The 288,358-nt window shown below is 33.4% G+C and overlaps 17 protein-coding genes across 23 annotated transcripts; 8 read left to right on the forward strand and 9 right to left on the reverse strand.

Moving 5' to 3' along the window:
- Nucleotides 1-3,465: 3,465 nt before the first annotated feature.
- LOC133199493 (unconventional myosin-XV-like) lies at nucleotides 3,466-46,055 on the forward strand. Its single transcript, XM_061335301.1, has 60 exons — nucleotides 3,466-3,565; nucleotides 9,929-9,992; nucleotides 10,112-10,221; nucleotides 10,352-10,426; nucleotides 11,174-11,374; nucleotides 12,193-12,256; nucleotides 15,118-15,231; nucleotides 15,528-15,689; nucleotides 16,348-16,464; nucleotides 16,577-16,635; nucleotides 16,750-16,879; nucleotides 17,040-17,267; nucleotides 17,549-17,674; nucleotides 17,793-17,870; nucleotides 18,035-18,189; nucleotides 18,392-18,562; nucleotides 18,788-18,911; nucleotides 21,008-21,183; nucleotides 22,446-22,530; nucleotides 23,358-23,447; nucleotides 27,452-27,533; nucleotides 27,616-27,749; nucleotides 27,925-28,026; nucleotides 28,128-28,202; nucleotides 28,313-28,473; nucleotides 28,744-28,913; nucleotides 29,014-29,086; nucleotides 29,180-29,386; nucleotides 29,636-30,465; nucleotides 32,171-32,250; nucleotides 32,412-33,281; nucleotides 33,456-33,585; nucleotides 33,821-33,856; nucleotides 34,099-34,134; nucleotides 34,415-34,459; nucleotides 35,167-35,208; nucleotides 35,983-36,188; nucleotides 37,632-37,767; nucleotides 38,115-38,236; nucleotides 38,564-38,679; nucleotides 38,798-38,888; nucleotides 38,991-39,041; nucleotides 39,124-39,238; nucleotides 39,328-39,479; nucleotides 39,695-39,804; nucleotides 40,453-40,559; nucleotides 41,257-41,309; nucleotides 41,621-41,693; nucleotides 41,827-41,903; nucleotides 42,001-42,083; nucleotides 42,245-42,470; nucleotides 42,599-42,679; nucleotides 42,791-42,881; nucleotides 43,057-43,307; nucleotides 43,644-43,708; nucleotides 43,811-43,950; nucleotides 44,081-44,130; nucleotides 44,257-44,343; nucleotides 44,450-44,584; nucleotides 44,694-46,055. Exons 1-60 carry the CDS (start codon nucleotides 3,507-3,509, stop codon nucleotides 44,790-44,792), a joined length of 8,178 nt encoding a protein of 2,725 aa, XP_061191285.1. The 5' UTR covers nucleotides 3,466-3,506; the 3' UTR covers nucleotides 44,793-46,055.
- A 468-nt stretch (nucleotides 46,056-46,523) lies between these two features.
- On the reverse strand, nucleotides 46,524-51,934 carry LOC133199499 (chitobiosyldiphosphodolichol beta-mannosyltransferase-like). Of its 2 annotated transcripts, XM_061335308.1 has the most exons (13): nucleotides 51,687-51,934; nucleotides 51,514-51,594; nucleotides 51,118-51,221; nucleotides 50,494-50,642; nucleotides 50,130-50,219; nucleotides 49,803-49,913; nucleotides 49,602-49,705; nucleotides 49,358-49,396; nucleotides 48,949-49,008; nucleotides 47,560-47,670; nucleotides 47,056-47,170; nucleotides 46,860-46,935; nucleotides 46,524-46,672 (listed from the first exon to the last, which is right to left on the reverse strand). In XM_061335308.1, exons 1-13 carry the CDS (start codon nucleotides 51,883-51,885, stop codon nucleotides 46,529-46,531), a joined length of 1,383 nt encoding a protein of 460 aa, XP_061191292.1. In that variant the 5' UTR covers nucleotides 51,886-51,934; the 3' UTR covers nucleotides 46,524-46,528. The 2 variants fall into 2 exon arrangements, with proteins under 2 accessions (XP_061191292.1, XP_061191293.1); XM_061335309.1 differs by lacking the exon at nucleotides 49,358-49,396.
- A 228-nt stretch (nucleotides 51,935-52,162) lies between these two features.
- Nucleotides 52,163-57,618, forward strand: LOC133199340 (5'(3')-deoxyribonucleotidase, mitochondrial-like). Its single transcript, XM_061335147.1, has 5 exons — nucleotides 52,163-52,427; nucleotides 53,811-53,911; nucleotides 54,129-54,189; nucleotides 57,139-57,253; nucleotides 57,346-57,618. Exons 1-5 carry the CDS (start codon nucleotides 52,224-52,226, stop codon nucleotides 57,489-57,491), a joined length of 627 nt encoding a protein of 208 aa, XP_061191131.1. The 5' UTR covers nucleotides 52,163-52,223; the 3' UTR covers nucleotides 57,492-57,618.
- Nucleotides 57,619-60,937: 3,319 nt separating this feature from the next.
- On the reverse strand, nucleotides 60,938-77,656 carry LOC133199495 (transmembrane channel-like protein 7). The gene is made up of 17 exons (XM_061335302.1): nucleotides 77,527-77,656; nucleotides 73,235-73,562; nucleotides 72,811-72,847; nucleotides 71,998-72,079; nucleotides 71,519-71,820; nucleotides 71,073-71,224; nucleotides 70,458-70,602; nucleotides 70,105-70,266; nucleotides 69,139-69,302; nucleotides 66,456-66,591; nucleotides 66,075-66,172; nucleotides 65,705-65,818; nucleotides 64,948-65,023; nucleotides 64,700-64,830; nucleotides 64,418-64,585; nucleotides 63,127-63,205; nucleotides 60,938-61,487 (listed from the first exon to the last, which is right to left on the reverse strand). The coding sequence occupies exons 1-17, from the start codon at nucleotides 77,639-77,641 to the stop codon at nucleotides 61,407-61,409; spliced, it is 2,370 nt and encodes a 789-aa protein (XP_061191286.1). The 5' UTR covers nucleotides 77,642-77,656; the 3' UTR covers nucleotides 60,938-61,406.
- Nucleotides 77,657-81,111: 3,455 nt separating this feature from the next.
- Nucleotides 81,112-86,177, forward strand: LOC133199341 (cingulin-like). Of its 2 annotated transcripts, none has more exons than XM_061335148.1 (8): nucleotides 81,112-81,248; nucleotides 81,480-81,556; nucleotides 81,684-82,055; nucleotides 82,359-82,562; nucleotides 83,834-83,926; nucleotides 84,039-84,191; nucleotides 84,691-84,753; nucleotides 85,456-86,177. In XM_061335148.1, exons 3-8 carry the CDS (start codon nucleotides 81,690-81,692, stop codon nucleotides 85,747-85,749), a joined length of 1,173 nt encoding a protein of 390 aa, XP_061191132.1. In that variant the 5' UTR covers nucleotides 81,112-81,248; nucleotides 81,480-81,556; nucleotides 81,684-81,689; the 3' UTR covers nucleotides 85,750-86,177. The 2 variants fall into 2 exon arrangements, with proteins under 2 accessions (XP_061191132.1, XP_061191133.1); XM_061335149.1 differs by having other exon boundaries at nucleotides 81,689-82,055.
- Nucleotides 86,178-90,983: 4,806 nt separating this feature from the next.
- LOC133199344 (uncharacterized) lies at nucleotides 90,984-120,235 on the reverse strand. Its single transcript, XM_061335151.1, has 4 exons — nucleotides 119,891-120,235; nucleotides 92,046-92,162; nucleotides 91,775-91,912; nucleotides 90,984-91,658 (listed from the first exon to the last, which is right to left on the reverse strand). Exons 1-4 carry the CDS (start codon nucleotides 120,162-120,164, stop codon nucleotides 91,417-91,419), a joined length of 771 nt encoding a protein of 256 aa, XP_061191135.1. The 5' UTR covers nucleotides 120,165-120,235; the 3' UTR covers nucleotides 90,984-91,416.
- LOC133199343 (uncharacterized) lies at nucleotides 97,841-100,664 on the reverse strand. Its single transcript, XM_061335150.1, has 4 exons — nucleotides 100,159-100,664; nucleotides 99,419-99,538; nucleotides 98,400-98,537; nucleotides 97,841-98,157 (listed from the first exon to the last, which is right to left on the reverse strand). Exons 1-4 carry the CDS (start codon nucleotides 100,418-100,420, stop codon nucleotides 97,925-97,927), a joined length of 753 nt encoding a protein of 250 aa, XP_061191134.1. The 5' UTR covers nucleotides 100,421-100,664; the 3' UTR covers nucleotides 97,841-97,924.
- A 6,037-nt stretch (nucleotides 120,236-126,272) lies between the features above and the next one.
- On the forward strand, nucleotides 126,273-140,651 carry LOC133199345 (voltage-dependent calcium channel gamma-7 subunit-like). Of its 2 annotated transcripts, none has more exons than XM_061335153.1 (7): nucleotides 126,273-126,506; nucleotides 130,918-131,062; nucleotides 132,944-133,011; nucleotides 133,677-133,760; nucleotides 134,929-135,042; nucleotides 135,261-135,395; nucleotides 140,267-140,651. In XM_061335153.1, the coding sequence occupies exons 2-7, from the start codon at nucleotides 130,947-130,949 to the stop codon at nucleotides 140,557-140,559; spliced, it is 810 nt and encodes a 269-aa protein (XP_061191137.1). In that variant the 5' UTR covers nucleotides 126,273-126,506; nucleotides 130,918-130,946; the 3' UTR covers nucleotides 140,560-140,651. The 2 variants fall into 2 exon arrangements, with proteins under 2 accessions (XP_061191137.1, XP_061191136.1); XM_061335152.1 differs by lacking the exon at nucleotides 126,273-126,506 and adding an exon at nucleotides 128,165-128,289.
- A 2,991-nt stretch (nucleotides 140,652-143,642) lies between these two features.
- LOC133199496 (uncharacterized) lies at nucleotides 143,643-154,123 on the forward strand. 2 transcript variants are annotated; one of them, XM_061335303.1, is made up of 2 exons: nucleotides 143,643-143,721; nucleotides 151,059-154,123. In XM_061335303.1, the coding sequence occupies exons 1-2, from the start codon at nucleotides 143,647-143,649 to the stop codon at nucleotides 152,928-152,930; spliced, it is 1,947 nt and encodes a 648-aa protein (XP_061191287.1). In that variant the 5' UTR covers nucleotides 143,643-143,646; the 3' UTR covers nucleotides 152,931-154,123. The 2 variants fall into 2 exon arrangements, with proteins under 2 accessions (XP_061191287.1, XP_061191288.1); XM_061335304.1 differs by lacking the exon at nucleotides 143,643-143,721 and adding an exon at nucleotides 144,078-144,195.
- A 13,665-nt stretch (nucleotides 154,124-167,788) lies between these two features.
- Nucleotides 167,789-174,712, reverse strand: LOC133199509 (uncharacterized). 2 transcript variants are annotated; one of them, XM_061335317.1, is made up of 6 exons: nucleotides 174,682-174,705; nucleotides 173,075-173,171; nucleotides 172,363-172,544; nucleotides 172,042-172,263; nucleotides 171,792-171,941; nucleotides 167,789-171,696 (listed from the first exon to the last, which is right to left on the reverse strand). In XM_061335317.1, the coding sequence occupies exons 2-6, from the start codon at nucleotides 173,094-173,096 to the stop codon at nucleotides 168,328-168,330; spliced, it is 3,945 nt and encodes a 1,314-aa protein (XP_061191301.1). In that variant the 5' UTR covers nucleotides 173,097-173,171; nucleotides 174,682-174,705; the 3' UTR covers nucleotides 167,789-168,327. The 2 variants fall into 2 exon arrangements, with proteins under 2 accessions (XP_061191301.1, XP_061191302.1); XM_061335318.1 differs by lacking the exon at nucleotides 173,075-173,171 and having other exon boundaries at nucleotides 174,682-174,712.
- A 16,943-nt stretch (nucleotides 174,713-191,655) lies between these two features.
- Nucleotides 191,656-201,032, forward strand: LOC133199676 (PE-PGRS family protein PE_PGRS3-like). Its single transcript, XM_061335549.1, has 6 exons — nucleotides 191,656-191,716; nucleotides 191,799-193,160; nucleotides 199,669-199,694; nucleotides 199,854-199,920; nucleotides 200,007-200,819; nucleotides 200,927-201,032. The coding sequence occupies exons 1-6, from the start codon at nucleotides 191,656-191,658 to the stop codon at nucleotides 200,935-200,937; spliced, it is 2,340 nt and encodes a 779-aa protein (XP_061191533.1). The 3' UTR covers nucleotides 200,938-201,032.
- A 9,938-nt stretch (nucleotides 201,033-210,970) lies between these two features.
- On the forward strand, nucleotides 210,971-212,110 carry LOC133199503 (uncharacterized). Its single transcript, XM_061335312.1, has 3 exons — nucleotides 210,971-211,048; nucleotides 211,131-211,907; nucleotides 212,000-212,110. Exons 1-3 carry the CDS (start codon nucleotides 210,988-210,990, stop codon nucleotides 212,008-212,010), a joined length of 849 nt encoding a protein of 282 aa, XP_061191296.1. The 5' UTR covers nucleotides 210,971-210,987; the 3' UTR covers nucleotides 212,011-212,110.
- Nucleotides 212,111-215,382: 3,272 nt separating this feature from the next.
- LOC133199677 (uncharacterized) lies at nucleotides 215,383-216,241 on the reverse strand. The gene has a single exon (XM_061335551.1). It carries the CDS (start codon nucleotides 216,239-216,241, stop codon nucleotides 215,429-215,431), a length of 813 nt encoding a protein of 270 aa, XP_061191535.1. The 3' UTR covers nucleotides 215,383-215,428.
- A 1,212-nt stretch (nucleotides 216,242-217,453) lies between these two features.
- Nucleotides 217,454-223,810, reverse strand: LOC133199678 (uncharacterized). Its single transcript, XM_061335552.1, has 6 exons — nucleotides 223,803-223,810; nucleotides 222,912-223,225; nucleotides 219,598-220,188; nucleotides 218,469-218,732; nucleotides 217,746-217,994; nucleotides 217,454-217,581 (listed from the first exon to the last, which is right to left on the reverse strand). Exons 1-6 carry the CDS (start codon nucleotides 223,808-223,810, stop codon nucleotides 217,454-217,456), a joined length of 1,554 nt encoding a protein of 517 aa, XP_061191536.1.
- Nucleotides 223,811-231,573: 7,763 nt separating this feature from the next.
- LOC133199504 (pyrethroid hydrolase Ces2e-like) lies at nucleotides 231,574-247,136 on the reverse strand. Its single transcript, XM_061335313.1, has 11 exons — nucleotides 246,798-247,136; nucleotides 245,221-245,379; nucleotides 240,795-240,939; nucleotides 240,443-240,628; nucleotides 237,592-237,803; nucleotides 235,672-235,813; nucleotides 235,094-235,207; nucleotides 234,190-234,272; nucleotides 233,846-233,978; nucleotides 233,558-233,693; nucleotides 231,574-232,387 (listed from the first exon to the last, which is right to left on the reverse strand). The coding sequence occupies exons 1-11, from the start codon at nucleotides 247,002-247,004 to the stop codon at nucleotides 232,129-232,131; spliced, it is 1,776 nt and encodes a 591-aa protein (XP_061191297.1). The 5' UTR covers nucleotides 247,005-247,136; the 3' UTR covers nucleotides 231,574-232,128.
- A 15,446-nt stretch (nucleotides 247,137-262,582) lies between these two features.
- LOC133199346 (cysteine-rich secretory protein LCCL domain-containing 2-like) lies at nucleotides 262,583-267,121 on the forward strand. 2 transcript variants are annotated; one of them, XM_061335154.1, is made up of 6 exons: nucleotides 262,583-262,816; nucleotides 263,307-263,531; nucleotides 265,053-265,171; nucleotides 265,302-265,399; nucleotides 265,547-265,616; nucleotides 267,037-267,121. In XM_061335154.1, coding segments are annotated over exons 1-6 (666 nt in total). In that variant the 5' UTR covers nucleotides 262,583-262,663; the 3' UTR covers nucleotides 267,038-267,121. The 2 variants fall into 2 exon arrangements, with proteins under 2 accessions (XP_061191138.1, XP_061191139.1); XM_061335155.1 differs by lacking the exon at nucleotides 267,037-267,121 and having other exon boundaries at nucleotides 262,598-262,816; nucleotides 265,547-265,620.
- Nucleotides 267,122-268,910: 1,789 nt separating this feature from the next.
- Nucleotides 268,911-284,745, reverse strand: LOC133199679 (uncharacterized). The gene is given in 29 exon segments (XM_061335553.1): nucleotides 268,911-269,553; nucleotides 269,656-269,680; nucleotides 269,763-269,812; nucleotides 269,910-269,958; nucleotides 270,068-270,194; nucleotides 270,307-270,392; nucleotides 270,664-270,730; nucleotides 270,874-270,949; nucleotides 271,295-271,445; nucleotides 272,281-272,383; nucleotides 272,517-272,623; nucleotides 272,713-272,836; nucleotides 272,936-272,991; nucleotides 273,197-273,308; nucleotides 274,770-274,833; nucleotides 275,201-275,309; nucleotides 276,235-276,300; nucleotides 276,853-277,050; nucleotides 277,735-277,850; nucleotides 278,431-278,460; nucleotides 278,555-278,662; nucleotides 278,791-279,141; nucleotides 279,252-279,524; nucleotides 279,685-279,836; nucleotides 279,936-280,000; nucleotides 280,288-280,403; nucleotides 280,607-280,723; nucleotides 283,477-283,571; nucleotides 284,089-284,745. Coding segments are annotated over 29 exon segments (4,122 nt in total). The 5' UTR covers nucleotides 284,730-284,745; the 3' UTR covers nucleotides 268,911-269,065.
- Between the last annotated feature and the right edge of the window lie 3,613 nt (nucleotides 284,746-288,358).

Here is a 288,358-nt window from a genome sequence, read left to right on the forward strand (position 1 = left end):
CATGTTTGTTTTTATTTATCTAACACTGTGTGGACACACAGCTCTGTAGATCAAATTGATTCTAATTGTTATATACATAGGCTGTTAAATATTGATAGACATTTAGAGATTGGCCTCAATCCATTGAATACCCAACTGTTAAATACAGGGTTAGGTAGACTTAGTGACATAACTAGAACCTAACTTCCAGAGCAGCCAACAGTCCTGATTTTTTATGACTTTTCTGCTTGAGTAGCCATTGAGCCTCTTTTTCAAAGATTAAGATTCTTCATTTGATTTTCATTGGAATTTGGGCTGTGGCAGAACTTTTTTGGAAAAGTTACAAATCATATATACTGGCAGCTTTCAATGTTATATTTAATGTTATGAAAAGATGGTCAGTTTTTTTTCTTTACTTCATGAAGTCCTTTTTTAAGAACATTGTCCAAATATACATAAATTAAAGAGCAGGGTTCTTAAGGACCCTATTTGGCCCTGTTAAATTTTAAAAAATCAAAGCTGTTCAATTTTAGGTGAAAATGCATCAAGTATCAATTGGACCATTTTTCACCACATATCTTTGATAGATGACATAATTAGCTCACCTGAGACAAAGGCTCAAGTGAGCTTTTCTGATCGAAATTTTTCCATTGTCTGTCATTGTTGTCATTAATTTTTCATAATTTCATCTTCTTCTCCAGAACCGCTGGGCCAATTTCAAGCAAACTTGGCACAGAGTATCCTCGGGTGAAGGCATTCAAGTGAAGGACCACACCCTCTTCCAAGGGGAGATAATTACAAATTAGTGAAAAATTAATGGCATCTTTTAAAAATCTTCTTCTCAAGAACCACTGGGCCAGGAAAATTGAAACTCAAGTGGAATCATCCTCAGGAAGTGTAGATTCAAATTTGTTCAAATCATGACCCCCAGGGGTAGGATGAGGCCACAATGAACAATCAAAGTTTTACATAGGAGTGTATAGGAAAAATCTTAAAAAAATCTTCTCAAGAACAGCAAAGCCATGATTAGTCATATTTATATGGAATCATCCTCAGGTAGTGTAGATTCAAGTTTCTTCAAATAATGACCCCTTGGGATAGGGTGGGGTCACAATGGATGATCAAAGTTTTACAAAAGTATATAGAAAAAAAAATCTTTAAGAATTCTTCTTCTCAAGAACAGCAAAGCTATGATTGGTCATATTTATTTGGAAGCATCCTCAGGTAGTATAGATTTATGTTTGATCAAATCATGACCCCCGGGGTTAGTGTGGGGCCACAATTGACAATCAAAGTTTTACATAGGAATATATAGGAAAAATATACTTCTCAAGAACAGCAAAGCCATGATTGGTCATATTTATATGGAAGCATCCTCAGGTAGTGTAGATTCAATTTTGTACAAATCATGACCCCAAGGGGAAGGGCAGGGCCACAATGGACGATCAAAGTTTTATGTAGGAGTATATGAGAAAAATCTCAAGAACAGCAAAGCCATGATTGGTTATTAAGTATTCGGAAGTATCCTAAAGTAGTGTAGATTCCTGTTTGTTCAAATCGTGACCTCCTGGGGATAGGGTGGGGACAAATTGATGATCAAAGTTATAAATAGGAATACATACAAATTTTTCTAAAAAATCTTCTTCGCAAGAAAAGCAAAGCCATGATTGGTCATATTTAAATGGATTCCGAAGCATCCTCAGATAATGTAGATTCAGATTTGTTCAAATCATGACCCTCGGGGATAGGGTTGGACAATAATGAAAGTTCAAACTTGTAGGAAAAAAGTCACAGTTAGTCAAAGAAATATGTAAGCATTCTTAGTAAGTGTTGTTTCAATTTTGTTCAGATCATACCCCCCCTTTTAGGGGTATGTCAGGACTGCTTATGCATTTAAGCTTTTCAATACTGAACTGATTTTTTGCTTTTTTCCTAGCCACAGTGCTCAGGTGAGTGATGTGGCCCATTGGCCTCTTGTTTTCTTAATAGTCTCTATATTATGATGTCATGAATTGCATCATTATTCCCATTTACTGATAATTTCTTCCAACATTACAAGTTTTTGTAAAATTCAAGTTGAGCCCAAACTGCAATCCAAAAAATATGTGATACTGTATACAGGGTTATTTTCACTCAGTGTTATTTTCGCCCTTTCACACTTGCAAACAATTTTGCCCCGTTTTAGATTCGCCCAGTTACAGGTCTGTTTAAGAAATGTTACTGTGTTCTTAGAATTCGCCCCGTTTTAAATTTGCCCAACTGAGAGTAGGGTGAAAGGGGCGAAAATAAAACGGGGACGAAAATTTCCCTGTACACAGTATATTAATAGAACTTTACTTAAGTTTATAAAGCATGTTATATTCATTGGATCAAAGGGTTGTGCCCATATTTTATTTTTTTGTTGAATGTACCCAATTACAAACATCAATTTTATGTAAAATTCAAGAACTTTGCAATTTCACAAAATGTTTTCCAGTTTTGTGCACTCTCAGAAGAAAGTTTCTTATATGTAACAAAAGCATCAAATCTCTACTTCATATTAATGTTTTAAATTAGACATTGGATGACAATTTATTAAGAGATCTATACAGAGCCATTTTACATATAAAGTGAACCTAGCTCATAGGTGCATGTATTAATTCAAGAAATGAAAGCTGTTTTCCCCTCTCCTCTCCATAAGTTTTCATGATGCAGTTGTCTAATACGTCCCCTGCCACTTAGAAGTCTTAAACAACTCTTAGTGAATACAAAAGATTTATGGAAATTGCAAATGCTGAGAAACATGGATGTTTCATTCTGATAAGACACTTTAAATTCAACAGATATTGTATTGTGAACAGGTATAGACACTGCAATTTAACCCGTTGGGAACATTAATTACCCGGGTATTTGTCTTGTAATGTACACAGCACAACAATACGGAGGCTACAAAACCAATTATGCAATTCTGTTCTTTAACAAGAACTGTGTTTGTAAATTTTCTTCTTTGCATTGATGTGAAAAAAATGTCATTATTGTTAAGCAGACATGGTTGGTTTTCTAAAAATCATTGAAGACAATCATTACTAGCAATATCTGTAATGGATTCCTTCCTTCTGAAAGAGGTGCATTGTCCAAAGAATTAAAAGGAATGTGATCAGACATAAGGTGAATTTGATCGATTTCTTGTCTGTATTTACTTTTATATGCAATCAGATATTGAAGTGTAAAGTGTAGTTTCTTAGGTCTATCAAAATCACTTTATCGATGTTGAGTGTTTGATAAAGAAAATGTTTGCAGTCTGTATATGCAGTTGGGTTATGGTTGATTGGAATTCTGAATACAGATAGGATGGACATATTGCATTACAACAAAAATATGTTTATGAGAACTTTACCTATACAAGAATGAATAATGAGACCTCTTTTCAAAGCAAGTGCCGATAAGAAAAGAAAGTAAATGTAAGGTACAATGTTGCTTCATTGAGTTTACTTGTGTTGCTGTTTTTCAGAGTACCAATGAGTAGTGAGTGAGAGACACAGAACAACATGGATAGCCCAGAAAACACAGAGGCGGATCATGGGATAGAGGACATGATCAATCTGAGGTGAGTCTCCTTGACCTCACTTTTCTTAAAGAGCCATAACACATTTGATAGACATTTTTACTTACTTGAGTTGTGATTTCATAAATACTTTTTTAACCAATCTTTGGGTATACAATCTTAGTTTATACATGTGTAGACTGACTAGACTCAAATTACACAATATTGATATTTAAATGTTAATACATGTAGTTCCCTTGTATGATAAATATGAAAATCATCCGTTTTGTATGGAGTATATAGTAAATATTGAGGTATGTACCTAAATGACGACAAACTGTTGCCAAAGACCAACCTTAACCAGAAAAATAGCTTTTGAATAATTGTATTTGGGTTTGACTGTTCCTCATTACATTTGGATAATTTTGGTTAAAGGTGAACTTCATATTGAAAATTATGAAAATATATATTCAATTTTCCTTCTCAAATTACATTAAGATTTAGCAATCCATCTTAAATATCTCCTTGCAATATCAATGATTTTGTGGCACAGTGGTATGATTTTTGGACAACAAATGTTGTGATACCAAATTCCAGACCAATACAATTTAGGAGTGAAACGGTTCACCGCGGTATCGATACACCGCGGTATTTTTTCTCGGTTTGATACACGGTGCAAAATCTCTAATTTTCGGTTCGGTTCATTTTTCGGTCGGGATCGTTATTCAGTCGGGTTTGGCATAAGGTAAACACGTTATTCAGTATAAATAAGTATAGAAAACGTAAATTTTTGATGACTGATAGCTTGTAAAAAAAATTTTGACAGTCAAATAATTGTAATCAATTTCTTCTAGTCAATTTGCAAATAAAATTCGTAAAATATCTGACTAGATTTAGAAAAAGAAAGCATAAAACAACGTTGAATTCGTTTCCTTCTAAGAAAAATGTATCGTATCGAAAATAACCGAACCGAGACAAAATTTTACAATACGTATCGAACCGTGAAGGAGGTGTATCGTTTCACCCCTACAATACATTCATGCCTTTCTAAATTTTTTCCTTTTCAGTGTGTATCTTTTCTTAATTTTGTTTTTAATATGTTTTATAATAATAAACATAATTTCAGAAAGTTCTGATATATACATTACACTTTGAAAGTATCTTAGGAAAAGACAGTTCTAAACTATTTCATTAATTTTACAAATTATATCTATTTATTAATTTATATTTACTGACTTTCTAAACTTAAATTTTGTCTCAAATTAGAGTAATGAACATGTAAAATAATTTTTATATGATATACTTGCACCTATGAAAATATAATACTCATCCACAAATGATATTTAATATGTTGGTTTTGAATTGAAAAGTTGTCTATAAATAGATAAGGGTGATTTCTTCTCAATTCTTGAGTAGGTTGTGTCGTTAGCAAGGCAGCTATGACTCTGCATTTAGCTCAGTCTCAAAGAACCCATTCAAGATGTATTTATCAAACTTCTTATGCTAATACATATTGGTGAGAGCTTTTCAACTGTATCAAAATTTTTTAACATTGACCTTCTGTAATGACCTTGACCTTACCTAACTATTCTTAATTTTGTGTATCTCAGTTTCAAGAAACTATTCCAGATATTTTTATCAAATTTCATATCCTGATACATACTGGTGAGAGCTATTCAACTGCATCAAAAAATTTTTACCCTGACCTTCCCTATGACATTGACCTTACTATTTTTTTTGCATTTAGCTCAGTTTCAAAGAAACTATTCAAGAAACACAAACTGATACATATTAGTTAGAACTATTTAACTGTGTCCAAAATGTATGTCCTTGACCTTACTTTCTTAAATTGCATTTAGTGCAGTTCTAAAGAAACTATTCAAGACATTTTTATATTAATGCATGCACTGATACATATTGGTGAGAACTTTAATATCAACTGTGTCCAAATTTTTTTTTTACCTTGACCTTCCTTGTGACATTTGACTTTAATATTTATTGTGTTTAAAACTTAGATTCAAAGAAACTGTTCAAGATATTTTCATCATCAAACTTCATATACAAATTGTTGAGAGTTTTTCAACTGTGTCATAATTTTATGACCTTAACCTTCCCTGTGACCTTGACCTCACAATCCCACATTTATGAAGGGAAAAATCATTATTTGGACATGAACATGTTGCATTTTACAAGCCTAACTCAGGCAGGTCAATATCTGCCTATGTTTTTCAGTAACAATTTGAAGAATACATTATTTGACATACAAGAAAATATCAAGATAAGAAGAAAATCTATCAGTAGCATACCATTAGGTATAAAATTAATACAGAGCATATTCAGGGCTCTCAATTTTTTGTAATTTGGGCCATTCAAAGGCCCTGTTCCCAATTCCAAAAAAGTGCCTTTTTTACCAATTGAATGTGTTAATTTTTCCAGTTGTCACTTCCCCCAAAAATTGAAGAACATAAATTAGTAAGATATGTAATTACTAATCTTGTATCTCAATATTAATCTATATATTGCAAAACAGAAATTAGGTTGATAACAAACACCAGAAATAAACACCATATATAATGATTTTAATGTATAATGATTTTTACAAAATTTTGAAAGGTCGCTAATTTTTGCCATTTTTATGGCCCTGTCTTCAGTCCCCCCCAAAAAAGTGGTGTGAGAGCTTAAGCCAATGTCAGCTTACCTCAAATTGGCAAAAATTTATGCTAACCCTGGTGTTGTTGTCAGAACCAGTTATGGCATCAAAGATTTTTGGAGTTGTTCTATTCTTGAGCAGCTATAGGCCCTGCCTAGGACAAAGAATTCATCTAATGATGCATACTAACAAGGTTTCCTTGGATGTTGCATCTGGTCTATTAATATTCCATATATAACTGGGAAAATAAAGTTGTAAGAGCTGACCCATTGCAAAATAACTGTAAGCCTTTCCTGACCAATTTTGCATGAAGGATACAGTAAAAGATGCGTACTAAAGTCTTGGTTTAGATGCTGCATTTGACCTTGGTTTTGCGATGAGTAACTATGGTAGTTAGAGTTTTTGAAGCAGGTCCAAATCTCAAGTAACTTGAAGCCCAAACTGAGTCAGGTGGCAATCTGAAGCATCTTGGGATACTGAACATTTTATCTTGTATTGCTTACTTGATCTATGCTTTCTATATTAATGGCAAGGTTGACATTTTTGTAGGGAGTTCTCTATCACTCTTTACTGGACCAAGCTTATATCTGTATAAAAAAAGCTAGGAATCCATTCTGGCATTGTTCTTGATGCCTAGATTTTGAAACAAAGAGGAGTTCACCTTGTTTATGTATAAAATTCATCAAAATGGGCTTTGTAATCTTTTTTCTTTAATTCTTTTTTATTCCTAAAGCTAATTTTCTCTATGATTGTCTAGACATGTGCAGGCTGAAAAAATGACCGATTTACCAAAAACTTGGATGATTTATATTGATAAATGACTTGAGCATATTTACATCATAAGTTTTATTTGAACATGCATTTCTGTAATATTGACAAGAACTTGATCTGTTGTTTAACGTTAAGAAACAAGTGCAAAGACCAAGAGTTGAAAAGAAGGAATTTCTCAGGCTTGTGAGACCTAGATGTCTTCCAGTTCACTAAACAAACCCTTTTTCTAATTGCACAAACTTTCTTTGGAATTCCATTCCTTTCAATTTAAATGCCTATCTGGTAGAATTATTCTGCAAACTTGTTGTAGATTGCAGACAGTTAATAATGTGACAGTATGCATGTAAATTACATGGTGGAAAAGAGTCTTCACAGTTGAGATAGTTTTTTTAAAAAATTTAATGAGTATACAAGGTCATATTAATTCAAAATATATGGTTTCTTAATTCATTGGTTGGCAATAAATGAATTGAAATAATGGATTACTTTAGCAATATAACTGTTTGTAAATTAATTTATTCCAGTGAACTTGTTTCCCCAGAGTGCTGAATAAGTGCTTGTCTTTGATTTTGATTATTGTTTAAACCATCCATCTATTGGTCATGCTTGAGTTTTCAAAACCATTTATTTGTAGATTAAATGAGTTAAGCCGTAAAAGGAAACTGAATCCTGCTTTCATGTATTAGTTGTCTTTTATGGAAAAACCTGTTCATCGAAAATTAATGAAAGAAAGGTACCTGAAATGATTTAGGCCAAGTTTCAAAATGTTGGTATTATAGAGGATGCAATAGAAAGTCTTTGGGGCATGACAGAGCTTTGTTGCCTGGGGTCTAAGTCCTGATCTTCATTCATAAGATGTATATACACAAGAAGGAAACATCCCAGGCCCTTGTATTGGCTGTATGAGTATCAGCATTGTTATTGTCAAAATCTGCTTATAGGTGACATCCTTAACTGTTCAGTTATGAATGAAGAGGATCCTTTTTCAAATTTTGGTTGTAGTTTGCCTCTGTTAGTTTCCTACTTGAGGAAAAGGAACAGATTGTGTTTAAATGTGTAAAATATGAAAGAAAGAGAAACCTGACTGATCGCTCCTACAAGTTAACAAAGCATTGCATGACATGGGTTCATTATATCACTTAAAGAATATCCATATCTGAAATTTTTTTGCTCTCTGATTTTGTTATGCTGTTAAAATGTATATAATAATTTCTGTGTGGCCTTTTACTACTTTGGAAGTCTGCACAGTATCATTCCAGTCTAGGGGAAGGCCTGTTTTGGGCATTGATCTAATAGTTACATTAAGGACGGCTTGTCAAAGTTCTGATTAGGCAATACAATGGATTATTGTGCTGTGCTGATAACACAGTATTATTAATTTGGATTGAAATTTCTCCTATCTAAATCAAAGCTCTTAAGTGACTTGGCTACTGGGCAGCAGTGACAAACATTTTATGAGTTGCCTTTTCTTACTGCCGTCAGTGGTAGATAGGGGGTTGTCATTGCAGTTCTATGGACTGTACACTAGATCTTCTCAAGAATTACATGGTCATTGCTCCAAACACTTCCACATTTGGCAACCATTCAAAGATTTAAAAACCATTGGGCCTATCTTATAAAAGTTGGATTGTTCATCTCTAATCCCTCCTAGAACTTTTAGAACTTGTTACATGATGTTTGAAAATAAAGAACTTATCCATTCTTTTTCATCAGATGAAGGGCACACAGGTTGAATTCTCAGAAGAGCCCTTACTTAAGAAAATATATACTGCTTCTGAATAATTAAATGACCGAGTCTGAGCTTTAGTACTATTGTACAAGCTGAGCTATTGATTTCTCTAGTATACAAAGGTGTTTCTGTCTTCATTCATTTAATCTCATATATTTTGTTAATTTTGGCTCAATTCAACTACAAGGTTAAGGAATTTGATGTTTACATAGAAACTAAAATATTTTCTTGTCAATATTTCAATTCATACTCATTCTTATTTTTAAACTTGACTAAGTTATAGAGGAAAGCTCTCAAGTGTATCTTAGAGATTGTTTTTGAAGGCAAAAATGACTTTGTCTTTATCATAGTACTAGGTGTATAGATCTGAGATTTTTCTGTGTATAAAATTATTCATTAAAAGTACACTTTATATTAAGTCATTTAATAATTTTAAAATTATGATTAACAATATTAGAAAGGAGATTTTAGTGAAAGGATAGGATAAATGATTTTGGAAAGGATTTAGAATACACTTTTAAGCCTTAATTGTTGAGGTCTATCAAATTCCATCAAATTCTGATGTCTCGAAGTTGGCCAGACTACAAAATTCTGAGAGATATCAAAGTTGATACTTGATTACAAAGTTATGAGGTGCCGTTTTGGTATTTACTGCCAAAAAGTGATATCACCTATTCGAATAGGTGATATCACCTATTCAATTGGTGTGATATCACCTATTTGAATAGGTGATATCACCTATTCAGAAGCTGAATAGGTGATATCACTTTTTCGAATAGGTGATATCACCTATTCAAATAGGTGATAGCACTTTTTGGCAGTAAATACCAAAACAGCACCTCATACAAAGTACTATTTGACTGCAGACTCACTATAATAAATCCACGGGGTTTTGACTAGATTTGTTATACTAGTATTCTCAAAGTTTAACTGTATGTACATGCATTACTGTAAAATTCATGGGGGCAAATTTTTGTGGTTTGAGAAAAAAATATTTGATTGAGGGGATTTGGTTTCATAGTTGAAGAAGCAATGGTAGACAAACGTGTTGCTGTAGTTTGAAAGTTAAGCATTTCATCAAGGACATGAATTCTCCCCATACCACGAAAACAACAAAAATTAAAACCCCATAAAAATTAGTGATTTTACATTACCTCACTGCCTCACTGAGTACAGTAAATCTAAATAAATAAACTCTGAAGTAACATAGGTGAAAGTTTGTTATTGTTCTGGGTGTTGGGATTAACTGACCTTAAATCTTTTCTTTGCATTGTAGTGTCCTTGATGAGAGTGTCATTCTGAGAAACTTAAAGATCAGATATGAGAGGGAACTCATCTATGTAAGTTTTTCTTCCAATTACTATACTCTTCTTATGTATAATTTAGCAAGAATTTTTCCATGTATACACAAAATTTTGTCAGAATCTTTATAATACAAAGTTTTTGCCCTTTGTTATAGACCTTCACAGGAAGTATCCTGGTATCGGTCAATCCGTACAAAATGTTCAACATCTATGGACTGGACATGGTCAAGAAGTATGAGGGACAACCACTGGGAACTCTGCCTCCGTATGTTACAAAGATTGAGATGAATATGAGAAATTTTAGTTTTTGAATTTATCAATTTGAAGATTTTTTATATACTGTCGAATATATATATCTGTATCTAGAATTTGTAATTTTTTTTAATGTTTTGCAGACATCTTTTTGCCATCGGAAGTGCTTCCTATGGAAAGATGATGAAAGAATTGGAAAATCAAGTTTTAGTTATCAGGTCAGGATTTTTGCAAATTTTTAACATGTTGACAACCACCTTGTAAAACAAGTTGTTTAGCATCAGCCATTATCTCATTACAAATTAGAAATTTAAACATGGACCAAAAAGTGACCCAGAGAAAGGGTGTAGTTAAAAAGGTGACCCAGAGAAAGGGTGTAGTTAAAAAGGTGACCCAGAGAAAGGGTGTAGTTAAAAAGGTGACCCAGAGAAAGGGTGTAGTTAAAAAGGTGACCATTAAACCACACAGTGAACTTAATTTGAAATTCAAAGTAACAATATTTGTGCTAATTCATGCAAAAGTTGCTTTTGTCTTAAAACACCTGACAATGGAGGGCAGCAGGGTTATGACACAATAGAATCCCTGATGAGATAGATTTTATTATTTCATTGTGATTTAAATAATTGTACATCATTATTTTGATAAAAATAACTTTATTGGTTGTAAACTAAGTGATTCTGCCTGAGAAATTAATTACTGATCATACAAGTAGCATCATGCACAAAATTGTTTTTGCAGTTAAATTGGTTAAGTGTATTTTTAGCTTGTCATTAGTGCATTGTCATTACTGTCTATAAAGAACATCAAAACATCAATTCCGAAATTTCAAAGTGCAGGGTGATTTCTTGTTTGAAATCTTAAAATATTTTCACATTCCTCCACCTTAAAAAAATGCTGGTAAGTTCAAGATTATTTGATGTTTTAGGATATCAATGGATGTTGATGGTGATGTTTTTATGTTTCAGTGGGGAGTCCGGGGCTGGTAAAACAGAAGCTACCAAGTTAATCATGCAGTATCTAGCTGCCGTCAACAAGTCGGGTAACAATCTTATCACAGAGCAAATCCTAGAGGCTAACCCACTACTTGAGTCATTTGGTAACGCAAAAACAATACGGAATGACAACTCTAGTCGATTCGGGAAATACATAGAAGTTTTCTTTAAAGAGTGAGTTTTTAAAAAAACAAAAGAAAAAGAACTGAAATAGCATGATCCATATTGCACACTTATCATTTACCTCCTGGATAGAATGAAAGACAAGCAGGGGTCGTAGTTCATCCTTAATAAATTTAAATTGTACGTTTGAAGATTTGTACTTTGTTGCATGACTCACTTGCATTTTCATAAGAACTGAAAAGTGGAAATTTATTTTCAGATCAGGAAGTGCCCTTATAAATTGTACAATTGACATTGTGAGGTCCAAACATGTTCATTTTGAACTGTTAAAACCTTGGTCCCATAGTTCCCTCCACTGGTTACTTATCTCTAACTCTTTTTAATAATTTTGTTTTTCTGACTTTGATGTGATGTCATGAGAAAGATTTCCTGTTGTCTACAATACAACAAATGTTTTATTTTAGAAAGGAATGAATCTTAGATGTTTTTGTGATTAGGAAATTTATTTGCATTCACCTTTCATCCTTTGAACTGACCCACCCACTATGAAGCTTTGATGCTCATCCAAAATTGAAAAAAAAATATACACAAGATACAAAATCTACCAAACAAGATTGTTGTGTTGTGAAGTCATCTATTAGATCTAATGTGAAATTGGAAATTTTTTGTAAAGATTTCCTTTTTATGAAGTATAGGATAATTATGGTGTTTGAAGATTTTTTTTACATGAAAGTCAATAGATATAATGGCATAAGAAATATTAACAGGGTGAAAGAAATGAAATTGGCTCAGCATGTCGTCAGCAAAATTCAAATTATCAAAAATGTTTTGAAATGGTTTGTTAAAAAGAGTATGGTTTGTTATTACAGCGGGTCGATTGTTGGAGCTCGCATGCTGGAATACCTTCTGGAAAAGTCACGCATGGTGTCACAGGTAAAGATGACATACAAAAAAACATGTGTTACCTTGTCAGGCCATATGAATTCATAGACATAACTTAATATTACATTGCAATTCACGTATACTTAACTGTTATTTTGCAACATTACAAATGAACTGAAAAACGGATATGAAAAAAGCTAAAAAAGGAAAGTAAGTGATGGTCATAATGCAAGATATATGTGTATTATGTAATTTACTTGAACTCAGGTAAATCAGAAATGTGAAAAGAAAAATGAACATTTTATATGTTATCTTGGATTGCATACAAATTGGTTTGTACACTGCAGTGTATAGAAACATGATTGATTGGGGTAAAACTTAGAAATAGGTAGAGTGTTACTGAATACTTGGTTCTCTAAAACTAACTACACTGATCGTGTAGGAAAGTGTGGAAAAATATGCTGAATAGTAGATAAGGTCTGATAGGATTCCAGGTAGGCATGTCTTACATGGACAGGTATTTGGGGTCTGCACCATCTGAGAATTGTATTTTTATTGTCATATTCCTTCAAGACAATGTTTTCTTATGGATATTTTTGTCTATGTAATGCAAATTATAAAAGCTCTGTCCAGTGCAAAGTTTAATGCAACCTTGCATGTTGTTGGGAAAATTGTAATCTGAATCATTTTATCAGGAGCAGAAAACAATGTCTGGCATTTATTTTGTTCTTCAACCTTCAATTAAGTTCAAATAAGGAATTCTTACCAACAAAACGTTTCTCTAGTTCAGGAATGTTATGAATGCCTCATTTATCTTGTTGACCATTGGCAGGTGCTCTTTAATAGAGTCAAATGTGATAAATATTTTGTTAATGGTCTGATGATGGACAGTAGATGTAATGATATCAAAACAATTTAGGTCTATCGAGACATTTATAATACATTTTTTAAAAGTAGTGAGGAAGGTTGTTCCATCTTTATATTTAAACAATGTACCTTACACTATACTGATCAAGCTTTAGAATTGTTATTGTTCCTAGTGTACTTGTAGAAATGATTTTTGAAACAACATAAAACAATCCAAATTAAAAAAAAATAAGAACAAACAAACAAACATAAAAATAAACAGCAAAATCAAGACATAATTGTTTTTATGGTCAATAGAAATATCCAGATTTCATGAAACACAATCATAGTACTCTAATCAGAAAATTGCATATTTTGTGCAAGTACGTGTACCAGAATCGTAATGCAAAGATAGAAAGGACTTAAATTTGTAATGACAGAAATCTTTGCTTCTGTATCTCTCTATTCATATTTGCATTACAGTCTGACCATTTCATTCAGTTACAACATTATCCTGTTATTCATTTAATATTCTTGTGAAGTAGATGACTGATTGTTGTGGAATGTACAATAATCAAAAGTTCAAGTGTATGTATACAAAGGGGGATTAATTATTCTGACCAAATACATATGTAATTCTGAATCTTGTGTATATGCATTTTAAACATCTCTGACATTCATGCTTCTATGATTTTATGAGGTAAAGAAATTTAAATAGGAAAACTGCCCGGAGGCTGATGAAAAGATTAAAGATGATCAGAGAATGAATAAGATAAAACAATAAAGGAATGTTTACAAGGCAAAAAATTAAATCATAAACAAAAATTTTAATAGTTATAAATCCTTATTTAAAATCATAAAACTTAAATACTACATCTGTCAACTTTTTATGGGTGGGCCCTCAGGGAGGTATGTTGTTCTGACATAGTTTTTTAATATATTTGTAACATCCAGGTAAATTGTGCTTCTTTTTGTGTTCTGTAAAAGATCACCTGAATAATGTTGCAATAAATCACATGAATTAGTCATACTTTTGTTTATAATTTCATCTCAAATAATTATTTATGCTCTTAACTTTTATGATGAGGTTGTCAACTTAACTGTTGTTTTAAACATGTCCATTGAATTAATTTAAAAATAAATCTGAATATTTTAGAACAGAAATGTAAAATTTGCAGCAACAAAAGCAGTTTCAGATAGGACATTATGGATTGGAATTTAACAGAGAAATTTTGAACATCAATCAAAATGTGCAGATGTACACATTGTACATCAGAAATGACAACTAGCAACATATTTTAGTGATTCTGTCTTTTTTTTATATAACCATGCAGTATATGAAAAAAATGAGGTTTGGACAGACCTGCATTTTGTAATAAAACATTGGCATAAAACCATTATTCCATTTTATCAAAATCTTTTAAAGAACAAGATATGGTAAAGGTCAAATTTGGTTCCTCATTTGCCATAAAATTTGAATGCAATGAAAATTTGATACCTCAAATTAAACAGCAAAAAGAAAAATACATTGATATCAAAACTAGTAATTTTTTTTTATATTCAGCATACACAGAGTCGAGAAGGTTACAAAATAGAACAAATCTTTCATTATTTTATTTCGATGGTTTTTATTTTGAAAACCACAGAGTTAAGTGTGCTGATGTTTGTGATTCAGACTCAGGTTGTAACAACTACTACTGGAAAAAAGTAAACTCAGACATTGCTTGATGTGCACTTTCTATTGTCTGCAGCATAAAATACCCTTAGGCTAGAATTACTGGAAAATCCTCAGGATTCAGGAAATTCTAAAACTGATCAGATTCTGGATTTTTATTGTGGTCTGTGTGCATGTTATCATAGAATTAATGATTCCTAAACATGGATACATGTAAGCACAAATGTTAAATTTGTACTATTACCTTTATATGAGAACCATCCAAAAGGGGATAAAACAAGGCCTTCAAACTACATTAATTGTTCTCTGGAGTTCACATCATTTTCATATTTAAGAATAAACCCAGAAATTTGGAAATGTGTATAATTTTTTTAATCTGCCTTTTTTCCAGGCGCAAGATGAAAGAAATTACCATGTATTCTATGAGATGCTTGAAGGAATGTCTAAAGAACAGAGGGGCAAATATGGTCTACAAAATGCGGAAAAATATTTTTATCTTAATCAGGTATTTAATGTTGATGTGCTAACTTTTCCATACTCAGGAATTTTATTTTAAGTATTATAAGCCAACATTTAATTTAAGAAAAAAAGAATTCTCAGAGAAAAAAAGCAAGTTACGAAAACTCTTTTACATCCCTCTTAATTTTGAAAAATTTTAAGATAAGTATTTTTTCCTTAATTATCTTGAAACAAATAGAATGTTATGAAGAACATATTTGCTATTTACCTGATTTTCAGTCTTTTATTGATGAAGTCTTGTTGGACCATGTACAAATTAAAGAACAATGCATTGTCTTTTAGGGAGGAAACTGTAAAATATCGGGTCGAGATGACTACGAAAACTTCCGAGCGTTGACTGCCGCATTGGATGTACTCAGCTTTGAGAAAAGTGAACAGGACACCATATTTAAAATACTCGCTTCTGTTCTTCACATTGGAAATATCTACTTCAAGAAAATTCATGTAAGTGATCAGATTTTGATTAAGAACTGGCTTTGGCCGTGTGTAATTGTTTAGATGTAGAATGATATCACTGGTTCTAATTGCATTTAAAATCCAATTCTTACTAAAGCACTAGGTTTGAATGTTTGATTTGTATTTGTAACAGTGTAATTTAGAAAAAGCTTACTCTTGATGGTAAAAAAAATTCTGTATTGGGTTTTTTATTTATAGAGCATAAAATAACCTCATTTTCGCTTTTTAATAAGTCTCAGGAAATTAAAGGATTTAGAAATGCTGCAATAAATTAAACATATTTCATTGTCAATTTGTGTAAGTATTGCTTGACTGAGTGTCTTGATAATCCAGCCATATCAAAACTCAATTTTACGAGACCTTAATATGTATGAATCTGGATCTTCTTCCTTCAGAGAGAAGTTTGAATATAAAATTTACATAACCTACTAGGTGATAATCTTTGATGTCAAGGTCTCTTGAAGGGTTTGATCAAATGTATAAATTATACTCAACTTGCTTTTAAAAAATAAAGATTAACTGTTGGACAAACAGTTGCATAGAATATTTATTATGAAAAGAAGCTTACTTGAATGTTTACCCAGTTTTATAAACAATTACACTGTACATGTAAAGAAGAGATAGGTGACAGAAGTTCTCCTTGCAGGACGATGCTAACCATGACACAGTGTTACTGGGTAGTGATGCTGAGATTAAGTGGATATCACATCTCCTACAACTGTCAGAAGACTGGTTAAAACAGGCACTCACCACCAAAGTCACAGTAAGAAATACATAATAAAGTACTGCAGGCCCTCTGTCTTGTAACATTTAAAACTAAAATGAAGTGCAATGCGTGATATTACAAAGAAATGCTGATTTGTATTTTCTTGTAGGAAACAAGAGGGGATCGTGTGCTAACACCCTACAATATTGATCAAGCTCTGGATGCAAGGTAGACAGGGGACTTTTTTAAGGTTTTATGAAAAGACTACACAAATTTAACGAAAACAGACTTTGAGCATAATTTAAACTATTAGGTATAAAAAGCTTATTTTTTTTGTGACAGGGATGCTATAGCAAAGGCTTTGTACAGTAGACTTTTCACTTGGCTCGTGGAGAGAATTAACAACATCATCTGTAGAGCAGAACGGGACAAGAACACTTCACTAGCTGTCCTGGATATCTTTGGATTTGAGGTATGGTTATTTTGTTAAAATTTTGTGTAAATTTTATTTCAAGGTAAAATTTATTGGAAGCATCATACTTTTATTGTATAGACGTTTATCAGAAATTAAATCTTCAAGAGGTTTTCCTTATACAAGAAGTATTGATGGTAATATTATTTTTAATCCACAGGATTTCCATACCAACACATTTGAACAGCTGTGTATTAATTATGCCAACGAGACTATGCAGTTCTTCTTTAACCAACACATTTTCCGTCTGGAGCAGAAGGAATATTCTCGGGAGGGTATTGATTGGTCAACAATTGAATTCCGTGACAACCAGCCAGTGATTGACCTCCTAGCCAGTAAACCAACTGGAATTCTATGTATCCTGGACGATGAATGCAGCTTCCCACAGGTGAAAACAAAACTGACTATTTTTGTACATTTCTTCAGATGAGATTTTGAAAGAAGGGAATTAGGGAGGAAGAAGTTTATATTTTTAATTTCTACTTAATAATTAATAATTGTTAATTATTAATAATTATTAATAATTGGGATATAATGAATTTTTTAAAAAATCCAAATAATTTAACGAATTACAAAGCATTTTAAGGGAGATAACTCTTAGTTTGCTAAGTAGCTGAGAGCATACTGTAGATTATACTATGTGTATAGTTGATTTCAATTCATTTTCAGGCCACTGATAATTCTTTCCTGGAAAAGTGTCATTTCCACCATGACAGCAATAAGCTGTATGAGAAGCCGCGGATGTCTGATCCAGTGTTCTATGTACAGCATTATGCTGGCAGAATCAAGTATAATGTGAGTATTAAAAAAGACAGCATTAATCCATGAGTCATTGTTATAAATAAGTTTTTAAAAATCAGTCAAACCTAAAATAAAAAGTTGAAGGGATAAATTTGTACAATATCTGTCACAGGTGAACCATTTCCTGGAGAAGAACAAGGATACATTAAGAAGTGATGTTGTAGAACTATTGTGTGAAAGTAAAAACAGGGTAAGTACATATGTACCAAATAGGCTCATTAAAGAACAGTCAGATTCAGTTTTACTCTATATTGTGTTATTTAAAAAAATGTTTTGTATGGAATGATTCAGTAGCTTTATTCAACATCTTGAAAATGAACCTTTTGAGTTGGGTTTTAACTTCTTCCTTTGTAGATCATTGCTCAGATGTTCAAAGACATGCGAGATCGCCTAATCACAAAAACCCTCAGCAAATCTACAGGTCGTTATGTCACCCTGAAACCCCGCACCCCCACAGTCTCTGCTGGCTTTACCGAGTCACTCCTGTCTCTCATTGACAACATGTCCAAGTAAGAGAAAATCTAATATAAGTACTAGTGTTTATAATGTACCTCAGAAATCTTGGCTTATATTTTCTTTTTTTCTCTCTCTCTCTGCTAAAATGTGTAAAATTGATAAACCTGTTATCTTAGTCTTTGAAAGTTATTGTAAGTTACTTGTATGTGTTTTATAATGTTATCAAAGCTATCCTTCTTTTATGTTTCTTCTTAGGTGTAATCCATTTTTCATCCGTTGCATAAAACCAAACAATCACAAGGCCCCCATGGTGTTCGAAACTCAAGTTGTACTTGATCAGCTGAGGTACACTGGAATGTTGGAAACAATTCGTATACGCAAAATGGGATTCCCTGTTCGCATCAAGTTCCCTGTCTTCATTTCAAGGTATGTTTTGTTTTTTCTATTTATAATGTGTACCAGTAAAAATCATTTATTTGGAGTTGGATTTATTTGAATTGAAAATTTTTTACTGTGTTTATTAGACTTAAGTTGGAAACATTTAGTAAATGAAAATTAATATAATGTGATGGAATTTTTTAATTATGCTAATTTATTGTTGAAGGAAGTTTTGAAATCTGTTGGTTTTAATTTTTTTTTGTTTTGACACAGATACCATTGCCTGTTACATGGACAAGACATAAACTCCAAACTACTGCCAAATAAAGTGTGCCAAATGATCCTAAACACCCAGGGCTCTGTGTATAAGTATCTGTACAGGATAGGTGCTACAAAGGTTAGTATAGAGTTAGCTCCCCATGGCTCTTTGTATAAGTATCCGTCAATCTGATTAAAATCAACCCCTTTGATCCACTCACATAGATCGCTACACAAGGATCTGAAGAAACCCCATTCAGGGTCATCTCCTGATGACCTTTCTAATAAAAATATTCATTAAAATTTTGACCAATCAGAGAGCTCGTAATTCATTGACATCCAGGAAAATGAATGTAGATGTTGAGAAGATCTTATGTTTTAAAACGTTTCATACAAATCAAAGAGCTAAGAAAACAAGATAAAAGCAAATACTAAAGATATCTGCACAGGAAAGACCATGGTCATTCTGTTGACAGGCTAGGGAAACCAGGTCACAATTTTCCATTCGTATATCACCGGGACTTTTACTTCTGTAAGTTAATTCCGAGATACTTCTAAATTCTTGCCAGTGAACATTTGATTAGATAATTGAAAGGTCACCAGGAAATGACCCTGAATGGGGTTTCTTCAGATCCTTGTAGCGATCTATGTGAGCGGATCAAAGGATCTGATTTTAATCAGATTGAAGTATCTGTACAGGTGCTACAAAGGTAAGAATTATTTCCGCATGGCTCTGAATATGTATCTGTACAGTTTCTACATAGGTAAGTATAGAGTTATCTCCCCATGGCCCTGAATATAAGTATCTGTACAGGTGCTGCAAAAATAAGCATAGAGTTATCTCCCCATGGCTCTGTGTATAAGTACCTTTACAGATGTTAAAAAAGTTAGTAGAGAGTTATCTCCCCATGGCTCTGGGTATCTATAGGAAAGATGCTAATAAGGTTAATACGGAGTTATTTCCCCCAGTTTATCTTTCATATTGCATTATTACACTGAAGTTGTATAGAGGTCTTTGTCAATGTAATGATTCATGAAGGTAGATAAAATACTGAATGTGGGCTAAGTTTCAACTGTATCTACATGGTTACTATTTACAGCATAGTTATAGATGTGAAGCCTGCGTTCTGTTCATGCAGTCATTTACTTTTAAGTATGATAGTGTTTGGAAGTTTATGTAATTTTATTATAGAATGCTTTGACTTATTTTTCTGTGTGCGGAATTTCCCATTTACTTTGAACCTTTTGCTTCTTGTACTGGTAACAACTAAGAAATATCACCAAAAACCTAAGCATTTGGTATTTTAATTTGTGAGATGTTAAATGGATTCAGAATGCAGAATTTGTCCAATGGAATCCTTTTCTTAATCTTTTTTCTGTCATAGAAGGTTGATTGAGAAAATTAGTGTTGTGGGAATTTCAGAGTATTGTAAACATAAGTTGCCGCAGTTGGTTTGTAGTTAGATATTTGGATCCAGGATAATTCATCTTCTCCTGATTCTCTTGTCATTTCTTTACCACTTCCACACTTCTCTGTGTTGTCAATATTGAGTAATTTACATATTAAATTATTTTTGACACCTAAGTTTCTTTCAGTAGTGATTGCTAAATCAGGTGACTTGTGTTTATGATTTATGTTAATGTCTACTTTCATGACTTCTACTAGATAATTTTGCTCTGATTGATGTGTACAGCATACTTTCTCTGGCAGAGAGAATATGCATATATTACATACATTAGAAAGTAAAATTTACAAAAAAAATTTGCTCATTAATATGGGAAGATTAAAATTTTTTCTTTGGCTTTGAAATTCATAGCAAGGACAGTGTTGTTAAAATGTCAGAACACCAGTTAAATTCAAATTTGTCACATTCTGACTATTCTGGCAACTGGTACCATGAGAATAACAGAAATGAAAACATTTCACCCTGTTGTTACCTTGACAACTTGGACAGTGAGGATTTGAGTTATGAGAACATGTCGGCCTCTTTTTATCTTGGCAACTGGGAAAATAGTGATGAGGATGATGAATATATTAAAGAAACTTGTGACACAGTGTCGGAGAAATCATGGGTAGATAGCATGTCCATAGACAGTGAATATAATGATGCATCTTTAGGAATAGGAAACTCCTACTATACTGCTCAAAGAGCAAACTTTCTGGATATCTGGAGGTATTCTTTGTGTGGGAATTACTTTAACACAGGCTTTACAGATTCCGAATCTCTTCTGCAGGTATTTATGAAGGAGAGCCTAGAACAGCTCCTAGATACAGAGTCCAAGAAGATCCAGGATGAGGCCATTGTTCGGATTCAAAAGTGCACCCGGATGTTTCTGGCTCGTAAGAAATTTCTCAAAGCAAAGACTTCTCTACAAAACTTACAGAGGGCAATCCGAAGATACACAGCCAGGTAAATGTCAGTTGCATGTGCACCATTAAAAAATTCATTATATTTTTTACTAGTATGCTTGGGATCAAATCTAATTATTGTACAATATAGTGGTTGATGATGTGAGTGATCATCCCCAAAATGTGCCAGTCTGCATCATAACCGTTATTGTTTGATTATTTCATTTCACTAAACAGTTTGCCTTAGTCCTTTAAAGCTCAAAATCTTTGCCTAGATATTTTATCTAGTAATCAATGCAAGAAATATGGCACCAAAATTTTTATCTGAGAATGAAAGATAATTTATTGAGCTATCCAGGGTGTCATAGTAACTTAAATTGAAATAAAGATCTATATGACATAAAGTCAGTCCAATACAATTAAGAAGCTTTGACACAAACAAAAATCTGCTGTTACAATCAATTATTAGACAACCTGTTACACTTGTTTACAGACTACCTGTCAATTCTGCATCTCATATCAACAAAAAAAAGTGTGATACTTAGTATAAAACTAATTCTGGCTTTTTAAGTCGCACCATTCCAAAGTTTGTGACATTTTTATAAGATATATTAGATGTTTTCATTGGAACAATTTTTTTACAAGTGGTAAGTTGCATTAAGAATAAAAAAATCATTTGTTGTGATATGTTCTGGTAGCCTGTACCTTAAATAAAGTTTACAAACATTTTATGGAATGTGATCATTTGTAATCAATTACGTGTGTGAATCTGTTATCTTCAATGAATTTGTTGAATGATCAACAGAGCATGACCATTACCTGAGACAGGTGAAGACAATCATTTTGTCACCTAATTGACATCAATTAGTAAGGAAACACCTACAAATTATACCTTGGAAGTATTTCTGTTGATGAATAAAAATCAGGAACAATTCCAAGATTTTGGCTCAGATTAATTTGGTCCATTAAAAATTGAAATTTGAGCAATTTTTATCTTGAAGTAAATTGAATGGAACATTCATTGCTAATACAAATTCTGGCATATCATGATGTAGTCAGTCTGCAAGTTTAAAATTATTGTGAGATAAACCAAATAAGAACTAAAAGTGGAGACGCCCAAGAGAAATCTAGGTTGGCTATGCATTACTGGCAAGAACAAATTAACAATACATTTTATATGTTAATAAATCTTTTGGCTAAATGCATCTTATTTTTCAAACTTTTCTTCCTTTTAGAAGTAGATGAAAGTTAGAGACAGCAACCTAATCCCCGCAGTTCTGATCAGTATGATTTATTCATGTGATGTTTTAATATATTTAACAGAAAGAAGTTTCTTGTGGTCAGAAATGGAATCATTAAAGCCCAGGCCCAGTTTCGAATGTTCCAACAGCGCAAGAGATATCTAAAGGTAAGGGACACAAGTTTTCACACCTGACTGACATTTTTTGTAATTATACAGATTTTCCATCAGGTAAGCTGGGTCCACCCAGAGCTCTGCTCCCTGGGGCTGCTGTACATGTAGCCAGGTGAGAGATAAGTGCCAAGGCTCACTTAATCATGCACTGGCTTGGGGGGACACACCCTAAGTATTGTGGTCATTTAGCCATTGTTCTTAAAAACTAACATCATTTACTTCACTTTGATACTTGGAAAATGACAATGCACCTGTATGACATTCTGGATCCTCTTAAGGGAGAATGCTGTACTGGGTAAGACATTGATAACATCAGCACATGTTCTTCATTTATCTACATTAAATTAGAATACAGATTTAGTGTTAAAAAGTGAAAGTTATGAGTAATCGTTCATTTCATGTGTCACTTGACACAAATAATTAGAAAGTTTGCTTCTGAAAGCTTCTCCAGAGGGAGATGAGGCATTCAGGGATAAAATAATTAGTTCATTATTTTGATGAAGGATTCTTATTATCCATTTATGGCTGATCTGTTGTTGTGTCGTAACATATACATAAATCAGTCTGTGAATTCAATGTTACATGTCGAGATTGAGTGATCAGTGCACATCAGACTAATCAGCCGTGACAAACAGTTGTCCATCAAACATTGGATTCAGTAGGACAACATGTACTCTACAATCTATACCACCAAGGAATTACCAGAGAGCAGCATGTACTGGGCATGCTCAGACGAGTACTCAGATTCCCCTGAGTCTGAGTACACAGAGAACTCAGAAGATGAATCTTTTTGTAGTGAAGTGTATTTCTATTTTTCACAGACAAGAGAAGAGTTAAAGAGGAAGCTGGAGCAGGAACGTCTGCTGAGACAGAAACAGGAAGAGGAAGCAAAGATGGAGAGGGAACGAAAGGTAAGCATAAAACTGGTTCAGTAGTTAGGTGTATGGACACAAGCCGGCTCAGTAGTTAAGTGTATGGACAGGAGCTGGCTCAGTACCTATAAAGCTGACTCAGTACCTATAAAGCTGGCTCAGTAGTTAAGTGTATGGACAGGAGCTGGCTCAGTACCTATAAAGCTGGCTCAGTAGTTAGGTGTATTGACAGGAGCTGGCTTAGTACCTATAGAGCCGGCTCAGTACCTATAAAGCTGGCTCAGTAGTTAAGTGTATGGACAGGAGCTGGCTCAGTACCTATAAAGCTGGCTCAGTAGTTAAGTGTATGGACAGGAGCTGGCTCAGTAGTTAGAGTATTGACAGGAGCTGGCTCAGTACCTACAAAGCTTGCTCAGTACTTTGGCATATTGACAGAAAAGTAAGCATAAAACTAGTTCAGCAGTTAGGTACATTGACGGATAAGCATAAAGATGGCTTAGCAGTTAGGTGTATTGACGGATAGATAAGCATAATGCTGGCTCAGTAGTTAGGTGTATTGACAGATAGGTAAGCATATAAGCTCTCAGTAATATGTATTGCCAAAAAAGTAAGCATAAGCTGGCTCAGTAGCTTTGTATATTGATTGAGAGAGAAATGTAAGGGCTCAAAAGGCTGATATGTCGAAATCACAAACTATTTAAAATTGTACAGGATCAAGCTGTTGCACTCAGTAGAAATCTTTGAGAACATTTTGCCTTATTTGCTCAATTCATACATGAATTGTGTAAATATAAAATACTCATTGCATTACCTTAACACAGTAAAATCAGTTTTTTGTGATCCTGTGCCTAGAATCAACTAAAGGAGGAGTGGAACCCGTTTAATGTTTTATGTTGGAAGGTGAATTAAATTTTACTTATTCTACAGAGCTGAATAAGTAATTCTTAGGCCAAAAAAAATAATAGTCTTGTTTCCTGCTACCTGCCTGAAAAAAATAGGGTAGGTAGGTAGGAAAATTATTTTATTTTTTTATTTTATTTTATTTTTTCCAACGGCATTTTTTTGGATATGACCTAATACAGTGTACAAAACCAAATTAAACATGTCATACATCAATATTATCTTTTAAAATTAAATTTCATCTCTTTTGATGCACAACTCAAGTGCTATTTTATGAAAGTCCATATTTAAAACAGAGAATTTCATGAAATACCACTTGAATATATACTTTTTCAGTTTTAGAACCTGAAATTCCCGGGTTTTTTTTTCAAAACTTAAAAAAAAACTTTAGGGTCGGGTGCAAAAAAATAGGGTCGGTCGGGTAGCAGGAAACAAGACTATTATTTTTTTTGGCCTTATAGCAGAACAAGAATTAGGGGTCTCGCTTCTACTTCTTAGATTGCTATAAAGGAAATAGTCATTTTAAAGCCCCTTGTGCACAAATAAAGTTGGTGATTGTTGAATGTAATGATAATACTAGAATTTTAGAAACTGTGTAAAGTTTAGATGTTGGTAAACAGGACTGAACACTTTGTTGGGTCCTGTTTTATTTACCAGCTACAGGATGATGGATTCTCTTCTCACCTTTGTGTCTCACAGAGCCTGTTGTTTTATACCCAAATCACTTATCTGTCATGTCAGGAATCCAAACCTTCACAGACAAATTGTAATTCATTCTTTCGGTCCTGGGACAAGTTTTACTGGGGTCTGTCATTACTGCGATTGTTAAGCCTCCACCTTAAGAGGCAGAAGATCAGAATTACAGCTTAGTTCATATAGAAGTATGACAAGGCGAAACTGACATTGATATATTAATGCATTATTGGACCAGTATGGCAGATTATGAATTTTCTCTGCTCTTTTATCCTATGATATAATTTTATGGATATTGTGAAAGCTGTTCTTTCTTTCTTTTACTTTACTTTCATTTTGATATCTGTAATATTTCAAACAATTACACCAGCACAGAAATAGGTAACAGGTTTTTACCAAAGGCAAGAATATTATCAGAGTAAAAAAAACCCACACACTTGTATGTAAGGTATTTGTTGTCTTAAAACTCGTATCTGCCCCAGTGATGTTGTAATATATATGTGTATATATATATATATATATATATACATATACACACATTCCAGATCATTTTACTAATGTAATTTTTTGTGAACAACTTGCATTTCATGAAGCAGAAAATCTAAGTGTTGAACTATTTCAAGAAAACAGATTTTGAAAAATAACTTTTTAATATATAGTGGTAAAAAATTCAGATGTAAATGTCAAATGGTCAAATATTTTCACTGCATTGTGCCATAAATCACAAGAAGTGTGAATAGTTTTTTCATGATGTGCAAAATGTGTGTTTTTGATTTGTGTACTCATCTGTATAAGAATTTAATATGACTCAGTATGATCAGAAAATGACCTAAACATAAATAAACATATGTATATTTATTAGGAATGCAATTTGTAATCGGTTAACCGGGTACTCGGTCGGAACGATGGTAACCGGTTAGAAAATCTGTAATCGGTTAAAAATTAAAATAGGTATAAATTTCCTTAAAATACGATTTCATTGTTAAAAAACCCGAATATTGATAAGTTATAACGTTTCCACATTTAATTCGGCTGATTTGGAGGTAAAAAAATTAATCAAGACTCTCAAGATTGAATTTGTTGGGGATAATTGGTCACTTTGCGAAGTGTTAATTGCTGTTTAAATACCATGTCGTTACCCAGCCTGTCCTAATTATGATATTAATCAAATCTTTGTTGAGTTCTGTTAAATGATTTAAATGATTGCAAAGTGTATCTTACCCCGTCTATCCTTCGTCTATCAAATTATATTTTCAAACAAATATTGTAAATTATTTCAGACTCAGTTTCTGTTTATGGTGACAATGCACAATGACCTTGTGTTGTAACAATATAAATTTCTGTGATATTTAAGAGATGTTTCATGGTTTCCTTATTTTTTCTTGCCGTTCGAAATTGAAATAAAATATAATATAAAGCGTACTAATCAAGCATTAATGCCTTTTCAGTTTTCTCGTGTATATAACGAGTTTACTTGAAAAATAAAATATAAAGAAAATGTGTATTTTGATACGATTAACCGGTCAGAACTTCTTTCAGTTAACCGATTAGCAAATCAGTATTCGATTGCCAACTCTAATATGTATCTATATTGAGTAGATAAGAAAGGATCCTCTCTTATTGTGATATATCAAACCTCATATGTGTGATTAATAGTCCATGTTTTTGCACGAGTATTCTTTTTGGCCCAGAAATAAGTGGACAATTATTAATATAGGTAAGAAATCAGCAATAAAAAGAGTGTTATATTTCTTATGTAGCACATGGTGACCAGTTAACCAAAGTTTTCCACAAGCTTGCGGTTCTTGATGGTGGTAAAATGTTAAACAGCTTACCACAATAAGCAAAAAAAAACCTTTAAGAGTCCCATTTATAATCTTCTTACAGTCAGTACTTGTACATGCACAATTAGATTTTTTAAGCAACAGTATAAGTTTCCTGAACTTCATTATGCAGAAAATTGAAAAGCATTCATGGTGTAACTTGAGGGAACCCTTTGCTCACTGCATCCAGACTAATGATATATATTTTTTCTGTCATTCTTTATAAGACAACTATTTTGTGGTAATCTGATCCATAGATCTCCGTATCTGGCCTGTAAACAGATATGATATCCTACCTTAAAGTATGCCGACCACTTTGTCTAAGCATTACATTTCCCATCAGTAACTTGTCTTTTTTGGGGGGTGAATTATAAGATACAGGTATTTTGTTTGACCTTTAGACATTTGTCTTCAACCTTTGTATTTGAGCTTGTTTCTCATTCAGTCTCTTTCAAATACATTGATGGTGTGTGTCTTGTTTTGGAGAGTTTGTGCTCACTTTATGGAGGATATTTCCAATTCATTTTTCTAGAACTTCAGATTTAAAGCATGATCATTTAAATTTATACACTATTTTAAAACTTTCAGTATTGGAATAAAATCTAATTTTAGTGGTTTATATTTAAGGCTCGGCAGGAGCGGGAGATTGCTTCCATCACAAACCTGGACATTCCTGGAGAGCTGGCATTTGTCTACAATAAGCTGGATGGTAAGTAGTGCAGTAACACATGATATGTCCATTAGTGTGCAGTTTATTGATAAATAACACCTCTGTATTTATGTTTGGACAGATTGGCAGTCTATAAACAATGATAGGCACATCATTACAGTCAGTAAGGACGTCCAGCTAATGGACCAGCACTACAAACTGCCAGAGGACATCAATGCTTTCCCATTCAGTAAATTTACTAGTGTCTTTTTCAAGGTATGTGTTGTTTCTATGTTGAAAAACATATTGCATAACTCATTTTTTCGCTAGTATCTAGTGTGAATTACAAGAAATTCAACAGAATTAGGAATATGATGATTTTGGTTAACAGTAAGACTGTTTAACTCTTTATATGAAATAAAACATTTGAAATTGTAATATGTATTTATAGGATCCGAACTGGGGCTTCACCATGACACCAATAAGGTCTTCACTTACACAAGGAGTGATGAAGGATGACCTTAATCAAATTGCTGTAGCTGTCTTTAAACTAGTAAGGACCGTTCAACAATTAGGTGTGAAAATGACATATGATGTAGTAAAATGTGTCTATATGTACATACATAGACATTACTGTGATTAATGTTTTTTCAGATCCTGCGGCTGATGTATGATAGAAATCTTCGAGATCGCCAGGAAAAAGCCATGGTGGATTATATTATTCAAATGGTATTTAATTTATTCCCCCTCAACTTTCCTTCTTGTAAATGTCATGATCATATCATGCAATATCAAATAGGATTTCTGGTTTATTTTGATGGCATTTGAATTCTATGCAGGGTCTGCAACATGAAGGCTTGAGGGATGAAATTTACAGTCAAATCGCAAACCAGTGCTGGAACAATCAAAATCCTTGGGCCCTGGAAAAAGCCTGGAACTTAATGGCCGCCTGTTTAAGTGCCTTCCCGCCCAGCAAAAAATTATGCAAATATCTTATCAAGTAAGAATTATTCCTCTGAGAAACAGTTTCTTCCCTAAAACACATAAACTTACATTTTAGATTTTAGAATAGATTTGGATCACAGTGCAGAAACAAGAATTTTTCTGTTGTATACAGCAGATTTTGAAAATGTAAGATGGGATTGATTTTCAGAAAATTTGGTTGTACATGTAGGTGGTAGTTTTGTTTTCATAACATAATGAAATGCTACAAAACTGAAATGTTACAAGTCTTTTGATTGGAATTGATGATTATTGTTTTCCTGCTTAGATTTGTGTCAGACATTGGGCTAGAAGGACACCAGCAGCTCTGTCAACACAAGGCTTTACAGTGCGCTAACGTAGAGGCTCAGTTCTCCCGAGTCTACCCTCCCTGTCTTCTCGAGTGGAGAGCTATACAACAGAAAGCCAACATGGCCCTGGAAGCTAAGTTTCCTGATGGTAAGCATTAGCCAAAAAAAAGTAATAGGGAATGTAATAAAATATCACTACAATGGTGAGCAAAATTCATAGCAAGTAATTATAAAATTCATATTTTCAGGTCACAAAATGATTGGCCATGTGGAATCCTGGACAAATGCTGAACTGTTTGCCAGACACTTGTTGAACATAAGGTAAGAAGGACGGCCACTTTATTAGACTACATTGACCCACAATAACTGGTCATAAGTTGTCAATTAATTATCCATGTTAACTGACATTTACAGGGGTCTTCAGGAGAATAGCTATGGCTGGACGGTCCAGGTCCAGGAGGAAGTAGATTATTATGAGATTATGGGATACGACTATGTCCTTGACCTTCTGAGTGAGATGGAGATTCCTCCTGGGTTCCCTTACTGTAAGTCGTATTATCTTGCTACGTCAGACAGGACCAGGGAACCTCCTGCAATGAGAAGAGGCCTCTACAAAAACTCGTAAGTACCAGAAAGGGTTGCAGTGCTGAAGCTGCAGGGTTTTTGCACATATTCTGGGGTAATTTTTTTTTAGTTGTTTAAGATTGTTTTGACTGTGAAGCAATGGAGCATTTAGAAAATAAGAATTTTTAATAGGTGATAACATAATTTATGGTCTAGTGATTTGATCTTTTGCCAGGGTAGTAATAGCCTGGAAACAAAAGGTGGGAGCCACTGAGCTAACAAAAACATTTTTATCATGCCTTTCAGCCCACATAGCGTGGACGATGAGAGATACCTGAAACTAACACGGTCCCTACCTCAGCCTCTGGAAGTTAAACACTCCCGCATTGAATCCAGATCATTCACTCCAAGGAAGAACTACGTGGAGGAAAATGACGACGGAATTGAATTTTCTATGACAAGTGTTCTCAATCAACGACCAACAGAGTTAATGATGGATGGACTCTCTGGATCTAAGTTGAATATGAGATATAACAAACGCAAAGCACCAAGTCCACCAACCACCAATGGACATGGCGTTTCAAATGGAATACCTAACGGACATAATACTCCTATTGTAGAGGACATAGAGGAGGTTGGACTGGACCCAAAGTCCAAGTTAAATACGAGATATGTGAATGGAGTACACAGTAACGGAGCTGGTACTCCAAGGTCTGTTACAGATGAAGACCTCAGTGCTCATTCTAAACTAAATTCCCGCTATGTGAAATCTGGAGTTATCATAAAAGAACGTGAACGCATCAGAAGACACGGACCAGGGATTGGAGTGTCAAGGAAACATAACCAGGACCGTTATCTGGAGGGTATTTCTGCTGCATCAGATATCTCGGCAGCCACAGGCCAGTCGGACTGGTCACACTGGGTGGAAGACGTCTTTAATAATGCTCTGAATGAGCATGTGGACACACTGAGTGATGCTCATACCCTGGAGAATCGATTGAAAGGAGGGGGTAAAGGTGTTCCAGGCCCTGGTGTCCAGCCAGCCCCTGTTCCTCCTGCTACATTGCCATTGCTGAATCTGGGATTGCAGCCCAATGGCATGATCCCCACTTCCCCGCCGGTGGTTCCTGTTAATGGTAAGATGTTGCCTCTAGTGTCTTTGTTTATGAAGTTGTTATATTTTGATGTCATTTATGTGTTGAAGGAGCAGGTTTAATGAGTTCGTTGACACAGTCTCAAGTTCATGGGGAGATTAAATTAATGGTCTGTCCATGTTATAACTGGCAGTTAATAGTTATAGAAAAGCTTTTTGTATAAGACATGATTTGCCATATTCTGCTGCAGACTGAATGTGTCATAGCTTGTAAATTTAAGAGAAACCTCCCCGATGTGAAAAATTACATGCCTATCTACAAAGACTTTCAATTTAATTGTGAGAAATGACAATTAAACTTGATTGTTACTCTTGATCAGATACATGTGATGGTGTCGGCTTATTAATCTGTGTATATCTGAGTTCTGTTCCCTTAAGGTGTTGTAGCAGTGACCTTATATTGTGTATTACTTTGACCTCCATTTGACAGTTGTGTATTCAACACCATCCCTTCCCTTGAAAATTTCTAATTATGCTGTAGTCAAATATTGCCCTGTAGATGTAGTAATTATAGGAAGCAGTGTGAGGCAGAAATGTTTTTGGTGTGTAGAACCCCTTTGTTTGATGTAGTATTGGCCCCTGGAGTCATGTAGAGGCCTATTTATCATGGAGAAGTGGAGGCTATTTGGTCAGGCCCTGTCGGTGATGAATGATAGGAGGTCCTGAAACATTGTGTTTGTCAGCTTCAAAGCACAGGGCGGGACAGAGTGAGTGTCACCTGTGGAGGTGATCATTCCTGGGTCAACTTTCTGTTCTGTCAGACACTTTTGAGAACTGCAGCATTGGTTACTATGGGGACTAATCAAGAGGAGCAGAGTGAGTCTGTAGTGTTTCAGTGTGAGACTCCTGTGAGTCAAGCTCGAGGATTTCATGTCGTAGTGGGCTCAAAAGATGGCAAAGGGGATTTTAGTGAGTACTGATTGGAATTTTACTGGTCCATTAAGATAAGTAGACACATATATCTGTTCTTTTTATGTGGCAAGTTTGACAGAAGGAATTCATAATTTATTGAATAATGCTGTATTAGAGGTAAAATTACTGAGTACTTTTCAGAGTGTTTTTTACTGAAGTATATTAATGAAGACCAAAGGTTTTATCATTTCTGTTACCAGTTTCATATCTTGCAGTTTGCAAATGAAGCATTAATTGTTCTGATAAATTTGTAAATCTGAGATGACTATACTGTTGATGACAATGTTTTATGAGTCAATGATAGGCGGACTGCCTGTTAGGGGGTAATATGACTGAGGTATAAGACAGATAACAAAGGTAAAGAATGCAACAAACATTACGCATTTAACAGGGAGTGAAGCATCACTTGACGCAAGGTTGTAAATTGTCCCATGATGCATGTTTATCTTCTTACGCTTCCTTTCACATAAAACCTTAATTAATTGTGATGTTTATGTATTAACGTATCTTCATTAAGACTTCATTTTATCCAAGGCAATTTTGAGGAATGTTTGTTATTGATAATGATTGTTTATTGTGTTTTATGGTATGGTATAGAATTGGCTTCTGTAATTAGGAAAATTATCAGAAAAAAATCTGACAAACATACAAGATAAAGGAATAGGATAGTTTAATGTTTCATTGAATGGATGTACTGATGAGTTTTTGTAATGAACTTGATCAGTGAATTTGATGAAATTCGGCCATACACACAACTCCAACTATTTTTTTTTCAGATCCTCTACAGTTAGCTGCTCAGCAAATGGCCCAGCAGTCACAACAACAGGCCCTTTACAATGCCTATCTCCAACAGATGGTAAAATCACACATCAAATAAGGATTCAAAAAATATGATAAACTAAATAAATATTAATTGTAGATATAATGTCATATTATCACGATGCTTTAGTCCATTTCACATGTATTTTTGATATATACATTGATAAGTACAGCCGTACTTTATTATTTCTCTTAAAGGCAAACCTTCAGGCCCAAGCACAAGCACAGGCCCAGCTCCAACAGCAACAAAGACAGCAACAGCAAAATCTCCTACAGTCAGCACAGCAACAGATGCTGCAACAGCAGTTCTTACAAATGCAACAACAGCAGCAACAGACCCCCCAAAACCTTGTGAGCCCAGCCTCCAGTTTTAATTCAGTGGGTCCATTCCCTATGGTGACAGCCAGGGACCAACAGCAGATCAATGGTGGTATGGTAATAGCATCAGCTGCACAACCATTTGTAGTTAATGCACAAGGGGGCCAAATCAACAGTCAGGGAGGAATGCATATCCCTGTTTCGACTATCCCAGCAGCAGAGGTCAGCAGTACTGGTGTCCCTAAAAAAGTCTACAAAATGAGGAGTCAGTTTGAGGGTCACACAGAGCATAAGACTTTTGGACAGCCAAGTGTAGCTCCAATTGTAAGCACAGCACCCACACAAGGTCTGACTGTCAACACTGAATCCTCAGAAAGAAAGGAATCCAATGTGAGAATGGTTCCTGCCCCAGCACCCCCACCTCCTCCTCAGTACCAAGATAAGGAGCTGATGAGTCCCCGTATGCAATCTGCACCCCCTCCACCCCCACCCCCTCCTCCCATCATGCAAACCACAGAAGATTCTTTTGATCGAGAAAAAGGGATGTTTACTTTCACTGACAAGAAGGGCCGTGCACGAACTGTGAGAATAGGCAAGGTTGTCTGGCCTCCACCTTCTGTGGAAGAGGAAAAAAGGGCCAGAGAAGTTGGTCGTTTGGAAATCGATGAAAATGTGAAACAGAATCTTCATGAAAGATTCAGTCCAAAGAAACAGTGGAAAAAACCTGAACCCCCCAAAGAAGAACAAAAGGTCAGTAAGATTTATTGACAGAATTGTGGCATCATTATAAATTTCACAGTCATTACAATTTGTATCTGTAATTGTGAGAAATCCCTGTTAGACCAAGAGTGTGTAAATGTGAATTGCATGTACTTTGAATCTGTGAATTGATATAGGCTGTCACCGAGTTTCTGTTTGTTGTAGGAGCGTAAGAATAAGTCTCTTGCCGAGTCAGTCCATCTGGCCACCCTTCAACTGCTGGAACAGAAACTTGGGGGAAACAAGGAACAGGAAAATGAGAAAAAAGAGATCATTGCCACAAAAATCATTCAAGGTCAGTTAGGTGCTGTACTGGAAAATAAACTCGTATTATGGACACAGGGCTGAGAAGCATGTTAATGTTGGAGGTGTATTATCATTATCGTTTAAGGAAGCTTTTCTTGATGTCTTACATGTTTTAGTTCAGGAATGCAACAGTAAAATGAAATCAGTCTTATTGATTTCACATGCAAAAAAATTTCAATGAGGTTATTAAATTGATTGCATGCTATAATCATTTCCCATTGTAGATCCGGGTCCGCCTCCTGCTCCACCAAAACCACCGGGTACAAATTATTTACCACCTTTTTGAATTTTGCTTCATTTTTCAATGCACTATGAGCAACAAACAAGATATTAATTTTAAAAGTTTTAGTTGTCTTGAATTCAAAAAAAAAATATATATAAAAATAAATAAAAAATAAAACTAAAAAACAGGAAAAGAAAATCAGAAGCTAGCTTAACCTGGTAATATTTCTTCTCATCCTTTGTTGATTCTGCCTATAGTAGGTTGTACATTACTTTGTAGAACCAGTTAAACCACCAGAACCTGTAAAACAAAAGGGTACTAGTCTACAATGCTTTTCATTTCTACTGCTTGTGGTTACTTTTTGACATTGAATTGACCTATTTCAACCATGAATAGTAATATTAATTAAAGTCAAGCTGACAAATGGAATTATTACATGTATAATGCTAAATTAATAAAATGTGTGCTATTTTAAGTTTGAAAAATTTTGAAATGTGTAAACTTTGATGTAAAAGATTGAACTTATATGCATGCAAATGATGATTTAAAACAAACACTCACAAACTAAAACAGTAATAATGATTGGTGATTGTAGAACCAATCATAGAGCTGAGACCGCCTCCCCACCCAATCAAACGTGGTACAGTTAAAGCACATCACAAAACAACTTTTTCACCAAATACCAACCAAACCACCGAGCCCTGCACTGTCAAATCTTCTGTAGTTTTCTATAGATTTCTTTGACAAGGATATTTGGCTCTGCACATATTGCTTTGTAGATTTGCAATTGATTAAAGTAAACAATTTTTTTTATTTGTAAGGAGTTGATTATAGCTAGGTGTATGTGTATGAGAAATAAGGGCATGGTTTAGCCTTTTATTAAAACTCTTCTCATTTCACCTTCTCTACATTGTGTCAGATTGCTTCTTAAATTTTAAAAATTAAAACAACTACCAAAACTACAAAAAAGATTTTTTTTCATAAGCCTTTTTAAATAACAAAAATAGCATTTTGTTGGGTGAAGTTGATGAGTGATTATTTTGCAGTTTTCTGAATTAATATGATTTTTTAAAAAAAAAAATCAGTAGAGGCTCTGCTTTTTCGTAATAAAGCTTTGTTTTCAAATTTTTAAATTCAACAACACAGCATAATTTGCAGCAGTTGAGTACAAAAGTCATTGCATTAACATAAAAGCTTTTTTTTCATAATGAAAATGAAATACACATAGGAGAAAGAGGTTGTGTAGTATTTGCTATAATATTTTAAAGCTTCATTTTCTGGATAAAGGAGATATTTAGTAAATTAAATGTTTTAAATTAACCACAAACAACAAATATTTTATTATAGAACCAGAGCCCCAAAAGACAGAGGAGAGTGAGGAAGAACAGGGTACATTGTTATCATAAATAGTGTGTGTGCTGTGATTTATATACTAAGGGACATAACTCCTACAGTTACTGTGTATTACCTTAGGCTACTTATGCTGCACCTTAGTGTTTTAGTGTTCACCTGCACCTTTTTATATAGTCCACTGGTCCACCTGTCAGTTTATGGTCATTTTAGTACAGAACCTGATAAATTAATGTCATGTAATGCATTTACAACTATGTGCAAATTAACGCTTCATTATCATGTCTATAGATATATTTTTACATTTGATGAAGTAGACATATATTGAAATTATTTCTTTTACAGAATAAGTTTGAAAACATTCATAATGAAATTGTGTTGACAACAACACATATCATTTTCCTTATGATTGACTTATTATTGTCTGACATTTTCATTGTTATTGATTAAAAATAGCAATATCAAGATGGATGATTTTCCTGTAGCTTTTTTTTTCCTTAATGCTTTATCCTGACTTTTGCTTAAGCCAGTTTTTAACAGCTTTACAGATCTGATTCATCAAACTTAATGTCAGAAGTGTGCCATTAATTCAATACCATACAAGATATCAATGATGATTCATTATCGTAATTTGGCCATCATTTTTTTTAAAGACTGTCTTTCTTTTTTTTGTACATTTTTAAATCAATTAAAAGCCATGGCACAGTCTTTTTTTTTTTAAATTATTGAAATTTAAGTTTTTTGTTTAAATATATTTATGTTACCTTTAATTTTCATGACCTTGACCTAGATTTTGACTTTTTACTTCTGTAGAGCCCCCACCCTTGCCAAAATCTGCCCCTCCTCCTCTGCCACCCCCCACCCAGACCCTGGAGACTGTGACGGTAAAGAAGAAGGAGCCCCAGTTCCTGATAAACTACACAGAGCTGGAGAAGGTGGTAACTCGCCTCTACCCCCAGGGAAAGCAGAAGTATCTAGCCTACCACAATGTACCCTGGACACTCAACTTGAGAAAAGAGGTGTGTAACACTTAACCATTTACAGTGAAACATGCTTATAGCAAACACACTAATAATGAATTGACACTTACAGTGAAGTGATTTTCATTCCCTGTGGCTCTAAAGTATATACCTAGTAAACTTGACGAATATTATGAATTACATTTATAATGAAGCAAAATTATCCATCCCTGGCACTTAATAAAAGGCATGTTTTACTGTATTGGGTCTCTCAGATAAAAATCCATTCTAGTGTACTCTCAATGTCAAGTAAATTTTCAGTAGAATAGTTGTAACATGTTTTGAAATTTAACAAAGGAGAAGTGTCTGTGTCTCTGGTTTGGTGTATATCCAGGAATTTAACAAGATAGGGGAAAATGTCAGTGTCTCTGGTTTGATGTATATCCAGGAATTTAGTAAGATAGGGGAAAATGTCCGTGTCTCTGATTTGGTGAATATCCAGGAATTAACAAAGTCAGGAGAACACGTCTGTATCTCTGGTTTTGTCTATATCCAGGAATTTTAACAAGCAAGATAATATTGAAAAGAATGCTAACTTTATTCCTGTGTTCTTCATGTATTTATAGTTAGTGAGCCACCATAAGCATAGTATTTACATAGGAAATGTGTTGTTTAGGTGGTATAATCTGCATGAACACTAATGAATATATGTTGTCAAACAAGTTTGGTCATTTTTTTGGGGTCTGAGGTAACTGCCACCAAGTGATGTGTTTATTGTCACTATATATGTGTGGGGATGACACCAGTAGATACAGCAGGGAGGGCACCTGTCTCCACAGCTTACTGACTGCCAGGGTCCCATATCAGTGGACAGTGATTCTGGACAGCGGTCACTCCCACACTTGATTCCCCTCTCACATAGTGGGCCTCACACCCTTGTTCTTACTGATTCAAGATGATTGACTGCTTGTCTGGGCACCAATTATGTCATTTATATAGAAGCTAATGACATGTTATTTATGGCAAATACACACTGGTTTGTGATAGAAAATATCAGAGCTGTGTGGATATAGTGTATTAAGTAATGGAGAGTTTTCTTTGTGGATGTATTGTTTGGTGATTTTCTTGATGAAATACAAGGAATTACAATGAACCCAAATAGACCTTTTATAATGGTGAATCCTAACTCTATGATGAATGAAATGCCACTGTGCATCAATATCAGAAAAGAGGTATCAGTGTAGATATGCTTTTGCTGTATCTTATGAAGTTAATTTATTTTTCAAATTAATGTGGAATATAAATTTTAAGATACTGTATGTCTCTATAATTGGGAAGCTAGTTTATAAATTAATTGTTTATTTTTCATTGAGCTTTGCCTTTAGGATATAAACAGAATGAATGTTTATTGCTATTTACAAATAAAAAGGTCCAGGTAAATGGATTAAGCAATTAAAGGTCTCTGTATTTGTGACTCTGTTATCTTGATGTCTGATCTTCCAGGTTTTCCACCCAAGGGAGAGACTAGAGAACCCCATGGCCCTCCACTTGGTCTTCTGTCAGGTGGTACAGGACGTCTACAATGGAGGGTGTGTCCGCATCAACAAGGAGGATAGGATCAAAATGAGGGGCATGTTGGGTAAGTGACCCCCAAGGCATTGTGGGTAACTTTAATGCCATTGACTTATTGTAATGATTTCACCTCTTGATAGTTTTCAACACATGAATAGTTCTTTCACACTTGAATGATTTTTAAAGATGGGGTCAAAAGCATGTTAAAGGTACAAAGAAAATTGATCTCAAGATGAGGTTGAAATTGATTGATCAAAGTAAAATCAATTTAGAATAAAATTTGTGTTTTCACGTGGTTAACACAGAAAATTGAGAAAAAAAAATCAGTATTGTTGCTTGTTTATCATTATGGACTACATGTGGATTAAGGTAGTGTGTTTATTTAATATTATCCATTAATTTTCTTTATTGTAGAGAGTTATGGAATCAACAAAGATAACTACTTAAGTGGCAATTTTAAGAATCAAGTAAAAAAGATAATAGTAGACACAGCCAAAGAATGGCCAACTTATTTTGCCAAGTTATTCCCTGTAGCAGTGAGTATGACGTAACCAGTGTAAAATGTACTACCCATCTATTCTTCCTAATTACAATACAGAGGGTAGAATTACAGCATAATTGTTAGAGCAAGCTTTGGAATCTGTCAAGTTTAATAATGTACAATATTTCTTTTTATTTTATTCTACATGTACTTCTTTTTTCTGACCTTTAAGGAAAGAAATCTTATGACCATGAATTATCATTTTATAGTAATTGTTAAAACAAGATTTTCTGTACATCTTCCCATAAATATTTTAGCTTAGATATTCAAAGATCACAAAGACTTTTTTTCTGCATTCAATATTAGCCTTCGCTGTTTTCAGGGTCAAGGTCAGTATGGTGGAATTCGTTATGTGGGGGTTAACCATAATGGCATCAACTTTCTGACTCGAGAGCGCTCTCTGGTGGAAGATTATCTAGATGTTATGGAGCATCACAAGTCAGTACCTGACCTCAGTATACATAGTTTTCATATGAAGTACCTCTTAATCTATTGTTAGACTGTGCAGTATTCATGAAATAAATTGCTTCAGTAATAATGTATGTTTGAATTTCAGTTTTGAAGACATTATTGATGTAGTGCTGCCAACAAGAGACACCATTCAAGTTAATCTGAAGAACAAATCTGTAGTTCTCTTCACCAACAGGGTATGTAACAGGTTTAAACTAACTACCGAATCTTCGATGTATAATTACTAACACTGAATATATTAGCAGAAATAACCAATCAAATGTTTGGTTTCATTGCAGGCCTCACAGCTCAAAGAGATGATTGATCTGTATCTTCAAGAAGCAGACAAGGTAGTATGCTCTATTGCATGTCTTAAAACATCTAGAAGAAGGATTTTATAAGCATATTTTATATCATGTTTATGTATTTCAGGGTAACAAGTACGTGATAGCTGTAAAGGATTACATTACAAGAGAGTCCACACTCTTAAGCTTTGCCAGGAATGAGGTCATCAAACTGCTAGATCCAGAAATGGCATTAGAAGAAGGTAAGTGAGAACCATTGTACAGACTTCTGTAAGATAAAAATATATGTTTCTGTAAACCATATGGTAAAAGTTTACTTCACTATTGACAGGCTGGCTGTATGGATCCTTGAATGGAATGCTGGGATACTTCCCTGCTGAGTATGTGCGACCTCTGGCTAGACATGAGGTCGAGAGGTCAGGGGGTATGAAAGCTCAGTTAACAGAACACACAATACAGAGGATGATTAGACCTCCTAGCAGGGTCAGTATCTATATATAGAACATCAATTTCACACTTGTTTGAAATTATACAACTCTGCACTTGGATTCACAACTGTATAATTACATGTATGTACATGTACAACATTTCTCAATTGCATTATAAAGGATTTAGATGTAGCTTTTTAAGATAAACAATGTTTAATCAAATAAAACTAAATGTATGTGCAAAGTTTTGTGGATGATCTGATTTTCCAGGATGGCTACGCTGACAACAGGAGTGAGACGAGTCAAGGCACTGCCATTCAAGACGGCAAGTTCTCCATGATGGAGTTTGCCTTACTGCACTTCAGAGAGTCTCTCCAGAAGTGAGTGAACCTTGTGTTTTTGCTAGAGGACAATTAGATATTTATTTAGTGTGGAACCATGCATACATGAAATGTGTAGATCATACTATAAAGTACTGCTTCAAATTTTCACTAAGGCCTCAGAATATGAGCCTGTCAAGCCATGAATCTGGGTAAGTAAGACAAAGTGTGTGTGCCTTGTTTGGAAATTTTCTGACTTTTCTGACATTGTTTATTGATATGTGTTACAGTAACAGGAGGGAGTTAGTAAAGTATAAACCAGGTAAACAAAGCAAACAGTACCACTCGCATGACGGCATGTTACCCTGTTATATATACACTGAGTTCTATGTATTAGGTTATTACAAACTGTTCAGGGAGAAATGTTGCTTGGATTTTCTTGGTTACTCAAACTGGGGGCTCAATGCATTATTTACATTTGCAGCTTTATTTGTGCTCAAGCAATATTTCTTTAAGGCATGCTTTTGTATTTTATTACTAACATGTTATTTTAGGTCATCATTTTCACAGTGTGAATGGTGCTTTACAAGAACCTCCAGTCATATACATGTATGCAGACATTAAATTTTATGTTCCCCCACCATTTATTCTAACTGTCTTTTGATGTTTTTACTCTGCACAATTTTATGTTATGTCCTCCATATTCAGGTTCGTGATGATGCGGAAGGATGACGGTTCAATACGAGGCACGATTAAAATGATAGAAAGCCTCAAGCTTCGTAGCATGGACCCTGATAAAAACAGGAGAGGGGAAGGTCTGGTGATGCTTGGCTTGTTTGATCAAATAACACTAACACATATGATACGTTCATAAAAATTCAGTGTAAACTAAAGTAAAATTGATTTATTCCATCTGCACACTTTTCGCTTGTATGTTATGTTGTGAAGCACATCTATAAGTTTGGAATTACATGTTAATGTATAAATTATTAAGGAGTATAATTTTAACGTGGAAAATAGGATATAGGAGTCTTATTCTAAATTCAAATGGAAAAACTTAAATGATTTTTTTCCTTGTACCCCCTCTTTTGTGTTGTTTTCCATAACTGCATGTCTATTAGAAAAAAACAAAACAGGACTTTCTATCATTATAGTTCATTTGTTATCTATTAAAATTTAACATTTAACAAATCTTTAATTAATTAACTATTTTCAAAATAAAATAACAATTATTTGGATGTAAAAAAAGTAGACTGGAATAAAGATTGAGCTGTTTTGATGAAAATGTTAGGAACTTATTAATCACCTTCATTACCTGTGGTATTGTACATGTATGTATACTTGTGTATGCATTTTAACTACTCACAATAGCTTGAAATCTGATAACTGTTTGTGGACTAGATATCAGTAAAATTATTTCATCAATCCAGTTTTAAGTTTTAATTCAATCTTTCCTTTATCTGAAATTGTCTTTTAAAATGTGAAATGATTAATTTTATGGATTTTGAACAGGTAATGCAGAATGGACTTGGAGAGAGCAGGCAGAACTGGTCAAGTGGACAAGGGTGAGTAGAAATCAGTTATACAGGACTGAAAGACTTAATTCAATAGACAAGGGTAAGTAGAAATCAGTTTTACAGGACTGAAAGACTTAATTCAATAGACAAGGGTAAGTAGAAATAAGTGAACTCATACATTAGTTTCACAATGAAACTCTTCACTGAATAGAAACGTGATGTTATGAATCCGTTTGTATTTCATACATTTTGTAATGCAAGACAAATAATTTTCTCCAGAATTCAAAAAGAAATAGAAAATAATGATTAACGACAGTTGTTTAGGCATGTGAATTTATTAAAATTGTCCTTCTTTCCAGTCCCCGATTCAGGCCTCCTTACTGAAACTACAGCAACCGGAGCTGAACAAGTTAGCTTTGGAATGTTTCTTATGTAAGTTTCAGCAGAACTTTGTAAATGTACATGTGATTTTCTTCTTTTGTAAACAAGTCTTTCTCTTTATTATAACAAAAATCTTAAAATATTGATTAATAGAAGTTCATGCAAAATAATCTTGTTTTTATAGGCATAATGAAATTTATGGGAGATTATCCCATGGGATCTAGCCAGACTGAAGTAGACTGTGCTCTCAAAATTCTAAAAGTAAGCAACGTTTTCTTTAAAAAAAAAAAATGCTAGTCTACTTTATATAGTTGCATTTTATATGGAATGTTCCAATAATTACTGACATTTTTGATAGACTTGCCACAAATACCCAGAATTAAGGGATGAGGTTTACTGTCAGCTTTGTAAACAAACCACCAGTAACAGAAGCATGAAGCCGTAAGTAAAAGCCAGATTTTATATACCACCTTATCTTAAATCTCATAGCCAATAAAAAACAAGAAGAAGAAGAGTGTAAGATTTTACGTAGATGCTAAACAGATAATTATAATAAGTAAAATTATATACGTAATTGAATAATTTTTTTTTTTTAATTGTAGGAAGAGTTGCATCATGGGATGGCGATTGTTTGCCATTGTTGCTTGCTACTGTGATTGTACTGAATCATTGAGGCCGTACCTTTTTAAATACCTGGAGACCACAGCCTCAGACCCCATGAGGACCTATAGTGGGGCTGCATCTATATGTCTACAAAATCTCAGAAAAACATTCAAATATGGAGGACGCAAAAATGTTCCCCTCCAAGAGGAAATCCGAGCTTTAGCTGTAAGCTTTTTTAATTTCTCAAGATTTACATTCACTCAGATATTAAAAGAATTTTAATTATCATTTATTTATTTATTCAGAGTCAAGAAAATTTCACTGAACTTACATATACTATACATTTTTTGTAGAATGGCAGGATTTCAAAGAGATTTGCATTCATCTTTAGTGGTTGTGAAAAAGAAGGAATGGTTCAAATCAAGCCTTGCACGGTAATCTGATGTCCTGCCTATTTTTGAACTCTATTTCGTGGATTGTCCTGTTAATAGGGAATTTAACAAGAGCACTTCAGATAATAAAATTCTGTTTTGTGTTTTTTTTAGGTTGTTAGAGATGCTGTTGAGGAGATTTGTTTGAGGCTGAATATCAGCGATAGTGTGGAAATAGAGGAATATACTCTGTTTTTGAGAACAAGTAAGTGGTTGTCAATAAGGGTTTTTTTGAATTGGATTAGATTTGAATATAAGATCAAGTTTTGAGTTACTATAGTGTAAAAATTTGATTTGTAAATTGTAATTTAAATTTACGACTAACATGCATTGCTATTTAAAAAAGTAGAAACATATTAAGATTGTAATTGGATTTTCAGAGGAAGACATGATGGGTCCCCCGGTGTTTAGTAGACTGAAGCCTGAGGAATATGTTCTGGATGTGACTGCAGACCTTCAGCGGAACAACCTCAGTTATGATCTTGTCTTCCAGCGGACTGTATGGTATTTCCCTCTCCGGCCCACAGACAACATTCTCTACAATGAACTGATGTTCTTCCAGAGTCTTCCTGATTACATTGAAGGTCTCGTCGTGGTCCTCAAAGAGGGAAGGCTAAGCCATCGTGATGAGGTATATATATATAGCCAGAATTGATGTTGCTTTAGCAGTAACTCAGCCATTTCTTTAATACAGGGTCATAGTTAGGTCTTGCAAAATGAGATGTCAAGAGATTATATTTGCTAGTACATGTACAGTACTGGTACACAAGTTTCAATTTCTAAGTCGGGAATATAGCTTTAAATAAAATGATGTCATTTAAGTAGTACATGTAATAACAGGGTATTTTTTTAAATCATAAAATATCTTGCTATTAGCATAATGTATCAGTAAATGAAGACTACAAAGACATTTTCTTTGGGAACAAATTTGCACCATTTTACAATGAATATACATGTAATTTTGTAGGAGGACATTGCTGTTCTAGGAGCTTTACTACACAGGGGCTATGACAGAGTTGGCATGCCAACCATGTAAGTGGTGTATTACAACAAATAAACATACTACATGTAATCAACAAGTAAAAGAAATGGTATGGAAGGTACATTACATGCCTACATTCTGTTTAATTGTAGGAAAGATTTGCCATACTTAATTCCCGAGACAGTACGTAAAATGCCAGATTATCATCAGCAGCAATGGCTGAACAGAATTCATGCTAACATGCAGGATGTCATGCGTAGAAGTCCACTCGAGTGTAAAGCTAGATTTGTAGGCAAGTGCAATTGAACATCACTTTTACTTGAATTATTATGCATATAAAGTCAAAATACATTGGTTTGAATAATATGCACTGTGAATCAGATTTCTGGATCAAGCAGTTAAAAAGAGTTCATATTTTACAGACATTCTTTCTCGCTGGCCATTATTTGGATCCACATTTTTCAGTATAAGGGTAAGTTCTTAATTTCCTATGCCTATGCTAATTTTAGAAATCTTCTCTCTTCATTCGTTGGCTGTTGGAACATGTAATAAATTTAGAGTAAAACATTTTCGGAATGTGAACTCTTCCTTTTGGCAGAATCCCCCAACCCAGCCAGTCATAAAAGGAGAGTGCATTCTGGCTGTAAACAAGCGTGGCATCCACTTTCTCAGCTTGGAAACACATGTAAGTAATGGGGAATCATTCTTCAATATTATTCAGTCTATTTCAGAATTTTTAATCATATGTTAAAAAAAAACCCCCCAAAATTATTGATGTTTCATTCTTGTAGGAAACATTCCTGGACTATTCATTCAGTGAAGTGTTGTCAACGCGGCGTTATCGTAGCGACAGTGGGGATAATTTCCTTGACATGAAATTGGGCAATTTAATGGTGCAGAAAATTGTCAGAATTGAAACAAATCAGGTAAGAAATAAAAATTCAGTTAGAACTCAAAGCAGAGAAAGCTAATTTTTCAAATTGTTGATGTCAGCCAGATAGCCTTCCAATTGAACTTTTTTTTTTGTTCCTGCAGGGATCTGATATTTCCAATTTGATTGGTCAATACATGCAGGTAATAAATCGACACAAAAAGCGGCCAAATGAGAAGATGAGCCTTCAACGTTACCATTGACAGTGATTGGTTCATATCATTGAACTTTCACCCCAATGTACAGAGCTGTGTTAAACAAAACCACTTATTGTATTCTGTGATATATTTAATATGTGCTTCATTTATAGAGTGCAAACACAGATGTATAGTTACCCTGTGTGTATAGTCATATACTACTTTGGGTATGTGTATGACATAAGTTACTATCCTGTGTGTTTAAGACAGTAATTATGCTTATGCTGATAGAGGACTTGTAGACAAAATTTAGCTGTGTCTTGAACAAGAAATCTCATGCAAAGTATTAGATTTATACAAGTATATTCAGAGCACTGTAATTAATTCTGTAAATCACCAAGTGTCAAAAACTGCAATGGAAATGAATCAAAATGTGTAAATAGCAGTTTGGAGATTCTATTCAGAAATAAATGCATGTAATTACGGGTTTTCCCCCCTCTGGATGTTGGTTTGGAAGATTTTGTTTCATTTATTTTTTTCATTTTCCCCAAGTACACCCTCTCTCAGTTTATGTTTGTTAGGCCCATGTAAATATTGTGTATTCCTGTTTTGTACAGATGTGATAAAGATGTATAATTTTCAAATATATTTTGTATATTTGTTAACATTTTGAAGGACAGAACAGAGATTGAATCTGTTCTGTTGAAGCAAAAGTGCTACGTTTCAGACATTCCACTGTAAGTTACTAACAGTAATACAGAATTGTACAGATACTGGTGGGTGGTTTTGTATTGAAGTATCCCGTGTGTGACTATTTGAAGTTTCATAGGTGGCATAATATAAGCATGTACAGTTTATATACACAGTCTATATAGATGTATGTAGCTTTACTCCCTTTCTTGCACATGCTCTGGATGGTCATTTTTGGTCTTTCCAGAGTATCTCTCACTAGCAGTACCTTGCTTTTGATATCTGCAACCAATATCAGCCTATTTTTTCACCTGTGAAAGCTGGATTTGACTATGACTACTTTACTGGTCACATGATGAACTATAGATTATCGGAGAACCATTTATTTATGCACCACCAAAGTAGTTTCTGCTAGTACGATTCAGTGTTCATTACAAGACGAAATCAAAATCTGCCAGATCTGAATGACTTTACATTTATCTGTGTTTGTAGTCTTGATGTATGTGCAATCACATGTACTCTATATAAAAAATTCATATCATTTTTATATATACAATTTACATATCAAAAATATTTCTATAACATATTTCTGACATATATTTTTTTTTTATATTTTCATGATGAGTAATAAACCATGAAATATTATATGGATCTCTTTTTTTCTGTTGATTTTTGTGTGACTGATATAAAGCTCTAACTACCCTGGGTCCAGAAATTTGTAGAGCCTACACGAGATTCAAATGTAGATTCAGATGTAGAAAGCAGCATATAAACAGTGTAAAACAGGGGTCTGGCATTGTATTTGATGGATGACTTTTTCTCTGCTTGATAAAATGTACTAAAATCAGAAGTATGACTAGTAAGGAATTGACAAGGGGAGAAAAAGGGATTTAAAAACTGGCAAAAATATAGGTTATGAATTATGTGATTTAGAGATTGGGGCAAATTATTGGAAATGAATTACATATGATGGAAAACAGCAGGGACACAAATATTACATAACTGTGTTTATTAAATTTATACACAGTTTTAAATGTTTGTTTTCTACCACAATATATGTGTGTAACAGTAAGCATGCTTGTTATAATGTAATAAGATGAAACAAAAGACAGTCAATGAGATTTTATTTTATCTTCCAGTAATGGTAATACAATGCTTTTCCATGATTCATGCCATCTTATCTTCTGAAAGCTTTGTAAATTATTTCTCATCTGTGATAACTGTTTTTTTCTTCCTTTATAATCAACCATTAAAGTCTACCAAGAGAAAAATAATATGAAAAAAAAATTTAAAATACAAATAGAATATTTGTTATAATGAGGACATCTACAGATCATTACAGTGCTTGAGGGAAACATGTACAATGCTGGTAATCTCTGTACTTCGTCAGAAACAGATCATGTCAAATGAAAAGTAAATTTGTCATATCAAAATACACTTTACCTTTAGCTGCTGACAAAGTTCTTGAGAGTCTTCAAAAATCAAGCCATTCTGTCCATGTTCTACCAGTTCTGATATGCTGGAAAAAAATATTTTGATCATTTCTAAAAATAGAACAAAATTGACAAACATGCCTACAACCACAGGGTCAGTGGTTGTGTAGCCTTAGCAGAGGTTCACAAGAAATTCAGTCCTTTACCAATTGAACTTGAGAGCACAGACTGGAAGACCACATCCGAACATATCCACAACTTTCATAGGAAGGTCAAGGCCACTGGAAGAGGCATGAAGACATATTCCTAGGTCTGCAGCCCCTATCAGGGAAAATAATTCACACTGAAACACTATTTGATACTTATCTAAGAGATTACTATGTACAGCTTCAACTTTCCTTAATTTCATTTTGTTTTTCAATTATAAATTTAGGTTGCTTTCTCAGCAGTTTGGGGGGGGGGGGGGGGGGCAAGCAAAAATTCCTTGACAAGCAATAAAAAAGGGTAGTTATTGGGGAGGCACCTCCACACAAAAACTTTGTTTTCTATAGCATACAATATATATTGGCAAAATTATTGGGGGGGGGGGGGGACCTGGTTTATAATGTTATCAGTCAGTAATTATGTGTCTGTAAATAAAAATACATGGTGTTCCTGATAGTGTTTTGAGTATACTGAAGAAAAAAGTTAAAATCTTTTAAAGTATTTACCTAAAAGTTTAGGATAGTCTTCTGCCTCTAACCAAGGTAAACAAAACTTAACTCTACTCCATTTGTGTTTTGCTATTTTGTTTCTGTAAAATTCTTTCTGTGGTCCTTTTCCTGTAAGAAATTGAATACATTGATTAAGTGGAAAAGTGTTAGTGAGGAAAGGGATCTACAAAGCAAGCACTTGACTCCTCTTATTCAATATGAATAAACTTATCTGAATTGAAAAAATGAAGAAAAAAAATAGACATTTACATGTATAATATATTTAATGCTCTGATCTAGAAGACTCACCACACATAACAGGGCCCTTTAGTATTCTTATGTCAATAATCTTGACCTTTGATTAAACAGCCTCAAAACCTATAGGATAGGGTTCTTTTTATTATAAAGTGAATAAAATACCTCATTTGAAGTTAACTCCATTTTTTTGTATCGCATATGAAAATAAACTATTTTGATGTAGATCTTTGAATAAATTCCCATAAAATCTATAGGTGTCATCCTCTTCTCTATGTAGCAAAAAAGTTCTTTTTAGTTTAAACAAAAAGATTACTGTTCTACACCACTTAAATATGTAACATCAGTATCAGTAGTTTTGACCTTTGTGGTTTTGACCTTTACTAAAGAAATGTTCATTTCTAACCAATCTTTATCTGTGTAGTTTATATACTCTAGAGGTACATTTTTCCTTGCAGGATTAATTTACACTATGTATGCGGCCACAATTTCTTGTGGAAATTTGTTCCAGCATACTTGAAATGCATTTAAGACATGCAAAAGGCTATCCTAGAAATCTGTGTAATTTTCTACCCACTGACTGAATAGAAATAATGCTGCTGCGGAATTATGACCCCGTGGAAAAAAAGTACATTTACATCTATACTGAATCACAATGGTAATTTAAATATTTCCCTTTGAACCAGTTATTTATTGTAAACTCTGAGTTTTTTCCTTCATTAGTAAATAAGTCTAAAAGTAACAGCACGTTAATGTTATTGCACTATAATGGATGTATCAATAATCTGAGCTTTGACTTTGATTTTTTCCAAGTGACCCCAAAAACTGTGGGTAATTTCCTCTAACCTATCTTCACCTATGTTATAAGTATATAAAAATATACCAGTTATCACGTCACATAAATGTACAATGTATAATGATAATATCAACTTTTTTTTACTTTTGACCTTGACCTTTAACCAAGGGACCAAGTGAAAGTGTTCTCTAATCATCCTCCTTCTATTTAGTAAATCTGAAATCTGTAGGTTGAACGGCACTAAAATTATTGCTTCACATAAAAGTGTTGACAGACAGATGGACTGATAAGCAGAAGGACCTGGTGATTACTATAGGGCACCTGCTTTCTGGTGTTGGGCCTTAACAACTCCTTACCTGTTATCACACATATTAACTGTGGAAGGGAATTTTCTTTTTTCGAGGCTTCATCATACTCTACAAGTACAAATAAAGGTCATTTGTGACAGTGTTACATAAATAACTGTGTAATGTACATGTAACATTATTGTTTGTCATAAAAATACAGTAAAACATGCTTATAACAAAGTGCTAGGGAAAGAAATTCAATTCCTTTTTTTAATCAGATAATAATATACCAGGTACATGTACATATTGTGATATCTGATAAGTTCATATCTTTCATAACTACAGGGAAAAATCACTTTGCTTTCGGAGTGAATTCATTAGAAGCGTGTTTGCTGTAACCATATTTTACTGTAGGTCTTCCTTGAGACATTCAGTTTTTTTTGTATGTGCATTTCTGGCAGTAGTAGAATAAACATGCCTGACAAAGCTGATAAAAGGATTCCAAAATCTTCATCCGCTGTAAAAGCAAAAATATTCAGATTACCACAAGTTAAATTTGTATGGAAGATCACACATAATTTGGAATCACTTGTGTAACTCATGGAAGTCATGTTCAGTTCTAGCAGGTTTTAAATGTTGGTATTTTCAGGGATAAGAAAATATTGTCATTTTTTTTTTAAACCAAGACATTATTTTGCTATATTTTCCAATAGTTTTTGTACCTGTCCAGCTTGTGCTGCTCATTATCAGAGCTGGTCTGTCAGTCAACCATTCAGTTCTCCCACCCTTTGATTGTGTTGTAAATGCTGTGCTGTTTGGTAGATCACTGAAATGAATGTATGGCATGACTTGCTTTTATTTATACCCTTGACATATGCATTGTGAATAGATTATCCAAGAGAAACACCAAATTCTATACTGACTTGTTGGTAAAAACTTCATACTGCTGTGCAAGTTTTGTAAACAGCTTGTGAGCTTCTGGTAGTGAAGTTTGTTGAAACATGTCTGCTGGTCTGTCATACAAGGTTTCAGCTCTGAAGATGGTAAGAAAAACACTGCCTTTTTGTAACCAAAATAGTCCAGTCATTTACATAATGCAAAGCTCTGGTTGTGAAATAAGGACTTAAGATGATAGAGGGTGCTGATTATTCAGGTCAAGACATAAAACAATGAAACCTTATCAACAAGGATAAAAGTTACTTGAAAGGGATTCATACCAATATATCAAATGGCATTTATAATACTTGCACCTGATATTCCAATTTTCTTTTAAATCCTTCTTCATTGCTTTTGTTACACAAATATTTACATCTGACATCCTCCCAAATGCATGTTCATACCTGTATTTGTAATTGATTATAAGAATGCATGAGATTTTTTACCTTAAATTCAAAAACTATCAAAGGCATATCATTTTAGAAACTGTTCAGTATTGTGAATATTACATGCATATAGTATACAGTATTTATTTGAAAAAAAAAAAGAAAATGATCACCAACCACTTCATACTGTTTCAGAAGTTGATAAATTTCATATATATTTCTTGCATATTCAAGCATCTTATCTTAAGTCTACATCATAATACATTAACTTTTTACATGTATAAGCACAAACCATTTGGAGAATCTGACCAATGAATGGTCATTTCCCAAAGAAAGGCCAAGGATGGTATAACCATAGTTATGCCAATCAACAAGCAGTTTACTCCCTCTCAATAAACAAACTACCCAGCACACTGCTATTGTAGGAATGGAAGGGGGATTCTGGAAAGAAATAAGAATAAAATTTGTCATTATTTAATGTCAGTGATATTTTTTAATCAGTACTAATAGAACAATTAAGGAATGAATTTAAAAGCTACCCAAGTTATACTGTATTACCTGCGTTGGGACAGTTTAAGCTTTATAAACTGCGAAGTGGTTTATGAAAAGGAGTAAACTGTTCCAACCAGGGATATACCAATATGACTTTGGTAGCTTTTAAATTTATTCCTAATAATTTCTTTTTCCATCATTAAGTGTAGAAAAAAGAAAATACCTCCTTCAAAAATGCCTTCAAATTGGTCATATTTTGAAAGTAACGTCAAGCAGATTGATACGTTTTTGACGTAAATCATTGTGACGTAGGCAACGATATAAACTAATTTTCTTATCCATTCAAATAACAATGTTACAACCAAAATCAAATGATTGAGACAATTACCATAAATTGTGATATATAAATCCTTAAAAAAAATACCTGTAAAAAGATAAATCCAGACTTTGGCAAGAGTAACAGCTTTATGCCAAGCGTACAGCTTTGGAACAAAACTTTAATAACATAACCAAACAAACAGGGTAGAGCTGAAATATATTGTTCAATTAAATCAAACATAAGGTAACTTATTGAAATTCTAAAATATGTAATACTGCTATGATTGTTGATAAGTACATATGTTTGACATGTTTGATAAAATGAAAAGATACAGGTGCCAATATTTTTGACTCATCAGTAAAAGTATACACCTGACCGTATATTCTGTATTTCATTTTATTCTTTTTCAACTTTGATTTAATTATGTTTTAAACTTAAAACCAAGAAAGAATAAGAATCATTCTAACCCTACCAAGACCAAATTATAGCAACCAAACCCACTCTTTAAAAATCCTGGCACTTCCACAAGTTCATAAAGTGTAATTCTCTTTGAATTCTTTATGATAGAATGTGGTGTTGATCCTGTAAAACATATGAATGAATGGTCAAAGCAATCGATTAATTTCCAAAAAGCCTTTACAACAATGCTTTTATGCATCGAGTCTTTCACAAACCTCCATAGCCAACAATATCCACGGAGAACCCCTCAGCCGCAAAGGACGATGCATGATACTGCATACGTGGACTTCTTCCAATGTCTCCAAGAACAACAATACATACGGAGTTCTTACCCCGTATCATATAATTAAAGATGAGATAAAGAAAGACAAATATTATTGGGCACCAGAGCAATACAAACCCAACAATTAGCATGGTATGACTATTTTTACACCCTGTCTTGTAGATTAATGAAATTATTGCATGCCCCTTCTATCCTGTAAAACTTTGGGGTGAAGGTCATAGTATAAAGAAATCAAATAAATGCTTTTAAGTTATTCATGCTTCTTTCCGTATATTGTAATTTAAGTGTTTTAGTTATTATACTATATTGGCTTTAAATTCTTGGTAATACAATTCGATACAATTGTTTGAACGTATTCAATTATTTGATATAAGCGATTAATGTAAACAAATATGGAAAAGTGCTAAGAGCCTTAGAGGGTGGACGGTAAATAAACGGCTGTGCATAGTGTTAGACAGTGACAGCCAATATGGCAGGAAGAAGAGGAGTTGCTGCCCTGGCACAGAAGAAGTTGCTAGTTCTTGTTGATCTAGATGGTGTCATGGCTGATTTTGAGGGACATTTTCTTACAAAGTGGAAACAGAAATATCCCGATGAACCATTTGTTGCATTGGAAGATAGGAGAACATTTTACCTAGCTGATCAGTATGAAACTTTAAAAGAAGGACTGAAGGTATAAAATGCAAATCACAGATTTTTGTCCAATCAAATCCATCAATAATTCTTTCTGTATTTTATTCCAGTTTGAGCTGTCAGACCACATTAAGAGGTACATGTATTTAGTTTTAATACAGCTTATCTGTGCACAAATTACATGCTTCTTTGGGCGCATTACATTTATAGTGCATTTTTGACACTGCAGATAGCACAATATTGTGCAAATTTAACAGACTGTGCATTTTTGAATTAAGTTTGTAGACAATAGTCATGTTGGTTTTCATTCTGCTATTCCATACATGATGAAAAAATATCAAATTCCTGCTCAAAATCCTACCTCCATCCCCTCTAATGAGAAAGGGAAATAGATAATTTAAAGATACTTGACATATTACTTTATATCATTAAGATAAATGTACAGTGAGGATGTTTAGAGATACATGCATGATAAAAAATGTAGCATTGTTCATTTTTGGACTACATACAAAAATATAGTTATTTACAAATGATTTTGCAATGGAACAGCTTAAAAAAGCTATGTTATGGGTCAACTGAATTTGACTTGAACTTTGTTGGTGATACAAAATACATCTTTGTATTTGAGAAACTTTGAAAACTGTTATTCATCAAATGAATGTGACTTGAACTTTAAGTCAGTACAAGTATAATAGTTCAAAATATGACATAATATATATCTGATTCATTATTTGCATATAATATATGCACTTTATTATATACCCAACTGTTTGTCACTCAGTTTACTGTTGAATTTATGCAATCATGTGACGGTGTGATCCGACGTTCCGGATCACCACACTGTGGTTTTCTGAATCCATGTCACCCCTCTCTGAAACTGATGACGTAGTACACAGATAAATGACGTTTTTATTCTCGCGTATCAAAAAGTTCCTTTACAAAATGGATTGTTTAATGGATAAAAGTTATGTAATTGATCCAAAAAGCTTCCTTTTATTATATTTTGCTAGTTGGAAAGGGGTATATAATAAATTTATCATTATAACAGTAACTTGATCATAAGAGTCGTATCACGTCTCGTTGACAGGCGCGGATCATCAGATCAAACGAGACGCTTCGCGTCTCGTTTGATCTGATGATCCGCGCCTGTCAACTTGACGTGATACGACTCTTCGGATCAAGTTACTGTTATAATAATATATATGTATATGCCTTTTAGATAGCTAAACACAACAGATTGTTGTCTATTCTGATCTTTATGGATTATACTGATTTACTGTTACTGTATCTACCAACACATTAAAATTGAAAAACCTAATATACTATAGTAATGCAAAATCTAATATATTGAATGCTTTTAGTAATGACACATTAAACTGTGAGTCAGAAACTTGAAAAATGCCATGAAAATTTTGTTTTTTAGCCAATGGTTAAATCTGTTTATGAGTCTAAAGGATTCTTCCGAGATTTACCTCCAATAGCTGGAGCTTGCAGTGCAGTTAAAGAAATGAATGAGATGGATGGGTATGAAAAGATTTTTCAGCATTTGACATAAAATTTTTGCCTTAGCCTAATAAAGCACATATTACCAGCATAAACGTATTAACTCTGGAAATTTTATCAAATGTATTAACATCATTGTCTTGAATTTAAGAGGATAAAATGTTTATATTAAATTTAGGGTTTAGCTTTTTACAATAATATATATATATATATACATGTGCCATTGCCTTTTTTACAGAGTAGAGGTGTTCATATGTTCAAGTCCACTCTTCTTCTACAAATACAGTGCTAAAGAAAAAGTAAGTTTTTTTAAGCTCATCTCCATGAAGTTGAGGGAGCATATGTAATACCCTTGTCTGCATCCCAAGTTACAGTTTTTGGAGTAGATTTCTTTCCATTGCAAGTACTTCTGTGTGCCTATATTAATCAGTGATGCATGGATGATGCATCTAGTATGTTTCACTGTACAAGTCAAGGTTTCAGATTTCAGCAAAAATATTCAATAAAAATAATCATGATAATATTTTTATAGCAGGTTAAAGTCTTTGGGGCAGGTTAAAGTTTTTGGAGGAGGTATCATTTCCAATTATAGATCTACAAGCCCTATGTTGACCAAACGTGCATTGATGATACATCTAGGGATGCATGCTACCAGATTTACTGGATCTGACCTACATTTTCTGGATGGGTGACCAGGTTAAAGTTTTTGGAGCAGGTTCATTCTTATGTAACTATAAGCCCTTAGTGACCATACTTGCAAAGATGATACTCCTAGGCATGCTCATCACCAAACTTGCTTCAGATGCTGGATTCAACCTACATTTTCTGGCTGAGCAACCAGGTTAAAATTTTGGAGCAGATTGATTCCACTGGTAACTTTTAAGGCCTACCTGGACCAAACATTGAGGATTTAAACTACATTTTCTGGATGAGTGTTGAGATGAAAGTTTTTGGAGCAGGTCTATTCCTAAGTACATGTAACTATAAGCCCTACCTTGACAAACTTAGATGGATGATATATCTAGTGATGAAGCTACCAGGCTTACTTCAGATTCTTGATCTGACCTACATTTTTCTGGATGAGTGACCAGATTAAATTTTTTTTTGAAGAGGCTTATATCCAGGTTACTATAAGCCTTACCTCAAAACACTTGCATGGACGATGCATCTAGGTATGCATTCTGCCAGACTTGGTTCAGATGTTGAATCTTGCTTATATTTTTCAGGTTATTAAACAGAAAAAAATTTTGAAGCAAAGCCATTCTTTACTAAAAAACCTACCCAGACCAAACTTGCATAAATGCTGCATCAAAGGATGCACACTACCAGAATATTTGTTCAGTGTAAACATTGCCTTAATCAAATATAACATTCGTTTAGATGAGCTATGTAATCTTTGAAAACCTTTTTTTTTAAATTTCTTTCAGTAAAATGCAGTAATTTTGATTCATTAAGTATGATTTTGTAATGTAAAGCAATTTAAAGTAGCTTATTTCAGTGTGTACAATTTTGACCCAATGGATAAGTCATACATCTACTATCATTGTGTGTCAGTCAGTTCATCTGATTGTACATATATTTTAAGATCATCTGTCAATTTTTATAAGGCAACATTTTTTTAAAGATAAAATGTGAGTGGCACTTGCAAGCCATTTAGAGTGTTCCCATCTGCAGCAGAACCACTCTTATCAAAGGTTTAATATATGTTAAGGTTTAAATACTGTACATGTGGAGAGTGGTAACACATGTATAATATAAAGCAGTCTCCTACTGTATGCATTTAAAAAATGAACCCAATTAATCTGCAAAAAATTATGAGATCCTAAAAAAAAACCAGAAGTCTCTGATGAGACTGTAGCTCTACTGGTCTGTTTGTATAACAAAAGAAAAGTAGCACTTGGATTTGAAACATTGCAACAGGCAACAATAAATAGAATTATGTATCTTAATGTAGTCTACTTCTGTGCCAAGTTGTACTGAAATCAAATGAAAACTGTAGGAGGAGTAGCGTTTTGAAAGTATTTCAGGGAAATTTCTATTTTTTAGTAACCATGACAACACCATTCGCCCAAATTAAAAAAAACAGAAATACATATTATGTATCGTAGTGTATTCTAACTGTGTGCCAAATTAGATTGAAATCAGACCAAAATTGTAGGAGGAGTAACGTTTAATGGGAATTTCACAAAAATTTCTATTTTAAGTAACCATGGAAACACTGTTCATCGAATTCAAAAACCAATGCAATAAATTATGTATCTTAGTATAGTCTTCTTGTATGCCTAATTATATTAAAAGCAGACTAAAACTGTAGCAGGAGTAGTGTTTTAAAGGAATTTCACAGAAATTTCTATTTTTAGTAACTATGGCAACACCGTCCATTGAATTCAAAAACCGATGCAATAAATTATATATCTTAGTGTAATCTACTTGTAAGCCAAGTTATATTGAAATCGGACCAAAACTGTAGGAGAAGTAGTGTTTTAAAGGAATTTCACAGAAATTTCTATTTTTAGTAACCATGGCAACACTGTCCATCGAAATCAAAAACTGATGCACTAAATTATGTATCTTAGTGTAGTCTACTTGTGTGCCAAGTTATATTGAAATTGGACCAAAACTGTAGGAGGAGTAGCATTTTAAAGGAATTTCACAGAAATTTCTATTTTTAGTAACCATGGCAACACCGTCCATTGAAATCAAAAAACCGATGCACTAAATTATGTATCTTAGTGTAGTCTACTTGTGTGCCAAGTTATATTGAAAACGGACCAAAACTGTAGGAGGAGTAGCGTTTTAAAGGAATTTCACAGAAATTTCTATTTTTAGTAACCATGGCAACACCGTCCATCGAAATCAAAAACCGATGCACTAAATTATGTATCTTAGTGTAGTCTACTTGTGTGCCAAGTTATATTGAAATCAGACCAAAACTGTAGGAGGAGTAGCGTTTTAAAGGAATTTCACAGAAATTTCTATTTTTAGTAACCATGGCAACACCGTCCATCGAAATCAAAAACCGATGCACTAAATTATGTATCTTAGTGTAGTCTACTTGTGTGCCAAGTTATATTGAAATCGGACCAAAACTGTAGGAGGAGTAGCGTTTTGAATAATTGTTTACAGACAGACGGACAGACAGACAGACAGACGGACGGACGACGGACACCTTACTATCGCATAAGCTCTTCTGGTCTCTGACCAGTAGAGCTAATAATGAATGTTCATTCATGATGATTTATTTGCAGTTTGCATGGGTTGAGCATTATCTAGGGAAGAATTGGATAAATAAAATCATACTGACCCGGGATAAAACTATTGTCAGTGGACACGTGCTGATAGATGATAATGTGAAAATCAAAGGTACCTGATTCAGTCACTGTAGTGTTCCAGTTCTATCTCTTTATGAGATGCCTTAAAACATCAAGTAAAGCATTTTCTTCCAAATTTTTCAGGAGCTGTTGATCCTCCATCATGGGAACATATAGTTTTCACAGCTTACTACAATAAAGACATGAACCTGAGGGGAAGGAGACGGCTAGACAATTGGACAGATGGATCATGGAAGGATCTTATCTTAGACTTCAAGAGAAAACTTTGACGACATTCACCTATTAGGAACTAAATACGTAGTTATGCAATTACCATATTCTGTTTATCTATGCAGGGATTTTACATAATTATATATTTTTTGTTAGGTCTACATGTGATATTAATTGTAAAACCTATACATGTAATTGTATTTGTTTTGGTTAATATTTTGTTAACAAATACTTTCATTGTCATTCTTTATGAGAAACAGTTTTCAAGGTTCCTGGATTCAGAGGAACACATTAGCTCATCTTAGGAAAAAAGAAAAGAGATCTAGATCTAGCCATTTTTAGCTCATCTGAGCTGAAAACTCAAGAATTTCTGATCACAAGTTGTCCATTGTCTGTCTTTAAACTTTTCACATTTTCCACTCCTTCTCCAGAATCACGGCACCAATATCAACAAAATTTGCCACAAAGCATCCTTGGGTGAAGGGGGATTCAAATTTGTTCAAATAAAGGGCTATGCCCTCTTTCAAGGGGAGATAATTAAGAATTAGTGAAAATTTGATGGCATCTTTTAAAAATCATCTTCTCAAGAATCACTGGGCCAAAAAAGTTGAAACTTAAAAGAAACCTTCTTTACATAGTGTAGATTCAAGTATATTCTTATCATGACCCTTGGGTAGGGTGGGGCCACAATGGGGATAAAAATTTTACACAGGAATATATATGAAAAAATCTCCGAAAAACCCTTCTTTTCAAGAACAGCAATGCCATGATTAGTCATATTGATATGGAAGCATCCTCAGGTAGTGTAGATTCAATTTGTTCAAATCATGACTCCTGGGGTTTGGGTGGGGCCACAATGGGGGATTTATGTTTTACATAGGAATATATAAGAAAAAATCTTGAAAAATCTTTGAAGAACAGTCAAGCCATGTTTAGTCATATTGATACCGAAACATCTTCAGGAAGTGTAAATTTAAATTTATTCAAATCATGGCCGCCAAGGGAAGGGTGGGGTCACAATGAGCTTTCAGAGTTTAACATAGATGTGCATGTATAGGAAAAAATCTTTTAAAATCTCTTTCTCAAGAAAAGCAAAGCCATGTTTAGTCATATTGATATGGAAGTATCTTCAGGTAGTGTAGATTCAAGTTTGCTTAAATTATGACCCTGAGGGGTAGGGTGGGGCTACATCTATAAAAATCATGACATCTTTGGGGGGGGGGGGTAAGGCAGGGTCTCAACAGGGACCAAAGTTTTTCGTAGGAATATATAATAGAAATTTGAATCAACACTTTGTCAGAAAGCTTTCACAGAAGTTTCATCTGTTTTGGCCCAGTGGTTCTTGAGAAGAAGATATTTTAAGACACCTACCTTATTTGTGATTTTTCTTGATTATCTTCCCTTTCAATAGGCCCTGGACCTTCATTTGAACAAATTTGATTCCCCTATACCCAAGGGTACTCTTTGCGATGTTTGGTTGAAATTGGCCCAGTGGTTCAGGGGAAGATGAAATTGTGAAAGATTATGATGACGACAAAGGACAAATTTTGATCAGAAAAGCTCACTTGAGCCTTCTGCTCAGGTGAGCAAAAAGCAAGACATCCACCCCACCCTTCTCCAGTTGTGTCCCTGACCATCCCTAAATGTCCTTGATGATGTCCTTGAATTATTAAACATAGGTAATCAAAGAATGTTATATTTGTGTTTAAGTAAGGCAACGTCCCACATTAAACTAATAATCCATAGTGTGCATCCCTAGATGCAACATTAAAGCAATTTTGGTCTGATAGGACTTGCAGTTACTTGAGAATGGACTGGTTCTAAATAATTTAGACTCTTCACTCATCATGAAAATAGACTTTAAATTCAGCATCTGAAGCAAGTTTGAGTGTTCATCCCTTGATGCATCATTTGGTCTAAGTTGGACTTGTAGTTACACTGGAATGAGTCTGCTCCAAAAACTTTATCCTGTTCACTCATCTGTAAAATGCAGCTCAAATCCAGCATCTGAAGCAACTCCCTTGATGCATCATCCATGCAAGTTTGGTTCAGGTAGGCCTTATCATTGTTATCATTCGCAGTTTATTTACTTCCCACACCATATACTGTAAACCAACTATTATTCGCATCATCTTTTATTCGCGATTTGTTAGTTTCAAATCAATCTGTGTTGATTAATTTCCGCGACTGAGGAAATATCCTCTACAAAATATTTGGTTCACAGCGATTAATATTCGCGAGTTAAGTAGGTCCCGAAAATCGCTGATATATCTTGCTCGGGAATAAAAGTTGGTTTACAGTATACATGTATATATTAAAACTGAGTTTATCTGTGTCACATTAACATCTTTTACACATCACGGTATCCAAAAAAATATATGCTCTAATTCAAACAGTAAGCATAATTAATGTTGACTTGGAATTGATTTTAGTGTCAATCCCTATAAGAGTACACATATCTATTACTGGCACAGCTTCTGGTTATAACAACACACAATACAGAAGTTTCGAAAGGTAGAATTACCGGTATTACTTGTTTTGTTTTTACATTCATCCAATCTAACTACTGTAATAACGATAGAACAATAAATTTGATATCAGTTTTTATTTATGAAAGCTTCAATATTTTATACCAAATTATAAATATATTAACAATAAATAATAACATTAACAAAGTAGTTCATTAATATAAATACAAAAAAACAAATGTTGGTCCTCTGAAATAAAATCTGAATATCAGATACAAAATCTGAAAGAGTAAAGCTCACATGAATGCCAATGAAGAGAATGATTTAATCTGACTAGTGATGCCCTTAATGTGCATAGACTGCCTATTAGCTGTAACATTTCAAATGAAATGCATCCTATTTCAGCAACAATGACATAAATTAATTAGTACAAATATATATACAGAATTTAATGATGCATTAAAAGTTTTCCCTAAAATTCATCAAATTCATGTTTGCAATGCCTTGGTAATTTAGTCAAATTTTTCACTGAATCAATTGATCAAGATGCTACAAATTGTGTGCTAATATTGCAAGTTACTACCTCTGTGGTCTTCTGTCCAAGACATTTAAAAACTTCAGGATCTCTTGTGGAATACCAAGTATACCTTTATAGAAAGTTTACTAGAGCTTATTACCTGTAAGTAATCTTTTAACATTCAAAAACAAAATGAGATTCAATTTTCTGGTTACTGACAATACATCCCACAATAACATAAATATATGTATATTACAACCATATTTCCATTTGAACTTTACAGTTCAAAGTGAACACAATGCTACGTAACCATTTTTGGTTACAGTACTAAGGGGAAAGTTTTCATTGCCACAAGATCAAAATAAACATGTTACATTATTTTCTACCCGAAAATATCTTATAAAAGCAACTATTATTAAAAAGAAAGTGTGTAAATTTCCTATGTTACAATCTCAAGTTTAAAATAAGCTTTTACAAGAAAAATTAAAACAAATCATATATTAACATTGCTGATTGCAGTAAATGTATAAATATCAAATGAACACAATTAAAATGGGAACAAAAAGCAAAGGTTGTATTTTGGCTTACAAAAGTTAAAATAATCAAGATAAGTATGCTGTATGAAAAAAGGTACCATACAATATGATGATGCATGTAAAGTGACAAGAGTACAAAAAAACCATACATATGATGTAAATGTAATAGCAAAATATGGCTAATGTAACCAGATAGTTGCTAGACATCTGTCTTTTATAAATGATTGTACTTCCCCTTGTTGTCATTCCAACAACAATACCATTGCTATGACCATGATACCACTGCCATTGAGAATACCAAAGCAATTGCTATGAGAATGATACCATTGCTATAAAAATAATGTCATTGCTATTACTATGACAATGATATCACAGCTATAGCTATTACAATGATACCCTTGCTTTAGCTATAACAATACCATTGTTATTTCTGTAAGACTTAGCCATTGAGTGTCAACAATCACTGTCTTTCCGCAGCAATTCTTCCTTATCCTTGTTAATTCGTTTTAGGAGGAACTTAGTATCCATCTTCTCCTGAAAAATATATATCATTTTTTTAAAAAGAGGCCAAAGTGTCTTAATAGTCACCTGAGTATAATATAACCCTGTAAAGGATCAATTGTATGATAACACAAAATAAACTTAAGCTTCAAAACAAGAGAAATGGGATGATAAGGGATCAATAAAATAGTTAATATGGCAATCAGAAACATTTTAGAAACTTGCCTGTATATGCCAATGCTATCTACACTCTATCACAAATTGTAACAAGACAATTGTTGTTCTTTCACATAAAACACAGTATTCACATAGTAAACCCAGCACAATCCCCATATCATTAGACTCCCCTGGTCTTTGAATAATATTTTACATACATATATCAGGGTTGGGGTCAATTACTTTAAAATGTAATTAAATACTTTCATGACAAATACATTGAAAATTTTGTTAATTACTCACAATTACATTGATTTATACAAATGTAATTAATTACTCTCATATATAAGGTATTTTTGTTTGATTTTTATTCATCTATTATTTACAAGTCAACCAAGATAATCAAACACTATGAGAGTACTTTCTTTATTGAAAAAAATCTTGTATAATTCTTCATTCAATTTACTTATCAATTATATTATTGGCAGAGATTAATTTGCACAGGTGAATGACAAAGGGGGAATAACTTCTCTTAAAGCACAGTAAAAATTTCCATACATGATCATGACAGAGCTCCACCCGATCTCAAGAACCCCGATTCAGGGCCATGAATTTCACAATGTAAAAGCACTCTTGCTCATCACAACCATGCACTTTGATTTCTGCTAAATATCAAGGAGCAGAGAAAAAGATTTTCAAAGGAATAATAATGCATTTTCACTATATGATCAATAAAGCCCCTCCCTGACACCAGAACTCCTGACCAAGGGGCCATGAATTTCACAATTTTGGAAGAGGCATCCTTGCTCATCATATCTATGCACTTAGTTTATCTGTTTAATACCCAGGAGCAGAGAGGATTACTTAACTATATGATCAATCGAGCCCTGTCCTGACACCAGAACCCCTGACCTTGGGGCCATGAATTTCACTATTTTGGTCTCAATGCTTATTTTAATCATGCCAACTTTGACTGCTTGAAGTCTAGGAGTAGAGGAAGATTTTTAAAGATTGCATTTATTTTGATGATTTTAAACCCATCTCCCAGAGAGGCAGGGACCATGAAATTCACAATCTTTGTTCCCCTTCACTCAAAGACATGATAGATGCTATATGCCAAAATTGGTTGAAATAAATTCAGCAGTTTTGGAGAAGAAGCTGAAAGTGTTAACACACAATAGTCGACAGGCAAGAACAATAACAATAACCTGAGTGACTGTTGTGACCTAAAAAGTGGAAAAATGATATAACAGTATACTGTATGTGTACTTATTAAAGTGAGATTCATATTTTAGCAGCTTTCGTGCAGACAATGATGTGCTAATTCATGAATACTGCTAAGACTTCATTAATAGATACAAGGCGTGGATGTATGTAGCTATAATTCATGATTATACAAATACATAACCCAATACCCAGTGATTGTGCAAAATTTTAAATACATCAATTTCTGTATACATACAGTAGTTCCTTCTTTATTCTGCTGAATAAAATTTGTAATTTCTAAACACCTTACCATTTTCAGGTCTTCCATTGCTATCTCCTTTTTGGTAGCATATCCACTTCCAATAACCCAGTAATAGTACATAAGTAACCTAAAATAAAATGTATGTCACTCATCAGCTATTTAAAAAAGTTTTGTCAGAACCTCTTATATCAAAACTATCAATTTTAATTTTTATAACATATTTGAATAAAATAATGAAATTAATATATAATATTCAATTTAAAAACTGATCACAAAATCAATAAGGAATAAGATTTACGGTAGACTATTTCTTCGTGTGGAAGGATATTTAGAAGGAAATTCTCAAAAGCTACACATGTGTTTTATTCAACATTTTGCAACTTTAGCCCTCCATATTTATATTCAAATAATTTTTTCATGTTATTGGAATATTCAATGTAGGTTTCAAGTAAATTTTAGATCAAATTTTACACATTTAATCAATATGCTTTGTCAAAAATTCAAGATCAATTGAACAAGTCAAGAAAAAATTACAATATTTTTCACCTATTACACTGTATTTTGACCCATATCTCAATATTTATAGCACTGATCCCAACTTTTACCCCCCCCCCCCCCCCCCTTTTGGGGTGTAGGGTTAGCTACAACAGTGGATCAAAGATTTACAAAAGAATTTATAGGAAAATTAAAAAAAAAAAAAAACTTTTCAAGATTAGCAGATTCTTCCAAGTTGTGAATTCTGTATCTTTTTCAAATTAATATGGACCCTGGGGTAAGGATGGGGCTAAAATCTGGGATCTAATTTTCTTATGCATGTAAACAGGGAGAAAAAAATCGTTAAAAAATCTTCTCCAGAACAACAAGGACGTATTAATCATATTCATATTGAAGCATCCCCATGTTAAGACAAGCTTCTTTAAGGTATAACTCCTTGGGGCTTGGGTAGGCCTCAATATAGTGCTGAAATTTTTTGTGGGAATACATGTAAAAAGGGAATTTTTTTTTTTTGAAATTCTGATGAAGATCAGTAGAGTCAGAATGATTCAAGTGAGCATAAAATGATCAGATTAAGTGGCAAAATCCATTAGCAGTAAAGCAGGTGGTCAGGACTATCAGTGTATCAAGAAAACCCAACTTAAAGTCCAAACTGTGATCAAGACCAAGACTGGAGAACTTGAACACGTGTCCAGTAAAAGTGACTGAAAAGTAAGTACCCAGTACAACTGACAGGACAAATGCCCAGTAAAAGTGACAGGACAAGTGCACAGTACATATCAAGTACAAGTACCCAGTACATGTACAATCAGTGTCAATTTATTGCAATAAATGTCTCACTCACATCAAAAGAATAAGGAGAGGAACCACGAAGATACCAGTCCCAATAAAGAAGAACACAGTCTGGGGTACTTTATCCCAGGAGTACACATTGTTTACTAAGCTGTAATACATCCTGTAGGAGTCATCACCATACAACCGAAAAGGGCCACAACTCTGGCTTGGCTGAATTCTGAAATGGATAATACAAAAAGTTAAAATTAATCATTACACAGTAAGACTTGGTAGTACATCTATATTAATTTTAATACATATCACAGCCAAATAGTAAAAATTTATGACCTACTTCCCAATCACATATCCTACAGGAATAACAGCACACATAAAAGACAGCAACAAGACTTTCATGAAAAGTGATGTGGACTTTGAGGTCTTGTACGGCCGGGACTCAGGGCGGCAGTTCTTAAAAAGATCAACCTACAAACAGAATGTAATACTTTTAGTCTTTTTATTTCTGGATTTGATAATCATTTCGGACTTTTGATTTTCTAGTTCATATATACCGTTTTGTTGAATATTGTAAAAATGCCTTACCTTTTTGACAAAAAAGACAATGACATTATGTAGTAGAGTAATGGCTGGAATCAGTGGACAAAACAATAAACCAAACCTAAAATGAAGCAAAGCCTGTATACATATATTGTACATGTATTGCTTCACTGACACTGTACTGTAAAACATACATGCACATATATAGGGACAGAATTTTTTTGTAGCAGTCCCCTTACACCCCTCCAGTTATTCAGGACACTTGACTAAGATGTCATTACCTTCAGTAAAGATTATTCAACATGGGAACCAATACTCTACATTACAGAGCAATCTGTAGCAAATTTAGAGCACATTTTCAAACAAAGGCAATGGAACAATTATAAACTTAGCATTTATAAGTCACCTAAACCAAACTAACACAAAAAGTGGTAAAATAATTCAGAAAAAGGTACAGTTATAAGCTTGAACACCATTTACGACAATGACATTGTTTTAACATCCCATGATTGTTACCTTGGTTGGAAATCAAAACTCATCTTCATGCACACCCTAAGTTTCTATTCAGTTGTAAACTTATAGCTTATACCATATATGATTATTATTTTCAACAATAAAGGTCTCCTTAACCTCAGAAGCTTCTCTTAGAGAAAAATTATATTGAAGTCTGAAATCAATTCACTTGAGGATTACAAAGATTTGACATGGTTTGTGACATATACCAGTACATCTAGACAGACAGGAAAATATCAAGACACCTCCCATTTTTTTTTTTTTTGCTAAAAATTTTGTTGATACTCACCAACACAGATTCTGAGCATAAATAATATCAACAACACTCTTTGGCAAATCAAACTCTTGGGGACCAATAAACTTCACAATTTTTGAGCGGTCCCTGTATTTTGTATTCATATATCTGAAATAAGTTTTAATGAATATTATTTATCACTTTTTCTGTGAAAATAAAGAGCACTACAGAAAGTAGTGTTTAAAAAGAGGGGTTTCATTCTGTATTATACAAGTATATTCCCCTTGTAAATTACTGCTTTTATATCAATTTTAAAGAGCAGAAAAAAGAATGAATGATGGCAAATTTTGAGCTGTTTTGAGTTTCAACAATCACTTCAGAATTTTCAATTCTGTTATTTTTCACAGATACTTTGCAAGCTTACCTCCTGGGGCTGTGCCAGAGTAGTACCACCAGTATAACAATAACGATATCTATCAGCAAGAGCTTATAAACCTGCTGTCCAACATAGGTCTCCCAACACTAGTAAAAAATTGAAGAAAACTATACAGAAATCTCAGCTTTGTGTCATTTTCAAAATAAAAAGTCCAAAAAAAAAATTCTTATGCATATACATGTAGTTGAATAATGTATCTGATTGAAATTTTACATACATGATAGTTGCAGTAGCGTACCGGTACTAGCTCTCTGGGATAGATAATTTAGACAGTTGTACAAATTATCTATCCCAGAGAGCCACAGCACTGCAGTCAGAATATCCACAGATGGAAAATTTTATTTTGGATGGCAGGGGTTACACACATACCCTAACTGAGTTTGGGTCATCATCATCTGTCCATCGAATGTTCCCACAAATTTTCTGTTTATTATCTTCCAACAGCAACTTATGGTACAGCATTACCATCAATGCTACTGGAGAGGCTAATCGGAGAAGGATACTCCTAAAATAAGATTTAAAGAGGGATACTCCTTAAATAAGATTTAAAGGAGGATACTCCTAAAATAAGATTTAAAGAGGGATACTCCTAAAACAAGATTTAAAGAGGGATACTCCTAAAACAAGATTTAAAGGAAGATACTCCTAAAATAATATCTAAAGAGGGATACTCCTAAAATCCAATTTAAAAAGGGATACTCCTAAAATAAGATTAAAGGAGGAATTAGTTTAATTCGAATTAGTTTACTGCGCATTAAATTACTTCGCATGAGCTCCGTGTGAACGCTAAGCGAAGCTAATTCGAATTAAATTTTGACGCATGCGTAAGTGCAGAATTAAGTCACAGGCCACATGTCGGTGGTCATAGGTATTTGTGCTATTTTTGAGTGGAAAACAAAGGGAAATTATGATAATCACTAAAATGTGTACAGACACTATGACATTATGTCAAATCAGTGGTCAAATGTATCTGCTCATCACAGTGTGACGTGATTCGCAAACTGACGTCATAATAGCTTTACTGAATAGCCTTATTGTAGAAATAAAAATTTAATTCGCATTAGTTTACTTCACATTAGTTGTCGTGTGAACGCAATTTAATTCGCATTAGTATAATTCGCATTAGTTTAATTCGCATTAGTTTACTTCGCATTAATTTACTGCGAATTAAACTCTCCGTGTGAACAGGGCATTAGATTTCCAAAATAAGACATGTGAAGAATTTACATGTGGACTCCTAAATAAAATTTACATGTAAAGAGGACACTCCTAAAATAAGATTTAAAGCATACTGCTAAAATCAGTTTAAAGAAAGATACTACTAAAATATGATTTAAAGAAGGATACTCCTAAAATACGATTTAAAGAATGATACTCTTAAATCACAATTTTAAAGAAGGATACTCCTATAACAGGATTTAAAGAAGGATACTCCTAAAATTAAAGAAGGATACTCCTATAATAAGATTTTAAAAAGGATACTCCTTAAATACAATTTAAAGACAAATACTCCTTAAATAAGATTTAAAGAAGGATATTCCTAAAATACAATTTAAAGAAGGATTTAAAATTTGATTTAAAGATGGATACTCCTTACATAAGATTTGAAGAAGTATACTCCTTTTAAAATAAGATTACTATGTTAAGAGTTTACATGTGGACTCCAAAAATAATATTTACATGTAAAGAAGTGTACTCCTAAAAATAAGATTCATATTTATAGAAGCAAACTCCAAAAATATAATTTACAGTCATTCCTAACATAAAATGTAAACAATATCATAAAAATAACCCAGTGAAACATATCATTTTCTTCAACGAGTTCATTCAAGAATCTACAACTGCATGCACAAAACATCAAACTACTTCAATTCTATAGTAAAAATACTACATATGGCAGCAGACACATTACTGTAGAACACCACATTTTCGTAACACCTTATTTTTTCAATATAGTTATTTGTATTTATATGAAAAAAATATTTTTCACAAATATATGAGAATGAAATTTTAGTGAGCAGATGGTCTTGAATAATTACACAATAATAAATTTCTTACAAATAAAAAGTGAATTACAGGTCTAAATTTAATAGACACTTTTCCTTTGGAACCATGCATATTCTTATTATGTATTTACTAGGGATGGCAATTTGCAATCGGTTAACCAGTAACTTGGTCGGAATAATGGTAATCGGTTGGAAAATCTGTAAAGGGTTAGTTGAACAAAATTAGAATATGATTAAATTTGAATGAAATTTCCTTAAAATTCAATTTTCAAAAAACCTCTGAACTTTATTAAGTTAGCAAAGTCACACATCTATTTAATTAGTGCTCTCTGGAAGGAGATTAAAGGGTTAATTAGTCAGTTTGGAAGTATTAATTACTGTTTCAACACCCTGTCATTACAAAGCCAGTCCTGTATTTCTTTAATGATATTAGTTATATCACTGTTGATTACTCCATTATAACGTGTATCTTACCACCTATATCCTTTCCAGGTATCTATCAAATTATATTATTTAACAAACTGTAAATTAAGTGAACTGAGTGACATCTGGTCTGAAAAAATATAAATAATATCTCTGATGTCTCAGGCATATTCTTGGTTTTCTTGCTTTTTCTCTACCTATTTGAAATTGAAATAAAATGTATATGGTGTTCTTATCAAACATAAACAAAATATTACTAGTGTCTCTTTTAGTTTTCTTGTGTACATGAATCAAGCTTACCTGAAAACATGTCCAAAAAATGAGCATTTTGATATGATTAACAGGTTAATTTGTTGGAAAGTCTTGTGGTTAACCAATTGGCAATTCTGTATTCGATTACCATCCCTAGTACTGACACAAATTTTTATCCTGATGCCAATTAATATATTAAAAAACTGTTACCTTTACTCAGCCTGAGAAACCATTCAAACAGACATAATTTGCGAATTCCTTTTCAATTTGTAATCGAGTAAACCTTACTTTCTACAAGATGCAGATATCAATAAGTTATTTTAAAAATAATATATTCTCTCCAGTACATGTATTTTATAAAAATTGTTTACCTAAAGAGTGTAATTTTAATTTGAAATTCATGTGTGTATTCTTCAAATATCACAAGCTTCTGAAAGACTCGAGGCACAACCAAATTCAGCAAATTAATCGTCAGATGAGGAACAAACTGGAAGAAGAGGTTATGAGCAGCACTGGACCCTTTTCCATCACTTTTCTAAAGGAAAAAAATTATATTTGTAAAACCGATACTTTTGGAGACAACTAACTTTTGTGAATCAATCTGCCCCCTAGTAATTGTCTCTAATTTTCTCCACAATGCTACATGCTAATCTATACAGTAGGGATTAGGGATGTGCAATTTTATCAGTTTACCAGTATATTGTAATTTTTTATTTTGTGCGATACTTTTAATAACAATTACCAGAAGTGTAAAAATGTTGTAAAACAATGGCATTATAGCATTCAAACATGCTTTATTTATATATACATGTAAATAAAAATGAAAGAAAGTCAAGTTATATTAATGGATATTAATTTAATATCATAATAAAAAGTATTAAGTGGAAAAATATCATGATAATACTGTTGATATTCCTGGAAAAAATCCTGATATACCAGGTACAATGATACGAAAATTTTGACGATACCCATCCCTACTATACAGAGTGTTGAATCTCTATGATTCATACACTGATATACTGGTATATCTAAATTTTATTCTTTCTCAAATTTTCATGATGTAAAAGTGGAGTTAGAAAAACTTACAAAAATAGAGAAAAAAAAATGTCTGAAGGGACAATTAATAAATGTTCCCCTGTATAACTAGAAGAATGAAAAGAATTTAATATCTACACTTATTTAAAAAAACCCAGAGGTATCAAACTTAATTGTAAGTGCAACACTTAAGAGAAGTGTTTAGCTTAAAATCTAAAAATCAGAAGGAAGTACTTTGTTGCTACTTAAGCTTATATCAAAACTTATAACACACAGTGTGTAAAAGCTTAATATATTTGTACATCTATCATCTTAGCTGTGGTGAGTCCAATCAGAGCGAGTGATCCACACAGAAGAATGACAACCAGGATATTGATGACAATCCTCATCCCCCACACTTCTAACCAGTCTACCCATGTCCGAAGACCGAGGCGCTTTGTTCGTTCCTGATCTGCAAGGTCAGCCTAAAACAAACTATAGCTATCAAACAACAACTGTAGCTATCAAACAACATGGTAAATTTTTTTATAAATAGTATTATTAAATAAAACAATCAATGGCTCTGATTCTGTTTTTTATGATATTTTTACTTTTATGTACTATTTGTCCTTGAATCTGAATTACAGCACAGTAATTCCACAAAAGTAGCACCCACCACTAAGGCGACTCCAATGACATTCCTTTTATGACTAGCTGCCTTGCTCTCTTTAATGCAGTAGTCCCATCCACCAAACACTTTATTGGTAAACTGTGCCACTGACTTCTCTACACCATGGGATGCTTTCATGTTTTTGGCTGAACTGAAATTTGAATCCATAATGTACATCTATCATTATATTCAAAGCATAAAAATAAATCCAAGATGTCTGTCCATCTGTTTGTCACAAATAAATGATGCCAGGGCCATAACTCTAGAACCCCCTCTCTGGAATGACTAAAATTTAGTACATTTTTACTCAAGGCTTAAGAGAGTACAAAGATCCTGACTTAGGTCAATTTCTATAAGACATTGAAACTAGTTTTTGGGTCATAAAACCCTGAATTAGAAACATTTGAACATTTAGTATGTTGATGCTTGTGACCTTATGATATGTCATATATTGACACAAAGTCATATTTTGAATGTCAAGGGCAGTATGATGTAAAGTTGACTCATTCAAACCTTAAAGGTAAAGGTCATGTTGTTCAAATCATAAAATGATGGTCAGGGAGTATCACTGTGGTGGAGGGGGGCAAAAATTATGCAGTATTTGATGACACTAGTTCTTACTTTTTGATGATAAGAATGAAACTGAGGAGAAGGCTGAAGAAGACGCTGCAAAGGTAGGCTACTCCTACATTATACACCACTTCCTGACCATCCTCTGTGTGTGTCCTGTTTTTGTATGCGCCATAGAACATGATCGAGCTCTCCATAAAACCCTGGAGAAAGCAAGCAACAACACAAACTCTATAATTATTAAAGAATTGTTACACATCAATGTCTTCTTGCACAGTACTTGTCAGTATTTTCAATATACTCCACCACAAAAAAGTAGCAGTACAAACAGAATTAGAATGTGCAAGCGAAATGACACAGTTATTTCCCCATTATTTTAAAATATATTTTGACTCCAGAAATTTACTTTGGAATTTTTGCGTAATAGAAAAACAAAGCTGTGGTTAAGTTGAAACTGTCAATCTTCGTAGCTTAGAGTACATGTTGCTGATGCTTACCGTGCCTTGAATGAGATCCAGAAATATTGTAGCCTTTGAATGTGTAGGCCCATGTATTTTGTCTGTATGTGTAATATACTGCTGGGAGCAGTTCACTGTTCTCATTATCATTCTATAATCCTCACTGGTTATATTGAGCTCTGGAGAAGAAAGATTCCTCACATAATCATCAAAACTTGACGAATTCATGGCAGCATAAGGAATCACTAGGATTGTAAACATGATGACCATGATGTAAAAATTCAGGAACATCAGCCATTTCACAAAACGAAAGTAGGTCATGATTGCCATTCCATATCGACCTGTAGTAAAAACATACTGTACATGTAGTCATATTTTAGTGTCTTTTTAAACAGCATTAACATTTTGTTGATGAAATATGAATTAGAAATTACAAAGAAAATATCCGTCCGAGTTTTTTTTAATTTGATAACATTAATAAACTACCGGTATATGAGAGATAAGTTCTTGGTATTTACCCTCGATTTGTCTAAGAGTTCCGTGGAACAAGGTCACAGACTGACGAATATCCTTGAATCTCATCCTCCACTTGTGCCATTTCTTGGAAACAAAAGCAAATACTATTTAATTTGTATGTATTGAAAAAAAACCTCCGTTAAAGAATTAAATAAAATACATTTATTAATAAATACATTTTATATTTTTCTATTAATCAAAATTTAAGGCAATTCATTGATATATTGAAAAGTATGTAAGAATATTAATTCTGAAACAATGAAAGTTCACACCAGTAAAAATTAAAGATAGATAATTTAAAAAAAAAACATAGAAAGCTTGATACAGAACATGCATTTAAAATAATTAATGTGGTAAAAAATTGTGGCAACTTGTCTTTTTCAACAACATAGTATGTGGTATCAAAGTACTTGTTAACGTAGGATGCATGCATTAGATGATAACACTTTATTTAAACATGTTAAACAGGAAAAACTCACTTCTTGATGTTTATATGCACTGCCTTAACTAATAAAAAGTTATTCATGTATGTTGTAATGTGCATGGACAGTAATTACTAACTGATTAATTATTACACGAACTTGTCAGAAAACATTAAGCTATAAATTATTAATAGCCAGTGGGTATACTTATTACTTGACTTATGATCCAGAATTAAATGTTTCTTCCAGCTGGCTAATTTGATTCCTACACTTTTATTACAAAAAACAAGTTTTGAATGATCTGAATTCAGTTCTATACATTATAGATGTCCTATCTGCTGATGATCTTTTTTTTAAAGTGTAATTTGCAGTATTAGAACGAACTATACCCACCCTCGCTTGTATTTCTATTCTCTCCAAAGTTGACACTCTACAAAAAAATTTAAACAGACTGTCAAATCAAACTGACCTAAGCACGCAATGTCAGTCATAAAATACAATTCTCTGACACTGTATCTCCAAATTTATCAGTAGCTTTGTGGGTGATTTAAACTTTTACATTTCACAGAAATTATTGTTTCATAGTGTGAAATAGGAATGCAAGCAGGCTAGCTGTCAATTTTTCTGCCAATTATTCACTTATAAAACTTCATAAATTTGGTTAATACATGTATTAATTAAAAAGTCAAACAGATATATCATGTACATTATTCTTTAAAACAACAACCTTAATTTTAGATAAAATATATGGTTAATTCTGGTTCATTGCACATCAAGTAAGATACTAAGAAAAACTTTTTTTCCTACAGGTACTTACTTGACTGCCCTTGCCACATTTCTAAAAGACACTCTATTCCTGTTTTTCAGATCTTCATATCTCTCCCAGAAAGGCCGAGGTCTGACATATCGACCCTCACTGACCCTATGTAAGTCCCTCCTTCTGTCCTTGATAGACCTGGATGATGTGAACCTCCTGATCCGGACACTTGGAAGCTTACTCCGGATGTCACCCTGTAGATCCTGCTCCAAATCATGATCGTTCAGTAGCAGGGTCACTACTTTGGATCTATGATTCTTATGAAGTCGAGGATTCTTCCTCAATCTTACAATAACTCCCGTGTCTGTCTGACACCGTCCTCGAAATCCTAAACGACGATTCATTTCAGACAATCACAAAAATTCATGTTCTCATTACAGACACAAATGTCAATATAAAAAACACATCATGAATAATTCAAGGTGAATTTGGTGTTGACCCACGCGTGTAACCTTGCCATAAAACGTGAACTATCTATAACTGTTAATCATACTTGAGTGTATCTAATGACCACTTAATAATAAGTCACTGATTTCGCACATGAATCACAACAACAAAAAATACATACTCCTTCCAGTGCACATACACTACTGTCATGAAATTGTATCAAAATAATCCCCTGAATGGAGAGCTAAGAGGAAAGTTAACTCTGGTCAAGGACCACTACCGGTAATTATTTTGTCATGGAAAGATGATCTCTTTATAAGAACATCATTGTATTAAATGTCCCCAGGTTATGTTGTTTACATCAGTTTATAGAGGAGAAATTAGCAGCATTATCTTCACAGTGACTGTCCTAGCTTACATATATACAATGGGGATTCATAAAAAGAAAGGCAAGTGTTAAATACATGTTATATCAATAGTATTTGAATCAACAAATACCCTCTAAAAAACAGGAAGAATTTAACCATAAAACTTTTGTACTGAAATCTTTAAAAACCGTATATATGTATATAGTCTGCCTTCAGAAAGTTGAATATACTGGTACTGTACAATTTGTTGTTCATAATTGATTTTATAATGCATTCATACAGTACGGACTGTATGAAACTGTATTCCTGAAACATTTACTGAGATTATGTGTATGTAATTTTTTAAAATAAATTGAAAAAAAAAATTAGTTACAACGCAGACTGTCCATTGGCTGTATGTAAAATACCTGTTTACAGAAACATAATTTTCTCACTTATCATATCACTTCCTTTTTATTTTAGTAGGCTATAAGACTATAATATGTGTCATTATTTTTGTAGGCTTTACGACTTATATGTCAATCAAAATCTCTTTTATTTTTTATTTTCAAATTGTCTTTTCTGCTCAAGACAATAAATTACATGTATCCTTGAAAGAAATAAACCTAAGAATTCTTAGTTTTTAAAAGTACACATTCCTCTAGATGCAGAAATGACCAAAATAAAAAAAAAAATACAGAAAAGATGGATAGGGTACAGACAAGGTATGCATCTGATGACATAAAATTCACTAAATTCTTACTGCAGTCTCCTCCCAGGTAATCTATCTCATTCACAATAGAGTTACCTGACACTTTCTAATAAAATTAAATGAAATTTTTTTTTCAATTCTTTCTTTTATATATATCTATTTACACCCCTGTCTATTTCACTGTTGGATACGTTTACTTGTGCATCATTAATGACAACAACTTGTTTACAAATTTAAGCATTGTCTACTTGTTGAGGACAATATGTAGCTCTCTAGACCAAACACTTTCTTCATTATATCACATAACAGAGAGAATTATCGCAACATGATGCCACAACAATTTCTGCATCTGACAAAGAAATTATGAAAAGAATGTACTAAATGCATCCACACATTCTATCATAGAAGCAGCGGTAATATAATCCTCCTGGTTAGGGGGATTAAACTGTTACCTGGTGTGACATTCACTCCTCGCATTATCTTAATATTTAAAAAAAAAAACAACTTCCGTTTGTTAGAACTTCTTATGTAATATGAGATCAAATTGTTGCAATACAAGGCTTTCACTGGCATATGAATCTCAAAGAAACCCTTAATTGTAGCCCTTTCTTGGTTCCCAAAGGCTGACATATGTTTTTGAATAATATTGTACTACATGCCAACTGCATGATTTTTAAACTTATACATGATTTTAATATCATTACCTGGTACATATATAATAGTCACATGATGGATCTTGATTAGAGAAGATTTTTTGTGATTTTAAATGAAAATAATTTAATTCTGGTTGTAATGCACCATTTGATTGGATTTATGATATTGAATGACAGACTTGTTTTCAGCTTAGTTTTTTGTTGCTAAAATTGTCTGAAAAAATAGGTAGTTTATCCCATCCTTATGCACTTTGAAATTTGATTCATTGTTTTATAAAATAATTTAAAAATAAAGTAAGAAACTAGATGATAGAACATTATGATATGTACATAGGACATAATAAATTTTAGTAATTTTCGAAATAAAAAAAAAAATGAATAGATTTTTTCAGGTCAAGATCCTTCTTCTACTTATGTTATTTTATACATGTTGGTTTTAGACAAAGAAAAAGTAATTTTTAGAAAGTTTTATAGATGACATAAAAATGAAAGAGACCAGCAATCTGATTACTGAACAGAATAGTTAACTAGAGTTTTATATATTAAGTAATATTACTCTTATCCAATAGAGCAAAGTCAGTTTTGCAATTCAAATAAATTACTGTTGGAAAAAATCTTGTTGTAGCATCAGGAACTAAGCGGACACTCACAGACTAAGTGCCCCTTCCCTGTCTGCAACTCTATCCTGTAAAAATTCAGTGATTAGGATAGCTTACAAATAAACAAACTCCACAGTTCATAGACTTACTGCAGAGAATGTTTTTATCAGAATATTTATTTCAATAGTTAACAACTTACATGGGCCTCAATGGGCTCATCTTCTTTGAGTGAGTAATTTTTTTTTTGTATGGCAAATTATTTAAATTACACTCTCCTCTCTGAATACTTTTGACTCTTGGTCACAAAATTACACCATGATGGATCTGGACAACAGGGAGTAGACTAATTAGTTCAAATCCAAATTGAAAAATTTTCAACATAACAGATTTAAATCTCATTTTGGAAATGAAATGACAGTGCTTGAAACATTAGAGATCTCATCAACTGAATGCTGATAAGGTTAAGTCTAAACTATAGGGACTGATGACTTGCAACCTACATTGTTAATGTTTTGCATCTTTTCAAATTTTACTTATTTCATGATCCAAAATGAGTTTTTCTAATTTTTCTATTTTTGTTATATAGTACAAGTATTATAATTTCATATATAGCAAGAAATTAGTACTGACTTAATTGTAACCAGTAATACAGTGTAACCTTGAAAAAAAAATCCTCTTGGGATTATGATTATATCTGTTACTGTTGTAACTGAATGGAACCAAAGGAATAACTTGAAACCAGTGTAACCTCAGAAACAAGACCCTCCTAGGGGTTAAGATGATCTGTAACCATTGTAACAGATTTATCAATGGAATAAAGTTGTAACCAGTGTAACCTAAATAAAACAACATTCATGACTGGGTTTAAAATGATCTTCATTGTAACTGAATGTAGGTTAAAGTCAGCACTAATTTTTTGCCATATCTATAAATTTACATGCATGTGTATTTGCAGGGTTGTCCGTAAGAATTGAAATAGCAGGGGACATTAAAAAAGAAGAAGAGGTTTGGTGTTCCTCCTCTAATAGGGGATTGAGGGGGAATACCAGAATAATCAGGGACTTATGTCATTAAAGACAGGGACCCCCCCCCCCCCCCGGGTCTTAGGGACAATCCTAATTTGTGTACTTTATATACACATCTGAGTATGCATGTGTATACATCATGTAGATCTATAATATCTGGAAAAAAATTATCTCAATATTTATATAACACACCTGATTCTGCTTCAAGACCCTTAAAAAATTAACAGAGCATTAATGTTATAATAAGGTTTAACACTTTTTTTAATTCCTATGCCTCTCGGCCTTTTTGTGTCCAGTGTCGTGTGGTTTGTTTATTTACAAATTCAGAAAAAGTTGCCTATGGGGTCAAATGAAATATATGCCTAACTCATGATCATAATCACTATACATAGTGACTTATATTCATTTTGCCTAGTAATTTCCCCCATAAACCCCACCCCCAAAAAGTTACATAATGAATCGCCCTAAATGACAGACGAAAAGTAAACACACCAGTGGTGGATCCAAATGTTTTCCTCCAAATTATCAAAGCACCAATATTACATTAACATAAAAATTGAAATTCATACCTTCCAACTGCGTTATATCATCCAGTAATGGTCTTTCACTTTCCTGATCTGCAACAGGTCCAGGAAGCTCCACTCTAACGATGTCTTCGTCTTCACCCTCTTCTTTGGAAGCCATTCGAAATCTAAGTGCCAAAACCTCTCCGTACTCGAAGACAATCCGGAAACAAGTGAGTCACAACATGCATCATCACTTCCACATACCTATGTGGTCAAAATATTCAATTACACGATAATTAAACAACACATAAAACCTCCATTCGCTGATGCACACATAATCACGTTCAAAGTTGGACAAATGCCACTGTAAATTAGTTGAAGGCGTACATGTAAATCTTAAAATGCTAATTCTGCTCTCTTCCATACTTTTCGACCTACTCCAAAACTATATATATATACTGGGTTGAATTTCGAGGTGCCCAGAATTTTTCAATTTGACAAATGGCCATGAAGGAACACGTACCCCCAAAATCATAAAAATCATAACAGAGTAAATTCCTAAGGATTGCTCCTGTATCTATAGTTCAAAGTACTGAACAAATAGACACTGCACTCTTACTTGTAGTTAAAGTTTGCCACGTTTCCAAGTCTTTCTCTTTTTTTTCTTTATAAACACAATTATTTTGTTTAAAACATGTTACTTTTGTATCCAAGAGTAATAACAAAATAAATCAGTAGGTGTTTTTTTTTTTGATTTAATGGAGATTTTCTTTTTATTCCAGTTCAAATAAGAAAATAAATATTAAATAAATTAAATAAAATAACAAGAGGCCCAAGGGCCTTAACGGTCACCTGATTACAACAATTTCGAGGATCCATAAACTGATAAATGAAGCTTTGTTGCCCAATAGCATGAAAAATAGTACGATTAAGATCAACAAAATAAATGATCTTGTATCTTTCGAGCTGTCCCCCATTTATCAATATTGCCTTGCAGACTTTTAACAAAATGTCTATATGTATATTATTACCTCTTACATTGGCCTCACTTGGCCATTGAAGAACATTTAAGAACATAAGTTATTTTTGTTTCATTTTTATTCATCTATTATTTCCAAGTCTACCTGATTATTAAAACGATGAAAGTACTTTTTGTACAATAAATGTTCTTGCATAATTCTCTTATTCTATTAACCTTTCAAATACATTATCTACAGTGATTAATTATCAAAAGTGAATGGCAAAGGGGAATAACTTCACTCAATAGAATACAAATTGCCAGGACCATAACACTTGACTAAATGGCCCAGATGTTCAAAATTCTGGTAAAAATACCCTTGCTTATTAAAACTTTTACTCTGTTTGCTTCTAATACGCCCAGGAGCAGAGGAGATTTTCGAAGAAATAATGCATTTTCACTATTTAACATAGCCCTACACTAACCCTAACACCAGAACCCATGACCTTGAGTCATGAAAATTTACAGATTTGGAAGAGGTACCCTTATCATCATAACTATGCAATTGTTTGAAAATTTTCAAAGAATTCACACATTTTCTCTATATAATCAAATAGAGCCCCCCCCCCCTTCAGAGAAACAACAGAGCCCCTGGGACCACAAGTTTTAGAAATTTTGTAAAAGCATCCTTGCTCATCATAAGAATACACTTGTTTATTTGCTTTATAGCCAGGAGTAGAAAAAATATTTTGAAAGAAATTATGTATTTTCACTATATAATCAATAGAGTCCCCCCCCCCCCTTCACCAGAACCCCTGACCCCGGGGGCCATGAAATTCATGATTTTGAAAGAGGCAGCCATGCTCATCATAACAATATACTTAGTTAGTTTATTTCGTACCCAGAAGCAGAGTAGAAGATTTTCAAAGATTTAATGCATTTTCACTATACAATTAATAGAGCTCCGCCCTTACGCCAGAACCCCTAACCCAGGGGCCATGGAATTCATGATTTTGAAAGAGGCAGCTATGCTCAATTTTGGTAGAGGGCTCAATGCTTATTACAATCATGCCAACAGTTTGACTGCTTGATGTCCAGGAGTAAAGAAGAAGATTTTTAAAAATTGCATCAATTTTGGTGGTTTTAGCACCACCCCTCAGGCCCCAGGGGGGCAGGGACCATGAAATTCAAAAATTTTGTCCCCCTTCACCCATAGATGCTATATGCCAAAATTGGTTGAAATTGGTTGAGCAGTTTCAGAGAAGAAGCTGAAAATGTTTAAATGTTAACGCACGACGGACGAATGACTACGGACGACGCACGACGACGGACAAAAACAGATAGCAATAGGTCACCTGCAAGCCTCGCCCTCTATCACGTTTTCTTACCCTCGCCCAAATATCGCTTATATTTCAAGACAGTCTCCGTGTATTTTGTTTATCCTGCAACACATTTTTACAGGACCTCCAAAACGAGCTTTTACAACCGATTTAGGTACATCTCTGCAGTTGAAACTAAGACGCCATGGCGTAAACATTGCAATATTCATGACGTCACAATGCTTTTAGAACATCGGAATACATACACGAGGCTTTATTAGGGCATTGACCGAATAAAGCTTTGGTTTATTAGGTTACCTTTATTAGGTCAATATACAAGGGGTAGTTGCAGGATAAAATAGCGGAGGCAGTGAGCAGTTGGCAACAAACAGTTGCAGTGGAAGTAAGCGGCTTGCAATAAGCAACTGGCTGTCGTATATAGTCCTGCATGGGTAAGTTAATACTAAGACACCAGTCATTTCAAGATTTGTCTCGAATACATCTAGGTTTGATTGCAAACCGTTGGAAGTGCTCAATTAATTAATTGTATATTGTCCCATTTGAGAATTTTTTCACTCATATACGAGAGTCGTCACCATATGCCAGTGAAGGGCTTCAGTACTATACTTGATACTCAGGGCCATTGAGCAGTTAACTGGTGAAGCTAGGTTACTTTAGGATCAGATAGTAAAAATCGAAAATCGCTAAAATTCAATTTTTATTATAATCGGTGAATTTAAACACACAACACAAAACCACACTATCCTGAAACCGAGCCGAATATGAATTGGATACTGTCTTGCATAACTTTTAAGTTTTGTTTTGTTTTTTAGCCTGTCAGATAATTTTGGGAAGTTGGTTCCCCACTTTTGGTCAGTGTAAGTTGTTGTTGTTGTTGTTTTTAAAAAAAAATTTTTTTTTGCTTGTCAGATTTTTTTGGGAAGTCCCCCCCCCCCCCCCACCGCCCACTTTTGAAACCGTTGCAGCCTGCATGTTGTACATTATGTACATATATAAAAGTGTATTTTTTCTTACTCTTGTCACATCACCATATAAAGGTAATCATTGCCAGATATATAAATAAGAGTGTTATCCATGTCTCTGATCATTATATATAATTTCTTATGACAACTTATCACCTGATTTCTATGCCGGCCCGTGCACTCGACTGTGGATTGTATTTATTATTACGAACATTTAGAAAATTTAAATATTCACAGATCACAAAATTACATTCACTGATTTATTACTACTGTGACACAAAACATTTCCTTTTTTGGCAAATGTATCGATGCAGGAAGTAAACCACTTTACGAACGAATTATCCAAGGTACAAAAGTGAAAGTAGGAAGTTCCATTCATTCCTATTTTGGATTGGGAGTCCCAGGTTTCTGTTTATATCTTCATCTTGGCATTTGCTGATTTGACAATATTATTTACAGTTTGAATATCCGATCAGAGTTGCTTTAAAAAAATCGGGACAAACTCTTAAGAGGAAGCGGACAAAGGTATCTCAGTAATTCGAATTTGGTTTTTAACTTTATTTATATAATAGAGAATATGTTGTGGTTATACATACAGATCGAGTGTGAGGATGTTGCTAACCCTTCATAGGCATAATAGAATAGGCATTGATAATGTTATACCATGTGGATTAATTTGGGGAAATCCCAATGAGATAAGAAAAATCTTAAAAATAATTTTCCCGTAGATCAATGAATTAGATCTATTTGTTTCAGAATATTTATGACATAAATAGAATGCTTCCTAAAAGTCATATGGACAACTGCTGACTCTCGAGAAATGAAAAAATAAGGTAAGTTTTCGGGTTTTTATACTTATGCAAGTTTATCAGAATCAAATGATAATAAAAAAAATCTCATTCTTTATAAACCATTAAATTTTATTTGGGGTAAATTTCTTTGCAATTCCATGTTTGACAGAGTAGGATGCAGCAAGAGACAAAGTCAGCCGTCACCCTAAATTCAGATCTAGATGTGGATGGTGATATTTCAACAAAACAGCCAGCTGTACAGAATCTGATACCAAATCAAAAAGGCCATATTGTCCTATCACTTTTTCCTGACTTTCAAATTGGGAACAATTCAATGGATCCTCGGAGTTATCTGACCCCATCGCAGGGTTCTATGTCTATAGAGAGCAAACGCCGAGAACAGATGATGGCAGATCTTTGGTCACACAGTCATGGTGTGTCACAAAACCAGTTCCTTTCTGTGGTTCGAGAGTTAAAGAAAACCAAAACAGCTATGAAAGAATTACAGCAGAAGTTGGCAGATTACAAAAATGCTAGTTTTGTAGGTTTTCTTAATTTCTTTTCTTTTCCTTTTTTTGATAAATAAGTAATAGAAACTTTATCTTAAAATTTACTTTAAATTTGCTCTTGCTGACATTTTATGTAAATATATGAATACATAAGATATTTTTAGTTTTAGATATTCTTTGAAATATTACAATTATTTTCCACAATTTATTAAGGAAGAAATATACATTTTGTCATATTCAAAAATAAGGAAGGCAATACTGTTTAAATAAAATATAATAGATGCAGTAAGGAAAAACCAAATTTCAATTATTTCATGTTTTCCTGAATTGCACAGGGTGACAAGCAATCAGAAGCGACCAGTTTTCTGGAAGAAAGAGTGAAGGCACAACAGAGTGAAATACGGGATCTAAAACAGAGAATTGAGAATCTTCAGGTTCACAAGAAACATATGAAAAATGATATAGAAGGAATCTCTGTGGCTCCCGCCTCCAATTCCTTGGAATTCTCTAGAAATAGCAGGGAAAATAGTTTCTCAAAGGTAAAAATTAAACTTTCATCAATAGCTTTTATCTTAATCATATACATGTAGTAAGAAGTTCTGAAATTTGAATCCAAGAGGTGGACAGGGAAAAGAAAAATGCATTTAGAGTAATTGTATCTATGATTGTATTTTATAATCAGAACAAGAAAGGGTACCTTAAACTGGATCAGATATTAAATTTTATGAGGAGGAAATATAAAAGTTTGTTTTAACACTATGAAGAATATACAGTAGGGCTGGGACAATATATCAAGATATCAATAATATTGATTGAATGTGAGGATGATACGCATATCGATACATATATGAAGAAATATCAAAATATCGCAAAAGAAATTCTGACTTATGTTTTTCTTTGTTTACTTAACATTTTGGGTTAAATATATAAAAATAAATATGCAAAATATAAATATGAAATAATAAACACCACTTGTGTAAATAATTTTGTTTTACAACAGATATATACAACCTCTTTGAATAAATTATTCTTATTTGTAAATAATTGTTTTGTTCATTTCAATACAAAAAAAATTTATAACTAATTCAACATATTGTGATACATATCGTATCGTGGCTCAATTATTGTGATACCTATAGATATCCAGGGGAAAATACTTAAAGAATAAGGGGTTGGGAGTTCCAAATCACTTCGACATATCCATGGTATTCGAGATATCAGTGTTGGAGATACCAAAGTTCAACTGTATGTATATTCATATTTTAGGCAAATCCCTTAAAGATTTACCTATAATTAAAATAATTTTTAAAAAAGATTAGATCTAAGTGAACATGTTCTAATTATAAAAAATAAAAAGGACTAAAACAGTTTCCAGTGCTTCATATCCCTTGCATGCAGGTCTAGTAAAAGGACCCTGTCCCAATTGAAAATTGACTCCCCCCCCCCCCCCCCTCAAAAAAAAAAGGTAAAAATTCCCAAATGACAAGCAGATTTAATTTTCAGCCTTTTTTTTTTTAATCAACAATATTAAATTCTGATACTCTAAAAAAAATTTGCATTGAGGATAAGCCTCAATATTATTGTCTTTATTTGAATATTTCCAACCTTTTTGATTTAAATTTCACAATTGAAAAAGTACAGGACCCTGTACCAGAAAGAGTCATATGAGCCCTGACATCTGAATAGTATATTGTTGTAGACGAATATCAAGTCTACTGCTGTGTACGAGTCACAATCTGGTAATCCAAGAGTTGTATAAACTTTGATGTGAATGATCCTAACTTAAGTTAGTGTTCTTTGTCTTGTTTAGGAGGACAATGAAGTCAGTCGGAGGGAAAAACAGCTTCAAGATGAAATCCATAACTGGAAACAGAAAGTAGAACACATGAAGAGGGAAAATGCTGTAAGTTTACACTGGAGAAGTACATGTATCTAAAGTTGTCCTAGTTTTGATGTTTGCAATGCATTTTCTTAACAAATAAAAGAAATATGTTTAATATTAATTTTAATTTTAGGAGATGAAAGAAAATTATGCAAGGTTAGAGAAAAGACTGGAGTGTGAGAAATTTTCCTCCATTCAGAAATGGTCTGAACTTTCAACAGAGAATGCAAAGTTCAGAAAAGAACTTAATATAGCAGAGGAAGACAGGAAAGTTTTCTTGGAACAGGTGAGGCATTAAGAGGCACTTTTATCTTCAAACACTTTTAATCTAATTCAAATCAGATTTAGACTACCATTAATTGAGCAAAAATTATTATTCCATTTTTTAAAATATTTAGCTGCATACAGGGAAAATCTCTTTCCCCATTTTATTTTCACCCCTTTTGTCCTTGTCTTTAGTGGGCAAATTAAAAATGGGGTAAATTTCTTCAATTCAAACAGACAGCATTATCTTTTTTTTTTTTTTTGAACAAATCTGTATTTAGACATATTTAAAAATGAAACTGAATCTATTGCAAGTGTAAGACCCCCCCCCCCCCAATAAAAAGCAAACATGAAGCAGAAATAACCCATTTATATGTATTCATCTTAATGGATTAAAACATCCCTATACTTCATATCATTTTTTTAGATAAGAGTTTAATGTAGAAAATCTTTTTTAGTCACAATTTATTTGATTTATATTTTCATCCAACAAAAATAGCCTAATAAAAGTAGTTTTGTAGGTGGACCAATTATTAATCCAGGTTAATGAAAAAGATCGAAGACTGCAGAAAATGCAAGAAAGTGTAAGTACATGAAGTTACATGTATATAGATTAAAGGGGCATGGACACAGTTGTGTTGCTATTTTGTTTACAATTTCTAATTTTATTTGAAAAATAGCTTCAGTTTAATGACTTGAATTTACATGAAAATTCTTTTAATATTCAATGACACCGGCATTCTTCATAACTTAACACTAAACACCTGCGTTTGTAAACAGTGGCACAATTAAGCTCTGTTATTGTCATAATATTAGTTTACGTTTAACTGGGTGTGTTCGATTTGCTTACATTGCTCACATTACTCGCCACAAACTGATGACACTGGTGTGTTAGTTTTGCTTTCTTACCTTTCTTTTTTGACTTTTCTTGATTACACTTTTAATATCTTTTATTAACATACTACAGATTTCCCACTATCCTTGAATATTAAGGACAAATTTTAGATTATGAAAGTGCAAGGATGTAATACAATCAAGCATGCCAGAAATTCATAGTTTTTATAATTTTTAGATAAAAGAAGTATCTGAAAAGGGTTTCAATATTATATCAGTCTGGAATGCTTTTGCAATATGTAAGTCATGAAATTCCACTGAAAATTTTAAAGGTTATGCAATTCGCATCTGTGTCCATGCTCCTTTAAAAAAGAATTGACAATATATACAGTACCTGGAAATGAATTCATCAGAGACATGTCATGGATTAACTCTACAATTCTTTGTTTCAGTATGAACAAGCAATACAAGACAGAAATGTATACGAACAAAGAATAGCAGAAATGAAAGCTCGTCAAGTAGAGGAGACCAACCCTTTATACCCTCGTGCTGGGAAGGTGGTACATCGTAATTATCATGAAGAAGGGTCTAGAACTCACAGTACAGTGCAGGACTTACACGAGGCACTAAATAAAGTGAAGAGACAACCGAGCCATAATCCCCGAACGTACAGGTGTGATAGGTGTTATGAAGAATTCACATTGGAAAAAGACCATTTGGAACATATTCAGAAATGTTATGATTAAATCTCACTTTATGTAGTTGAAAAATCAAATAATTCTTTTGTTGTGTCCTGAATGATTTATTACAAAGATTATTTTTCTTATATGAATATATTTTTAGTCACGTTTGCTTTTTTAAGATTTCAATTGTGAGAATGTTCCACTTAATATAAGAGATGTCAGAAATATATAAAACAATAAATATAGGAATTTTGTGATTTTATATTTAGTGACCAGACAATTTATTCCTGATAGATTTAATACATTTAAAAAAAAAATTCCTCTTGATGTTCATAGAACCTTGGAATATTTTTTCTTCACTGTTATTATTATTTGTCAAGCACATTCTATTTTCAGAGATCATCACACTGCAATCTTAATTACCTTAATGTGGATTTAAGACACTGTCATGTTTTGACAACAATTATTAAAGTCGTTAGTGTCTCAGTCATTAGCAGCGCTTTGGTTTTTTTTTTATAGCCAGGGACGTCATGATTGAAAATCTTAGTTCAAATTAGTTCAATCAAATATAGCATGGTCTCTTTTATTACTTAGCAAAAATGCTTCCATCTCCTTAAGTCTAGGAATATTTTAAACAAACAGGCAATTCTAAATGTATAAAATGTAATCTATGTGGAGTTTAAATTACTTAACATTTTCTTGCAAAACTTTGACTCTGTTGTGCCCAGCCTTGTCTCAGTCCAGCATTGATTTGAACAAATTTGTATCTGCACTACATTAAGATGCTTGAATTGTTATCTGACTAATTCTGTATCTGATGCTCTCCAGAAAAATTAACATTTAAAAAGATTTTCCACATTCTTTTTTTCAATTTCACCCCCTGTTGTGGTCCTACCGTAACCCCGATGGCCATGGTTCGAACAGACTTTAATCTGACACTATCTAAAGAGCTTGCCTATCATTGAATCTAATTATGGCTTAGCTGTTCGTCATCAAAAGATTTTTAAAAATCTTTTCCCCTTTATATATCCATGTAAAACTGAGACTCCTATTTTGGCCTCACGCTTACTCTGGGGCTATGATTTCACAAACCAGAATCAACAATCAACAAGAAAATTAAAAGAACTGTGCCCCCCCCCCCCACTTTCAGTGTCTTAGTGGTCGGGATGCAATTATATTAATATTGTACTGAATTGTCTTGTGTGAGTGTCCTGTCTTGTCTGTCCATCATATAAAAATATAAAATTTTTGAATGAATAAAAGTTATTGCCAAGATTAAAGTTTCTTAAAACTACATCAAACTTCAAGATCAAGATCATGAGGTCAGATATAATAAAATCCGAAAGGTCTTGTCACAAGTAATGCACATGTGAACACAATATGAAGCCCTGTCTCTTCTAGAGCAAAAGATACGCCAAGGTTAAAATTTCAGATACACGTAAGTAGGTCAAACATCTAGATCAGGTCTTGAAGTAAAAAAATTATAGTTCTTTCTGAAAGGAGTTGTTACAGGCAATATAAATATATGAAAGTCCTATCTTCTCTCATTCAAAAGTTATTAGCAATATTAAAATTTTGAAAAGTACTGTAGGTTAAACTTTAAGGTTAAGGTCTCGAGGTGAAAAAATATAGTACCTTCGGAAAGGTCTTGTAAAAGGTAATATATACGTCAAATTTTAATACAAGTTACCTTTTCTCCTGCAAAAGTTACCACCAATGTTAATTTTTTTGAGAAGTAGGTCAAACTTCAAAGTCAAGTTGATGGGGGTAAAGGTCAAAGTATATTTGGAAAGATCTTGTAACAAGTAATGCACATGTCAAATATTAACACCATATCCTTTCTCATTAAAAAGTTATCACAATGTTATTTTTTTTTAAAAGTAGGTCAAATTTCAAGGTTGCGGTAACAGAGTCAAAAAAATAGTACATTTGGAAACGTTTTGTACCGAGTAATATACAGCTCAAATATGAATGCAGTATCTTTTCTCATGCAAAAAATATCACCAATGTTAATTTTTTTTAAAGCAGGTCAACTTCAAGTTTAAGGTCATTTGGTAACAAATCAAAGGATATTTGGATCTTGTAATAAGAAATGCACATGTCAAATATGAACACCATATCCTTTCTCAGTCAAAAGTTATCACCAATGATAATATTTTTGAAAGTAGGTCAAACTTCAGGGTTAGGGTAACAGGGACAAAAATCATAGTATATTTGGAAAGGTATTGTCATAGGTAATGCACATGTCAAATATGAAGGCCCTATCCTCTTTCATTCAAAAGTTATCACCAATGTTTATTTTTGTGAAAAGTAGGTCAAACTTCAAGGTCAAGGTCACGGGCTCAAAAATCATAGTACATTTGAAAAGGTCTTGTCACAGGTAATGCACATATTAAATATGAACACCCTGTTTTCTCACATTCAAAAATTATCACCAATGTTAAAATGTTTGAAAAGTAAGTCAAGCTTCAAGGTCAAGGAGTCAAAAATCATATTACATTTAAAAGGGTCTTGTCGAAGGTAATGTACACGTCAAATATGAAAGCCCTGTCTTTTTTTTTTCATTCAGAAAAGTATCAAGAAACTAAATGACTTTAACTTTTCAATCGTCATCTTCCCTTACTTCTGCAGCAATATACCTTCATCACCTGCATACGGGGTTTATATCTCTCGGTTGATTCGATACGCAAGAGCATGCTCTACGTATGTACAATTTCAAAAACGAGGTAAATTATTGACAAACAAGTTGATGAAACAAGAATATCAGCTGTCTCGTTTAAAGTCATCATTTCGTAAGTTCTATGGTCGATACAATGACCTTGTCACCAAATACAATTTATCACTGAGTCAAATGCTGACTGACGTTTTTCAGACTAACTGTTAGGCCATTATTTACACACTGAATTGTCGACGGATTTTTCCGTTATTTCCCGATCATGACAAGGAGCACACGGCGGGTGTGACCGGTCGGCAGGGAATGCTCACTCCTCCATGGCACCTGATCCCACCGCTGATGTTTTGAAGGTCCGTGTTTGCTCTGCTCCTATTTTGTATCGTTTGATGGACTTTTGAGCTTGAATATTGTTCGTTATCTCCATATATTTCATACAGTAGAAACTGGTTGGAAACCTCTTGAAATAAGAAGAGACAATGCTTTATTATTAACAATTTTAAAAATTCATAATAATCTAGCTCCTATTTATTTAAAAAAAATGTACCAATGGTTAGAAACACTGTTTCAAATTATAATACCCGAAATTCATGTAATTATTCCTTACCAATCATTGTCCATCCCATTGACATATTGTCAATATATGTTCAAAACAAAACAAAAAGATATTATGCTGTGGTTATTTCAGAATAAGATGGTGCTTTTGCATTATATGATGTGCTTATTTTACATCATTTTTCCAAACAAACAAACAAACGAAACAAATACAAAACTAATTTAAAGAATTCAAACAATCCCCTCAAAAAAATTACGTGGTAAACAAGCATCAGCGATCACTGTTAATGTTCATAAATGTGACAAATTTCATTATAAGGCAAGAACATTTAAAACTGTTTCTCCTTTTCTACAATGTTTTTTTTTCTTACAGTTCAAAACTTTCTGAAGAAAATACGTCAATCGGCAAGTAACAATTAAAAAAGCCAAGAAATACTAGTAAATTGCTGGTGTATTATTGCAGAAAAATCCCGTAAGTTTGAAAATGTGATCTTTTCATTCACAAAACAAATTTTAAAAAGGATGACGTCTGCAAATACAATCTGTCGTTAAGTAGAATGTTGACTAACGTCTTTCATTCAATTTGTTAGGCCATTATTTTCACACTGAATTGTCTACGATTTTTTTCGTTAACCCGATTATGACAAGGAACACAAGGCGGGAGTGATTGGTCGACAGGGGATGTTTACTCCTTCATGATACCCGATCCCACCTCTTTTTCAGAGGTCCGTGTTTGCTTCTTTTAGGAATGATCACTGTTCATAATCTTCACATTTCATAAAACAGAACTTACAATACTTTATCTCTCAAAATTTAAAACTGCTTGAAACTAAAATTTTATAGAGCGTGTTCCATACTTGCTAACATGGTGGCCATTGCAGCTCTTAAAATACGAGAGATAAAATCAAACGAGTTCCGAATAATCAAGACAACAATATATAATGCAAGAGCGCCATTTACCTGAAAGAGTCAAAGAATATAATGTAATTTAAGCATCACCTTTTCGTGAGGGAACCACAGCATATAATGCAAAAGTAGGGAATCTCAGCATATTATGCAGAGTACAATTTCAACATGAAATAACCACAGCATATAATGCAAAAGCGCCAAACTATCATAAAAACAAATCACATCTTAAAAGGGAAATTTGGTGTTCTACAATTTTGCCCACAAATGCAACATGTATGTGGTTCTCTTTCTCGAGCAGTTGATGCAGTGCTCCCCTGGGGATGAGTCCATGTACTTTTTTTTATCATTTATAATAAATCATGTACTGGAGGTATATATAAATAATGGTCTGTATATTATTACAGAATGTCAGAGAAACTGCAGCACTTGAGAATTGAAAAACTCGGAGAAAGCTTTCTATTCCAAAAACATCGAGTGTATACCTCATGTTGCTGACTAAGAAACAAAAAAAAATATATTCCACACGAACACAACCATCAGGGAAGAGGAATGAAGCATCATGTGAGAAACCCATAAAAGCTTACAAATCTATTGGATTCACGAGAAGGAACTGTAAATACCGCAACACCCACAGTCATTATCTCAGTTGTTGGCATATATTGGAGAAATCGAAATATGAAAGGAAAAATAAAACATATTTAGAAAAGTTCTCATGTAAATAGACCATTTTTATAAAGAAAGGTGCTGTAAGGGGCGTAACTAGAGACCATTCGTGGAGAGTAGGCATGTCAACAACAGACTGACCATAGCATATAGGTGGTAAACCGATTCATTATAGTAAACTATTTTATTTATAGTTTTATTATGGAACTCGTTTTTACTTTATTATTGCTTGTTTGGAGAAAGCAAAGTAGTTCTGAAAATATATTAGAAGAATATAAAGTAAAACAAAAACACATTTAGACATTTTATTGAATAATGATTTTAACAATTAAAAACATATATAAATAACACCTAACGTTAACAAATTAGATAAATTAATTCTAAAAACAGATAAACCTCTGTTGTGTCTTTATGTAGTAGTTTATATATACTATTTTTACTTATTGCTTATTTATATACATGTATTCATATGATAATTTTATATGATTCAGTAGGTTTGTATAAATCTAGTATTTTTTTTTCATATTATCTTCTTCATTGGAAAAATATTTCCTCAACAACACGACAATCAACACTAACACTTGTAAAATGCAACATGTTAAAAAATGTGAAGTCCACTGTAAGAACAGAAAAATGCTGATTTTCAATTCATACACAATTTGTGCGTCGAGTACAGATTTGTGTATGTTATTTTAAAGGCACGGCATATTAACCTCTTTCAATTATAAACAATTTATCAGACACAAATGTACTTCTGATTTCTTGCATTGCTGTTCACAAAGGACGGGTTTACTAGGGACGGAAAATAGTGAATATAGTCAATGTTTTAATTAATAAAATAATCTGAAGACAAAATCCAGAGATTTTACTTCACATCACAGACCACGTGTTTCCATCCTCTGAACGAAGTTTGTTTCCTCCTTCAGAAATTACTAATACCGATCACTCATCGTCTTTGTTTTTATGATTCTCATTGCCTGCGTCAGGAAAACCCATAAAACACTGTCCATCCCGCAAAGAATCAGACCAAACCACGCAACCGGAACTGGCCACCCTATGCTGACTGACCGACTGGAGCATATGTGGTCCTGGATGTCATATAATGCTTGGCAGTAGTATTGCTCGTAATGATGTTGCACATGGAAAATAACGAGACCAAAAAATATGAACACACCTGAAAATGAAGCAAAGAAAAAAGTCATAAACACACCGTTGTTACTAACAGTATATCCTCAAATAAAAGCATTTGAAAGTAATTTGGGAAAGAAAAGGTTGCTACAGAGAACCTACTTGCAATACAGTAGAGAGCGCCTGCTACCATACAGACTGGCACATGTTTCTTGTAGATCCCCAGCGCTGCCAAAAAATTGGCCACAATCAGGTCAATAATTGTGACCATGAAACATACCACTGTGGAATTATGCAGACCTGAATAAATAAAGTTCTTTTAATTAACTGTCTATTAGATACTTTCTCAAGAGTATTGAATTTATTTGTTTCATTTGAAAAGGAAAGAAAATCTAAGATTAAAGATTTTATATTCGAAGATTGTTACAGCCACCCATGAATGATTTGGTATTTGTTGACACGGCTCTTGATTCTTCGTCATAGTCAGTCAGGAAGTTAAAACACTGCTTCCTGTCCACACCTGTCGTCTTCATGGTAGCGCGTGCTGTATCTGAAAGTAAATATACATCTAGGTCAGAATACTATTAGATCGGCAGACCAAACTAGAGGTAATGTGAGCACTGAGCTCACAAAATGATATTCCCTGCTCCGACATGAGTATAATGGTTAAGTCCAAATTTTGCTTTGAGAAAACACAAATATATATGTCCGACCGAAAGGTAAAATAGGAGGTGCACAATGGTACTAAGTACATGTAATAAAGAATCTGAAAGTATCATTAAATTTTATTCAGTTGTATAAAAGGAGTTGCAGATAAGAGATGGGAACCCCCAATATTAAAGAAAGAATGGCAGTGTCCTTCCATGTTTTGCTACGAGAAACCCCAAATATCTGTCTGATCGAACTGTAAAATAGGAGGTGCACAATGGCACAATGTAAGAAAGATTCTGTGGAAGTCTTATTAAATTTTATATTAAAAGGTATTGGAAGAGTTGAGGGTGAGAGATAGGTATCCCCAGTACTATAAAAAGAATGGCAGGGACCATGTTTTGCTATGGGAAACCCTAAATATCTGTCTGATCGAAAAGTAAAATAGCAATATGTAGTAAAGATTCTGCGAAAGTCATTAAACTTTATTCAGTGATATAGGAGTTGCAGATAAAAAATGGACTATGTGAGAAAGATTTTGTGAAAGTCTTATTCAATTGATATAGGAGGAGTTGCAGATAAAAAATGCGTTCCCCAGTATTATAGAAAGAATGGCTGTGTCCATGTTTTGCTATGAGAAACCACAAATATCTGTCCGATCGAAGTGTACAAGAATAGATATGGGTTACCCCATATCCAAGATACTCGACTTTTAATTTATTCGAATTTTCATTGTGTTCAGATGATTTCTAATAAAAAAAACAAGTATTTACTGACAAAACGTCAGAGATACTCAAGCTGTAGAAAGTCAACTATAAAAGTGCCATATACATAAATATCCTAAAATGACATAATATTTAGGCTACTGAGTTTCAACATCTTTTGTTGAGTAAAATATGCATATAGTAGGAAACAAACTGCATGTACATATATAACGTTACATGCATGTAGTGACTTTATCACAAATTTGCACATGCATAAAAATAGTTTTAATTTCACATAGAACATAAACTAAATATAATTAATCGTATAATTTTAAAAACGTATTTAACGCCTCACTCATTTTCAGGAATATTTAATCCAAATAGCATGTTACAGGCCTATAGCAACGTTTTCAAAGTGAGGGGGGGGGACTCCCAAAAAATCCCGCGTACTATGGGCCTGTGCTACATGTGTACCATCTAACTTTGCAATGATAGAATCTTCTGTAAAAAAAAAAATTCAAAACAAGTCCAAGCCGTTATGGATTATCAAAGATAGCCCATTTTTATAAATAGCAAAACTTTAGATCTATCAAGGATAGATTTTAATTTATTTTTTAATTTTGTGCTATTAAAAAGTACTATCACTCAAACCTGTCACCTTTTAGAGTAATCAATGAACTCGTCCAGTGATGCATTGACGGCCGTTGTTAAACGCAAAGGAAAGCGCAAGATCGGTTGCGGCTATGGAGCATCACTGAATATTCCTCCACCATATACTGATTTTGAATATACAGACGTTTTGAAGATAAACTTCATTTTTGTTTCTAGAAATGTTTTTATTTACAAAAATAGTACATTTTCGTGTTAGATCGATGACCATAACTCAGCCCCTCTAGCCCAGTATAAGGCTTCACCTTGAGTAAAAAACCTGCACTTGTTATGAAACTGGTGTATAGTTCTAAACTTCTTTATGTCCGTAGCAAGTACTGATACTCAGTCTACTGATCTAAGCGTCACTAGGGAACGGTGCACACACCTATTCTTGCAAGACCAAATAGCCTAGGTCTACACACGAGCGAAGATCTTTCCGAGCTCGGAAAACCATTCCGTTATTTAAAAAAAGAGAGAGAAAAAAACACACACACAGTTAATAATTTTAAAACATTCTAACTCAAAAGAAAATATACGGCAATTAACGAACAATAATTATGACGATCATGACATGTAATATAATTGGTGAAAAGATTTATCATTATCAATCGAAGTGTGACCTATATATTTTCGTGAAAAAGACTGAGGAGGCAGCGAGCATAGGAATATGAAAACTTCTTATTTGCTTTTCTGGGGAAAAAGTGATTTTCTAAAAATCTTTTAACGTTAATTTTGTTTTCTTTAACGTATTAAATATACATGATTATTCTTAATATTTGTTGTAATGTTTTATCTACTGATCATGTACCTAATGCTTGAGTTCTTAAACCATGGGTCATGAATCGGAGAACTTAAACAGAAGGAGAAATGCTTATTAGTTTGTCGGACAGACGTCGAAACTTTTTTTTTTAAATTCGTCTTTGTACATGCTATAATTTGATGCTTTAGGTGAGGTTTGAATGATTGCCAAGTGCCAACTTTGTTTGAATTAATCAATTAATGCGAACCATTTTATACACACTTTCGCCACAAAACTCCAGTAAATTTTGGAATAAGATAAAAGAAAATAAATCAAAGAAAACTAATGCAGAAACAATTGGAATTTCAGAATTCGTTGACCACTACAAATCCTTACTGAACATTCAATATACTGATGAAGAGAGCTTGAAATACAAGTACACTGAACTAAATACTGAACCAAATCCATTAGACTTTTTGTTTACTCAAGATGAAATAGAACAAAGCATTTTAAAGCTGAAAAATGGTAAAAGTGCTGGGCCTGACTTAATTTTAAATGAGTTTATTAAAACAAACAATACTACCCTTTTACCTGTCCTTACAAAACTGTTTAATATTCTACTTAAAAATGGAAAAATGCCCAAAGAATGGAACCTTTCACTTATAACATCATTATACAAAAATGGTGATCCTAATAATACAAACAATTATAGGGGTCTCAGTGTTACAAGTTGTTTAGGAAAACTTTTTACAGGCCTTCTACAGAAACGCTTAGATAATTATCTTGAGTCAAATAACCTACTAAGTCAATATCAATCTGGATTTAGAAAAGGTCATAGGACCACTGACAATATATTTGTACTAAAAACACTTGTAAACAAATATCTTTATACAAAGAAACAGAATTTATATGTGTGCTTTGTAGATTTTTCAAAAGCATTTGATACTGTGTGGAGATCTGCACTTTTATACAAATTGAATAAAAAGGGTATTGGTGGTAACTTTCTCAAACTTTTGACAGACATGTATACAAATACATACTATTCTTGTAAAAAGGACAATCAAATGAGTGAAAAATTTAAAGCTAATAGAGGAGTCAAACAAGGTGATAATTTAAGTCCAACACTTTTCAATATCTTTGTTGATGATTTTGTGAATTATCTTAAAAATGTAAGCACAAATCCTGCATATCTAGATACTTTGCCAATAAATCATATGTTTTTTGCTGATGATCTGGTCCTTGTATCAGAATCAGAAGTTGGTCTACAAAACTGTATAGATGTTTTAGGAAAATATTGTTCAGACTGGAAATTGTGTGTTAATATGGATAAAACAGATGTTATGATTTTTTTCAAGAAAAACAGATGATGAAACATCATTTAGATTTTATTACAATCACCAAATGATTAACATAATGAATGAATATAAATATTTGGGTGTTGTGTTCAGATCTGATGGAAAAATGAAATTTGCAGCTGAACAACTATCAGAACGTGCTAGGAAAGCATATTATGCTATTAAATCAAATTTTCCTGCAAACATTAATTTTTCAGCTGAAATTATGTTAAAATTATACCAGTCAATGATAATACCAATTATTACATATGGATCTGAAGTATGGATAACTGACTTCAAATGTGATTTAATGTCTTCAGACCAATTTCCTTTTGAAAAAACACAACACTTAATATTTAAAGACATACTAGGGGTACATAGAAAGGCATCAAATCTTGCTGTTTTATGTGAATTGGGTCGTTTTCCTTTGTACTATTTATGTTATGAATATATGTTTAAATATTTTAAGAGACTTAAGGAAATGGAAAACAAACATGATTATAATAATTATTTAGTGATTTCTGCATTTAAAGAAGACAAAAAACTTGTATCTAGAATATCTTGGCAAAGAAAACTGTCTTCATTACTACAAAAATTAAATATCACTTCTTTGGATATTTCTCACACAACCTTGAAAAACAAATTACAAGAGCATTACCAAAACAAGATACATGAACAACTGAAAAATATAAGCAAATCAAACTCTGGAAAGTTAGCTTTTTATAGTAAAATTGTAATTCAAAATGAATACAAATTGCAAAGTTATTTAAAGCTGCCTTTAAAGAAAAGTTTTAGATCTGTATTAACAAAATTAAGGATCAGTGCCCATCCATTGTATATTGAAACGGGCAGATACTGTAAACCCCCTATTCCTAGAGAAAAACGTTTATGCTATTCATGTAAATTATTTATTGAAGATGAAAAACATTTTGTTCTATACTGTTCAAAGTATGACCAATTTAGATGCAATTATACTGATATATTTAATGTAAACACATATACTAGTGATAATCCCATTAGAAAAATTGTCAATCCTACAAATATTACAACTGCTAGAAGGATATGTTGTTTTTTGAAAAAGTGCTTTGACACCAGAAAAGAAAGTCAGCAATGAATACTTAGAAATATGTGAATATACTCTACATTATTTTGTTCAACTCACATTTGTCATTTTGTATATGTATGTATTATTCTTGTTAATTCGTTTTATGTCATGACTGTATGCCGACATGGTAATTGTCAATAAAGTGAATTGAATTATATTATGCTTGCTTTGTTCAAGCCAAATATTAGATAGTCCACAATTGTTCAAAATATTTCTAATATTTTCAAAACAACCGATTTTCCCTCCTATTTCTTCATTTATAATAAATCCTAATTCAAAGTATGAATTTGCAATTTTTGTTTCCTTTCGGGTAATTTATTTTGACCAGAAAGATATCCTGCGTCTGTTTATTTGAATTTCCATGGGAGATCGACCAAGTTCACCATATATCATGAAATCTGGAGTTGAATCTTTTAGATGGAGTAAAGGTTTACAAAATTTTAGGTGAACCCTTTCTATATTATTGATTTACTAGTTTTTCAATTGACTATAAAATGTATTATTTGGTTAAGTAAATTACTCAACATTTTGGGTTGAAATGACTGTAACGGCAATAATTTTACTGAACGTATGTTGTTTTGATGCATTTTCATGGTTTAAATTTTAATTTGGAAAATGCAATTTTTAATTCCCTCCATCAGACATTGCATAGAAATGTCCTATCCCATTCATAAAAACTGCCTTTTAACCACTCACCTCACAGAGAGAAGAATATATTCTTACCATTTTATGACAAAGGATATTGTGTATTCAACATGAATGACTGATCGATTTCAGTAACCCGAACTAAGTCCTTACGGGGTGGCTTTATTTGCAACCAGGAAAATCATCAATTATTTAAAAGATTATTGGAAATTTAGCTATTAAAACAAGGGATTCAAGTGAAATGTAATTGACATAACTTTAGAGCGATTTACATTTAAAGCCATTTTTTACAAGTTGAACTAGAAATACTGCACAATAAAGATAACGAACAAACAAGACAATATTGAATTGATATTTCATACTGATAATAGAATTAAAACACTTAAACTTATTTGTTCAAGTACTTTTTATTGCGTCATAACAAAACATTTTTGTATATTATTTACAAAAATAGCAATACAATAAAAAAAAAAGTCATCGAAAACATCATATCATCGTTTTTGCTTTGATGACTCTCAGAGCACGTGTCAGAAACAACCATAGAACACTAGCAGCACAGCACACGACCACACCCACCCACGCCACTGGTACCGCCCACAAAATTGTCAGAGTCCGGTACTCACAGGAGTCTTTTGGTATGGGATACAGCGACTGGCAGTAATACAATTCATAATGATGCTTTACATGGAAAATAGCTAGGCCGAAGACAGTAAATAAACCTGAAGAATAAGAGCATACAGTTTAAATAGATAAATATTAAATTGTTTACATATAATTTTGAGAGAGAGAGAGAGAGAGAGAGAGAGAGAGAGAGAGAGAGAGAGATTATTAAAATTAGTGTAATCAGGCAAGAAGTTTTTATTTATTTTGTCTTATCAGATCACATGAAGAACTTTACTCAGACATACTAAATCATATTCGTGATGGATCATATAAACACATGTCCAGGCTAAATACTAACTTGCCATACAGTAGAGAACCCCAGTGACCATGCAAGCTGTAACGTGTTTATGGATAAGAGCAATGACACCGACCCCCAAGGCCGCCACTAGATCAATGATGCAGACAATGAAACACGATGCCCCTGAGTTCTGCAATCCTGAAACAAAATTTGAAGCGTTAAATAAACAAAGATCAACATCATCAAGTACAATGACCTTTGGAAATTAAACATTCCATTTACAAATCAAGGAGAAAATTAACTTGGAGTTCTTCTCGTTATCGACTGGTTTTTGTGATGGATTTAAATTCATCAATATGTCATGGAATACGTGCATCGATCATAAAATATCTTTTGTGATTGATTCCTTGTCTCTAAATAGTTGTAAAGAAATACATGTACGTTCTTATTTAGGCTTTGTGAAGCAGAAATTTTTCACTTATGAAATCGTCATCCTTTTACAAGTGTTGCTATCTCATAAAAAAGGAGTTTTTAGACATCCTGGCTTGACTCTTTTTTTCTATTATTTACCAATGCCGCTTAGATCGTCAGTCACCGTTAACGTTTTTCTCTGATTTCTGCAAAATCCATCCTTTCAATGAAGCTGTTTAATGTCAAAATGAATCACATGATTGTTTCATATACTCTTGGGTCTAAGCTCACAGCAAGATCACGTATTACAGTTTCCTGATTAAAATGCTCCATTTTCTGAGAAATGATATCAAATAAAAAATCCTACTTGAATTTTCCTACTACTTATAAAACCAGCCAATGATTCTCCCCGTACTTAGTTTTGATTCATTTACCTTTATATAATTTTTTCTTAGCTTAGATGATTTCTTTTTTCAAATGTCATTGAAGTAACTTTTAATTTGCTTTCGAAAATGATTATTTATTGCAAGTATGAATGAAAGGTGTTGTCTAGACCTGATGTATCCTTAATTAGACTCTCTTTATTCTGTTATTGCCATTTAGAATACTCTCGATGTAATGTTCAACAACAGTCTAATATATCACTTTTGTAAATCAGAATGACTTACTGGCAATAGATTTTCCATCACTCTGAAGCGTTGACGACTCTTCATCGTATTCAGACACAAAGTTATAGCACCTGTCCCTGTATTCACCACCCAAGGTCGTTATTTTAGCTCGAGCGTCGTCTAAAATACAAAATAAGAACTCGTTATCCTTTGAACTCTTCTTCAGTTTACATACGTACAGACATTGATATTGTCTAAGGAATTCTAAAGCAAAGTAATAATCATTTTCTGTAACTTGGACAGGAAGGTAAAAATTAGGAGTTAAAGTTTGTAGTCTTCTGTGAATATTTGATACATTTCAGAGAACAATTCTTGTAACTCTTGAATATTTGTAAGAGAAGAATATTTACACGAACTGCATCACCTTAGAGTGTGTCGCTCTAAAGTAACCCAATGGGATCTGAAAATATTACTAACACTTGTATAGTACATGACTTTGATACTGTAAAATTAAATCGTACACATACGAAGATGATTCCTAGTTTATATCGTCATAAGTAATATTTGATAATCCTGTATCTTTTATGAAGGCCACTATGAGTAATTTTTATTTAATAAAAAAAGGAGACCTTTGATCTGAAAAAAGATAATCATTAAAGTAACATAAAATGTTTAGAAGTGAAGGCAACTGGTATCTTCAATATTGATTATCAATATAATGGAATACCACAGTTCACTGAACGTTGGAAACACATAATGAACTACAAAACTGCCTATGGTGATTCCATTTCATTACTTACCTGTAAGTAGGTCACATAATTTCCACGGCCCTCCATATTGATAATACATAAAAGAGTAGGTGTCAGTGTTAATATTATGATATACAGTGACGTCAGATCGTGACGTTGCTGGTGTGATGGTCAGTGAAGATGTGTTGGTGCTAGTCATAGAAAAATTTATCTCCTCCCAAGAGTCCACAGATATGGCTAATAAGATAAAAATGCTGCCAAGTATCCCAACGACCACAGACAAAGACGCGAGGATAACGAGTGGTGAAGGCATCGCTCTATGACGATTAAAAAGACCGCTAATCTTTATCCATTTAGTTCACTTTGAATCAATTTATTCATTTCATAATGGACGGATGAGGTTTAATGGCAATTCCTCCTCAAAAATCACATTTTCTGAATCATTCTTTCACAAAAACAGGCGATAATAACAACAACAGGTAAAGATTTTTAAAAATATGGTCCAATTTCCTCCTCGATAACGCATGCGCAATGAAGAAATCACCATGGTAGTTAAGTTTGTGTATTGAGCGTTTCATTTACAGGGTAATGGGAGTCGATTAGCGGGATAACAGAAGTGCAGCAACAAGGAGAATTTCATTATAATCGATCGATTCTCTTCTTAACGGAGATCAAACACGTCGGAATCTGAACTTGAGCAGAGAGGAACCTTCGTGATTATGAAGCAGTCAATCTTCATCATTATGAAGCAGTCATCACTAATGACAAGACTTTAATTCAATCGCGAGAAGTACCTAGAGTATTTCCCACACGCAAAATTGTGTAACCTTTTGAAAAATTATGATATTTCGAATTCTTGCTAATCAAGAAATCTTTTCTCAGTTTTAAGAAAAGATCTGTATTTATTACACAGTAAGAAACGAAGATAGTCCTTAAACTGTCTTCAAAATATTAAGAAATTAAACCTAGGATACAAGGGATATAAGATATTAATTAATAAATATCCCAAGCTCGTTCAAAGTGTCTAGACTTAATTAATAGGGATAATGGTAAATCCAAATAAACCAAATTCTTAAAATTAAATTGCATCATTTTACGAACTTGACGACCTGCATTTTCTGAAATTGATTAAATGTGATGAAGACAGGACTATTTGATGAACAGCAGGATCAATACAATAAATCGCCGTTATAGACGTATAAGTTGAAGGGAATGAACTCTGTCACGACGCATTGTCTTATAAAACAAAAACGGTCATCGATCAGTTTCTGTCTTATCTGCAAGGTTGTCAGCATTTATAGGATACATAAATGTACATCTTAAAGACTTGTTGTACCTGATCACGACAGACGCTTCTAAATGTAAGAAGATTGCAGAAGTAACAACATGTACATTTACTGCTATATATATATAATGTGTAATCTTAAGTCTATTAAATAATGATATAGATCTTAGAGAGGGATCAATGAGACAATAGTAAATTATGGAATATATCCGATTTATCGATTTTATTTATTCAAAAATGATTTTATTCTAGTTGCTTTAAAAAAATTTCATCAATTTCATAGGGACTCTGTGATAAGAAAAAAGGTTGTTCATTATTTTGTCTTCAACAGTGACTTTTTAAAACTTCATTGATCTTTTACTAGTATAAGGAATTTCTAAAATGTACATGTATCTCTTTAATAACCATAGCTTAAATTGCAAAAATAGGCAGTCTTTGGGATCTGAATTCATTGTTAACAATTAGCACAATATGCTGATTGTAGACTTCAACTTATAACTTCAGTTAGCACAAGTGAGTTCTTGCTTTGCTTTGATTCAGTTTTATCATTATGCGCTTTCTTCTCCTGGATCAATTAATGATAGCCTCCCTTTGATGTGAAAAAAGCATCAATATTTTTCATCTTTATAAATTTTCTCCATATCCGATACATTTAATGAACAGAGATTAAGGCTATCAACGTGAAAGGGAGATATTGAAGTAAAAAAACTCATGTAAAATGTCAAAGTTTTTTCTTCAAAGTCTATTGAAATTAAACTGTAAATTCAAAAACGATCTGAAAAAAAGAGTAAGCTCTTGAGTTAGTTTCTTAGAGGGTCAACCTGAACTGAATTTAAACTTCCTCTACTAAATATTTTTACCCAACCGCTTTAAATACTGTTTTCGAACAAACATTCTGAAAGGACATGTCCCAAACAAGCCCCGCAATACCTTACAAATTCATACATTCATACTGACTGAAATTTGGTAAGTACAAACATGAGAATTTTGAGAATTCACAAGTGTATGAGTTGAAGGACATATATATTTCCTCCCAAATAAATATGCATGTACTTTCATATAATGTCAAAATTTACAGTGAAAATTTACAAACTGAACATGAAATAATGACTTTAACATCAAGTTCTCCAGTGAAACACATCAAACGCATTGAGTTTACCAAACATTTCATAAATTCCTCAAAGGATTTGGCAACATATAAAAATGTATGTTTATCGTATGTAGATAATTATTTTATTGTTTTAACAGCAACTTGAACGAGATTTTTATTCATCATACGCTTTAGTACATTTAGTTCACAGCACATTTAGTACATTTCACTGAAGTATAATAGAGATGTTGTAAGAATAGTCCGTTACTACGTGTTGTAACCTTTATACTCTGCCATACCTAATACATGGTATATTTGCTAACAATTACCTGGAACATTGCTATGTACATTGGATAAACATTCCATTGCATAAATTGTTTTCTCTGTCCATACCTGGCTCGAAAAATTCTGCTGAAACAATAGGTTAAATGTGTGTTTTGTTTAAATTCATAAGGCCTGAGATACATCGAAAAGTAAATCAATTAATAAACAGACATAATTGCTGTCCCGGGGAAAACTTTCACTATGTTTATTCCTGTGTCGTATAATGATCCACAAATAAGAGAAGTATCATACAATCTGTGGAAAGAATTCCATTAATAGTATTATTTTACATTATTAGTGTGCCCACGATACACAATGGGAAAGTCTGCCATTTTCCCATTTCATTATTAACTCAACTTGAGTGTAATTAATGATCTACTTCAATGAAATTCGATGAGGGAGTGGGTGAAACTTATATAAATCTGTCTGGTAAAGAGCTTTGGTGTATATGAACTCCGTGTTAACCGCACGACATGCAATTTTAAACCAAAATCTGTTTCGATAAAAGATTTTGAAGCTAGCTTAACAGGTATAGAATTCCTGAAAACAATTTTGTGTAAAAAGAAACTTTCTGAGGGTATTGCATAACCAATGCCAATCCCCTACCGGCAACTGTAATCTTGTTCCCCTTGAAAATTAAAATGACCATAATTCCATCAAAAATCATTGACGCAAAACAAAATGCAAACGAGATATAATTCATTACGGTAGACTCACATATCAAAAATAGCTCAATATTTGCAAAGATTTAGGAAAAAGATCAGAAAACCAAGTTGGAAATCTGGTTCACCTTAAAATTTTAGAAAGGCCGTCAAATAATCATCTAAGCGGGAAAACAGACTGACAGAGGGACAGACAGACGACAGACAGACGAGGAGGAAACCTATAGTCTTCTCCAAAACCCCCCTCCGAAAAAATAGATTCTAGAGTAAGATCCCCCCTACGGAAATCCCACACCAGATTCAATTTTCCAGGGAGGGGATCCTACTCTGTGTAATAGTTATAGAGCGCGGTTTCCGCCAGAGCCAATGTCCCTCAATAAAATATCATGTATGTACTTATGTATGAGCGGAAGGAGACGTCATATTGTTACAAGTATCCCTTCTTAAAAAATGTTCACGAGTTTCATTGAAATATACAAAGTACGAAAATCTAAAAAAAATCTTGTTTTTCTCAGTAACTGTCTAACCAATTAAATGTTTTCCCCTCCAATTGTATTTCAAACTACATGTACATAATATTTTTGTGTAAGTGTCTCTCCAAGGTTCTAGTGTTTATATATCCAAAATAGCTGCTATTGCCATAGAACTAATTATGGGTCATTAATTTCTAAAGATTTGAAATTTTGCAAAACTTGAACAGAGTATTTGTTTTCTGCTTTCAAATTCGTATTACACCACTGGGGGTCGAGGGGACATACTTATGCTTCAGCTTCCAAAAGAAGTGTTTCTTGTATTGCCTTTTTTTTTTTTTGGTTTTGCCTTTTTTTTTCTTTTGTCCCTTTGAAGAACTACTAGATTCAAATACAAAATGATATGTGAAACCTATCAAGAACATAAATTTTTGAATTTTCTCACACACTTTTTGTAAAAAGGGTCGATCCATAGATAAAATACCGGGCCTTTAGAGGGCAAACAACAATCAGATCACTAAAGGTGGCCTGAGGTACATTCTAAAATTCGTGAACAAACAAATACCACTGCGCCGAGAGAGGGTTGAGATATCGAGTCTTACGATTTTTGAGTTACTAATTTTACAATATCCTATGAGTTAAAATTTTGGGACGCGACTTAATGATTTGACTATATATCTTAAGATTTCATACTAAATTTGACAGTTCTTGAATCGAAAACACTCATATTTCCATTAAAAAATCATTTGACTTTCATATAAACTTTTAGCCAAAATATTGTCGATGTGATTTAAGCAGTGATTAAAGAGGGGAAATCTTATTCTGAGAAAGAAAAAGGGGGAAATTTGGCTCGTATGAGATTTCCTTCGGGGGAAATCCTACTCTAGAGAACAGATTCCGAAGGAAAAGCTGGCTATGGAGGAAATCCTACTCTACAACACAGGTAAACTGTCTGCAAGCTGCTTACCTATACATCATTACTTTTTGTATTCAATTCAATTTAAAAAATCTCTATTATTGAAAAAATAACTGTAAGAAATATCACATGTTTTGAAATAGAACGTGTTGACTGCCTTATGCGGAAAACTTTCATGTTATGATGATAACTTTTCACTATAGGTTTATATTTCTTCATTTAATATCGATACTTTGTTTTTATATATTGATTCTTGACATGTGGAAACATTGTCTTTATATGCTGCTATTTTATACACTGATACTTCCTCACTGTATGCTGTAACGTCGTCACTATTAGCCAAAATGTTGTCTTTATATGCTGATACTCTTTCATCATATGATGGTACTTTTTCATTAATTGATGATACTTTGACATTATATACTATACTATGATACATGTATATATACTTTGAATTATTCATGTATACTGACACTATTACAAATATAATTTGACATTATATGCTAAAGCTTTGACATTATATGTTGATACTTTAACATTATATGCTATGCTTTGAAGTTATATGATGAGAATATAAAATGTGATATTTTTTTTGGTCATCTCCTTATAAAATTTTTAATCGTCTGGGGAAATTTTTTTAAAACCCAAAGACAGGAGACGAAGGACTTATTTCAACACTTGTAAAAAAACAGGGTGCATGCAATGGACAAACTGCAGTTGAAAAAATTCTAATGAATATTTTGAAAGGGAATACATAACACGAATTATAGCTGGAACTTTTCATATCTTGTGATTGGTCATCTATAATCTTACTATCTTAAAAATCATTCTGATCCCACACACAAGTACTCGAGATTTGATATTAAATAGATGGTGGAGTTCCTCATTGACAATATCTTTGTAGCCTTTGGAGACCAGATCTTCGTAAAATCTGTTAGAATTGCCAGAATTGCCATAGTAACTAATTGTGTCCCTTGATTATTAGACCTGGTTTTGTATTATTATTAAGAACAATTTATTCAAAAATTCTATATGAGAAGTCTTTTGCTTCGCACTCGTAAAGATATTAAAAAATCATGTCCCACTCGTGAAATAAATTCCATAACCAACTACAAAACATTGAATATCCTCTATATATCTCAATGAATTCGAAATAAAAGATACCACAGTCTGATACATTTGTTTCATTTTTTTTTTGTATATTTTAATAGAGAAAGACATTGAGGCAAACAAACAACTAAATTGTATGATAAACGTGATGACTTATTTTAACCTCCCTTATTTATATAGCAAAATACCTTTATCACTTGTATATGATGTCTATGTCTCCAAGTTTATTCTATACACAAGAGCATGTTCTATTTACCAACAATTCTTAAATCAACAGACATTACTGACAAATAAGTTGATGTTACAAGGGTATCAACAACCTCGCTTAAATTTCGTAAACTCAATGGTCGATACAATGATCTCTTGTACTATTACAACCTGTCATTAGGTCGAATGTTGACTGATGTATTTAATACAAGCTGTGAGGCCATTTTACTGAATTGTCTACGGACACTACGGGACTGAGTAGTCGACAGGGATTGCTTACTCCTACATGGCACCTGACCCCACCTCTGATGTTCTGCTCTAAATTTGTACTGTTTAATTTGACTTTGAGCGTGATTTCTGCTCATTATCTTCACGTGTTATTGCAAGCTGTCTGTCATTGAATTTGAAGTTTGTGGTATTTGAAATGGAGCCGATATGATGTAACCTAAAATTTGAAGGATCTCAATCAAACCGATTTCAGGGTAATGTAGGACCTCCTACCGGTATACTAGTAATTGATTTTCCAAAATCAACATTAGAGATTTTGCTTTAAAATGACTTTCGGATCGCTGACATTACTCAACTCTTATTAGTATAAGAGAGAACTATTGATTGCAGAATGACGGTCTTTGAATTGAGTAAAAGTGGGTTTATGGAAATAAACGAAAACTATCTTTAAAAAGTTTGATAACATATCACCTGCATTGTGAATTTAGTTTGAAACACATTATATTTCTAAGATTCATCATTACTTTACTTGAAACACTATTGGCTTCAAATTTTTAAAATAATATCTAGCATTATTTTCCCTTTCAAAAGAGCAATAATAATTTCATAAACTTGTTGCTACCGTGGTTTCTCCAATACATGCAAGATGTTTTCCACACATATTTTCCACACGTATTGAATGTATTCCTGTCCTATTCTCCAAAGGATTAAATATTCCACCAAAGTATCATGGATTTTTTGAGATATTGATCGCTTTTCAAAAGAAATATGAAGATAACGAACAGTATTCAAACTCAAAGTCCATTTAGACAATACAAATCGGGAGCAGAGCAAACACAGACCTCCAAAAACATCAGAGATAGGATCTGGTGCCATGGAGGAGTGAGCATCCCCTGCTGACCGGTCACACCGCAGTGTTCTCCTTGTCATGATAGGGAAAAAACGGAAAAATCCGTAGACAATTCAGTGTGTAAATAATGGCCTAACAATTAGTATGAAAAATGTCAGTCAGCATTGACTTTATGATAGATTGTAGGAAAGTATCATCATATAATGAAGGTACAAAAATGGAAATTTTGAATTCTATAGACTATACTGGAATTTTTAATATTTATCATATGTAGATGACAGAAAACCCATATTTTTCTCACAAAACTATGTATTTTCAACAAAGAATTATCTAATTTAAACATAAAAACATAAAAGGTTATAGGGTTTAATGGCAATAGAATTTCGTAACGTAATTCACTGTTTTTGTGACAATGAGATATTACAAATTTTTCATTTAATTAGCACTAATCTGGAAAGTTCTTTAATACAGTATTTTCATATTTTACTTCTGCGATTTAAATTGATGAAATATATTGGCGACGATTATATTTGTACAACAAAGATGCAATTTTCTATGCATACCGTCAGTTTGTGACACGAGGTTTCTGAGAGTTTCTTGATATTTTTTATGTATCAAAATAGCGTACAATGATATATTTCATAAGGATTTTTTTGCAGGATAATATACCTTTATTCTTTAAAATAAAGACTTTTTTGTATGTCAAGCACTTAAAAACATTGTTTTTTGCTTTTGACAAGAAAATTTAAGATTGACACAACTTAACGGAATTTGGACATATGATGAGGAAGTTTCAACAGGTAATGTCAAGGTATCATTTATAATGTAAAAGTACCATAATATAATGATAAAGTTTCAACAAATAATGTCAAAATATAATCATACTATGGAGAAGTATCAACATAGAAAGTATCAGCAAATAAAGACAACGTAATAATCACAATTTTTACTCAATGTATTGCGTGTAATTCTCAAAAAAGCACGTTGTTACAATTGTTTAGTTTTTAACTTGGAAGGATGTCTGTAAAATATTTTTATATGAATTAATCTTCAAACCTTCGATGATTTACTGAAGAGTGAATGACATTTTGCAAAATTGACATGTAAAATGTGACTATAAAGGTGAGATGGTTAAGGATGTAGAATGAAAATAAACATTTCATGAAGTAATTTCTGAAAGTGTTAAAGAATCAACCGGAATGGGACATTTCTTAGAAATGGTTTAGTTTGAAAAGAAAAAAAAGTTTAGTAATCAATGTAACGGTGGTGAGATATCCTATACACAGACAGACAGGTTAACATTAGGTGAACACATAATGTACATAACCCAGTGGAGAGTGCCGCGATTTCTAAATCTAATAAAGACTGTTACACTGCCGAATTTTCGACATACATTTTGAAACTAATGGGTATTTTTCCTCCATGAGAAAAAAAAAACTGTCCAAACGATTGTTTTCTTAGAAATGTTAATGTACTTGAAAGCATGTACCCCAGTGAGGTATATATTAGCAACACATATCAATGGTAGCATAGCCTGCTACCATTTTGTAAAACATACCAAGCAATATTTTTGAAAAAGTCCTCTGTTTTCTCTAATGCTTTAGCAAACAAAAGTATCCTAAATGGTGATAATACTAAAAAACGGGGCACGTGCAATTAGTATCATATACATTTTTAGCATATTAATGGAAAAGGTGAAGATAACGAACAGTGATTGATCTCAAAACAAGGTGCTCATGGGCCTCATCATTTACTTGAGCACTTTGGTCCCCCCTCACCCCCCACCCAAGAGGGGAATGGAATGGGGCATGATTTGAACAAAATTGAATCTACACTGAGGATTCTTCCATATAAATATGATTAAACGTGGCTTTAAAAGATTTTTACAGTTTTTCCCTATATCTTCCTATGTAAAATTGTTATCTCCTATTATGGCCCCACCCTACGCACTGGGGTCATGATTTGCACAAACTTGAATCTACACTATTTGAGGATGCTTCCATATACCATGAATAAACATGGGTTTGCTGTTCTTGAGGATAAGATATTTTAGGAATGACTCTAATTCTTGGCCAAATTATTCGAGTATAACCTGGTTTGGGTCAGTTTACGCTTTATAATCCGCGAAGCGGATTATAAAACAGCGTAAACTGACCCAAACCAGGTTATACTCGAATAATTTGGCCAAGAATTAGAGTCATTCCTTATAATTTAATTCTAAAATCATTAAACAACTGTGGGTGTAAAATTTCGTTGCTTTTTATTAGTTCAAATTTGCCGCTCAATTATACAACCCTAGTAACGGAAGTGATGGGAAGCAAGGGGAGGTAAAAACTGATACATAGTCCTAGCAGCCATGTTTTTTGTTTACATGTGGTAAGATCCGAGTTACTGTTTGAAGCTAAAGGTACATTTATTAAATCTGGAATTTTCCATGAATCCCGAGGACTGGAGATGAGAGGATTGCATGGATACAGACGATTCAGCTGGTTGTCAGGGGGGTGTGTCCCCATACCAAACCAGATTATACAGAAATAATTTGTGTTCCTTTTTGGATATTAACCAATCAGAGGCTAGAATACAAACAAAATTAAATTATATTCCTATATATTTATATTAAAAACTTTGATCATCTATTTTGTCCCCATCCTGCCCCAGAAGGTCATGATTTGCACAAGCTTGAATCTACACCATCTGTTGATGCTTCATCATCAATATGATTAACCATAGGTTTGTTGTTCTTGAGGAGAAGATTTATAAAGATTTTTCCTATATATTCCTATGTAAAACTTTGATCTCCTGGCCTTATAATTATTGAGAAAAAGATTTTTTAAAAGATGTCATTAAATTTTCACTAATTCTGAATTATCTCCCCTTGAAAGTGAGTGTGGCCCTTCATTTGAACAAACTTGATTCCCCTTCATCCAAGGATGCTTTGTCTAAAGTTTGGTGAAATTTGCCCACTGGTTCTTGATAAGTCTAAAATGTAAAGTTTACAGACGCCACACGACAGGCAGACGCCGGACACTCTTCGATCAGATCACTTGAGCCTTCGCCTCGGGTGAGTAAAAGATTCACAAACAATACAAATCTGTGAAACAGGAAAAAAAACAAGGACCCCCGGAAATTCCAGGTTCAGGTGCCTAGGAAGAGTAAGCATCTCCTTAGTCCAGTCATACCCGCCGTGAGCCCCGTTATTAAAATTCTTTAAAATGTGTTCAATTTATAAAAAAAATCTTACTTCCGTTTTTTAAAAATATTTTTAAAACCCATAATGATCACCACCATCTCTACCATTGAAGATAGAATAGATTTTCAGTGGCATTTATATTCAACTCGATTATATTTACGACTCATATAACGTTATTTATCTAAAAAATAATTAGGACCCATCTCATAGAATGTTATTTTTTTTTTACTGCTTTGAGATCGTTTTAAATATCAAAACCTTTACCTTCTTTGTAAATAATAATCAAGGAAGTGGCTAACTGAAATGTTGTTCATGGGAAAACTGTTGGCCGAAACATAAAGTTCGCGTCTTGATATTTTCAGTATCAAACAGCTGTCAAATCTATACAGGTCAAAGAGTACACCTACCATGTTTGTATTTAGATTCTGGAACAATCCTTCAACCCATAAACGATATTGCTTGGTTTTGAAAAAACAATTCATGCACAAGAATCTTTAGTCAAACTAGCGTTCAATCATTCTAAAATAATTAACTCAAAGGGTTTTATTTTTTTCAAATCAGATGCTCGGAGTATTGATCAAAATTATGTATTTGCTTCGATAACACATACACACTTACTGGGAATATTCAATTTGATTTTTTGAATTACAGCTGTATTAATGAATATATCACCTGAAAGCATACCCCAAAGCGGTAGTTTTTGAGGAATTTTCTCCTGGAAAGTTAGTTTACCCAGGGTAATTATAAGGTGATTGAAAGAAGACTCATTTGATCAATATCTATATATGCAATATATGTCTTATGTTGTATATGTCTCTGAAAGTAGGAGAGTTGAAACACACTCCGTTTCATCTACCTTTAGTGTTTTATGTTGTTTGTTTCTTCGTTTGCAACATACACAGTTAGAGACACACGCGAAAGAGCATGACTCGGCCAAACCGACTTTTCTGACACAAAACGTATCTAACAACTCGCCCACATATCAATCCCAATACTATGTTAAAAAAACTCCTAAAAATTATATCAGTTGTTCCATGTCAAAGGCACTCTTTGTCCCAGAATTACATTTCTAGAACAAAGGACCGCTCGGGGACAGTTTAAAACCATTCAGAAAGGCAAAGAAACGAAGAAATAAACAACATTTCCGAATTTACAATGAGCAGTGTTTCTTCAGAAAAAATGGGGAAAATAAGGCGTCTTGTGCAGTACAGTTAATGTATTTACTTGCAATTAAAATAAAGATATAATTATGAGGACTTCAAATAAATCTCCATACATAAAATATATGCAATAGATTCCTTTTTTTCTTATTTCCTATTTTCATGGTGATTACAAAGATATTCATATAAAATTTGAGTAATGAGGGTTACTGTGAAGCATCAAGCATATTGCTGGGAATGGCTACTGCAAAGTACTTTTCTTGACGCACTGGACATTTAAAAGGTTTGTCACTATTGATAGGACAATAAAGCGGTAATTTAGATGTTTTGATGGAAAATTTTTGGACATTCTAGTAGAAGATTTCTTTGACATTTTAGTTGGATTTCAAATATGATGTGGGCATTTTGGCGGGAGAGTTAAGTCAAATAATAGAATACATATACTGCCAGGCTAAGCCTGGTGTCCCCTGTTCACCAAAGGGGAGATGGAAGCAGGATTTTGAGCAGGATATAGTTCATTTTTGAAAATTGATTTTAAAAACTATCAGCTTTGCAGTGTTTTACAGAACATCTCCAAAGAAACAACATAAGTTAGTATCCCATCAACTCTGCTCTGAAACACGTTATATACTTGTATGATACTGTCTTAGATTCTCATTTCCATACCTACAAGCGAATATGTTAAAGAATTTCCCTGTATAAATATATATGTGTTAAGTTAGTGAGTTTTTTTTAAGTGAAGATTTCTTTTCTTTACCATTAAATATGGAGCTAACGAACAGTATAGTCCATTCAAACAATACAAATCAGGAGCAGAGCAAACACGAACCTCTAAAACATCAGAGGTGGGATCAGGTACCTTGGGAGGAGTCAGCATCCCCTGCCGACCAGCTAAAATGTACATTCACCACCTTTGATATTCCGTCTGCGCCCCTTTTTAATCTCTTCTTAAAATAATTCGCTCAACGCATGTTCATACTTCGAACATAGTGACTGTACCTCAATTGATGGACACAGATTGACCTTCATAATTCATGGGCATATGACATTTTAACGAAATTTCTAAACGTTTGATAAACATTATAGAGGGAACTTTTACATGCAGATGGAACTGGATATTTTAACAAAAAAAATTGGTTACGTTTAACAATACGATGAAAATTTTAGCGGACTTTTTTTTCACGGGTAACTTGATTTCTTTTTAAACAATCAATGTCAGCAAAAATATACCAATGGTCAGCAGATTTATGACTAAGTAACGAACTTCAACGGAGGTTTTGATGGTAATAGTAAGGAATAAGAACAATGAAACTCACTAATACATTCATATTCATAGAGGTAAGTGCATGTACATAGCTGCTGAACAGAACGAAATTGATAGAGGTAGAATTGGGTCAAGAGAAAAGGAGTATCATTTGTTATGGATTCCGGTGTTGTATAGAGAAGAATTTCCCCCATAGCCAGCTTTTCCCTCGGAATCTACAGAGTAGGATTTCTCCCGAGGGGAAAACTCACAACAGAGCCAATTTCTTTCTTTCTCAGAGTAGGATTTCTCTCTTTTATCAATGCTTAAATCATATCGAAATTTTTTTTACTAAAAAAGTTTATATGAAAGGCAACTGATTTTTTAATGGAAATATGAGTATTTTCTACTCCAGAATTGTCAAAAATTTAAATTGAATCTCAACCAAGAATTTTGACTCATAGGAAATTGTAAAATTAGTCACTCAAAAATCGTAAGACTCGATGTCTCAATTCACTTTCTCAGCGCCCGTTTGTTCACGAACTTTAAAATGTATACCAGGAACACCTTAATTGATTTGATAAGTTGTTTGTCCTCGAAAAGGCCCAATATTTTATTTAAGGTTTGACCCTTTTTTACAAAGAGTGTGTGAGAAAATTCTAATATTTATGTTATTAAAGGTTCCACGTACTATTTTGTGAGTAATTGAATCAAGTTCTTCAAAGGGAAAAAAGAAAAAAAAACCAAAACTAAAAACAAACAATACAAGAAACACTGCTTTTCCAAGCCAAAGAATAAGAATGTCTCATCGACCCAAGCGGTGTTTTATTGGATTTGAAAGCAGACAGCAAATACTCTCTTCAAGTTTTGCAAAATTTCAAATTTTTAGAAATAAATGACTCATTATAAGTTCCATGGCAACTGCTGCTATTTTGGGTATTTAAACACCAGAAACTTAGACACATATATATCAATAATATGTAAATGTAGTTTGAAATACAATTAAGATTAAAATACAATGAAATACAATTGAAACAAGAGGCCCAAGGGCCTTAACGGTCACCTGAGTACAATACAACAATTTAGAGGATCCATAAACTGAAAAATGAAGCTTTGTTGCCCAAAAGCAAGAAAAATAGTATGATTAGCATCAACAAAATAATTGGTCTAGTATCTATCTGCCTATCTGACTTTCCAAGTCATTAAATCTATGAAAGTACATTTTCATTATACAATAAATTATCTTGCATAATTCTCTTATTCTATTAAGCTTTCAAATACATTATTTACATTGATTAATTATCAAAGGTGAATGGCAAAGGGGAATAACTTTGCTCAGCAGAATACAAGTTAATAGAGCCCTGGCCAGGACTAGAACACTTGACTAAATGGTCCAGGTGTTCAAAAATCTGGTAAAAATACCCTTGCATATTAAAACTTTTACTCTGTTTGCCTTGAACATCCCCAGAAGCATAGAAGATTTTCAAAGAAATGCATTTTCACCATAAAATTAAATAAATAAAGCCCCATCCTTACCCAGAACATCTGACCCATTGGCCACGAACTCACAATTCTGGAAGAAGCACCCTTTCTCATTATAACTATACACTTGTTTCTTTACTTTATAACCAGTAGTAGAAAAAATATTTTGAAAGAAATTATGCATTTTCACTATATATAATCAATAGAGCTCTTTCCCCCTCACCAGAACCCCTGACCCAAAGGCCATGAGGCATTCTTCCTTTTCATAACCATGCACTTCCTTTGTTTGAAAAATACCCAGGCGCACACAAGATTTTGAAAGAATTCATGCCAATTCCCTATCTAATCAATAAAGCCCCGCCCTAACACCAGAACCCCTGACCCTGGGGCCATGAAATTCACAATTTTGGAAGAGGCACTCTTTCTCATCATAACTAAGTACTAAATTAGTTCATTTAATAACCAGGAGCAGATAAGAAGATTTTCAAAGAATTAATGCATTTTAACAATATAATCAATAGAGACCCGCCCTAACACCAGAACCCCTGACCCTGGGGCCATGAAATTCACAATTTTGGAAGAGGCACTCTTGCTCATCATAACTATGTACTAAATTAGTTCATTTAATACCCAGGAGCAGATAAGAAGATTTTCAAAGAATTAATGCATTTTAACTATTGTATATAATCAATAAAGCCCTGCCCTAACACCAGAACCCCTGACCCTGGGGCCATGAAATTCACAATTTTGGAAGAGGCACTCTTGCTCATCATAAATATGTACTAAGTTACTTTATTTAATACCCAGGAGCAGAGAAGAAGATTTTCAAAGAATTAATACATTTTCACTATATACTCAATAGAGCCCTGCCCTAACACCAGAACCCCTGACCCAGGGGCCATGAAATTCACAATTTTGAAAGAGGCACTCTTGCTCATCATAACTATATACTTAGTAAATTTATTTAATACCCAGGAGCAGAGAAGAAGATTTTCAAAGAATTAATGCATTTTCTCTATATAATCAATAGAGCCCCGCCCTAACACCAGAACCCCTGATCCTGGGGCCATGAATTTCACAATTTTGAAAGAGGCACTCTTGTTCTTCATAACTATGTACTTAGTTACTTTATTTAATACCCAGGAGCAGAGAAGAAGATTTTCAAAGAAATAATGCACTTTCCCTATATGATCTATATAGCCCCACCCTAGCACCAGAACCCCTGACCCTGGGGCCATGAATTTCACAATTTTGGTAGAGGACTCAATGCTTATTACAATGATGCCAACAGTTTGACTGCTTGATGTCCAGGAGTAAAGAAGAAGATTTTTAAAGATTGCATTATTTTTGGTGGTTTTAGCCCCACCCCTCAGGCCCCAGGGGGGCAGGGACCATGGAATTCACAATTTTTGTTCCCCTTCACCCATAGGTGCTATATGCCAAATTTGGTTGAAATTGGTTAAGCGGTTTCAGAGAAGAAGCTAAAAATGTTCAAATGTTAACACACGACGCACACCGCACGACGCACGACGCACGCCGACGGACGAGAACGGATAGCAATAGGTCACCTGAGTGACTCAGGTGACCTAAAAATCATCTAAAGTAAAATTCCTTTTTGTTTCCATGGATACAGCTAAAAAATTGTTCAACCGATTACTACCAATTTTTTCAGAAACCATTTTGACCAGATGAAAAGAATGAGATTTTAATGCTTCAAAAGAACTGGTTGGACAGTTACTGAGAAAAATGATAATTAAAATTTTAATTTTTCATACTTAATGTGTTTCAATGGAACTGGTCGCCATTTGAAGAAGAGACACTTGTAATAATGTGTCCCTCCTAATACATAAGTACAGCCATAATATTTTATTTGGGGGATTGGCTCTGGGGGAAATCGCACTCTATAACTATAAAGCAGAGTAGGATTTCCCCCGGAGAATTGAATCTGATGTGGGATTTTAGTCGGGGGAAATCCTACTCTAGTCATTTTTCAGTGGGGAAAATCCTACTCTAGAGCCAGTTTTCCTGGGGGAAATCCTACTCTAGAGCCAGTTTTCCGGGGAAAAAGCCTACTCTAGAGCCAGTTTTCTGGGGGAAAAGATTTTAGGGGGGAAAGTCTACTAATCATTATGATCAAAAAGTCTAGTTGTGCATTCAACATTTGGAATTTTCAAAATGGCGATATGTTCCATTGAAACATACGAGGTATGAAAATTGAAAATTTTAAATCTTTATTTTTTTTTCAGTAATTGCACAACCAATTCTTTTGGAGCATTGAAGTCTTATTCTTTTCATCTGGTCAAACTAGCTTCTTGCAAATAGATAAATAAATAAAATATTATGATACAATGAATTTTAACTGTAGCCATGGAAACAAAAAGGAGGAATTTTCTTTTGAATGGATTCTTTTTTCTTCATAAATATGTTCAAATACCCAAAATAGCCGCCCTTGCCATGGAAGTAAAAATGGTTTAATTTCTAAAAATTTGAAATTTTTACATCCAATTTTACACCGCTGGGGTGAAGGGGGCATATTTATGCTACGACTTACAAAAATCAGTGTTTTTTTGGGGGGGGTATTCTTTTGTTTTTTGGTTTTGACTCCCCCCCCCCCTTTATCTCTTGAAGAACTACTCGTTTCAAATACTCACAAAATGGTATGTTGAACCTGTCAATAATATAAATTTTAGATTTTTTTTCACTCACTCTTTATATAAAAGACCGATCTATGCTTAAAATACTAGGCCGGTAGAGGACAAACAAATTAAACTTAAATCTCTGATGGTGGCCTAATATACATTTTAAAATTCGTGAACAAACGTGTACCGCTGCCCCAAGAGTGTGATGAGACATCGAGTATTACGATTTTTTGAGTGACTAATTTCCTATGTTTCCTATATTTTCAGATTTCATACTAAATTTGAACCATTCTTGAGTCAAAAACACTCATATTTCCATTAAAAAGTTTTCATATAAACGTTTGTAGCCAATATATTGTCAATATGATTTTAGCATTACTAAGATAGGGTAAATCGTACTCTGCGAAAGAAAGGGGGGATTAAATCTAGTGTAAGATTTCCCCCGGAAAGGGGGGTCTCACTCTAGAGTACAGATTCCGGGGGGAAAGCTGGCTATGGAGGAAATCCTACTCTTCAACACCGGTAAGCCATGTACAGTTGGTAACCTTGTTATTTGCTTCCTAGCTTCGCCTAAAACCAAAAACTCTAGGCTCGTAAAGATTTATCAGCTTTTTACTTTACTGTATTGAGGCATTAATCTTCAGTGAGTAGCACCCAATGCGTTTGCCAGATAAAACATCAGTATTTATGAAAGTACCATAAACTAATGCTTTGACAACTAACTTAAAAAAATATTAAACAATCTACGAAGGAATTTGTAGTAAGTTGCATTTGCTTGCTTGGACAAGAGTTTAACGTCCCAGCAAGAATACGTCACTCACAATTAGTCATAATTAGACGTGGCCCAGAGTACTTACTGTCATTTTCTGGGTTAGACCTATATTATACTGTATTCACGGAAATTTTTGCACCTTTTATTTTTGCCCCTTTCGCCCTCTTCGCAAGAGAGCGAATTTAAAACGGGGCGAATTCGAAGAAATCAGCATTATCTCTTAAACACAACTCTGTCAATGAAAACAGAGTATTATTTTGTTTCGTTTATCTATTTATTCATTACCTACACAGTTCAGTTCACATCTTCCTAGGGAACAACCAAATAATTTTGTTGCTGAAAAATTGGTATTTTTCAATGGAAATGTTATTTGCTAAATAACTACAATAAAGTAGTCTGAATATTATAAATTTGAATAAATTTTCTTAATTCTTCATTAATCATTATATATACATTGATTTTTCAATTCTATCGACATTTTCCAAAAGAAAACTAAACAATGGCGTCCGAGTTCGTGGCTCGCGGTATTATCAAGAATTCTTCCGTTTTATTATAACTGAACAACATTATTGAATTAAGATAGCCCATTATCCACACGAGGACCAAAGTCAACGTTTATACAGGTGATAGGCGACACAAAATTTCAGCCTGATGTGTTGTAATTAAAGAACAACGATTTACTTAACATTGCCCAGATTCCTCTGAAGAATATTATTAACTGAATAAATATTTGTACATCCAGGCTTTATTGTGTCATGAATGATACACTACAAATGTAACACTAACAAGTTTGGGAGTTAAACACTACTCCCCTATTGTGAAATTAATTTGCTCTCGCAGTTATCTAATTAAAAAACATTTTAATAAATTATTTAATTTTTTTCTTCAAAAATATACCAAGTTTCTCTACAAGTAACAGTAGACGTATGTGACTTTACAGGTACATTACTTTCAACATTTTAAATGCAGAACAGTTCATGTTTTTTTTCTTCGCAAAAATCATATCTTATACAGATATTTTATCTCTGCCTTTAAAAAAATTGAAAAAAATGAACTTAAAAAAAAGTATCACAATAATGGTAATAAAAATAGATTAAAGAAGCATGCATTTGGATCAGCTATCCACCCTCTTCCCATATAGAGCATCAAGATCGGTGAGAGTTTACATGTTCATGCAAGTCATTTTTATTAAATTTAATGCAATGTATGATGGTAATTAATCTACTGTAATAAATTAATTTTACAACATTTGCAATGAAATTACAGGTATTGATTTTCGCAAGGATCCGAAGACATCCTGAACAACAGAGAGAGAGAGAGAGAGAGAGAGAGAGAGAGAGAGAGAGAGAGAGAGAGAAAGAGAAGGGGGTTTAAAATTATAAATCTGTTTCACGGTTTGCTCAAGCACATTTTGAAATATATGAAATATGTATGTCTCCAGATTTTCAAATGATTTAATATTTTTACGATACATATAATGGTAGGTCATATAATGTTCCACCAAGGATTAAGTAAATTAAATCCAAAGAAATACACACGTGTATCTTATATTTCTAATAAATTTGTCTCCAGCTGATTGCTATTATTTTAACACCCAGCAAAAATTTCATAATCACATGTCATCACAAAAGAATTATTTGATTTAAGAACAATTGCAAGTTTTAGAAATCTGAGGTAACCAGGAAAGAAATATGAGCAAGTATCGATGATATTCTCGGTAAAATCATACGAGACGAATCATATGAAATTAAAAAGTGATACTCCAATTCTTAGTTTCAGGTCCAAACGAGTTAAGGTACCTATAACTAAAAATATTTTAAATTCGAGCTTGTAATTTGTCACACAATTGGACTAAAGAAATAATTTATCGTGGATAAAGATATTTTGTCTCGAACGTAATGATGTAGATTAAGATACTGTGTATCTCACTGAGTAGATTATGTAAAAAAAAGAAGTGCAATAATTGTCAATTTGTCGACCATATTTTATCAGTATAAGAAAACCGAACTGACGTATCATTTGGTCATGAATTTATATTATCAGCGAAGGCAGTGTTCAGCATCATTCGAATAAAATACTGGGGTGTCTGAAGAAACAAAAAAAAAAAATAAATAAATAAAGATGGCAGTGTGAAATGTTTCGTGATGATACAAACCTGTGAGTAGATCACATATCTTCCATAGTCCCCAATACTGGTAGTAATAATAGTAGGTAGTCCAGGGGTCGCTCAGTGATTCTCGACTACTGTAGATGGTAAGCTCAGAATTTGAGGTTGCCACAGAAACTTGCAAGTAAGAATTGTTAACGGCATTTAAAGAAAAATCTGCCTCCTCCCAAGAATCTACAGAGATCACTAAAACCATAAAGAGGCTCCCTACCAGCCCCACAAGGGCAGTAGATGCCTCGAGGATGGCGTAAGGCGCGGGCATTCGGACCGGGGCCTCTCACGACTGGTCCTATACGACACAGGTGTCAGGCGGTCTCAATCTCGCCTGCTACTCACGTCACATCTGTGTTATAAGGACAAACACTGAGGACGTCTTGTGTATCCCGCCTTTGAATCTGACGTCTTCCTCTACAGTCCACGTTCGATGTATCGAGCGGTTCGGTCACAGGTTATGTCTCCCGTGTCTAGTGTCAACAGAGAAGTACCTGACGAAATGTTTGGTTAGTATTCACGCTTCAATATAGTCCTGTATGGTACTTACATCATCAGCCGCAGGAACTTAAACAAAAAGCTTCCCTCTGTTATTATTTTTTCATCTAGATCTCCTTTACATTCGTTTGATCTTAACTATTTCATATAAAATATATACACAGTTATAAAATACTATCACTAACAAAACGCATTTTTCAATAGATTATTCCTTTTGGTTGGTATGTAACAATGATAAATTAAATTAGACATTTTTAAAAGTAGGAAAGGTAATCTCTAAGAACTGATTTTATGGGAGTTTCTTAAATCAATATTTTTTAATTATCAATACTTATTGACTTGTAGAATCTTGTAGGAAGAAACGTGGAAAAAAAAATTTCCAAGTGAATAAGCTACGCCTTTGATCAGCTTTATTTAAATAGTATTCCGAGAAACGCAAACGTTCTCTATAAGGAATTCCGTTTGATTTTCTACATCATTCAAGAAGTTTTTAACCACTGGAAGTCAAAGAAAGGGGGTATCGTGAACTTCATGTGAATATTTGGGAAGAAGATGATTGATAAAGAAGAACAAATAATATGATTTGACTACATGATGCAGTCATCTCTTTATCTAAACAAATCCCACCAAAATGAACGATCAGTTGATGAAGTATTGTAATCAAGATATTTCTGTGGAAATATGAGCGAACACTCGTACACTTCATTGGCAAAGGAAGATTTGATATATGAAAAGATTATAAGACAATGGAACTTCGGTATTGACTTGAGCTTTGTCATTAAGCCGCGATAAAGGAACATTCAAGGAACATGTGGAGAACTATTGATTGTAAGCAGCTTATGCTTCTTTTCGTCAAATGAATCTCATCAAATATATCGAATAAAGACAAATTTTCTTCATTTTTTATATTATTTTCCGGAACTGGCGATGGAATCAAATGTAACAGGTTTTCATTATCAATAACGTGCTGCAATCTTAAAAGTGCAATCTGAAATATTCAATACATAGTTTTTTGACGAGTTTTTTTTTTTCATCTAGCAGTGTAAATGTTATTTACATTTAGATGACTTATTGATGTAAGAATAACTTTAGAGAAAAGCCCCTCCGGAATAAAAGAATCCAGTGTGTATATATTTTCATCAGTGGGTACAGCTGCTTACACAGTAATAACTGGCCAAATATTTGTTTATCTATCCAAAAGAATACATACAATATAAATGAATATTTACTTTTGACATAACTCTCCCAATTCGGTGTTTGTTTAAAATAATTTTTATTTAATAGTAAAACAGCAAGTGCACATTTCCCACATGTATAATTCAAGCTTAATGCCTACATACAAGTTGTCGGAATTCAGAGACAGCCAAATTCTCTTGTTTTATGGACCAGAAAACGGTGCCTAGAAAGGAAACACCGTATCATACTATAAAGCTGTGGAAAAAAATGTCATTCTCGGAAAGTCTTGTCATCTTAATAGAAACTGACGCACGCTCTTCTTTAATTAATTAAATGTAATGATCTAAAACAAAAATTCCGATAGACAGCGCGGCGGACCCTATATATTTACACAGCTAAATGAATGCCAGCGTAGTCTGCTTTATATAACGGTCACCAAGGGAGTGAGTGTCAATAGCATCTGCCACGCTATTGGCCCTCTCCTCATGGACCACGTGCCAGGCGCATAAAATTCACTGCTTTCTCTCCCTTTTATACCTGCCCCTGACAAAATTTATGCTTCCCCGGGGAGCTATTTAGCCAACAGTAGCCGTGATCCTAGCCCAAACATGAAGGGTCTTCCGCGGTTTACTAAAGTCGTATTAGCGAGTCTTGTTGAACGGTGAGTACACGTTGTTTGTGTTGTTCTGAGTTATGAGAAATATTTTGTTGACCCCCGTGTCTTTCAGTAGATTTACTATTCTGATTTCCATATTTATTTCATTATCGTTTAACAGTCCTTAAAAGCGTTGTTTAAATCACTGAATAAGTTTGTTAGATTTTTTTTGTTATAGATATTTTTGGTAATTTCTTCCTGGCATCGATAGCACACTTATGAAACATCTCCAGTTACGAGCTTAGCTATCGCAATTAAACAAACTCATGCAACAGCATAGGGAATGTCAAATAACATCAGAAATAGAAGTCATCTATTACATGGCTTAAATTCTCCATTAAGTGAAGTAGGAATTTAACAATAATGTTGAATTTGCAGTATTGTTTCATAACGTTTGAGTCTTAGCTTATGGTTATTCGGAAGGCATTAAATGATATTTTGGAGTCTTTTAAATGTAAATCATGTTTTACAGTGTACAAAATCTTGATATATTTTTTTATAAGTTTGCTGATAAATTTGTGCTGATTGTAAATAGAAAATTTAACAAGCACCAAAACATTATGCGTTACTTTATTACACTGTATCACAGACACGTGTGTTTGAAGCTTTTTAAACCTAACGGCTTGTAATGCATCAACAGATTTGCAAATCCAATACATTGTACATTGAAATTGATTTAAAGCTTTGCATATTTACTTGTGGAAAGCAAGTTATTCTCGGGACATTCTTTGAAATATTATATTAATATCTCCCTTTCCTTGTATCAGTGTTCATCTTGATGCCTGCTTCTGCTTCCTTTTCTTTGAGACAAAGAAAACCTTCCTCTTGTTTGCCCAAAGACCATCTTTAACATTTAGTTTACCCCAGTGTCACCCTGTCCATTATTCCTTGTCTTCTTATATACATCTTCGGAAATAAGAGATGGTTATCCTAATGTTACAAGATCCTAGAGAACTTTCTGTTATAAAATTTTCGACTACGGACAAAATTAAGCCTTGTTTTTCGTACTTTAATCTACATTACCAGCACAACGGCATCTTAGAGAGTTGATTTTCTAAAAATCCTGGAATGAGAACCTTTCCTAAACATGTCCCAATAACTGGGTGTATAATCAGACAATGTATCGAGATTATCAGGAAAGAAAGCAAAATCACATGTTGACTGAATGATGAGATTCTTTACATCCTGAGCGACTCTCCTTTAATATCAGAAAAAGGACTTTCTTTGTTGTACATTCTAGTGTTATTTTTTCTTCAGCAATAAATTGAGGATATTTGTCCAGAAGGAAAATAACAAGGAGATTAAATGTTATTTAACAGAGTTAAAATGAATACGCAGATAAAAATTTATAAAATGGCTTCAGACAAAGTGACAGGGGTCATGTCTTCAACAAATCTGTATCTACTCTGCATGGGAATGAGAATTTCCCTATATTAGTAAATCCCCATGTAAATGTTTCAAATCCTACTTTTACTCAACAAAAGAATCTGTAAAGCTTGGAATAAAAAAATATTCGTAATGTTATTGTTCGGAAGACTTTTTTTGAACATCATTTTCCTTATCTCTTGCTATCTAAACTATTAATTCATGCTATGGTTTACCCTAACCCTGAAGACCGTGAATGGAACAATCTCTGAATCTACATGTCATGTGAAAATTTCCAAACTTTTTAAATACTCATATCCCTACTTCTATGTATGAAACCTTTAAAAAAATGTTTCATCTATTTCTATGTAAGACAGTAAATCCATACAGTTTTTAACTGTATATCTATTATAGAATCATGACCTTTTATTCGAACAAAAACCTTTTATTTGAACAAAATTGAGTTCCTTTCACTCAAGCATGCTTTTAAAGGTCAATTTAATAAAAGGCTTAAGTGAGCTCTTTTTTTGAAATGTGTCTGGCGTCTGTATCTCTGACTGTTTGGCGTGTGTTGTCTGTTAACTTTTCACTATTTCTACTTCTTCTCCAGAACCACTGAGCCACTTTCAAGCAACTTACCATAAAGAATCTTTGGATGAAGGGGATTCAGATTTGTCAATTGAAAGGCAACGCCTTTTCAGGGGGATATATAAGTGATTAACAAATAGTGAAAATGTGTTGGAATTAGTGAAAATCCTTCTCAAATAGATATGGAAATAGATAAGAATGAATGTAGGAAAATATCTTTTAAATCTTGTTTTCGAGAATAGCATGACAATGATAAGTGATATGAATAAGCAAGCATTCTCAAATAGTGCAAATCTACATTTCTTCAAATCATAGCGTTCGAGGGTGGGGTACAATAGATGATCAAAGTTTTACATGGGAATATATGGGTAAAGAATCTTTTAAAATCTTCTCAAGATCAGCACAGCCTTGCATGTCAGTCACATTTATATTGCAGCATTCCTATGTTGTGTGGATTCAAGTTCGATTTTGTAATGATCCCTGTGAGCTAGGATCGGTCCACAATAATTTTTCATGAGAATAACGAGCTAGAATTGAAACGAAACATAAATTATTGCAGCCCGGAGGACCGGGCTGCTCTATACATATAAGTTTAAGTGTTGGTATATGGGGATTGAGGTGGGAGAAGTTATTCAGAATTAAAGGTTTTCTAAACATTAAAAAGATTGTTAATCAGAATGTTCTTTCCCTTTATAAATTACGAGATACACAATATATTTACTTCCATAAAGTGAATCTGTAAAAATATATATGTTTTTCATATTTAATATATAAAGTTGCTTATCATTTACTATCGAAAAAACGACAGGTCCCTTTTTTTAGAACATCGAATTTTACTTATCGCATAAAAACGTAAAAACGTACTTTACACAGTTCGTGTTTTATATTCTTAAGGTGAAAGACATTTTTGAAAATAGGTGATGCATGTGTCTGGTTTCAAATAATATTTTATGCAGCCAACATTTACTTGAGGAATTGATAAAGTTTAAAAGGGTATCGTTTTTGTTCGATTTTCACCCGACTATAAGTTTTCAAAATATTCTCGACTATCGTGTCCATCATTTAGACGCATGCCTTTTTCACACATATCGAAGCGGTTTGATGATCAAGACTCATTTCCATTGTTTATTTATTTCCCGGGCGACAATTGATGGTTACATCAATGTTTTCGTGTTACTTATGAATATAGAGCAATATGTTGCATCATGTAGAATCCCTTGAAAGCGTAGTTAAGGTTTGTCCCAAACTGTTAATGTTGATAAAGAGGCATCGGCGGAAACCCAATTCGGTCTCGCTTCTTTTAGATAAGGTAAGAGGTCCGACCTTGGGTTTAGATCTGACAATGATAATGGTGTGGAGAATTTACATGTAAGTAATCAAACCAAGTGTTTAGTTAGGTTCAAAGAGTCTTAATAATTTCCGTTGATGCAAGGAATCAAGTGTCAGAGACACATATTCCTGGATTAACTCGGTAATAGAGAGCAAAAGTAGTTCTGGGTTTGAAAACAGAACTTTTTCCTCATTAAACGACTAATACATTACCCCCCCAAAAAGAATTCATGTTAAAATACTTCAATGAAAAGATACATCATTGGAGGGAAGGGTGTCAATAATAATAAAAATATTGTTCAGAGATTCAAAAAACATATTAGATAAAATTTTTGCATGCTTAAATTGGTAGGTTTCCTTCTATGCCCTTGTGCGTTCTGCTGTATCAATGTATCAATGTCTAACAATATTAAAATTTATAGCCCTGGTAAAGAAAATATTTCCCTGCAGAGTTGTATGTCAAGAAAGTGGAATACCATTTAAACATAATACATGTAAAAAAAATAATGTTCTAAATTATGATTAAGAATTGGTCGAAAAAGTCATTAATATTTCACGTCTGGCAGACTCTAAGGCAGGTCTGATGTCTATGCAACAAAGCAGGCGTCGATGGTAGACGATGCTTACAATTTTTGTCACCATGTCGGTCCCTGAATTACTTTTACGTAGAGAAATGTCTATATATACTTCAAACAAGTAGTTCTTGTTTCTCTTAATTTCTCGGAGGGATAAATGTTTTAATCGGTGCATCAGCGCTTGGCAGCTTTTGACGATTCTGAAACCAGATAATGTTAATGCATAACATCTAGATAATAACTTAGCAGTTTTGGAATCATTTGCAGCAATCGATCTCTTTGTTGTTCAATAAACTGTTCGTATAAAGTGCATTTCTGTATCACATGACAGTAGACGTTGTATAAATGCTTCATATTATGTGCCGACAACTTGGATATCAATCACTTTTGCCAAAATTCATCGACAGTCATTCGTTGGATCTTTAAGGTAGGTACCACTTTGTCAACTCTTTATACATAAGTATAATATACATCGACAGTCATTCGTTAGATCTTTAAGGTAGGTACCACTTTGTCAACTCTTTATACATAAGTATAATATACATCGACAGTCATTCGTTAGATCTTTAAGGTTGGTATCACTTTGTCAACTCTTTATACATGTACATAAGTATAATATACATCGACAGTCATTCGTTAGATCTTTAAGGTAGGTACCACTTTGTCAACTCTCTATACATAAGTAATCCTGACGTTAGTTCTTTGGAAGCTTTCCAGCACTTAATTAAACGAAAGTTATTTGCAGCTTTTTTGTAGGGTATTTTCTGTTTGCAAGATCAAAATAATATCTTCTTGTTTCCTCAACCTGAACTTTATTTTAACATATTTTATATCAGAATATTGATAAATAATATATACGGATGATATTTAGATATAGAATCATTCCAATTTTTTGCCCACCAGATATGACTATAATCACTCGTATATAGGAGATACTATAAAATGACTATAGAGGAAAAACCCCAACAAAACAAAAATCTACATCATATCTAATAAACAGGTCGATGAATTAAGAAAACATCCTTATAATTAATTTTTTTAACCATATTTTATTAAAATTTCAATTAAGAACAAAAGCATGAATTATTTTAAATGATTAAAACCTGTCTTTTTAATATTGAAGCTTATAGTTACTTAGTAACAGTAGAATGTAATAAGTCTATATTGAATGTAGTAAAAAAAAGTGGAAGCATAAATTCTACAAGTTCAAGTTCAGTTTATTCATCCAAACCAAAATATTGGTACATGGAATTCATTAATAACATATATACAAAATATACAAACTGGTCAGAGGTATATATACAAAACAAAAAACATTACAGATGATTGAAAAAGAAAATTAATAATAAATAAGAGAGGGTAAAATTTATGAAGTAGGACAGACAGCATCATAAATATTTAGGCTAAAAATTCATATTTATTAGTTGACATTAGTTCAATGACATCAATAAAATTAAATGTGCAAGGTGACAGAATATCGGGGTACAGTAAAGATTATGGTGTTACATAGTAAAGAAATATGCACAAATATTATTAGAACAATAAGTACCGTATTTCCTTTCAAATGTGACGTTAAAAATTGTTTTCGCGATCATCTTTGATACTGTATTTAAAAAAAAAAGGATAATGTTTTATGTTTATATGATCTTTGTAGGTCTTATAAAGTCTACCAGAACTTTGGTTTTTGATGTATAGAGTAATGTATTACAGTCGTTAATAATGAACACCTCACTGTCTAACAAAATAATTCTTATGAGCTTAATTCAGAAAGTAATGGATAATACGAATTTTGGCGGTCCCTCAGGATATACGCTTAAAGTGTTTACTGTACATCATGATTTTTTGGAATTGCATATAAAGCGAAGAATTGTTAACTTCCATAAAGATTCCCTGATGGAAAAAATAAGACATTCATTATTCATATAACAATTCTGTAGGTAACCGGATTTTTCACTCTGCTGAAAGGGTTTCGATTTTTCAAATATATGATTAATTTTCAAATGTTTCATTTTAGCAAAACAAGCAGAGAGCCGTTCTCTTTCATCAATAATTAACTGGAATGTGATATTTTGATATTTCTTCAGGCGACAAATTTTATCCCTGAGCACGACGATCTGTTGAGTAGATAATGGCATATAATTACTGCAATGGATGTGTTTGGAAATAAGAATTAGCAGCTACTGAGAGTACTTTATTTCCCAGTACTTCCGGTAATCTATTTTACTTTATCCGGACTCTTGTTTAGAATTCCGTTTCTAACGATTATCATTTATAACTTAAAATGATATCTAAAAATATCTAGGCTATACTGTCCTTTCTGACGTATTTCATTTTACTAAATAAAATCTGCAACATGACTAGAATAGTCATGTTACAGATTTTATTTGGCAAAATGAAATTTGTCAGAAAGGACAGTTATGATTAAAGATAAAATTTCACTTTGAATTTTAGTCAATTGATATTTGGGTTTTGTTTAACATTTGTTTATATTCTAACTTAATATATTGATATTCTCATTTTATTATTTTATAGGAATTATACGCTTAACTCTTTATTTCCTGTTACAATTTGATATATATGTATAGAAATTTGGTAATGGTATTTTATTTGACAAAAAAAAGGAATGTGTTTGAAGAAAGAATAAGTACAGGTAATCGTCTAAAATAAATAACATGTGTTACTCAGAATATTTGACATGAGGGATTAGTAAACTGTTTAAGCCTTTGGCCATACAATTATGTAATTTTGTTGGAAAAAGAGAAAAGCAGTAATTTGTAGATAGGTGATGTGTTTTTTGTACATTTCTTAATGATTTCTTTTATCTTTTTTATCTATTGTCAAAAACACTATCAAACAAAGTAGAATCCATTAACCTATTGATAGGGGATTAACTTTTTAAATGGCAGGTCAAATACTAAGGTAATGGTCAGTTCATGTCATGTGATTTTTCAAAATACGATTTTTCGGCCATTATTTTTTCAAATTAACAAAGAAAATTTAATTTGATTGGATAAAATAATTTTTGCGTGGGTATTGCGCCCACTACTCGGGCATTCTATTCGGAGACATAAATAAAGTTACATCGTTTTTAATTTGATCCACGCTTTACTTTTCCTTATTTTAGAGCACCCAAACCTAAACTGGACCTGAGTGCTGAAAGCAGAGTCATTATAACCAAGGGTCTCTCACAAGCGAGCGAGTTATACACAATTTCCTAAAATAAGTGCGGTCACTCAAAAAGCAACACGATAATACTATGATAAATGTTTTAAAAAGTTCAGAAAACTTTCACATAAGCTTCAGCTTCATACCTTATGGTTCTTGAGGAGACTTTTAAATGACCCATCCAAAGTTTCACTATTTCTGAATTATTTCCTCTTATAAAAAGTCACAGCCTTTCTTTCCAAGGATACTTTGTGGCAGGTTTGGTGAAATTAGTTCAGTGGTTCTGGAGAATAAGTTGAAAATGTGAAAAACTTACGGACGACAGACAGACGGACTTCAGACACTCTTCGATCTACAGAGCTTACTTGATCAGGAACTCTAGATAATACCTCAGCAGTTTTAATCATTTGCATATCTTGCGATTATTCATTTACACAATTACTTTGTAAAAAAAAAAAAGTCATTCCGATTGTACACACAAGAAGTACTCTGAAGTTGATAGGAAAAAGATGCTGGACTTCTTCGTTATAGTCTCTACATATCTATATAGTCTTTGGAGACCAGGTTTTCCAACAATCTGTTGAAATTCCGATGGGCACTAATTGTGCTCCTTTACTAGCAGACCTATTTTTTTTTATATTCCAATGAAGCAAAATTTATTCCAAAAACTTCTTCATGAGAAAAAGTAAACTTTTGCTGTGGCCCTCAACTCAGCATTTAGATATATCGACGAAGTTTTGTTAATTAACGATAGTTACTTTCATTCATATGTCGACTCGATATATCCCAGTGAACTCGAAATAAAAGACACTACAGAGTGTGCCACATTTGTTACATATTTGGATATTTTACTAACTAGAGACGATAATGACCATCTAATAACTAAACTATATGACAAAAGAAATGACTTCAGGTTTTCCATTGTCAACTTCTCTATTCCAATATCACATGCATATGGTGATATGTTTCCTAACTGATTCAATACACAAGAGCATGCTCTGAGTACGATCAATTTTTAAACCGAGGCAAGTTACTAATAAATAAGTTGATGTTGCAAGAATTTCAACGACTCTGTTTAAAGACAGCTTTTCGAAAATTCTACGGTCGTTATATAATGACCTTCTTTGTAAATACAACCTATCGCTGGGTCGTATTTTGTCAGATTTGTTTCATACCATTTATTATACAATGTATTATTATTTTTATACTAACTTTGACTACGGAGTACTCCGTCTTCCTGATCGATACATAGGGCTCATGGGGGTGTAACCGGTCGACAGAAGATGCTTTCTTCTCCTAGGCACCTGATTCCACCTCTGGAGTTTCCCTGATTATCATAACTAAGGCGGGCCACACCATGGGGGTCGAAATTTTTCTTTTGAGTAAAGAGGGAAAAATGTATTTTACAAAAATCTGCTTAAGAACAGTATGACCAAGGTTATTCGCGTGTTCAAGCCTCTTGTTCTGCAAGCGATACAAATGGTGTTCTAAAAATATAATAAAATTATTAAACATCAAAATTTATAGTGTAAAACACAGTACACAATCGATCTTGATCGTCATGCTTATTTGGAATGCTCAGAGTTCTTAAAATAAAGTTCATTCAGTTTCTATTTTATAGGTTTGAAATCAATTGGTATAATATTACTGAAAATAGACATTCTTCGTTTTAGAAAATGGTTACACTGCAGAGGCCTTCAAAATGAGATGTTCCACTCATACAATAACAAAAGTGTCCTTACTTGTTGGGGCCACTGCTATCAGCACAATGGCTCTCGCTGTGGCCACTCATAACTGGATTATAGCGGACGAAACCACGTACGTACAAACCAAAATATCAAGTTTTTACATTTTTCTAATTTTTTCTTTAAAAGACAACAAAGCTTTTAAATTTAACAAATCTGAATATGCGCTGTGATTAGCAACACATAAAAAATGTTAACAATTTGTCTTCGATAATATCTGTTCACTGATTTCCTCACTCCGCTTAAGGAAATCTTGCAGACAAACTTTTACATACATGTAGTAATACTTGGTAATAACTTATCAAAAATGCATATAATTTAGCTCCAAAGATATGGTTATATCAATCACACTTAAAAAAGAATGCTATGAGCTCCATAAAGCATCCTTTCTGTTCTAACAGAGGATTGACTTTTGCACTTTAAATGGTGATTAAATGTAAGTGCAAAAATCCTTTCTCGGACGTTTAACCCTATATAACACTAACTTTAGACACAAGGTAGCCAGTTGCTCGATTGTATTTGAATAGGTCTTGTAAAAAAGGAAAAAGAGCACCAAGACCTTAGCTTTCTCTGATGTAATATACTAAGAGTATTTATATCTAGAGAGTCAAAAGTGTAAAATATAATGTAGAATGAGAAATAAGAAATGTTCATAGCTTTGGTCACATAAAAATAAAATTCAATTATAAACTAGTGTTTAATGTAATATAATTTTCATTCAAGAAAATTGAGCCGTGCTAAACAGTACCTATGTTTAGACTAGCTTATTGACAAGATATTAACGTTTGTGACAAGAAAGGAAAATGCATTGGTGGTATGGTAGGAATATGTCGTGTACAAATATGGACAAAAATAAACAAATAAAAAAGGAAGAAACAACAAAGGTTTATGCTACATATTGTTGTTCCGGAAATTTCGCGCTATTCGTTGTAACAGTGTTTTGTATGGGTTATTCTAGGTTTCTCAATAATAAATTGGTGGGATTTTTTGTATGGGCTATTCTAGGTCTCTCAATAATAAATTGGTGGGATTTTTTGTTTGGGCTATTCTAGGTCTCTCAATAATAAATTGGTGGGATTTTTTGTTTGGGTTATTTTAGGTTTCTCAATAATAAATTGGTGTGGTTTTTTTGTTTGGGTTATTCTTTGTCCGTCAATAATAAATGAGTGGGATTTTTTGTTTGGATTATTCTTTGTCCGTGAATAATAAATGGGTGGGATTTTTTTTTGTTTAAGTTATTCTAGGTCTCTCATAGGGATGTGCGATTATATCGTTATACCGGTATATCATGATTTTTAATTGCGTGATACGTATCGTGATACAGAGACTAAAATACCGGTATTTAGTACATAATTGTAAATTCCAGAAATTATTCATTTATTTGTTCAAACTTTCAAATTAGAGTTACAGTAAGTGTAAAAAATGTTGAAAACGGTAAAAGAACGGCATCATAGCATCCAAACATGCTTTATATTATTTAAATAAAAAAAGTTATGTTTTTCCAGCATATTTGTAAGAAGAAATATAGATATTCATTTAAAATAATTGTAAAAGTTGCGCGTAAAAATATCATGATATTATCGTGATATTTTGGAAAAAAATCATGATATATCGCGATACGAAATTTTTGGTGATACCCATCCCTAGTCTCTCAATAATAAATTGGTATGGTTTTTTTGTTTGGGTGATTTTAGGTCTCTCAATAATAAATTGGTGTGGTTTTTTTTGTTTGGCGTATTCTAGGTCTCTCAATAATAAATAGGTTGGATTTTTTTTGTTTAACAACATGATTCTATAATGTTTGTTTTGTAGATGTATAGATTTTAGAAAAGTCATTTTTAACATAAATCAATCATACCTTTAACATGTATCACATTGGCAAGAAATAGCAAAATAACGGGTCACGCTCATGTTTACTTGGGTGATTTATTATGTAACTTGTGTACATTTTTAGAAAGCCTTTGGTTGCTGGAGGTGAAATGGAAGCAAATGACACATACCTGATGGAGTTTTCTGTGAGCCGTAAGATCTTAAAAACTTTGCGAACTTTTACGGATTCCAAATAGTTCACTATCACACCATCGCGCTATCAAGCCTTGGGTCGATGGCGCGATAATGCGATGATGACAATCCGATGGTCGATGACAATAACACGATGGTACTATGACGATGAAGCGATCATCACTATCTCTCTATTGTACTATCGTCATAGTATTATCGTCGCGTCTTCGTCATTGCATCATCGAATGTCGTTGATGCCCAATAGCCAATGTGCGATGGTGAAATAGTGAACTACTTGGCTTTCTCCAGATTCTATAGATTCTGCCTCAATGATACAGACAGAGTATATTTTGTATACATTTCCCCTTTGAACGACTTTGTTTCGAACCATATCGTATTCCACAAGACTTCATGTCAGATCAAGACCAAAGTAAAATTTGGCACCTCCATGGTGTTTCACAAGCACATTCACCATTCACTTTTCTAGTTGAATAGTGAATGGTCTTTATCCAAATATCTAAACATATGAACAGACACTCACTAGATAATAACAAACTCTCTATTTGAATAGTCGTTCATGATTACATATATGGAAGAATAAATTACGCTCCTGCGAATTTTAAAGACAATATGCAATAATTTTGCTGGAAAATCTAATAAAACAAAATGTTATTTTTCTTTTATAGCCTTAACGAACATAACAACACACTTTGGATTGTGGCAAGCTTGTATGACTCTAACAATGTGGTACCCTTCTAACCTCTTCCCAGGTTAGTTGTCTTCTATTGTTAAAAGTTGCCCTTTTCCCGTCTGTCCTCCATCTGTTTAACTCTTCTCCTGAATCACTTGGCCATTCAATCAAAGCGTGGAACACAACATACAAGAATAAGGACGAATCTCGTTCTTCAGAGGAAGAACCATGTCCCCTTTCAAGGGGAGAATCATTTTAAAAAAGAGTAAGGTTGTTTTAAAACATTGAAAAGAACCTTGAGCTTGAAAAGGAAAAAGGTAGACTGGGGATAAAAATGAGTCAACTCTTTTAAATTTGATTTTTTTTTATATCCTAGCTTAACGTCCCTTCGAAAATTTTTAACCCATATTGAGACGCCGCCACTTGCCGATGGAGGGCTGCAAATTAAATTTAGACCTGCCTTCGGCACGTACGGCCTTTGAGCAGTGAGGGATCTTTTCTGTGCCAACACGTACTGCGATACGGGAGACCTCGGTTTATACTGTCTCATCCGAAGGAACGGTCTCGAAGTTGATTTTTTTCTGAAGATGAAGACCTCAGTCAGTAAATTCTTTTTACGAAAACATCCGCATGATTTCAAGATTCAAGTTTTTTTTAATTTCATATCTATCCCACAAAGAAATCAAAGTCTAACATACACATAAATAGAAATATCCCTGAAAAAAAATTCTCAAGAGGATTACGACTGCAGTCAAGTTAACGATACAAGCATCAGTATATAGATTCAAGTTTGTTTCAATGACTTGTTGTAAAGTCAAGTTCACAATAGACGTTTTAAAGCAAACATTTTAAGTAATTAGATACTGGAAATTTGAAGAAAATTAAAATTCCATATTTCTTTACAAGCCACTTCCCGTAATGATTTAGAATTGTCCCAGCAATAGCCCTTGCAGTCCAGATAAAAGAACAATAAGGCTACAATGTACTAGGAATTTATTTCATATTATTTTATATAATCATTATATAAAAATGCATGGTCAGGAAAAGAAGTGACCAAAGTGAGCGTTGTGACACACATAGACCTCTTATTATGTCTATAGTAATAATTGAGACAGTATGTGCATTAACTACCCTTCTACCTTCATCCATTCTACATTACCAGAAGAAATTGACTGTTTAGGATTTAAATAGAAATGCTACAAGTATATGTTAACATTATAAAACAATGCCTTTTTCTCTCCCCACAGATTTAAATGGTACCGCCGCCTTCCCTCCTTCTGTGACCTGTCAAAGTTTGGTCGAGTACGAATCGACAACTTCTGAAGATAAATCAAATCAAGAGACAACATTTAAAATAGCTGGTAATAATTTTTTTGTGTTTTTATTCCGATAGACTTGTATTTAATTTATTAAGACTATAGGATAAAATCTTCATTTAGCAAGTATAGAAAGAACAATAAAGATTTATTTGTACTAGGATACAGGAATCAGATATATTCTAAACGATCGTGTATTAAGATATCAATTACATATAATTTTACTATTTCACATATAAAAGTTGATAATTTTCATACTTCAGAGTCTCAAAGGAATACCGCGCCTTTCTTTGTGGTAAACTTATGTTTGATGCTATTGGCCGCAATTTTTCACGTCGTGGGTGTGGTCAAACAAAACTGTAGGACACTCATCGCAGGAATCATTTACATCATCGCAGGTATAACACTTAAGCAGCCTTGAGAATGACATTTATCATGTTGTCCAACACAAAGAGAAAAGCTTAAAACACAATACACATGATTAGATTTGATTATATTTTGACACAAATGTCAAATTTGGTCTGCAAATTCCTGTTTTAGCCAAATTTATGTAGGTCTTTAAATATAGAAATCTATGTGGATGTTTTTTGTTCAAATGGTCTCAAGAAATTATATCACTCTATTATTATCACAAACTCACCATCTTGTATAAAACATATAATATTTATACATACATTTATAAACAAATATTGAACAGAAATGTTTGTTTGTTTTAGCTCACCTGAGCAGAAGGATCAAGTGAGCTTTTCTGGTCGAAATTTTGTCTTTTGTTTGTCTTTGTCCTTTCACAGTTTCATCTTCTCCACAATCGCTATGCCAATTTTAACCAAACATGACAAAGAGTATCCTTGGGTGAATGGAATTCAATTCAAGTTTGTTCAAATGAAGGGTCAAATCCACTTCGAAGGGAAGATAATTAAGAAATAGTGAAAATTGGGTTGGGTCATTTGACTCATTTCCAAAACTTCGTCTCAAGAACCACTGGGCAATAAAAGTTGAAATTTATATGAAAGCTTTCTGACATAGAGAAGATTCAAATTTCTTCAAATCATGACCCCGGGGATAAAGTGGGACTACTCGGGGCGATCAAATTTTTACATGCAATACATAGGATTAAATTTTAAAAATCTTCTTCTAAAGAGCAGCGAAGACATTATCTGTCACATTTTTATAGAAGCATCCTCAGGTAGTGTATGTTCAAGATTGTTCAAATCATGACCCCTGGGGGTCAAGTTGGGTCACAAAAAATGATCTAATTTTATATAGGAATATATAGGAAAACATTCTACTGATGAAGAACATAAGGCTATTGTGCTTCAGGTGAGCGTTGTGCCCCATGGGTCTCTTGTTTTATATAACATCTCTGATTAAAAATCATGAATTTCATGGTCCCTTCCCCCTGTGGTCTGAGGAGTGGGGCTACAATCATTAAAATTAATGCAATCCTCAAAAATCTTCCTCCTTACTTCTAACATCTAGGAATCAAAACTGTCAGCATGATTATAATAATAATGAGCATTGAGCTCTCTTTTAAAATTGTGCAATTCATGACCCTGAAACTAAGGAGGGGCTCTTTTGATCATAAAGTGAAAATGCATTAACTCTTTGAGAATCTTCTCTGCTCCTTAGTATTTAGAAGACAAACTAAGTGCATGGTTATGATGAGAGACTGACTCTACTTAAGGTATTCCATCTCTAATAACTTCAGATTCAATGAAAACATAACAGTTATGAATGAGTTGAATACTCACTATATTTAGACATAATTCCCATTCAATACTATCAGTATGTAAGAGTGGAATGTGTCCTAATTTATGACGATGACATGTCCTTGAGTTTTCTCCCTTTGTTTTAAATCTATAATAATCAATTAAGAAATATATCTAGTTGAAAAATCATTATCAATTTTTATTCTATTTCTATATTGGTTACATGCATCTTTCCACCACAGCATATCTATATTCTTAGTATTTGAAGTTTGATATATATATAAAAATGCTAGACCCCATAGACCTCGATGCAATCTTCGTTGATTAATTGCTACTTAGGTAATTACATTTTAGAAATTTTCCAATTTCCTGCGCCATCTTTGAGGTCTTTGAACGATAGGTTCAAGGCCCAAACCACTCATCTGAGTCACTTTGAATCTGCTTTCTTTAGTAGATTGTTTTAAAAGACTTTTTCCTCTCCTATTCTAATGAAAAACTGATACCCCATATTGTGGTCCCATCCCAGCCCCAAGATGATAATTTAACCATACTTGAATCCACACTACATGTGGATTCTGAATATGTTAGTTGGTGTTCTGGGGACTATTTAAAGAAGATTTTTCCTTATGTATATTACCATGTAAAATTTAATCCTGGATTTTAGCGCCGCCCTAAAACCCCAGTTTCCATAATTTGAACAAACTCGAATCCACACAACATGGAATATGTTTTCATATCATTATGGTTTAGTGTTGCCCTGCAACTCTCTCTTTTTAAAAAAAAAAAAAATCCTATATATTCCAATGTAAAATATTAAACCTTTTTAGGCCAATCATAGCCCAGGAGTCATGATAATGAACAGATATGAATCTACAATAAACTGGGTTGTTTAAATATAAATTTGAGTAATTGTTGCACTGCTCTCCTTGAGAATAGAATAGAATTTTTATTTTTTTTTTTTTTATTTTTTGTTATATTTTCCGTATGAATAATTTGTCCTTATTAAGAACCTACCAAAACCCGGGACCATGATTTAAATTTGAATCTGCTAAATGAGGGAATATTTACATAATAATACAGTTCATATTGTGGCCCGTTGTTTTGTTATTGAAAAGATTTTACTTATATATTTTCATGTAAAACTTTCATAATTTTTTTTATGATTTAACATAATCCTGGGGTCATGATATTTCTACTACCAAGAAAATTCTTTTGAATTTGTATATTGATTTGTATATTGATTTGAACAAGGTGAAGACAACGAATAATGTTCTATCTCAAAAAATCTACAAACGATACAAATTTGTGAACAGGGCATAAAACACGTACTCCCGGGAAATTCCAGAGGTGGGATCGGGTGCCTAGGAGGAGTAAGCATCTCCTGTTGACCGGTTGGTCACACCCGCCGTGAGCCCTACATGTATGTATTGATCAAGTAGAAGGAATATTCCGTTGTCAAACTTAGTAAAAAAAAAAAAAAAACAGAGGCCTAACAATTTGTATGAAACACGTCAGCCAAAATACGACAATAATTTGGGAGACGTAAACACCATATGCAGGTGATAGCGGAATATTACTACATAAATAAGGAAAGTTGATGATGGAGAAACTGAAGTCATCTCGTTTGTCATACAATTTAATTGTTAGTTGGCCCGCGTCGTCGATAAAACGTCCAGATATGAAACAGATATGGCAAATTGTATGGTGCCTTTTATTTCAAGTTCCCTGGGATATATCGAGTCGACATGTGAACGGAAGTAACTACTAGTATTGTTAATATTGATAAAATATAAGAAAAGCACTGAATGATATCTTTCGTATCAACATCCATCCACTGCGACACGGTACTTCTCTTACTCCCCAACGCTAGAGTGAAATGCTTTAACCACTGCATGTACTTTATGCTGCGAAGGTGTTCATCCCTTGAAAGTTTAACTTTAAAGCTCTGTAAATCTTTGTTACTGTGTCATTAAATCGTCCACCCATTGATTTATACTTCGATTATTTTGGTTTTATAATGAGATTGGTACTTTGAATTTAATTTAAATTATTAAGGTTTTCTCTTAGAAGCAGTAGAAGACTCAGTGCAATGTTATCGACAAAACATTTCAAAGATTTGTTGTTAAATCTTCTCGGGAACTTGCTCGAAACCTGATGAAATGAAAAGCATGACTCGTGTATTCTGAAATTAAAAAAGTACTCAGGTTTCCGAATTTGACTTTCGGTTCAGTACCGTAACCTTCAAGACCAAGAATTCTAAACTTTTAACTTTAAGAGGTTAAAATTCTTTGTCTCTTAGCTTACGAATATGTTGCATTTAAAAATATTTCAATGTTAACCAAAATGTAATACGAGATACGTGCTAAATTAAAAATGCTTCAGAACAATGAGTCGTTTTTTTAAGTCACATTGGAAAATACAATGATGCTATAAATGATATAGTCGGTTTTCCTCCTTAAAACTACATTTTTCCCTTCTATTTTGGATAAATAAAATGCATTAAACAGTAGCTATACCGATGGGTTATACAGTACAGTTCTGAAAACGAACCAATGACAACGGACTGAAATTTCGTAACTTGTTATGGCAACGGACTGAATTTGAATCATAGCAATTTTTCAGTTTTACTTTACTTTGATTTTTATTTCAGGGTCTAACAATACTTCTTAATATTACCTGCACCTAGTGTTGTGTATTGTTTATTGTATAAAAGAAGAAATGTTCATTTCAAAGAAAAAAAATAACCAAATCAAAATATGTTTTGGGCAGGGTGGTGTATCGTCAACGCAAACTACTCTAACATCACCTGTTAATATCGGATGAGATTAATGCAGCCACAAATATAATGTCAGTTCTGTTCCCCATTGCAATTTGAGAGATTGTAATCAATTAACTCACTTGAAAAATTAAATAAATGTAATTAATAATTCTCTAAAGTTATGATACCGGACGGACATAATCTTAACCTCACCTGTGAGGTCATGACAAGTTTAGTGCTTAACTTTAAAAGTCTCTGACAACGGTATTGTAAAGGAACTTGGCCGTGAAAATTAGAGACATTCATAACATTAATATTTATTGGAAATAGAATTAACAGCATGAAATGGAAACAAACTTTAATAACATTTCAAGTTTCATTAGGTTTCTATCTTTAAAAAATTATGACAATTGACGAATTTTTATTTAAGTCTAAGACTGTTTCATGATACTGGGGCCAGAACAACAATGCCATGTTAGCCGTATTGGTATTGAAGAATCCCAGTGTAGCGTGGATTATAGTTTGGTTGAAACATAACTCCTTTGAGTTAAGGAGGGGCCACTATATGGGGTCAATTATTGTTTTTTTCATGGAAATAAATTAAGGAAAAAAATCTTTCATAACAATCATCCTCTAAAAAACAGCAGAGCTGAGGTGTTTCTCGAGTGAGAGTTGTGGTCCATGGGCTCTTGTTGTGAGCCTCTTCATCAATTTAGATCCTTTAGTGACGCTGAACACTTTTGCTTAATATTTAGTACTATTGTATACAATTCCAATCTCTAATGATGTGTTCACTTTGTAGGCCTGTCCACCGCGGTTGGGATTGTTTTGTACATTACATACGTTAACGACGGCGTCCATTATGCGGGCCCAGAGAAGGAAGATTTACATTTCGAATACCGCTATGGCTGGTCCGCTTACGTACTCACAATCTCTTACTTGTCCTCACAAGTGGCCGCAGTCCTCTGCATTACGTTGTTTTTACAGCGGTACCCTAAGGTTGACGATCTAGTGAAATTAATTCCAGGTCTTGACAAGAAAGTGCCCAAGAAGAATACTGCTGATGCAATCTGCGACCAAGGAACATTGATCTAGGACTATCCATTAAAATGGAGTAAAAGTTTATCTTTTACTAAAGAAGAGATTTTTCTTGGTTCTGCAAAATCAAAATTGATTACAAAATACAGCGTTACGACTTGTCATTTTAATTATTGTGGGACATATATTTAAAGCTGAACACAACGTCTATACCCTTGGCATTCGTTACATTGGTACCCGTATAAGATTTACATTACACCTGATTGCACACGTGGAATTGGCACTAGTATTCCAATGTATTTCTTTGTCTTAGTGATTACATTTTTGTTTCCTAACCGCATTTGCGTTTGTTCGTAATGCAATGACTTGTGCAATTGGTGTTACTTTTTCTCTTGACGTGGAATAGGTGCATACATTTGATAAGAGTAGCAATCATGGCCGTAGGAACTAGGGAGGGCGCAGGGGGGGGGATTTGTTTTAATTTTGCCTATATATAGTATACTATATAGAAAACAACGCTCAAATCTACTGTAATCCACGTCCACACAGATAACATCTGTACAGCAAAATACACGTGTATTTTTATTATACCATACATGGCTAATCTCTAAATGTAAGAAAAAGTACAATCTGCATAGAACGACATATAGATATCATAGGCGGGGAAATCCTATATTTTTGAGAAATTATAGGCTTGTAATATTTTTTAAATTAAGGTGGGGGGGGGGGGGGTCCACACTTCAAATGCCTGTGTACTGAACCATGTCGCCATGCAGATCAACTCTGTCGTCCTGTCAACAAGCAGCTTAATTTTATGCAATTTGAGTATGTAATATGTTGACTTGTAACATACCTTAAGTTGACATGCAGTATATTTATCCCAAGTGTGCTTTTGTTACATTTTTGCGACATAATATATATATGAAATATATTCAGTGAGACTATTTCGTGCAGTTTTTATTTTTCATGAAATTGTCATTTTCATAACACAACCAAGAAATGCGAAACTTTAATTTATATTTTATGTTTACCCCCCCCTTTTTTTAATTCATTGACTTTCAAGCAATATCTATACTATTTAGTAAACAATACATGTATCTCTACAAAATTTTTCGACAATGTTCGTCCAGAAAGTAGAGATGCTGAATGTTGAGTTAATTAGTCTGCAAGTTGTCGCAAAAAAAGTTGCATAATGACACAATAATTTAGCTTATTACATATTTTTATATACTAATATTTCTCAGTAGAATGTATAGAGAGAACCCGGGAATATACAGAGTCATATTGGCCCGAACTGTAAATGCCCGGGGCTTTTTTGTTTGTAACGTTACACATGCAAGCTCGATCTGCTTTACCACACAAAGACCTCGGGTGGGCATTTTTTCCGATACATATAAAAGTGCATGTTAACATAAATTATAAGTGTGTCATGATGAAGATAATTATAACCCTCCAGTCTTGCAAATCAATCTGGTGCAGAGCTAGTGTAGTTCGTCCCTCTCTGGAATGCGAACAGCAACGATTTCAAAAAAGGGGGAGGCTTAAAAAAAACTTTCCAATAAGGGGGGAGGCAACTTCCCAAAATCATCTGAAAGCAAATGATGATGATGATGATAATAATAATAATAATAAAATAAAAATAAATAAATAAATAAAAATCCTCAACTGTCCATTTCCTGGAATTTGCCAGTGCTCGACCTTACAGCAACAAAAAGTGTGTGTGGGGGGGGGGGGGCATCATCTAAAGGTAGAGCAAAATACTTATACTCAGAAAAAAGGGGGCTGGCTCACTGCGTTCTACGGGACTGACGAATACATGTACATATCAATTTGGTACACCAGGCCCGTAGGAACGGGGGCGAAGCAAGGTATATATATATATATATATATATATATATATATATATATATATATATATATATATATATATATATATAAATACAATAGAAAACAAAGCTAATTTTCGTTTCTGCCCTTCAAAAAGAACGTTTGATGATTTTTTTTTATTTGCTTGTTAAGAATTTCTGTTATATATAGGTTAAGTCTCTCTCCTTTCTTTCGTCCTTATCATTGCGCAGTTATTATACACCGTACGTCCTAAGAATAATTAATACAATAAATAATTTGAAAAATTGGACAACTTTAACCTTCTGATGGGAAGTTTAACATAAAACTATTAAAGATTAATTAAAAAAAATATTCAACAGATAATTTTCGATATTTCGTGTTGAAAATATAATATGCATATTCCATCAACAACACATCTTCAATCCCCCCCTCCTTCAACCCTTCAAAAAAAAAAATGATTAATTAAACCAACATGATGCTGTAAAGTTTTGTTATTGTTTTGTAAAATAGTTACATATTTATAGGAGATTAAACACTTGAACATCATTTCTACATGTAACATTATTAAGTAATCTATTCTTTATATATAAGTATATATATTTTATTAATGTAAGATTAAATTCTCTCATCTTTTAAATTGCTTTAAAATAACACAGACACACACCAAACACAAACATAGAAACAAAATGGAATTCCAAGAAACTAATCAAAAGTCATAAAAATGACTGTGAAAACAAATTCTCTCAGCTAAATTACCACTAAGTATCGATTATACATGTATGATTTAAAAAGGCATTAACATGATTAGAGGCATCTGTCTCAAGCTTTACTGTCCATGAATTAACAGAGGAGACTATTTAATTACACAATCACACGTGTCAAATTCCAGCTGTTTAACGGTTTAGATAATTCCAAAAGTTATTTGACTAACACTAATTAAGTTAAACAACAACTAATCATGGACTTTCTCTAGTGTTTTGATATCGGAGCCTTTTAGTCTGCGAAAGTTGTAAATTTTGATATTATTCGATGTTAAGTGTGAAATCTTAGCCAGGGGTCACAAACACCTAATCAAAGGAATTACTGCACTAAATCATCGCTCCTTAATCGTTAATTCCTGTATCCACTTCCCGCTGTGTGTATGTCAACAGGTGTCAGATTCAGAGCTTCATGGTTCGTTAATAAGACCGATTAAGCATGATTAAGCCCCGCCCCGGGAGGAAGTTTTTATCAGCCATCCAAGCTGCGTGAGCTAGGTCAGAAGGCCAAGACACATTCACATGCATTTGCAGCAAGATGAGTTCTGGATTTGAGCAAAATCACCTTGAACACAGCCGAAAGATGACAAAGGAAGATATTATTGAATTTTTGGTAGGTTAAAGGGTTTAAAAATATCGCAAAACAGTGTTTTCTGCTATAGTTTGATTTTTTGGCTAACACTTATATAAATACGATTTTTGGCTTTGTTTTCTGTCTTTCTTCGTGTTCTTGTGGTTACATCCGAGACATAAATCATTTGTGTATTTGTTTTCCTTGTACAGTGAATATTTTGTTTCCGTTTTTGTTACCTGTCTTGTAAAATTGCCGAGCAGTCATAGATGATAAGATGAAATCTAAAGTCATTATCTGGTCGCACGATCCACTTACCAGCTTACGAACTTGTTTACCCGGAGAATTACACTCTGTGTGTCTTGGTTTATGATTTAGTTTTTCGAAAATTTCATTGGTCACCATTTTCCCGCACTTCTACAATATCTTCTGCTCGAAACGGGGCATGAGTGACGAAGAAGATAGGCTTTCTGGCACTTACACAAGGGAGGAAAGAAGAGGAAAACGCAGTACAACGTAGGTTGATGTCAACACATAGGCTGTGTAGGGGAATATAGTGTATCTGCAAATTAAACAGAGCCAAGCGAAGTGTAACTGTGTATTAGGCCTAATATTCGTTCATCAGGACAGGCCAATTTCTTTCGAGGTTGATGTTACAGTTTATTCCAATGGTGTAAAAATAAAGTCCTCACCAGTCTGATTTTTTTATCTGGAAAACTTTGGTTGTAGACGCATGGGGTTGGTTTGTAAGTTTGTTTATGTAGGCTACATCATGGTTGATTGAGTGCCAAGCAGGGGCGGATCCAAAAGTGAACTGCAAACCCATAAAGTACTGCAGGTTCACAAGTATCACAACCCGGATATTTTGAAGTGGAATACGATATTGTAGCTCTGGGGGTTTAAATCAAGTTGACATTTCATTGTGGTTTTACCTTGAAAACCTAGTGGTTTTATTCCACATTTTTGTGAGGATATGAGTACTGTTATTGAACTCTCGGAATACTGTGGACGGTCAAGCTCACTTAATTTTCAATATTCATGCAGACTGACTGATATAAATGTGTGTGAATGATGTGCAGGACTATACAGTAGCATAGAGATTTGCAGAGGGCTAAAAATAGGGTGTCCGTCTATACTTCTGTACAAAGTATTTTTTTTCTGTGACATTTAAGAAAATGCAGTGTCTCTCAAAATTTTCAGGAAGGTAATACATTTTTTTTTTTCAGGTGGATTTGGTCAATATGCGATTCAAAATTATTTTAAGTAATTTGTACAGAAGTGAGATTTCAGTTTTGGTGGGAGAGATGTGGTTAAAGGAGGTAGTGTGCAGAAATTGAACCCGTATGATCTATTTAATTTTTAAAAGCTGAACATGACTTGTGAAATGAAGAGAATTATTCTTGTCTGTCATGTTTCTCTACTAATGCATCTTATCCTTGAGACCCTATATAAGCCTCTGACTTCTTCAAGGTTTGAAGTATTTCTTGGTACAGATCTCACCTGTTTAGATTTGTCTTACATCGCCATTCTTGCCCGGTTGTGATACAATTTTTTAATGTATGGAATTATGCCACTTCAGGGAAAAAGAGTAACGTCAATTGCAAAGGTTGATTCATTAAAAACAAGCACTAAATGCACATAAAACAAGGACAACATAAGGTATACTACAGATGGGCCATGAGTTCAAGGTGTGCATTCAGGTGTAATGACTGCAAAGGGTACATATACTCTTAATTCTGTTAGAAGAGGTAGAAAAACTGTGGCATATGGCTATTTATGAGACATGTTCAGCTGTAAATTGAATAATTGTGTTTTAGGTTTAAATTATTGTGGGTGCAATTGCATTTGTTTGTTATGTTTTTTCTTACATGCCTAGAAAATGGAAGTAAATGAAGAAGGATTAATTATTTGTTTGAATGTTTGTATGGAGCTGAATGTCATAGAATTTTCGTATGGATATGTATATTGAGGATGTCTCTAGGTATAGAAGGAAGAAGAACTTTTTAGTTAGACCTGTCAGCAGCTACAAGAACTTGTGACCTTGGCTTTTTAAGGTTTTATCACAGTAACAGCAAGACCGCTGGTTTTGAAATCCATTGCCACATGATTGGTAAATCAATTTTAAGTTGGTCAGACATGACTGGGATATATAAAATCACAACTTTTTACCATTATGGCAAACAATTTATCAACAAGTTATTTATCAAATTTATCAACCACTTCTGTGGTAAATGTAGAAACATGCTGTGTGAGATAAACAATGCATAAAATTGATATACCGGGCAATTAAAGTGTTACAATTAAAATTTTGAACTTGAGAGGTTATCACTGGGGAAGAAAAACTTTATCTATTTATCATAGGGTATGAGGAAAGTGTAGATTTCTCAAGGTTTGTAGGCTTATAGTGCACATTTTTACTGGAACAGCATAGGCAATCATGTCCTAGTGTAACCAGTACATTACTTAAGAGGTAACTTTTGGCTCTGATTGCTGATATCTGTGTCGTACATTGGTAGGGGTGAAACGATACACCTCCTTCACGGTTCGATACGTATTGTATAATTTTGTCTCGGTTCGGTTATTTTCGATACGATACATTTTGATAGAAGGAAACGTTGCTTTATGCTTTCTTTTTCTAAATCTAGTCACATATTTTACGAATTTTATTTGCAAATTGACTAGAAGAAATTGATTAAAATTATTTGACTGTCAAAAATTATTTTACAAGCTATCAGTCATCAAAAATTTACGTTTTCTATACTTATTTATACTGAGTAACGTGTTATACCTTATGCCAAACCCGACTGAATAACGATCCCGACCGAAAAATGAACCGAACCGAAAATTTGAGATTTTGCACCGTGTATCAAACCGAGAAAAAATACCGCGGTGCATCGATACCGCGGTGAACCGTTTCACTCCTATACATTGGTCTCTTAAGTGTACTCTGACACTGTTAGCACTGAGCATATATACTGTAATACAACTAATTCTAACTCACTTTTAACTCCAGCTAATAAAGAAGTAGCAGATACAGCTAATTTTAGTTGATTTTATATTTTAGCACCTTTTTCATGGTGCTTTTCTGCTAATTCATGTACACAATAATGATACTTGTTCTTTGTAAGGCTCAAGGGCCCTTTATACTCTGCACACTAAATAGTTCTAATTCTATGGTATTTTTATGCAGTTAGAGTAATCTGCCCCTAGATCTAAAATGAAGTAAATTGAAATCTTAAGTTTATTACTCAGTTTGAAATCAATTAATCATTTCCAGAATTTTTGAAGGATACTTTACCTGCATTTTTAATGTTAATCAAAAGTGTAAAATTCTCCTGCATTTTAATTTTAACCAAAGGTGTAAGCAGAATTTTATCAGGATATACATGTAAATATAACATTTACTTCAAACCACATTTTCAGAATAAAAAACATTACAATACACTGTATAGACATGCAGAACAAAGTCTAGTTAAAAGTAAAGGAGATGAGTGAAAGTTCACAACACATACATGTGCTCCAGGGTAAAATCTTCATTATATGAATATCAGTGATTGATTTATTCTTGATTTATTCTTTAAATTTTTTTTTATAAGGGAAGTTTCAATTATGTTTTAATTGCCAGGAACATACTATATGATAAATATTGGAGATGAAAACTTTACAGTGTTGGAAATAAAAGCTACAAAATGTCAGAAATGAAAAGTTGAATATTTTAAAAAATTCCGGAAATGAAATGCAGCCGCTGAAAATTAAGGCCAAAAAAATTTTCAGCGGCTTGATAAATAATCAAGTATAGTATTGATTCCTGCTACCCGACCTACCCTATTTTTTTGCCCCCCACCCTAAAGTTTTTTTTAGTTTTTGGAAAAAAAATCGGGAATTTCAGGAATTTCATGTTCCAAAACTGAAAAAATATATATTAAAGTGGTATTTCCTATGTTTTAAAAATGGACTTTCTTAAAATACCACTTGAGTTGTGCATCAAAAGACATGAAATTTAATTTGGTTTTGTATTAGTTCATATCTAAAAAATACTGTTGGAAAAAAATAAAATAAAAAAAATAAAATAATTTTCCTACCTACATACCCTATTTTTTTCAGGATGGTAGCAGGAAACAAGACTTTTTTTTTTTTTGGCCTAAATAGATAAACTGATTAAACTCCATTTTTACATCTTTATATGATATAATTTCCCCAGAGTCCAAATTAAAACCTTTAGAGGGTCCTTATCAAGTGCACTAATTTATAATTGTACTAATTTATAATTGTACTATCAAGTGCACTAATTATAATTGTACTAATTTATAATTGTACTATCAAGTGCACTAATTTATAATTTTACTAATGGGTTATGGGATTGCACTAAATTTTGGGTGTGTTAATTTACGTATATCTTACATATAGATTTCAGTTAAACACTGCTGACAAAACCACACCATTGCAAATGAAAATTGAGGACCATTATAAAGTCTCAGATTTGGTTATATTCTATTCTGGATTAACAATATTTTTCACTAATAATACAGATTCGTAAAAGATAGTGCAGCAGAGTTGTTTTTGTTTTTTTTGGGTTTCTGTTTTGTTTTTTTTTAAGATCTCTTGGAAAGATACTTGTGTGTCATTTTTGTCCTGCAGTCCTATTTTCTTCTAGTTGAATCGAGAATTTTCTGTTGGACACCAGACACTGAAAAGGGGCATTTTTTGTCAGTGCAGCTGATGTTAGGGGGAAAACAAATTAAGAAAACTTATGTTGTGTGTATTGTTCTGTGTTGTTTGCCATTGCTATGGATAGCTTGAGAATCATTTTGGACATTTAAAGCATTTGGAAGGTCAAACTATGCAAACATTACAATAAGTGGTTGAGGACTTACAAATCATGTGGACATATCCATGATATTCAAGATATTGGTGTTCGAGATAACAAAGTTCAACTGTATATATATAATAGATGCAACTTGAAATGCATTTACTGTACGTGTACATAAATTGGTGTATTCAAAATTTAGTGTATCCACTGGGTATGGAGTTGTTGGCATAATCATGGATTTGCACTACACATGTGCGTGCTGTGTATTGTATTTATAAATGATTTCTTAGCGATATTCATGAATTAGCGCTTCATTGTTTGTGCCAAAGCCGCTAAAATAAAGCCCACTTTTTAAGTACACATACAGTAATCTGTTAATGGTGTGGATTTCTAACACACCTTTTTTGACCCTTTCAGTTATCCTATAAATTAGTAAACATGTTTATGGGATGTGAATCTTGTTCTATATTGTAAATTCTTGTACAGTGTAAATGAGTGCAGTCAAATGCATGCAAGCTTGCAGCAGGACAGATAGGTACATCACTGTAAGCTTAACACATTTCCCAACAGGTTTTTATACGCCCGTCTTTAGGCGGGACGTATTATGTTATGGCGTTCATGTCCGTCCGTCTGTCTGTCTGTTAGCTTTTCTCGTGTCCGGCTCATAACTTTAATACTATTAGGCCTAGGATTATCAAACTTTGTCAGCTGATACTTCTTGGGTAGAAGGTGTGTCGCGCACTAAAAGTAGGTCGTTCTGACCTTTAATTAAGATGCTATGGCCAAATATGGAAAAATCCTGTCCGGCTCATAACTAGAAAACTATTAGACTTAGAATCATCAAACTTGGCCAATTTATGCATCTTAGGTAGAAGGTGTGTCGCGACCTATTTCAAGGTCACTGTGACCTTTAATTTAAGTGAAATTTTTAAAAAAAAAACTATCTTTTTACTATTAAATTACATAATCCCAAAAAATGTAAAAGTGTTGAAGTATCCTTATCAAAAAATGTTAAAATCAAGAAAATACTTATTTTTTTTAATTATATACTTTACAGCAATCTATAAGAAATATAATGTTACAAGAGAAATTCCACCTCTCCCATGGGTGTAATTATCAAGCACTGGTCAAGGAGAATTTTGAAAACAGAAAATTGCATGTCAAATTAGAGAGAAATTAATGAGTTTAGTGTGAGGAGCTAACTGGTAGAGCATCTCTGATCAAGCAGGTGTTATCTATGTCTCTTGGGAATTGGGCAGAGGAATCAGCCATGTTGGATTAAATAGTTTTTGTGGGCTAGCCTAACTTTTAAAATGAATTTGGTGAAAAGTAATTAGAACTAATTTGATATTGTATAATAAACTAGTTTGATATTGTATAATAAACTAATTAATTAAAACTAATTATACTGGGGGGGGGGGGTGATATTGGAATTAGCATGCCCGTTGTCCATATGAATTACAGCTTAAAACCAGTCTGACATTGAATCTAAAGGGAAAAAAAAAGTATTTAAAAAAAAATTAATTATGGTAGATAGTCCCTACAAATCTAAGAGTTTAGCAGAAACCTTATTAAAAATGTTGCATCAAGATTACAATTTTTTTTTCTTTTTATAAATCTTTGTAACAAATTGAAAAAAAAAAATCTTTGTATTCAAATTTAATTTCAGAAGGACATAAAATATTCATTTTAAATGCACTTCAAAGCAGCTAGTGCAGATCCATTCATCCCTTGGGAGTAATGAGTGGACATGCATCCAGTTAAAGAATAATTAATGAGTTCAGTGTAGGAAGGCTAGCTGTCTCAATCATTTCTGTTAGAGGATCTCTGATCAAGCTCTTATCTGTATCCTTTGGGAATTAGGCAGAAGAACTGCTGGTCAGTTTATAGCATATGTCATTTGATGGCCAGTCTTTTATTTTAAAATTAATTTGGTATAGATTAAGTTAAGACTAAATTGATATTGTTTAATTGATATTTTTATTTTATTTTTTGAAAATATTGACGAACAAATTTCAGAGCATCATGTCTCACAAATATGAAAGATTGTGTGTGTGTCACTGTCACTGTGTGTGTGTGGAGGGGGGGGGGGGGGGGCTGCAGATGGGTATTGTCAAGCTCTAACACAACCAGTTGAGGATCGATAATGTTATATTTGTTATAATTCATGCCTACACCATAGGAAATGTATAAACAAATATTATAGGGAATGGAAAAATCTTGGAAATCCTTGTATCAAGGTTGACTTGATTTTCTTGCACTCTGAACTGTTTGTGATAATTGAACAATATTTGACGGGCGTATCATGCTATGGCGGGGCACTTTATTACCACTGATGGTTCAGTGTCCTACTAATTTTTGCAGTAAATGCAACAACATTGATTGAAAACTTTTAAGAGATGCTCACAAAACAATTTTTTTAGTTAAGAATAAATGAAATGATATTTTATGCTGAATTTTTATTTTGGGACAAAGAAGCTAATTTTTAACAATGAACAGCTTAAAAAGATGGTCGATACTGTTTTTTTTTATGATTCTATGAAATAATAATTGTATCTGCAAATTTTAGGTGATGGCATTACAATCTAGTAGTCGAACATTGTCTAACCAAACTATTGGTGCCGAGGAAGAAGGAAAAAAATCCACATGTCTTGGGAATGTGAAGAAACCTAAGAAGCTGCTCTCTGATAGATTTGGATCTATTGCTAGAATGGAGACAGGGCTGAAAAATCCTCAGCAGGATGAATGTGGAGCTAGTGTCAATCCACTGAACCAGGAGCTCATTGACTTTGAGAGAGGAACACTGCAGAGAAAGTACAACAATTTAAGAGTAAATGTGAAAATCGGATATATGGATCAAACTCTCTCCGAGCCAGGTTTCGGTAATGAGCAAGTCACGTATTGTCCATTATCAGAGGATAGAATTGAGAAAAATTGTCATGGTTCAGTTCCTCTTAATAAAGATGTAAATATCATCAAGCCATATGAAGACAGTGCCAGTCTGATGCAAAATGCTGGAGGACAAGAGAGATACAGAGCAAAATTGAACTCTTTCTCCAGACATGATGGTAATGTTCTAGACAAAGAGCAGCAGCAAGTTTATGCGCAAAGGGCATCCAACATGAATATTAAATCCCAACCATTACCGACCAGTAATAAAATTGAGAGCTCGGAAGCTATCAAAAGGCCATTCTTTTATGCTGAACAGAACAGTGTTCCTCCAAAGAAAAGATACACCATAGACCAGGAGTTGCAGAAAGAAAGTCAGAAAATGGTTGATTCTTTTGATAGATGTGCAAAAAATGATGTGTTGAACAACCGATTCAATGGTAATCAAAGTTATTTCCAGCAAGGGGAGTCTACACCATCATCCACTTGCTCAGAACAGAATAGTTTAATGCTCTTTGAGGGCAGAACCTTATTAAAAGGGGGTGTAAATCCTCGCCACATTCCAAAGAATGTAATTGAGAGGCATGATAAAGAACCCCCATCTGATCCAAGAATACTAAGACCAAATTATGGGCAGCAAAATCAAGTTATAGAATACAAAGTTCTTATGTGGCATAAAGACTGGCTTTTGGAGTACACAAGGATGTTGGTAGATGCAAGGAAGTCACACCTGAAGAAAAGAGAACAAGAGAGATTTAATGCAAGCTTAATGAAGGAAACAGATGAAAGACATCAGGAGAAGGAGATGATAAAATCCAAAGATCTCAATAATAAAGAGGAACAACATCCAGAAGTCAAGACTGTTGAAAATAAAAAAGTTGACCCAAGATCATCAGAGCTCAATAAACAAAGGATGGAAGATAGCAACATTACCACTCTCAAATCGGCTGTGTCACGCCTTGTGGAGGATGTGAGGATTTCTGGAACAAGCAAACAATGTTTTGAATATGGACATTCTGGTATAAAAACGGAGGTACTGCCAAATTCACATGATCCCCGACTAAAGAACAGATGTCAGCAAAAGTCCAACAATGCTGAAAGAATGTGTCATAAAGGTATTGAAACAAAAAAGGAACAGTATCACAAAACCAATTGTCAATACAAAGCATCAAGAACATTCAAAGGTGATGGTGAGAAAAGGCGTCCAACATTACAGAGGTACGATGCAAAACTAAAAACCGTAACGAAAAATTCTCCAGATGGAGTTAGTGTATCTCGTGGAAAAACGGGAGCAATGTTAAGAGAGGACAGTAGGTGTAACTCCCCAAATTTTGACTCGTCGGACAAAGAGTTCAAGGTATTGCCAAGCACTGCAATGCACTCTACCTACTACAATAAAAATCTGTCCCCGATTTACCAGGAGAGAGAATATAACAACAGCTACAGGAAGCCATTGCCAAAAGCATACCAAGTCAGTAATAAATGGAATTCTAAAGGGAAAGATGGAGGCTTGGAGAAGTTTCCCCAATTCTCACGGCAGAATTGGTACTAAAGGTGGACAATTTTTTAAGCAGTGAAAGACATTAGCGGCATTTTAGATGATATTTATTGATGTCTATGATCAAGAAATCCATATATTTTTAGGTTCTTTTTTTTTTCAACAGTTCCTGTACAGATAAATTCAAGGTAGCAGTGCATGTAAATGATTTCAGAGGAACCATTGGAGTAAATATATATCTGTAAAAGATTCAAGCAGTTCTTATGCATGAATCAGGGAAAGCTATAAGTAGCAAGAGACACAAAATAAGTTTTGTTGACTGTTCTAGCATTTTATTGAAAAACTAAAACAAAAAATCTTCATTATTAGTACCAACTCGCAAGTATCTTTCAGTTTTATTAACACAATTCTACAAGGCAAAACAAATGCATGCATATATATCTCTACAGACCCTGTAGCAGGAATGAGAAATTTTGAAAGATTGTGGGGGGCAATTGGAAGAGTATTTGAATTTTTTCCCTTGGAAAAGTATGGAACAAAAATATTGACCATAAATTGTCATAATATTTCTTGTACTGACCATTTTCAGAGATAATGTATGCAAAGAAAAGTAATGTGTTCATATGTTCATTGTTGCTTTTGCTAAAATTTTTAAAACTTGTTTATATGTACTTGTTGGTAAATATCCTTTTCAACTTGACAAACTTTTCTTATAGTTTTCATCTTCACATGTAGAATAAAAAATAGGTACTGACAAATTATATGCATCTGTACTCTTGCATACCACAAGAACATTGTCATCTGATAAAAGTGTAACTCGCTGAATATTTTATGATGCATTGTGTGTAGTTATATGTATAATTATTGGTTTATATTGTGTTTAGCAGATTTACATTCTGTCTGATTTGCAAGGTCTAAGAACTGGATGCTTCGTTTTAGAAGTGTAGTGATTTCCCCCAGTTTAAGTAGTTTACTTAACGCTAGTTTGTTTTTACGTTTTTTAATGTTCCACAGGGAAGGACACAACTACATGTATATCAAAATCTGTTACAAAGTATTTAAGATCTCGAGAATGTTAACTGTTTTAAAGTCTTTTCCAAGAGTAGAGAGTTGGATGAATGCTTCAGGGCATCACTCAAAATTTGGAACATTTTACTCTGCAATGAACATTGTTGTAAGCAGTATTGTGTTAAAAGACATATAATGAATGTTTATACTGAGTATTTAATAAACAACAAACGCAGAAATTTCTTGCAAATCATGTCCCAAAGACATGCTGAAGAAGTAATTTTTGATCTCTAGGAATTTTAGCTCTTCACATCAAATTTGGAGCAATATTAGTAATCACTGTCTGTCATTCAGACATTGATTTGATAATGCTTTTCCATTAAGATTCTTTGGTTATGCAACAGGGAAGGAGGAAATGTGACGGACCAGACTAGGATTCGAACCCGGGCATCATAAGTCAGGTGCTCTGAAAACTGAGGTATCTGGCCACTGGTTATCGACCATTCTTGACCGTCACAATTACAGTTTAAAGGGATCTGGACACAGAATTCTCAAATATTATCTGAGTAATATGACTTATATGTTGCTATAGCATTTCACACGGAAATATAGTTGAAGCATTTTCAGAAACGTCTTTTATCTGGAAATTATTGAAACTAAGAATTCCGGGACGCGTTTGATGTACACATCCTTGCACTAAGTAAATTTAAAACAAGATGTGTTTGTGAAACACTGATGCCCCCGTATGGCAACTTATAGCGAAGGTTAAACTTTCTCAAATGCAAATCAAATATGTTTGTACTCAAAGTAAGGCATTGTCGCGAGGAATATACCTGTGAAATATGAAAGCCCTAGCAACAACCATATAAAAGATAAGGAAAAGTTAAAATTTTTCAAAAGTGGGTCAAACATCAAGGTCATGGTCAAAATTAATTGTTCCCAAGGAAAGGACTTCTCACAAGAAATATGAAAGCCCTAGCACCAACCATTTAAAAGTTATGGCCAATGTTTAAGTTTTTCAAAAGTAGGTCAAACTCCAAGGTCAAAGTTGTTGGTATTGTCACAAAGGGATTACATATGGTAACTGTAAAAGCCCTAGCACCAACTGTTAAAAAATAATGGCCAAGGTTAAAGATTTTAAAAAAGTAGGTCAACCTCCAAGGTCAAAGTTGTTAGTATCCAAGGTAATGTCACAAGGATTGCATATGTAAAGTATGAAAGCCCTATCACCAACTGTTCAAGAGTAAGTGGCCAAGGTTAAAGTTTTCCAGAAGTAGGTCAAATTCCAAGGTCAAAGTTCTTGGAATTCAAAGGAAGGTCTTGTCACAAGGATTACATATGTGAAGTATGAAAGCCCTTGCACCAACTGTTCAAAAGTTATGGCCAAGGTTAGTTTTTCAAAAGAAGGTCAAACTCCAAGGTCAAAGTCCTTGGCATCCAAAGTAAGGATTACATATGTGAAGTATGAAAGCCCTAGCAATAACTTCAAAAGTTATGGCCAAGGTTATGATCGGTAAAATTTTGCAAAAACTGGGTTAAACTCCACGGTCAAAAGGTCAAATATGATGGTACCCAAAGAAAGGTTTTGTCACAAGGAATACGCGTAGCTCCAACCAATCAAAAGTTATAGGCAAGGTTAAAGTGTTTTTCGGACAGACAGACAGAAGGAAGGACAGGGCAAAAACTATATGACCCCGAATCTTCGATTACGGCGGCATAAAAAGTAAAAGTAAATTTTATCCTTAATGCTTAAGAAAAGTAGATACATGTATTTTGATGTGTATTAATGAAAAATATTAAAACTATAATCCAGAAAATTCAGAGTAGAAATGTGAGAAAGCAAAACCAACTCACCAGTATTCCCCCATTGTAAGTCCGTGCTCAGTGATGTGTGCAGATCGAGTTTAACAAATTGAACACACCCGGTGAAAAAATATTAACAATAACGGAGCTCGTGCCCTGTGTACAAAAAAACAGATGTTTGACGTGATGTAAACAAGAATGTCGTTGTTATTGAATTCTAAGGAATATTCATGTAAGTTCAATTCATTTAACTGGTTTTATTTTTTGAATAAGCATAGAAAGAACTGCGAACGCTAGTATTGTTCTGCCGCCTACCTCCTTGTCAAATTTTAAAAGTTAACATATTTGAATGATTTTTCATATTTATAAAGATATTTATGTGAATTGTCATAAAACATAACTTATTTGGTAAAACAAGGAGAGATAACTCTTTAATTTTTGTAAAATAGTGTTTTTCACTATCGAAATCAACGGAAAACGGAAAATATTTTTAAACCCCCCCCCCCCCCCCCCCGTGAAACAAAAATTCCTTTTTATGGGATTTATGAATTCTTATTTCACAAATTCGTACCAAAGCTTTTGTTGTTTCACGGGAGGGGGGGGGCATATGTTTATAGACAAAAAACTGCAAAATTGATCATTTTATTACCAATTTCAAATGAAATTACAAATAAAATCAAATCTTTTATAAATCTTTTCTGTTGAATTTTACATAAGTTAAAAATACGGAATGATTTAAGGGTCATTTATACATTTCCATGCGTCTTTGAAAATCTAGCGATTTTTAAAGCCTGATTTCAATGGATAAAATTTTTAACTCCCCTTTTGAAAAGAGTCGTTTATAAGAGCAATTAAGTTTTTGACACTGGTTTTAAAATTACCAATCAATTAATAATGAACTCTTCTTTGCATTCAATCAAATTTAAATGGCCAATCTGCCATTTATATTGAATTAAATTCGTTGTAGGTGCAAAATGTAGGCGGGAATAGAGAGTTAGTGTGCGTTGTTCTTTAAAATATGAACAATGCAACTGTGTCCAGGCCCCTTTAAAGAGTAGGTTCCAACTTTCACAACCAGATATTATTATCGGCCGCAGCAGCGGCCGATCTATTTGTGGTTGTGTTAGAATGCGCACATGGGGAAATGAGACGTTATTTTTTTTATTGCTTCATTGGAATAATTCCTCATTGATAACAAACATAAAAGTTACGAATAAAAGCCTTAAAGATTTGCTAAAAAATAAGTCTAAATAGTTGTTATTATGTATCAATTTGTTTTTCATTTCTCGTCAGATATTTATTAATTTAATGAATTTACAAAAAGTTGTTTTATGAGCTGCTTTCTTAACATGGGCGTGCGTAAGATATAAAAAGAAAACATATTGAGTTTCCGGATATGAATTACAGAGCCTAAAATAATTAATAAATTGGAATAAGAACTGAATTTGGTTTTGAATTTACACTGCAGTTGCTAGTTTTTTTTGGGTTTTTTTTTTTTTTGCACTTCACATACATATGTATCACAGTTGAACACTGATCGACATTATCATTTGACAAAAATCCAGATTGTCAGCACGTGAAGCTTGTGTCTTTTTTGTCAGCATTCAGTCATTCATAATCAATTTTTTTTTTTTAGATATTTGTTGTATTTGTCCTTGAATCAAATAATTTGATGATAATACATTCCTATTCTTTATTACAGTCCGATTTTCATATTAATGAATTTATTTTTATTTGCATAAATATTTAACAATCGATCACTGAAAACTAGTGTAAAAATGCACAGAAAAGTAAAGCAAGTGTAAAAATGTATCATATACTTTTTTGTTTGGATTTTTCTCTTTGGACTCTTTCTTGTGGAAATTCTTCAAAATGAAATATATTTTTGCGGTCGATTTGATGCTTTGCATCAATTTAACTTGTTCATATATTGCCACATTACTTTTACTTGACTTCACTGCGACAGAAAGTTGGGGGCGCCTTTCAACGAACATTTTCGACAGTAAAAGGTTATAGTGGAAAAAGTACGGGCAGATCCCCAATCCCCCCCCCCCCCCAAAAAAAAAATAACGAACCTGTCTGTAGTTCAGTTGGTATACTCCTATCTGTAGTTTAGGGGACCTAAATCTGGTGCTCTAATGTACTTCATGTAATATGCCTGTGTGAGAAAGGATCCTTAGGTGAAGAGGATCCATGTTTTTTCACATTAAGGACCCCCCCCCCCCCCCCCCCAAAGACGAGAAAATTAAGAAAAAATAGATAAGAAAGGGATCATTTAAAAATCTCGTAGGATCACTGGTCCAGAGAAAATGAAACGTGTGAAAGGGAAAAAACTCATTCTGCTCAATTTTACTTTTTACCTGAGCAATTTCTGGATCAGTTCTTGTCATTTCTGCCGAAATCGATAAAGCTTTTTGAATTAAATGAGTCATGTAGATTCATATTTATTCAAATCATGGTCGACCGGGGTAGAGTAGAAACACAATAGGTGATCAAAGTTTATATGAAAAAAATCTTCCCAACCCCCCTCCCCTCCCCCTTCTCTCCCTTTTTATATAGATCCTCATGCTAAAAAAGTTTTTTTGGAGTTTGAGAAAAAAAATCTTATAGAAGTGAAATAGTTGATCTACATGTATTTCATTTTCAACATATCATATGGGTGCCTATCATTCTCCCCAATGAAAGAATATGAATACTGATGAACTCAAATGAAAGTGTAGATCACCCGAACTGCGTACTAGTACCTTGGACTTCAGCCTTCTGTGGAAGGGTGAATTCAAAAATAATGACCAAAACACATATTTATCAACCTGCAATAAAAATACAGGCAAATAGAATAAACTTCTCTGTCTCAGCATATGTCTTCAGATGGTGTCTAAATTAATACCTGTCAAATATCTCATTGATGTCTCACAAAAAAGTTATGCCCAAAAATGATGCTAAAAATGTCAGAAGTGCAACGCCTTTTTGAGACATTTTGAAAATTCCATATTTTTTAAAGATCTGTAAAATAAATAATAATGGTTTATGTTGGAAATCAAGCCTTTCCTGATAATATTCAAAGTATTGAGCTTTAAATATAGACTGTAGCAACTTTTGTCTGACCAAGTTGTTGTCATGGCTAACGTTGAAAAGAAAAATGTTATATCATGTCAGGAGTGCAACAGAAAAAAGAAACGTGTTGCCAAAAAAAAAAAAAAAAAAATTAAAAAAAAAAAAAAAAAAAAAAAAAAAACCCAAACAAACAAAAAAACCCTACAACAACAACAACAACAAAAAACACCCCCCCCCCTGGAATTCCGTGTACGACAGCCAACTGCTTACTGCCAACTGCCACACATATTTGAATAAATCTTCATATTTATATTGATATTATGTGAATTTTTATAAAGCCAGGCGCGGATCCAGGAATTTTTTCCAGGAGGGGTCCACCCCAGTAAAAAAAATCCAACCCAGAAATTTCCTTACAAAAAAACCCCAAACAAACACGTAAGCTCCTTTCCAAAACGTGAAAAACCTTTATTTCGTGGTGGTGGTGGTGGGGGTAACTTCTTATGCTTCCTTTCTTCATATCTATGACTTTTCATACCAACTTAACACGGATCCGCGTTTTCTAGGGGGTCCAAGGTCACTTTTAGTTGGTGTAGTTTATACATTAAATAACTACAAATTCCAGGGGGGGGGGGGAGGGGGGTCCGGACCCCACCGACCCCCCCCCCCTCTAGATCCGCGCATGTATTTAGCATAACTTATTTTGGAAAACAAAGAGATTTATATAAGTCTTTAATTTGAGAAAAATTTTCAACATAGAAATTAACGGAAAATGGAAATTGATTTTCAAAACATCTTCCCCCGCGAAACAACAAATCTTTTTTTTTCAGTTTTTATGAATTGAAAACGTTATAAATAGGGATGTGCGATTATATCGTTATACCGGTATATCATGATTTTTAATTGCGTGATACGTATCGTGATACAGAGACTAAAATACCGGTATTTAGTACATAATTGTAAATTCCAGAAATTATTCATTTATTTGTTCAAACTTTCAAATTACAGTTACAGTAAGTGTAAAAAATGTTGAAAACGGTAAAAGAACGGCATCCAAACATGCTTTATATTATTTAAATAAAAAAGTTATGTTTTTCCAGCATATTTGTAAGAAGAAATATAGATATTCATTTAAAATAATTGTAAAAGTTGCGTGTAAAAATATCATGATATTATCGTGATATTTTGGGAAAAAATCATGATATATCGCGATACGAAATTTTTGGTGATACCCATCCCTAGTTATAAAGATTAAAAACAGGAAAATAGTCATTTTATTACCAATTTCAAATGAGATAACAAATAAAAAATGTTCTTTATCACTTTATCAATCTCATATGTTGAATTTTACATAAGTTAAACATACGGTGAGATTTAAGAGTCATTTATCCATTTCCCTGAGTATTTGAAAATCTGGTGGTGTTTACGTTTTCAGCCTGATTTCAATAAATAAAATTTTCTACCCCCTTATGAAAGGAGTTGTAAATAAGAGCAATTAACTTTTTGTCACTGGTTTTTAAAATTAGTTCTTAATACTAAGGAATTTTTCTTTGCATTCAAACAAGTTTTAATGTCCAAATTGCCATTTACATTGATTTAAATGGATGGAAAATGTAGGCGGGAATCGAGAGTTAGCGTGCGTAGTTCTTACAATAATAGCAAAATTTGGCAGATTTAGGAATTTTTAAACTGCAAAGGCGAGGAAGGAGTAAATCGGAAGAAAACAAAACATATAATTTCTGCATTTCGTTGCAGGCAAATAATTTGGTAGCTTTTTTGATGCGGGGGAGGGGGGTCACATACGACAAAAGAACAAACTTGAGTGACATTTGTTGGTATATGTATTTATAGTAGAAGTATTACTGAAAACTATAATAACATAACTTCTGCCTAGTGTAAAATATCTAGCAATATCTTTCGGTGTTTCTTAGGAAAAGTACCTCTATTTGGGAATTTTTATATGTGTCTTATGTAAATCGGTTTAATGGCTAATGTTAGATCTGTAAAAACATTCGTGGTGGTGGTGATGGGGAGGTGGGGCGTACCCACTAAATTTCCAACATACAATATACAGTAGTGCTCCTTCAATAAAGATGCCTGTGACTTATTTTATTCCTTGTCAAGGGAATTATGTTGGGTTGCGCCCCCCCCCCCCCCCCAGCACTGAAATTGCTTTTCCTTGCCTGAAATCAACTGTTTTTACATAGAGTAAAAGGCCTTTATGATTCTTTATTAGTATTTCTGATATAAATGCACATACCAACAAATATTACTCAAGATCCTACTAAAAGTTTGCCCCCCCCCCCATTTTTTCTATATAAGCCTTTAATAACCCCCCCCCCCCCGGTCAAAAAATCTATTGAATTATTTGCCTGCAAGGAAATGTTGGAATGAAATATTTGTATTTAAGAGGGAAAACTCTTTCCGCCTATATTATTCCTTCCTTACCTTCACTGTTTAAAAATTCCTGAATCCGCCAATTTTTGTAATTAATATCATTGTAATCTACCATAGAGTTTATTCAATTAAGCATGCGTATTAAGGATATTAAAGATAACAAAACAAGCAATATCATCTATGAACAGTGGCAGTTGCCCTAAGCAGTGAGGAGTTGGCAGTAAGCAGTTGGCTGTCGTATATGGAATTCCATACCCCCCCCCCCCCCCGAAAAAAAAAAAAAAAAAACATGCATCGATGTTAAAAACTGAAAGACAATTAAATCAAAGAAGAAGAAGAAGAATTTTCAAAGTGTAAAACAGCAGCTGATATACAATTTAAAACTTTAAAATGTTATATAAATCTGATTAATACAGGCATCATCAGTACAAGTCAAGGATCCGTGCATACCCAATAAAGTCAGGAGTGCAACATTTGATGTTTTGATCCCAGCAGGAAAAAAAACTTTTATCAGTATATCATTCTCTGATTTTTATTTTGGAAAATAAAAACTCGAAGAACATTTTTACCTAATAGATTTATCAATTACAAGGTCTGTCTGTTTTTCACATCTATATTCCTATGGTCAGGAGTACAACACATTTTTTTTAAAGATTCAAGCTATATGATGAAAAGGCTTTTATTCATGCTAAGACATATTCCTTCATTGACAATGATCTATTTGAATAATTTAGTGCTACATTATTGACAGTTTTATTCTTAAAATCATTCTATTATTTCAATTGTATCAATTCAAATGTGTTTTATCTTTTCATATTTAAATTTAAAATTTCTTTGTCCGAGATAAAAAAAAAACTACAAATAGTAAAAATACTTCATTTCTGCATATAGCTATAGTTATTCAATTTAATTTTCGCTTCGCAATTCTACTTGAAAGACTCCCATGCTATTGGTCAGGAGTGACATAAATATGTTATAATTTTTGCTGATCAGATATGAATAAATATAAAGAAAAAAAATCGATGGGTAGAATGTTTCTGGGTGACCTAAATTGCTTACAGTGTTTTTCCTGTGAAGGAAAATATACTTTAAAATATATTTAATCTTCTAAACATAATTTTAATGTATGTTTTAGCTATTTTTTTTAAAAAATAAATCAAGATAATTTATAAAGCCAACTTATTAGCAGACCTATTTTTGTATTCAAATGAAGCATAATTTGTTCAAAATCTTATTCATGAAAAGAAGAAAACACTTGCTGTCGCCTTCAACTTGACATTTAGATATATTGGTGACGCATTGTCAATTAACAATGGTTATTTCCATTGTTATGTCGATACTATATATATATATACTGGTGAGCTTGAAATAAAAGATACCACAGAATCTGAACAATTTCTTAAACGAGGCAAGCTGCTGACAAACATGTTGACGAAACAAGGATATCAACAGTCTCGTTTGAAGTCATTTTTTCGGTCGATATAATGACCTTGTAAGCACATACAACTTGTCATTGAGTCAAATGCTGACTGACGTTTTTCATACTGATTGTTAGGCCATTATTTATACACTGAACTGTCTACGGATATTTCCGGTTTTTGTTTCCCGATCATAACAAGGAGCACACGGCGGGTGTGACCGGTCGGCAGGGGATGCTCACTCCTCAATCGTACCTGATCCCACCTCTTAATTTTGAGGTCCGTGTTTGCTCTGCTCCAAATTCGTATCGTTTCATTGAACTTTCGAAATTGAATACTGTTTGTTATCTCCAAATATTTCTTTTTAATCGCTGAACATGTATCTCTGCTGGTGGACAGTCTGTCCCCAAGGTTACTTGTCGTTCGGCACCTATTCATTCATGAGTACATGTACACAGAATAACGAAATGATACTGGCAGACGCGTCGCCCAGTATAAAAAGGCGTCACTCTTTTGAGTCTGTAAGGGACACAGACTCCAGGAGTTCATTCGGTGCTCCTCGGATAATCCTCAGGGATATTAAACATATGTTATATGTGCAGTCTTCAGATTCACAGTTTTGGTATAAAACCAATAGTTCATATAAAGAATTGAAAGAATGTAAAGTTTCTATTAGAAATATATTTGAAGATTCCTTTTCCAATCCCATGTCTTCTATTTCAAAATGTTCTGCGAAAAACTCAACAACCTGTGACATTTTGATAACTAACACTTCTTTTACTAGTAATCTTACTGGACAGAGCTTCTATACCAAAACTTAGGAAAATCTGAACTGCAAATCTTCTGTTGAATAGAATGTAATCTTTGTGGACTTGTTTATGTTGGTGAAACCAAGGGTTCACTTATAAAAGAATATCAGGACATAAATTTCAAATTAACAATGGGGCCAGCAGCTTCTAAACAGCATTTTTATTTCCCTCATCGTTCTATTTTGTCAATGATAGAATTCTAGAAAAGATTTACCATCATACAAACAGTCCATCACAGAGTACACCTTAACGAGGCAACGAGAAGAATATTGGATTAAAAAACTAGACACGACCTTTCCCTATGGATGCAAAGACAATGTCGATAGTGTTGGGAATCTTTCCAGTCCACAGTGTAACAATGTAAATGTGATGGGGCTTTTTAACCATACACAGAGACGTAAGCGTAGTCATGGGCATCGGTCTTACAATAAACCTTTAATACACGATGTCTCTTTTGATTCATTACTACCTTATGTAAATCAACAGTCAGGTCTTCATCATATTCGCACCAAACTTTAATTTGTCCCTTTGAAACTTTTAATTAGTCTACTTGAAAAGGTCAAGGAAAGTCCAGTTTTTGATTCCTTGACACCAGAATACAGGCTCGGATCAGTGGTTATGGATATTGCAAATCATCGGCTTTTTAAACCGCCGCGTTTCACAGAAGAAAATGCAGCTAAAAGAAACCGTTTTCCCCTCAAAGACAAAAGGGTACAGTCTTGTATTCCACCATATTTCATGTTGAAGACTACACCTTGTATTTCCTACAAATATACATCGACTATGCTTCCAAACTTTTTAATTACAAGAAAACTTTACAGAGCATCAGAAACATAATACTCTTTCCTGTTCATGTTCTTCGTCACCCAACAATTATAATCCTGCTGGACACGTTATTACTGGTGACGTAAATATAATTAATAATGAGGACCTTAAATCATTAATTTTAAAAGGGCCAAAATTTAGAGAACCCCGATCTTTTAACTGCGTCATAATTACATAAATATTATGGATTCTGTGGAAGATTACGCCAGGCGATGGGCCAGACATGAAAAAAAGACCGTAGTCAGAATGAATTAAATGTATCAGATGTATGTTAAAATCTCGCACTATGCGATTGAGGGGCAAAATGAAAACCAACTATCCTCCTGTGTTCAATAAATCAGAAGTGAAAAAAGAATTAAATAGATTACACGATCAGTATGTACTGGTCTCTGCTGACAAAGCAGGTAACAACATTGTTTTTGTTTGGATATTTTACTAGAAAAAGACGTTAATGGTAATCCTACAACAAAACTTTATGATAAACGTAATGATTTTAAAGTGACACTGTGACGGACAAACGGGAAAAGTGACAACAGTAGAATTTTTGCATGACACACGCAAATTTTGTTCAGTTCTTGAAGATATTAGGTTTCAGAAAATTACAGGTTTCAGAACCTAAAAAATCTAATTTAATTGAGAAAAATAAAAGTAAAAAAAAATCTTTGTATAACCCATCACAAAAATATTGCTTCACTTCTTCCTCTTTATTGTACGCATGCGCTGAAAAGTTGAAGAATTTACCATGGTTTCAATTCCATAGATATAAATGTCGGATGACTGAGAATTTTGATACAATCTTCAAAAAAAAGATTATCATAACTTATTCCGTACTTCTGATTGCCCCATTTCAATGTTGTTTACAAGTTTCACGCTAAATATAAAGGACGCGTGACCTTGACATTGTTGACATTGACGATAAAACCAAAGTGATAGATACAACATTTGTTTTTCCGGCACTTATATTTTGCAGTTTTTTTCTTGCTTTACAGTGCAGTTGAGTTGTCAAAACTTCGTTATATTCATGTTTCACAGAAGTCTTTTGTTTTGTGATATAATTTTCTTAAAAGAAACACATAGTTTTGACTCATTATGCAACGTTAACTTTTCAATCGTCAACTTCCCTTACTTATGCATGCAGCAATATACCTTTATCACCTGCATACGGGGTTTATATTTCGATACGCAAAAGCATGCTCTACGTAAGAACATTTTTTAAAACGAGGTAAGTTATTAACAAACAAGTTGATGAAACAAGGATATCAGCAGTCTCGTTTAAAGTCGTCATTTTGTAAGTTCTATGGTCGATACAATGACCTTATCAGCAAATACAATTTATCATTTAGTCAAATGCTGAATGACGTTATTCATACTTATTGTTAGGCCATTATTTACACACTGAATTGTCGACGGATTTTCCCGTTATATTATTTCCGGCAGAGGATGCTTACTCCTCCATGGCACCTGAACCCACCTCTAATGTTTTAGAAGTCCGTGTTTGCTCTGCTCCAAAATTTGTTTTGTTTAATGGACTTTTGGGCTTGAATACTGTTCGTTATCTCCAAACATTTCATTTGTAAGGCTCATTATTTGAAATGTATTTTAGATTAACTGGGATTTAATTCTACAATGGTAATGCAACTTATAGAAGACATTCTTCAAAATCATATGTCAGTTTTGAATATGTTTGGTATTACTTACACAAAGATACATAGCGGGTTCCAGTAAATTTTCTACGAAGCCTCTTTCTTTACTCCTCACTAAAATATAAACAGTAGTGAAGGAGAAACTTCAAGAGTGCTGTGAACAATAAATTCGAAAAGTGGTGTAGATCAAATGTGGATACTTAAAAATTCCAAGGAACTTTTGGAAAATTTGAAATCACAAGATTTTACCAAATTCAACAGCTTAAAAACTTACGACTTTTCAACTTTATACACAACCATTCCCCACGATAAATTAAAGTCAAGGCTTTTTGATATCATTGACTGCTGCTTTTTCAATAAAAATGGAACTCGTAAATTTACTTACCTAGTCATTGGTCATTTGCAAAATCCTTCTTTAAAAAAACATTCTGATTGTACACACAAGTACTCTGAAGTTGACTTAAAAAAGATGCTCGAGTTTCTGATTGACAATATCTATGTGGTTTTTGGAGACCAGGTCTTCCAACAATCTATTGGAATTCCCATGGGTACCAATTGCGCCCCGTTATTAGCAGACCTTTTTTGTATTCATATGAAGCAGAATTTGTCTAAAATCTTGTACGTGAAAAGAAGAAAACACTTGCTGTGGCCTTCAACTCGACATTTAGATATATCGACGACTTATTGTCGAATAACAATGGATATTTCCATTCTTGTGTCGATACGATATATCCCGGTGAGTTTGAGATAAAAGATACCACAGAGTCTGACACGTCTGTTTCATATTTGGATATTTTACTTGAAAAAGACGTTAATGGTAATCTAACAACCAAGCCTTACGATAAACGTGGTGACTTTAACTTTTCAAACGTTAACTTCCCTTACTTATGCAGCAATATACCTTCCGTAAGTTCTATGGTCGATACAATGACCAAATAAAATTTATCATTTAGTCAAATGCTGACTGACGTTATTCATACTTATTGTTAGGGCATTATTTACACACTGAATTGTCGACGGATTTTTCCCGTAATTTTCAGATCATTACAAGGAGCACACGGCGGATGTGACCGGTCGACAGGGTATGCTCACTTCTCCATGGCACTTGATCCCACCTCTGATGTTTTAGAGAACTATGTTTGGTCTACTCCAAAATTTGTATTGTTTATTGGACTTCTGAGCTTGAATACTGTTCGTTATCTCAATATATTTCTTCTTAAGACGAATTTTAAAAGATATTTTATTATATATTTGTATGTAAAATTTTATCCCCTATTGTGGCCTTACTCTACCCCTGGGGACATGACTTGAACAAACCCTATCTCATGAAGTCATCACTTGAACAAACCTGAAACCCTAAACAACCAGAGGATACTTCCATATAAATAAGACTTATCAGGTCTAATTATTCTTGAGAAGATTTTAAAGATTTTTCTATACATTTTTATGTAAAACATTTATCCAAACTGTGGTCCTACCCTACCCTTGTGGACCGACCATGACTCAAAAGAAACTTGAATATACATCTCCTGAGAATGCTACCAGATAAGTATGACTAATCATTGCCTTATTGTTCTTAAGAAGATTCCGGTCAACACAGGACATTAAAATTTAAGACGGGAGTCTTCACAGGAAAACTTTTTTAAATCTTAAGACACCAGACAAAATGTGATCAGAAAAGCTCACTTGAGCTGTCATCTCAGGTGAGTTAAGATTCAGGCTGAAATGTGACGGAGGTGACTTAAAGCTGACTACTAGAACAAATGCCCAGTGACGCTAGAACTTTAAGAATTTTCATTAAAAATTAAATTTATTAATCTTAACTTAAATATGTGTAAATATCCGTTTTCATACATATAATTTATTGCAAAATACAACGCTTAGTTGTGTGTGTGTGACTGTTTATCAAGTGTTTCAGTAAGACTGCTAAAACGCACTCAGTTTAAAATAAAAAGAACTCTCACGTCAACATTTTTATTGCAAATCATTCATTTCAAATGTTTTGTCTGTGTGATGTCCGGTGACAATAATCCTTCTTTTAAAACAAACACAACTAAAGACTTATCTTAACGACATTGTGGAAACCAAAAATTCTCTCTTGAAACATTAGTTGATCACAAGTATATTTGCAGAATGACACATGCATTTATAAAACATGAAAAAACTTTACCATTCTGGGATGCACTGATTGTCAGGATTTGAAATTTGTATTCGCGTGGTTCTACTTTGTCAATTCTAGCGGTTTGCCTAGCATTCTTTATTTAAGTCAAACGAGTTTTAACAAATACAACGAAAAGATATACCCCGCTATGAAAACTGAATACATTGCAACAAACTTATATTTTACTTTAATTAATAATATTTACTCTGTAACGCTATGAATATCTGGTTAGAAATCAAATTCCTTATGTCTACTAATGATTAGTTTTATATGGTTATGCATATATAGGATGTATGGAAGTACAATAAGATGCTCGTCTTGAGATCACAACCGTTTTTATCTTTTCTCGTTACTGTCCTTATCTTTACACCCACGGAAGTTGGATGAACTGGAGTAACTCGAATTTCCTCTGCCTCTTGACTTGTAGCTTCCTCGCCATGCTTTCTGATGATGAAACCCACGTGAAGAATTCAACCTTCCTCTGTAGGTTGATCCTCGTGTTTTCTCCATTACTTTATGATACAACTTTCCTCTAAAAGAACTTCGATTAGAGTCACCCAAGTGCTCTTGGTGAGAGAAGTTGAAGCGATTTCTCGATGTATATGGTCGTCTTTTTGAATGAAAATAAGAGGTCAAACTTCGATTGTCATCTGCCTCTTTACTCTGATATGTATGTTCCATGTATTTATCAGGAAATCCACTGAGAGTGGATCTTCTATCGATGTTTGTTGAAGCATTCCATGGATTGGCGCCATATAGCTCCTCCATGCCCCTTGTTTGTTTTAAGTATGGCACAAATGGATGTACTGATTGATTCTGCATTGTAGATGTGGATGAACCAGCTGTAGAAACTATCGAAGACTGTAACTCCTTACTCATCTGGTCTTTCACCAATTCTATTACCATATCCGCCATTCTGCCTTCCGCACTGTTATCTTGATTACAATTATCTCTAAATACAATTTTCTTCAGTAAACTTGTCATGGCTTTTGATAACGTTGAATTTACAACAGATTCGTCGCTTGTTGTTGTACCTCTCCTCTCTGAAAACTCCGCCTCTCTTGAATCCTCAACGAAAGAACTCCTGTGGTCATCCAGGGAGTCAAAAGTTTTAGAAAGATGCCGTGATTTTTTCAACACTTTCTGGTAATGAATATCCATTACATCAATTCCATTGTCACATCTCTTTGCAATTCCTTCCTCTTTTTGACGTTTTGCTTTTGCAATCAAACGTTTCGATATGTCAAGCTTTCTTCTTTGTTCAAGATACAGTAAGCGTCCAGGTGAGTTTTCCCGAGCCCGTATTACTTCAGCTCGGGACTTCCAATCTGTTTTGTTTTCATCGCCATCTTTAGCATTGCTGTTGGAAAGGTCATGTTTTTTCCCTGTAAGACTTCTTTTAGAACTGCTTGATCTTGAACGACTACGACTTGATAAGCTTATGGGTTCTTTCCATTCTCCAGAAACAATCGATAATGATTTGCTTCTACTACGCTTTTTCTCACATGAGGGAGAACGTCTGGATTTGTGTTTTTTCTGTTTTTTCTTTTTTGAATGTGATGATTTAGTCTTAACCCGACCTCTTTCGATCTTACTAAGAGAATTAGACCTGCTTCGCTTTCTTTTTAATTTTCTTTTGTGCGTTTTAGAGTTGGACACTGATCTACTTCGACTTCTGGTTTTGTGTGAAGAATGAAGAGATCTTGATCTGCTTCTCTCTTTGCTGAGTTCTCTGTCGGTATTTGTTTCTAATTTACAATCAGAACTTGAGTTATCATTTTCTGATTCGTTAAGATGGACCATTCTTGAGGCAGAGGAAGCTTCATTTTTGGCGTGTTTTCTTTCCGTTCTGGATTCAAGACAGTCGGTTTCAGATTTGACCTCTGTAGATACTTTCGATTTACAGGTGTTATCACTGTCATTTTCCTGATTTCTCTTTGTAATTTCTACTGCTCTGGTAGTTTCACAATCTGAATTGATATCCGACAGTTTGTGTTCAATATTTGTCTTTGTTGAACTGAGAGAAACATTTGGATTACTGGTGCCAAAATAGTCTGACATACTCATGGGTAACTTTTTAGTTGGTGACGATGCCTTATCAGAAAACACTTCAGTTAAAACACGTGCTGTCCTCTCAAAGTCACTACTGTCACTGTATTCTGGAAGATAAGAGGAAAACCCCATGTTTCTTGGATGGAATTCATCCTTTTCTAGTTCTTTATCATTCTCAGGAGTGTTCTGTTTTTTCACCTCTGTATCACCTGTTGTACTATTTTTACAATTTTCCAAATTATTATTTTTTTTATCTTCTGTTGGCTTTGTACTTTCTGGATCTTTTTCATTCTGAATAGCTTTAATAGCATTATCCAGTTCTTTCAACACTTTCTCAACGTCATCTTCGTTTTGCTCAAGTTCTGGTTCCTTTTTAATAGATTGAATAGGAAGAATATTTTTCATTTTCTTCACTGAATCTTTTTCATAACTATGATCATCAGGTGGTTCCTCTTTGATTCGACGTAGAAATGGTCCAAAGCCAGCCATTACAGGACTCTCTATGATACAACCCATAGCACGCAGTAGTCTTGGGTCTTTCACTGCCTTTTTGTCACAAATTGGTAATTTGATTCCTCTCAATTCATGATAAATACTCTGAGTATCTGGCTCGTCAGTTGTTATCCTGATGAGCTGATAACTTGTTTCTTTTGAAGCATTTTGCAAAGTGGATGATTTTTTACATTTTGTTGATGATGAAATTCCTTTCATTGTGTCCTTCTGTTGCGATTCATTCATAGATGTTGTGCTCTCTGGTGTAAAGCAACTTGTAAACTCATTAGATCTCATCCAGTTGTTATCCTCTGGTCCCCGATTGCTATTTTTATGTTCTAAACATATCTTTGGAGTTTCTAGTTTATCTGTGGTATCTGACGCGGAATCCGTACAAACCTCGATCTTTGGAAACACATTTACGTCATTACAATATAGTTCATCTTGTGTTGGTGTATTGTTGCCACTGATAGGTCGACTTCCTGTTTTATTGCTTCCTTTGTCACTGTTCACTGATGTTATATTCTGCTCTTTCAACTGGGATGAAACATGTTCATTTGACTTATCAAAAATTTCAAACAAATTCTTTTCTCGTGAAAGTGATTTGGGTGGTGTTGGACTTCTGGATTGTAATTCTCGACTTTTATCTGATTCTTTACTTGATGATCTTGACCTTGAACGTTTTCTGTATGTCCCCTTTGAGTACAGTCTGTATTTTGGTCTTTTTTTGAAACTAAACTTTCGCTGCCACGAGAGAGGCATTTTGTTAAAAGGCAGCTTGTAAAACAGATGTGCCATGCCCGTTCCTCCTGACATAGTTGAAGCTCTTCGGAATTTTTCTAGTCTTTTTGTTGTTTCTGATGGTGGATTTTTGGATGGAGGTTCGATTGGCACATCTGAGATAAGTTTTGTCCCGGAACGTCTACCTTCCACTACATACTTTTTGTATGGTGCTGCTTTTGGCAAATGTTTTAAAGGCTTTGTTTCATTAGTAAGACGTTGGACATTTTTGCTATTTACAAGATCTCTTTCCCTTGTGTATTTTAATGGACGAACTAGTCTGTTTCTGGTTCGATACAGCTGAATAACTGCAATGGGGAGTACATGTGAAGGATATGCCATTGGAAGAATGGTTTCTTCGTCGTATTCATACATATATACCTAAAAACAACCATAGCCATAAAAATGAAGGTACACAGAAAAAATTCAACAGCGATTTCACCTTGACAATAAATATATTCGATCAGTTTACTCACAAAGTTGTACGCAATAGCGTCGCAGATGTCAATGCTTGTTAAGTCAGGCTCATCCTCTGCTATATGCGAGTCATAATTTGGAGTTGGTGCTATACAGCCGTATTCCCCTGTTAGGAAAGGTTTCACTTTCTTTATGCGCCCAAGCATTGCCTGTAAATCAACAAGAAGACTTTTATTGAACATGTACATGGAAATAGGGGAAAATGAAAAAAAAAAAAACAAGACAGTGACTGCAGAGTTTTAATTTTACCCTTAGAACTACTATGTAGTTCGCTTGTTGGAAGTTCTTGAATGCCATGAATCGTGTTAAGATATCATAGTGCCTATTCATGTGAATTCCATATTGTGTGTCCCCAAGCACATTGTTCTTTTTTTCCTGACAACGTGGACCATACTTGCAAATTTTGTGAACGTTGTTCCATCCTTCTGCCATAAAAAGTAAATCATCTTGTATCTGCTCTTCCGACCTTTTCTACAAAAGAAAAAAAAAATGACCGAGTAAGACATTGCAGCCATAACATACTTTTTAATACATACAGAGTCAGGAACGGTATTAAAGACTTGTTTATACCAAATTTTTCATTAATTTTCGTTTCCTTTCGTATCTCTCCTCGAGATCCTTGTTCCGAACCAGCCAGACATTTTTGATTTCCCACAGTACTTCAATGTCCTCATTTGTCACACATGTTTTCTGCATATCCCACAACAGGTTCGATACGTCGAGGCTGTTCAGTTCCACCTGATGCAGCATACCTTCAAATCAAAGAGACAAGATTACCTTTCGAATTTGCATGAAGTAGACACAAGATATTTTTATCAGATATACTTTAAAAGTGTTCTGCCATGACGGACTTTTACTGTATCGGGGAACTACCTTTTAATTTTTATCACAGTATGACACATGAGAGGTATATTATTCGTTCTCCTCTTTTCATTTATCTAGTGGCTATCTAACTATTGTAATTAAAAAGTAGATGTAAATCTCCATATCAAACCAAACAACAAACACTGTCAAGTACATCCTTCCCTTATCAGGATCGTACAATGATTTACATACAGCGGGGTCGCTGATAACGTAATTATTCTCTAAACACGTTTTCTGTTGTTGATTTTGTTGTATCTTTTTGTTAAATTAACAAATTTTACAAATCTTGTTGTCTCCTTTTAAGTGCATCTGGACATAAATAAACAGCTTTCTTCCTCCTTCATAATTCTCCCTTCAAAATGTGACTACTCCCTCATCTTATCCGTTAGTACAACAAAAATGTGTGACGATAACATACTTATTTTAGATGGTCTGTCCATTAGACTGTACAAAGGTTCTGCATTCTCCAGCGAAGTGGCCCTTACTCCAAATAACCAATGTCTGTCAACCGTGGTCTGCACGGAAGATAAGATAACAGCCTGTCTGAGTGCACAGATACTTACTGTACTAATGGGGAGGTAACCGCTGTCTCCAACTTCAAAAATTTATAGAGTAGTAGAACTGCAAAGTGTCACAGTCGATTACTGAAGATTCACCAGAGATTGTAAACTATCAACTGTGATCTGCAGGTTGATACAAAAAATCAGTTTCTCCTGACAATGAATATATTTTCACTTATTCATCCATTTCATAGTATTGTAACATTGCTGTAAAATAAGCCGGAAGTTAAATGCAGTGATCTTGAAATACAATGTTTTTCCTGTTTTGGTAACCTCTATCATTCGTAATCCTTCTCATTTGATCATCCACCCTCCTCAGTGCACCCCCCGAGTAACCACATTCACTTTTTATCTGGGAGTCATGTGACACAAATGTTTACTGAAACTTCCTATATCCAATTCTCGAGGTCGGCGTTTTAATGACAATTTTTTCAAACAAAATACATTCCGGGGTTTAAATCACCCGATCAACAGTGCATACGATCCTGATCATACTTGTTCCACATAGTTTGTCCTGGTTAACGATACAGCAGGTTCTCTCGGACTCGTGTACCCGCTGAAGGCTCTAATAGCTGCAATTGTCCTTCAATCTTCCGTAAACGTCAAGTTTTTGTCTCTCAGAAATTAAACTCTAAGTCACAATACTTAACTGGCATTCGTTCAAAAAAAGTGGGTCGTACTTATAACATGTCGCCTTTATGCATAAACATTTGTTGATTTATCTTAAGTGGTTTAAGTACCTAGCCTAGTTTATAGTAATAAAAAGAGATAACAAATGCAAGCTAATGGTAATTCAGCATTGTATTTTAAAACGTATTTTGTTTACAGTGTCAAAAAGGAAGTAAAATATTTGAAAGATAAGAAAGAATTTAGTAGCATTTTTTTTTTACTACAATTGAGTGTCATTTTTTGTTAGGAAAATAAAATATTAATGTTTACGCAATCCTATTTTATCTTGCCTTCTGAATAGGACATATGTTCTTTCCCTAACAAATATTTCCACAATAAGCATACTTATATGTCACTTTGATATTGTATATATTTGATATTTTATATTGATACTTTATTAATGTTTAACTATGATACAGATTAATAGCACTGACATCTCTTAAAGTCAACACGAGTGATTACAACTTGGGAAAGAATATTTGAATTTACCAGTTATATTTCCTTGTAATAACGGAAAAACTCGAATTTGAGAAATGAACTATAACAATTTGAATTATTCTTGAATCAATGTAATATTTCACTGTTATCCCCCCCCCCCCCCCCCCCCCAAATACATTATTTACAGCGGCAAAAATTTTACATCATTGATTAATAATAATAAACTTTTGTTAATAATAGAAAATTTGTAATAATCATCGTGTATAAAAATTAAAATGTTTAATATCACTAAACGGAAGTCTATAAATATCACCACAGTGTAATCTTGAAAGATATATCTTGATTAGTGTTTACTTACGTTTTTTACGTTCGGATCCCATGAAACTTGACTTTAATTTTAAGTTGGGCTCATTGTTATTTACATTTCGTGGAACTGGGTTATTAATAGGAGTGGGCGACAAAAATCCCCTTCACCAAAAATAGCAAATCCAGTACTCCTTCTACATTCGTTTATAAATAAAGTTTAATATATTAACGAATAAATTTTCATAAATGTTTCAAAGCATTTATTTTGCATTTTCCTTTGGAAAAGTAAATAAATGTTCAACTCTTGTTAAAGTGTATTGTATCAAGATGTAAGACTGTATTTATTCGTTACTATCAGTCAGAATTTTATACAACAAAAAAATGAGGTCCATATTTATCGCTTTGAGTTTGTTGTTTACCTTGAATGTAACGGGAGAAAAATCCCACAAAGGATTTGATATTTTGCACATATATTGTTTAGCACTATGGCTTTTTGTAAATTACCATGGTTACCGACCTCGTGACCCTTGACCTTGACTTTTGATCTACTTTTCAAATAGTTCATAGTGCCGATATACAGCATATTTTTGACATTTAAGAGGTACACTCTATTGTAAGTCTATGCTATTCAGCATGTGCACTGTTTGTCATTAAACACTCTGAAAAATACAAGCATTATTTTCCATTTGACCTTGACCTTTAACCTACTTTACAAAAAATACCCCGGGCAGTTTAATTTAACTTATAATATTTGAATTTTGAAAGGCAGAGTTTTGATAAATAGCATTTATACATGTTAATGAGCTCATGATACTGTACTTTGAAACTGTATGATAATCATTTACTACACAAACTGATATTTAAATACTATGAACATACATCGGGATCGGTATTCCACAATGGATCATGTAGATTGACAATTGCAGTAAAAACAGACTGATATATCTTTTGGAGGATTGTTGGAAACAAGTAAAAAGTAAAGGTTATAGGCTAAAAACTGTCCTTTTTCTGAGAAGATAGAACTGTTGGAGGACCGTTAGGCCCGACAATAGTTTTTTCTTCTCACAGAATGGACAGTTTGAGGCCTATAACCTACTTATAACATTTACTGTATTGTGTTCATAATGTACTCTCTTAGAATTGTTTCTCATTCATTGTATTAAATAAGCATTGTCTACTTATTGGACTGTCTCAGGTAAAGGTTGCTGACAATCAAAAGAAACTTACATTCATTGTAATTGTTAACTTAGTGGACAGTTACAGGTAAGTGCTAATTTTAAATAAACGAATTAAGAATATTTAACCACAATGCTATGAGATTCCGAAATCATTTTCTTGTGATTGTCAATGTTGAAAGCATGTCTTCGTCCGAGGGGGAAAGCATATTTCTGATACAAATCAAATTCAGATATGATGAGCAATCTACTTGTAATACAGATGTCATTTTTCAAGTGATATTTGGATCGTAGGGGGAACGTAGAAAGATTTCCGTAATTAAATCAACAATATTAAGTAAAGGATATATGCCGAATACTGTTCTATATGTAAAATTATCAGACTGTTTGAGGCCCGTTAGGGCCGAAAACAGTCTGATAATTTTACATATAGAATTGTATGAGGCATATATCTTACTTAAAACATTGCCATTTGAATGTCCAAAAGTTACCTGGAGGAGTCTGACAATAACACAATAGGAATTTAGGCATAAATAGTTGTTTTTAACCTGAAACCCTATAATACGTAAACAAAAGAAAAGAGAAAGCGGTTTCTTTCTTTAGACAGTAAAAACAGTGAGTGAACTCTTTTGTATGGAACGCCACAGCTGTCTTAAGGGTACAAAATATGCATCATAGTGTCAATTCGATATAACATTAAGTCTATCCTTTATATCATTAAGTCCATTTTATATAATATGTAGGCTTTTCCTTATATCATTAAGTCCACTTTATATATTATGCAGTCTATTCTTCATATCATTAAGTCCACTTTATATAATATGTAGTCTATTCTTTATATCATTAAGTCCACTTTATATATTATGTAGTCTATTCTTTATATCATTAAGTCCACTTTATATGCTATACCATGCTGACAAATCAATGTACTATAAAGTCGATGCATATAGCATCCAGTCAAAATACAAGATTGAAGTTAGCAGCCAATAACAACAGCCACTAAGAAATTCATCAAAGGACTGAGAGTACTCAGGTGGAATATTTTTTGTCAATTAATAATTAATACTTAAAGAATCAATGCAACACTTAATTACTTAATAAGACAAATACTTGAAGGGGAAATATACTGATAGAATATTCTTTTTCATGTTCATTTTCCCAGAAAGAACGAGGGCGCTTTTGATTGGTATTCGGCAGGAATCTGGGCACACTTGAAAAGTGAAAATTTCATTGATCTGTCACATGAAATTTTAACATTCTTATGATGTATCGGGTTCCTGTGAAATAGGAAAGGGAAATATTTTCTCGATGTTTTGTTTTGATTTGCTAAAAGATAACTTGAAAAGTGGCTAGATGAGAAATTTGGTACCAAATGTTACAATTTTTAAACACGTCTTTCTAAAAATTTTCTATCTCTGGGTCATCTCCCCATGAATTTGAATCGTTATTTGTGTGTATTTTAATTCCAAGAAACAAACATTTGTTAAAAAATGGAGAGAAGACACAGGGACTACAAAAAATGAACTTTCCCCCACAAAATTCCAATGTGTAACTGCGGTGCTTCATTGTCCTTTTAAGATCCACATTGTGTGTAGCGATGGTGGCTTAGAAGCTGCGTTACCCGACCAGTGCAATGGAAAAGAAAATTTTTGGTTCGACCCTCGCATGCTGGTGCATTGAGATTTCAAAATAAATACAATCATTCCATTCTTTTAGCAATTTAATTTTATGTACTGATTTATATTTTTAAATGGATGAATTTCGGTCCCATTCTACTGAAAGCGAAAGCAATCCTTCCATCCTACTGAAATTTTGATATGCACATGTACTTAAAATTGCATTTTAAAAATATCCCATATTGTCTGATAAGTGTTGCTTATTTTTGGGAAGCGTTACTATGTCTTAGTAATTTTAAAGATAAGCGGACTTAAATATAACATTTTAAAAAGATATTTCAATCTAAATTTAACATTTTTTCCTATGGTTGTTACTCTGTAAAGTGTGTCCAGCTTTGGTCAGTGAAATCGTGGACATTTAAACTATATATAAATGTTTAGTACAAATGATTCCTGTATATCACACGCCAAATACGCACATCTTTAAATTTCGCTTATTACCCCTTTTCCCTCGAAGTGTGCATGAAAAAACAATTATTATGGCAGAATTAGGGGCTATAGGGTTATCCATTCCCGCTCTTCAGTTGGAGCTGTAGGGTTTCCACCAATTGTTGTTTCAAGCACCTTTTTTCTCCACCGTCTTTGAATAATATTGCAAACCAACGCTAGGTAAGAAACTCCCAGCAATAATGAAAAACACACTTCAAAGACTAGAGGTTCAATAGCTGCTTGAAACATGTACCCGCCCTTGTCACCACTTGATGGTACCACTACAACCTCAAACTGCCGTATATAATAGTCGTATGGCACCTTTGTACCAATAACCAGTCAACGAGAATTAAGCTGAGTAATAGCTTACCTTCAGTTTTCAATACTAGGAGTAAGCAATTTTCAGGTTAGCTAACTGGGCCTGTGATGTTCCTGAGACCCGTCAAAGAGCTTAAAAGGAATTCTCCCGGAAGTCAACTATTCCAAACTGTTTGTTTTTTCTTTAGTGGTCAAAGATGATAAAAATTCTTTTTCATTTTTTTTTGTTTTAAAACTAATGCAGGTGATCTTAACTGCTTTCGAGTATTTGTTTAATTAAATAATTAAGTCTATCATTAATTGTCTAAGTATTATTAATCAATTGTCTAAATTAAGCATAAATACATTATTGCATCAGAGTACTACTAGTCCTTTGATGAATTTTCTTATTGGCTGCTTGCATCTGACCTTGTAGTACATTGATTTGTCAGCATAGTAAAGCTTCTGTACTACATATAATATAAAGCAGACTTAATGATATAAAGAAAAGACTACGTATTATATAAAGTGGACTTAATGATATATAGAATAGACTACATAATATATTAAGCGGATTTAATGATATAAATAGTAGACGACATAATATATAAAGTGGACTTAATGATATAAAGAATAGACTACATAATATATAAAGTGGACTTAATGATATAAAGAATAGCCTACATAATATATAAAGCGGACCTAATGATATAAAGAATAGACTACGTATTATATAAAGTGAACTTAATAATACATGTATTAAGAATAGACTACATAATATATAAAGCGGACTTAATGATATTAAGAATAGACTGCTTATTATATAAAGCGGACTTAATGATATGAAGAATTGACGACATATTATATAAAGTGGACTTAATGATATGAAGAATAGACTACATAATATATAAAGTGGGATTACTGATATAAAGAAAAGACTACATATTATATAATGTGGACTTAATGATATAAAGGATAGCCTTAATGTTATATCGAATTGACACTATGATGCATATTTTATACCCTTAAGACAGCTGTGGCGTTCCATACTTTTGTTTCATATTCTATGACAGTCGTTTAGTGTAGTAGGAACTATCGACAGTGTTTAGGTGATGAAGGAATTTTTATGATTTGGAATATTTTTTTTTATTAAGTGCGTTTAACATTGATGCAGACACAGTGTTGGATGATATCATCATGCATGGAAAGTAAAAATATGGGGTTTTATTTAAAATTTTTAGTTGGATGATATAGGCTAATGAAAATCTTGGGTTTAAAAGTGCGGCCATCGGCGAACAAACCTCGTTAAATGACGAGATTCAAAGATTCTTTATCAGAAATGGATTAAAATTTGCTTATTTACAGTACTGTTTCGAAAACGCTTAGCAAAAACTCAATGGAAAGTGTTACTTTTAAGGAGGGTTAAAACTCGATTTTCTTTTTCATGGATTTGCATGGTAATTTGTAACGACTAAATATCCTTGCGTTTGCTTTCCCTGAATTTTCTTTCCCCAACTTTTTTCCTGGACATAATAAACCTTGATTTCACTCTAAATGTTGTTTTTTAGATACTGTCCGATTTTGTTTTCACTGCCGTCCGATAATACATTATTGGACTGGTAATTATTATTATCTGACGGCTACAGGTAATTTTTTAGATTGCAAGGACAAAGGCATGACGTCACAGCAATGTTTTAAGATGATTTAGAAAAGGCTTTTCGCAGAAAACGAAGAAATGTAAATGGGCAGTGACTGTGTTCTTTACCTGTCAGGGAGAATGTTGCACAGTACCCAACGTTGATGTTTTCATGCTTAAGGACATCACGATGTTGGGTGCTGAAGAAATCAACAAATTATTATTTTTTCATCGCTGAAGTCAGAAACAAATCGGGCAAAGACTATTGACCAAACAGCCTTGCATTCCTATAACAGAAGAAACGATGTGCTCCTGCAGAAAGTGAGCAAAACAAGAAGTCTGTGAGCCAATGCTCACTAATATACCCCCGCTCTGATGTGAATACACAAGTTCATTTTTGGACAGACACAGGGATAAACAAGAAGTTGACATCAGATTCATACAAAAATGAATCCCACCATAAGACATGCCTAAACAATGAGTGTGCTAAACTTTCAAGCATCTGCAAAAAGTACTTGCTGAGAAATCTGCAACCAAAATTTGTAATGTATGGTACAGACAGATGCATGGATAAACAGGAAGTTGACATCAGATTCGTACAAAAATGAATCCCACCATATGGCATGCCTAAACAAAGAGTGTGCTAAAATTTCAATCATCTACGATGAATAGTTGCTGAGAAAACTGAGAACAAAATTTGTTATGTATGGTACGGACAGACGCACGGATAAACAGGAAGTCGAATACTCACAAAAATGAATCCCACTATATGACATGCCTAAACAAAGAGTGTGCTAAAATTTTAAGCATCAGTGATGAGTAATTGCTGAGAAAACTGCGACCAAAATTTGTTTCGGACAGACACACAGACAGACAGACACACAAGGGTAAAACAGTATACCCCCCTCTCCTTCGGAGCGGGGGTATAATTATTCGGAGAACTAGTGAGAAAGAAGTAGCGATTGAGATTCTTGCCAGGAAGGCATTAAAAAAGGAAAGGTGATATATCCAGATGTTTTGTTGGTGCAAGTTACATAGAATTCGGAGATACTTGCTTCAAATTTAAGTTTTGACATTCATAGTGTTTTGGAATATACATTTCATCATTTTCAATTTTTGTTTCTGTGACTTGGAATATATATTTCATTACATTGTGAAACATGTTGGATTCATTACTTCAAATATTGGTGTCTTTGTTGTGTTTTCTTAATCCATTAACTTATCTGTAGCCGTCCAATTAGTTATTAAATACTTTCCATTATTTTTAAAAATGGACAGAATTTTTAACTTATTGGACAGTTAAAGGTAACTTATTGGACTGTCTTAGGCCTTTCAAGGAATGGAAAAAATTAAAAGAACAAAGGATGATGTCATACTAATGTTTTAATAAAATGATAAATAGTTATTTCTAATAATTTCACTTATTATTCATTTTAGGGTTGGGGAACCATATTTTCTTTGATTTTCAGACCCTATCGCAGTCGCAGTCTTATACCATCCACGGATGCTTTTTTTCTTTGCAGCTGGCATATGCATGAACTATCATGCTAATAGTAAATAAAAAGCTGACCTCTCTTTGATTTATTTTTTCATTAAAAATAAATTTTAATTCATTTAAATGATTTATTTTTTCATTAAAAATAAATTTATCATCTTTAATGAAGCTACAAAGCAGGCGGCACATGTGTTCCTTGGAACACTCTAGTTTTAATTTTTAATACAAAGACGCTTACCGCTATGCTACACAAGCTTCTGATAAATAGTGGCATTTAAATCATGTAGTTGATATGACCCTTTACGAAATGGACTTCAAGTATTTCTCGGAAATATGCAAACTTTGAGTCATAAAGTGTATTTTTAAGGTAAAGTGGGTCTTTGCTCCATCTTTTTGTTAACCAAAAAATGTATATTTCTACGCAATCTTTGAGGATAAACTTTCAAAAAAAAAAGGAGTGAATACCCATTCAATACGGATAAATTGTGCTATAATTGTGTGAGAAAATAATCCTTTTTGCTCTTTTTAGTGTGTGTATGCTATTCCATAGACAAATAATTTCAATCTCTGTGAGATTTTTGCAAGTTGTGGAGACTTAACATAGAGTATGCTTTAATGTTAGATGAAATATTTAAGAAAATTTTGTTTTAATTGATATTTAATTTTTCACCTTCATGTTTGTCGCACTCTAGGGATGTCGCTCGACTTGTTCGCCCATCTTCTTTGAATATGAACTGGTGATCTATATTTCTGTAAATGTAAGGCACTTGTAGCGTCTGAAGCATAAATTTGCAAATCTGCCTTTCTGGCACTACGTTCTCGTTTAGAGTTTAATTTCCTGACTTCTATGGACAGCTATTGATCATTTTCAACATTCTATGTTGAGGGTACGAGTCCTCGATGCATCTTTCCATGTGGACAAGGATCATTCAATATAATTTTTAGAATTATGTTAATACAGTTCTATTCCAGAAGGTTAATTTCAATTTTATGTAATGTATGCAATATTAAATACTCTCTAAGTATGTATGGGATGTACACTGTAATGGAAAAAAGGGAAAGATGTTCATGTGTGTGTATGTGTGTGATGTGTGAGAGGATGTATGTGTGTGTGTTTGTTATGTACATATTGCAAACTACTTGTACATGCATGTACAACAATTGTATGACCAAGTATGGAGTTTAGTGTATTCAACAATGAAATACATTATCTTATTGTTATCTTTTTTGGTTCTTAGAGAGTAAATGGAAATAAATTACCATATGGATTGTCCTCGTCCCCTTTTGTATCCATCCTGATGCTCTGTTCGCTCGTCATGAAGAGAACATTACATTTGTCAAAATATTTCAAAATTCCATCAAACCATGGATAAGCATGTTGTTGTTCATAAGAACATACAACGACAGCAAAAATCATCAAGAAAAAATACTCTTTATTCTTTGGTTGTGTTTTCAAACAAAAATAATCGAACTTCAGCCTATTACCATACTTTTTATCCGTGTAAATAATTGAAATAATCAATGGGAAAGTTAACACTCAAATAATCACAGTACTCTCTCATGTATTTGATTGCTGTGTCGTATTTCAAGTTTTTGAATTGACATGCATTGCTCCTGAATTGAAATTTAAAGAACGTATGTTGCATAACTTGTTATGTATTTTCAGCCGGAAATAATCATAATGAACAATCGTTTCCAAAGATGCAATCTAGGACGATAGTTCTTTGAAAATATTCAATTTTACAATATCTTAATCGCGTGTTTTATGTTAAGAAATTTGTGATGTGCATATAAAGTAAAAATTTCTAACCTTAGATTTAGTAAAAGATACTCATAATTATATTGTAATCACTGTGCATGTACATGTGGTCAACGTGTCGTTCACACCAATTTGGGCTGCAACAGTGCATGCGCAAATGCCATTGACATCCGGTGTTCCATATGCTGTATATCACTACCACCATTCCTATTTTAACGTTTGAAGGTTTATTTTTCTCAGTAGCTTTGACAGGTCTTATAAAACCAAAATCGATAAACTTTGTTGAAAAAATTATGTTTTGACTTTCAATGTTCTCATGCTGCAACCACATCCATAATAACAAGCACCCATATACTGCCCAAAGAAAATTATCAATGACTTCAATGAAGTCCAAGCTTTAACTTTCTTGTGATCGATGAGCTACCAGTTGGTGTAGTGGTTTCTCACAACAATTTTTATAGCGAAGTGTATTAGGCCTAGTGCTTTTTTTTTTTTTTTTTTAAATTTAATTCCAACTTTAAAGTTAAAAAATTCCAACTTTAAAGTTGGAATTATTCATTTTAAAGTTGGTAATTCCAACTTTAATCTTGGCTTTCCCAACTTTAAAGTTGGTAATTCAAACTTTAATCTAAGCTTTTCCAACTTTAATCTTGGCTTTTCAAACTTGAAAGTTGGTAATTCTAACTTTAATCTTAGGTTTTCCATCTTTGCTCGTCTTTATGCGTTATATTCAAATACTTTTTAGCTGAAATTGTTTTGCCGTTTTATACATGTAATTACAATGAAAAGAAACTATTTTAATTAATTATGAAATTATGACGAAAGAAGGAATTATTCATCGTGTTTTCATATTCAGGATTGATACATTTAGTTCAGTTGTATTTGTAGAATGTAATATAGTGTTCATCCTATATATGATATCAAACGCCTAATAATGGCCTTCTTTGTTTAAGCTTATTCTCTCTAACAAAATAAAATACTTGTATATTATATAAGATGGGCCGAAAGAAATATAAGGGTTTTTTTTAATGTTGGAAGTTATATGTAATGTCATAGGGAAAGTCAAGGTAAAAAATAATTGACACAGATTAATTGCTTACCAATCTTTTTCAGTGTATTAATTTTGCATTAATTAAATTGGTTATAATCTAAAATAAAGGAAAAAAGCTAAAGGGTTAGAAAAGTTCAAATTAAAGTTGGAAAAGCCAAGATTAAAGTTGGAAGATGGAAAAGCCAACTTTAAAGTTGAAATTACCAACTTAAAAAAATACTACGTGGCACTAATAAGCTTCCGTAAAACTCTGTAGTTTTTTCCCGAAATTCTTCAAAAAAAAATATGTAGACAATGTAGACATCGACCAATCTATCAAATCTTGAATTATAATGAAAAGACAAATAATTGAATATGGTGGTGATTGGTAATTTCAGACATTTATTAATGTATTTTGAAAACGGTTACTGGGTATATTTTCTTTCTGTCATGCAAGCGTTGATACCGTGGTATACAGAGTTGCAGTATTTTACAGTCTACGGACTATACATTTCCTATCCTTTGTGATTGGTAGAAAATGCATACTGTGAAAATTTTCAATTATTTCACTGGTTGAAATGCTGTTCAGGGCAAGGGAGATAAATTTCTGGTGATCTAATTCTGTACGACTTGCTAATTGTCAAGATTTTCAATCTTTAAAAAAGTCGACAAAACAAACAAAAGAAAATTGCAATATATGAAAATTGATTTTTTTCAATTAATAGGTGTTTCTATAATTTCATGGTTAACAGATTTTTTTGTGCATACAAGCAAAAAAATTGTGTTTATTCTTTTTCCTTTGTTTTACACTGTCTTTTATATGGTAGGGGTAATGTCTGTGAAAATCTATCAAATACAAAGAAAAGAATCACTGTTTGGCCGACTCTGCAGTAACTGATATGCTAATTTTCTTTAAATATACTATAAATAAACGGAAAATTATTCACTTTCATTCAAGAAAGAATATTACATATCATAACCGTAAATTCAAAATGAGACACCGATTGAGGCCTTCAAGTATAGTATACGACTTTATGATGATATGTAACATTCTTGTCATGAACAAACTGTGATTCGAACTTGAAAAATATGATCATTGGAAGAAACATTTTACTTCTTAGTCATGTGACTTTGACCTTCTTCAAAGAAACATGACACGGAATCATGACATACCTCTGAAACACAAACCTTTGTACTAAGTATGACCTCTTGGTACTTCTGTCTAATATATTTTTTTCAGATCTCTGTGACTTTGTCTACAGAATCTTCATTTTGAGTCATGACATATTCTTTAATCATAATCAACCCTGAGGGTAAGTATGGACTTCTACAGAGTAAACCTTTCCCAATGGTAAAGTATCCCCCTCTGAAGACCTTTATAGTCAACTTTTCTCTATAGTATCTCTTCTGCATAGTAAGCCTTCCTACCTAGCCGTAAACTGCTCGGATTTTAGGTATTCTGTGGGGAATATATCCTGTAAAGTAAATGTCGATCCATTTGAGAAATAAGTACTAGTATTGTGAGTTTCAATTCTGTAAATTTCTGATGAACGAAATTGTGTTCAAGTCTAAAAATAAATAAATAAATAAATAAATAAATAACCAAATTTTTGTAAACATGTCTTTTTTTTTTATACATTACTACCTGTTTCTTTTCCAAGACCAACATTTCATTACTCAACAAATGACAAGGAAAATTTGAGCTTTGAAAGCAAATCATTATTGCATTAGCTCCAGTTAATGTGAATTTAAAACTTTATGACGATGGTCATTCAGGTACCCACTTTACTATATTCCAGGTAATTTTAGGTAAGCAAAGCATAAGAATAGTAAGTATAGTATAAAAAAATGTTGATTCGGAATCTTCTTCATTCATCAAGTTAATTTCATCGTTATCAACAATTAAGATTAAGACGATAAATGGACATAATTTCGAATTATGATTAATTATCCGGAAAAGGGGGACGTTTACTATATAGCAAAATATCTTGGGGATGATTTCCTATGAATAGGGGGGTTTGCTTCCTCCGGGTAAATTTTTACTTTATAGTAAAGTATCCGAAAGAAATGTATGCTAAATAACAATTATTCCGGAGGGGAGCTATACTACAAAGTGAACGTTCCTGGGGAAGGTTTGCCATGCGACACCGGCATATTACAAAAAAAATGTACAATCGCATTTATATTAAAAACTTTTATTATCAAATATAATCTGATTAGATTTCTTCAAACGGACAACTTACTAGTAATTCGTTGAACTCAAAGTTTTAAATTACAATGTTGCTGTTTTAACAGATGATGGATTTTAAACATTTTACTTAAAGATAAACTTAAGGAGAAAAATAATCATCAAATTATAAAGTTTCTTATCAGTATATAATGTCGAAGTATAGTATATGCAGTTGTTATGTAAAAAAAAAATATCAGGACATTATGTCAAAATATATTCATGAAATAAAAAAAAAAGTATCAGCAAGTAAGGTTAAAATATCATAATGTAATGTAGAAGTATCAGCTTTTAAGGATAAATTATAATCATATAAAGACAAAGTTTCATCATATAAATAATGAAGTAGTATCAGCATATAAAGTATCGTTATATACATAATGTAAATACATATCATAATGTAGTATCAGTATATACAGTCAAAGTATCATCATATAAATAATGAAGTAGTATCAGCATATAAAGTATCGTTATATACATAATGTAAATACATATCATAATGTAGTATCAGTATATACAGTCAAAGTATCATCATATAAATAATGAAGTAGTATCAGCATATAAAGTATCGTTATATACATAATGTAAATACATATCATAATGTAGTATCAGTATATAAAGACAAAGTATCATCATATAAATAATGAAGTAGTATCAGCATATAAGGACAAAGTATCATGTTATAAATTAGTATCACAAAATAAAGTCAAAGTATTATCAATTGAATAATAAAGTAGTTTTGGCATAAAAAGTAAAAAAAAAAAAGAATCATCATATAAATAATAAAGTAGTATCAGCATATAAAGACAAAGTGTCATCATGTGAATTATAAATTGTAACACGATGCATGTATAAAGACAAAGTATCAGTAATTACATGTATAAAGACAAAGTATCAGTAATTACATATATAAAGGCAAAGTATCAGTAATTACATGTATAAAGACAAAGTATCAGTATATATATACATATATAAAGACAAAGTATCAGTATATATATACATATATAAAGACAAAGTATCAGTATATATATACATATATAAAGACAAAGTATCAGTATATATATACATATATAAGGACAAAGTATCAGTATATATATACATATATAAAGACAAAGTATCAGTATATATATACATATATAAGGACAAAGTATCAGTATATATATACATATATAAAGACAAAGTATCAGTATATATATACATGTATAAAGAAAAAGTATCAGTATATATATACATATATAAAGACAAAGTATCAGTATATATATACAAATATAAAGACAAAGTATCAGTATATATATACATATATAAAGACAAAGTATCAGTATATATATACATATATAAAGACAAAGTATCAGTATATACATGTATAAAGACAAAGTATCAGTATATATATACATATATAAAGACAAAGTATCAGTATATATATACATATATAAAGACAAAGTATCAGTATATATATACATATATAAAGACAAAGTATCAGTATATATATACATATATAAAGACAAAGTATCAGTATATATATACATGTATAAAGACAAAGTATCAGTATATATATACATGTATAAAGACAAAGTATCAGTATATACATGTATAAAGAGTATTATTAGTTACATAGTTTTTTAGTGACAGGGTACGGGATGATACCTGGTTAGTAAATTTCATACCTGGCGAGGCGAAGCCGAGCCAGGTATGGAATTTACTAACCAGGTATCATCCCGTACCCTGTCACTAAAAAACTATGTAACGAATTTACCCCACCGTGTAAATATTTATGCATTGTCTGTGGTTTGTAAAATTGTTTTTCTCACTATGTATATGTTTCATCACTCATACAATGCCTATTATGACGTCACGTTGTGTGACGTAATGTTGCTTTGCGAGTGTTTCGTGCTGTAAATAACATACTGACAGTTTAGAAGACTTTCAGTAAAGGGAGAAAAAGGTTCCATCTTCGTTACTTACATTAGTTAACTGTAACATTGTCAACAGACACTCGGCAAATCTCGTGAACTCGAGTTGTTCGAACGTTACAAAAGAACGATAACTCCGTATCTATCATGTATTGATTTTCAAGCGACTAGGTATAAGTAATACACCCCCTTCACGTGACAGACTTCAACCAATCGTAAGCCAGGATTTCATCGAAAAATCAACAGAGGTGGGGTAACAGTACATACATGTATAAAAAGATAGTATCAGTATATACGTGTATAAAGACAAAGTAACATCATATGAATGTTATCCACATAAAACAGACAGAGATGACTTTTAGATTTTATGTAAGTACCTAAAGGTAGTTTATTATTCTGATAGAAGGACAGAGGTGACTTATTTTACTTACTGACATAATAATATGTTGACGGTGCGACCGTTGGGGCGAGCGCATTGTTCACTTCATTTTAAGATCCGCCTCTTCAAACCACACGAGACATTTGGAACGTCTAGACTGTGACGTCACATGACGTCGTATGTTAGCTGTATTTCCATAAACAAAGTTTAAAAAGTGCAAATATTTTAACAAAGAATGTTTAATCTACTATCTGCATGCAATAGCCATTAAATTAAGGTGAGTTTATTTTTTGTGAAATTTTAGTTGTGTTACCGCGTGAACGAAGTTAGTAGCGAGAACAAGAAGCGATGCATTGTGGGTCAGAATTACTGCGGAAAAAAATTCTATTGAATGAATGTGCAGTAGTCCGAATATTCTCTTCGCCCAGGCGTTGTCGTTAGAGCTCGCAGTGACGAGCGGCGCTTCGCGCCGCTCGCTGCGCTCGCTATTATTCAACATGAAGTCAGAGTGGGTTTTTTTTTTTTTTTTTTTTTTTACTAATTAGCCTTTTATTTAATGTTTAATGGAGACTACTCTGATAGTTATTCATTTTATGAGATCTCTTAATCAGAGATTGCGTATTACATCGCACGGTCAAGTTAATGCAAAACTACTAGAAAATGAAATCATACAGAACAAATTAATCGAAATAAACTTTTTATTTTATCATTAGAATTTGTTAATACAATTGTTGTGATGTTTTCTTGTCACAAATGACTGTATCCATTTTCCTGACATATTTGTCCTACCAAGCGTTGGATTTGGGGGGGGGGGTGCTCTCTACAAGTATTGTGAGTTTCTGTTGTCATTTGCGACCCACAGCCAATGACAAGATCTGTGAACCGTGACCTAATTATAAAACATACATGATGTTAAAACGTCTATTATACTGGCAGGTAAGATGTGCACCTAGAAACATCTGAAGACGAATGTTCAGACACCTCGAGCCTAGGTTGATACATCTGTTCTGGCACTTTAAAATAATGAAAATTCAAGTTAACATTGTGTTTATTCTGGTTAAACATATTTCTTCTATGTAAGAAGATTTTTAGCTAAATATAAATGCAAAGCCTTTTTTTAATTTTGGATGTATATTTAGCTTGAAAATTTTAAAAAGGAATGTATCATATAATAAAAGAATCCATATTCTTTCTCTCATTGTGTAATTTGTAAAATATGTTTGTCGGTGAAATATAATTTAAGTATTCTGAACAATTAAATAACATAAATTTTGTGTGCTCTGATGCCTTGCAAATGTGTAATTAATTGCATTATCATCATATTGAATTTTGTTGTGAAACAAGATAACGATCACCGACTTCTTTCAAAAGACACGAAAATATTACCTCTGTCACATCATTAAATTGATTGGTAGTACAAATAGTAATGCCTTTGGTACGTTTATCTCTCAAGATGAAAATTATAAAATGCAATCGAGATACGATTCATGATATTTAAAAACAAAATGAAGGTAATATAAACTTAATTTATGAAATGAATTTATAGAGAGGGGGCAGGAACATTGAGAGTTTTATTTTCTAGATTGGGCCAGTATGCAGGGCCTTCGCCAGGGTTCTGGAGAGAGGTGCTGATGGGACTGAGAGGGGGTTTTCCCTCCTCTGAGTCAGAAAAAAAAAATCATAAATGGGCACGAATTTGGTAGGTTCTGGTGAATTCACAAGTCATAGTCTTTCGAATATTAAATGAATAATATCAAGCAGCATTACTTTGAGCAGACGAATTTTTCAAAGACATATTTTTAAACATGTGACAACCCACAACCCCCCCCCCCCCGATTCTGACTGTATTGATAGGAGGCACTCAGCATAAATTCTTGACCGAAAGAAAAGCCCAGCAAACCAGGATTGTCTTAATTCTGTTCCTAGAGGAAAGGGTGGGTGGGGGATCTTCTAATTGATATGGGCTACTTTTAACAGTGTTACAATTCTAAAGTTTCTTTTATTCTTCAAACTAAATAAAAATTAGTGATTTTGAAACGGAGGCTACAAAGCTTTTTACTGAGGGAGAAAGCTTGACCATGTGTAAAATATGAAAATGCATCTCAAAATTGATAGATTTTAGTAGAACATTTAATGATACAAAATAAAGCAGTTAAAATCCTTTACTTTTTAATTCCACTTATCTGGATTCTACTGATCTGGATTCTACTTATCTGGATTCTACTGATCTGGATTCTACTTATCTGGATTCTACTGATCTGGATTCTACTTTGATTGCAAATGTTTTCCTTTCTTTGACTTCGTCTGGTAAACTTTAAACAAAATCCCACAAACCCAAATTCCATTTCTTTTGTATTCGTATTTATACATAAGGTACGGCGATGCCTGGAATATAAAAGAAACTAGGATTGACTCATTATCCAAACTGTTCCAAACAGTGTAATATCGTTGTTCAAACTTTAGAACACGGGTCGTATGTAGTTTGACACGCCATTAGCATATTCAGACAATGCAATAACATTACAAAGAGATGCTTCTTTATGTAAATTAAACAAACTACAGATGGTAAGCATACATTCTGAAATGTTCAAAATTGACTTCCTGATGTGAATATGGTTTGTATCGATTGATTAAATTTGAAAATGGTACATATGTACCACGATCAGTTGCATAACTTGTAAATATTACGAAGTATATATATATAAGACTCTCTTTATATCCGTCAGCATTTCGCGTCTTTTCAGAAGCTAGAAACGCGAAAGAGGTACACTTCTTCTAAACAACTTTGTTTTTTTAAAAAATCGCCAAAAACTCGTGATTCTTTTTTTTTTCCTTTTTTGGTAAAATTCAAATAATTGATTCATTGAATTTTAACTATAAAATGCATATATATATATACATATAAAATAGATATAAAGCCATAAATATATCTTTTTTGTTAAGTTATGCTTAAATATTGCATGCTATGAAGATGGTAAACTATAGTTATTGTTTTGATATTTGTTGCAGAACCATGCTAAAGGAAGTCTGTCTCCTACTGTTGGTCACATACGTGGCAGCTACTTACAATACTGGTAAAATACTACCTTTTCTCCAGATCCTTGAAAATCTTACATGTTGAATATTGATGTTAAAGAATGACACTTATATTTACAGGCTACCCATCCATACCAACCTACCCTAGCACATCTTATCCACCTTACCCCTCAGGTGGATACAGGTATGTCGTGTACATCCAATACCTCTACTACCTATACGTTACATATGGACCTAACTCTGTCCAATATCTCCAATATTACCAATATTTGGTCAGACTGCACATCATTCCTCAGGGATTTAACTTTGGAAGGGGAGGATATCCAGGATTTGGTGGAAGTAGAGGCTTTCCAATAGGAGGTGGAAGTGGAGTTATACCAATCGGCGAAGGCACAACAGGAGCAGGGGGATTTCCGTTAAGCGGTGGATTTGGCAGTCTACCCACAGCAAGTAGCGGTCTAGCAGGTGGATTCCCGATTGGCGGTGGAAGTCTAGGAGGTGGATTTCCGATTGGCGGTGGAAATCTAGGAGGTGGATTCCCAATTGGCGGAGGAAGTCTAGGAGGTGGATTCCCGATTGGCGCTGGAAATCTAGGAGGTGGATTCCCAATTGGCGGTGGAAATTTAGGAGGTGGATTCCCAATTGGCGGTGGAAATCTAGGAGGTGGATTCCCGATTGGCGGTGGAAGTCTAGGAGGTAGATTTCCTATTGGTGGTGGAAATCTAGGAGGTGGATTCCCGATTGGCGGTGGAAATCTAGGAGGTGGATTCCCGATTGGCGGAGGAAGTCTAGGAGGTGGATTCCCAATTGGCGGCGGAAGTCTAGGAGGTGGATTCCCAATTGGCGATGGAAATCTAGGAGGTGGATTCCCGATTGGCGGAGGAAGTCTAGGAGGTGGATTTCCTATTGGCGGTGGAAATCTAGGAGGTGGATTCCCGATTGGCGGAGGAAGTCTAGGAGGTGGATTTCCTATTGGCGGTGGAAATCTAGGAGGTGGATTCCCGATTGGCGGAGGAAGTCTAGGAGGTGGATTTCCTATTGGCGGTGGAAATCTAGGAGGTGGATTCCCGATTGGCGGTGGAAATCTAGGAGGTGGATTTCCTATTGGTGGTGGAAATCTAGGAGGTGGATTCCCAATTGGCGGTGGAAATCTAGGAGGTGGATTCCCTATTGGTGGTGGAAATCTAGGAGGTGGATTCCCTATTGGTGGTGGAAATCTAGGAGGTGGATTCCCGATTGGCGGTGGAAATCTAGGAGGTGGATTCCCATCTGATGGCAGCTCCTTAAGTTTTGCTAGCAGTGGTTCCAGCTTCTCTTCTAGTAGTTCTGGATTTCCAGCTGGAGGATTATCAGGCCTTGGTGGTGGATTCGCAGGATCTGGACTGAATGGATTTTCTTCTAGCGGATTTTCTGAAAGTTCCTTTTTAGGAGGCAATCAATTCCCAAATGGTGGATTTTCGGGTCTTTCAAAACCAAAATATGGTAACTAACTTTGCTTAATAGAAAGAATGACACAACTTTCGAAATATTTTATTCGTATTTCTAACCATATCTTTTAAATCCTATTTATTTCTTCATTTTCAAGGTAAATATTAGAGAGTTAAGGCGTGACTACTGAATAATAAACTCGGATTTGAATACTGGAATGGAAACGGACTTTGCTTTAATTTGTAAATATATGTATGGGTATGGAATAAACAGATGACACCAATTTTTTTCTGACTGGTAATTAAAATTTCTATGACAATAGAATGGGTTTGTTTTATAATCAAAATTACATTATACTAACACACTCTGTCAAGTTTGATCAAATTATACAGTTTATCCGCTATATGATGGAAGACTTTCCAAGATGTATTTTCAACATATCTGATTAATGAGCCCCAAATGTTTGAACTCCCAGTGTATGAGTTCTTTTTGGATTTTGTAGAGTTGAGAAGGAAAACAATATCAATCAGAATAAATAAACAAATTTATTAACACAAAATGAAAAAAAAAATAGAAAACAAATAAATTCTATGTCGCTCACTCACTCTCACATACAGGCTCACACACCGAAAATGAAATAAATATAAACTGTTAACTCAGTTATTACAAATTCTGAAACTTTACATAGTTTCAATATTAACTGCTACAGTTCTGATTCGGTTCGCATCAGATATAATATCAAATGAATAATTCACAAATCTTTAACAGTTAAAAAATAATATTCCGAAAAAGTTCAAATAAATTCAATTTATATTATATATTTCAATGAGAAAGTTTATTTTCTTTAATAGACTGAAAGTTACTTAAAGTTACTATATCACAATTGCTGTAACACGTGCTCCGGAAGTCACACCACTCATGCATCCGCCATTAACACCAATCAAGGAATGTTTTAAGTCCTGCGCATTTCTCTCCTTAACATGTGGTAGTTGATTTAACCGCAGCTGCGGGTCTATAGCCTCCCACTCCGGTTATCCTAACAACCATTTACAGCGTAGACATTAGATATGACATCTGTGGCCCTCCATACAACACTCGTCGACTGACCCTCAGCATCTAACGGCTATCAAATGGCCCTCAGCACAACCACTTATGTATATAATAGTCTCTCAGCACTTTACGCACTGAAATAAATTTACGTTTACAAAAACCTTACCTAAATTACATCTGAAAACCGGATATTTATAACAACAAACCACTATATACATTATTCGAACACTCTTACCGACTAGAACTGCAAACACACGCTGCAAAAGTCCGCCTAACAAGTTATATGGCTACCCGTTAAATTCGGTGCTATATCTCACCGAAATATATTCGCCACTTCTATTATCATGCAGGAGATAAAGCAAACGTGGCACACCTCCGGTTGGTCACGCTGCTGGACACCAAACTAGATCTGACCACACTGACAAAACCGGTCCCTTTATATACCAGTCGCAAAACAACTGCAACAGTGTGGAAACCCTTAAAACAACATTTAAACAATATTTACAATAGATTAAAAAAATCAACTTCGTCACACCCAGAAAGTCATCGATTCTAAAAAAAAAAATATTAAATTCATTTTTTTTTCAACCAGAAACCAGGTCACTGAAAGATGAGGTACATATATACGTACACTTGTATAAGTAAATATTCAAATATAAAAATGAATCTAATTTGTGAAAATTCATGAAGAACATGAACTACAACGCTTCGCGCCTGTATATTTACCGTGAAGCGCTAACGCGCTTTATGAAATATGCCGGTGTGAAGCGTCGTAGTTGATGTCCTCATGAGTTTTCAAAAATTAAATTCATTTTTTAAATGAACACAGTTTCAAATGTAGGTTAAGGTCAAAATAGACAAGCACACGAAGAAAAAAAAGTAAACATAAACATGTATGCCTTAAAGCATCAGTAAAACCTGTACCAGAGGTTTTATATTTTATAATTGTTGTTGAGGACTTATTGCTCATTATATTCATACAAACACCACCCCAACCCCACCTTTCCCACCCACACAACTAGACGGAAATATTCAGAGATGTTAAAATGTATTCTAGCATTCAGAGAATGGAAATATGTATAAAGTGATGCAGTCCAATCTGTTGATGATAATTTATTTGTCGAAATGCGCATCTGGTGCATCAAAATTGGTACCGTACAATGTATATGATTTACATTATGACTCCTGGGTCGAGACCTCTGCTGGTGGACTGTAAGTTCCCGAGGGTCTCTACAGCCCAGTAACCTAGTACTTCGGTACTAGCTTGAAAATACAGATATATATTTAACAGCTGTTGTAATATTTTGAAATTTATTTCAAAATTAAGGACTATCTCCCTCATACATAGCTCTGATCCTTCGACGTATTTGGCTCCAGTCTTTAGCACTTTTTTCAGCTCTTCCAATTCTTTTTATTTAAATTTTGGTATCCCAACCTTTCGGCTTGAGCATCACTGAAGAGACATAATTTGTCAAAATGCGCATCTGGTGCATAAAATTGGTACCGTATATGATTTACATTGACAAAATTGATATGATTTTATTTCAAAAATGCATTCCAACATTTGGTCTAAGTTTTTGTGACCAAGATGGAGTAGTAATGTGGACTATAGATATTAGGTAATTATATTATAAAACATGGAAACTGAATTTCATCCAGATGTTCTTCAGTTCAGATGATGAATTTTAAAAAAGCTCTTCTGTTTCATGTAAAGACTGCTATGCTATTTGTAAGAAAGGTTCTGCTACGGACTCATTTTTATTTCGCCAATTTTGTTAAAAGTCATGATTTTGAAAAAAAAGAATACCGAGAAATCACCTATATTTCATAGGGCTTTTCATTTTCATTCATTTCAAGATATTAAGAATCCCTTTCTTTTTGATGCGAAATATTATGTTTAGTGTTGACTACTTATCATATGACCTATTACATTTTTTTTTCATTTTCATATGAACCAAAACAGCTTGTAACTGATATTAGATTTGAACGAACGTCTCATACATGCTTTCGATCATATGTGGAGGACCCTCGTTATGTCATTTTATCTTAAGTATACCCAGCTACTGACGATAAGTTGACTTTACAGAGATTTCAACAACCTCGTTTAAAGTCAGCATTTTGTAAATTCTATTGTCGTTATAATGACTTTGTTAACAAATATAGCCTTTTATTGGCTGACGTGTTTCATACTAATTATTAACCTTTGTTTTTATACTAAATTTGTCTAAGGAATGTTCCGTCTACCTGATCAAAACATAGGGCTGACGGCTGGTAAAACCGGTCAACTGGGGATCACTTCTCCTAGGCACCTGATCCCACCTCTGGAATTTCCGTGTTTTATGCCCTGCACACAGATTTGTATTATTTGTAGATTTTTTGAGATCGATAACTGTTCGTTATCGTCACCTTTTTAATTAAAAGCTATAAATAATATCAGTGTTCTTCATTTCCTTTCATGACAGCAATCTTTATTTGCAGAAACTACAAACTACTTCTATTTTTATTTCCAAATGATGGAATTTTACATTATTCTATGCAATTGTGTATGTACCACAAAATCCGAGCACGCGTATATTAAAAAATTCCCAGACTATTAAATCAAAATCATGATTTCATCCATATTCTTCACTGAGTTTATATCAGTTTAAAAAGATTAAAAAAAATCACATCAAGAAAATTAGAATTCTGTGTTTTAATAATTCACAAAGGAAAGAAATTACATCTACAGTAAAACGGAAAATTATTATAAAAAGCGTATGTACGAGACTTGATCCAAAGTAATGTGACAACTGCTATAAAATCTTGAAGATTGGAATGTTATCAGCAAAATTTTATATACTTATATCCCTATCTATTTTGATGTTAGGCGTAAAAATTCCATTCAGTTTTAAAGATATGAAGATAACACAACGTTAGGTATGTCTATTTCCACACGATAAGAATATTATGACGTTACTTTTCGGCACTCATTTTCATACACAAATAATTTAAGTCAAATGAACAGGAAGTGGATATCTGAGGTGTACCTTGCACACGCCATTCACCACCACCAAAAACAAGTCCCTTCCCCAATAATAATAATAAGCAAACAAATTCAGATACGTTTCAAATCATTTTGCTAAATACCTTTTTTAAAAGAAACACCAGAGCAAATCATACTACCATTGATACTCATCTTTTTTATATTCACTCTGAGTGAATAATATATTTTGTTGTGTGCAAAAATTTATTCTAGTTTTAGGTAAATTCTGACTCAAAATATGTCTTTCAATTTATCTCCTATACATAATATGTATAAAATCAAAGTTTTATTAAGCATGTTATTCATTTGTTTATGATCGTTGTACAGATGTATATATCACATTACACACTCTGGAAAATTTTAAAATTATGATTATGTCTTTGAAGTTATATGCATCACAAGTATATCCTTAGATTGTCATTGTATATCTAATACAATAAAATATGTTAAAACAAAAATCCATATCATTAAGGAAAAAGAAAAGAAGATCCTCATCTGAAATACAGATACATTATTTTTTCAATGGAAGAAAAAATTGCAAATGGTTGAACTCACCGCTTACATTACTGAAGTTTTTTTCTTGGGATGCTGACTCCTTCGTGGCACCTAATCCCAGCCTTGTTTTCAGAGGTCCGTCTTGGCTCTGCTCATTACCTGTACTGTTTAAATGAACGTTTGATCACTGTTCGTTATCTTCACATTTCATACTTCCATTAAGAACTTTTTTCTCTGTACCCTTGATTAAATTTCACCTAGTAAAATCTGAAATTGTATGGCAATAAAAATCATGGTTTAAGAACTTCAGGTGACAGTCCATTAAATTATTCATATTTACTGTTTTCAACACAAAGCATTTTCCCCATATATGTCTGTAAAAAACCACAAGTACCAAAGACTTGTGGAACAAACACTTTTACCGTAAGAAGTATGTATTTCCTTACATCCAACAAACATAATGTTGAAATGATCGCAAAATTTAAATCTTGTAAATTTATCCAAAATGTTTCTTGTCCATTGCGTAATAAAGACAAATTATTTTTTCTTTGTGTTATTTTAATGAAACAAACCTTCGGACATGCTTTTCTTTGATTCAAAGAAATACTTCCGCGTATAGAATTGTACAATCATACTCGTTACTTCGTGGCCACTCCCTCTTGAACAGAGACCAAAAGAATATTAGAAAGCTTATTTCACAATTAATCACAGTCAAATTTGGTCAAAATTGCTGAAAAATAAAAATTAAAAAAATACATTAAGGTTTTCTTAATTTACGTTACAATAAACTTTGCTTTTCTATTATGTTATGACCCTCTTGAGCCTTCAAGAAGTTTGTGGTAAATAGTGGTTTCATTTAGTAAATACTTTTTTAAAAAATGCTTTTTTTAATTATAGCATATCAATGTAGTAGCTTTTTTGATAAATAAATAAATTAAAAAAATATGATCAGATCAACATAAACACATTACATTATAATGTGTTAACTCGTGTTATGGTGGTGTAATGATTAAGAAAATAATTTGAAAATACTGTAAAAAAAAATATTATCACTATATAAGAGCAGAACTAGAGACCTACATTTAAAGAAAAATGAAAATGACATGTGGATTCTTATACATATACTCTAGCAGTCAATGATTATATTTCTTTTGTTCTTTACGATGCTAAAGATCGAACAATAGTCACATAAAAAATGAATGACCATGAAATGATTTTTACTTTTCTTTTATCTCGAATGCATATTATATCTTAGTTTTATTTATATCGTCAATTCAAATGCAAGACACTGCAAACAATTCCATCTGTTCTGGAACTATGTATGAATACTTCAAGTGATCTTCAAGAAAAAAAAATCATATATTTAGTGAAAGTAAAAATCGAAGGGTTGAGCAAAAATTACTACATATCTGTACAGCGTAAGACAGAAAATCAACATTTGAGTGATCATACCCATTTACTGAAACACAGCATGATAATTTTTGACAATCATCAGCGTTTAGAGTAAGAGAATGAAACTTTAAAAAATCTTCTTATATCCACACTTCTGAAAATTTTAAATTAATGATTAAAAAAAAAGAAAATATGCTTGCGTTAATGTTCTTTTTGAAGATTTGGCAAAACCACAAGCTCCAAAATGCCCAAACTATTGTTCTAGCACTCTTCAACATTCGTGTTCTCTAATAATAGTGGTTATATCTCTGTGAGACCAATGTGATACGATTAGGAAATTCAACATTTTTGAAAACTGATAGGGATAGACATTTTATTGCTATTTCTTCATAAATACACACTGGATTTTTGTTTCTAAATGTCAATAAACTAAAACAATCGTCTGGACATGCATTTCTTTGATATTTCACTTTTCACTTCCGCCATCGGAATTGCACACATCATCAGAATTGGTGAATATTAATTTGTAATGACTTTTTTAAAAGTTTAATCTGTGGGATATATAAAGAGATCCCAATCACATTTCATTACAGTCTCGGTAAAACTCCCGAGGAAGAAACACCGAACAGGTACCTCCACCTTTGTATCAAACGGTTTAGTTAGAAGGACATCAATGATAAACTTTTTGCATGAAAATATTCTTAGCAAAATCCTTAATGATTTTTTTAAAATTATACCAATTTATAATTCATTATTGTACTAAATCGAAAACGTGTTTTCCCTTTTAGACCAAGATGCTGAAAGAAGTTTGTTTTCTGTTGATGGTCACATATGTGGCCGCCACTTATAACACTGGTAAAATTATTACTTCTATTCAGAATTTTGATATGGTGGAATGTAGAAATAAAAATATTTCGAGTAAAATAAGATATCCTTTACAGGCTATCCCTCTATCCCATCATACCCTAACTATCCCAACTTTCCCTCCAGTGGTGGATACAGGTATGTCGTGTACATCCAATATCTCTACTACCTGTACGTTATTTACGGACCAAACTCCGTCCAGTATATCCAGTACTACCAATACTTGGTCCGACTACACATCATCCCTCAGGGATTCAGTTTTGGAAGTGGTGGTTTTCCGGGCGGTATCGGTGGTTTCCCGGGCGGTATTGGTGGTTTCCCTGGCGGTATTGGTGGTGGAAGTCAAATCATAGGGGGTGGTAGTGGTATAACCCCTATTGGAGGAGGATACATTCCAGGTGGCGGATTTCCATATGGAAGTGGAAATCTAGGAGGTGGTTTTGGAGGAAGTGGTATCGGTGGACTGCCCCTTGGCGGCATTGGAGGATTCCCATCTGGTGGTGGTGGATTCCCTCTTAGTAGCGGAGGAAGCTCTCTTAGTATCTCTAGTGGCAGTTCCTTCCAAAGTGGCGGTCTTGGAGGTGGCTTCGGAAGTGGTCTTGGAGACAGCTTATCAGGCAGTATTGGAGGTTTTGGTGGTGGACTTGATAGTGGTTTAATCAGTGGGCCAGGAAGTATTGGCGGTGGAATAGGAGGAGGACTAGGCAGTGGACTAGGAGGATTTAGTGATGGTCTTGGAGGTGGTTTAGGAAGAGGGCTGGGAGGTATGGGAGGTATTGGAGGTGGACTTAGTTCCCTCGGAAGCGGTTTCAGCGGAGGATTAGGTGGAAGTTTAGGAGGAGGTATCGGTGGTGGCCTTGGCGGTAGACTCGGAGGAAGGAAAAAGCTTGGTAATTTGTCATGAATTTCAGTAGCTTTTAGAAACAAGATACATTTTCTTTAAAGAGATTTTATACAAAGAAATATTTTTTTAAACATTAATGTTTTCTTTATTCAGGTTATTACTGAACTTCTGACTAACCCAAATGGATTTCCTTCTGGACCTTGATTTTTTGTATTATTCCATATTTGTTGGTTAAGGAATAAACAGAGGACGCCAATAATATTTTATCTTGTCTTTAAGATATGAATAATTAGAATATAAATTAAAATTTCAATGTCCATTTAATGTTTTAGATAATTATTTGAAAACGTTTATTTCGAAATTCTAAGTATTAATTTCATTGAATTTTATTTTGTGGAAGAAATAGTGATGAGTTGCTATATACACATGTACACCTGTATTTGAGATTTTACATGAATTTTACATGTTGTGGGGGATATGAATTCGTTGGTTTCTTCATACAACGAAATCAAAAAAATCAATCCCCCATAAACATTTGTGACAACACAGTAAAAAATTCATAAGATCCAAACTATAGTGATAAACTAAAAACTTACAAAAAAAAAACAAAACAAAAAAAAAAACACAAAGTTTTTGCCTCTATGGTACAAGTTACTAATCAAGAACGGATTCTTTGCACAAATCGTCAAGATGATAATTTACTTCATAAACAACACAATTGAATGGTGAACTTAAACTTGAGCAAACTTGTACATGTATTGGAAATGTTGATTTTCGTTTCCTACTTCAGCAAACACAGAAATAAGACAAATGTTTTCAGTGGAAGTGAAAAACAAATAACAATGACGAGGTTTTATTAAAAAAAAAAAATAAAAAAAAATAACCAAACAGACAGTAATCTGTTCATGTAAATAATGAGCAGAATATAATCGTGAGTACATAGCTTTGTTTAATTTTTATAACCCATGTGTTTAATAAGAAAGAATACTGACTTGGAACAAATGAAAACTTGGAATAAAACATATGCATATCAACAGTTTTGTAGACATTTTAGATAAAATATACATAATCTATATGTAGAATGAAGTTTGAAATTTAACTCTCTTTCCCTCTTAAAAATTCATAAATATATTTTATGTACTGAGTACGAATGTATTATTTATTTCCTTTCAAGGGAGGACAAACCAGACATGGTTTTACAAAGAGCTATCAATATTGTTTTGTTCGTCTAAGATTTTTGCCCTTGATTCTCTTTTTGTAGAGAAACGCGATTGCAATCGACTCGAGGATAAGTTAACAAGCATTGACAAAAATTCATAAATCATTATAACATATTTAAGAAGTGGTGTAAATTAAATAAGAATTCTCAAAAACTCAAAAGATCAGTAAGAAAATATGATACAACAAATGATAAAAATAGCATTTTTTTCTCCAAAATCACTAACATCAAAATAAATAACTCTTCAACATTTTTTAACAATAATTCCTCACGATAAATTAAAGATCCACTTAAGACTTCATAGACAACTGCTTCTTCAATAAAAATTAGTGTTGTCAACGAGTACCCGGTTAATCGTCGAAAGATGCGAGTATCGGTTAGTAAAACTGCTACTCGGTTACTCGGATATATTGAATTTTATAAAGTAAATCAGTAGGAATAATGTATTTTTGTTTGTAATGTCCCAATTTTACTTACCGTTATATAACGTTAGTCTAGTCTAATAAACCTAGCGTTTACAAATGCGATCGACTTGTTTTGATTAGTATTTCACAGTTTACCTAATTGATGGCTTTAATTACCAAGGGGTATACGAGTTTTGAAGGCTTGATTTAATTATAATTACCTAACATAAACTTCTGCTAGTCCGCTGGACAAGATTAAAGAAGATGCCGCCACATGCATCGAAAGCATGGAGATATAAAACAAATAATGCATGGCTGAATTTAAATCCGTGAGGTGTTAATTCGAATTAACATACATGGGTGGGGTGGGACAACTAATATGCTTAACCACCTCAGACTGAAGTTTAACTGTGAAACCAGCGATATATAAAGCGCAAAGCAGCCAACGATTACGGGGTGGTAGAGAACAAATTTATTTAGTAGATACTGTGTGTTTGTAATTATAAATAAAGTTCATATGCAGTGCATTTGTGTTTTGTATATACCGATATACAAATGATAAGATAAATATAGAAATTGTATCGACATTACATGCAATATACATTACAGCTGAGTATATATACCACGAACAAGAATGTTTTGATGTCTAAAGAAAAACCATCCGAGTAACCGGGTTACTCGATCGGAAAAGTAAGCGAGTAACCGGTTACAAAAAATCGTCCGATTTGACAACACTAATAAAAATGGAACTCAGAAATTTTCATTGGTTGTCATTGGTCATCAACAAAAAATCAGTCTGATTCTACACACATGTAATCTAGAGTTGATTTCAAAGGGATGCATGCTGGAGTTCCTCATAGACAATATCAATGTAGTCCACGTATCCCAAAAATCTGCTGGATTTTCGATGGGAACTAATCGTGCTGTATTACCCGACCTACTTTTATTTTCTTTATATTGAAGAAGATTATTTTTAAATTACAGGTGAAGAGAAAAACTTTTGCTGTGGCCTTCAGTTCGACATTTCCATATATATATATATAAAAGAATTTATCGATTAACAATTAGATATCATGATTCATACAATATGAGAACCATCTGTCCTTCTGTATTCAATAATCCAGAAGTGAAAAAAGAATTAGATAGATTACATGATCAGTACGTAGTGGTTCCTGACAAAGCAGGTAACAACATTGTCTTTGTTGTAAGGTTCATTATATTAAATGTATTTTAGAGGAACTTGGATTTAATTCTACAAGTGGTAATCCAACTTATACTCATAGTTCCTTTTCTAAGGAAGAAATTCTTCAAAATCATATGTCAATTTTGAATATTTTTAATATTCCAAACAACCAAAATGAATTTGAATTACCATATTTATATTGGATTCCGAAACTTCATAAAAATTCCTTACAAACAAAGATACATAGCGGGTTCCAGTAAATGTTCAACCAAGCCTCTTTCTTTACTCCTCACTAAGATGTTAACAGTAGTGAAGGACAAATTTCAAGAGTACTGTGCAACAAAATATTCGAGAAGTGGTGTAAATCAGATGTGGATACTTAAAAATTCCAAGGAACTTTTGGAAAATTTGAAATCACAAGATTTTACCAAAACCAACAGCTTAAAAACTTACGACTTTTCAACTTTATACACAACCATTCCCCACGATAAATTAGATGATATCATTGACTGCTGCTTTTTCAATAAAAATGGAACTCGTAAATTTACTTGTTATTGGTCATTTGCAAAATTATTTTGTTAAAAAACATTCTGATTGTACACACAAGTACTCTGAAGTTGACTTTAAAAAGATGCTTGAGTTTCTGATTGACAAAATCTATGTGGTTTTTGGAGACCAGGTCTTCCAACAATCTATTGGAATTCCCATGGGTACCAATTGCGCCCCGTTATTAGCAGACCTTTTTTGTATTCATATGAAGCAGAATTTGTCCAAAATCTTGTACGTGAAAAGAAAACACTTGTTGTGGCCTTCAACTCGACGACGTATTGTCAATTAACAATGGCTATTTCATTCCTATGTCGATACGATATATCCTTGTGAGTTTGAGATAAAAGATACCACAGAGTCTGACACATCTGTTTCATATTTGGATATTTTACTTGAAAAAGACGTTAATGGTAATCTAACAACCAAGCTTTATGATAAACATGATGACTTTAACTTTTCAATCGTCAACCTCCCTTACTTATGCAGCAATATACCTTCATCACCTGCATACGGGGTTTATATCTCTTAGTTGATTCGATACGCAAGAGCATGCTCTACGTATGTACAATTTCTAAAACGAGGTAAATTATTGACAAACAAGTTGATGAAAGAAGAATATCAGCTGTCTAGTTTAAAGTCATCATTTCGTAAGTTCTATGGTCGATACAATGACCTTGTCAGCAAATACAATTTATAATTGAGTCAAATGCTGTCTGACGTTTTTCATACAAATTGTTAGGCCATTATTTACACACTGAATATTGTCGACGGATTTTTCCGTCATTTCCCGATCATGACAAGGAGCACACGGCGGGTTTGACCGGTCGGCAGGGGATGCTCACTCCTCCATGGCACTTGATCCCACCTCTGATGTTTGGAGGTCCATGTTTTCTCTGGTCCTATTTTGTATTGTTTGATGGACTTTTGAGCCTGAATACTGTTTTCGTTATCCTCATATATTTCATAATTCATATTTTGAGTCGATATATCTCAATGAACTCGAAATAACACCTAAGGTCCGCCACATCTGTTTCAAATTCGGATGTTTTACATTAATACCAATCTAACATCTAAACTATATGACAAAAGGGATGGTTTCAGCTTTTCCTTCGTCAGTATCCCCTATTTATGTAGTATTATTTCTTTACCAATGGTTTGCATATGGTTTTTATGTCACCCATCTAATTCGGTATGATAGAGAATATTCTTCCTAAGATCATTTTGAAACTGAGGCAAGCACCTGACAAATAAGTTAATGTTGCAAGGCTTTCAACGATCTCGCATTGATTCAGAATTTCCCAAATTATATGTTCGTTATCATGATCAATACAAAGACCCCACGGTGGGTGTAAGCGGTCAACAGGGAATGTTTTCTCCTAAACATCGGATCCTTTCTCTGGTGTTTCCTAGGGTTCGTATTATTGCCCTGTTTAAAATTTGTAATTTTTTTTGCGAGACTTATATGAGATTGAACACTATTCGTTTTCACATTTTTCATTTTCTTTAATTAACAACAAATCTGTATAAATTATCCATTAACACCACAAAGATATGCAAGTTTATTATAAAATACCGCGAGTCCATCTTATAACGCATAGGATTTTTTAGCATAAAATCTATTTATTCCATTTGAAATTACAAAGTATTTTATACGTTAATCAAATTAACGATTTTCAAAGTCATTTGTCAACATTGTTTTGACAAATAAAAATATAATTCGAATTGAGACTGATATTGTGAAATATATGGAGATAATGAACAGTATTCAAGCTCAAAAGTCCATTAAACCATACAAATTTTGGAGCAGAGCAAACACAGACCTCTGAAACATCAGAGGTGGGATCAGGTGCCATGGAGGAGTGAGCATCTCCTAACGACCGGTCAAACCCGCCGTGTGCTCCTTGTCATGATGCAACAAAACTTGGAAGTAACGGAAAAATCCGTCGACAATTCAGTGTGTAAATAATGGCCTAACAATTAGTATGAAAAAGTCAGTCAGCAGTTGACTTAATGATAAATTGTATTTGCTGACAAGGTCATTTTATAGACCTTAGAACTTACGAAATGACGACTTTAAACGAGACAGTTGATATTCTTGTTTCATCAACTTGTTTATCAATAACTTACTTCGTTTAAGAAATTGTTCATACGTAGAGCATGCTCTTGCGTATCGAATCAACTAAGAGATATAAACCCCGTATGCAGGTGATAAAGGTATATTGCTGCACAAGTGAGGGGAGTTAACGGTTGAAAAGTTAGTCATCACTTTTATCATAAAGGTTGGTTGTTAATTACCATTACCATTAACGTCATTTTCTAGTAAAATATCCAATATGAAACAGATTTGTCAGACTCTGTGGTATCTTTTATTTCAAGCTGAACGAGATATATCGTATCGACATAAGAATGGAAATACGTCGCCGATATATCTAAATGTCGAGTTGAAGGCCACAGCATGTGTTTTCTCCTTTTCACGTATAAGATTTTGAACAAATTCTGCTTCATATGAATACAAAAAATAGGTCTGCTACAACGGGGCGTAATTGGTACCCATGGTAATTCCAATAGAAGACCTGGTCTCCAAAAACCACATAGATATTGTTAATCAGAAACTCAAGCATCTTTTTAATATCAACTTCAGAGTACTTGTGTGTACAATCAGAATGTTTTTAACAAAATAATTTTGCAAATGACCAATGACAAGGTAAGTAAATTAGTTCCATTTTTATTGAAAAAAAAAGCTGTCAATGATATTAAAAAGCCTGGATTTAATTTATCGTGGGAAATGGTTATATATAGAGTTGAAAAGTCGTAAATTTTTATGTTGTTGATTTTGGTAAAGTTTTGTGATTTCAAATTTTCCAAAAGTGACTAAAATGTTAACAATTCGATTGCGTCAGTTATTAGATGTAATACATGTATTTAATTTTAGTTTTTACAATTGATAATTTTAATAAGAGTATCATTGCAAATGAAATTTGAAGATAATTAACGAACTCAAAGTCCAATTAAACAATGCAGAGTGTGAGCAGACCCTGAAATCAGGGTGGGATCTAGTGCCATGGAGGAGTGAGCCTCCTCACATGGACCGTGTGCCCCTTGCTATGATCGGGTTGACGGAAAATTTGTAGACAATTTGGTGTGAAAATAATGGCCTAATAATTTGTATGAAAGAACGTTAGTTAACATTAGACCTAACGATAGATTGTATGTCCAAAGACGAGCAAGCCTAAATATGAAGTAAGTCGAAACAACCAAAATCAAACGGTTTTCTTTCTGCTCTGCACTCCGTATATGGCATCACATACGAAGGCGCCCGATTTAAGTATATTGATTCATATATTAAAAAAATACACCAAGCCATACTTGTGCAAATTTTTATTATTAATCAAAAGGAATAGGTTCATGACCAGAATGCGGCAACACTATAATAATCTGTTGTCAGTTTAAAAAATTAAACGAAAGTATGAAGACAACTTAGAGATATATTTACAAATCAATGCATCTCACACACGATTCGCGCGCGCGCGTGTGTGTGTGTGTTTGATAGCGACGCCTTTGATAGAGAAGAGTACACTTCAAACATTTAACATATTTTGATAGATCTGATCCTTCTCATAAAATGAAAATAGACTAAAAGTACATATTTAACTTTAGTCCAAGAATACACTATCAAAACGTTAGATACCTTTGTATACTCATTGCAGGGTTTCCAATGCACAATTTTTTTTATTTCAATGCGCCACCCATGTATGTTAAAATGCAACTTAATCATTTCCATTATCCTGATATATTTATTAAATTGCATGTCAATAAAATAATTTTGCAACATAATAGTAAGAATGAATTCGCATAAGACAGATACATTGCATCCTTTTAAAAATATATGTTTTGTAGATATTAATTAAACCTTTCCCGCTGATAAAATTTCCAATTTGTATTCAATAGTTTTTATGCGAAGTATTTAGAATTGTTATATCATTCTGTTCAACCTTAGTGAAAACTATAAGCTGTTTAAAGGTAGTTACGGGCTTTATAAATTTCTGTCAAACTAATTTTTTTTTTCATTTGAATACCTTAAATACCTCATAAACTAACTTTGCATGCTTATTTTCATACAACCTGTATCAGAGTACATACCTCTCAAAATTTAAATGTCAAAATTAAACATAGAGATGTATGATCTAATTTTGTATTTAGTTATGCACCGAAACACATATTATTTCGATTAAAACTTTTGAAAATCAAAAATATTCATTTGCAAAAGGAATTTTTGAAGATTTTCAATGGAACACGTTAACAGATTGATGTTGAATCTGTCCATGTCCTTCAGAAAAAAAAATCACAAAATATATGTACCTTAGTTTTGAATAATTCTCAAAATTTAAACTGTTTACATGCCATTTTTTCTTTAAAATTATTTAGAATTATATCTTAGGTTAACAAAAAATTCTAATTTTATCATGCTTAATACATCAATACATCAATTTTATCATGCTTAATACATCAATACATATGTAGTAAGATATAAAAAAAACTTCAGTCTTAAAATCAATACAAATACATTTCAAGTCAATTTTTATGAAAAATACTAAAAACTTCGCTCCATACAGGTAATTTAGAATTTTGTGTCTGTGTGTATGTAAAATATGCCTTTTAGATCCAACGGACAGAGTGCAAAGTGTTAATTCCCAGAAATAATATATATATTTAATAACTTGTATGCACAATGACACTATAATAAACAGTTACATACTTGCTATTTTGTTAACCATCATCTAAAAAAATCATTTTGAAAGACAATTGATAAGCAGAATTTTATAATCGGTGTATAGAATTAAAACCGGATCCGTAAACGTATGGGCCTTCCTTAAAACAACCCCTAGCTGATTTAACAAAAGTAGCTCTGATATGTACAAACAACCTATTTGTACAACATTTTAACAAAAGGCAATCTGCAATTTAGTGGATACATTTGTTACATGTCTGAATCAGTCTGTCCTCCTTATGCAACTTATTTATCTTACGTGTAAAATTGTTCTTACATAACAAGTGTCAGGTACTTATGTCTCATGTTAAACATTGTAAATTCTTATTTAATGTACTCCGTTTACCAGTATGTAGATGGCATGAGATAAATTGAACTTTGGAAAACAACCTTCTATTGATGGCTGCATACAGGAATTGTTGAATGCTTTAATGTTCCTATATTTGTTATGAATTGACACACAGAGATCTTTGTTAGACCACCTAGGCACAAGGTCATAAATGCACGTAGCCCTGAATAAGGTTGGGAGTTCTCTTCCCCCCCCCCCCCCCATATTAAAAAGGAATATTCATGTATTTATATTAAATTAATAGACTATAATTCTTATTTATTTTTTGAGATTGTTCACTTTGCCAGGCTTTAAAGTACATTTTTCTCATAGACAACAAATCCACTTTTCCTATTTATTTCCCCACTCGTGTCAGAAGGACACATTTTTCAGACGTTTGTGACGTTTTTCAGACGTTTCTGTTAAAATGCTTAAATACCGATTGTATGGTTGAATCAACAACATATAATGCACTTTATTATATGAATTTTAATTATAGAAAGTGGATATAAATGAAATAATTCTCAGAAAAACCTTCCAATTTAATATATATATATATATAAATATATATATATATATATATATATATATATATATATATATATATATATATATATATATATATATATATATATATATGAATTTACAGAAAAGTCAAAAGGGTTGACTTTGTTAGTGATTATTTAGAGTCCGTCTCGAATTATAATTTGTAAATGAAATGTGTTTGAATCAGAAAAATAGACTCAAATTACTGCAGCTAGCGGTCAAAGAGCAATTAGTATTCTGCTGTATTTTTTCTATAGAAACTAAGATAGATATATGAAAAAAAGATATGAATAAATGCCTATCCAAGAAATTACATTTTTTTAACACATCTATATTGTTCGGCACTTAAGCCAAAAAATCAAATTCTTTTAGGAAGTAAGTGTTTCACAAATATTCTATTAACAATTTCGAAATTAGATTAAAGATAGAGTAACATCAATGGTATAAACATTCTCATTTATAAATCTTAAAATCGGCTCTAATTGAAAATGACAAATCTGTAAAATTTAGGATGAATGGAGATAGGAGGGTTTAAAACACTGTTGCATTCGACGAATGTGGTCTACCTTATTTTTAAGTCTTCGGTAAAAATCCAAATCGCAAAATATGACTATAATCGGCGTAAATGTCCCATTAAAAGACTTTTGTTTGACAAAACCACAAGCCTTAAAGTTTTAATTAATTTGTTAAACTACGACTCTTCAAATCCTTTACTTCCATTTCGTCAGCAATTATTTCCTTGTGATATCCAAGAAATATGGTTGCGAAATTCAAAACTTGTAACTTTATAAAGAGCAGAAATTTTATTGCCATTGCGTAATTTAGACATAGCTTATATTTGCTTTTACATGTCCAGACAAGAAAACAATTGTTTGAACATGCAATTCTTTGATTTAGATATTTAGCTTCCGCGTTTAACATTGCACAAATCATCAAAATCGATCACTATTTTTTTTTTTGCGACGACCAGTTGATGGTTGGTCTGGGGTATATAAGGACACCTTACTCCCAGTCTAATACAGTTTTCCCGACGTCCCGGAGAAGAAACACCAAAAAGGTAGCTTTTTCTTCAGTTTTCCTTAGACATCAATTTAATTTTTTTTTTGGTATTTTATTCGTAGGATTTTTTTTCTATTTTGTGCAAAATCCTCCTAAAGATATTACAATTCTTCTCTGCAAAATTACTCTAAAGGCCTCTGTTTATTTCTCAGATCAACATGCTGAAGGAAGTTTGTTTTCTGTTGATGGCCACATACGTGGCAGCCACCTATGGAACTGGTAAACTAATATCTTTACATTCTAGAAATGATCATTTGAAGAAAATTGAATTCAATTTTAAAGACAGAAACTTTATTTATAGGTTATCCTTCTATCCCATCATTCCCCACCTATCCCTCCGGTGGATACAGGTATATCGTCTACATCCAATATCTCTACTACCTGTACGTCATATATGGACCCTACTCTGTCCAGTATATCCAGTACTACCAATACTTGGTCCGTCTACACATCATCCCTCAGGGATTCCGTTTTGGAAGTGGTGGTTTCCCTGGCGGTATTGGTGGTTTCCCTGGCGGTATTGGTGGTGGTTTCCCTGGCGGTATTGGTGGTGGAAGTCAAATTATAGGTGGTGGTAGCGGTATAACCCCTATCGGAGGAGGATACATCCCAGGTGGCGGATTTCCATATGGAAGTGGAAATCTAGGAGGTGGTTTTGGAGGAAGTGGTATTGGTGGTCTGTCCCTTGGCGGCATTGGAGGATTCCCATCTGGTGGTGGTGGATTCCCTCTTAGTAGCGGAGGAAGCTCTCTCAGTTTCTCCAGTGGCAGTTCCTTCCAAAGTGGCGGTCTTGGAGGTGGCCTTGATGGAATCGGAGGTTTGGGAAGTGGAATTGGCGGTATCGGAGGAGGTCTTGGCAGTGGTTTCGGTGGTGGTCTCAGTGGCCTCGGAGCTGGTTTTGGAGGTTTGGGAGGAGGTCTTGACAGTGGTTTCGGCGGCGGTATAGGTGGTCCTGGTGGCTTAGGAGGTGGTTTTAGTGGAATCGGAGGTCTGGGAGGAGGTTTTGGTAGTGGTATAGGCGGCGGTCTTGGCGGTGGCTTTGGAGGTGGCCTTGGACACGGAGGCGGAAAAAAGCTAGGTAATTTATCTACTTACATTGATATATAATGATGGTTAAATGAGTAGTTCATTCTCCCATCTGTTTGAAGCCTGATTTATTTCTATATACAGGTTACTACTGAGATGTTCTGAGACTATCTGAGATTGATGCCGTATTCGACTCTGATTGTATTCTTATTTCTTCATGATTGTTAGGTTACGGAATAAAGAGATGAAACTCAATTTTGTTATCCAACGTCTTTTACAAGGGTATAGGGGTCAAGTACACAACTTCTTTGAGAATTCTCGAAAAAAAAAAAGAATTTTGCTAAGGATTATGAAAACCTCGAATGGTGATCAATTCTATATGCTAGGTAAGTAAATTTAATTAATGGAAAGAAAATTTTTCGAATATATTTTCACAGTTCTTTTGTAAATGGGTGTAAAATTCAAGCTTTTTACTCACATTTCCTTTATAAATGAAAAGAAAAAATATATACCGATGCAAAATTTCGTCTGCTCGTTTAAAGTATCGAGCAACACAGGGAAAAGTTGACAAATCTGTGAAAAACTAGATTATTGATCTAAATCAAAGGAAAATATTTATTCACAACAACTGAAAATATGGAATAATAGTTGTAATACATGAAACTACCAGATCTTGGTGGGTTTGCCTTTACTTCATCAGAAACGCAAAGAAATAAATTGTCTACACAGGTGCCTGAAGTCAGGACTACTCGCCCCTTGTCTCCTTCTGGTTGAATGTTCCTCACTGTTGCCTCATATCCAATTTATGACTTAAAGTTAATACAGGTATAGCTTTTGTTTCAAAATCTTTGTAGTCTTTATCAACAACCATAAAAATAATTTAATGGCATACACTATCAGCCATACAATTCTTGAGTAGTTCTTGGGTTTGTACTTCTTCAACAGCTTTCACAGATATTAAGCCTACTAAATATACAAAGAAAAAAGAATAAACACAAATTTCAATGTTTGCATGCAATTATAGAACATTCTATTTTCCATGAAAATTTAGAAGAACCTTTCAATAGTTGCTATAGGCCATCACGGTAGCTCAATCGATAGGGCGCTCGCTCCATGATCGGAAGGATGAATCACGACCGCAACTGACCAGAGTCGATAAAAAAAAAATAGGTGGCAACTGTTCCTTTGCCAAGCGCTCGGAACTTTGAAGTGATAGTTGCGGGTCCTTCGGATGAGACCTTAAAAAACCGAGGCCCCGTTGGCACGATAAAGATCCCTCACTGCTCAATGGCCCTGAGTGCCGAGTAAAGGTCTAAATATGAAGCCTTTCACCGGTATATGGTAACGTCTGTATGTAAGTGTAAAATTCTCGAACGGGACATAAAACAACATACAATCAATCAATCAATCACTAGTTGCTATAAAAAAATTAATGTGTCAGTGTCTCTTTTCTTCGTTTTTTCCGATTATTTAGATTAAAAATCTTGAAAAATTGTTCAGTCGTTAGAAAAATTAGATCAGCAGAAAATTATTCCTTGCCATGTGCAGCATTTCAATCAATGAAATAATTGGAAATGTTCACATCATGCATTTTCTATCAATCACAAAAGAGAGGAAGTGCATAATAGAAGTCCAAAGATTGTAAAATATCCAACTCTGGTATACCGTCTTCCAATTACTCCCTGATGGATTAATTTTTTTTAAATTTTGTTTTGATCATTGAGAAGACAAAACAATACAAATGTTAAAAAAAAATCAATCCAGAATACCTCAATTACCGTCAATTATGCTGTTGTTCTTGGACAATATTGCGTCTTTTTCTCAGCTTTTCAAAACTTCTTTGGAAGAATTCTTCATTTGCTTTTTCAACCTCGTTATCAATGATTTCTTTTCATATAAATTTTTTTTTATTTCTTGATTTAGTTTAAAAGTGTTTATTCTTAACTAATCCTAAGTATTCCCCCTTTTTTTAAGAACATAAATGATCTTTATTCTCTACTTTCCTGGTAATGGCTTTATATATACAAAACGGAACAAATCCAGTACTGCATCATAGACCTCTTAGGTATTTTACCACTTGCTACAATCCCTCATAAGTTAAATTTTCTTTAACAAAATAATTGCGCTGCCAAACACTTTACTAGCATGAAAAACCATGAAGTAAACAAAGTATAAGCAACATAAGCAACGTCTCTTATTACTGTTGTTGGCTAACTTTTTAAAAACTGTTTTTCTTAGTTAGTTTTAATTTTGTAAGATCATAATCGACTTGCACCATAGCATCACAGGTTGTCCATGGATACTGAATGTTTTTAATTGTTGTCTGATTTTTTATACGTACTTTATTTCTATGTTTTTATCAAATAAGGGATTCTTTTTCTTTACTATTTAGATCTATCGACGACGTTTATCAATTAACAATATTCACTTTCATTCTTACTTTGATTCAATATATCCCATTGAACTAAATAAAAGATACCACGGAATCTGACACTTTTATTTCATATTTGGATATTATACTAGGAAGAGACATTTACTAAATTTTATGATAAACGTGGTGACTTAAACTTTTCTATTGTCAGCTTCCCTTATTTATGTAGCAATAAAGAATTGTCAACTGCATATGGAGTTTATTCCCCAAGTTGACTGAATACGCAAGAGAATGTTCTACGTACTAATAATTTCTAAAACGAGGCAAGCTATTGACAAATAAGTTAATGATTTATGGATATCAACAGCCTCTTGTAATGTAAACATTTCGCAAATTCTATGGTCGATACACTGACTTTGTTAGCAATTACAATCCATCGATAAGTCGAATGTTAACTGATGTATTTCATACAAATTTTACAGCATTATTTTCACACTGAATTGCCTACCGATTTTCCGATTACTGGAACATGACAAAGAGCAGTTGGCGGATGTAACCGGTCGACAAGGGATGCTTACTCCTCCATGGCACCTGATCTCAGCTCTGATGTTTTTAGGGTCCGTGTTTGGTCTGCTCCAAATTTGTATTGTAATTGAACTCTGAGCTTGATTACTATTCGTGGTCTTTATATTTCATTTGAAATCAAACAAGATGGATTTCACATCACAGAAACCTTTCTGAAATAGGGAACTGGAAGTCCTTGCAACTGATAAGTACTTGATTACCTCAAACAAGTTGATTATGGAAATATTTACATGTATTTAGACAACAAAGTTTTCAGTTTTTCAACATTCTTTAACGATCATCGGTGAAACATCCTTTTGGTCTATACCTTAACAGTATATCTTGACTACATTTGTACATGTATGCATTCATAAATCGTGTACGCATTTAGCTAATCATGCAGTGAAAAGGTTGTTGTTTTTTTGTGACAACTTGAGTAACTCAGTTAACCTCTTGATATCATTTGTAAGATAACGCTAACGCTAAATCGATAAAATACAACTATTCTATTTAGAATTTTATCTTTAATCATTCTTATTTTTAACTGACGTTAAATAAAATAAACAATGAATAATATCGCCAATTTCCCATGCAAAAATTAATACTATAACTGCACATGTGTTTGTCATATATGGCACTTAGTATCGATAAACTTCAACAATACTTGATGTCTGGTAGCCAATTAGTAAAGCAGAATGCATGTCGACTCCTACGGCCGCTACTCCTTTTCTACCGACACATAACTTCCGCCGCAACTGTCCCTCTGCTGTAATAACGTGTATTGTTTCACTTCCATCACAAACAAGGATATTATCGCCCTTATCTACCGTCAGACCTGTCGGATTGTTTATTGGGTAGGTAAAGAGGTGGTTTCCAGTGATATCAATGATCACCACACCCTTCTCGGAATCGCATATGCAGATATCTTCGTTTTTCATGGTTGCTAAATGCACTGGCGATTTAAAGAGCACACCTACTTTTGAATCTCTTTCATAAACTTGAAGCTCTTTTCCAATTTTGCTAAATCTTGCCACCTTTGAACATTGTTTATCTTTATTTTGAAGTCCAGTAAAAACATCACCCGTATGTACAGAGCAAGCGACGCAAGTAGCCACAAATCCATCGGAAAAATACATAATAAAGGGACGTAACTGCCTCTTGACAAATCTCATGAGGCTGTTCCTGTAGATGAAGAGCAGATCTCCTTCCTCTGTGAACGTATGATATTTAATTTCTCCTTCTCCCAGACAAACCGTATCCTTCTGCTTCCCGTCTTTGTCAATAGACACCAGTAATTCGTTTCCGTTTCCTAACCACGTGAGCCCTTCTCGACACGTGATCTGTTTTATACCCGGGGTCACTTTAGTTTTCTTAATTCTCCTGATTAACGACGCTCGCTCTCCATCTACAATGCCAAAAATGAGTTTGAGATTCTGATAACAAACATGCATTTTATATATAATATGTTGACGGTGCGACCGTGGGGGCGAGCGCATTGTTCTTGCCTCTTCAAACCGCAAGAGACATTTGGAACGTCTAGACTGTGACGTCACATGACGTCGTATGTTAGTTGCATTTCCATAAACAAAGTTTAAAAAGTGCGAAGATTTTAACAAAGAATGTTTAATCTACTATCTGTATGCAATATCCATTAAATTAAGGTGAGTTTATTTTTTGTGAATTTTTAGTTGTTGTTACTGCGCGAACGAAGATAGCAGCGAGACCAACAAGCGATGCATTGTGGGTCCAGAATTACTGCGGAAAAAATTCTATTGAATGAATGTGCAGTAGTCCGAATTTTCTCTTCGCCCAGGCGTTGTCGTTAGAGCTCGCAGTATATGTGTATACCCAGGTATTTTATTTTCAAAAGCATGAAATTTATCGAAAGATCATCGTTTTTAAGGATCAGAGACGGTTACTGGATTAAATTTAATTTGCAGAAAAGTTGCCGCTATATGAAGGCATCGGGCAGTGTAAGACTGGGTACCTGCCAAATATTTTAAAACGGAATAGGGAAATCTTGGTTTTAGTGCTTTCTTTCTGGTGTTTCAAATCATTTATGGTAAGCATTTTGAGGGTAGTGGCACTATTTCATTCCATTCGTATATGACACTAGCGTCACTATTACCATTTATAGTATAATCTAGTGAAAATACGGCACTACAATCAAAAATCAAGTTTTTGCTTGGAGAGGCGGCATGAGTCAAAGGATGAAATGTAGTTTGATGTCAAGGTTAATGACCAACATCTTTGAAAATCATCGATATACATTTCATGCGGAGGAACGGACCTTAAAGCTGATGTAGAACTGATTAAAATCGTCAAAATAGGACAAAATTCTGTGGCATTTATAGAAAGTTTCCAAACTGCCAAAACAGAAAAGAATGGTGTCGAGCAAATACACAAATGATGATACAAATAACGAAAATGGTGCTTAGCTCTTACTGTATATTTATCCCCCCCCCCCCCCAATTATCTGTGTAAATACGATTCATCGAAACTGAACAAGCAGATTTATCTTTTTTTTGTACAATGTATTTTGTTCTACGTTCTAATGAAATCAACCAAAAAGAAATGACTACAGCAGGAAAACATTTCAAAGTTACTTAGATACTTCTGGTTAAAATGTTTACAGAGAAACGAATGGATAGAAGAGGGACATTTCACCAAGGCAGAAACTCTGGTCCAACTGAGCTCAGAACGACATAGTCAATCCATTTCATTATTATGAAATATTTACCTGATTTCTCGCTATTTTCTCTAGACTCTATCTGTCGATTTTGAGATATATCTGAAAAGAAGGTACAAAAAGTTCTTGATTGAATAAAGCACCACTTTGCAAAAATAATTAACGCTTACGCTTGAAGAAATTTAATCAATACTTATACAGAGTTTTACAAGTCCGCAATCTTCAGAAAATTTATACATGTATAATGTGGAGTTTGCTTCATGTACCTGCAGACTCACTCATTCCGTTTTCGGAGGGTATGACATTCTCTGGTAACATCATTTCCGGAGGGTTTTGAAGATGAAAAAGGATTTCAGTTAGCAGCTCTTTGGCCTTTTGATCAAACGGGTATTTTCCAGAAAACTCAAAAAATAGTTTTTCTCCAAGAATCATCCCAAGCCATCCTCTAGGTTCATAGTCTCTCTGCATTTTTAGAGGAATGATGATTTTTTGTAACTTATTGGCATATTCGGCCTCTGAAAAAAGAAAGTAATAGTTATAATTAAATATTCTCTACTTAAATTTATTATAACACTTCACACATTCAAATAATATCAAAATTTGTCTAAATAGTAGAGTCCTTCCTGATATCCTTTATTTTAGCAAATAAAATATACCACATGACTACATGTTGTATATTTTATTTGCTTAAATAAAGTAGATCAGGAAGGACGGTAGCAATAGTAAAATAGACGATTTGAACTTCTCTTGACACTATTAAATAAATGAATTGTATTGCCCGTGTAATCCAGTAATTTTGAATGAAGAGGCAAATCATGATATATACACTCAATACTGATTATTCCTTACTGAGTTTTTGTCTCTAAACGTATGTTACATATATCAATTTAAACTTATCTATAACAATCTAGATTAGTTTAAATTGATAAATTAATTTTTTTTATGTAACACGTATTCTAAATTTATCAATATTTGTTAAGGAAAAATACCTTGTCGACAGTTCTTGCTCGTGAAGTATTTAAAAGAGTAGCACATAAGGAATATGTGTGAGTGCTCTATGGCCTCTGCCATCGCTTGTAATGTAGACCCCTTCATGCTCTCCTCGTCAATCCAGCACACAATTTTATTCCTCTCCAGAAAGTTCTTAACCTTATGCACCACCTCCTTTGATCCCCACTGGTAACTGATCATCACATCATAATGCTTGGGTTGTTGGCGTGGTGTAGTTGCAGCTCTTTGTTTCAAAGATGCATCTAAATGTTAACAAACACAATATGCATATGTAATGAGAGGAAAAAACTATCATCTATAAGATGATTAAAAAAACACACACACACACACACAAAATAGGTGCTTAAGGACAGGACCTCTCCCCAGAACCGATTACATTGTATATACCATAAGATTTTAAATTGCTATTCTAGCACATATTTGAAATGTGTGCTCAATATTACAAATCTTTGCGGAAATATAAAATTTTATAATTAAACTGCAAACATATGATTACAAAAAAGAAGTCTTTTTTTTTTAAATTTCAATATTTAAGGCATTGTAAATTTGCTAGAAGAGCAGTTTGAGTTGGTATAATCGGGGAAGTGGGGGGGGGTACTGTTTACAATCACCCGTTGTGTAAAGCAGCAATGTATCAGAACTCTTCATAAAAATATGTACTGAGTGTGTGTTGTTTTCAAGTTCCATCCAGGAATTTTTCACTCATATAGAGACGTCACCATATACCGGGTGAAGGGCTCAAATTTACACCTTTACTCGGCACTCAGAGGCACTGAGCCGTGAGGGTACTTTATCGTGCCAACGGCCACCTTGACATGGGGTCACTACCAATGTTTACGTCTTAGGTTTGACGCGCGGGGAACGAAATTCGAACCCAGCCTTCCGATCACGAAGTGCCCTGCGTATATTATGAATAAGGTTTCTCTTTTTTTCTTATAATGTTATCAAAAGAAAACAACTCCATATCATGTAAAAATTTTGTAGTAAACCTTGATAATACTATTTCATTTACACTGAATAAATGGTGGGCAAAGAACCATTATTAAAAATATAAATATATATTTTTACCATCATGTTTTCTTATATACTCTTTCCAATCAAACTTACTAGTGTCTGCAGATTCTTGTCTGGGTTTAGCTTGGCTCGACAACCGCTGCTTTAAAGCTTTGGAAAAGGCTTCTTCTTCCAAGAAATCCATCTGTGTTATAACAGCAGCATTCTGCATATCATATCCCAAAGAAGCAAAAACATTCATCAATAATTCAGCAAATATTTCTCGTATTACTTCATTTTGACTGTCTCTTCTTGGTTCATCTTCATAACCAGCAATATATATACCGTCCGGTTTGACTCTTTCCAGAGTATAATTTGTCATCTTGCTAAAAGTATCTACAAACTTTATCATCATCGAGATAGCTTTCCAATCCATTTTTGGAGTTTTAGAAATAAAATTTCCCTTTTCTATGATTGAATTTCTTAGCTCTTCGGGATCTGCAACAGATTTGCGTTTTCTAAGAATGGGAATCCCTGCATGCCTCGGTACTTCCTGTAAGTCAGATTCCCAGTGAGCCGACGCTTTGCTGTGCTGTAGAATTTGTCTTAACATGTCGTACAAGACTTTTACCTTATCCTCGGTAACCTCACTGTCACTGATTTCGGACTTCAACGTAGCAAACCTTTTCAGCATTGCTCTTGATTCTGCACATGAAATAATAGACAAATACATTTTTAAAAACACAGTTTGGATTGCTTTGTAAATAGAGTCAATATCATGCAAAGGAAATAAAAAGTGAAAATACACTATGTCATTAAAAAAGAGAGGCACCTCATCAAACATACAAATTTATATAGGTTTGGGAATACTTTAAGTCATTTTTTTCTATCACATCCCGAAAATTATGAAAGACATTTTCGAACAGATATTGCCTTAATTGGGCAAAAAACTAAGCATGAAAATCCTCTTATCTTTAACCATGAATGAATGAAGTAGAAAAGACAATCAAACATTTCTCGACTTTGAAACATTTCTCTTGCAATGTTTGGCACAACTCAAAACAATGCACTCTTAAAATACTATCAAGTATGGGACGCCACACTACTGTGATGGATCTTCATTAAGATGAGTTGTTTTTGTATTATATGGCCAGATAAATCAGATGTGGATACAAAAAAAATCCAAGGAACTTTTAGAAAATTTGAAATCACAAAAATTTACCAAAATCAATAACATCAGAACGTTCGACTTTTCAACACTTTATACAATCATTCCCAACGATAAATTAAAGTCCAGGGGCCCGTTTTACAAAAGAACGTACGACTAAGACCAAAATCTTTAGTTGATTGTAAAATTTTGCAAAATTATTTATTATGTTTGAAATTGCTAGCATAAAAATATCTTGTTAAATTCTTTTTTTAAAAAATTAAAACCATTTTCGAATGAATGTAAATTAGAAAGCAATAAGCAGAATCAAATTTTGGTCTTAGTCGTAAGTTCTTTCGTAAAACGGACCCCAGGCTTCTTGACATCACAGACAGCTGCCCCCTTCCCATCCCCCTCCCCCTCGAAACAAATGGAACTTTGGAAAAATTTACTTAACTTGTCATTAGTCATATGCAATTTTTTTTGTAAAAAACATTCTGATTATACACAGAAGTACTCCGAAGTAGACATCAAAAACATGCTTGAGTTTCTGATTGACAATATTTATGTAGTTTTTGGAGATCAGGTCTTCCAACAATCTGTCGGAATTACCATGAGTACCATTTGCAGCCCGTTAATAGCATGATATTTTATGCTAGTAAAATTATTTTAAGTTAAGTTTCATGTATTGTATGTAAGAGTGTAAATCCCCACTTTGTGCCTCTTATCAGTAAACCCGTGGGGACCCCCCGGTAATTCTATCCTTTTGAGATAAGCGAACTAGCATCATTCTATCCACTACTACTGTAAAGACAAGACGGCCAATCATTTGCTTAAAATATTTTGGATTACCCACCTCCATCCCCAAACAGACCTTTAATGTACATGTACATCAGGCCACCTCAGATTCAAATGTTTTTTGTTTTCATTGTAATATAATTTCTTTGTATATGTATATGTATATATATATATATATATTGTATGGTCATATTCCCTTAAAAATCGGAATTATGTCAAATTTAACACAATTCATATGTACAAGCCATATTTTGAGGCCACCTATTTTGCCAATTTATATATGTTATGTAATAGTCGCATACTGGGAGGACAATTTGTTCTTGCATAATTGTTTAATATTTTTTCTCAGGAATTGTGTTTTAATGTTACATAGTCTCCCAGTCTTTTTCATTAAGTTTTATGTATTATATTATATGTTGTCATTTCATAATAAATGACATTGTTTGGAACATATCTGTCTTGTGTTATTTGGCAAAAAACAAGCTCAATGTTGTCAGAGGAGTGTTTAATCCTAGGAATGAAAGCTGAACTTAAAGACCTACTTTTGTATTCATCTGAAGCAGAATTTATTTTTAAAAATGGGGAAAAGAAGACACTTTAACTCACATTTAATATATCGACGAAGTAGTTATATTTCCATTCATATGTCGACTCGATATATCCCAGTGAACTTTAAATAGAAGATATCATTGAGTCTCATACATCTGTTTTAAAATTTGAATATTTTACTAGAAAAAGACGTTAATAGTAACCTAGCAACAAAACTTTATGATAAACGTGATGACTTCATCTTTTCTATCGTCAACTTTCCGTACTTATGTAGCAAGATACATGTACCCTTATCACCTAAATATGGGGTTTATATCTCCCAGTTGATTCGATAAGCAAGAGCATGCTCCAAGCACAAACAATTTCTAAACCGAGGCAAACTATTGACGAACACGTTGATGAAACAAGGATATTAGCAGTCTCGTTTAAAGTAATCATTTTGCAAGTTCTACAGTCGATACAATGACCTTGGCAGCAATTACAATTCTTTCTTTAAGTGGAATGCTGACTGACGTTTTCTAAATCGATTGTTATGCAGCTATTTCAACACTGAATCGTCTATGGATTTTTTTCGTTTGCCCGACCATGACAAGGAGCACAAGGCAGGTGTGACCGGTCTACAGGGGATGCTTACTCCTCAATGGCACCTGATCCCACTTCTGAAATTTTTTTCTTTTGGTCCGTGTTCGCTCTGCTCCCGATTTGTATTGTTTGAACAGACTTTTGAGCTCTGATTAATGTTCGTTATCTCCATATTTCCTGTCGTGACGTCCCATAGTATGGGGTAAAACATTCGTTTTTTTATTTAGATATAAGAAGTCAGATTTTCCAAAGTTTAGATGTTACCGAATCTCAACTTTGTTGACAATGTAAAAATTTTAAATACACACATGATTTTTTCTGTCATTAATTGTACTTTCCTTTACTAAATTACCTTTTCTTTCCTTTTCAATCTCTGCAAAGTCAGCAGCTGTCTTTAAAATGACATCAACAGCGCGGGTGTCGATGTTTTGAAACATGGCGATTAATTCTTCGTATTTACCGGGAGCTATGAGTCCTTTCCGTTCCATACACAGGAAATCTGTCAGAATGGGAGAGCCGTCGTGTTGGGCGGAGTCGCAGAAACGCCGAACCTGAGCTTTCCATCGTGAAACGTTTTTGTTGTGTTTAGTTAATTTAACATTCAGGAAATCTTTTATCAGCAATTTCCGCAAAGACTCATGGAGTTCTGATTTCCGTTGTCTAAAACTGCGAAAGAAAAATTAATTTTAGTTGTCTGTATTCAGGTCAATGAACGAAGGGATATTTTTCAAGCTGATATATGACAAGATCTGTACGTTCTCATTTAGCAATTAAATGAAACATTTTTAATAAAGTAGAATATTTACCATCATTCTTAAAATTAAAAAAAAATCTTCATGAATACCTATTATTTGCAGGTAGGCATCATTTAGTAATAAGAGTTACCACTCTTTATTTGATTTTCAATTTTATATTTTTTAATTTTTTTTTTTTTTTAGAAAATTGTTACAACCAGATGTTTTATATATAATCATTTCTTTTTTAAAATTGAATGTAAAATTTAAAGTGAAATTAGCAAAATGATATAATTTTGTAAGTTACTCATTACTTATGGGAGATCTTAACATCCAACAAACAAAGTGTAAACCTATTAAGCTTGTATTTCTTCATTTTTTCCTGGTCAGCACTAAAATCAAATGACATACTAAGAATATGGAATTTTTTTAGGTCTTCAAAGCACTGAGAATGAAAGCGTTAGTTAAAAAACAAAGCTTCTAAAGGCCTATAAGAATAAAATACTTACTTGGACATTTTAACTATCGATCCCTTTCGTAAAATACTTAGTTTCCCTGTTAAGGAAGCATTATCATCTAATGTCCCAAAAACAACATTAGAGGACAAATGTACTACCACATGAATTCATTATATTAATGTTATATTCAGTCTGTTATTTAAATTTTGCATTTAAAACCAGCAGGGTGACAAATCGTAGCATTATGAAACATTTGAATGTTGTCGCACTAATTGTCAAAGAAGATTACTTAAAGATAAAAAGAGTTAAAGGTTGATGCATGTTACGTTATCCATATTTCAATCGAGCGAACTGTATTTGTAAGACATTGATTAAATCTATATTAATTCTATCCACAATCGGAAGTGGGGTATACAGCTATATTTTATCTTTTTTATAAAGAACTTTAAAAAAAGTTAAGATTTTTTTTAGAGAGTAACACAATGACACGAGGAAGTATGCTGCGATTACTGCAACTATACCATGAAAAATACAAATCTACTAATGTATTCATTTTAAATACATAAATGTATTATTTAATTATAAATTTCATGTATGAATTATAGTAACGCAAATACTTCTTTAACAAAACTTCTGAGTAGGAGAGAAATACGGGTATGATTAATGTAAAAAAAAAAAAAAAAAAAAAAACCTGTGTACCTTGATAATTTAAACTGAACGCAAGTTATTTTTCCACTCCGTGTGTATATGATCAAAATAAAATGAAACTATGAAAATTGTTTACAGAAATAAACGTTAATGAATAGAACTGTAAGATATTCAACAGGTGCCATGCCACACGGAGTTAAGTGTTCATTGAGCAAGTTAGGTCAGAAAGTCTTTCGAATGAAAAACACGAAGATAACGAACAGTGAACGATCTCGAAAATCGCAATATGACAAATAATACCACTTTAATAACCATGCATTTTGATGAAATATTTCTATACTTCTTGAAAACATAATGCCAATACACATTTTTTTTTATCTCAATGTTTTTTTGTTTCAGATTTCTGTAATGTATATAGGTATTCCTTATGTCGATATATTTTTGCAAAATTAGGGAAAAAATTGGATACTGCAGTGGTCTTACAATGAACATTTTAGGTAAATTCCAATTAAAAACATCAATATTTGATACTTACTCTACAAAATAAACTTAAGTTCATCATTTTAACAAGAAAAAATAGTGGGGAAATTATCGAATAAATAACTATTAAAGTAAAATTTGATATGATAATGTGGTATACTAGTAGATGCATGCCTAATCTATACATTTCCCTCCTAGAAGCCACCCTGTCTGTCTGCTTACTATATGTTAACGATAGGATCAACCAAGGTCATCAAAATCTACTCATGTGTACGTTATTAAGTAGATCGTATGACGAAATCATCAATTTTTATCAAATTTCTGAAATTCTGGATGTTTAAACGCCACAAGCCGAAGATAACAAGCAATTGAGTGTATGTCATTTCAGTAATACGATTTATCTAGCTAAGTGAAAATCTCTGTTCTCCCAAGAAATATATCTTTTTAAAAAGATGTAACTCTACATTGGAATTTAATTTAATTTAAATACGATAAAATTCCAGTTTAAAAAATGTTTATATTAAGAACTCAAGAACTACATGTAGATATAAAAGTTTTGAGGTCAAATCTAGAAGGGGGGATTTTTCTTAATATTGTATTAAGTTTCAATTATATTGCATTCTGCTTTTATTTTTTACTGTTCAAAAGGTAATGAAATTAATCATCGTGTGAATGTCAAGCCTTGTTAAACATTTTAAAGTCGTTACCTCTGTATATTTCTTAAAATAAAAAGACTCCAATGAAAGTACGGGATAATCTGTGAACCACTTCTTTATCAACTTCAAATGAACATGTATTCTTGTAATTTAAATTTCATTATGCTTTAGTCAGTTTAAGTATCTTATCGGTAACAAGTCTTGTAGAGTAAGCTTTCCCCTCTAACATCCCCCCCCCCGGAAAACTGACTCTAGAGTAGGATTTCCCACGGAAAATAGGCTCTAGAGAAAGATATCCCCCACGGAAAAATGACTAGAAATCCCACATCAGATTCAATTTTCTGGGAGGAAGTCCAGCTCTGTGTAATAGTTATAGAGTGTAATTTCCCCCAGAGCAAAATTTCCCCAATAAAATATTTTGGCTGTACTTATTGAATGAGGAAGGGGGGGGGGGGCTGGAGGCAACATATTGTTACAAGTGTCCCTTCAAAATGGCGTTCAGTTCCATTGAAGCATACGAAGTATGAAAATTGAAGATTTTTGAATCTCATTTTTATCAGTAAACGTCAAACAAATTCACTCTCAGCATTAAAATCTTATTCTTTTCATTTGGTCAAACTGGTTTCTGAAAAAGAAATATTGGTACAATGTAATCGGTTTGATAAACTTTTAACTGTATCCATGGAAACAAAAAGGAATTTTATTTTAAATGTATTTTTCTCTCCAATTGTATTTCAAACTACATGTACATAATATTGATGTTTAAGAGTCTCTCCAAGATTCTACCTGGTGTTTAAATATCCAAAATAGCAGCCGTTGCCATGGAACTTTAATGGGTCATTTATTTCTAAAAAAAAATTCAAAAACTTTAAGAGAATTGCTCTCTGCTTTCAAACACAATATTACACCACTGGCGTCGAGGGGACATATGCTTCGGCATGCAAAAGCAGTGTTCCATGTATTGTTTTTGTTTTTTGGTTATGGTGTATTTTTTTCCTTTTGAAGAACGACTTCATTCAGATACTCAAAAATGGCATGTGGAACCTATCAATAACATGAATTTTAGAATTTTCTCACGTACTCTTTGTAAAAAGGATCGATCCATAGATGAAATACGAGGCCTTTAGAGGCAAACAAATTATCAAATCACTAAATGTGGCCTGATATTTTTTAAATTTGAGAACGAACAGGTAGGCATAAGCCGAGAGAGGGTGTTGAGACATCGAGTGTTACGATTTTTTGAGCGACAAATTAAACAGTTTCCTATGAGTTAAAATTTTTGGTTGAGACTCGATGATTTGAGCTACATATTTTAAGATTTCATACTAAATTCGACAATTCTTGAGTCGAAAACTCATATTTCCATTAAATAATTAACTGACTTTCATATAAACCTCTAGTCAAAATATTGTCGATCTGATTTAATGAAATATATGGAGATAACGAACAGTATTCAAGCTCAAAAGTCCATTATACAAAACAAAATAGGAGCAGAGCAAACACGGACCTCCAAACATCAGAGGTGGGATCAGGTGCCATGGAGGAGTGAGCATCCCCTGCCGACCGGTCACACCCGCCGTGTGCTCCTTGTCATGATCGGGAAATAACGGAAAAATCCGTCGACAATTTAGTGTGTAAATAATGGCCTAACAATTAGTATGAAAAACGTCAGTCAGCATTTGACTCAATGATAAATTGTATTTGCTGACAAGGTCATTGTATCGACCAAAGAACTTACGAAATGATGACTTTAAACGCGACAGCTGATATTCTTGTTTCATCAACTTATTTGTCAATAATTTACCTCGTTTTAGAAATTGTACATACGTAGAGCATGCTCTTGCGTATCGAATCAACTGAGAGATATATACCCCGTAAGCAGGTGATGAAGGTATATTGCTGCATAAGTAAGGGAAGCTGACGATTGAAAAGTTAAAGTCATCACGTTTATCATAAAGCTTGGTTGTTAGATTACCATTAACGTCTTTTTCAAGCATTGATAAAAGAGGGGAAATCCTACTCTGAGAAAGAAAGAGGGAGAAATCTACTCTACATTCCGGGGAGAAAGCTGGCTATGGGGGAAATCATACTCTACAACGGTAGGTAATGAATACCTAACATAGGGCATCAATATGTCCTTCAGTTTTTCTACGATTTGGTCGCCCGTTAGAGCGTCTGGTCTACAGTCACGGAGTAAGGAGTTGATCCTTACATCGCGGGTTCGAATCCCACTGTGGGACGTGGAGACCGGTCCTTCGGATGAGACCGTATAAACCGAGGTCCCGTGTCGCAGTAGGTGCTGGCACGAAAAAGATCCCTCACTGCTCAATGGCCGTAAGTGCCGAGTATTAGACAAAATTTGCAGGTCTCCACCGGCAAGTGGTGGCGTCTCCATATGAGTGAAAAATTCTCGAGAGGGACGTTAAACAACATACAAACAAACACACAAAATTCTACGATTTCAGAAAATTGTGTGAACAAACAGCACCCTCATTTGTTTTAATCTTTTAAGGTGTTAGAGGAACATTTTATGTATAAAAATACACGTGACTATATGAAAGGACACTAATTTGTTTGATGCATTTTACGCATTCCAGTTTAGAATGTATACTTGATTAATTTCTCGGATAAAGTTGTCTGAGGTTCATAATCTATATTCTTTTTTCAATTTTTTTTTTGGGGGGGGGGGTCCTAAATTATTTTCCTATCCAGATTTGGATATTATAAATAAATGTATATTCAATAAAAGCATAGATAATATGTTGATAAGAATTTCTAAAATGGCATTTTACACATCTTATCTTCATGAAAATATTAAAGCATTTCTTTGGTACTTTTCTATATAAGTTTAGCGCATTAGTTATTCTTTATGGAATACTTGTTTTATATTTTTATAAGGCAGAATGTATTCATGAGAGGAGACCTTCACGTCGACATTTCAATTTATCAACGACGCTTTATCAATTAACACTAGTTATTTTTATTTATGTGTCGACTTGATATTCATGATCTAAGTGAACTTGAAATAAAAGACACCACATCTGTCTGCCGCATCTGTTTTATATTTGGATGTTTTACTGACTAAAGACGATAAGGGCCAACTAACAACTAAACTGTATAACAATCGAGATGACTTCAGCTTTTCCATCGTCAACGTTCTTTATTTATATAGAAATACTCCGCTATCACCTGCATATGGTGCTTATGTCTCCCAACTTATTCGGTACTCAAGAGCAAGCTTGGAGCACGATCAATTTTTTAAACCGAAACAGACTACTGACAAATGAGTGGATGTTACAGGTATTTCCCCAACCTCGTTTAAAGTCGGCATTTCGTAAATTATATAGTCGTTATAATGACCTTGTTAACATATGTAATTATATATACAACCTATCATTGGTCGTATTTGACTGACATATTTCATACCAATTTGTTTTCTTACTGAATTGTCGGGGATCCGTGTTTTATGCCCTGTTCACAAATTTGTATTTGCTGGGGGTTTTTTAAGATCGATCACTGTTCTTCATTTCTCTTTTTTCTTCACTGACAAATAAGTTGATGTTACAGATCTTTTCAAAGTCAATATTTTGCTAATTCTATGATCGTTATACTGATCTTGTTTGCGAGTACAGTTTATTTTTGGATCGGATTTTGACAGACGCGTTTCCTACCAAATATTGGGCATTGTTTTTATCCCAGTCTTACTATGAATTCCTCTCTTCACTTGATCAATACAGAGAGATCAAGGCGAGTTTGCTCGGTCGACATGGGCTGCTCACTCCTCCCAGGCACCTGATCCCACCTCTGTTGTCTCGAGGGATCCGTTTTTGCCCTGTACACGATTGTTTACTGGATTTATGAGATTGATCATTTTTCATTGCATCGCATTGTTCCTTAAAACGAAAAGTCTATGCACTGTGTTCAAATTTTAATTAAAGTGAACTTTAAAGTTACGAATGCATTATTTACAGAAAGGCGGTGATATTAGACCTGCTTGGAGAGTTTTTTTTTTTTTGAATCATGCAACTCACATATTTATCAAAAATTAAATGCATTAGACGATATTTAATGTTTTGTAATATGGAATGTATTTCACGAGTGTGGCAGGATTTTTGTGTGTGTGTTTCAAGAGTGCAAAGCACGAATGAAAATATAAAAAAAAAGTCTTGTCTCACAAGTGAAATAAATTCAAGTTTCAGCTACAAAATATTGAATTTTTTTTATCATATTTTCTTTGATTTTCACATTGCCACTGTCATTTCGTAATACAGAGTCATAGGTTGTGTCGTCATAGTAACTATAGCGTTTGAGACGTCATAGCTTAGCGATTGTAAGATTGAAAACACTAAGTCTTTTAATATGGTTTCCAACATCAGATCTGGAGAAACTTTGGTAGTTTTAGTCTCTGTCAGGATTGTCCTTTCCTTCTTTATCATACATGTATAACAGGTCAGGGAGTACATTGTATTTTTACAACACTCATTTGAAGGTAAGAAAATCCAGTTTTGCCTCACTTCTGATATTCTTTCACAATGTGACAAATTCACTTTGATAATCTTTCACACTGTGACAAAATATCACTTTTATTCAATAAATAAATTACAGTATTCACTGTTGAAAACGTAATAAATTTACATATTTAATTTATTATATTACAATGAATATAACATATACACAATCAAAAATTTAAATTAACTTTTATATTACTTCTGTATTTGGAACTCTGTTCCAGGATACTGATTTATGTAAAAACAAAAAAGATGAATGTTCAACACTATGGATGTTTTGATCTGATTTAAGCAACATAAAAGAAATGTGTCAAAAGGATTGGCCCGCCATAGTATCTTACATTATGTTTTACTCTGCGTGTCAGTTTCATTCTAGAGATGAAATTTTAATCGAGGTTTTGATCATTTTCATTTAGTATACAATATTTTTGATATTAAGAATTCTGTTAAATAATCTCTTTAAAAAAAAACACGGGATTAAAGATTCCCCCATTGAAATTTTCATAGAATGTCGCCCGAGAAAATTTAGAGTTTTATCTTTAATAGTATAAATTGCATGAGAAAATTTCCAGTAAGATCAAAAAACAGAATTCCGACTAGGCAACGGCGTAATGCAAATGATAAAATTATCTTGAGACACCGCAGTGCAGCTTAACTTTGTAAGTAAATCTTTATGAATGTTATGACCGGGTTCGTCTATAAACAAATTTTACATTGCTTCTCTTCGACTTTCTGATTGTTTTTCAGATGCCCTGTAGGTTGTAAAATATCCGTTTTATCAAATGCCTTCGTTATGTACTCCTATCACTATTCTTTCCTTTGGGATTTCTGCTCGAGTTTCATAATATTCGACGATAGCACAGTAGGTAAATAGAAAATATGGTTCATGTAGGGAGAAAAGTCTGCCAAAACAATAACGTATGTTGAAAATCTTAATCTATTTTATCATAAATAAGCGTGAATTTTACGGGAACCAAATTGCATATACTCCGTCCGTGAGTGTATTATAGAGGAATATTTACAATATTAACAAGAATGTTGGCATTTTGTTACACATCCCAAGCAACTGTTCCAGGATATAAAAAAGTCACAAATTATAAACCCCTGCGTAGTGATATTTTTTAGTTGCTAGAGAATCTTAGCAGAATCTCAAAATACTCTTCTCAAGTCAGAGTTTCCGTCCAAATACTAGACATTGAAGGGGTACATCTTATTTTTCCTGGGGAAAATATCGAAGATTCCCCCGATTGCTTATAAAGGACAGTAGTTCTTCGTAACCTGTTTCTGCTTACCTGTATAAAAAAAAAACATTTATAAGACAAAAAGTATAAATATATAATTTATTATCAGAGTACGATATGTTTCTGGTATACATATTTACAATGACGTTTAATCACGTGTTGATCACATGATGGACCGTGGGAGACAGGAACTTGGATAGTGCTGATAGAAATTTTAATTATATATATATATATATATATATATATATATATATATATATATATATATATATATATATATATGCAATCACATAATGACTGAACTGTACAATGTAAAGTCTGCTAACAGTTACTTAGGAAACACAACAAAAACACACATATATACAAATAAAAAACAATCATTCGCACTTTTAATCTTTATGTATATGCTAGTAACAGAGGAAAAAATAACACTTATATTTCATTCTGAAGTCATCGTAGCCCTGTCTTCACTCTTTACAGGATAATAAAAGTAGAACTAAAAGGAGTAAAACTAATGAACAATTAATCGCGCAAGGTGAACACACCTCAGGAGATTGTATAATGTATTTTACCTCAAAAATTGCACTTCCAAGATTTATTTTAATAAAGAATACATATTTCTTTGCTAGTGGATTAAAAACAGAATTAAATCAAATAAGACCAAATTTTCTGAGAAAATACAGTAGATTGGATTCTGAACAGATGACATATTTAATCTCTCTTTCTCTCTCTCTCTCTCTCTCATTCTCTATAATATCACAATATGAGGCAGATTCTTCAGTCATTTATTTTCTAAGTACGCGCCCTTATCTATACTCTCGTTTTTGAATAATTAGTCTAAATATCATAAACATACACTCCATGTATGGAATATAAAATACGATATACTGGTGAGCACTAGAATTACTGCAGGATGTTGTCCACTTGAAGAACTCCGGGCTGATGTACCTAATGATGGCAGTAAGGAGTTCCAGAATTCCATCCTCCGGGGTTTATAAGTGTCCTCAGCACTGATGACCAGTGAGTCATTACTCAAATGAAGTCTGTTGTAAGATCTCGATGGTGAGTACTTTTGGAAGGGTTTGGAACCAACAAAAAATACCCTGAAAACAATTGAAATGAACAGAAAATGAATAATAGTCTATTATATAGTTTTATTATCGTTTTACGTAATTTAGAATTTATTGAATATTTATCGACGACGAAGATTGAGGTTAATGTACTTTTTTTTCATTTGGAAAATACATTTTGATGATATCTTCATCCAAATTGATTTAGGTTTTGCTTGCAGACGAGATTAATGGCATTTAATTGTCTTTTTTAATCAAACTTTCAGGACTGACACTTTCCATTTTTAGTTCTTATATGCTGCAAGTTAAGCTTGTTAACAATGATGACGGACGCGGTTCGCCTGAAGGATTTATGCTTTTTTTTCAATCTAAAATAAATATTGCACGCTTGCTTCGATTACATACAATTGATTATTAACAGCTTGTGTCACTATTATGAAATCATTACAATAATACTGCTGGATACTGAGATAAAGTGTAAATTTTTTTTACTATAAATGTGTGTGTGAGTGAGGGTGGGTGTGTATGTGTGTTTAGAGAGAAAGAGAGAGAGAGAGGACCAAGACAATGCATGTGTATGAAGAGACTAACGTTTACAGAAATAATTATTTGTATGAATAGAATGTAACTATAAAACATGATTCATGTGACACAAAACGCAGCAAGTTTCACGAACTAGAACACCTTTTATCACATGTTTACTCCTTTATATAGCTGATATCGGTCATATGATATTGTTTCATATCTCACATTAGTGATGTCACAATGATTTTTGCGTAAAGTGAGGAAGTCAAATAAGGTGAATCCATTGATAAAAACAATGTAAAATATTTGATAGGTATGTGTAAAACGTAATAAAAAGAATCTTCCATGGCTTCTGGTTGGATATGATTTTTATCTAACTCGTTGCGTGTCTCGCAAAGGTCCGGGGACAGAAAACACAACAAGTCGTTGAATATGTAAAACATGTCAAAGAATCTGTCAATGAATACTTTGCATTAACATGATTTAAATATTTAGATTTATACTCAGATTTAAAAAAAATACCAGGTATGTAAACCTATTTTTTCTCAAGTTAAATATGTGATACTGAATTAACCAGTTGTAACTTTTAAATAAAACATATATTCAAACAGTTAAAATGGAAAACTTTGGACTGATAAACTCCAAATACAGTGTCCATACAAAAAAGAACGCACGTACCCAGTTTTAACATAGTTCGTCCACATTATCATTGTCATAGTACTAGCTTCCTTATCTCTATCGTCGAAAGTAAACTCGGGGTGTCCAACATGAGGTAAACCAAAAACATAAAACAGATCAGCACCATGTGGGATTCCTATAGAAAACTGTATTGTTTATGTCAAGAAAACATTTTATGTATTTTCACATAACAGATGGTTATGTACATTCTTTATAGTTATCGTGTTTATTATGACGAACATAAAAATCTCTGTACGATTTACATGAAAATAAAAAGAATAATTATACCTTCCCAGTCGCTTAATTTGTTTTTTGCTGACCTATAGTCAAAACTGAAAAATGTGATGTCATTGACCCCCGCTGATGTCAGCAGGTCAGCTAACTTGACCATTGGAGCCACAAATACAATGTCACTTTCCATCTTACAAAATAGAAATATATATATATGAAGTGATTCTGTTCAATCATATATTTAGCAATACTGAATTGTGAATCTCGGTTAATTATTACACATTTTTGCTATTTAGCATAACTTTACAATTTTATATTTATATATACTTCAAAGTGAATCTCGATAAATTATCATGTATTTTGCTATTTAGCATACCTTTACAACAGCATATTATATTCACCTGTGTGTATCGTTGTAGAATGTTGACCTCCTCGTTGCGATTTGTAAAATTCTCCCAACCACCATATTCATGCATAATAAGATCTAAAAGGAAAGATATTTACACTATTTCCCAAGGTCTTTTCCATTTCCCAAATATTCCAAAATTAACTTTAGATGAGCGTCAGATTACAAATTCGTAAGTTAATACTTTCATTACCATCTACTAACCTTAAGATCTTGTAAAACAGATTTTTCCTTTCAGTGATATTGATCTTACTTGGAAATGGCTTTAGTAAGGGTTTAATACACGGACTTTTAAGCAAAATCTGCTTTAAAAATGATTTGTTCAAAAATTGTGTACTCAAGTTGTCGTCTAATCGAATTTGTACACACAAATAGACAAAGTGATTCCTATATTCAATGTACAAAGGATTAAAATTTTAACACGCTTACTGTTTGTCGTAGGGTTTTATACATTTTCATTATATAAGACAAAAGGGAATTCATTTCATAAATAAATTAAATGGATCTATTATTTGTGTTAATCAAACAGTTTCTCTGTAACAAATATATTACTTAGATATTAGGGAGAGTTATAGTTTTCAGACTTTGGCCTTTATAAAGCATTATAATTTATTTGTTACCATTTCATGGTACATGTTTTCGAGATATATTCAAAACCTTTGATAACCGTAAAGGTAAAGAAAATTCCTATTTTCTACTACCTTAAGTGAAACTGAGTAGATGTTTACAGATTTGAATATTCCACACAGATTATGTATAGCCACATTTACTGAAGAGGGGTTTATACGTTTCCACCTACACGTATCTCTGAGTTTGGAGAAGTTAAGACATAGGCCTATATCACCCAGTAGAGTGATCTATTTTTTTTTCTTGATGTCATTTGGATAGATTATACTTACCGTCGAGATTAGAGACTTTGGGGTAGATAGGTTTGTACCAATCCAGAACCTGGCGAAATGTTTCCTGGTCAAATTTGCCTGTTTTACTCTTCATATTATCGTGTACATACCTGACTGAAATAGCATTGAAATATTTTTTTTTTCATTACTGGTAATATGTGGTAGTTTTTAAAAATTAAACCATATAAAAAACCCTGCAGTCTTGCACGTTTTCTAAGTTTTGAGTTGACACATTATAACCAAAAGTTGGTATGAAGAGTATCCCCAGCTTGATTATGACTAGAATTCTACATAAAATTCCAAATTATCCGATCAGAAGAATGAAGTCAGACAACTGTGGGCAAATTTAGCCAACATTTGCAAGCTTTGTGGAAAGATGTGCTCACAAATTTGAGGATCAATTCTGATATAAACTAGTTATGAATTGATCTGTTACTGTATATATGACAATCATAAACCAAAATTCGGTAAAATATCTGCAGGCATAGCCAAAAGTATGTGTTGTTTTACGGAAGAAAAGAACAAGGGAATAACGGATATGGGTGAAAACATTGAGATCGTGACAAAGAATATTTTACCATCTACAGATCCTTCATCCCGTGTAATGGAGAAGACAAATGATTCACAGTTCATCTTTTTAGCTTGTATGGCCGTTTCCGGTCGTTCTGTGATAAATTCTCCATCAACAATGGACACCGGAAACGTCAAAACCTGTTGATACTTAACGATAAAAAAGAAGCATTAAATAATTGATATTTTTACTAAAAGGAAGCTTGAGTTTCTCAACATATTATCAACTAATCCCACCCACGATCAGGACTACTTGGTCTCGGTCAACATGAATTTCTCAATTCAGATAAACGTTTTTTTTCCCCGATTTTTTAAAAAAATAAATGATGTAAATATAAAGGTTTTAAAAGTATGCGTTTCTTTTCTGTATAATTTCGCACATAAATTTACACACATCGTAGATATTGCGTTTATGATAAAATATTGAAGTTAACGAACAGTGATTGCTCTCAAAAAACCTACAAACAATATTCATCTGTGAACAGGGCATAAAACACGGACACCTGGAAATTCCAGTGGTGGGATAAGGTCTTTAGGAGGGAACCTGTCGACCGGTCACGCGTGCCGTGAGCCCTATATATTGATTAGATAGACGAAATAATCCGTAGTCAAATGGAGTAAAACAAAGGCCTTACAAATGTATGAAACACGTCAGTCAAAACACGACTCAATGATAATATTTGTTTACAGTGTCATTATAACGACAGAGAATTAACGAAATGCTGACGTTAAACGAGGTTGTTGAAACTCCTGCAACTTCAACTTATCTGTCAGTAGCACGCCTCGGTTTAAAAAATAAATCGTACTCCGAGCATGCTCTTAAGTATCGAATAAGTTGGGAGATATAAACATCGTATACGAGTAAGAGTGGAATATTACTGCCTCAAGAAGCTGAAGTCATCTCGTTTGTTATACAATTTAGTTGTTAGTTGGCCCTTATCGTCTATACTTAGTAAAACATCCAAATATGAAACAAATGTGGCAGATGGTTTTGTATCTTTTATTTCGAATTCACTGGGAATTCACTTGAGTTCACATATGAATGGAAGTAACTATTGTTTATTGATTAAACGTCGTCGATATATTTGAATTTCGAATTGATTGACTGATTGTATGTAACTCATATACGGTACCAATTTTGATGCACCAGATACACATTTCGACAAAGTATGTCTCTTCAGTGATGCTCATGTTGTTTTACGTTCCGTTCGAGAATTATTCACTCATAAAGAGACGTCACCGTATGCCGGTGAAGGGCTTCAAATTTAGACCTTTACTCGGCACTCAAGGCCATAAAGAAGTGAAGTAACTTTATCGTGCCATCGCTTGCCTTGACACGGGGCCTTGATTTTTAACGTCTCATCCGAAGGACCAGGAATTTCGAAGTGAAGGCCACAGCAAGTGATTTCTTCTTCTCAAGTAGAAGTTTTTGAATAAATTATGCTTCATAGGAATATATAAAAACAAGGTTGGCTAATAATGGAGCACTATTAGTACTATCGAAATTCCACAGATTGTTGTTAGAAGACTCCAAAGACTACATCAAAGACTTCATAGATGTTGTCAATGAGGAATTCTGGTTCCTTTTAATATCAACCCCAGAGTAGAATCAGAATGATTTGTAATTTGTAGATGACCAATCACAAGATTGGAAAATCTCCGATCTGTAATGAAGTAATTAATTGACGTACTAAAGTATGGGAGGGGTATTGTATTTCTATGCATGGATGGAAGATGTTCATACGTATATATGTTTTCGGTATGTTTGTAGGTAGATATGGTTTTGGTATGTGTGTAGGTAGAAATATAAATGATGTCCAATGGTATGACAGTTGTTTTGAGCTTGTATATGTGTATGGATGTAACTTCATCATGTGTTGATATTGGAGTAGTTTTGAGTTTGTGTGTATGGATATAACATGGCTCACGTCTGTGGGTATGGGCGAGGTATTGTGGTTGGTGAACTTTTGCCATGACAGTTGCATTAGATATTCCCGAAATTCTTTAGGGTCTCGGTTTCTGGGACAGAGATCTCTGTTGCAGTACTCAGCTATGTTGTATCCCGGCTTCCAGTGGGGTGCCGCCAATCCCCAAAAGGCAATCGGGGAACCGCTCATAATCATGGCGCGACGGAATAAACCTATGAATAACAGAACAAAGGGTCCAAACTGAGGCATTAATTGACATTATCATAAAAACATATCATTCTTTAATCTACCATCAGTTATAAAAAAAGATGAATACTGATTAATAAAGAAGATAGTACATTTTCTGTTAATCTGGCTTACGGATCTAGACTAAGATGGATAAATAAAGAGAAACCTATAAAAGAATCACAAAATATTCTAACCCTGTGAATTTGGTATTGCATTTGAAAATAAATAATGCAGAAAGTAGAATGCTGTTTTGGAGTATAAATTCACATAAAATATTTGAAGGCGCATAAGGGTGAATTAAAAATAATGACCACCAAATTGAATTTTTTTGGGAAAAAAAAATCAACTAACCATAACATATTTTTCACTTACGTATATCATCAAACATGCATTCTAGTTAAAATTCCTGAAGTTGCAATATAATAGACAATTGGATAAAAATGTTTCAGAATTTTTATTTGTAAATCTTTATTTGAAAAAAGAAAATATCACTACGTCCTAAAAGATTTTCTAAAATACATAATCAAAAGAAATTATAGTTTTTTATGCTTCAAAATGGTATCATGGATATAAATGATTAGATCTAAACCTTGATTGAGTTTCTTCTCTTGTATATGTAGAGAAAAATTGGCTTTTTGATTGTTATTTTACATTATTTTTTCAATTCTGGTTTGAAAAGTTTCAATATGATAGAAACATGAAACAATAAAATTCTCCCCAAAATCACTTTTTTGTCCATTTAAGTCAATTCTTCAAATCTAAGCCAAAAAGAATTTTGATAAACAAGTTTTCTTACAAAAATACTAGATTTTGAAGTGCCCCTATTTTACATTATTGTGTTGCACTCCTGACATCTAAAATGTATTTTATTTAACGTTGTTTTAAAAATTATAACACACAATAACTCATTCTTAGTTTGTAAATCAGTTCATCGTTTTGATATTTTTTATCATTTACAGTAAGTTCTTCATATTTTCAAGACTTCAAAACATGATTATTTGCAATGTGTAATATGTGTACATTGTATGTAAAATTATGTGCAAAGTGATGAAAACTATTCTCTGAATTGACTGTAAAATGTCTGTAAATAGTTGATAGATATAATGTTTTGAACATCAGATAGAACCAAACATTTTTTAAAATTTATTTTTTAGTAAAGCTAGATGAAGATCATTCATAATTATTAAACAGTTTTGTAGCACTCCTGACTGCAGTAAAATTAAAAATTAAAACCATTGAACACAAAAATTCATAAAGTGTTGGCAATATCAAGTGGGAAGAAAATTGTGCAATATTTATAGTCCAATACTTAATAATTAAAACACATGAAAGTATTTAAACTTGTGTTTATATCTTGAATTATTCCCTATTTATGTCAAAAAACTAGCTTAGATATAAATTAGAAGATAAGATATATTTTATAGTATGTTTTCCTTCACAGGACAAACACTGTAAGCAACTGAGATCAACCAGAAACATTCTACTCATCAATTTTTTTCTTTATATTTATTCCTTTTTTTGATCAGCAATAATTCTTACACATTTGTTGCACTCCTGACCAAGAGCACGGGAGTCTTTCAAGTAGAATTGTGAAGCGAAAATTACATTAGAACTTGTTCTGTTGTTTCAGTGAAGTTGAAGTGGAATTACTTGAATTTTATGACAATGTTTTAGTGTGTTTATTTTTTACATTCATAAAAAAATCAAACAAAATATAAAAACACATCTGAATTGATAAAATTGAAAAAAGATTGATTTTAATATTACAACTGTCAGTAATTTAGTACTAAATTATTCAAATAGATCATTATTAATTAAAGAATATTTCTTAGCATGAATAGAAGTCTTTTCGTCATATAGCTTGAATCTTTAAAAAAAATGTGTTGCACTCCTGACCATACAAATATAGATCTGAAACACAGACAGACCCTGTAATTGATAAATCTATTTGGTAAATATGATCTTTGTGTCTTTATTTTCCAAAACAAAAATCAGAAAACCATACACTGATAAAAGGTTTTTTATGCTGGGGAGCAAAACACCAAATGTTGCACTCCTGACATTATTGGGTATGACAGATACTTGACTTTCATTAATGCTGCTTGTGTTTTATTTAACATTCTAAAGTTTTAAATTGTATATCAGGTATTGTTTTACACTTTGACAATTTTTTTGACTTAACTGACTTTCACATTTTTAAAATTGATGTTTTTTGGCAACACTACATTTTTTTCTCTTGCACTCCTGACATGGTATAACATTTTTTTTAACATCTTTCATGGCCAAAACTTGGTCATACAAAAGTTGCTACAGTCAACATTTAAAACTCAATACTTTGAATATTATCAAGGAAGTCTTTATTTCCTACATAAACCATTTTTATTTATTTCACAGATCTTCAAAACATATTGAATTTTCAAAATAAGGTGTTGCACTCCTAACATTTTTAGCATCATTTCTGGGCACAACTTTTTTGTGAATCGAGATATCAATGAGATATTTGACAGGTATTTAGATAGAAATTTATTGCCGTATTTTTAGTTTAGGTTGATAAATATGTGTTTGATCATTGTTTGGAATTCACTCATAAATTACCTCTCGCATGGTTCTCATAAAACATTACCTTTGCTCAAAGGGGAGATCACATGAAATCCTACATCAGCCGCGCCTGCGCTGTGTCCAGCAATGGTGACCATTTCCGGGTCTCCACCAAATTTAGCTATATTGTCTTTCACCCAGTGCAGCGCCATTACCTGATCAAAGAATCCGTAATTTCCCGTTAAGCCCTCTTTCCTAGCTGCATAAAACCCTAAAATATTAAATTGCATGTTATCAGATAGCAGGTGAGATGAGAGCAATGAACGATATACATCGACATTACATAATCTTACATTATTTTAAGAATCAACAGGATAAAAGACACCAAAATTGACCTTCACAAAGTTATCTTGCATTAGGAAATTGAGGGTAACTACCTAGAGAACCAAGACGGTAATTAAAATTGACAACGATGATGTCTCCAAACGCCGCCAGGATATCTCCTCGTAGCATTGCCCCCATTCCTACTCTGTTAGAACCGCCGTGCACATAGAGAAATACGGGGATGTTCTGAGAGACTCGCTGTAAATAAAGTGTAGGTTGAAATTAAATCGTAACGACATTCGATCTGTTATAAGAGCTACGTCGTCAAGAGTAGAGACTGGATCAAATTCCGTCTAGAAATTCATCAGAGTTCTAATCAACCTTCCTTATCAAAGAAAATTTAATTGATACTATGAATAAAATTCAGAATTTACCAATTCACAATGTTGAGTTTTAGATGGACTGATAGATTGAGAACTCCATGTTGTATACTTCCATTTTGCAAATGAAGATTTCATTTATTTGACTCTTGTATAAATGAAGATTATGTCATATTTAGCTATAGTTATTTTTATACTAAACCATTGTTTCAATTTCTCCTTATTTAAGGAATGAATTTAATAGCTACCCATTTTATACGGTATAAACTGGGTTGGGGCAGTTTACGCTTTATAAACCCCGAAGCGGTTTATAAAAAAAGCGTAAACTGTTCCAACCCAGTTTATACCGTATAAATTGGGTAGCTATTAAATTCATTCCTTATAATTTAATTTTCATTCCTTTCGCGTAAGAAAAAAAAGATGATTGTCCTTAAAAAATTTCTTCAATTTGCACAAAAGTTAAATGTAACGTCAGGCGGATCGATACGTTTTTGACGCAAGTTATTGTAACGTAGGCAACCCATTTTATACAATATAAAGTAATTTTTTATCAAATAAAGTGCATATCATGTACATAGGAAAAATATATTTAACTTCTGTGCTTTGCTTTTTTTCCTTGATTTATTATTTATGCATGAATACGATATATAGTAGTCTTTCAACACTGAATGTAACTCCATGCAAGGATCAACAGGATTGTGTAATACACCTAAGTGATATCTGAAAATACATTATATATTTGTTTTACCCTTTCTCCTGAATCAAACATCGTAACGGCCTCCACATCCATGATAGACACTTTCATAACCTGTAGCCTTTAGAATAGTTATTGCAAGGACAATTCAAGAACATGATTTTAGTGCACACATGTATTCCTTTCATTAGCATCGGAAACTTCATAGAAAAGAGTTGAACTTTGAATTAAATTAAAAATATGTGTGTAAAAAGAAGTTTCTAATGAAAATTCTTATTAACACATACGTTGGTATATCATGCATTGTACCAGCATGATAATAACAAACACGAGATGACGTCATAAGACAGACAGTAACATCTGCACGTAAGCTTTTGTCTCTAAATGTACTCACTCTCACTTCGTACCCAACCTCGTGTTAGATTAAAGGCCATCATATAGACAAGTGCATCAGGAACCCGGAAATTTTCATACCTTGTATTTAGTCATCTAAAAAAATTATTGAATATACACACAGGTAATCTGAAGTTATTATTATATTAAACATATTGACAATATCTATGTATCTGTGGAAAAACCTGTCGTTAAATCAATTTCTATTAATTATGCTCCTTTTTTATCAAACCTGTTTTATATTTTTATGAAGCAAGAGATCGGGGGATTTTTTAAGGGGGGGGGGTACATATTTACTTAAAAAGAAAAGAATCCATCTCAGAGTTTTTTAAATTAAAAAATAAATAGATAAGATAACCCCCCCCCCAAAAAAAAATTACGTGCTAAATGCGGAGGGAGGGTGTCTCCTCTCATAGACAATCCACTTTCTTACTTACTCAGTATTTCCTTACCAAGTTTTGAGGGGCTTTGTGATTTTGGGGGTTTGGTTGGTTTTGGTCACTTTACCGTATAAATTTATTTTAAAAAACTGCTACATGAGAAGAAACTCTTGACGTGGCCTTCCATTCAAGATTTAGATATTTCGACGACGTTTCGCCAATTATCAATAGTAATTTTCATTAGTCGACCCGATTTATTCCAGTGAACTCGAAATAAAAGATACCACGATACCACAGAGTCTACCACATATGTTTTTGTTCGAATTTTTTTTCTGACTATGGACGTAATGGCCAACTAAATTAAACAGTATGACAAATGGGATGACTGCAGCTTTTCGATCGTCACTTCTCCTATTTATGTACAAATATTCCATATCACTTGCGTGTGGTGTTCACTTCTCCCAGCTGATTCCGTAAGCAAGAACATGTTCTGAGTAATATCAATTTTCAAACCAAGGCAGGCTAAAACGAATATGTTGATGTTACAGTGCTTTCTACACACTAGTTAAAAATCAGCATTTCGGGAATTGTGTGGTCGTTATAATAACCTTCTTTGAAATACAACTTACCGTTTAGTCGAATTTTAATTGACTGACGAGTTTCATACCAACTGTTAGGCCATTATGTTAATGCTAATTTGATAACAGATTACTCCGTTTACACGATGAATACAAAGGGCTCACGGCATGTGTGCTTACGTCTAAACACTTGATCCCACCTCTGATGTTTCCAGAGATCAGTGTTTTTTGCCATGATTACGGTTTGTATTGTTTACGGGATTTATGAAATTGATCACTGTTTGTTATCGTTATTTATTTCTTTATTATTCTATAATGCAAAGTAAATATACCTGTATCAATTTGAGCACATACATGTAATACTCCACTGGAATGTGGGTCATGGACCTCTTTTGTTGATATTTTATATATTAAACTTATTACCAGTCTAAAATTAAATAATTTTATGAAGCATAAATCTTGCTTAAAAATGATTTTTAGAGAGAAGGTTTAAATGTTTAATAAAGGGCATTTTAAGTTTCCGGCCCCGAACTGGCCCCAAGTGCGAGTATAATTAAAATTCAAAAACCTTTTTGCACATTACATTATTTATCATATTCCAAAATAATATTTTGCTACTGCATAAAATGGAAAAGGAGTTCTGTTGTTGAAAACCCTTACTCTCTGGCCTTAATTTGGCCTCCATTTAATGAAAATCAAAATTCCAAAACCTAATGCACATCTACAGGATACCATCAACTTCTCCAAGAATTGGTTACTGTGTAAAATGTATTAGGGGTACTGGGTACCAGGTTTTTTGTATAAAAATTTTTCGACCCGCAATTAATTCCCCGAACTTCAAAACCTTTTAGCACCTTTACAGGATACTAGTATCACTAATTATAATTTATAAGATGAATTGGCTACTGCTTAAAATTTAAAGTAGGAAGACACATGTAGTGTGATTGATGGACGTACGAATAGATCGGGATAAAATACATCCGAACTTTCTTTAGAAAATGCAGATATAATTAAATGAATATGAATTATGAAAACCCTCAAATGATCACTCTTCCGAGACGATAAATGACCACTCTTTAGTGTTGCCTAATACTTCAGATTCTATCTATATTCAAATTTATTACATTTTCAACAGTGAAATACTGTGATTTATTTATTGAATAAAAGTGATATTCTCTCACAGTATGAAAGGGTACCAAAGTAATATTCTCTCACAGTGTGAAAGGATATTAAAGTAAGTAAAAAATAATTTCTGGCCTGTCATAAGATAGAGATACTAACTTAACCATCTTGATAGAGACTAAAACTGCCAATTTATCCAACTACAAAACATTGAATATCTTCTATTTATTTTAAAAAGAATACTCTTCCAATGCTAACGCTTTGTTCTGATCCTAAAAGTAATCCAGTTGTCGATGTCATTGTACTGCATTTTAAATGACATAATTTTCCATTTTTCCATTAAGTACAAGGATTTAAATTCTGAACTATCAGAACCAACATATTATTGAGTATATGAAGAAAACAATATTTGTAAGACTAATGTTTGACGCTTTCGAAATAATGTATTTGCACGACTTTAAATCCTAATAATATAAATTCATCTCATGTTTACCCCATCATCAAGTGGATATTGGTCATTTGATATTGCACTGCAGCACCTTGTGATATAATACTAACAAATGTGTGAACATAATTGTGAACAATTATTCACGATAGTGTAATTTATAAAATTTTGAAACTACAAAACTTTCTTTTAAAAAGCACTTTAAAAAAATGCAATATGCACTACTTTAGAGGTTGTGCTGCAGCGTGAGACAGCCGACAGGAAAGCAAAAGAAAAAAAGAAATCCCAAAACAAAAGGTATAAATATAATAAAAAGAATCTCCCATAGTTTGTCATTGAATATGATTGTTATTGTATTTCCGTTGAATAAAAAATCACATCCAATCCAAAACCAATGTTGATCATATATTTATATAATCTTGAAAATGATTTCCAGGATTTTATATGGCAAAATATTCTAGGAGCTATATTATATTACAACGTTACACACCTAAAAAGAACCAGACTGGACAGAAATGCATGGAATGGCATATTACACCATTATTACCTCAGGGACGTAAACGTTGATGTAAAGACAGTCTTCATCCTCCCTGTTAAACCCCGGGCTGTGCAGATTCACATACGACATGTCTGGTGTCTGGGGACATGCCGGAGGAAGCTCACCAGCAAACTTCACTTCACCCCAGGGGTCAGGCCGCTGCGTCCTCTGAAAATAAGCGAAAGAATTCATGGGTGTTTTGTACGTTACATCTCCAGAATGTTTACGTTTCGAGGCCGCTATATATCGAATGATTATGTGGTTATTATATTGTTTAGAACATTATTCTGAACATCTTTTGTTCAATATTGCTTATCAAAATATTTCTCCTCTTCGAGATAGAAAGTGTCAAAGATTTAGCATTCTGGCCCCTTATGGCCCCTTATTACATAACATATGATCAAAATTTTATAATGTATAGTTGCAGAATGTTAAGATTTGCGCTTGTACCTTAATAATTAATTAGGTGAAAAGGTGTTATTACATTATGTACTAATTACAAGACAGTATTAGCTTTGTTGTAATACACACAACCAATAAGTGACTGGAAGATATGTACCACCAAGATGCCAGAATGCTAATTGTATAAACAGTACTAGTTGGGTATTGTTTACATAAAACACGTGTTCATTCAATCGACGTTTGTATAAAAGAGTTGTAGCTCCGTAATTCAGAAGGTATATTTGGCTTAATGAAAGGATCGTGGCTGGTTATCGCGATATGAAGATGACTGATGAGGCAGACGATGTCATGTAAAGGCGATACATGTTTAAAGTCAAACAGAATCAGGCTTTGATAAACCCACCCCCAGTTTTAACCAAAACACGCGATTCTTGAAAAAAATGTTTTGCAATATTATCTTATCATGGTACAAAAAGATTTCACTCTTATCATGACACAGAAAGATTTCCCCCGCATCCAAAATCTGGGTCGCAGAACTTGAGATTTTTTTGTTTGGTTTTATCATTTTATATCTCTACGACTAGTCGAAAAATCCAATTCATTCATCTTAAGCTCTTTTTTCATTCTTCGGCTACTTTTCAAAGCAATAACTTTATCTTAAGGACGATAAGTTGTGAACATGATGAAGTTATACAGTATAGATTAATGAGGGCATCTAGCGATAAGCTATCAAACAACACAAAAAATGCTGAGAAAAACAGTATTTCATTGACACGAACTAGCATGTTGTTATACCTCTGTCGAAATATCCTTGGAGCTTGCTGATTGATGCATGTTAGACGATTGTTTCAAGTGGGTAAAATATTGACAAAACAAAGGTCTCATTCATATATAACATTTTATAAATAATTAACTACTAATAATTCGTGAAATAAAGGCTATAAGACATGAAAGAATATAATCTTATAACTGAAGTTTAAAATTGTAATTAACATAGTTGTGTATATAGTAGCATATGTCTTATACAATAAGCCAGCCGTCTAAAATATATACCATGATCCTTCAATGGCTTATTAAAACAAATTGAAGGAATCATCTTTTTGATATTCTTATGATGTAAAAGATCTCCCCCCCCCCCCTCTCTCTCTCTCTCAATCGACCGACAGTTAAAGAAATTGTCTTACCTCAAATCTGAGACGTTTAATTGGAGGTTTTGCATAGGGAATTCCCAGATAATTGGCGACTTTCCTCTTTGGTAAAGGTTCTGTCATTATCCCCTGAACCTGTCCATATTCTGTCTGCCTGATTGGGGATTTCTCGGGCACCTTCAAGGGACACACGACCCCTACAAAAAGCACCCAGTACAAACAGTCTTGGATGATACCCGCCATTACCAACTATCCAGATTGTAGTTCGTCGGATAGATGGCTAGTAATCCAATTGCAACAGAATGACTTCAAGGAAGCACCAGATGTCGAATCACTGTCGCTAATAGTAGCAGAGTGCACACCGGTGGCGTATATTGTTAAGTGGTATGCGCATTGCCTCTATTTACCCCGACAGAAGGCACCGATGCTGACGCTGCTTCTAGATCTACTCGCTTATAGTACAATAAAAAGGTCATTATGACGAAAGCCAACAAGCAGTAAAGGGCTATTTGTTTTGAAATAATCTGGTAATGTCTTGGTTACTGAAGGAAGATGTATATCACTTGTTAGGACCGAATGCCTCTTCGTATATGGGTGCTGACTATGAAAAAACATTATCTTTTTCCAGAATTTTATTTAATTTGAAAAATCAATGCAAATAATATCTGTGGAATAAAGTGAATGAAACTAGCATCTCATTCTGTACTTTTCCCGCCATATCCGATGTCAAAGCAAACAGACGACATATCATATGTTTAAAAGTGGGAAATGAACGACATACCTATGTGTATCCTATTTGATATACTGGTCAGTCCCTCGAACACATGAATAAGTGATATTTGTATCTCAACATATTCAATATCAGAAATGAAATGACCAAACTTTTCACTATATTTCTGACATCTCTATGATATTCTAATTAAAGAGAATTTATGAAATTGATGCATCTCTGTAAGACTGAAGAAGACATAGATAGAAACTATTATCATATATAACGTAGAGAAAACAATGCAACATTTTAGTTTTGGGTACTATTGATACCTGTGTGATAAGTTGTGCAGAGAAAGACGTGTAGCATCAGTTTTAGGTAGTATTAACATCTTTATGATAGTGTTTTGTAGACAATGAGAGGCAGAACCTTAGCAGTAGATCAATAATACTGAAATCAGTATGATATATCATTTTGAGAAAGACATGCAGCATCTTCGTTTAAGGTAGTATTGACATCTGTAAAACTAAACAGGTCCCGGGATCATGATTCAGACTAAGTCAAAATGTCAAATATCCGAAAGATATTAAATAATACTGAACCAACACCTTAAACTTACAGAAAACAACAGTTTGGTGATGTAGTGAATATAAATTTAAGATTTTGAAAAAAATTTGTAAAAATGATTCTGAGTCAGAGAATCTGAGTCCTAGATAATCATGATACTTATATAAGTAAACACTTACTGTACAGTTGGTGTATTAATATCATCGGTTCTTCTGGAGCATACATGTATGTGATATGCTGTGCAGGAGCTGACAGTATTTTCAGTCCTAGGTCATTCTGATGCCTGTACACTGTACTACGAAGGAAATGACAATCTCCCATTTCTAAATGGTAATCCTGATATCTTTTTGATCTGTAGGAACTCTCAGTGTCGTTTAGTATCCTGATGCTTGTATGATAGGTTATATATGTGTAGAAATGGACGGTGCCTCAGTCCTATAAGATAATCCTAATACCTATATGTTATGCTATGCAAGAATAGGTGGTGTTTCAGTCCTAGAAAACCTTAATATACTATCTGTAAGCTATGCTAAGTAGGAACGAAATATACTGTATAGGAAACTGGTAAAATCCAGTCCTATATGTAATCATAATACGAATGAAAAAAGGTTAAGATAACAAACAATGATCGATCTAAAAAAAATCTACAAACAATACAAATCAGTGAACAGGGCATAAATCACAGACCCTTGAAATTCCAGAGATGGGATCAGGTGTCTGGGAGGAGTAAGCATCCTTTGTTGACCAGCCACACCCGTTGTGAGCCCTATGTATTGATCAAGTAGGCGGAATAATCCGTAGTCAAATTAAGTATTAAAATAAGGCCTAACAATCGGTATGAAACCCGTCAGTCAAAATACGACCCAATAATAGGTTATATTTTCTTACAAGGTCATTGATAACAATCATAGAATTACAAAATGCTGACTTTAAACTAGGTTGTTGAGATCCCTGTATCATCAACTTATCTCTCAGTAGCCCGCATCGGTTTAAAAATTGATCGACTCAGAACATGCTCGAGTATCGAACAAGTATTGAATAAGACGGGAGACGTAAACACCATCTGCAGATGATAGCGGAATATTACTGTATAAATAAGGAAAGTTGACGGTGGAAAAACTGAAGTCGTCTCGTTTGTCATACAGATTAGTTGTTAGTTGGCCCTTACCGTCTGTAGTCAGTAAAACATCCAAATATGAAGCAGATGTGACAGACTCTGTAGTGTCTTTTATTTCAAGTTCACTGGGATATATCGAATCGACATATGAATGGAATAAGATAGGGAGATTGATTTATTGTATATTGTTTGACGTTCGAGAATTTTTCACTCATATAGAGACGTCATCGTATACCGTAAAAAGAAGATGTTGAAAAGACTTTGACTGAATTAAGATGAACATTAAGATGGTAGTTGATTTGTGATTTCTGTGTATTTTGTTTCGAAATAATAAAAATTATGATCGCTTTTAACCATACAAAAAGAAATATTACGTTGTATTTTACTAGAGTCTCAAATTGTTAAAATTTTCAATTTTCCGAAATTTTATAAGAAGCATTCAATTTAATCTGAAAATTCATGTAAATTCACCGCTTTATCAGAATGATTTTTTCTGTACATTGGAAAGGGTGGAGATAAAGGAACAGTAGATCTCCACAAAGCAGTGGTTCCCGCTTGGAAATAGCTGGATTCACGGAGCACGAATTGAAATATTTTTGATAAAGCAAAGAAATCTAGTTACTTCAAATCGACAAATGAGTGTATTTATGTGTATCTCCCACATGGGAGGGACAGGGGATCGGATATAATTTGAACAAACTTGAATCTATACTAAATGAGGATGCTTCTATATTTATTTATATTTTATTTAAACTAATCAGGCTTTGTAAGATTTTTACAGATTTTCATCTATAACTTCCTATGTAAAGCTTGATCTTCTATTGTGTCCCCGCCCTTCCCAGGATTCATGATTTGACGAAGCTTGAATTGTCACTTCCTGGGGATGCATCCATATAATTATGATTAATCAAGGCTTTGCTGTTCTTGAGGAGGAGATTTCTAAAGATGTTCCTATATATTCCAATGAAAAACTTTGATCGCCTATTTTGGCCCCACCCTTTCCCCGGGGGCCATGTTTTGAACAAGCTTGAATCTACACTACCTGAGGATGCTTCCATATAAATATGACTAATCATGGCTTTACTGTTCTTGAGATTTTAATCGCATATTGTGGCCCTGCCCTAGCCCCAAGTGTCATTTATGAAAAAAAAATGAATCTCCATTTTGTAATGAAGCTTTCACATAAGTTTCATTTTTTCTGGCCCAGAGGTTCTCGAGTCGAAATTGTATAAAAAAAAATTAGAGACAACAGACGACACATTACAGAAAACAGACGGCAGACGAACTCCGGACACCCTTCGATCAGGTGAGCTAAAAAGGATGTTCGACAAAAAATGTTTCTATACTGTTTCCATATGCGATGAAAATAATATTTCAGTGATTCGTTTGATATATTTGATTGAATGTCATTAAGTTTGGTTTTCATAGTTACCTAGTGATAATTTTGAAGAAAATGAAGGAAACTTCAACATTTGTTGGCATCTTGTATTTTTTGTATTATTTAGAGAACGAGACAGGTACTGTATCGTAGATACAAATTTAGGGGTGGACGAGTGCGTAGCACGAGTCTCCACCCCCAAATTTGTATCTACGATACAGAACCTGTCGAGTTCTCTAAATGATTTGTGAAACGATCAATAAAAAAAAAGCACCGCCCACTTCGTAGCATCCAAACTTCCGCCAGAGTTCGTTTGTTCTCTGTAGATGAGGCCTCGACGGGGAGTATACATCCGCAGTATATATATTTCCACGGACAAGGTAAGATTAAGTCAGATTAGTTTTGACAACGGGGTAGACGTAACATACTTGAAGTCAGTCTTAATTGATAAGGTGGACGATTTAACCTTGTTGTAGGTGGAGATTGATCCTAATTTATTTTAGGGGTCTTAAAATCTCAGTTAAACTAGATACACATACAGGCGATACAGACAGTTTTTCGATGGACTTTGATGTTACGGATTTTTATTTTCTTATTAAAATGCGACATAAAAAACGAAGTGAAAGAGATGTGCGGCAGTCGTCAGCGATAAGGATTTAAGATGAAATTAAAAAACCCCTGAAAAATGGACTTGATTGAGTTTGCACGAGAAGAGTGGAGAATGGGGTAGGGGGAGTGCGAATTTCTCCTAATGTATGCTGCATCTGCGAACCCATTGGCTTTACTATTTTGAAGGGGACACAAAAAGCAGGGAAAGCAAAAGGGTTTTCAGAAATTTATCCAACATAGGATGTTTTCCATAATTGCGAATTTTCCTTTTCGTTTGGATCGAAACGAAATAACGTGTAGATTCTGTGTGGAATAATTTTTAAAAGTGATTGAGAAATTTTGACATTTTACATGCTTAAGGAAATGTTTCTTCAAAAGGTATAATAGGGAAAAAAAACAGCATTTACTATTAGTACGTGTTTTTGATAAATTGAATCAGATTTGTTTTTAGACCGTGCTGTATTTTAGATACAGTACAGTAGACTAATACAAGACAGTATACAGGGCTAATACAGAACGGAAAGTAGCTCCGCCCACTGTTGTCTCGTTCTGTATTGCTAATACAGAACAGCAAACTTCAAAGAAAAACACGGCATTCGTGTCACAACATTCATTTACCTTATTACTTATAACTACACTGTATGTGACATTAAGTATTTCTTACGTAACCGATTATAAGTTAGAATTAAAATATGGGGAAATTCCTTAAAAAAGTTATATATCCGAGAAAACAATTGTTACCATACCTACAATAATAGACTTTTTCACTATTTTTCACTGTTATTTCCTTAGCAATACTATAAAACATAATTATAATGAATATATACGTATGTACCATTTTTCAATTTTTATTATATTTTATGAGGCATCAGTGTATATTCTTTACTAAATAGTTGACATTTCATAAGTCTTAAATTACATTTTCTATCAATTGTACGTACTCTGTAAAATAATGTTCAAAATACTGTTTAAAAATCAAATAAAATCCACTTTGTAAAAAAGATGAATTTACTTTTCGTAAAATGAAACTTGAAGTCTTCAACTTTTTGTTTCAGTAATAGTCAAAGAACTGCATTGCAACAAGAGTATGCAGCGATATTTTATGAATGATTTTCTACAATATTTTAATAGTTGAATACTCCTTCTCACCCTAGTGCATTGATAAACAAGAGACCCAAGGACCCTAATGGTCACCTGAGTATAATGTAACGATCCACAGATTAAAGCAAAATATGCTGAAAAATGAAGCTATGTTGTCCAAAATAATAGAAATAGGATGACCAGGGATCAGAAAAATATTAATTTAGTACTCAGTAACATATATTAAAGTTTATCTATTTATTTGCCTGTACTTTCCCCTATTTGTCACTATCCTCATGTCGACTAAACAAACAATAATTCTAGAGCACTATTAGTTATCACATATCATTCCCCCTCACATTGCCTCTCTTAGTTTTTGAGGATTATTTAAGGTACAAAGATACGATATTTTTGTCCCATTTTCATTTATTTATTATTTAAAAGTCTACCTGACCTTAAAAACTATGAAAGTAATTTTTGTATTAAATGCTAAAAAAAATTCTTGTATTATTTCGTTATTCAATTGATCTTTTCAGTTACATTATCTACAGTGATTAACTATCATAGGTGAATAGCGAATAGGAATAACTTCTTTCAGTAGAAATAAATAAATTGACCAAAGGGTACAGAATTTCAAAATCTGGTAAAAACACCCATACTTATTACAACTTTATATATTCTGTTTGCCTCCTAGATGCCCAAGAGCAGAGAAAAAGATTTTTAAAAATAGAATCCATTTCACTATATATAGTCTCACCCTAATACCAGAACCCCTGACCCAGGGGCCAAGATATTCACAATTTTGGAAGAGGCACTCTCGTTCATCATAATCATGCCATGTATGATTAGAGAAGAAGACTTTTTTAAAAGAAATAATGCATTTCTTCTATATATCCAACAGAACCTCACCTTAACACCCAAACCCCTGACCCCGGGGCTATGAATTTCAATTTTTTCTTGCTTATCATAACCATCGTTTATGTTTCTTTTAAAGTACCCAGGGGCAGTGAAGAAGATTTTCAGAAAAATGTATTCAATAGACCCCCCCCCCCCGCACATGAGCACCTGACCTTAGGGCCAAAAATTTTAAAATTTTGGAAGAGGCGTCCTTGCTTATCATAACTATATACTTGGTTTATCTGCTTAATACCTAGGAGCAGGAGAAGATTTTCAAAGAATCACTGTAATTTCACTATATGATCAATATAACCTCGCTCTAACACCAGAACCCCTGACCGAGGGCCATGAATTTCACAATTTTGAAAAAGGCACCCTTGCTCATCATAACTATTTACTTGGTTTATCTGCTAAATACCTAGGAGCAGAGAAGATTTTCAAAGAAATAATGCACTTTCACTATATAATCAATAGAGCCCCTCCCCTTTTGCACAACCCCTCACTGGGGCAACAAATTTCACAATTTTAGAAGAGGCATCTTTGATCATCATAACCGTGTACCTAATTTATCTGCTTTGTATATATATAGAGAGAGAACAAGATCTTTAAAGAATTTATATGTTTTCACTATATGATCAATAGAGCCCAGCACTAACACCAGAACCACTGATCCAGGAACCAAGATATTCATAATTTTGGAAGAGGCGCCCTTTCTCATCATAACTATAAACTTGGTTTATCTACTAAATACCTAAGAGCAGAAAAGAAGATTTTCAAAGAAATAATGCACTTTCACTAAATAATCATTTGAGTCCCGCCCTTACACCAGAACACCTTAACCAGGAGCCATGAATTTCACAACTTTGGTAGAGTGTTCAATGCTTATTACAATCGTGCCAAAAGTTTGATTGCTTGATGTCCCGGAGTAAAGATGAAGGTTTTTAAAGATTGCACTTTGGATTGTTTTGGCCCCACCCCTAACGCCCTAGGGGGAGGGGACCATAAAATTCACAATTTTGTTCCCCTTCACTCATACATTTTTTTAATGCCAAAATGGGTTGAAATTGGTTCAGCGGTTGCAGAGAAAAAGCTGAAAATGTTCAAATGTACGACGGACGACGTTGGATGAAAACAGATAGCAATAGGTCACCTGAGTGACTCAGGTGACCTACAAAGTTGCTGTTGGTTACAATTTATTTTTTTCAACCAGAGTGAAAGCAAAGGAGCTGATTGACCTGCAGTTATTACGGACAAATTAACATCAATGGTGCAGAGTCGGTACAGAATGACGTGAGTCAGAGTGATGCCATATTTTCAACTATATGTATTAGCAATACATAATTATATGATTTACTTATCAAAAAATGTCAGCAAATTAAGACCATCAAAATTTCCACATAATCAATTGAGTAAGAACAACATTCTTAAATTTTAAAATAAATACCTCTTCTACAAAGATGTAGATGTATATAAGATTGAGCTTATCTTGTAACAATGATTATTCCTGGAATACTTTACCTCTGAAATCTACAAACATCACAAAGGCGATAACTCAATAATATTGAAATACAAAATACAGCTTAATAGTATCCTGCTTCAATATAAAATAAATCTAATTATCAGGAAATGTCACAGAAAGGTCACCAAGAACAAGTTCATCTTTCAAATTATCTTCACGGAATTTATTAGTCCCCTACCGGTGAAACCGGAGGGGACTATAGGTTTCCTCTGAGTCTGTCCGTCCGTCTGTCTGTCTGTCCCTCTGTCTGTCTGTCAGTCTGTCCCACTTGGTTTTCCGCACTTTTTTCCTAAACGCTTGCAGATATTGAGCTGATTTTTGGTATGTGAGTGTATCTTGATGAGTTACAGATCAAGTTTGCATTTCGTTCCGCTTCATTGATTTTTGACGGAATTACGGCCTTTTCAATTTTTACGGGTTTTCCGCAATTTTCTTCTAAACGCTTGCAGATATTGAGCTGATTTTTGGTATGTGGCTTTACCTTGATTAGTTATAGATCAAGTTTGCATTTCTTCCCGCTTCATTAATTTTTGACGGAATTATGGCATTTTCAATTCTTACGGGAACCAGATTACACTTGCCGGTAGGGGACTAGTATTGCTAATGCAATACTCTCAGAATGCTTGTTATTTCTGCTAAAGAAATTTAGAAATACGCGAGGGGATAACAAGTTCACTTTTAAAGAAACATTGCATAGTTATAATCTTTAAATCTACAAAAGCATTAATAATATTTTAAATAATGTATTTCGTAGATCTTAAATATTATTTCAGATAAATAATAAAATCTTTAAATGATTTCAATCCCTATAAAAAGCGTCCAGTTAAATGCTGTCAAAAGAGTACAATTACTGTTAAGTTTTCCCCTCATCAAATTTCTGAGGATAAAAGAATTCTGAAATACTGATGACCACAACATTATTTCAGTAATGTTTCTGTGTCGCCTGCAGAGCAGTGCGACACGTTGGGACCACTTTATCCGGCATTTGTCTGTCTGTCACATCTTATTTATTTAGAACTGTAAGGGGCAAAGATTTGATTTCTTGGTCATTTACTGCTTCCCACAATTGAATTAATTAATTCATGGAGTGTCCCCTTCATGGAAAAAAATATACCTCGTTGCAAGTGACTGATTTACTGAGTTGCTACGGGTTGTAAACCACCTTGATAAACAGGAAGCAAATCTCGGAACTCTCCTGCAAAGTCATAGAACCTGTATATATCTGTTAAGAGCGGTTGAGGCTATCTGGTACTAATAGATAATAGCATCAGTCGAAGAGAGAATCGGTAAATGTATATCTTGGTTAGATTATCGACGGATTTTTCCATTTACCCGATCATGACAATGAGCAGAAGCACACGACAAAGTGACCGTTCGACAGGGGAAACTTTACTCCTACATGGCACCTGATCCCACCTCCGATGTGTTTTTAGAGGTCCTTGTTAGCTCTCTCCCGATATTTATTGTTTCAATAGACTTTTGAGCTGATTATTGTTCGTTATCTCAATATATTTCATTATATACTTCATGTAATACATTGGAAGAAGACCTATATTATATCTTTAACCCAGAATATACAGGTGTAGAGACATGGGGATTTATTTTATTGTACATGAATTACCTGGCATAGACTGTTTAATAGAATTGTCTCAAGGTTAATTTATCAATTCTTCATAAACGTCTCTGGAATTTTACAAATGCTTGAAGAACGTTACCATTGTTAATTTATTAACAGAAATTAGTACTGTTATAGGAGGAGTATGACGTCGTTATCATCCAATCAAACCGAGCTGAAGTACTTTATTCCGGGTTTGTGTAACGTTTTAGTATACATGCAATTAGTGATGTACGTGTAAATCTGTATGTATTTCTGTTGTTTAGAAACTCAAGTTATCCTTTCCCCAAAGAATAAGACCTCTTTTTTTCTTAAAATTTTTAACAAGATTGTTTCAAAACTACTGTGTCAAATCTAAAATAGTAAATAGATATTTATATACTTAGTAATTTTCAATATACGATCAACCATTGGAGACAGACTACAATTTTGGCCAAAAAATACATACATTTTCTTGTCTTTGTATCCCTGAAAGATTTGACTAATGGATTAATTAAAAATATTGTATAACTAGATGATGCCACAAGACAGCAACACCCACAAGTAGGTGTTGGCAGTTACTGTAGGCTCGCAACTGTCCATAATTATCACAAATATACCTGTATCAACTTTTACATAAATTGCCCGATTTGTTCAACATAAATTGGTGAGCATGTTGCCCATGGGCCTCTTATGTCAGTATTTCATGTAATAAATTCATAACCAGTCTTAAAATAAAAAAAAAATAAAGAAGCATAAATTCTGTTTCAAAATGAAGTTTTGATAGAAGTTATGATTTAAATGTTTGGCCCCAACTAGCCTCCTGAATGAAAACGAACTCTTACATTTTACACAGTAGCCATAATATCCTTCTGAATGTGATTGGAATAAGGTTTTGAAGTTTCCATTTTCGCCAATTCAGGGGTTGGAATAGACGTTTTCTACAAAAATAGCCATGTTCCCAGAACTCCTCTCATATTTTAATAGCTAAATGATGTTTTGGAATATGATATGTGTTATCCTGTGGATGTGCAAGAAGGCTTCGGAAATCTGTGGACCAATTAGGAGCCGGATATTTAAAAACACTCTTTTTTAAACTTCACAAAATTAATGGTTCATTAAATTCTTTAAGTTCATGCTGGTATTCTGAATTGAATTTCTTATACGCAAAATACTTTAATTAACATAAGAGGCCCATGGGTCACATGTTGACCTGGTCTGAGCAAAATTTACTTTTTACATTTACTTTTCCGCCTGTTACATTTTCTCTGAGTCTGTGTCTCCTTGTAAAAAATTCTCTGTATACTTTTCCTCCTGTACATTTTCTCTGAGTCTGTGTCTCCTTGTAAAATATTCCCTGGATACTTTTCCTCCTGTACATCTTCTCTGAGCCCGTGTCTCCTTGTAAAAAATTCTCTGGATACTTTTCCTCCTGTTACATTTTCTCTGAGCCTGTGTCTCCTTGTAAAAAAAATCCCTGGATACTTTTCCTTCTGTTACATTTTCTCTGATCATGTGTCCCCTTTATAAAAAATTCCCTGGATACTTTTCCTCCTGTTACATTTTCTCTGAGCCTGTGTCTCCTTGTAAAAAAATTCCCTGGATACTTTTCCTCCTGCTACATTTTTTGCTTTATCCTTGTTAGAACTTTCCGGAAATTTTTCCTCGGATTTCTCCTGCTACATTCTTCTGTTTTTCTGTCTCCTTCTAATGAAAAAGGTGAAGAAAACAGTGATCGATCCAAAAAAAAAATACAAACAATACAAATCCTTGCACAGAGCATAGAGCACAGATTCCAAGAATTAGGTGCCTTGGAGAAGTAACCATCCCCTGTTGATCGGTCACACCCGCCGAGAGCCCTTTGTATTGATCAGGTAGATGGAACATGTCTTAGTCAAATTAAGTATAAAAACAGAAGCCTTACTATGGGTATAAAACACATCAACCAAAATACGACCCAAGGAAAGGTTATATTTGCTAACAAGGTCATTATAACCACGACAGAAGTTTCAAAATGCTGACTTTAAACTAGGTTGTTGAAATCCCTGTTACATCAACTTATCTGTCAGTAGTCTGCCTCGGTAAAAAAAAATGATAGTACTCCGAACATGGTCTTGCAATTGAGTATCGAATAAGCTGGGGGACGTAGATACCATATGCAGGTGATAGTGGAACATTACTACATAAACAGTGAAAGTTGATGATGGAAAAGCTGAAGTAATCTTTTGTAATACATATACAATTTAGTTGTTAGTTGGCCCTTATTGTCCATAGTCATTAAACCATCCAAATATGAAACAGATGAGGCAGACTCTGGTGTGTCTTTTATTTCAAGTTCACTGATGCATATAGAATAGACATATTCATGGAATTAACTATTGTCATAATCTTTAAAACAAGTTTCCAAACAAAAACATGGTCTTTTAGCAAGATTGACCTCTCTAATGGACGGATGTTCATTGTGGCAATTTGATGATCAACACTCATGAAGCCTTTCTTTTACCAATATGCTAATGCAATGTATGATATTTGACGATATGAATGACATGTGTCTAAATTAAAGATAATTTTCTGGAAAAAAGTCGTATTTTAACATTAACCATATTAATTATCAACTTAAATTACATACTCAAAAATACTCACAACATTTCACGCAGTAATCACTTATGATCATAAATAATGAATAAAGTTATGAAACATTCATACAAGTACATTGTACATCAATAATTTTGTGTTGCCTTGTAGAAATCTATCACTTTGACATTCATTATCAATTTGATTACCAAAAAAACTATTTATTTTCCGCTTATTGATAAGGTAGATTGCACTTCGAGGTTAAAAATCCGTGTGCGGTAATCTCACATAAGTTTGTATAATGTCTTGATCCTGTCAGAATTTGGACACCGAACAATTAACGCTATAATGGTATCATGTGCGGTAGACCACACAATTCTTTTTGTCACAAAGTACACGTGGACATGTGAAACCACAATACGACTGATGGGATACAATTTACACATGCGCAAAGATTTGAAAGGCAATATGGCAATATGTGCAGCAATAATTTATTAAAACTTAAAAAAAAAAAAAAAAAAAAAAAAAAAAAAAAAAAAAATCTTGCTGTTAAAGTGTAATTCTAAGACAGTTGAAAATTTTTGTCCAATGGTTCTTTTTTTTCTTATCTTGAAATGGCTTCTTTATTGAAATGAATTTATTCCTGTAGCATTTATTTTATCCGACCAATTTTCATTCCTTAGTGATTTATCGATTATGATCCGTCATTCATTAAACATAACAATGTTAGAATAACGGAAATACTCTTCCTTTAAAAATTGAGATAAAAAATCTGGTGCAAGGAAACCACAACTTATCACCGATATCTTCTAAAGAAAATACAAAACATAAAATCACCTCCGAAGTGCGTTTTGTAAACCTTTGAAAGATACATATATAACACAAACAAATATTTGACGCATGGACTGATATTTACTTTTGACTGATTTTGAATAGAAATGACATAAATAATAAATCCCTAAAATATAATAAAATCGTAAGTTTTCTTTGGTGCTTAGATCGACTTTGTGTCGTTTTCTATGTCATTCTATACAAAATGTTGGACACATCTTTAACATTGTGACAAAATCTTGCAAATTTCTCCCATTTTTACACGCCGAACAATATTCAGTTTAATACCTATTTGAATCTAAATCTATGAGAAATATTGCTGATTTCTGGGGGAAAAATGTGTTATTTATACTTAACTATTTTTTAAATTGAGTTTTGTATACTTACACCTTTTATATACTTACTATATACTTTTTGAAGCATTATATATATATATATATATATATATATATATATATATATATATATATATATATATATATATATATATATATATATATTTATATATATATATATATACTTACTTTCTTTTCACCACATGAAATTATATATGAATAGATCAGATTTTGAGCATGATCACTGTAAGTTATCTACACATTTCATTTTTAAAAGACTCATTTTTTACTCTCTGTATTGTCTTCTGACAAATTATTATTAAAATAAAAAAATTTTACGCGATAATAAAAATATGTGGGTAGACAGTATACACAAAATAGGTAAATAAGTAAAAATAAAAAATTTATGTACCTCAGTATATATGAATCTGCGTTTGGAAAGCTATATACGAGACTACATACGAAATGGATAAATAAGTAAATCCTAGACCTGGAATTGTTCACATTGAAAAAATATTGCCATTTTTGGGTTGCAAGTTTTGCAAAAAAAATTAAAGCAGATAAAATACTTTTTTTGCATTCATATACTGTGCGTACATAAATTTCTATTTTTACTTATTTATTTATTTTTAATGTGAACAGTTTCAGGTCTAGGATGACCACTGAAATGTTTTAGTAACTGTAGGTTTTACAAGATTGTGTTAAATGCACACAACAAGTAACATTTTGAGGTTTCGTTTTGAAGATGCCGAGAGCTGGAACTCTAACTCTCTAGTCTTTTTCCCCAAACCAATAAACTGCAGAATTTCAGCTACTTGATGAAAACACCAGTCTTTTTTGGAATTTTCCTCTTTGTACAAATACTCAGTGCTAGGAGCTGTATAGCTTACCAAAGTATCTTTTACAAAACACAAGGTTTCTTGGTCATCTTGTCAAAACTTGACCTTAGAATTGTTTTTAGTGTATATATATATTTGCAATTGTCCTATGATGTTTTTCATGTTTAATGCATGTCTCCACATTTTCTATAAAAAAAACTCAAAGATCTATTACCCGGTGACCATAATCTTTTAACTAGTTGAAGAAATTACCCTATATAATTTGAACTGTGATAGGTTAAGAGTTGATTGTATAGATTCTTATTGTATTCGATCAGTACATTATAGAGATTGTTTTATTGTTATCAAGAAGCACCAAATTGCGATGCAAACCAAAACTTTTATACCGTCCATCAGGCAGTATTCAGTTCTTACTTGCCTCAGCACAAATATCTGTACCATCATTTTAATTACTAAAAAAAAGAACAAGTCAGTAAGGAAAATATTTTTTTTAAAAAGCCTTATTTTAAAATTAAACCTGGGCAGGGGTGACTTCTTGCTGAACTCTCTCTGTCATCCCGAACTTTGACACCAAAGTCCTCAGAAAGTTCACTACGGATGCATAAAAGTAAATCATAACCTGTCTCTGTAATTAACACGAGAATCAGGTATAAAAAAACAAAGATGTCAGTCATTACTCATGTCTGTTAAAGTGCGACCTTTTAGACCTCTAGCAAGCTGATTTTTTGAGCCGTGGTGGTTCGCGTAATGTCTTGATAAGTTGTTAACAACTAAACCTGAATAGTGTATACATACAGGGTGTTTTGTCGACCAGTTGTAGATCGAACATTTATTCTTCCTAAAACTTTTTTTAATTACCTATCAGCTAATCAATTAATTAGTCGGGGATGCCATGACAACCAATCGGTACATTTTGTAGGGACAATGGGCCGAAGATTGATAGGGTTCCGCCTAGCTCATCCTTGCTCTCTATATAAAGACCTTAAATATTGAACAAAAATTAAACTCCAACAATCAGCATATTTAACGTAAGTAATTTAAACTTCGCATCGATATTGTATTTACTTACTAACTCTGTTTGAGCTTCAAGTGAAAATATATATTCAGTAAACCGATGACTTTTTAAGGTATCCAGATATTTCTTTGCAAAATTTTGCGACAGTCTCTCTGTAAATGAAAAAGAACAAATTGAAAAATACAACTCAACATATCTTTTTGAATTAAGAAAAATACTCGACTTATAAGAGAAAAGTAATGTTGTATTAATCCATCTTCTTCTATGCTTGGCATTGTCAAATATACTATAATTCAAATGACTTTATGATCTTGGAACCCCCGGGTTATGTAACTAACATTGTATGCCAAAAGTGCTTTGTAAAGTAAATTAGTTTCTAAAGTTGTTAACAGCCTAAGTGTCTGAACGAGAAGTTTTCGTTCCAAAGTCTTCGATTCTTCAAAGCATGTTGACAAGAGTCTTGTTGTCAACATCAGTGGGAGACACTGATTCGAAGAAGTAAACTTTCGAAACTCGCTCTGCAGACTTGGTAAGCATGAGGTTGGACATTGACGCGCGACAACTTTCGTCGCCCGGCGACACAAGGGTCTGACGTGAATGAAGTCACCCTCCTGAACGTTAGGAACTCTCCAATGTCCTTTCACTTTGTTTACAAGAGAACAAATGGTAAACACAAAAAAAAGATGTAACATGACACGAAATATCGCTTAACGACACGTGTGACAAATGATTCTAAACACCAGTTACTTAATAATGTCCTCCACTGTCCAGTGGTACCATTGTCCTCACTGACTTCGTGAGATCAACACACTTGTCTCTATTGCAGGATCTGGACAAGATGCATTCAGTGGTGGTCGTCGTTATATTGGCTGTGGTACAGTTTCTTGGACTTGATGCTGTGTATGTAGATATTAGGGAATACAGGGGTTATGTACAGCGGAGGCATAACTTCTACAGGTCTCAGGAAGGTGCTGCGGACATGAAGTACATGGTAAGGTACATTACTGCATAAACCACCAAAATCACCCAGTAAAACATCCCACAACTATTGCTTAAACAAGAAAACTAAATTTTAAAGTCATATATGGCGTATTTTTCTTAAGTTCAGACTTACTAAAATTAAAAAGATCTTTCTATTTGTTTTATTACTTAATATAAAGATAGGACTTTACTGTAAATTACACAATTTAAATCAATCATGTTTCAAAGATATTAGAAATTTAAAACAATAACCGATTTATTTACCGACTCCGCATTTAAATAACAGACACAGTTTAAAGTCAGTTTAACTATGGAAACATGAAGTTATTCAAGTTCAAAATGATATTTTGAACGTAAATAACATATATCATGTTTATCTACACTCAATTTCGTATTTTTATTTTTTAGCTCAGATACGCCATATATAGCTTTAAGTGAATTGTTTCTTAAGACACCGTAATAATGTTTATGTATTTAATACTTGTTTCAATTGTTTTCAGTCATATGACCTGTCTCTAGAGAGGGCCGCACAAAGATGGGCGGACAGGTGCGTGTTTGAACATCAAATGCGAGGATATGGGGAAAACCTAGCATTTTTCTCCAGCACTGGGCCCACCCCATTCCGTGGCTACGTTATCGAAGAATCCATGCGACAATGGTATAACGAGCGCCCTCTATATAGGTTCGGCAGCGCCTCTTGTGGAGCAGCTTGCCATTACACCCAGGTAAATATATTTACATATATAACAATTCTGCATCATTCAGTGGGAGTCATATTTTAAAATCAAAAGAAGTGAAACGTCAGAATTGGCATGGAAGTTGTAAACAGGTAGTTTGTGGAGACATAGGTTAACGCTTGTTAACATGTTAAAAAGACATTAAACAAATGTACTCGCAGATTTTAATAGGATTCTTGAACCATCGACATTTCGATAGAGTATTGCATCAATCTTCTATATGTCTAGAAATCTTTTTTAGATTTTATCAGTTATTGATATACATGTATAAAATCATTACTGCTCTAAATGACGAAAATGACAATCAATCCACACGAACACTTCCGATATATCGGCTTCCTTGTATTAATCACCAGCTCTTGGTCAGTTAACATCGTAAGTGCTGTCCCCTTTATAGGTTTCTATTTGACATCAATGTTGTGATATACATATAGTCCATCATATTAATAAGATTAATTACAAGGAAACACATCACCAGTCTTGTACTATTGTTCATGTAAACAAAAACAACGAGCATTGATTCTTCCTACACGGAAGCTAACAGTTTGTTAAATTTATTATAGATGTGTATTATAAAAGCCTGTACGAAAAACAAAATATCATGCATATATGTATATATTTTATGTTCTTCAAATAGTCTAGAAGATGAATGCCACCTTTTGCTTCATTGTACATCATATTTAAAATTTTAGAGCAATCTTTTTACCAGTGTTGGATTTAAACCAACTTCAGTTGATATCAATATGTCAGATTTAGACAAAACCGAATTTCTTTTAGTAAATTTCCCAAGACAAACCGGAAAATTTATATACTCAGCATATACTTACAGACAGTGAGTCTATTATTTATAATAAACGCAATGCGTAATATCACTGTATTCTTATTGAAGGTTATATTGTTAAAAGTGACATATAGATGCTTAGAAGCACGGATGCTTAAATTCCTATTATATGTATATTTGTTGTTGTAATTGTATATAACACATGTCACTATAATAAACCATTTACTTACTTACTTATATACTTATATCTGAGTCTAAAATATTCATTTATTCTTCAGTAATCTCTTAAAAGAGTAAACTTTTATTTATCAAGCATCTCGAGGTATTGAAAAATAGTTTAATATTACTATTAGTAGTATTATAATTTACTAGATATTAAATCGTAAAATGTTGAAAGGAAACCTTGAGGCATGTTTTTTTTTGTACTTGGAATAAAAAATTATAATGATAATTTAGTATCTATTACCTAAAGAGAACAAACAAACAAACAAACCGAGGGGGGCTCAATAAATACATGGATATTAGAGAGGGGCGTATAATTATGCTGTATAAATTGGATTTATGACTTTAAGTCTTCATTATTTTACCCTAATTCCTTTTAGCATAAATTAATGATCTGAGTTTATTATATCCAGCCTTATAGTCCTGTGTTCTTCATTTGCCTCTAAGATTTTTCCCTTCCGCAGTAAAACAGTAAAACACTGGTCTATATTTTGTTTTATGAACAGATGGTTTGGGCCCGGACCTCCAGACTTGGTTGTGCCATGAGTTACTGTAACGCCCTGTCCGACGGTAGAGGGCGCGTCTATCGTAACGCTCAGTACTTTGTCTGCTTCTACTCACCCCAGTAAGATTCTAGAAATCGGACATTTATAACTGTTATTGTCTTTTTAAACTTTCGTGATTTTAAACAAAAAAAAATTGAACACTTAAAATGGTGTTGTTTTGTTAAACTCCATCGAATGCAATGTTTATAGGGGTAACTACATAGGACAGGCTCCTTACACCCCTGGCCCTGCGTGCTCGAGGTGTCCTCCAGGAAACAGCTGTTTTCAGGGACTTTGCTACGGTCCTGGTCAGTAGATAATTTTAATACTATAATTCTTTAAAAAGTCAACTAACTTAAAAAAGACTCTTTATCCCAACATTATCTCACAATCTGTTTTAGCTAGATCAAACAATTGTGTAATTTATAATTACCCTTTGGTAACCTCATTTTCAGATTTCAGAGGTCGAAGAAGGAGAAGTGTCGCAGCCACCTATAAATCCACCATGACAAAATCAGATGTCTGGTAAGTTAACATTTAAAACCCAAATCAACATACATATATTTAGGGTGGTCACACCTTATCTATTAATTAACTCGTTGTCGTATGAAAATAATTGAAAAGGTGTTCACTTATATTTATATGTGCCAATGTTTTGTCAAAAATAACTTTACCTGTAAAATTCGGGGTTACAATTTCAAGACAGCTTCGCTTCTGTGTGACATCTGAACTATTTTGTTATGTTACTTTTTGGTTAAAATTATGTCAGAACGGAGTTTAATTTTAAGTTTGAGCTAGGTTTTCATCAAAGGTTTATAGTATATGTAATTTCGATGTAAGATGTTAGTACTTGGAACAAGTCTCTCTTTTTTTTGGTGTGTATGAGGATTATAATCTGGAAGTATATAGTTCCTACACAAATTATCACGTGCTGCGATGTTGGTTATCACGTCATACACACCAAAAAAAGCTACTTGTTCTTTTAGAACCCTCTGTACACTTCGCACTAAAGAGTTCTAATTCTGTGGTATTTTTATGCATTTGAGTGATCCGCCCTTAGATCAAAAATAAAATAAATTGAAAGCTACGATGTATTACTCAATTTGTAATCAATTCAAACATTCTTAATATTTTAATAGACCAAGATACATTAACTGAACTCTTTATTTGCATGCATTTCCCCCACTTAAGTAAACAAGTGATCAATATTTTGCTGCCTTTGAAGATTTTTCCTGGAGGTTAATGCTAAGTACCCAATGTTGAAAAAGAAATAGATAACTTCAATAATCACACTTTCATGCAATACATTTTTATTTTTCTCAGTGCCCCTAAAACACTTCTGCTTTTGTGTATAGAGGGTCCTTAACTATTAGTAAAGAAATGGGTGAGCATACCGTTATATGTTGTAATATCAGCCTTGATGCTTCAGTATCTTTAATGAAAGTTTTATTTGGCAGCGGGGCGTAATTCTAAGGAACCGATTAATTATTACCGTAATCAAGGCCGTAACTACCATTGAGGCAAGTGAGGCATATGCCTCACTAAAAAATCAGAGTTTTCTGAAAAGTGAAAAAAGTTTTACTTTGAACTTTAATTAATTATGTGTGTCTTTGTACTAAATTAATACTTTCAACTTCAGTTTCAATTTCCGTGAATCGATCATCTCACCAGGTGCTTCAAAATAGTTTAAGAAGCATATACATATAAAAAATAATTCAGAACATGAAAACTTTCAAAGATCAAGTCTTTAATTTGCTAAAACCCAGGATTCGGGAACTCTCCCCTCCCCTTTCAGGACACTACCCTGGGACTCTCGGGTGGCCCCCAGATCCATTGCCTCACTAAAAATTTGAGCCTAGCTACGGCCTTGATTACCTGATATTATATGAAAGTAAACAATGCTTAATTAATTTAATTTGATATAATGAACTTTTGATCATTTCAGACAATCCTAACCATGTATGTGATATCGGGTCTCAAAAGGATGGTGCTGCTTAATAAACAGTATATATATCTGAAATAAACGCCACACAATCCTAGTGTTACGTGTACCCAGTGTCATTTCATGAGATATAGATAAAAGGAGAACGAACTATATTAAGTAATGATCAATATCTTCCCCAAAATCAAACTTTGATGGAGAAATCTATTATTAAGTTCTAAACCAGGGGGTATCTGCAGACTTGAGAGTATTGCCTATTTTCATCAGCAGTCACGTCATTTTTTATATATGACATCAAAAAGATGGTATAAATTCAAATTTTCAATTCAATTCTTTATTGGATCTAAAGCTCTTTATAAAAGAATGTGTTGTTTGCCATATATATATATATATATATATATATATATATATATATATATATATATATATATATATATATATATATATATATATACATTCAATGATTTTGAGAGATTAAAGTGTATTTTACGTCGATATTTTGATTAAAAGTCATCGAGCCCAAGACTGTCCCAAATCTTTACTTTGATATAATTTGTAGAATTATAATATCAATCAATACGCGGGTTTCGATATCAGCATGGAAGTGGGACAGGTTGTTAATGTATACAAACGTGCATAAATAAATGAACGATGGCTATGACTTTTTAAATTCATTTAAATAAATGTTATAGAAAGATGATAGTGCTAAGTAATGATCATAAAGCTCTACTAAACATATTTACAAAATGTGCTTGATACTTGAAAACGAAAGAACCATCATAGTCTTTGTAGGAAAAATAATTCTTTGATTGTACAAACCTTTTTAAAAAAGTTATTGGGCTCTTTGAGGTTACATGTATTATAAGGGAAAGAGTCATTCAGAATACCGATGCACAATGATCACATGCGTGTGTATTGATTACAGATCCATATATCTTCCCTAGTTTGATAAGTTCTTATCCACTTATATTTTCTTTTAATTTGTTCCGATTTTTTTTTCTCTTTTTTTTTCGATTTTTTTGTTCGTAGGAAAAATTGACGCCTTTACTTTAATTCGGTAATTTTCGAGATGAAGACTTAGGGTGCATCCCGACAATCAGTTATGATGGCACATCGATGATGTAACCAATACATATAAATAACTGTCCCACCTGCCTGCTTACGCGGAAACAAAACTCCCCTCCGTACCGAAAGAGCGCACCAAGGGAGATAATCTCGAAACTTGCATATTATGTTACTATTGTTCTGGAGCAATGTTGCGTAAACCCAAATCACAAAAAGACATTCATCTAGCTATTTCAAGCCTAGAATATCAATCTTCCTTTTATGATTAGGAATATGATTTGAAAACAGTGGAAGCATGACCTATTGTTTCAAGAACAGGTCAGAATCGATTATACTGTTTAACTAAATTAAAAGTTTGGTAATTCAACTTTTTTTTACATTGACACGTAAAAATTGTGAATTATCAAATTCTAAATCTAGTAGTGAACAATATTTATAAAGCTTTATTGTAGTACTCAAACTTTATATTACTAAATTCTAAATCTAGTGAAGATCAAAATTTAATCAGATATAATATACCTGATATTGAGGGTTTGTGTATAAATGTTGTTAAAAAAGGAAACTTCATATTTTGGGCTCAAATTTTAATCCCAAGAAAACAATGACTGTTGGAGAAGATTGCACATATTTATTTGGATTTCTATAACACGTATTTCAGAAAATAAATACTAAGATGTAAATATGTACAGAGACGAACAGGCAATAAAATAAAGAGGAGACAAAAATACAGAAAACATTTAAAAAAGAAGAAAATATGTATATATCAAAACAATAAAAAGGAACAGTAGATATCCTTAATTTATAAAGCACTTCACATTTATAATAGATTTTGCATAAAAATTTGTTTTTTACAAGAAACACGGCTTCTCAAGTTGAAAGACCTCGAAGTGTTTATCAAACATCGGGATTCAATGAGACATATATAATAAATTAAAAACAAATTTTTGTACACATGGATGGAATGAATTTATAGTAATTGCTTTCGCTTAATATTTCCTTCGGCAGTGGAATGTATTAAAGCAGTTAATTCTTCCTCAGCCTCGATCTGGGAATTCTGCACTCTTTTATAGCCATTCTTCCGGGCCTGAGCGTTTGTTATATTGACACCTTGTCCGTCACTTCCTTGTCCACTTACAATTCCACCATTTTGGATCAAAGGCGGTAGTTTTTCTGAGACAAAAGTGACACCTTTGCTGCCGTTAGAATGAATGTATAGATGCGGACCTGCATTTTGACTAGTTCTGTCTTGTGCTTCGTCTTTCACTTCTTTGTTCGATCCTGTAGCGCTGCTCGTGTCTGGACTATTGAGCGGAAGTTCGTGAGCGGCAGAGCTTCCTAACAGGGAAGATAATTGACGCTTTCTTTCGGCAGTGTATTTTGCTCTATTCACTTCTGCATAATATTTGTTCGCTTTCTCCTGCTCCCGCGTGGGATGATTAAAACAATTGCAAACACCTAGTAAAATAAATTGTATCTTTAAAACAAGTTTGTGTTACATAGAAAAATGCGGTTAATGTTGTTTAAAACGTGATCTAAAGTTATAATATAAACTGTTACCTTTGCACATCTGTTCAGCCTCATCCTGAAATGACACGAACCCATTAAGCATTGAAAAAAGAAAACACTCGACAAGCTTTACTACTTTAATTAGGACGCATACTTACTGAACTTTCGTTAGATTTGTTGGCCTTTATAGAAAAACATTTCCACACTCCTGACATCTGAAAATAACAGACATTTTGTTGCCTTTTTGAAATATAATGGAATTAAGGTGTAAATTTCCTATTAATTTAAAGTCCAACTGATATCACAACTTACCTGTTTGTCCAGCACAACTCTGACCATGAAAATTGATATCACCTGTTAGATGACAAATATGAGTTCCATCAAAATTTGAAAGTGAATCTCGTAAATAAAAAATTTACGACCATATTAATATAAAATGTTTATCAGCATTAGACATACATACCATCGCAGTTTTGCATATAAGTAAAAAGATAAGCTGCATTGAATCTTGATGTGACGGTATATCCATGGATAGGAAAGCATCGACGACAACCGCCAACAGCAAAACAATGGTTTTTGTGCAGTTACGGCTGTAAGTAAACATTCTAAAATTACACACGATTTTACTGTAAATAATTGATTAACACTCATTAATTAATAATTAAAGAGTGTTAATTGAATTGAAATATTTCCTATACATACAGCATTATCTTTTTCTGTCCCTGGACTGTCTCGTCAGTTTTCGCGGTTTTGGAATTAAGGACTAACACACTGAATACAAATATCACCTGAAAAATAGAGAACCAGAAGATATCTTCAGTAATGAGCACGTGTGGTGAGGTACTGAAATATCAGCACAAGTAAATGTATATAAAATATATATATAGTCTTCTTTTCTCATTGGCATCAATGTCAAAGAATGCCAAATTATTATCGAATTTACATGTATATCAATTCTTAAATAACAATAATTATCTTTGTGATTTAACATAGTGTTTGGACATATAGAAGAATGTGAGGTAGACAAGTAGAGGCAAATACTGAGAATGAATTACATACACATGATATGTTGGCGACTGGAATGGCAAATAAATAAAATGACCAATGACTCTTCTGTAACCAGCATCTGGAATATTCCATGATTCAGATCTAGATTAGTATTAAAACCTTAACGAAATACTTCTGTTTTTAAAGATTTAAACTTTTTTTTACAAAATCTTATTACAGAAAAAAGAGTCTTTAAAAACTTTCTCAAAAATTCATACATACTTGAATGAACCTTTGATTGGAAAACCAAACATTTCCGATGCCACGGTATAAAATATTGCAAACACCAAGGGAAATCCTGTGTAAAGAGAGTAATGTAAACAGGTGAAGGTCATTTTATATGTACATGTACAATATTGTATACACAAAAAGCTGTCCTTCCAAACGCACAATACCTTTAAAAAGAAAATTGTAAGCGGCTTCAATTTTTAGAAATTTGAGCGACGTATTGGTTTTGTTAGAAGGGACGTAATTCATTTTTCTATTAGATAAAATCACTTTAAATCTCTGCTTATAATTTTACGATTGCAACATATTAATTATGTAGAAAATAATTTTTCATTTTGAAATTTCATTAAAATTGTGTTTTAAAATTTCAACAATTCATATGCAATATACGTGTATTTGAGTTTATGATTCTTACCCCATCCAAAAGCCAAGTATTTATAGCGATTTTTTCCAACTTGGCCTTTTTTATAAATGGTGAAAAAGTGATGAAAGCTCTCCACCAGAAGGAAGGAAAAAGCTGCCGAGTACAGGAAAAAGGCCAAAATTCTCCCAACTCTGCATATAATCTAAAATGAAGCAATAATTGAAATTATAATGGACTTATAATGTCGTCTGAGACTCAGGTAATAACCTTACAGTAAACAAAAACAATTGGTTTTAACCTTACAGTAGTCGAGACTGGTACTAATCTAGCAAATGAAACTTTGATCTTAATCTACAGCAAACGAGATCTTGATGTAACACTACAGCGAACGAAATTTTGATATTACTATACATATACCGCAAACGAAACTTAACCGTATAGTACATACTATAAACTTCATAATCAACAGTACAACACATTAGACTTCGTTTTACTTTACATTGTGATAAGCCTTATCCAAAACGTTAATTCGGTATCAATCTCCAACAACGGAGACTTCGATATTAAAAGTCAGCAAGCAAGACATTTCTCTTTGGTGTCGAAACAGAGAGACCATTAATAACTTTTCTGTAAACAAGTCTTTGTGTCATAAAGATAAGCACAGTAAATAATATTTATATATTTATTTAAAAATTCGTGTATTTGCATTTGCAAATGTTATGCCTTATCCTGGTATATGACTATTTGAGCAATGCGTATCCTTTTCACTATATAAATGTAGTTTAACATATGACCACAAGTTCATTATAAAGTCATAGACGGTCTTCGCTTCGCAATGACAAAAATGAATACAAGTAATGAGGCATCATTTCAAACAGGTGCGTGTTGGTACTATAAAGCCATTCCGGCTTTATTGGATTTAATGACATACCGAACCATACCTATATCTGGGTAAATGTATAACATTGATACCTTACTTCTTAATTACATTCAATTTAAGAGTAAAACTGACAAGCTTAAGATATTATTAGATTTACCTCGGAATGGGACTGGTAGAGACATAAGATAAACACGCCATTCAAACAACTCAACACAAGAACAAAGCTCAGTTGTATAATGTACACCTCCCCTGATAATTTTCTGTAAGAGAGTACAGGTATCATTGCTTTCATTTCAGTTGTTATGAAGCAGATTAAATGATTATTTATGAAAACATGTATACAGTACTTATTTTTTTGAAAAAAGGTAGATTTTTCAAATGGAGAGTTTCTACCTCCAACAAAAAAGAGTAACGATGAATATGGCGGCCAGGCCGGACATGGCAACAATGCAGCCCACCAGGAGAAGATCGTTGTTTTCTTCCGTGGAAGGAATGATAATCTGAAACGGCACAATATAAAATATGCAATACTACTGACAAAGTTTGCGTATCCCACCAATAATTTAAGGGTTTACTTGTAGAATTTTACCGTTTCGTTTTGTTTGATGCCCACCACGTGTACTTTGACAGGAAGTGCACACTGGCACGTGATGTGGGTATCGTCACTTGAAACAAACACACAATTACTGTTCTTCCATTCGTGCTTTGTGTATCTGTACAAATATTTTCACAATCATTTTCATTCACTCAAACAAAGACATTTGTAGAGGATATGAGTGATACATATTTTTTTTTTTTAAAGTTTTTTGTACCTCGGATTCTTTTCCAGAGACAGACAAATGAATTCCGAATAATCTTCAGCAAAAACCTGAAAAGTAGTTGCCATTAAACTTAACTGATCAAAATATTTTTCATATCAATTCACTTTTACATAGAAAAACCGCAAAATCTCAAATATGAATAAGAAATAATACCACTTTGGATAAAACGGAAAATAAACCAGACTGCATGATAAACTGTCGTATGCAATGCATATGTAATATACATGTACGTTTATTATTTTTTTTACGTACAAAGGTCACACGTGGTATTTTAATATCCCCAATAACACGCTCTGCTGAAAAGCTTTCTCTTGGAAACAGACCGACATCATACATATCTGTCACAGACCTCTGGTGCTGTTTTCTGTGGAAATATTAAAATTGATTTTATTCATTGTACCCTTCAAAGAACAGAGAAGCTTAATCTTATACTAGTATATCAGAAAAATCGGAAATGGTTCATGTTTATCCGCAATTCCTTCTGTGTAGCTGTGGTCTGATACATCCTGGCACTTAGGGCACATAACTCTGTACAACAGATCGTTACCTCTTGAAATACTCTACAGTAACTCTTTATACCAACTCTCGTGAATTAACTTGGTACTGATTGAGACTGTGTTATATAAAATACGTAATTCAGGGTAATAATATGACAACAATTAATGTTTACAGGTATATTATTATTTTGCTGCAGTTACAGTTTTGGTGGTTTTGCTGCAGTATCACGACAATAAGATTGTAGTGGGAATTAACATATATGATACAGTACTGCGTGAAAATAGTTCGGCAACAAAGTGTAAAAGGCCCCCTGATTGAACACATTGTCTCAAACCACGGTCTGTCCGGAGCTCGCTCATATAACAATAGTATCAAAATTAAATCAAAGAAAATGAACATTGCATGAAGATGAATAACTCTATTTCCAATTTCCTTACACAATGCGGCTGATATACTAGTAACTAGAAATAATATAAACTGTTAAATCATTTTTTCTGCTACTTTTGACTTATCTGAGTAGTCTTTTTCTTTTTAATCAAAACGATGTAAGGTCATCAATTTACTTGTTCAAATCAAATAGTTGGTTAAGAAGAAAATCACGGGAAATGCAAATATATATAGCAATATGGACTGGGCGTACATACGAATTCACGGTATTTAGTACTAAAATACACAAAATGAATGACAGCGTAACTCCTTGCTATTGGCAATCTATTTTTAAAACAAGGTGTTGAAACACAATACCCTATGTTCTACAATAGTGTAGATTGTTAGTAGTGGATTTACAGAGTAATTTCATAACCTTTTAAACAATGAGAGCTCTAGCCAGGATGTTTGTACATCTTACTGTTTTCATATTCAGACCAAACAGAATCATACTGTCCCCATACATGGTTACATACATGTTAAATACCGGGGTATCAGAGTTCAAATTGGCGACTAATTTAGTCGCCATGGCGCCTAAAAATATGATTGGCGCCTAAAATTTTTCTATAAGTCGCCAAATTGGCGACCATTTTAAATTGACTTGGTGATCGTCAAATTACTGAACTATAAACATTTTCATTTTTTTTTAATAACGAGCAGAAAAGAAGAAAACTTAGCAATGGGCATGTCTCTGTACATTGACTAACATCAGTTTTTAAATTGACGCTTAAGAAAAATTTGCCTGGTGACTAAAAATTTGCATTGGCGACTAAATCTTTTGATTAGGAGCCAGTTGGCGCCTAAATTTTAGAGGTCACATAGAGGCCTGAATATACTGTAAAATTAGTAATTGTTATCGGTAAAGAGAAAGTAAATTCGGTAGCTAAGTGTGTTTAATTACCTTTCAATATTTTCTGGAAACATTTCAGTCAAACTTCGCAGTGCAATAGATATTACTGGATATTCTGAAATTGGACAAGATTATTAAAGGTGATACAGACATTGGTTTCGTACATACCTAACAAAGTAGATAATGACGTCTGCGTTAAATTCAAGTGACGTCATACAACATCGTAACTACCTTTGTTTTCCAATGTTAGCTTCCCCTCCTCGTTTCGCCTGTACAATGTAACAAGACTATCCGTGCTGCTTCTGATACTAACATCTGTAAAATGTCGTCAAATATATATTTTTTCACTAGAAATTAACAACTTAGGCTATCTCCATTCTCTTGTTATTTTGTTTAACCCTCTCGCTCAACTTTTTTTTCTTTTTTCTATCATAACGATAGATTATATTAGTTTCTATAATAAAGAATAAATGTTATCCTACCAATATTGTCCGAGAGTACATCCGTGTGGGGAGAGAATTCCAGATATCCCGACATGTTAGACGTCAGGGCGTCCAAGATCCCAACCATATTGCTCCCAAAACTCACAGCCTGTGACGGAAACAAGTCTTTGATGAGACTTGAGCTCTACTGGTTTGTAAAATAGTGCACGAAAAAAGTTTACATCTGTACTTGAAACACTTAAGGTTACATTCACAGAGTTAGTCATGTATTCTGATGTCTTCTAAAATTGAAACCAGACTGTGAACTGTAGGTGGAGTTGGATTTTCAAAAAAGTCCATAGATTATTACTTTTTTAGTAACATGGTAACAGTATTCATCAAAATCTATCTTGGTTGTAGCCTATCTGTGTATCATTTTTCAAGGTTTATTAAAAAGGGCCCCGGAGGAGAAACGTTTTGAAAGAATCCCATGGATTTCTTTTTTGTTAATTTATTTTTCTTTATAACAACATGGCAACACCGTTCATTAAAATCAAAATTTTGTTTCTTACTTGTGTACCAATTTTTATTAAATCAGGCCAAAACAAAATTTTGTAAGTTTTAGTAACAAGGCAACATTATTTGAACAAACCAACAACTGATAAATAGTGTTATGTACCCGTGAAGTCTAGATCTATGCCAAGTTTCATAGAATTTGGAGTAGCATTTTTGAAAGATGGACGGATGACAGACATCTTATTACCATCGCATAAGCTCTTCTGGTCTTCAACCAGTACAGCCAAAAATAAGGTCAGATTCTAAGATAAAGAGCATTAAGGGTAATGTGGAGATAAAAATTTTATATAAAAAAAACAAGTTAACTACAACACTTGAAGCAGTATTGTTATACAGTTAAAGTCAGTAAAAGTATACAATTAATAATATTCTCGATTCTACCTGGCTTCCCTTGACCAGACTCTGGTCAAATTTTTACAGGCAATTTTACTTTTATTCAATACAAACTACATAGTAAATTGCCATAATAGCAAGTGTAAGTTCTTGTTTTGTACATGATTCAGGCACAAGTAACTTACCTCTTTCTCTTCCTTAGTTGAATTTGAAATAGCTGTCAGTAATTGGTCCAATAAATAAACAACATTCTAAGAAAAGAAGTTTTAATTTTACTTTCACATGATTTATAAACTCTGAAGAGAAATATACATTATTATAACAGTAACTTGATCCGAAGAGTCGTATCACGTCTCGTTGACAGGCGCGGATCATCAGATCAAACGAGACGCGAAGCGTCGAGTTTGATCTGATGATCCGCGCCTGTCAACGAGACGTGATACGGCTCTTCGGATCAAGTTACTGTTATAATGATAAATTTATTATATACCCCCTTACAACTAGCAAAATATAGTTTTAAAAAAACTTTTGAGATCAATTATATAAGATTTTTCCGTTAAACAAAGCATTTTGTCTACGAACTTTTTGATGCGCATGAAAAATAACGTCATGTTTCTGTGTACTACGTCATCAATTTCAGAGAGGGGTGATATGGATTCAGAAAACCACAGTGTGGTGATCCGGAAAGTCGGATCACACCGTCACGTGATTGTACGAAATCTACAGTAAAATTGAGTGATACACTCTTGGGTATATAATAATAATGCTAATCAGAATGATAATGACGAGAATGACATACGTACCACGAAGGAGATTTTGGATCCACCCTCTGATAGAGATGGGAACCTGGCCAGGTGTTGGAGGAGTTTCAGTAAAACATTTGCGGCGATTTCTACGTCCCCGGAGTACATTCTGTTCTGATGATTGGAGGCGTACCGGTAGAGATGATCGAACACGAACTGTAGAGAAGACGAGCGGTATCCAAGCCGAATTATCTCCATCTAACACAGAAAAAAGTGTCCCTTGTTTTTTTTATTAAAGTAAAATCGTAAAAAGCCAGTATTGTTTCTTAAATACGAAATTTTTATAAGCATTTCACGTGGAACCATTTTCACAGGTAACTCGTGCCAATATTCACCAATATAAGCTCAATATTGGTAATTAACCGTATATTATATCCCTATTACATGGAATATGTAAAGACAGATATAACACGCGATTTTAGTAAAATCTCCTCTGATGAAGGGAGAGGGGAAGATAACAATACATCATATACCTAGTCGTATATCAGCCCTGATACAGACGTATTGGACTAAGTGATCTGAGTCAGGAGCTAGGGCTGTCTCGCCCTCAGGGTCGAGATATTTCTGTCTCAGCCCCTTGTCAAGGAGCTGTCTTGCCCTCAAATTTCTATTCATTATTTCGGTTTAATTTGTGTGAATTATGAGTAAAATTTCTATGAAAGTGTTAAAGAAATATATTTTGTATACTGAAAAAAAGATATGAATTTTAATTAGATCTGAATCTTTATTTACTTATGCTTAAGTTTTTAAAAGGTGCGCCAAATGATGGTACTTGTGACGTAAGAGATATAATTCTTGTTTACTGAAAAAATCAACACATCCCTTCGGGCTTTGGCCGATATGAAACCAGAGTCAGGATCAAAACAGCAGTGTGATATTTACCTCGTCGTAAATTCGGACAAGACTAACTGACTGGCACATGGAAAAATTGGGTTCTTTCCAGGAACAAACCCGCCTGTTTCCTTCGTTTTTACAAAGACATTTTCTCGTCACAAATCCTACGAAAGTGAAAACGGGAGATTATCAGTTTGATACATAAAGATAAGATAATACCAATAATCAGTCATAATTTATTACAAAATTTCTTTATAGCAGTTCCATAATTTATCGTCCAGGTGGACAGTGAAGCAAATGTGATTAAGAAAGTCAAGCAATCACTGCCAAAAGTGTAAGAGTGCAGCATCGTAAACATTTATTTGTATAATGTGTAACTATAAATTTCGGGTTTCATAAGGTTCTTCTTTCTAAATATCATTAATGATACATGTAATTTTGAATATCTTGTAGGATGTTTTATTAACTATAACCATATACCCGTTTTCATACCAAAGTGTTTTATATAAAGACTTCCTACAAAGATAAAAGTGGTCTACATGTAATTACAACGTTCACATCAATAGGATATTACAACAGTATGATATAAAGGTAAACTATAAAAATAAATAATTTGTTGTGCAGAAACCGTAAGTACAGAATGTGAGAACACCCTCCACACCGGTATTAAACGGGAAATACACGTCAAATGAGAGAGTACATTGTTCTCAAGGATGTACACAAACCTTCACATAAAACACTTACCAGTATCTATCGGGATATAATTTTGAAAATCTGTATAAAGGACGGTCAAATATGAAACACTTGATCAAACCCATCTGTAGTTAATGATGTTAAAGAATAAATGTAGAACACGTCGATTTCTAACCTCCAGCTTCTGCTGGACATCTTTCTTTCCTGTAGTGACCTCCTGCCATTTCCGCCCACAAGATGCTTTTATACCACTGCTGGGGACAAGTGTCGTTGGCTTGAAAGGCTTTTCAGTGGGAAAATAACCAATTTTTATTTTAAATAAATACATGTAAAAAGATGAAAGATCAAATCGAAAGTGAATTTGTTCACATGGCCGGGTAAAGATTATAAAATCTCAGAGTCGGGGCTTACCTGCCTGTACATATATATCAGCAGTTACGTTCTGTGCACCGGCAGCGTTTGTGACTTTACAGGTAAAAATGGCCCGCTTCTGGAGAGTGCGTACGTAGAGCTGAGAGCCGGCCGGCTGTAGTGTTTCCGGAATCATGTCAGAGCGCGCTCTTTTGATGAGAATGTTGTTAACATACCAGTCGTATTTGAGGGCATCCTGGTCAAAAGATAGACATCTGATTCGGATGGATCCGTTGAATGGAACGTAATCCGACATTGGATCGATATCCACCATCGGCGTCGTGATCACATCCACCAGGTCTGACTTATTCTGAGCAATACCATAATCCCTTGCCTCACAGGTATATTCACCTGAAAAATTTTGAGATTCGATAATTTAACTTCGGAGGTAAATTTATTTCAAAGATAAATACTGGCAAGTCTTTTACTGAAACTATCTGTAGAAAAATCGGTAGCCATACCTCTATCTGATGCCTTGACGCTTCCATAGTACAGTACAGATCGGATGGTCCCGTCCAGTCGAGAGTTGATGACAGTCTGGTAACCCTGTCTGGCGGCCAGGTTCATGTCGATCAGCATCCCGTCCTTAAACCAGCGGAAGGAAGTGTTCTCCGAGCCCCGCACAAGGCAGGAAATGGTCAAGAACTTGCCCTCAATAGTGTAACTGATGTAATCGTCACCCCAGAAGGAATCGTGTTCTTCCTCTGTCGTCACGACCTCTATCAGGTGGAGCACTGCAACCCAAGAAAACCAGATTGTCCCATACACAGAGAAGTATAACGACGCACTTGTTTGAAAATATTAGAAACCAGTATCGTAAATACGAATTATATATTAAAATACAATCCCATTGACTTTCTCAAAAAGAATCAACTACTGTTTCATTGTTTAAACCTGGAATGCTTTTGATTGATAATGATGTGTTGTAGAATGGAATTTCGCCAACATAGCCTCTTCCCAAAAGAGTTCTCTCAAAGCCCCCCATCTTGTGTTGTTCAGCAGCCTCGATGATGAAGCGAAATTCACATATTTTGGATGCTGATGGACTTGAATTAAAAAAGAACGTCAGAGGACACTGGTTGTCAAATCAGTTGATTGATTTGCAAATGCATGATAAATATAACTTTATAAAAACAACGTCTTACCTTATTCCAATAAAGCTGAAATGCATCATTACTTGGATGCCAATGTTCTTTAGACTGAGTTCGATCTAATATAAAGCAAAACAAAATAGCCTTGAAAATCAAGAAAAACGAAAGTTTTAACATCATTATTTTTTTTCAAGGTTCTGATTTTTCTTTTAATTTTCTTTTATTATATTTTTTTTAATTTATAAAATTATTTTATGCATTTGTTTGTTTGGTTTTTTTTTTTTTTTTTTTTTGTTTGTAGTCATTGTAAGATATATAATAATGGTTAATAGTTGTATACTACAAGAATAATGAGAGACGAGCAAGTATGAACATCACAATTCACTACATTTCATGAAGATCTTACATCATGGCGAACTTTGTTTATTTCTGAATCGCTGAAAGTGACGTTATTTCCGGTTTGAGAAATTGACTTGAGGTAGTTCTCTGTTGGTTGCATGGTAACAATGATTCGATTGCGATCTATAAATGAATAAACAGTTATTGGAAACATGCGCCATTAGTTCTACTGAAAAGTCCAAAGAGATCACTGACCCTTCCAGTTGATTACAATTTACTTTTCTGAATGAATAAATATTTTGATAACGTGGTCCTGGCTGGCCATTTATTTTATCTTACTGTTTGTTGTTAAATACTTTATGACCCTGGTCAGCTAGGTGACTTACCTATATGTGAACAGGTTCTTTTGTCAGCGTTCAACCTGTAGTCCTTGTAGCATGCACATTGTTTATTGCCGTGTAAGTCGTCAATACAAGTCTGTCCACAACCTAGGTAGGCACAGGCTGAAAAACAAACATTTTACAAGTCAGTGGTTAAAATGTACTTTGACATATCAATAGCCAAAGAGACACTGTGTAAATTTAGGACTCAATCACGCTGTACATGACAAAACTAAAAAGTGTCTACACCTTAAAAAAAAGAAATTGTATCTGTCAATAATTGAAAGACGCTGTACGTGTCAGCAACTCAAATTGACGTTGTACATGTCAGTAATTCCAATTGACGCTGTACATATCAATAACTAAAACATACGCTAAACATATTAATAACTAAAACAAACGGTTTTATGCCAATAATTAAAAAGAAACCGTATGTGTGAATAATTAAAAGAGATGTTGTACGAGTCAATAACTAAAACAAACGCTGTAAATGTCATTAAACACAGACGCTGTAAATGTTGATAAATAAGAAATGCTATATATTCCATTAACTTTAACAGACGACATAAATATCAACAACTAAACAGATACGGTACATGTCAATAACTTAAACAGATGCTGTACATGTTAGTATCTCAAACAGCCGCTGTACATGTCATAACTAACCATATGCTTTACATGTCGGTAAGTAAACAGACAAATGTGCATGTCAGTAACTAAAATAGACGTAGTACAAATCAAGAGCTAAGACAGAAGTTGTAAGTTTCAATAACTTGAAACAGCGCTGTATATGTCGATAAATTATCGAACGATGTGCATGCCTATAACTTAAACTTATCGATAACTAAATCAAGTGTTATAGATGTAAATAATTTAATTCTGGTTGTAACACGCCATTTGATTGGATTTAAAAAATCGTTTATATCGTATAACCTGTGTTACCTACGTCACAATTACGTACGTCAGAAACGTATCAATCCGCTTGACGTTACATCTAAAATATGTACATATTGAAGGCATTTTTGAAAGAGAAATTGTCTTATTAAATTGCACTTAATGGTAGAAAATTAAATTATAGGGAATAACTTTAATAGCTACCCAAGTTATACATGTATAACCTGGGTTTGAATAGTTTACGCTTTTTTATAAACCGGGGTTTATAAAGCGTAAACTGCCCCAACCCAGGTTATACATGTATAACTTGAGTAGCTATTAAAGAACTACGCACGCTAACTCTCGATTCCCGTCTACATTTATACCCATCTAATTCAGTATAAATGGCATTTTGGCTATTAAAACATTTTTGAATGCAATGTATAGTCCATTAGTAATTTATTGATAATTTTAAAACTAGCGTCAAAAAGTTATTTCCTTTCTTTTACAACTCTTTTCATGAGAGGATAGAAAATTTTATGCATTGAAATCAGACTTAAAAACGTCACTAAAATTTCAAATATGCACGGAAATGGATAAATGACCCTTAAAATCTTTACGTTTGTTTAAATTATGTAAAATTCAAAGTATAAGATTGATAAAGTACATTTTTTAACTTGCTATCTCGTTAGAAAATGACCATCTTTACTGGGTTTTTTTTGTCTGTAAACATACCCCCCCCCCCCCCCCCCCCCGCGAAACACAAAAAGCTTTGGTATGAATTTGTGAAATAACAAACCACATTACATTGTACCTGTATTTTTGTTTTTTGTTTTTGTTTCATGGGGGGGGGGGGGCAGATATTTTAAAAATATTTTCCCTTTTCCGTTGATTTCTGTAGTGAAAAACACAACTTTTACCAAAATTATAGAGTTATCTCTCTTTGTTTTCTCAAATGTTTTATTTAAATACATATAAATATCTATATAAATATTTTTTTTAAAAAATCGTTCAAATGTGTTAACTTTTGAAAATTGACTTGGAGGAAGGTGGGAGAACAATACTATCGTTCGCAGTTCTACTAAAACAGACTCAGTCTGTCAATATCTAAACATACGCTCATTATGGCGGTCATTTAAACAGACGGTGTATTTCAAAACTGAAAGGGACGATGTATATACCGGTAACGATGACGATGTGCATGTCAGTATATAAAATAACAGGCCCTGTACATGTTAATAACTATAACAAACAGGTCCTGCATATGTCAATAACTAAAATAAACAGGTCTTGTACATGTCAATAACTGACACAAATATGTCCTGTACATGTCAGTAACTTAAACGAATGCTGAAGATATCAATAGCTAAAACAGAAGCTGCACATGTAATTAACTAGAGCAGACGTTGTACATATCAATAACTAAAAAGACACGGTGCATGTCAATAACTGAAAAAAAACCGACCCTGTACGTGTCAGTAACTTAAACAGACTCCGTATACTTCCCAATAACAAAGACAAACGCTGTACCTGTCAATAACTAACCAGACCCTGTACTTGTCAATAACTAAAACAGACTCCGTATACATCCCAATAACAAAAACAAACGCTGGACATGTCATGAATTAAAACAGACCCTGAACGTGTCATTTAATAAACGGAATAAAAATATTCAAAATAACTAAAACAAGCATATTTCAACACCTTTGGTAAATGTCAAAGACATTTACCGAATTAGATGGTGAGAGCCTATGGTCAAAATATCTACATTAGAATCCTTTACATAAGCTGCATTCTCTTTTGTTCTACTGAACATTTGGATAATTTGTATTCTAAAATATTATGGTAGATGGAATAATTTCTTGTCAAAATTGAAGTTTACAACAAATGAGTTTTTACTCTTACACTACATGTATGACCATTTTACCTGCTGAATTGTTTCGTAATATTGGCTATTTTAGAATGCATTTTTCTACTTTGAACAAATAATAGTTACTGCTTACCGTCTGGTAGATAGTCCGACAAAGGAACCTCGCACATGTTCCCTGTAAAGCCTTTAGTACAGTTACAGATGTTTACATTTGTCCCATAGAAATACCTGCAATTATAATTTTTATTAATAACTATTGCAGAAATATCATTTAAGAGTTTCTGCTTCATACTACATAAATTATTAAAAATCTATCTATTCTACCCTCAGCAAATTTAAAAAATGAAAACAAAGACATATGAGTTCATTTGCTCTTATTGCGTCGACAGGGGATGCTTATTCCTCCTAGGCACCTGATCCCATTTTTTTAAATTTCCAGGGATTGGTGTTTTATGCCCTTTTCACAAATTTGTATTCTTTGTACGTTTTTCGTTGTTTTATTTTATTTAGTTATTTTTTTGTTTGTTTTTTGTTTTGTTTTGTTTTTATATATCAATCACTGTTCGTTATCTTCAACTATTTCATTCATGTTCATTCATAATTTGGTACCTGAACAAGCATCATATATTTACAAATTAAAGGGCCTATACCATGAATTTCCTGTTATTGAAAGAACACAAATATTACATAAGGAATGATTCAAAATATCTTTCTTTTTTTACTGGGGTGAAATTGGGACACTTACCGACACTCTCCTCCATTCTTACACTGGTTAATCCCCTTTGCTGGGTCACAGTGCTCCCCATACTGGCAGATACTTCCCTGGTATCCATGGAAACAGTGGCACTTGTACGCCGAAAAGTCGGCATTGGCGTAACAGTTGCCGAGATAGGAACATCCCTGGACTGAGCAGGTACGCTTAAGATTGGCGGAGGAACGGTCCAAGAACTCATACGTAATGTTAAATCCATACACATCTACGATGTGGTCTAACACACGGACATTGATATCATTTATTTCCGAGACAGCAAATCGAATCACAGTGTAGGGCTTATTGGACACAATATGTTTGATTTCACTGTTAGCATTTAGTGTTGCAAGTTGTCTGGGCTCAATATACTCTCTGTGGCTAGAGTAATGCTCAAATTGCCAAACACTGACAAACCCCTTGAGGTAGAATTGAGTTAGGTAGATAGCTGTATTTCTTGTCTGTGGGTTGTAGATTACCCACTCACATCGTATAGGAGTTGGAAATTCTTTTGGGAAATTAGGAGAATGGATGACACCCTTTGTTTCTGATAATCGTCCCCCACAGTCTTTGAATACTATAACACTCTGTACCCCGTATGTACAGTAGCCAATCAGAAGTAAGCACAGTAAGTGCATAAGGTTGTCGTGTTCCATTCTTCTTCACCGGAAGCCCTCATCTCGCTGTGACGTTTTTACATTAAAACCTGAAAAACGAAAGAATGGATGTATATTTTATAAAAGAATTTTTTTGAGGGAAAATCTTTTCAATCCTTTTAATAGCCCTTTGTTATAATTGCAGCATAAATGAATTTCTCAATTAGTAGAAAAAGTAAGATGTGTATGCTTTCATACGTAATTGTGTCTGATAATATTTGAAGTCAGTAGTTACCCGTGATTCTTGTCCGTTTACAATTATTACATAGAAAATTATCTTACGCTTAAAAAAGGGCATTAATCAATAGCTATATAACATTTAATTATAATGCGATAACCAACTTTTTCCTGCATCAATAATACATATCATTAAAGGGTCATTCGACCGAGATACCTATATGTAAAGTTTTCACCATAAACAAGACTTTCAGAAAATGATATCTATTGTTTGTCACATAGACAAACACACAAACATAGCTAAAGACTCATCATTGTTCAGACGTTCTAAAAAGGAGGGATGTGTATCGCTTTCAGAGAATAATGTAAAACCAACGGGGTGCAAACGCTTCAAGGTACAAGTAGCTAGAGTTCAGTAACTGACTGATTTTTATACAAAGTGTTAGTTACGTAAGTTATCGTCTGATGAATTCTTCTTGAGTCTTAAGTACAAAGGGAAAAATACCACTTAGAATGAATTTATTTCCGTCAAAGAATGATGTCATAACTGTCTCAAACACAATTTTTATTTTCAGAAAAATCTTAGTTATCTTTTGTTATGTTGATGCACTTTTCAATTTTTTAGGTCACCCGAGCCAAAGGCTCAAGTGAGCTTTTCTGATTAAAGAGTGTCCGGCGTCCGTCTGTCGTCAGTAAATTTTACGCATTTTCCGGCTTCTTCTCAAGAACCACTGGGCCAATTTCAACCAAACTTGTCACAAAGCATCCTTGGGTGAAGGAGATTTAAATTTGTTCTCAGAAAGTGTCACGCCCTCTTTCAAGGGGAGATAATTAAGAATTCGAGAAAATTTGGTGGCATCTTTTAAAAATCTTCTGCTCAAGAACCACTCGACAAGAAAAGAGGAAAGTTATGTGAAAGCTTCATTACATACTCTATATTCAAGTTTGTTCATATCATATCCCTTGGGGGTAGGGCAGGGCCACAACGGGGGTCAAAGTTTACCATAGGAATATATAGGAAATATCTTCAAAAATCTTCTTCTCAAGAACACCTATGCCATTATTAGTCATATTAATATAGAAGTATCCTCCATTAGTGTACATTCAAGTTTGTTCAAATCATGACCCCCGGGGGTAGGGCGGAGCCAAAACAGCGGATCAAAGTTTTACATAGGAAGGTTAAAAATGCATTGAAGACTTCAAATAGTGGAATGACCTGACTAACCCTTGGAATGGACTAGCTAAACCAAAGGGTATATAAGGCAAATCTTTGGGAAAGTCAGGCATTCAGAAGCTAGCTGAAGAAGTTGGATATTGAATCAACAAGGAAGAAGTTACGGGTAAGAGCAAAATAAAAATATACAAGTTATAAACATCAGTGACAAGTATCCTAGGGAGTTGATGTTAAGTTCTGGGTGTAGTAAATTTGAAGAAGATTTAGACACCCAGTTCTCATCTATCAATGGGAACCTAGGGGAGAAACATGGTAAGTAGTACCTTACCCAGTCCCCGTCTGTAGATAAGAGAAAATTTAAGTACTGTGTGATGTAACCTCAGACAGAACTGTTTTAATAATCATTGCAATCATTAACTCAGACACCTTTATATCTCTTGTAAGAATCTGATCATACATGTTACATAAGAAATATCTTTAAAATCTTCTCAAGAACAACTAAGCCATTCTTAGTCATATTTATACAGAAGCAACCTTAGGTATTGTAGAATCAAGTTTGTTCAAATTATGACCCCCCACAACAGAGGGTCATAGTTTTGCATAAGAATATATAAGAATCATTTTGAAAAAAAAATCTTCTGCTCAAGAACAGCAAAACCATGATTAGTCATTATTATAGAAACATCCTCAGGTAGTATAGATTCAAATTTAGGGTTGGTAGGGTGGGGCCACAATGAGCGATCAGACTTTTAAATTCTTCTGTTTAAGAACAGCTAAGCCATGATTAGTAATATTGATATGGAAGCATCCTGAGGTAGTGTAAGTTTAAATCATCCCCCCGTTCAATACTGAACCGAATTCTGCTTCTTCCTATCAAGGTGAGCGATGTGGCCTATGGGCCTCTTGTTCAAAGTATACTGGATATCTAACCAGTTAAATGAAACCTTATTTTTTGTAACACGTTCTTGTCCAATCTAGAAATTTGTCCCATGAAGTTGATTTTATTTAATTATCTATCTGAGGTAATTCTCTACTTTGCTTGATTAACAAGGTGACAAGATTTTATACCTTTAAATCTAGTTAGCAATTGGTACACTATTCAATTATCGGTTAATGTTGTACCTGGCCATTTACCATCAACTAAATTAATCCTTATTACATACTGTGGCTTCTACTCAACATAAACAATCGCCCACTCGTAAACAATTCCTTTCTTTCCGTACATTTTCTTCATAATCCTTGTTTTTAATGAATACTGATGACGATTTAGACATCGTAAACATTTCTGATTTCCAGTTGGATCATCCATTTGTTTGAGAGGAGCATCAAATTAAGAGCAGGTGAGAAATTGTCCAAACATGAACATAATGATTAAACATGTTAAATGCAACATAACCGTCTGCTTTCAAAAACAATAAATTACAATCGAATCTCAATCAGTCTGATACAATGAATAAAAGAAAGAAGGAAGCAAACGGTTTATTAACTAGACTGATTGTGTGAAACGGAAATCGATAATCTGGGCGATTAACTAACACAACAAACATGTAAGTCCACTTCATGTCAGGTTCAATATCCACCATTGTCTGTCACTTTGTTTTAGTGCCATAACTTATCAACTTGGCCTCGTGACAAGGAGACCTCACTCTGTCGGTCAGGTACCCTTCTTATCAAGAGCTACGGCCAAGTTGTCAACGAAAATACCCAAAACCGCACACAGGCAATAAAATGAGATTACTTATTTAATATACTAGCTTTAATGGCGAGATATGAAAATGGTCAGAAAATGCGTCATTAGCTTCACCTGACCTTCAACTCGGAAGCATTTATTCTGTATAAACAACAGATAAAGGACGAGGCTACTCGGGTGAACCATGGAGCTCCGGGCCTTTAGAGAATTTCTGTATTTTAAAGTCCTGATGTTATAGGGATGTATGATTTTTTTTTCACTCATCGGATCCGATAATTTTTTAATCAAAAATATCTGCAGTTCTTTCAATAAGCACATCCAGTACTCCATTTACTTCTGTTCAGTGCTTTAAAACAAGACGTTTATTTTTTCCATATATTTATTTAATTTTATTTATAGTTGCATTTTTGTTAGAATGAATATCTTCTTTTTTTTGTCTTGCTGCTTACAAATGACTGTTGCTATCGTCTATAACTTTTAGTCTGTTGAATTGGTCCTCAAAGTTCACCATGTTTAGGTAAGAAAAAAGACATCTATGGGTCTTTCTACGGATTACATGCGCTTTGGTTA

The sequence above is a fragment of the Saccostrea echinata genome, unplaced genomic scaffold, assembly GCF_033153115.1.
Source record: "Saccostrea echinata isolate AGI-Se365-2 ecotype Australia unplaced genomic scaffold, CSIRO_AGI_Sech_v1 ptg000034l, whole genome shotgun sequence".
Taxonomy (NCBI): domain Eukaryota; kingdom Metazoa; phylum Mollusca; class Bivalvia; order Ostreida; family Ostreidae; genus Saccostrea; species Saccostrea echinata.

Excerpts from the sequence above, each read along its gene's own strand:
- LOC133199346 (XM_061335155.1), top strand. The coding sequence starts at position 262,664 with ATGCATTCAGTGGTGGTCGTCGTTATATTGGCTGTGGTACAGTTTCTT. Across the intron at positions 262,817-263,306 it reads CTGCGGACATGAAGTACATG|TCATATGACCTGTCTCTAGA; the intron begins GTAAGGTACATT and ends AATTGTTTTCAG. Across the intron at positions 265,400-265,546 it reads GGGACTTTGCTACGGTCCTG|ATTTCAGAGGTCGAAGAAGG; the intron begins GTCAGTAGATAA and ends CCTCATTTTCAG.
- LOC133199341 (XM_061335148.1), top strand. The coding sequence starts at position 81,690 with ATGCAGCAAGAGACAAAGTCAGCCGTCACCCTAAATTCAGATCTAGAT. Across the intron at positions 82,056-82,358 it reads ATTACAAAAATGCTAGTTTT|GGTGACAAGCAATCAGAAGC; the intron begins GTAGGTTTTCTT and ends TGAATTGCACAG. Across the intron at positions 82,563-83,833 it reads GGGAAAATAGTTTCTCAAAG|GAGGACAATGAAGTCAGTCG; the intron begins GTAAAAATTAAA and ends TGTCTTGTTTAG.
- LOC133199495 (XM_061335302.1), bottom strand. The coding sequence starts at position 77,641 with ATGGCTTCCAAAGAAGAGGGTGAAGACGAAGACATCGTTAGAGTGGAG. Across the intron at positions 65,819-66,074 it reads CTCTGGCACAGCCCCAGGAG|ATATATGAATACAAAATACA; the intron begins GTAAGCTTGCAA and ends AACTTATTTCAG. Across the intron at positions 65,024-65,704 it reads TATGCTCAGAATCTGTGTTG|GTTTGGTTTATTGTTTTGTC; the intron begins GTGAGTATCAAC and ends GCTTCATTTTAG.
- LOC133199509 (XM_061335318.1), bottom strand. The coding sequence starts at position 174,703 with ATGGGATCCGAACGTAAAAAAC. Across the intron at positions 172,545-174,681 it reads GGGATCCGAACGTAAAAAAC|GTATGCTGCATCAGGTGGAA; the intron begins GTAAGTAAACAC and ends TTTGATTTGAAG. Across the intron at positions 171,942-172,041 it reads ACTACATAGTAGTTCTAAGG|GCAATGCTTGGGCGCATAAA; the intron begins GTAAAATTAAAA and ends GTTGATTTACAG.
- LOC133199504 (XM_061335313.1), bottom strand. The coding sequence starts at position 247,004 with ATGGCGGGTATCATCCAAGACTGTTTGTACTGGGTGCTTTTTGTAGGG. Across the intron at positions 245,380-246,797 it reads TTAAACGTCTCAGATTTGAG|AGGACGCAGCGGCCTGACCC; the intron begins GTAAGACAATTT and ends GCTTATTTTCAG. Across the intron at positions 232,388-233,557 it reads ACGAACTATGTTAAAACTGG|GGTATTTTTTGTTGGTTCCA; the intron begins GTACGTGCGTTC and ends AATTGTTTTCAG.
- LOC133199678 (XM_061335552.1), bottom strand. Across the intron at positions 218,733-219,597 it reads ACAAGAATCTGCAGACACTA|ATGCATCTTTGAAACAAAGA; the intron begins GTAAGTTTGATT and ends GTTAACATTTAG. Across the intron at positions 217,995-218,468 it reads GAGCAAGAACTGTCGACAAG|AGGCCGAATATGCCAATAAG; the intron begins GTATTTTTCCTT and ends TTCTTTTTTCAG.
- LOC133199493 (XM_061335301.1), top strand. The coding sequence starts at position 3,507 with ATGGATAGCCCAGAAAACACAGAGGCGGATCATGGGATAGAGGACATG. Across the intron at positions 10,427-11,173 it reads AATCAAGTTTTAGTTATCAG|TGGGGAGTCCGGGGCTGGTA; the intron begins GTCAGGATTTTT and ends TTTATGTTTCAG. Across the intron at positions 42,882-43,056 it reads TACTCTGTTTTTGAGAACAA|AGGAAGACATGATGGGTCCC; the intron begins GTAAGTGGTTGT and ends TTGGATTTTCAG.
- LOC133199345 (XM_061335153.1), top strand. The coding sequence starts at position 130,947 with ATGAGATGTTCCACTCATACAATAACAAAAGTGTCCTTACTTGTTGGG. Across the intron at positions 133,761-134,928 it reads CCCTTCTAACCTCTTCCCAG|ATTTAAATGGTACCGCCGCC; the intron begins GTTAGTTGTCTT and ends CTCTCCCCACAG. Across the intron at positions 135,396-140,266 it reads AATCATTTACATCATCGCAG|GCCTGTCCACCGCGGTTGGG; the intron begins GTATAACACTTA and ends TTCACTTTGTAG.
- LOC133199676 (XM_061335549.1), top strand. The coding sequence starts at position 191,656 with ATGCTAAAGGAAGTCTGTCTCCTACTGTTGGTCACATACGTGGCAGCT. Across the intron at positions 191,717-191,798 it reads GGCAGCTACTTACAATACTG|GCTACCCATCCATACCAACC; the intron begins GTAAAATACTAC and ends TTATATTTACAG. Across the intron at positions 199,921-200,006 it reads GGCCGCCACTTATAACACTG|GCTATCCCTCTATCCCATCA; the intron begins GTAAAATTATTA and ends TATCCTTTACAG.
- LOC133199340 (XM_061335147.1), top strand. The coding sequence starts at position 52,224 with ATGGCAGGAAGAAGAGGAGTTGCTGCCCTGGCACAGAAGAAGTTGCTA. Across the intron at positions 53,912-54,128 it reads GAAATGAATGAGATGGATGG|AGTAGAGGTGTTCATATGTT; the intron begins GTATGAAAAGAT and ends CCTTTTTTACAG. Across the intron at positions 54,190-57,138 it reads AATACAGTGCTAAAGAAAAA|TTTGCATGGGTTGAGCATTA; the intron begins GTAAGTTTTTTT and ends ATTTATTTGCAG.
- LOC133199343 (XM_061335150.1), bottom strand. The coding sequence starts at position 100,420 with ATGCCTTCACCACTCGTTATCCTCGCGTCTTTGTCTGTGGTCGTTGGG. Across the intron at positions 99,539-100,158 it reads ATTATGTGACCTACTTACAG|ACGACGCTCGAGCTAAAATA; the intron begins GTAAGTAATGAA and ends TTTGTATTTTAG. Across the intron at positions 98,538-99,418 it reads TGATGGAAAATCTATTGCCA|GATTGCAGAACTCAGGGGCA; the intron begins GTAAGTCATTCT and ends ATTTTGTTTCAG.
- LOC133199499 (XM_061335308.1), bottom strand. The coding sequence starts at position 51,885 with ATGCTAATTGTTGGGTTTGTATTGCTCTGGTGCCCAATAATATTTGTC. Across the intron at positions 49,397-49,601 it reads GAGCAGCACAAGCTGGACAG|CGGATGAAGATTTTGGAATC; the intron begins GTACAAAAACTA and ends TTGCTTTTACAG. Across the intron at positions 46,936-47,055 it reads TGTGCTCTCAAGTTCAATTG|CATATCAGAACTGGTAGAAC; the intron begins GTAAAGGACTGA and ends ATTTTTTTCCAG.
- LOC133199503 (XM_061335312.1), top strand. The coding sequence starts at position 210,988 with ATGCTGAAGGAAGTTTGTTTTCTGTTGATGGCCACATACGTGGCAGCC. Across the intron at positions 211,049-211,130 it reads GGCAGCCACCTATGGAACTG|GTTATCCTTCTATCCCATCA; the intron begins GTAAACTAATAT and ends CTTTATTTATAG.
- LOC133199344 (XM_061335151.1), bottom strand. The coding sequence starts at position 120,164 with ATGCCCGCGCCTTACGCCATCCTCGAGGCATCTACTGCCCTTGTGGGG. Across the intron at positions 92,163-119,890 it reads GATATGTGATCTACTCACAG|ATACAGCACGCGCTACCATG; the intron begins GTTTGTATCATC and ends ATTTACTTTCAG. Across the intron at positions 91,659-91,774 it reads CGCTCTCTACTGTATTGCAA|GTGTGTTCATATTTTTTGGT; the intron begins GTAGGTTCTCTG and ends CTTCATTTTCAG.
- LOC133199677 (XM_061335551.1), bottom strand. The coding sequence starts at position 216,241 with ATGCATGTTTGTTATCAGAATCTCAAACTCATTTTTGGCATTGTAGAT.
- LOC133199496 (XM_061335303.1), top strand. The coding sequence starts at position 143,647 with ATGAGTTCTGGATTTGAGCAAAATCACCTTGAACACAGCCGAAAGATG. Across the intron at positions 143,722-151,058 it reads AAGATATTATTGAATTTTTG|GTGATGGCATTACAATCTAG; the intron begins GTAGGTTAAAGG and ends TGCAAATTTTAG.